We start from the raw sequence: 288,358 nt of genomic DNA, 5'->3' as shown, positions 1-288,358 counted from the left end.
CTCCAAGCAGCACCAGCTACGTCAGGCTGCTCAGAGCTGCGTCCACTAAGCACTGAGTGTCTCCAAAGATGGAGATACCACAGCTTTTCTATGTTTGTGCAGCTCTGAAAGGATGTCTTCTCTGTACCTTCCCCTTAGGTAGCTGGGGTTAACAGAACAGTCACTTCCCCTCAACAAACCCCAGCGTCTTCTCACATGCCATGTGCTTCAGGACCTTGACCATCATGATGGTCCTCCTCTGGGCTCACACTTGTGAGAAATTTATCTTTTTTTGCTAACTGATGTTACATCTTTTCTTTTTCTTTACTTTTTTATTTTTTTTTTCCCCTACCAATAAAATTGGAGACTGCCTTCTAGTCTCACCAAGCTGTGAACTCTACCCTTGACTTGCCATCTCCTGTATTGCTAATAGAGCCCAGTGTCTGGCTGTCCATCCTGCAGAAAGTGTACATTGCTCATATTCAGCCTACTCTCCAACAAATCACCCTTACATTTTTCCCAAAGTTGCTTTCTATAAAGTAAACCTGCAGCTTATACTTGTGCAGGGAGTAATTCTCCTGTCCCAGGTGCAGGATATCGCTCTTGTCTTTGCTGAACTTTGTGGTCCTTGTGGCTCATTCCTTCAGCCTGCTGTTTTCCTTCTGAACAGCAGTCCTGCCCTCTAGCTTATCAACTGCTCTCTCTGACTTGGTACCATCCATGAACTTGCTGAGAGTGCACTTTGGTGCCTACCACTCAGGTCACTGACATTTAGCAGTGCTCTCCCTGGTGTCTAGCCCAGAGGGACACCATTTGTACTGCTCTTCACAAACCTTTGAACCCAAAGGTCCAGCCAGACTTTAGCCCACCTTACTGTCCACTTCTGCAGTCAATATCTGACCCATTTGGTCGTAAGGACACTGTGTCAAAAGTCTTCCTGAAGTCAACACCTGCTGCTCTGCCCTTGTCCACTGAGACAATCATCGCATCATAGAGGAAAAACAGGTGGGTAGAGCATGATTTGACCTTGGTAAATATCTGCTGTCGGTTCCAAATCACTTTCTTGTCCTTTGTGTGCCTGGAAACGGCTTCCCAGAGGATCTGCTCCATAACCTTTCCAGGGACTGAAAAGTGAGACTGAGAAGCTCGTAGTTCTCTGGATCCTCCTTCTTGCCTTTCTTCAAGAACACTCTGACATTTGCATTTTCCCAATCACCAGAAACCTTTGCTGGTTGCCAGGACTTCCCAACAGCGTCCTCGCAGCTCTCTCAGCACCACGTGATGAAGCTCATCTTGCCTCATGGACTTGTGCATGTCCGATTGACTTAGGCTGTCCCCCTTGCTGAAGGCTCCACCGTCACACCTTTGTCACCTTTAGTTGTTACCCCACAAGCCTAAAACCAGTAAGTCCTGACTACACAACCCACAGCCAAATTGGCAAGCTGCCCATTAAAATCAATGAGAATCTTTCTTTTGTTTTCACATTTTTTGGACTTTGAACAAAGCCTTGTTCCCTGCTTGTTTGTCTGATGTCTGACCAGGAGCGAAAGTTTCATTATAAACAACAGTGGGGAGGATTTGAATTTTTGCCTTCCAAATTTTTGCCTTTGTGACCCAGTCTTCCCTTTTCTGCTAACTAATGTCTCAATTTTTCTTTTTTCTTTTTTTTTTTTTTTTTGAAAACAAACAAGCATGCAAATAAACCAAAAGAAACAAACAAACAACAACAAAACCAGAAAACAAGATAAGTCCCATAAGCCCATGGGATGCAAAAGACATTGAAACCCTGGCAGAATAAGGAGCCCCATTGTCAGCTCCAGGTTGTCTGTCATGTCAGTTGTTCTTGGAAATGTTCGCAATCTTCATTCTCCTCTCACCCTGAAGATCATGTAATTCTGAGGCCAGGATACTGTTTTTAAATCACAGAAGGGATGAGATTGGGAGAAAATGGCTGCTAAAAGCAGAGATATACTCGGGAAACCAAATCTCTAAGCTGTTAGCAAACCACACATGAGATCACTCTGAATGTTCAAAGAACACACGTTACTTTCCTGAGGGTGGAAGTGAGACTGAACAGTTTTTGAACCCATGCAGGATAGGACTCGGTAACCATATGTGCTTGGTTAAAAATATTTTATACTATAACAAAAGCAAAACCATCCCACTGAAAGGAGATGTTGGATCAGTTATCTGAGTGCTGCTGAGAGAGTGAGAAACCTTACTGATTTCCTGACCAAATACAGTGCAAGTCACTTAGCCGAAATACTTTATCTATGAATTTTAATAGCCTTGAGAATTTGAACCTTCGTTTCTTCATCTGTAAAATGATGATGTTGGCAATATAACCCCTGTGTCATGAGCTACTTGGATACTGTGTTACTGGTGATCCTATCAATACCTTAATATAAATTAAATAGAGATAGAATTGCTTTGCTGAAGACTACTTTATCTTAGTCTAAATTTGATCCTTACAATCAATAGCTATTTTTACTTATTTTTTTAATGTACAAGTTCCTATTCTTTAGTTGTTTTTACCTTCTTACAATAAAGATTGTCAGAAGGGTCACACTTCTTTAAGTTTGAGGAAAACAGGATTTATCCTGCCACTCCCTGACTTTTTCTGCTGTAATGAAGTACTCTGACTATATCCACTCTAATACTACTTTTGATGCATGACAGCAAAATATTGTGATAATTTATATCACTGCTCAATGCCCTGACTGCATGTTACTATCACAAGCATAAGACTTTGTTCTGAAACTGAGTTTCCAAGATGATAGCCAGGGTACAGTTGGCCATGATTAGTTATTAGCTGTGACCATTACTTGGCTTTCAAACAGGGTGGGAGCTATGCCAGGGGCCTAATTGTTCCAACTAAAGAGAACTCAAATGTTTAAAAGAACAATTCCTATTGTAAAATTTCATCTACATTTTCCATGTCCCCATATTCGCATTATGCAAACGCAATGGTGTGGAATAGATAGAATAGGCGACCAGTGGTCTGAACATCTGGTTTCTCTTCCTGGGTGTGGTGTCCCTTTCTTCAGCTCTAACACAGGGGATAACTGCTAGCTTGTCTCCTGGGAGGGATGTTTTTAGATGAGCTGTGGATAATGTGTAGAATCAGTGCTGAGTACTTGATAAAAATTGGCCATTTTTCCTCTTCTTGAGGCCTGTTTCAACCTCTGCAAAAACAAATATGTGTTTTGAAGTGCAGTCTTATGTCAGGTTGTGACTGAACAAAGTTCTAACATTGCTACATTAAAGCTGAAGAGTAAAATCCTGTTATTAGAAGGGGATTCAGAAGCCACTCTCAAACCTAAATCTGCTCCTAATATGGGGCTCTGTGCTTCTGAGTGAAGCACACAAAGATTAATAAGGCATTATAAAGGCTATTTTTTTTTATTCTCAGTCATTACTTCAGCGTAAACAGATTGCAGTACTTTGCATAGGGAGGAGCATGAGCTTCAAGAGCTGGTGAGCCATCAGAGATGGTAATTGGAGTTTCTGGCTGAGTATAGAAACACACACACAAATCCCCACAGCAAACAGAGTATATAGCCTGAGCTGCAAATATGAATGTTGTTTCTCTGTGCTCATTTTTATTTCCACTCAGTAAAATAATTCACTATGTCAATAGTACACGGGAAGCATGGATGCTAATTTACATCCCTTTGTAAAGGGTTTCAGATGATTATACTTCCCTCACAGCCAATCCTATGCTAATGAGAACTCCCTGATTCCAAGACACTGCCTGGATTAATGTTCATGGACTCTGCATCAGGGTAAATGACCTGTGGCATCGCTTTAATTAAGGAAGACGGCCACATAATTAGAATAACAACGGCTTACTATCAATTTCTGCAGCAAGTCTCAGCCTCTGGATGATACGTCATTTGCGTGCACCGCCTGCATGTGGGTGGACTACTACATGAAAGGCCCAGAAAGGAAAGCTTTGTCATTTCTAAATGGATATTACATAAACTGCACCCTTTATAGAATCCCTTCAGCAGCCGTTGTAGCTTATTGTTGCAAGAAGAGAAACAGAAACCAGCATTGCACAACACAGACCCAAGGAGAGATTTGTAAGAACTGGTTGCTGCTCTTTTGGCCTGACTTTTTGAGCAGATGTAGTAAAAGATTTGGCAACATTTCAGACAAGAAGCTGGCAGTTCTGTGGAAGAGTGGAGCACAGGTTAAAATATCTGGGTGCCTGGTTCTACTTTTCCCCTGCATACTTCATATGACATATTTTGAGCCTAGCCTTGGTATTTTAGGTGGAGATTTTACCTAGCAACTATAAAAATTCCTGCATGAGCAGATAGATGGTTGGAAAAATAAGTCACCACCATTAGCCATTGCACTTTCCAGATAAAGATTTGCGTGAGAGTAATTAGCTTTGAACAGTCTGGTACTGAAGAAATATGGACCCATCTCTGGTAGAGACTAGATTCTTTCTGAGTGTTTGCATGGTCCCCTAGTCAGATAAAGACCTAAGTCTCAAACACAGCCTGTGGACTCAAATTCTTTTACAACACAGATTCTTTAAAACTGCATTTTAGAACACCCTTGCCACAAATCCCAAATTGGTTCCTGTAGTAGCTCTTTGCATATTAACCATCACCTAAGCTCTCCTGACATGTCATGGCTAGACCGGCCCTCCTGTTGGATCCTGTCCCAATGACCCTCGATGATTCTAGTGCCTTTCTCAGCCTCACCCATCATATCTACAAGTGTCTAAGTCTTCACACATAGACCAAGTCACTTTTTTTTTAATTATTTTTTTAATAATTTTTCTAAAATATGGTCCTGTCTGTTCATCTCTATAACAGTTTTGACTCTTAGGCTTGTCTCATTGTTTCACTGCCTTGATGGCCTGCCTGGCTATCCCATACAATCACAAAGCAGAAGGAACCTTCAGGGGCTATGTACTCTTATCCCATGGCAGCATCCACAGTGACAGCAGATGTTTACCTTGCCAAGAAAAAATAAATCTGCAGTCTGCCTGGAAAGTCTATTCTAGTGCTTCACTGTCCGTGCAATTAGAAAGTTTTTTCTCCTCATGTTTCAATGACATCTCCAATGCTGCCGTTTATGTCCAGTCCTATCTGGCACAAATATAGAAAGGAAGATTTATTCCTTTTTATTTTCAGCAATCTTCTGTATGCTTTAAAGCAGTTAGCTTGTCCCTTCTCAGATGCCTGGTCACTCTCCTTGTACTCCTTGTTGTCTCTACAATTGATTTCTTCTACCTTTTCTAAAATGCTCTCTATCTGCTTGTTGCTTTTGACTTCAGCTGCAAGTTTCCCTTAAATTGAAAATATCTTTTTTTGGCCTTGTCTATGTGCACAGGAGCTTATAGATCCTATAGAAATAAAAATAAAATATGATTATAATCATAACATATGACAGCAACAAGAACAAGAAATAATTATAGTAGCATCTTATCTGTATAATGGCCCTTCAGTGAGTAAGGTGGTATAGAGATAAACTAAAGCAAAGTCAGGCTTTTTGCATGATATCCAGACGAGTTGCCTCATTGTCAGGCCTTCAAACCTTAAAAAATAACATTTCAGACATCTGGTTACAGCATAACACAAGACTGACTGATGTTCTAATTAGTCTGGTGGACAACAGACTTGTTCCTACAGAACAGGAAGCTAATTATTTTTGTGTATAATAAACTCTTCAGATTTCACTATTAACATCTGCTCTTTAGCATTGGCACAAGCACAACACACATACAATGAATAATTATGTTAACACCCAAATGTTACCAGAAGTGGGGTTCTATTTTAAAGTAAGGCCTCATTACTCAACACTGTAATAAAGAACAGAGAGTTAAATGCAGTAAACTCCATTATGTGTTGTGTAACTGCAATTGCTTCACACAGAAATTCAGAGAGCCCGTAGCTGGTTTCCCTGATCCCCTGTGACTGGAGTAATGTTTCTGCATGAGCAGCACAGGTCTTCACTGCAGGACCAGCCCAGACTTCCAGTCTCTTCTTAGCTCGCCTGTCTGCCTGGCACGTAGAAAAAAACAGAACTTTGCTAGGAGCATGGAGATCCTTAAGCGATACAGGCTGACAAATAAGCTTTTCCTAAATGTTGTATTATTGCATATGAGCTGGTTAATAGTTACTACCCTGTGCCAGACTCTTACTCCAAGGCAAATTCAGCAATTTCACAATCTCAGAGAGTCTTAGTGCAGGGTAAGAGAAAGGGTCCAGACAAGTACCACAGTGCCCATCCCCTTGCCTGTATGTCTGCAGTGGAAGAGTAACCTACGTGACTAGGCATGGGCTTGAGCCAGAGCTCTGACTTAGTTAAGTCACCTCCTTTTCAGATCACCCAGTTGATGTTTAACCCTGCTTGGTCTTTCCCACAAAGGACACACAATTTCTCCCACAGCTGCCTGGAGAGGACTCTTGGTTTCCAGATATTTGGGCCAGTAGATCACCAGTAGCCTCCACACTTGCCATGGGCCAATGGTCCATCCACTAGGAAAATTAATAGTACCTACTGCTCAATAATACTAATTCAATAATACTTACTGCTGAACACCATTCAGCAGATTGTTTATATGCCTTATGGGCGATGATCCACCTGCTCAGTTTGTGAGCCAGCATCCCTAACCTTTCAGGACAAAAAAGTGTGGGATGTGCCCTGAACACATATGTGCAGGTACAAAAGCAGAGAGGATAATAGAGGGAAGAAGGCTCCTTTACCACAGCCATGCTCACACCTGCATTAGGCTATATCAGATCCGAGCACTCACTCCCCTGGTTAAGTGAGAGATAAGAACGTGTGCATTGTTGATAGGAGCAAGAAAAGGTGAATATGGAGTTCCCTGGACATTCAGTTGTTTGTGTAATTCTCCTTACGCCACAACAACCCGCCCTTCCCAAACTGAAGAATGGGGTTTTCTTTATTGGGGTGTGTGTACATCTGTGTCTCTTTTCTCTTTGGGATTCCCCATCTTTCATCTATGCTTCTTCCTTGCTTTAGGCCATATGCATGACTAACCTGTCCTTCCAGCTCAGATACGTTAAACACGACTCCTCCCTGAAACCATCAGCTGCAGTCCTCAGACCTGCTGGGTCCTGTGTGTTCGAGCGTGAGGATCCCACCTGGCTCCCTCCCTCTCCACTTCTGCTTAATGCATTTACAATGCAGAGCTGTGGTGCCTTTCACACCCTGTGATGTGCTCTGCAGGTATAGCTGGTTGAAGGATCATCTGATCTCTGACAGCTGGGGTGGGTAAGTCAGGTCATCCGGGTGTTCCTTTGCTGTCCCGACTGCACCCTCACTAATGGAGCCCTCTTAGGGTGGAAATGATCCACCAGGAGCATCAAGAGGTCCTCACCGCCCTGTGACCCGGTGTGCCAGCAGTGTGGCAGATGAGACTGGCTACAAAGCCATCTCAGTTTTCTGAAATTTGGATATGTGGAAAGTCAGACTTCAAGGTGGGAGGGGGTGGTGGGCTGGCAGGCAAGCAGAGTCAGCCAGCCACTTTGGCAGGCAGAATTTTTTGCCCTTGCGGTGCTTCTGTCCACTGACTGCAATGTAGATGTATACAACATCCAAACGTAGATCTCATTTATCGAAACATGACCCCGCCAGCAGGTTCTTCTAGTGCTAAATCATGGTGTGGGATAGGTAACATTCAAGAGATTATCTAAAAAGTGTTGCTTAGTGAAAGAAACTTATAAAGAGAAAACCTCCTGATCTTCACAGGGGTACTTTATAGGAGATTGCGTTTATTGGAAATTCACTGTAGGTCTACCAAATGTTCTACTACATGAAAGCTAAGAACAATCATCCCAGGTGAAAGGCACTAAAAGATTCATTTGTCTCTGTCTGCAGAAATCTTTTAAAATAGGTAAAGTGAATGATGGCTTGGAAGTGCTCATTTAGTTCCATTGGCTTCTTTAAGCTTAGTCTGACCAGCTCACGAGGATATGTCAGAAGTTAAATGAGATGAATCCCACAATGAAAGTACAATAACCAAACTCAAATCTATGATATGCATGTTCCCATGTCTCCCACTGCTGAGTGAAATGATACCCCTTGTGTTGTGGGGTATCTCTACAAATGTAGATTCATTTTCTTGTACAGGTGATTCACTCAGACCCAAGCCAAAACAGAGACGGACCTTTGCTTTGCTCCTTTCCTCAGGAACTTGCTGTGGACACACAAAAGCAAAGGAAAATGCCACCAGGTTACTCCTCACCATGTCAGGGAAGGCATCAAGGAAAGTGAGTTCATGACACCCATTTCCAAGAGACACAAACTAAATAAAAAAGCCCAAGTGCCTGACATGTCTTGCTCTTTGTATATGTGAGAGCCAGGACACCGACTGTTAAACCATATTTGCATTGTGTTCCTTGTTTCTGCTGTTCTCGAGCCCTTGAGGGGTCATCCCATTCACATCAGGGCGTTATGGGGATCCATGGGGGAGCATTTCTCCCCCACTTTTCACCAGCTGCCGTGGGGATGGAAGGGCTTCCCATGGGCTTTTGCACTGCTCCCGTGGTGGAGCCTGTTCTGCCAGAGGAACAGAACACCAGGCTGTGCTCATATTGACAAAATGAACCCACTGACCCCCACCATGATGAGACATTTCTGTGTTTCCCAAAGCTTGGCAGGAGGCTGTTTGGTCTGAATCAGGGAAGATTTTGGTGAAAAGAAAAGGGAAAAAAAAAAAAAAGGCAGACGAGAAGTACATGTAACCGAAGGAGGTTAACCAATGCTTGTATAGTCTTTGCCCTGATTTAACTTATTCACAGCAAGATGAGTTACTGAACACAGCAAGAAACTCCCATCAATGAATAGGAGTGAAGGGGAAAGAAAAAAAAAAAAAAAGAAAAAAAAAAAAGATTAGACAATATTTGTCCTTAGGAACAACAACACCTGGAGTTGGTCCTCATACGTATTCCCTAACTTTCCCTAACTGTGACCATACAACTATTGCCCAAACCATCCAATCCAATCCAGAGAAACATGCTGGCAGTAGTTACAGGCTTTTTCTCCAAGACGTAAGTGAAGTGGCCTCATATGTGCAGGTGGTGTGCATGGAAAAAGAACAAAACAAAACAAAACAAACAACAACAACAACAACAACAACAAAACACATACAAACTAGGAAATGACAACCCATGTAGATTGTATTGAGGACTGTACTCTTACCCTGACTTCGAGTTGGGCAAAACCCCTTCTTCCTCAGCCATCCCCTTTCTCTCATCTGGACTGGCAGTGATATGTATGGATGATAAGGCAGGACCAAGATGGAGATAAAGTACAGGGGGTTGGTTTTAGTTTCTGTCACTATCAAGAGGCTTGAACATCTTTTGTCTTGTGCTTTGTCATGCCAAACAGTGCAAAGGACTGAAAACAGGTAGGAACTCTATCAAACCAGAATAATGTTTTGGTTGGTTGATTGGTTGGTTTTGTTTTTTACCTCTTTTGCTGAAATGAATAAGTCCACACAGAGAAAGGGCAACAAAACAGTCCCACTTTCCCCCAAGTACTATTTTATCTCCTTTATCTTGCATTACAACATTGAATGTAAGACAATTGTGCTGCCTTTTGGCTGGTATTACACTGGTGGGATCAGTGTTGAGTTTAGCACCCTCCTGATTTTCCTCTTTCCTTGGAACAGGATACAGTGCCAAAGTCATCTCTGAAGAACAAAGGACAGGATGATAAGCAATTTATGTTATGAGTACTTTTGTAATGCTTTCTCATCCCAATTCCCGACATCCCCACATGAGTCATTCTACCTTCCTGCTGTGAGCACTACTGGTCCTACATGTGAAATTAAACTCTGGAAAGCGTTTCGCAGCACGAGGGGTTTGCTCTCTGGCTTCAAGCTCTTCCTTTTGTTAGGAGGCATGCATTTAGTTTGTGTTTAAAGGCCAACTGGTTTCACTTGCTAAACCTGCTCTTATTTATAAGCAAAGCTGCTCTTGTAAAATGTGAATCATCAAAGCTTAGAGACTGAGAGGGTAGATGAGGTTACCCACTCTGCTCCTGTGCCAGGGCAAGCTCGTACGCAGCTGTCTGTGCCGTGTCCGGTGTAGTAAACATTTGAAACAATAGAAAACCCAGCACTTCTGTGGGAGATGTTTGGCTGAAGAAGCAAACGATGATTTCTGTCGCATTTCTCCTAGTTTTATCTTTTCAGATCCTGTAGCATTTAAGCACACATAACATCAAACTAGTCTAAGTATGAAACTCTCAAAGAGGAGAGCACAAATGGCTCAGCAAGCCACAGGAACTCTGGTAGGTGTCATGAAATGGCTTTTCAGGCTGTTTTGTTTTGTTTTTTTTTTTTTGTTGTTTGTTTGTTTGTTTGTTTGTTTTTGTTTTTCTGGAGACTACTCTAACATCCACTCAGACCTTCCTGCCATTGCATTCATTGTAGTTTGTTAAAGTTAAATTGGTCTTTTTGTTCCTGTGGTATATCCATGAGGCTTTTTTTCCTTCTCTTAAACCAAATCTAACTTGTACTATTTGCATTCAGATCCTCTTTAGAAAAGACTGCCCATTTTTCACTACTGCTGATGTGGGCTTGGTTTTATTTTTGTCCTGCCCCACTTTGGAATCATTGGCTTCCCTCTCTTCCAGTGCAGCTGATTTTATCTCCTGCTCGCTACATGAGGCATCTGTGAGCAATTGGAATGAATTTATCCTCCTCCTTGGTTTCACACTTTTTCTGGTGTTAGCTATCTGGACAGCGAGTTCTGTGTTTTCTTTTCAAGAGCTCTTAGGAGGGTGACAGCTTCAATTTTTGTGTGCATGTTGTTGGTGTGATTTAGGAGTTTTGTGTTTTTCCCTCTTTTAACCATCAGTCTCCATCTTTCCCCCATGCCAGAAATGTTCCTCTCTCCCATAACATTAGCTGTAACATATGGTGGAGTGTGCATATTGTTTAGAACCGTTACAGCTTCATTTTGACTTGCTATGAAAACCCAGTTATCTCGTATTGTTTTATGGCTTCATTTAGTCAAACTCTCCTGTGCAGATATAGGTTTAAATACATGGATAAACTGGGACAAAGTAAACAGCCTTAAATGCACATTTAAACTTGAATATACGTGTAAAGAAGCTTTGCAGAATTGAGACTATATGCTGTAGTGACATTAAATGATTTAAAACACAGGAACATGAGCTTCATTTCTATTTTTGCTCATCCCCAGGCCCTTTCACAAAACCAGGTCACCACAAATTAGAATTTGCAATCCCTCATTTTAGTTTAAGCATAATCAAAAGACACTGAACAATAAAATCAACCTCAGACACCCTGAGCAATAGGGACGTGCAAAGTGGCATTGGTGAGGCAGTACGAGGTGGAGTTTATTAAACTGTGACTTTTTATTGAGCACCAGAGCAATTAGGTGCTCTCAGCAGAGTGGCAGGGCTGGAGGGTTTTTTTAGCTGATTTTTTTTTTTTTTTCCCGTGCTGTTTATTAAATCATAAATCTACTGACTGGGTCTACAGATAAGCATGCAGCTTTCACCACACTTATTGCATCTTGGTTTGCACAGGAAGGCCACCAATGGCTCTTACACACAGAATTGCATTGTACAAGAATATGCGTTATTAAATGTAGCCTTAATGCATTTTAAAGCATCTTGCATTAAGAAAAAATACGGCTACAGAAAATTAACTGAAGATAGACATATATGCAGAAAATATATGGAAGCATAGATGCAAGTCTCACAATGCCTTGAGACAGCCACAGTCTGTATCCTTCTGTTCTGTTGATGCATGAGAGCTGTAACTCATATTTAAAAAAAGGCTGATGTGTCCATTTTTGGCCATGCTGGATTTCATAGCATCCTGCGGACATAGATGGATTAGTGTTTGATCTCATTCTGTTTTCTAGGTGGCACTGGCAATCTGTGCAATAAATTTGTATGGTACCTGGAGGGTCTCTTTCATTTTATTCATCCGAGTTTCCCACTAGCAGTTCTGGTTCAAGCTACAAACCTGCAAAGCAAACTGATTTGTAACCTAGACAAATTGCAGAACTGACATCCCGCAACAGGAGCCCAGGAGGTGGTGAACATATTCTGAAGGTCTGAAATTAAAAGAGAAAAGAAGAAAAACAGGCTAAAAAAAAAAAAAAAAAAAAAAAAAGTTGAATTTACTTTAGCTAAAATCCTAAAACGGAGCCACCCCACAGCTAAAACAGAACAATTTAGAAATAATTAGTTCCACAGTAGGATGTGCCATCTATCTGCAACTGTTTAAGATTAGAAACATTGCCTCTGTCTGCTTTGTAACAGATCTGGACAGAACCATGATTCTATCTGGGAGACTGTGTATATGCAGGTATATAAGCACATGTTTACACACATAGACATACCTATGTGTATGAGAGAGAAAAGATATGCATGAGGCATAAATGTACATGATTCAAGTACGTCCTGACATGTATGTTTATAAATTTAAATCAAGTAAAATAAAACTGTGTGTGCACATACTTGTAGATGAAATCCGAGTATATAATCACATAGCTCCTCTTATTCTCCATGTTGGCATTTCTATTTTCTTATTTTCCAGGACACAGTGTTGATTAAAAAGATAAGGGTGGATCCTCCCCGCTTGGAAGCAGGAGCAATGGCCTGGTGCTGGCTCTGGTACTCTGTGACAAATACCATGGTGTATTTACCAAAGCAGCGCTTTGAATATTGATGTATGCAGTAATTAATGTGCAAAGGTACCACCATTCTTAGTCATGCACTCACATACTAAAACCGTCCACTTTCGTAAAACAAAAAGCATAGCAAAGTACCATCCAATAAATCTACTTATTACACCACCAATTGTGGGGAACTCAGAGCAGACGTAGTGCTTTGTCTATCCTCTACCATGCCTACCAAGCTGGGAGAGCCAAGCAAAAGCCACATAAGAGAAATGCTGCTTCCTTCAGTATTGCCACCCTTAGGTAGTTGGCCAGGCCATCTCAGTCTTGCCTGGGGGACTTCCCTCCCTTCTAAAGACTCAAACACATCTCAAATTCACTGTTCTTCACATTGTCCTCCCTTATGTGGGGTGAGGAGGTCCAGAAACTTCAGAAGGTGGGGCTACAAGTACAGCCCCATCTTCATGCTCATTAGTCAAGAAGTGTTGAGGCCTACTCAATTGTACAGGACAGACCTGGATCAGAAGCTGATAGCAAAATTACCAGTGAGTTTCAGAACATGTAGTCAGGCAATGGCTTACACCCAAGTGTACAGAATTTCAGGAACTGAGGAAGTTCTCTATAACAACAAGTTGCCTTTTGTCACAACACTTTGCTGGATACACAGCAACATCATATATGCAACCAGGAGCTATCAAAGGATTAGCATGAGCTTACAAACAGCCTCAAATTCCCTGTGCAAGTACAGGAGATAACAACAGCAGTATTTTTCATTTGAAAGTGGCCTTGCAGGAGTGACAGAAATTCTTACTGATAGCTACTGATGGTGTGTGGTGTACTTTCTGACATTACTAGTAGGAACAGAATGGGCAAAAGGGCCACCCATTTTGAAGCATGGCCATTAATCACCCAGCTGTAAGCAACTATCTAATATTTAATCTCTCAGCTGGAGTTGCCTTGTAAGGGTGAACTCTGACTTTTGGAATCATTCAGCTTGGCTCAGATCCATTCAGATTCTGGGCTAGCATTGCCATATTGGTAGGAATGTCTGGTTGATATAATAATTCAATAAAAGAGGATTTTCTCCCATGACAAACTAGGCTGCAGGATAAGCTAAATAGTGTGTTTAAAAGACTAGAGCCAGAGGAAAACTGCCAGCCAGTGGAAGTCTCAAACTCTTGAGTAGAAATCAAAGAAAGCCTCAGAAGGTGAGAGAAAATAGTGACAGACCTGGAATCTATGATGGATGGTCATTATGGTAACTGTGTGGATAGGAGTTGCAAGGCTGCAATCTGGAATGATCTCCTTCTCCTACATACCCTTACTTAACAATGGGACAAAGTCCATTGACCTCAATGGAAAGCTTTCTATTGACACAATGAGCCTCAGAACATGCTTGCCATTATTACATGTGGACAAGAATTAAACTTCAAGCCTTCACTAGTAGTAGAGAGATAGTACAGTCACCTACACTGATGTAATTAGGTATGTGTAAGAATTATTTCTCTCTAAAAAGAAGTGTTATTCTTTGCAGTGGGTCTACCTCCCATTTAAAATGAGTTTCATTTCATCAAATGTCCTTTGAAGAGAGAATCCCAGTGGTGTATTTAGTCATGTCTCACAAGTTTCCAAGGAAGATGAAACTACATGGAAGACAGAACAGTCTTACAGTTGCTTTCTAACACGTAACCCAGGTGGTCAGCTCTGTGGATGCTAGCGGATGAATGCAGCTCCATCCTGGGGTTTGGAGCTGTGCAACAAGCTGCTCCATTATCATGGGACTAAGTATGGGCAGAAGTGAGAAGGAGCAGTCACAGTTCCTTCGCAGTAAAAGATCAGCCCTGGTTGACATCTTCATTTCAAATTATTCCATCAACCTGCTTTGCCCTTTTGACAGCCCTGCTTTTGGGAAAAGAAAAAAGAAAACAAGAGGAAAAAAAAAATGACATCTCTTTTGAGCAGCACATTAGCAGCTCTCAATAAATAGTTCTTTTTCCCAGTGCCAAATATTATAAGAAAGGACTATTGTGAAAGAACAAGTCAAGGTGAGATCAGGCGCCGTGACTTAATTGCTGCTCTAGCATTGCAAAGACTCTTCTTAACGACTGCAAGATTTGTTTTTAAAGCAGGACAGTAGCAGAGAGGAAGAACTCTCCAGCCCATTTTCAGGAAACAGATGGAGGACTGGGCTCATAATATAGTCCTGATAAATTATACAGGATACTGCTTAACACCAGGTTTGTGGACTGCATTAGCCTTGACAGATCGTTCCTTCCAGCAGCTGATAATACAGTACTTAGCATCCCTGCTCTGTTTTGCTAGATCACTTCCTCGGGAGGGGCAGAAACTCGGGAGAGCTGGCAGTGGGACCCTGACCACCAGGAAGGTCCTGATGCTGCTGTGCACACCATTGCTCAGGCCTCCAAGAGTGCACAGCCTTCAGTATCATGCATGCAGCAAGGGCCAGAGCTGGTCTGCAGCACACATTTCACCCCCATCCTAAGCCAGATGGTTTCTCCTTGTGTTATGGAGGATGATAATATCTCTTCTCATAATAGAGGGTGGAGGCATTTTTGATATAGATAGGAGCTTATTGTTCTTTAGGTTGGATAAGACACCCAAATTAAATCTGAGCCCCTGTAGGCTAAGCAGTATCAGAGCAGAGGGACAAGACAGCACCTGCCCTGAAGAGTTTATAGTGTTTGTGACGGTTAGAGGCTGGATGGAAGAAAGCATGCTGTCCTGTTCCTGGAGAATAGAGGCACAAACTTCTGGTGGGACACTCATGCTCAAGTTTCCTTTCACTGGAAAGTTGCACAGGGGAGTGGGGAGGTGGAAAAGGAGACCTCTGCCTCTTCTGGAAGCAGTGTGGGCTAGGGGGTGCCAAAAGCACTCCTAGGTCCCCCTTCTTCTACAGAAATAGCCAGAGGCTGAGGGAGCTGCCCCACAGGAAGCCTCTGGGGTCAGGGACCTGACCCAGCTGTTTAAGGATGCTTGGTGGTACCCAGGCTTTGTAATGGTATTTCCTTGGTTTTCCATACCTGCTGCAGGGATGTGCCCTTTATAGCTCTTCTGATCCCTCTGGCTAGTTACCAAAAAATGCTCATAACCATGTAGTTTATCTTTCTCCCACCGTCAGGACATCTGAGAGTCTCTGTCCCCAGTTTAGCACTATTTTCGTAACAATTTAATAAAACACTGCAAGAGAGCTTTTTTTTTTTTTTTTTTTTTTTTTTTTCTGCTTGTCTCAATGTAATGCAAAGCACAACTGAGAGAACCAAGACATGAACTCAGAGGGAAAGTTCAGAGGCTAAGAGCAGCTTTTAAGCCATAGGAAATGCTGAAATGGAAACAAAGCAGGAATTGTCAAACATGTAGGAAATCATTTCTGCTTCAAATTCATTGAAGACATTGGACTCATTCCAAGGAGGAGCCAGTCCAGTAAATCACATGAGAATGGCTGCACTGGGTCAAATCAAAAGCCCATCAAGACAGTATCCTGTCTTTGACAGTTATCAGTAGCAGCTGCTGAATAAATAAACAAAAGAATTAATAATTAAAAAAAAAAAAAAAAAAGAGGACAAGGAGGGGGAACCTACCTAATAAAATCTGTATTTCAGGGACTTCTGGAGCTGGCCATAGTGCCCAGCATATCCTCCAAGGTGTGTCCTCTTTATCCTTTGTGTCCTCCTTATCCTTTGTGTCCTCCTTATCCTTTAAGGACCAATGTTCAGTCTAGTTTGTCAACCTGTTTGTACTTTCGGTGTTCCAAAAGCTTATGGCAGTGAATTTACACCAGTGAAAAATTATGGTACTTACTCTCCTCACTGAGTTATGTGTTGTGTGAAAGAGTGTTCCCCTTAGTTTGCTTGAACTGTTCTGCCTGATCATTTAATTCTCTGTCCCCTGCTACTCCCCTGTAGTGGGCATTTACACACTTTTTGATCTCTTTGGAAAGCTGCATAATTTTATATTTCACCTCATTTTCTCTCCCAGACTGAAAAATCCCAGTCCATTAGTCTCTCTGTAAATGGAAGATGATCGCCTTCCTCATCTTCAGCTACACTTTCTTTGTGGCTTGAGTGAAATGTCTTCAGGAGTAAAACCAAGTCCTGCCTCACCTGCTATATAAAGCACCCTGCACGTGAGTGTTGCCTTCTTCTGACCCAAGTGACATTGGGCAGTCACTCTGACTACAGGCAGTCAGAAGGAAAGTGCAAGATGCAGAATTTCTGTAGGCACAATTTATGCAAATGGATACAGATTCTGCATTGCGGACTGGAAAAAAAGATAATTTTGCCATCTCTGCCACTTCACCAGTGATATCAGCTATTTCTAGTCACCACAGGCAATGCAGCAGCCCAGTGACATTGCATTGTTCAAGGTTGGACAGGACAGAATTAATAACAGCAGATATTTAAATGAAAACTGAACACCAGGAAAGGAGTGATGTGTTTGGATTTGCTTTATAGCCTGAGATGCAAAGCAGGTAGGAATATCCTGGACCTATTCCAGCCATATTGCACAGCAGCGTCCAAAGATATCAGCACTAAAGAGCCCTTTTATTTTCCTAGCCATGCCTCAGTAGTCAGGAGAACTTGTTCAGTGGGCCCGGAGCCAAAAGGCCCAACCGCCTGACTTTCCGAAGCTGATGTTTACTGTCCCTTGTATCACAAAGCTGCTGCCTGGAGAGCAGCTGGCCTGAGGTGTCTGGAACAATCCCAGCCACGGTTTCATAAGAAACTCTTTCTACGTCTCTGCTTTCCCACAAAGGCTCATATTTTATGATCGCTGGTGGGCAGGAGGCTGATGAAATGTGTAGCTGATCTGAAAACATAAAAAAGGCAAGAGGCAGATTTAAAAATTCTACCAGTCATGGTTAGGCCTGTGAAATAAATAACACACACAGTCATTGTGCAAGGAGGAACAACAAACTCGCTGCCCCCTCAACCAGCTGGTTTCCTGTCTGTGGTGTAATGGGGGGGAGTCTGGATGGTAAATTTACACCTCACCAAAGGCTAGATTATAAATTCATTGTCCTCTCCCTTCCTCCCCCTCTTCCATGTCCTCTCCAGGGTTAAGAGTTGGATTGCACCAGCGTCATTTTCACTACATATACATTTTTTAAAAGTCCCAAATGTCACTTTCCTGTGCCTAAGGATCAAGGTTTTTGAAACAGAATCCCCCTTCAAATCAGAAACTGGGTGAAATGCAGCAGTGCAGGCTTTGACACCATGGCAACTGTGAACTCTACCCCTCTCCTGGTGGTCCCTTTCAGCCCGGGTGGAGGAGCTCAGGAGCGAAACCAAATGAGCCAACACCTTGCTGGCTTCCAGTCCCTCTGGAGAAAGGCTGGGTTTGGATCTGCCACGCTCTAAGAGTGTCAGTAAAACTCCCTCCCTGAAACAAGCTGAAAAGCACTGACAGTTGGTGAGTCAGTAATTACTCATCCCAATCAACATTAGCCATATGTATGGTGCAGACTCTGTGCCACCTCCTTTGCCCCTAGGTCATGGGTTGGGGAACCTTTTGCAGGGCTACAGACCTGCTGAGCAGCCTGTTCACCTCTGTTGATGGTGGCTACTACCATCACGCATGCTCTAAAACCTACCTGCATGTTTTTTTTCTGGGGATGAATGTCATGGCTGTGTCTTCTGCCCACCACATGTTGGCTCGGGGGTCACTAGTGTTATCTTGAGGCAGGCCTGAAGGAAAGCAGATTGCAAAGATGATTTCAAGAGGCGTGTTGTGAGTGAAGGCCAGTTCCTTTCCCTCTGATTCTCTTCTGATGCTCACAGCCATGCCGGCAAAAAGAGTACTGCTTAGTGTGTGAGTCCCAGATGTACAGATGCCAGTTTATCCCAAGCTGTTTGTTGAAGATTCCTTGCCTTGCTAGGATATGAACATAAAAATAATTTCATGGACATATTAGAATGAGTCCAGAGGAGGGCCATGAGGATGGTCAGAGGGCTGGAGCACCTCTCCTGTAAAGACAGGCTGAGGAAGTTGGGGTTGTTTAGCCTGGTGAAAAGAAGGCTCCAGGGAGACCTTACAGTGGCCTTACAGTGCCTAAAGGGGGCCTACAGGAAAGCTGGGGAGGGACTTCTTATGTAAAGGACACTCAGCTTGGGAAGGAGTCTGAGCCTGCTTGTCAGAGTTACCCTCACCTGTTGGCCATCTTCTAGCAGATGAGAAATGGGCTTTGGCATAAGCAAGAACAGAGTCCCATTTTCTTTAGAAGACTTTTCTCAAAACTTCCCTGAGCACTCCCCAAACATGAGGAAATACCTCAAAAGAGGAAAGGACTATGTGCTAGGACTCCAACTGCCTGGGGCTAGCTCAACTACCTGATCATTGCCATGCATTGCAATGGCGAGGTAATTGTCAAGAGGGTTGCTCCTCAGAGATAAACTGAGGCAACAGTGTTTATTTCAGTGGTTTTGGGGCAGTCTGTGTATATGATTCATGACAGATGTGTTTATCTACTGGGAACTTCAAGTAGCTAAAACATTTGTTCCAGTCAATACGTTCACTGGGGACGATAAGGGTAAAGGGAAACCAAGAGCACTATTTTTATTCCTGTCTGAGTACTTGTGTTTTCCACATAAAGGGACGTGAAGATGCAGCTTCGCAACCTTCTCTCCTCGCGGGGACAAGATGAGAGTACAATTTCTTTTAATCGAGTGAACCGTTGTCAGCACACAGCCCAGAAGTCTCCAGCTACCCTGGCAAGCAGCCAGACACACAAGATTGCTCCGTTTTGAGCCTCAAGTGTCATTGAAGTGTGACATATTAGCAAGAACAGCCTTGGATGGAAAATATACCTCGAACAGTGACTCAGCAAGCTGGGGAGCAGAACTGTCTCGCTTTCCTTTCTCATTTTTGTAGTCTATGAGAACCCCTAATAGCATGGTCCTCATCTCACCAGTGAAATTGTTCTCTGAGCAGCTTTCCTAACTGCATCACATAGGGCCCTCTGCTCCCTTTCGCTGATAGTCACACAACTGCCTTGTGGCTAACAAACAAATACAGCTTTTGATTCTGTGTGAAGCACCGTTTGAGAAGTACTAAGGCACTTTGGCTTTCTGTAATATAATGAGAAATAATATAATGAAAATAAATATAATTTATTTTTCTTTGTGTAAGGACGTCTGCTTTTATTTTTTATTTCACTCCAACCCACCCATCTGTTCTCCTCAAAGGTAGAAATAAGGGGGGCAGGCTAACATCTGATGAGCCAGCACTTCACAGACCAGCACTGGCTTAACTCCAGTCTCAGGATGCTTGTTCCTGTACACAGTCTTCAGATCTGTTTGATGCTACACTGTGCTTTGCTATGTTACATTGCTCTATTCTATTCTATTCTATTCTATTCTATTCTATTCTATTCTATTCTATTCTATTCTGCTCTGCTCTGCTCTGCTCTGCTCTGCTCTACTCTACTCTACTCTACTCTACTCTACTCTACTCTACTCTACTCTTCTCTGTTCATTTTCTCACCCTTGCCAGGATGTCAGGTCAGATGACAAGCACTTCCATTTTGGACTCCACAAATCACTTAATCTGTAGGCCTCTTCTTCCCCGCCTCCTGACAAAGGGCTCATCTGGGGTGTTCGGTGCCACCATGGGGATAGAGGCAGAGTCCCTTCCAGCTGGTGTGCTGCTGGTTCAATGGCACTTATAAGGCACTGCACCACCCATCACCAACTGTTTTGTGGATTACGTACACTGGAATTGCCATGCCAGAACAGGCCACTGGTCCATCTAGTGGCTAACACCCATTTCTTTTAGAGAAATACATAAAAGGTTCATAATGAATCCAATTAGTCAATATTATACCGATGGCGGATATTTCTCCCTGACCTCAGCTGGTTATCAGATTATGTACTCTGAAGCGTGAGGATTGATAGCCCCTGTCATTTCAGTGTATCTGGAGTAGTTTCAGGTGCTCTATTTACTCATATTTATATGTAGGAACAAGTTCAACTCAGACCCAAGAAGGTGCAGCTCCTCTAGATTCAGTGTTTTCAAACTATCAGTGTATCAGATAAATCTACTGATTAAAGATATGTCTTTGAACATGGAAGGATAATGTCAAGCTTTGATTTTTTTTCCCTGCAGTATAAAATAGATCTGTTCCTACAGAAGAAGAGCACTGCTTACAGTGCAATACTCTTAAGTAGATTATTTCAACATGAGCACAGCAATTAAAAATAAAAGAAAAAAAAAAAAAAAAAAAAAAAAAAAAGCTGGCACTTACTGAGGCAGACTTTACACAGGAGCAAGATCAATCTTAGGAAAGCAAACCTCAAATGCCTACTATAATATTGATATGTTCTTCAGACTTCAGAGTTCTGTAATACATTTTTAATGAATAAACACTTTTTAGAAACACAGTGTGGCCCTTCAGAATATTGCCATGGTACTTTCTGCAGGATTCATCTGACCCTAAAAAGTAACACAACAGCAATGCAAGCAGGTATACATTGCCCCCCCCCAGCTCCAGTGTTTATGAGGAATGTGACTTCCATTCGTGAGAAGGGAGTGTATGGGCGACTGTGTGTTTTTGTGCATGTATGTGACTGGCGTCACCCTGTCCTGCTGTTTGTGCTGAGATGTTGCTGAGAGCTGTACACGGGGACCAGTTTCTCTGATGAATTTAACCAGCCCTCTTTGTGCAGTTCAGAGTGACTCACTGACTGGTGTGTGGGAACATAATTCATCCCGCAGATTTCTCCTAGCTTTTGCTGCAATTATTGTGCTGAGTGTTCAGTGATTTACAAATCAGGTCCGGTACCAATCACCTAAATCACATAGTTTTATTTCTACTCCCTGATGGGGATTCCCCCAGGGCACTGGGGAGCTTTCAGAAATGCACATACAATGCATGCTGCTATTTTGGGAGAATATCCATTTGTAAAAGTTTTGAATAGTGTGTTTTTTGCATTACCGACAAATTCATTTTTTAAATGGTGGAGAGGCAACAGGAGAGGCGCTGTATGAATCAGAAGATGAAGTGCTTGCTATAGAAACTACCACTCATGCAATTAATAGTGAAACATTTGTTAATATCTGGTGAACACCTGCATATGCTATTCCTAAGAATAACATTTAATTCCAGTTCCTCCAGGAGAAACATTACAGAACCATGCTTCTTTTCTATGATGTGGTACATTTGAAAATAAAACAAGAGCTTGGTGCTTGGAAGAGTTCCTAAAGCTTTCCCAATCCATCATTTGTCCTTCTTTAATGTCTCTGACTTCATTCCCCGATATGTCATGCTGTTGCAATGCTTTTCTGCAGCTGTCACTCCCACCTTCATGCAGGGCTGAAGTGACACATTTGTTGGGATTGTTCTGAGGCCCCTCACAGGGTCTCAGACGGCCATCTACACTTGTGCCAAGGTGCTGCACCGGGTGGGTATTCACAGTACCTGACATGGTGTCCTCATAATCCTCTTCCCTGCTAGAAGAGGAGGAGAGGTTTTTCTAGAGACCAGCCCAGAGGCCAGACCTGCCCATGGGGGTGTGGGATGCTCTGTCCTGATCAGATCCACCCACTTCCCTCGTTCAAGGCCCCTTCACAGCACGCTGTTGCTACCATCTGGTTTGGGTTGCATTTCTGTGGAAAGCTGGGTGACAGAAAAGCACAGAGTTTGGGGAGCACCTGGACTAGGACACGTCTGGAGTGTGCATCCAGATGAAGAACTTGGAAGTGTGCCCAGGTACAGTAATATAGACACAACTGTAGAGAGTCTAAGTTAAGCTCCTTTTTTGACTACCATCTGGAGGAAAGTCTCTCCCCCTTCTGCACTGCAGATAAAGCTTAAAAACTGGAGATAAACAATAATAACCCTCCATAACCCAGCTATAAAGAGAAGTAGGGCACTTTGACTTGCTGGAGTTTTGGCTGTGCTTTCCATTGGTGTCGTGCTGGGATAATAATCAATGTCTGGGATGCCCTTCCAGCTTATGACTCAGCTGTGCTGAATCCTCCTACTCTGAAAATTGGATGAGCCATCAAAATGTGGACTGAAAATCAAAGATGCAGGATAGTGTCTATCCCTTTCTCACAAGCATTCATCTTCATATGCTTTCTGAATATTTCAAAGTTTTTTTGGCACATATTATCCGGAAATGTTTGTTTTAGCTCTGGGAGTTAATGAAAACACATCAAATGCAATAACATATTGACACTTAGATGCATGCTATCTCTATTAGTAGCTCTTCCCAATTCATTCTCATTAACGTATAAGTAGAGAAGCTGAGCCTTAGTTTCTGACTTAGTTTTTTGCCTATTCCTACAACAAGGATTTCTTCAGAGGACAAACTACAGCAAACGAATGCTGAGCAAGCTACTGGAGTGACCAGACATTAATTTATCCCCCTCTATCTAATTTGACGTTTTGCCTATATACAAAGGATTTGGCTGAAGAAGTCCTTGCCTTAAGTATGTCTAAAGTTCAGTTTATTTTTACTTACTTGGGTCCTGCAGGACTCCTAAGGATTGCAGGCACCAGACAGCTGTGTTTAGCCTTGTCTCTTACAGCAACGTCAAGGAAACCTATCATAACTGGCAAGCCTTCTAAAAACATGAGAGCTTATGGATTACAAAAGGAGAAAACATTCAGATTAAAATAAACTGTTACCAGACTAAAAAGACACCCACCCTTTTCCCCCATTAGTTCTTTAAAAACAGGGAATTTGCTTTGATCAGTCTTTAAGGTGAGAGCAGATCTCCTGGAAGTTATCTTCAAGCTAACAAAATAATGATAAGCAAGGGAGGAAATGGAGCCAAGATATGGCATGTTTGTCAAAAGACAAAAATCTGGCCATTGTAACAATCTCCTCTGAAATCTCCCAGAAAGGACATAACAGAAAGAGCTTAGTTGGAGCCCTAAACAGGATCCTTGCACAGTTGGTCTATTGTGCGTACATGGAAATATTCTTTGGAGAAGACCTAGAGAGACACAATAATTCAGCCACCTCTAGCTGTCTTTCCCCTTTCTGGGACAGAATCATAATATACACGGCAAATGCAAATTAACAAACTAATAATAATAATAATAATAACAATAATACCTTACTATTGATCTCTACTGGGGAGATGAGTAGCTGAGAGATTTCCAAGACAACAGATACTCATGGCCAGGGTGCTTGAGAAGCTGGAATAATGAGCTTCTCCTGAGAACACTTTATGATATGTAAGAAAAGCTATGAAATATAAAATGTCATGGAAAATATGTCCCATTTGCTCAAAACTACACGAGTGTGAATCATGTTATTGGGTCAAGCTGAATGGTCTGTTGGCTGGAGGCAGGTTGTTATGAACCCAACATCACCAGCCAGTTGACAGAAGGCTTGTGTGAAGTATCTGGAACACCCTGGTGAAAACGAGGCTTTGATTTTCATGGAGTGGTTCCAGGTTCAAGATGGAGTGAGTGAGATGAGAATTTGCAGTGAAAGACCATAGATTTGCAGGCTGGTGGCCAGCAGGAGTGACGGAAAATGCCCATGCCCTAGAGAAGCCACCAGCTACGTCACCAACAGGGAAAGCACCTCCAAGAGTGAGTCACCCCATCCTCAAAAGGTGCCTAAGAGAGGTGGGATGAATCACCCTTGTGGCGTCCCTCCCTCTTCCAGCTGGCCACGAGGGAAGCACAAGCAACAGCTTCAGATGTTTGCTTAGCTTTTATACCCCTAAAATCCAAGTCTGGTGGAACAACTCAAAGAAAATGGCTTATTGCCCCCACAGGGGCCAAGGCCACAGTGCAGATAAGCAGAGGACTCCACTGCGTTATCGGCCAGGGCTCCTCCACCCAGCTATATTTAGAGTGAAGAAGCCCAACAGCACAAACAGGATTTGCGCGTGTGGTTATCTTGTTTGTCTGGGTTTTGAGTAGCAGCAAACCGCTTGACAGGACATTCGGAGGAAGGTGAAAACAAACAGCCTTCCATCTGGAGTTTCTCTGATAGCACAGATTTTTTGACCTGAGAATCCTGTGTAAGCTGGAGTCACACGGAGGAAAGGTCAGAAATGATCATGGGTCTGAGAAGAATCAGAGACCCTCTTATGCTGCTCATCGAAAAGGGCTTTTGCTTAACATGTGATTTGCAGTTTTGCCCTTGCTGTGTTAGATATAATGCTTAGATAAGACTTACAAAATACAGGCAGTAAAATGACTTTCTATTTTAACTTGTCGCAGATACACTGAAGGTAACTCAGATCTTACTTGGTGTATTCAAGACAGGGTAAATGCCGGTTAAAAGGAGTGTGCCTTGCACAGCAGCTCATAACATTTTGCTTTTATGTACCGCTGGTCAGTGGCTAAGGACACCATCCTGAAGCCATCTAAGAGAGAGGGAGACAATCCTACCGATGTTTGGAGCATGTCTAGAGCCCCAGCATCTCTTTGGATGCTGTAGGTGTTCAGGAGACAACAGGGTCCTTTCGAAGCTCACTGTGTATGGGGTCTGATGCCTACCTGTAACTGTGAATTAATATGCTGACTATCAAGCTCTTCCACTTTTGCATAGAAGGAGTTTTTCTCAAATTCTACACAGTGTCTTGCAGCTCCTCCATCTTGGGATGAGGTAAAGAAGGGCATCTTAACGATGCCATTTATGTACTCTTTGAGTGCTACCTTGGTCTTTGGCTTTGCTTCCCCTGACTTGGCAGCAGGACCGTGTTGCCTCACTCCTAATTTCTCCCAAGCCCTCAGCAGACACTGAGTCTGTGCTGTCAAGGAAGGCAGGAGAAGGAAGTCACTGAGAGTTGTCATAGTCCCTGGAGCACTATGGCTCCACTGCTGCTTCAGAGCAGGAGCAAAAAGGCAGCATGGGCAGCAAGCACTTTGAGAGATGGAGCAAAGAGGGACCCTGCATCCTGCCAAGCAATAACACTGTTAGGAAACCAGTCCTCGGTGCCTTTTACAGCCTAATGACCTGCAAAAACATTTTGTGGCTCTTTCCACCACTTCCCAGCTGCATTTTCTTCCTTGTCTTGCTGCTCCATTGCCCTTCAGGCCACCTTGCCCCCCCAGCTCTGCCAGCTGGCCCCAGGTGACTGCAGGGACAGGCTCAGCAAGGACAGACAGCCTCTCCCCATCCAGGTGTAGAGCCTCTGCTCTTCCTTCTTCCCTCACCTTTCCTCGCCAGCCATCACGCCCACATCCCACTGCCGCTAAGCAAAGCAGTGCAAAGCCAGCGGATTTGCATACATCTGTGCAAGCTCTCTGTGAGGTCTGAGTGGCGGAGTTTCACTTGGGGTTTCAGGTGTGTGTGGAGCCAGACAGCGGTGGGTATCAGCAAGCATGAGGAAGTCGTGTCTTTGGTCACTTCTGCTTGCCAGGTTGGGTGTTTCACTGCTGGATAGTTCACTCATATAGATATTCACATGTTCTCAGGCCCTGCTTTAGTATAACTAAAATTATTGTCAAGACTTTGCTGCTTTTGGCACTGATACCTGTGAGGAAGGACTGAAGTTTCTGTGTTTGTAGTTTATGGAAGAAAAGACCAAGGTGGTGGTGAGGTTGGGATAAGGGGCTTATAGCACCAGTTTTCAAACAGAATAAATTGCTACACTGATGAAGAACATGCTTTCCGTGTCCTTAGAGGATAACAGAAGATGGAAAGGGCTTAAATCCTCAAAATGAAATCATAATTTCATTAAGTGGGAAGCTTTGTTATGGTAAAGATGGTGTAGCCATGAAATAGGCTATCAGAAAGAATTGCGTAGCCTCCATGAAGGTATCAGAGCAGGAGATGGCAGAGGTCCAGAGCAGATTAGATCAGTACCTGACTCTGCTGAGGGACTGTGGAACAGGCAGGTGGGCCAGATGACCTCTCAAGGTCTTGTCTAGCCCTATTTTCTCTGAGTCATACTTATAATTATTATTACTTATAATAAGTAGCACCAAAAAGCTGCTGTCAGCATTGTTTTGGAGGCTGGATTAAGATGGGTAAGAGATGGCCTCTACTCAGGACAACCCAGAGACAATGGAGATGAGACAAAATGTGGCTATGGGGAGAGGGGGAGAGAGAGATGGGAGCCAGCTTCCCCAAAGCTGCACCTTGGCAAGGGGGTCAGGAGGAATCTGTGCTTCTGGAGCCACCATCTAGAGGCAGTCTGGCCAGAAACATTAAGTTCCTGAACTTAATTGCCAGTTGGTCTGAAATCTGGTGAGTTTTATACTGCTTTCAAATACCTCAAATATTTTGCAGCTCCTATCAGGAGGCTACAGAACTTCACATCCTGCCTTTCTGAGGCCAAGGTAATACCTTGAAGTACTTCAAATCCCTTATCAATCCCATGGCACACAATGTTTTGCTCGGGTAGCCCCAGTGTCAGATTTCCAGGTGATGTTTTTCTGCAGAGGAGCCCAAGGACTGAGGCAGTCATCAATCCAATTTGGTTTGGTTTGAAATCCCTGAGGTTTCATCAAATTTCTGTCCTTCCCCCCTTTTCACCCTGAGGTTTTCTTTCTGTCCTTCCTCCCTTTTCACCAAGGAAGAGCAACTGGCCGGTGGCCTGAGAGCTGAAATCTCAAACCACATAGGACACTGGTTTCACTGGTAAACCAGGCTGCAGCTGCAATATAACTGAGGCTGCTCCTTCAGTATAACATGTTAGGTTGGGAGCATGTATTGAAATAGGGGAAAGAATATTTCTATTAACCATTTGATCTGGATCTTTTTATGCTCCAAGTCACAGCAGCCACCTGGGGGACTCCCACAGGCTCAGCTGGAGCTGTCACATTTGACATTTGAGACTGGAACACAGAGAGCCAGCACGAACCCAGGCACGTGCACGGGGGCCAGCACGCCTGCCCCTGGTCATCTCCTGTCAACAGGAGCAGCAGCTCCCAGAGTGACGTTATCTCCTTGTTCCCAGCACTGGAGACAGGGAGGATGGAGAGGGGGTTGGTAGGAAGCGTGAGGCAGGGATCCTGCCTCCTGTCTTTTATTTCCCCATTCACAAGTCAGGCAGAGTCCAGCCCTGTGATTACCAGAGGGACATTAGAGATAGGTCATGCTCCTGGCCATGCTGGAGCACACTCCTTGTGGACATCCGTCCTGCCAGGGCGGTGGGAGGAGATGCTGGCAGGTACCACAGTGCAACATCTCACGCCAAGCCCCCAGAGCGCATCAGGTGGATGGGCTGTGCCAGATTGCCTGCGAGCCAGCAAACAAATCAGGCTGAGTCGGTGGCGTCTCCAGGCAGCTCAGCTCCTGCAAGTGTTGTTTTTATTTCTGACATCAGGGGAGCGATGCTGAGGCTCTGCAGAGGGACGGGGGAGAGAGCAGCTTTCCTTTGTTCACTCTGATTTCTTGGAGATGCCAGAACAGCCTTTCCCAGAGCTGGCTTAATTGCCTTCTGCATGAGGAAACCAAAAGCAGCCCAATTAAGGAGCTATCTCAGTAGATTTTTACTTTTTTTTTTTTTCTTTATTTTTTTTTCCTTCTAGGAATTACTCCAACTCACCAAACATGCTGTATGGTCATGCGTTTCAGCTCATTTCTATTTACCCATCCCTACACTCCCTTCCTGAAACCGTAACACAGAGCTGGTGCTCTGCGATGTAGCTGTCACTCCATCAGCCATCCCAGAGCTCCTTGCAGGGCTGTGCTCCCTCCCCAGCTCACTGCTGCTTGTCCGACTGCTCTGCATTCACACAAGGAAGCCCAGGGTGGCTGGAGCAAACTCTTTTGGGCAATGATTGATATTTCCTCTTTAATGGCCAGTGGCGATGCCCTCTGGGGGATCTCGCAGTCTGGAGGAGGGCAGGGTATCCTCTAGTCTTGTTGCTATTTGCCATTTGGTATTTATTAGTGGCAATGAATAACAGGGAAAACTAAGTCCATCCTCTCTCCTGGGAGCTGTTGGCATTACTTAAAATAGCAGAACAATGAAACCACAGCCAGGAGCAGACTTTCAGGGATATCATCCCTCTGAAAAACAGCACCACAGTAAACCTCAAGCCTTGCAAATAACCTTCACCCTCATCCATCAGCCTGTTTCAGCAGACAGCCACCCTCACAAAATGCCCCCCAAAGCAATAAGCTCTGATTACTTCCAGCAGTAAAAGCATTTGATGAAAATGCCCACCACACTGCGGAGAGCTTGCTGAGACAGTATCCCAAGGCTAGAAATTAATCTATTTGGGAAACCTTTGACCCACAGCAAGGTGGTGGGCAAGTCGGCTTCTGAGGAGATGACAGTGGGTTGTGTCCCAGGAGCTTCTGCATGCACCTTTGGGCAGCAAACAGAAATGAATCATCCCACTCGTCCACATGGGATGGGACTCCAGGAGTTGGTATTGATGTAATATATAAAACTACACAGCATGTGCACATTTCCCACCTCTGCTGCTTTGCTAACCAAGATTTTCGTGCCATTGAGGAGAAAGGCAGGCCATATCAAGTTGATGTGCCAAGTACAATGGCTCTAACTAAACACCACTGACAACTCATAGGAAACACACAAGTCTTGACCCAAAGTTTCTTATGGAAGAAGAGCAATAATGTCTGACTTCTCCCTAACTAATGAATATGAACCCTGCATGCACACACCCAGAGACCATCTGACATTGTCTTTCATGGCTACAGATTAAGTACTGAGTACTTTAGATGGTTCCCACCTGAATGCTGAGTGAAACACTAGCCTGTGGGGCAAAGCTATGCCTGGTTGCATTTCTCAACAAATGAACTATCAACATGTAACTGCTTCAGACGTGTGTTGGGCAGCAGGGTACCTGCTGATAACCAGCAGTGTATGAACATCCATGTACATCACCATCTGGCATAGATGGGGTTGGTATTAGCCATTTGCTACTCCAAAGGAAACCTTAGGAAAATGTGGAGCCCTCTGTATTTTCTTGATCCATCAGGAAAGATGAATCAACAAGCTGTGGGTTTGTTGGCTACAGGTATAACAAAACAGCCTCTGGGTCATTGGATTGACTGCTAAGACCATTACTCTTGGAGGTAATTTTATAAAGGTTTCTCTTTTGAAATGTCTGAAGGAACAAAGGATTTTATTATCTTTGCTGCTACCTTGCTGCATGAGTCTGAGAAAGCAGCTAAGCTCTAGCTGCACCCATTTCCACATCCGGGAATTAGTGATAATTATGACACAGTGAAATGAAAATTGAAGTAGTTGAGATGTGATCCAATTTCAGGCGTCCATGTAGGGCACCATCCACATTATTTGAGTCTAATTGAAGATATTTACTTGGCTGCAGATGAAAAGGAAATGATGATAGTATTAACACGGTTACTTCAAGAAGAAATAGGGGGTAAGAATAGTTTAAGCTGGCATTCGCTGCAGAGAAATATTTGTTAAATCTTGACCAAAGTCTTTGCTGGTGTTAAGACAGTTGCTGCAAGAGCAGCATCTCTTAAGGTGTGTTAATAGAAGTCATTAAAATATAAAGTAAATATTTACAAATGAAAATTTCATAAACACGCACAATGGGCGCACATGCGAAAACTTGTTTTGGTGAAAGCAAAGAGTGGGTGCAGACACTGAGCAGTTGCTGGTACACGTGAGTAGCTGCTGGAATTTACCTTGAACACAAAAATGTTCATTTGCATGGTTAAATGTTGGCTTCCAGCAAGCACCTGGATTTGATGCAATTAATAGTCCTGGTGGGTGCTATTCTGGTCACCCAAATACTCTTGAGACTGATCTAGAAAGTAACTGAACAGGCTCAGTAAAGAGTTTTGTGAAAAGTAAGTTTTATGTTCTGATTTACCATCTCATTTTACAGGTTTTCTATTTCTATTTGACCATGTCTTTAACTCTTCAATAACCTCACTAAAGCTCTGATTGCCCTTTTTTTGGGTATTTACTATTTGAAATCCGTATTAATCATCTATTCATGTGAACTGGTTTTCAGGAGTGTTTGGTTCAGCATCTAATGAGGTTGGAGAGGGTCAACAACCACTGTTCTACTGCTTCTTTGTGAGACATCGGGATTAAAGCAAGGCAGGAAGGTCCCTTCTTCCACTCCCATGCTTTGCAGGAGACCTGGCCAGCTGTCTGCATGTCCCAGGGTGGGAAGCCAGTGCATGGCCAGAGACCATACTTCATTTTGACTTTTCAGCATGCCAGGTTATGCCACTTAGTTAGAGAGTTCATCTTAAAAGTGCAAGTAAGACAGTGACATTAACTTCCTGCCTTGCAATACTGGTTTCAACACCCTCCATGCAAATTCTCCAGAGAGTTGCAATTAACGGTTGTAAAGAAACAAATTAAATTCTGAAAAATAAACTCTTTTCCTTGGGTCTATCTTGCCTGGCAGAGATTGGAGATTGTATCAAGGGAAATTAACTTCCAGAAAGGTGATTGCCAGCCACTGAAACAAGTTACAACACATCATCCCCCCTCTCCACACCCCTCTCCTGTGCAGGCACAATTACAGTGCCTTGATGTTAAGGCTCTAAGGAACTTGATGATGAAGATTTATTTGGGCTGGGCAACAGCTGCCATTTCACTGGCACACTCAGGCAATGGAGATATGCAGATAGGCAATGTATAGAGAGTGAAAAACGTCACTGGAAATATGGCAATATCTGTCTGAACTAGAAAAAAAGTCTGCCATATTCATAACATCTAAGGAGATCTGTCCTCACAGTCTTCTTTATTTCATTCCAGTCAGAAGAGATCATGGCAAATTGTTACACAGAGACACAATAGAAGGTGTCAGTGAATTTTTATTATTTTTTTTTCATATTGTCCCAAGCAGCGAGATACCCTGCAATGAGCAAAGGTTTCCATTTAGTGATTTAAAGTGATGGCTGTGTGTTTAAGCTTCAGCAGCAGACGTGGAAGGAAAGCACTCCCACGTCCTGGAAATGGGAGACTCCTGTATGGGTAATACTTGAAGGTGTTGTTAATTCTCACATCAAACACAGAAATCCCACATCAACTGCACTTCTCAAGCCTGCAGCAATCCCAACAGTTGAAGGCAGAGCAAAATTCAGATCTCCCAGCTCTTTTGGGGATGTCTGGGACTCAAATGCTGGTAGAAAGAAGGTGAATTCTGCGTTCCAGTTGTGGAGCTGGCAGCAGACCAATGCAGCACACATGTGAGGCTTTCTGGGGTTATAATCCAGCGTTTCCTGGTACTCAAAGGCTCTGGAAGGTGTTATTTGATGTCAGCTTCCAACAAACAAACAAACAAAAAGCATTTAGCAGCACTGGATTTACCCTTGCACCATACCATACGTTAACAGTATTGCATGTTTGTCTGTTGTTTTCTATGGCTGGAAAGATCTTCATAGCCTCTTAAACTACAGGGCCCATTGCTATGCATGTCCTGCACTGGGGGCAGTGTTGCAGGTGAGTGTTAGATGCAAAATACATTGCCACAACTCCATAATCATGTCTGAGGCAGTCATGCTGGCATCCCCTATATGCCCATCTACCATAACGTGCAGAAGAAGAGTCAGATTTTCTGGAGAGAACAGGTGTCATCTACTTCACGCAGTGTCAGGAGCACGCCATAACCTCGAGATATATCTTGTTGGTTCCCCAACAACACAGGTCTCTGTAGCACATGGAGGCATTCCTAGAGACATTCCTATAGAAACCAGAAATGCCCCTCTCATATCAGCCCCCATTTGACTTCTCAATTTTCTTAAACAATGAAAAGCCAAATTGTACCTTTCTAACTGAAACTATCTGCAGAAAGGAAGACATTTTCTCAAGCAGGCCGATCTGATGGCCTGGAGTCAATGTACTGAAGGTCTCTGTATCCTACCCATATGGACAAGTGTTTCCATTTCCACTCCACTCGAGGAGTAGGGCACAGTCAATTCCAAAGCATCAGTCTCCAGAGATGCTGGAAAAAGTAGCGCTTTGTTCAGTTTTGTTAAGAGAAGCTTCTTTCCACATCCTATCCATGAGCTCACCTGCAGCCCTTCAGCCAGCAGCTTCAGCAGGCCCTGGAGAAAGCAGTTTGGAGGGAGCCAGTGGATTTGAGTTACCCTTGTCTGAAATGCCTACAGAGGTTAAGGCACCAAAAGTTACGATTTTCCAGCCCATGACATGTCGGTTCATGACACATTAGTTCATGACACACCTTAGCACTTACATGGAGGGGAGGGTCCTACACACACAGCCAAGGGGCAGAACCTGTCTCTGTGGCAGGAGGTACATCATGACGGTGGTGTTTCCTTCCTGTGCCTCAGTGCCAGCTCTGAGTAACAGCTGATGCGTCAGGTGCTGGAATAGGCATTAGAAATCACTGGTGATGTACACAGGCTGTGTAGCTCCTCAGGCACATGCCAGAACTGATGCCCTGCCGGGGAATGCTCTGCTCACAAAGGAGAAGAAGTCTTATATTTGTGGATGTGCCTGACATGTGAGGGTCTGCCTCCATCACCTACCCAGAGCTGTTCCATCCCAGACAGACGATGGACTCCTTGTTTGAGTCTTTTTGTTGTTGCTTCCAGGGGTCTCCTGGTAGTACCAGCCAGACCGGTTGGCCTTACCCTAACAAACATCAACAAGATATTGTGTCGAGGCTAGATAACCCTTTAACCTTTCACATTAATGTTTGCATAGCATATCTGCATGTACGGGGGCTTGGCATGAGGCTGTGAAAGACCCTGGATGCTGGGGGAGCAGTGATGGAGGATGATGAGAAGCTGAAGGAGCTCCCTCTGGCACTGCTCACGTCTGCTGTACAGAAATCACACCATGATGTAGCCATTCTGTTAGTTCACAAGTGATTCACACCACAGTGTAATTTTTAGTTCACTTTAGAAAGCAGATTGTGTGCAAAATAGCATGGAAGCCTAGCATGTAACAGGGGATCTCCTTAATCTGACAATGCAGAAATATTCTGTTAACATCAGTAGTTTTTTTTTTTATCCTTTTGAAGCTGTTTGCTTGACCTTAAGGGAAACAAACTTCCCAACTTTAAAAATCTGTGTCCTTATTTTAAAGTTGACCCTGAGCAGTTCTTATATGAAGCTGGGCTTTCTGAAAGTCTCATAAACCAGAAATCACTGTGTTCTGGGAGATGTTTGTGCAATGAAGAAAAATGATAACAGAGAGAAGATGCTAATAAGTGTTGCAGTTAGTGGTGACCAAAGACCATCTTAAAACTTATTTCTATAAATCTTAAGAATAGATGTATCTTTTTCTCCAGAAGTGTCTCCCTCCTCTGAATGATGAGTTAGGAAGTGGAAAAACTTGGTGCTACTTATTCAAGAAATAAGAACTGCTAGTTGGAAAACAAAATTGCCCCACCATCCAAGGATTTTGAAGTAAACAGTTTGTATTTCCCATCTAAACAGAGATTAGTTAATCAGAACCACAGGTTTTCCTGGAAAAGAGGACTTTTTATAAGCAAAAACAATCACGATGCTTAGTGTGGTGTTGGGGAAATATCTTGAAATCACAAATACAAACAAATATCATTCAGTGAACCCAGCAGCAAACTAAGTCCCCATTTATTCCTCAAAACCAAGTTGCCGTTGCAGGAGCTTTGGAATCCTGGCAGGATCACCTGAATCCACATGCAGAGGGCCCTTAAGAGTAAACACACTCATATCTGCCAAGTCTACCAGTCTTCCCAATAAACCACTGTTTTTGATCCTGTTAAATTACTGAACTAACTTAGTGCTTTTCCAAGAACTAAGTTCCAGGTTTCATGTGTGCATTTCACAAAAGCAGTGTGCTTCTTGTATGTGTGAGAGGTGACTAGCAAAAAAAATTATAATTGTGGGTTTTCTTGCACTTCAAGGTGTCAAGATAACCCAAAAATGGGTGTGGTTTTTTTTTTGTTTGTTTGTTTGTTTGTTTTTTGAGAAAGGCAAATTACTTTTCTTGTATTACTCATTCCAAAAAAAAAAATCTGCTTTTTTGTTTTGTTTGAAGTATTAATGTTGTATTTTCAACCAGGAAACTCTGCTATGCCTTGCCAGCCACTAGCCTGGCTTCTGCCCTTCGCAGCCTCTGCATATAGACTTTTTCTTCTAGGTGTCCTTTAGATGTTTGACCCAAATCAGGGTTAGTACTCCTGTTCTCCGTCCAAATTAAAAAAAAAAATAAAATTAAATTAAAAAAAAGTGGTTTATCTCCTGCCCTTCTATTTCTGTCTGTACTGTTGAAGAGATAACACTGGTGTAGCTTCCTCTGCACTCTAGGGGCAGAGACTTCCCTCTGTATAGCTATAGCAAGGGAGCCATAAATCACTATATGTTTGGTAGCTGATGGCTCAAAGCCACAAGTGCGAGCACTAGGAACAGGGAGAGGCATCCTGGAAAAGTCGGGCAGGTAGTCAAAAGCTTCTGATACTGTCATGGATAAAAGCAAGATTCATCAGCAAATACGGCCTCAAAGCCAGAGGATATGGGTGTGTGGTGAAGCTCCACCTCTGGGATAAACATGGCTTTCTGTTTTCTTCATCTCTCTCATGATCCAGTAGATCCAAATTCTCCTCAGTTTCTCTCAAAAGACATATAAATAAATACCTGCTTGCTTTGCTCAATTATATTCAGTGCTTAAAGTGCTCAGGCTTCCCTATTTGCTCCAGCCAGGAGGTAAACATGGTGAAATGTCTTAAAAGCTGCACCAGGCTTTAACATGATGTTCCCTGGGACCATGAACAAGAAGTTTTGAAAGGCAAAAATGAGTAGGAGGAGTAAAAGAAGAAAATAAGAAGAAAAAGCTCAGAGTCCCACAAATTGTTTTTAAAATGCTTGAAATAAGGACACCTTCTGGGAGATGAGGGAGAAAAGAGTTGAAAATGGATTGACATTTCTCTGTTTCTTTTTTGACACTACTATGGTTGATTAAGTGACAATTAGGCTAGAGAACATGCCAACAGTCACTGCTTCGTCCAGTTCCTTAATCCCCTCAGGACTTGTCACCACTGAATGAAGGGTAGAAATGATATTAGAAATGCCTGCAGTTTTGAGACAGTGTAAATTAAGAGGCTTGTGCTTTTTAATGCTTTATGGTTGATTCGAGGCAAATCAAGTTGCCAGACTGATTTTTTATTTTTTTTTCCCCCTCTGGAAATGAAAGGAGCTTGGATTGCATACTATTTACTAGCAGGATATAGAGTCTGCAGAGTTGATGCATGGACCTTGCTTGCATCTGCATTTCTACAGACTAAATAGTAGAGGTACATAGGTGTGCACCACACACAGTGCAAAACAAAGGCAAATGCAAGCAGATAGTAGTTTTCATAGAAGATAGACTCTCAATAATACAATACTACTTAAAACCATACAAAGTATTTTTCAGTGTATCTTCTAGGACTTCTAATCTGAGGGAGTTTCCAAAGTTCAGGTATTTTTGTTCTGATTTGGAGACAGCTTTCTCTGAAAAAACTTACAAAAATAAAATTCCAGTAAAGAAATCCCTCTCACTGGTTGGAGAAATATATAGTTTAGGAAAACTTCGAAATGTATTTAAAAATTCCCTAATCACTTCACTTGATTTCATAGTGAAATTCATTTTATTTTACCATTAGTTACTTAATTCTGGATTATTTCATGAGGTTTTAGCATATGACTTCTAATTTTTTAACTTCTTGAATGAAAAACTACGGCTTGTCTAGAAAACACCTTACTCTATAAAAGTCAAAATATTATGAAATCTTCAGAGTGGTTAATAATTATGATTGAATAAAAATCTTTACATTCTAGATTTTAATGTCTCGTTAATTTGCAAAGAAGCAATTCATCGAATACTCAGGGAAATAAGAGCTTTGAGCACAATCGCTTTGGGGGTTTAAATTGTTATTTAATTACAATAAGAGTTGGGTGCCTGAATATGAATAATGTGAGTGTATCTGGTAACAGCTGTTTCCGATTTCTGAATATTTGCTTGCTATCATTACCTGCATGGCTTAGATAGAGTCATAAGTTCCTAGGCCATTTTTATCCTAGTCTTTTCAGGTAAATTCTAAGGAGAAAAAAAATGTATTTATATATATATATATGTATATATGTATATATATATATATATATTATATAGAATGTCCATAGCTTCTAGGAGGGAAGAGCATGGAAATAGTAAATAGAAAAGAGTATGAACTAAAGTTATGGTAAAATTTGAACAAATATTTGATGGTAGTGGTTATTGTATTTACACAACTATTAGAAAACATGGTGAGTTCACCACTCATTAAATTGATTACTATTTTTTCTATATTTCTGGTTGATTATCAACCCTGAAGCACATTAAACTCTGACACACAAAGATTATGCTTGTTTCTTATCTCCCTTCTGAAATGGCAGTTCTCTAATACAAAAGTCTTCCCCCCTCAGGAGGAAAAAGACTTAATATAAATCACAGAGTTTAGCCTCTATTCACATAGATGCAGATTGTATATACACACTGTAAACTTAGAAACACTTTGGTAAAATCATATCAAAAACCTATATTCAATCAAGTACCAGGGTTTTGACTCCTCTTTATTCCTGGCTTCCAATTTATTTTGTATTTTCAGTTTTCAGTGGCAAACTTCAAGCTGACTTTTGGCTATATGCAACATTCCCCACAAATAGCTAGGGTGAGACTTCTCTCACCTGATTTCTGATGTCTGCAATACAGGTATTTATTTTCAGGATCACCAGGAAGTTTTCTTAGACATGATAGAGAAAGCCATACTTTGTCTTATCCTTGCCTGGAGATGTAAGGCACATCAGATGGACTGCAGGGATGATTGATTTCTCTCAGCTGACCATGCAGGAAGTCTGTTTGATTATCTCAAGTGTACCTGCATACTGTAGATTCCAGTTATGATTGCAACTGCTGGTGTTAATTCACTCCCTTCCTCTGAAAACATACAGAAACTTCTAATAACTTTGCAGTGCTGGTGATCTTGCACTAAACTGAGGTATGAGGAAGAAAAGTGTCTTAATACTGTAAGGAGAGCTAATGGAAATGGCAAAACAGTTAAAATGTTCTGATTTTGTTTGCTTGAGTCATGAATTTGAACACTAGCACACCAGAGGGGATGCCAACTCCCAAATGTTTGCATATCCCTATACCAGTCACTCTACAAACTGAATTTTTTTTTTCCTTCTTGCTGTCAATCTCCTTCACCACTTGCATTTACATCCCCCTGCTCTCAGTGCATTTTTCCTGGAATAACAAATACAAAACCTGGCATTGTGGATACTACATACCCCTCCCCACAATAGCAGAGTTGGGTTGTACAGCCCCAGCTACAGAGCCTTGGATGATACCTCAAACTATGATGTTTTGTATTATTTGGGGTCTTTTTGTGTATCTGATTCAATCTCTTATGCATCAGGCAGGATAACAGCCCACAAGCACACCGAGCTTAGTGCTTGCCGCTGGATGCTAACCCACCAAGCTAGGTGAGACATGAAATGAGAACATGGTGCTTTAGGAGCCTCTCAAAAGTGCCTCCAGCTACCAAAGCATAACGCACAATCCCTGATGCCACTGTTTTCTTTACTTAACCATGATAATGATAGGGCTTTTAACCTGAGAGACCATCAGGAGGCATTTTTTCTTTATGCCCCAACTCCTTTCAACTTTGAATTCCACAGCTAAGCTATTATCATGCTGAAATGTGAAGAATATGGCCAAGAGGTACTTTTTAGCTGTTGTAGCTGTTGGCTCTCTCCTGGGAGAGGCAGGACTGCATAATTTGTCTGATGTTTCTCCTGAGTAAGAAGAAACAAGCTTTCAAAATCAAGGCTCAAGACAGGTCTGTGGTAACAATGCTGAGATTCCTGAGATAGTTCTGTGCTAATGCCCTGGCCTCCTGTCTGATAAACCCTGCTCATGTTGCTCTTGGCAGTGTCTGGCTAGCTGGCAAGTGGGCATATATTTCAGTACCAGAGCTGAACTGGAAAATGAACCTGGGGGCACAACTCAGTGTCGAGTGCTTGTGGAATGCAAAAGGAATCCAGACATTTAATTCCCTGGTCTCTCTTTGGAAAATCCCTGCCTTGCTGCTCTCAGTAACTTCAGCACGTAAACCCGAGCAGCCAGCGTCACCGATGAGCACCAGAACAGCTGGGACAGTGCAAGCTCATGGAGCATTTCTCTTTGCAAATGCTTTGTCACGCAGTGGAGATGCTGTACCAGGGACCTGATATTTTCCTGGCAAAACCACAGTGAAAGCCACTGCTCTCAGAACTTACTAAACAAACAAAGAAATCAAATAAAACAAACAAACAAAAGCAACAGCCAAACAGTCATAATAGAAATGAAGGGATAAAGTTGATGAAATAGTCTATAAAATATTCCTGGCTGCCTTAACAGGCATGGCATATTGGGTTGTGATCCCTCCTGGAGACACACCACAAAGGGGACAAAAGGTACATGCCTCTGAGTATTTCTCTCTCTAACCTTGCACATGAGGTTGCTTCTACCTCCTGCGGGGATCTCCCAGAGGCAGTTCACCCCATCTTGACGTTGTATCTAGGAGTGGTAGGCTAGGTCACCCCCTACAAGGCTGACTTGGATGCTGACATGGAAGAGGCAAACACCTGACTTGAGAGGACCACATTCAGGTGAGATGAACCCACACTCCATGTATATAACAATTTAGCTCACAGGACTGAAGCATATGGACTGTTGTGTTTATAACTTAAGTAGTCTCCATATATAAAAGAAGGCAAGTCTAGTTAAAATATACTGAGCAAAAATGGGATCTTTTTGCTCATGTCACAGCCCATCCCTAACACCACTGCAAACACCACAGATACTGCCACATACAAGTCTCAGAATTACATGGACCCAGGAGGTCTCAGATTTACTCTCAGCTTCAGCTACAGAGTATGAAACCAGCCCCATGCCTCATAAACAAACGTTACCCATTGCTCGGTAAGCTCCTGATCTGTTGCCCATGGTTTACAAAATGGTTTCTCTAAAGAAAAAGAAACTCTTCTAGGAACAATCAACTCCAGTGTCAGCATACCCAGCCAGTACATAAACAATGTTGATGACTTCCAGCAGTGAGATGGGACAAATTCAAAAATCTCCTAAGTTTCCTGACCTAGATGAGACCAGTCACATCATGGAAGAGATTGATATCATCTTTAGCACCCCAAAATAGCTGTTATTGTCATGTCTGGGACTAGTAATGCAACGTTAGTAATGCACTATTAATGCATCCATTGAAGTAGTTCATATTTTCTGTGTGAAGTATGATTGTCAGCATGTGTTTTGTAGGAAATGCCTAATTTATTGAACAGAATAGCTTCACAATGAGATTAAAGTATGACTTGACCAGGTGGGAAAGCATTTTACCCTAATGAAGGCTAATGACTTGCTCAGACAAGTCATTATCAGCAATATCTGCTTGCTACCAGGATGGGAGAGGATGGTCCCTGACCACCAAAACAAAAAGCCTTTAGCATCTCTAGAGAGCTAAAGGCAGACACTAGCCTTGGGGCAGGAGTGTGGAAAATATTTCCTGAATAAATTAATACCAATAATCCTGGGAGTGAAGAGTGTCTTGAACTTGAAGAGAAGCCCGGGGGACTCAAAGAAAGAACATCAAGAACATGAAGCTTAGGTTAGGAGTGGGTCCTTAGGTATGGTTGATCAGCTCATTAGGCAGTGGTGAGAGTGACAGAAGTCTTGCTGGAGCTAACTGTAAGATAAGTAAACAAGTGCTCGTGTTTTTTGTCTTCATCCCCTATTTCTAAGTCATTTCAGTGTTTTTATTATTATTGTTATTGGTATTATTATTTAGGTTCTGTAAATAAGCACAAGTATCTTATTATGTGTTAGACTGTTGTTAAGGATGATGAGAATATGTCTGAGGTACCTGGCAGACATCAGGCATAGCTGCTGAATCCTTAACCTTAAACACTGGTGCCCCAGTGGTGTGCTGAAGTCACTTCTCCGGGCATTTGGAAGGAAAAAGAGGGATTCCCTGCAGAGGCTGCTTTAGGAATGAGAAGGAGGAGGATCTGTTTGGAAGGAAAATTTTCCAGTGACCTGAATTGGCCAGGAAAGTGAATAGCTCTTCAGCAAGACACAAGAGAGGCTGTCCAAACCCCCACCCCAGGGACATAAAAATAGTCACATGTTAGCAAATAACATATTACATCTCAAGTAACAAGACTCCAACAAAATGAGTAATCATGTAAAAGTGGAAGATTGGCTGATTTCCTCTCCGTATAGCAATTTTACAGACAACAACTCTGCATGATGCCACACGTTGGCTCACCAAGTGTATGACAACATCTTTAAGGTAGCCATGACTTCCTAAGTCAGTAAGAATGCATCTAAATAAAAATACTCTTATTTGCAGCCATGAGGAATGCATACAACTCACACGGAAAATGTCCGTGAAAAATCCAACTCTTACACTTGTATTGTCATCTTGTGCAGATGTACGGACAAGGTATCACATTGACATCGTGATCCCAGGCAGCTAAAACTTTAACCCAGTCCTAGTTTCTTTCCACCTTTTGGCAGGGACACATCAAAACATGTCAGATCAAGCTATTCCACATGATGTAACCCATGAAAACACAGTTGCCCCATCCTGGCTTTGGTACATCTAGTGAAGGATGAACAAGTGTTCTATTCATCATGTTCCCAGATGAAAGATTGGGAACAGTCCTTGTTCAGTAAGCTGAATTTCAGTTCTTTAAAAAAATAAAACAAAAGAGAGAGAACTGCCATTGTATGTTCTGTGGAGCAAGACTTCCTGTATCTCCTCTATTAATAAATATGATTGTAGCAAAGTGACACCTGACTGTATTACCCACTGATTTCTCCTCCTCATGGTGCTAAAAGGGCAGCTGGAGAAGTGATATGAGGGAGAGCCATGCCCACCCACAGACCTTTTCTTGTGACCCTATGGGAATTCTTGTGCACCTATCTATGCCACAGTTCTCATGAAATTTACCCTGACCAAAAATATGAATAACTTAGTGGGATCCATTCTTTGCTCAGTGCAACCCAAGCAATGTAAATCTAATAATTTTAGTGTCAATATTTAGTACAGTGACCTGAAAATCTAATCCCCATTTGTCAGTACATTCTGGGTTGGTTTGGATTTTATTTTTTTTTCTGCTTATAATGCAGCTTCTTTAACCCAGAATCTGAATTGTTATGTGATTAAGCCTACCTTGGAGACAGGAGATGAGAAATTTGCCTGCCTTCCTATAGATGGGTGATGTGCAATTAACTGAGTAATTTTAGCATCTCAGTGCCTCAGGTACTTTATTTATTCCGAGGTATTTTCCCCTTCCTATCTCAGAGGGGGTTGTGCAGAATACAGGGAACACCTGCAATGCCCTTTGATGATTTCAGCTGCTATAAAACTCGAAGTATTAATGGACCTCTGAAACTTTGAGGCAATGGAATGAATGAAGTTTTAGAGTCCATGTTCCAGGCTCTAAGCTATGCTTAAGTATATATTAAAGCCTCTGTGAAGTTCTTATTGGTTATTTTTCTTTTCACTGAGTGGGGTTGACTCCATAATCCTTGTACACCTTTAGTCGTTAACCTGGGCTGGAGGAATCGGTGCTCATTCCTCTCTTCCATAAATATGTAGCTGGAGCCTGCTAGTGAGGTCCTTGAGTGCTTGACAGGCCTTCAAAACAAGGAGGGCAAACTGGAGAAGTGTAATTTTTTCCTTGCTCTTGTCATGTACTCTTGCCTGCTTGTATTCCTACAGCAGAACCACTGAGGGTTAATGAGTTTTTCTCCAGTACAGTGGTCCTCACAAACGCTGAAAGATGCCAGCTGCCTGCCCACACGTCTGCGGTGGTGAACTTCACCCCCTAAACCTTTGGATGCTTCCCCAGCTCCCTAGACCTGTTGCAATTCATGGATGCTCACGGAGACTCAAACCCTGCACTTAACCACGGCAGCACTTTGGAGAGAAGGTTTCAAATCCACATCTGCAAGGAGTAACTGGCCTTGTCTTCTTAAAAGGTAACAGAAATACTGTGGAAGTTCAGATCAAACTTCAGCCCTCACATCTCAGGCTCTCTATGGTGTGGTAAGTCATCTGAACACGTACAGTCCTGGAGTAACTAAGTGGGTGTGAGAGCCTCTGCGGCTCCTGGGCACCTGTTGGTTTCAATGTCAGAACCAGAAAAGGCTTATTAAGAGACGTGATGTAGCCCGTTTATTTTGGTCAAGAGTTTTCAGCCATGCAATTTGATTTGCCTGTGGGTAACAGATTATACCAGATGGTTCCTCATTCAGCCTTCTAACATTGTACTTCGCAGCCTTATCTTGCTTGCTTCACAGCTCGCCCTCCTGCACTAGAACACAGTTATTTTATTTTTAGATAATTAACCTTTTCTTTTGCCAGCCGTGGATGAAGTGCAGGGCTTCATAATTGGTGTGTTGTTGTCTCTGACTACCATACACCCCCATGGGGACATTCAGTCATTGTTAGGGCTGGAGTCTCAGCCTGAATCCGTGACACAGAGCTGCCTTATTATTTACCCTGAGTGGAATGCAGTAGAAATCGATGAAATGAATGATTATCATTACCCAGAACTGACCAGAATTCGGATGCTAAATGATGTGGCCAAATTAATTTTTAAAAAGACGGAGGTGCACGGCGGCTGCGTAACACTCTTACACTTGAAAGCACAACTCTCGTCAGGGGGGAACGTATGACTGCAAATGTTTTTTCAGCACCTAGTTAGCAGAAAAAAATGTGAGAGATTTTATTGACTAGTGAATTTCTCAGGAAGTAGGGTGGTTAAAGCAGTACTTACATATTGAAATAAAGGGCAGTGCCCAAGTCCTCAAGTACAGCCAAGGAAATAAGCCACATCCTGGGGAGGTCCTGTCTTATAAGCCTTATTCCAACAAGGAGGCCTTGGAAACCAGTATAAATGACTGCCTACATGGATATTGTCTGAATACAACTTTTAGTTGTGGCACAGGGGCTTTTGATCTTTGGGTCATTGAAGGGTTGGGTTTTTATAAGAGCTCTAAGTGGGTTGTTATTCATGATCGCACATCATCACTTCTTAGTACTCATGAGCACTTGGAGAGTCAGCACGATCTGGGTAGCTTCTGATTTTTCCAGAAAACAGGATTTGATAACAACATGTGGGGGAAGGGGAAAGGAAAATCCTTTTCTTTCTTCAGCTACAGATGGGGGATTTCACAGGTACTCCCTGAGCTCCTTTTCAAACCCGTCATTTTTTCCAGTCCTCTGGACAAATGTATTGCTTTAACTGCAGTGGTCAAGACCTGTATAGACCCATGGTCCTGGTTTACTGGAAAATCAAGGTGAGGTTATGTCAGAGCAGTTCCTGATGCACAAGGGACTGAAGTCCAGTCTGTGCTGCAGTGAGGGCACCAGATGGGAAAGTGAGATGCTAGATGGTCCCCACTCCATCACCTTTGATCCTTGCCTTCTTTGTCTGGTTCCATCTCAGTAACAACATGTGGTGAGTGGCCATGCAAATGGGAAGGGGAGGGAGGTCCTGGCTTCAGCCTTGGTCTGTGCAGCCCTGGCAAGTCTGGGCTTTTATTGAACTGTCCAGAAGCATGCCTGCCTACACCAAGTAATTGCATTTTGTTGTGGCTGTTATAAAATACATTGGAAACATGTGTGGCTAGAAAGGCACATTAAACCTCTGTGTTTCAGTGTGAGTTTCTTTTGCTCTGTTTTGTTTTGATTTAATAGGCCAAAGGAGACATTTCAATGAGGAGCTGTGGCTCTCTCAGAGTTTCCTGTGTTCTTCAAGAGGCTGTAGGCTTTTGTATTAGGGAGGGAGCAAGCTTAGGCTGCTGTGGGTCCAAGGAAAATTTTTGCTCTAGCTAAGTCACCCATAAATTGCAACCCAGGGTGACATCCTCTCCCTCTAGTACTTGCACTCTTCCTTGGGTACACAGTGCCTCAGAACAGAGGAGGAAGAAGGACATTTTCCGGTGGCTCATGAATATGGGGTTCATCCTTAGGGGAATATTTAGCATCAGGGCAATGCCTGATGAGAAACAGCAGTCTTTCTTAGCAGCAGCATGTGGATATTTCATCTGTCAGAGTCACGTTCCCATTGCTACCCATGGGACAATTTCACTTCATTGCCCAGGGCTCCCAGCTATCTATCTGAGTGGGATATCTCTTACTGGAAGTAGCGCTTAGGGTCTGATCCTGTAGAAAGTCCCTAGCAGGTAGCTGAATTCTCACAGGTGTTGCAGGCTCTTTACATGCCTGAGGTTTTGTGTGATCAGTCCCTGGGTTTATGGACAGGTCCTGTTTCCCCTTTGTTGTGTTCCTCTTTGAGCAGCTCTGAAATCAGGAGCTGATCAAGGAAGGCAGTGCGATATGTCAGGTTTCATTATCACCCTGGTTCCTGGTAAAGAATGAGGATTGAACAGCCCAGTTCTCACAGTTTTCAACTTTCATCTGCCTTTGTGCATGAAGCAGTGTTTAAAATATTGCTCCTACTCTCCCCTGAAAATAAGAGAAGTCTGTGCCTCCAGCAGGAGGTATAAAATATTTTGTTTATTCAGGGAAAGATAGCAATCATGAACATTAGTCTGGATTTAAAAGCCTTGGACTTTATTAGGGAAATTGACTTCAGTTTAATAGGAAAGAAGGGGAGGGGTGGAGGGGGTGAGAGGAACACGAAGGAAATTTCAAACAAAAATGTTCCAAGACCTCTTATTCATGAGTTTAGCTTTTGCCTGTTGAGCTTAAACAACTTTCCATTAACATTCCTTATTGAGTACTGCAAATGGAAAAAGCAAATAAACATTAGTCCATGGCCTGATGTGTTGTCAGTGATGCTGTTCATGATTTTTTTTTTTTTTTTTTTTGCTCTGTCAGTGAGAGGGAAGGTGCCAGCAGCACTGCTAGTTGCCATCCCGGCCAGACTCATGCTGCATTTCTGTACAAAGCAGGCATGAGAAAAGAGTTTCATTCCACCTCCATGCTGCCTGGGTAGGGACAGATGAGAAGGCTTAAAATGCACCCTAGTATAAATTAATAGTTGTCAAAGATGAGTCATCACATCCTACATTACCTTTCCTAAGCTGGTCAGGTTCTGTTTTGCAAAGTCAGTAGGCTTTTCTGGAGTTTACCATTCTCATCTGGAGACCTCACAGCTGTAATGAGCAAGGACATCTCTTTAATTTCCAGTCTGCATTTTATTGACCTACTTGTTCTTGTGCCAGGATTCTCTATGCTAATTCTTCCTTTCCTCCCTCCCTTCTTCCCCCCACCTCTTCTTTGCCCCCTCCTCCTCACGGGCTCGAAATGCATATACATCAGATATGTAACCTTTCAAGACTTATTATTGAACAAGCCAAGGTCTCCTAGTCCCTTCTTATAAAAGAATGTCTCATCACCACGCCCAGCTCCCTAGCAGGATTCAGCAGATTCATTTCGCTAAGTGCCTTACCCACCGTTCTCATAAATACTTGTACTCTTCATCTCTTGGCTGGGTATTCTTCCTAACACTGACATTGTTTTTTCCACTGATACATCTTTCTTTACCTTGCTTTCTTCTTGCAATCTGCTCATAATTGCATGTAGGAAAAACACTTCCAGTCTTGCTCCTTCATTTCTTAGCTTAAAGCTCTTACCAGAAAACAAACAAACAAAAACAGCTGAATGTGAGTGAAAGTTTCTTATGCAGAAAAGACCACTTTCTAGGTACAACCTAGACCTGTTTCAGGGAACAAGCTTTTTTGAGCCACTGGTTCTTCAGCTTCCTTTTCCCTCTTTCTGTGCACACCAGAGGAATTCCACTACAGGGTCCTTGAGGATGTTTGAGCTCTTCTTTACTGTGGCTGAACTATGACAGCCCTAAATCTCCAGGCAAGAAGGATGCTCAGCCTCATGAGTTGGCCTAACTTGTAGTTTCATACAAGCTCTACCACAAGATAAAACCTTTTAAACACTCATCTCACTTGTTAGCTTTATCAAATATCTTTAGCTAAATTCAATGATGAAAGTTTGTGAGGGAGTGGGGAAAAAAGTCACCCACCTTATCCCTATGCTTTTTCTGTGTCAGAATGTGTGAAGGGACCTCTTGTCCTTGTGTAGACTGGGAACATCATATTAGGGCTGGCTGGAGACAACACAAGATTAGCTAAATGCTGTAGTATTACTTGAATGCAGCACAAAAATGTCCTACCATAGGGTGAGGCCAGCACGCCTGGGGCTTGCATTAAAGTGCATCATTAGGTCTCAGATGATCTTTCCATATGTCTTCTAAAATGTCAACACACAGCTGATCCCATACAGGCCAGCACATCCTTTTATACCATTGTGAATTTAAGTCAGTTTTTCATTCCTAGCTAGTAATGTGCTGTTAATACTCAGCTAATGGGTTCACCCAGAACTCCCCTCCTGATAAATCTCTTGCCTTAGACTCAGGACAGGAGAGACAAAGAACTAGGTGATCTCTTTTGTTTGTGATCTAGTGAGAGATGTCCCTGTCCATGGCAGATAGGTGGACTAGATGGCCTTTAAAGATCCCTTCCAATACAAACCCTTCAGTGATTCAATGACTCTATGAATCCAGATTGCTTGGCAAGTAAATATATGTGTGTTTTTGCTGGAAATTATTATCCTTTGTACTTGAAATCCCTGCTTTATATCATTTAGCAAAGTTCCTATTTGACTTGTTTTGATCCAGTGAGGAGTTACAACATCTTCTGAACTCAAGCTTCTTAATTGAGAGCTCAGAAATGTTCAGGTGATTTACACAATGCACCTACACCTGGCCTCCGAACAGCTCCACAGGCTCCACCAACTGTTTTAATGAGCAAGAGGAACTGTTACGCTGATGACAGCAGGAGCTCTAGCACTCAGCTCCCATGTACATGTGCATATTTTAGGCACCTAAATAACCTGTGCCTGGAGCTGAGTATCAGTGTACGTGCTTAGCTTAGGACAAAGGATTTTGAGGGGGTGGTTCAGAGCACCCATTAAGTGGGTAAGGAATCTCTGCTGCTGAAATCAGATGCCTCCAGTGAGATGGTATTTCTATGGGGGAGTAAAAGGGAAGAGGAGGAAGATAGAGAAGAAAGCAGGAATGGAGCTGTTGTACAGGGCCTTGGGTTATTATAAAACAGCTGGTCATGACAAATATTTGTGAGTGATGTATTACAAGTCAGATACATTTCAATTAAAAGACAGTGTAGGCAAAGGTAAGCTAATAAGTAAGATTTAAACAAGAAAATCAATACAGGAAACTGTTGAAGTGTAGGAAATACATGTAATTAGCAAAGACAGCTGATCTCAGGATTTGGTGGTGAATTTTAACTAAAGGTATGGAAAGTATCTTAGACTTCTATTTCAAGAAAGAAGAGAAAAACAAGTAGAATACAACTACAAACATAAAGGCATGAATAATGCAGGGGTAAAGAATCATAAGAAGAAGCAGGGAACAAAGAAAGAAAAATGGAAAAATGGAAACGAAAAAAAAAAATGATTCGAACAATCTTCAAAGATTGTTAGAAAAGGATGAAAGCTTCACTGGGTGTGTCAAAATGAAGACATAAGGAAGTTGAGCATTCTGGGGTGGACATTAGAGCTATTAAAATAACTTTCTTTCCAAAACCTAAGTGAATGTGTTGCCTCTGTTTTCAAGAACTTAGGGAGAAAGGCAATGGTTAATGAAAATGAGTGTCTACATGGAGCCCAGGTGCTTACATGTATGAAATGATGAACAGATAACCTCCATCACAGGACTTTAAAAGAACTCTCAAATGACACTAGAATTGTTAGTAAAGTTTTTCAATAAAATTCTTGAGTTAGAGGTGATATTACAGAAATGGAGAATAGCAAAGGTAATACCCATGTTTTAGAAATGTGAAAAACGTGATATGGGAAGCCATAGGCTTGTTAACTTGATCTTGATACACGTCAGGTCTTAGAATGCAATAAAGGGACGTGGATAACATGTAAATGACAGAAATGCATCTTACCAGACTAAACTGACCTTTCCTTGACAGGATAATTCATTTTCTGAGACAAAAGAAATTAAGTAAATTATACCTATATAAACTTAGTGGAGTATTTGAGAGAGGGCTACATGGACAATTATTAGGTGAGTTGGAGAAGGGGATTAGCAGAAGAAAAGTTATACAGAACTTGCTAAAGATAAGATGAAAATGGAGCTAATATTGAAAATAGAGGCATTATAAGAAAGAAATTCTCTCTGCTTTGGCTGGTGATTTAAATAATTTTTGCCAATACAGAGAGGACTCAGAATATCTTAATGAAATGGAATGTAATTCAAGAATACTTAGGATCTAATAACAAGGGTTTCAGCCATCAGATTAGAGCTTTTCTGAAGTGAATGGCTGAGAAAAAGACCAGGTGACTAGAAGCCACTGAACTGAAGAAGCCATGGAAAAGAAAAGGCAAATGTGATCTTAAAAATATTGGAAAGGTATGTCAAAAAAAAAAAAAAAAAAAAAAGCTATTATAAAAGATATCAGTGAAATTTTAAGTATTACCAGGCTGCCTTAGAGAACATTAAACTTGTTTGCTCAATCAAAGGTGGTGTCACTCATCTCAGTTTTCTTCACGTGACTCAAATTCACCCCTTTGCACACACATTCCCTACCAGCACCACCTTGTGAGAGCCAGTCACCTTTGCCCCACCTGTGAATTGTGCATAGTTTTATATCCTGCTTACCAAGTGTGACCTGACTGTGTAATGGCAAATCATAGCTGTGGAGTGATTCTACAAGTACGCATCATAACCGTGACTGCAGTGAAAGTTATTTTAAAAGTGTCCCTGCCTCCCTTATTCATTGCAGTACAAGGGTGGGAGTGCAGATTACAGTACAACTGAGGCATGCTAGCAGCTCTGGGCTTGGCTGTCTCTTCAGGCTTTTGCCCTTCTCTTTTTCTCTTGCTCACCCATCATACCCTGCTATGACACTGCAGGGAAAAAAAAAAAAAGGTCCACCTTGTCTGTTTGACGTAAAGATATATCATCACAAAACCATCCTAAAGTCTTTGCTACCAGTTAATGGCAGGCACAAAGTTTTGTGTAGAGGTGAATCACAGAAGGTTTATCTACACAGGTCTGGATTCCTGGTACACCAGGCTTCCCAAAACCAAAAGCATTAGAAGCCAAGAGCAAAACTTGGCAAAGTCTAGCAACAAGGAACACAGGCCCCTGCTAAGAGGTGGAGAGCTGTCTCTTGGAAGCCTTGATGAGCTCCAATTGCCCAGTACATGGTAAGGAGAGCTGAAAACATAATTCTAGCTTGCATGGTGAGTGATGAGTAAGGGACATGATTTCCCACTGTGAAAGTATATCTAGCGCCGGTAGCCACAATTTCAGAGTAGATGTCATAAGGGAGGAGATGATAAAGCAATAAAAGGTGACTCAAGGGATGGGAAAAATGCCTGCAAATGAAAGTCTGAAAGAGCTCACGTTTGGTTAGTTTAGCAAAGAAAGGACTAGGAAATGAGTGTATTAGAATATGCAATTGCATGGAGGGAAAAAGCCCAGATAGTGAGAGGTGCTTCTATCTGTGACACAAGGTTGGAACTGATGCCTGAGAGAAGTGCAGGTCCCTGCCCCTGGAGCCAGAGTAAATGGGTGATCCAGTGTGTGTGGTGCAGAGGTGGACAGACTGTGTGATCTGATAGCCCTTCTGGATCCTAAATCCTGTGAATATTTGAGTTGTGCTGCAAAGATCTTTCTTCATTCAGGGTTCCTGTCCCTCACCAGAAGACAGAGCAAAAGTCCCTGGGGAGGCTTTCCACTGACAACAGTGGCTGTGGGCCGGGGCCACAGCATTGCAGTGACATGCAGAGGGAAGCAATAACTACTTAGAGAAGTATTAAATACCAGTAATTGCCTGAAAAGTGTCTGTGATTGCATGTCTGTGAAATTTAGAAAGTGAAAGGCAGGTCTATACTATCTTTCCAACCAAGAAGGACTTGGAAAACCACATCCCATCTATTACAGACAGATGGGTGGCATGCTGGGACTGCTGACAAGACTGTGAGCAGCTCTGGGAGAATTAGCTCTTCAGGTTAATTTTCTGGCAGGCAGCTTAGGACCAATTTCTTCTTTACATTACCTTTGATCTATGATTTATTATACTTTATTTTATTTATTTTCTGAGGCTTAACTCACTGCATTGCCATTTCCTCAGGTAAAACCTTGTGGGCTCTGCTGTGCTGCAGAGATGTGCTTCGCCTCTCAGCCCTTGCACAAAGCCCTAAGGTCAAAGAAGTAGTGATCTCCTCCCTGGGACTGACTTGTTAATTATCAACTTCAATTTCATGCACTGTTTTTATCCATTTAGCTTCTTAAAGAAAGGTTTTCGTGCTGTATTTCAACAGAAAATTCCAGTTCATGCTCACCAGCTCTTCAAATATCCTTTGCCACAGGAGGGAAAATACGTTTCTCAGGCAGATGAGAGACCTCTGTGTTGGGCTCTTACATTCTCTGTTAGGTGCTATTGCAGCAAGAGCACATAGCATCTTTCACAGTCAGCGATTTGAAACCTGATTTAGGCTCTTCTGTCTGCTTTAGGTACTTCTATCTACTGTAGTACATATGTGCTGCATCTCATTTCATGGAAATGATGAGGATGAGGAGAGATGCAGGTGCAGATTTCTCCATTCAAGCCTTACTCAGCAGTGGGAGGGTAAAGTGGCATGCAGCCCTTGTCATGGTCAGTGGTGGGAGATGACAAAGGAGAATGTCATCTGGAGATGTCTCTCTCACCACAACCACTGTAGAGAGTTTAGGCCACTGTGCTCTTAAATGGCATGCCAAATTTAGGCAATTTGTCTGGGTGTCAGATGTAAGGTTCATCCAAGGGTGTGGAGAGAGACAGCATTAGGCTCCCAGTGCCTCTCCACACCATAAATTACACCAAAATTCCTTAGCAATGGCTTCTTTGGAGAGCATTTTAGGATAATCCATATGAGAAGACAGACTGTTTAATCCTAAATATCTAGATGCTTTAGCCCTGTTAGATGGTTGTACAAAGAACAGGAACTTGATTCTCTGCAGCACTCTGGTGAATGTGACCAAAAGAGATTAAAGATAACCTCTGTCTATCAGCGATTACCATCCAGTCTTGCTTACCCTGGTTTTCCTCTGTTATGTCCCAGTGTCTGCATTGGATGAAGCTAGCTTGGAGCTGGGCTCTGCCTGTACATGTGGCAAAATGACACCATCTCTCTGGTGGATGGTCTTTACTGGGGGCTCTTTCTAAGGAAACTTCAAAGGGAAAACATGGTTTTGGTCCTTCTTGTCCCACACTGCAGAGGAAAGGGTCAGGCATCATAGAGGAATTAACTCAATATCAAGACCTCTGTGGTTGTTTTGGTTGGTTGGATTTTTTTTCTTTTTTCTTTCTTTTTTTTTTTTTGTGCGTGCGTGTTTTTTTTTTTTTTTTTTTTTTTTTTAACACAACCTCCAGTCTTCAGAGGCTTTAGTAAATCCTCCTATTTCAGCTTCATTTCAAAGCAAAAGTAAGAGTCTTAGGGCTTACCTATGACCTAACCACTCAAAAGTGCAATTTCGTTTCCCTTAAAATTTAGACTAAACAGTTTCAAGACTCCAGAGAATTTACCTAAACTTTGCCAGGCCCTGAATTAATCATGTTTAAAAAAGGTAAATAATTTTTTTTACTAAAATGACTTCCCATCCTGTTGCCTCAAAGAGAGGTGCTACCATGTGCAGCTAAAAGCAGAGGCACAGTTGTTTTAGGACAGTACCCCACAGAGCACCTTTCTCCTCCCCACTGAGTAATGCTGTTTAGAGTCTATTGCTTTCTCATTTTCTGTGTATACTACCGAGGAGCAGAGGATGAATGAAAGGCAAAGCGTGATGAACTGCTCTTGCAGATGACAGCTGAAAACTGCAGTCAATCAACCACTGTCTGCCTTCCACCCGCATTTGCAGAGGGGGTTAATGAAACCAGAGTCGATCACGGTTGTCCTCTGGCGTGGAGCGCCTGCATGCTGCAGCACAGCAGCTGTGGCTTGGAAAAGAAAGGGCTGAGGCTTTAACTGCCACCAGAAAACCTCCCTGACAAAATAAACACACAAGCAAAAAGGTGAGAGCTTAAACCCTGACACCGGTGACTCCTAGCTGTGTCTCAATAAGGAAGGCAGATTGTCTGGTGAGCATGTTATTCAGAAGTGGTATCAAGTATTGATTTATTTCCAAGAAACCTCAATTACATTGTTCAAAGTCTTGAAAAAGAAGGATGGCCTTGGAGTTATCAGCAATATGAAACTGGGCAGTAGATAACAAAACCCATCAGTGATTCTGAGCTGTTTTAATACACTTCTTGATGTGTTTCTCAGAAAACAATCATCACCAGATATGCTCTTTTAATCTAACTAACCAATGCTGTATGGTGACATCAACTTGTTCCATTACCTCCTCACATGGTTGAGGCTTTATGCTTCACTTATCTGAACAGATGAGCGGATAACCTCCACTTCCAGAGCATCCTTTGGATTTTTATGGTGTTTTGAATTAGCGATGCAAATCTAATTTTGCTGAAACAGACCTAGACTCCATTACTGAAGGAGCAGTTTCTATTTGGATTAACAAGGCTGCATTGTGTCACTGCCTGATGTAAGGTGCAGAAGTGCCCAATTTATCAGAATATTAAATGCAAGAGCCTGTTGTGGTTTCTCTCTAGCCTACAGAATGTACATTTGCAGGTCTGCAGCTGAACTCCCTTCATCAAACACCTCATTACCTTGGCAAAGTGAGGGGAAATAGCAACTTAAATGCTTCAGGAATATACTGGTTATATATTAACCCATGGATCTGTAGCTGTAGGAATAGGACAAGCACCACAGCGTTTCTTTTGTTTAATAGAAAATCGAATCAGAACAAGAATTATACTCCCGTCCTCTTTGGGATGGTGCTTATGACAGAAACGAGAAGAAGAACAATGTTGGAAAGGAGTTTAAACTATGCCTGTGCTGGTGCTACCCAGGAGCATTTCTGAGGTGTGTGCTCCCACGCCATGCTGAAATGAGACACAGGCATGTGCCACCTGCCCCCTCCAGGGTCTGGTGTCCCCAGAGGGCATGTGAGCTCGACAGAAGCCCTGGCATATTCTGAAAAAGTGTCTCATCTGCACTTTTGAATGGAATATGATCCCTGAGTATACCACACACCACCCTACTGGTCAACGTAAACGCAGACCAAGAAATCAAGGTTTTCCTTCTGGCTGAGCAAAAAGCTTTCTGAGTGACCTTGTAGCATTACTGGATTCTTTGTAGCTGGTCTATTTTATGTAAACTGATAGGGATAACTTTTACCTATTTGGCAAACACGTTTCACATAGAATGAACATTAGAAATTACAGTACAATACAACAGTAGGAGGATCACAGAATTGGATTTGGCCTTTTACAAAAGTTGCCATCCCTTGGGAGGCTGTTGTCTTGCAGTTAGACCTTCACATGTCTGTGGAAGCTCCTGTAAAGGTAGCACAGCACACTCTGAGTTTGTGGCTCCATTGCATGCTATGAGGCACTGCTGTGTTCAGGATTGATAAGCCTGCCACAACACCTAGGAAATAACAATGCAGTATGCTGCTGTGTGCAAACCCAGAGCTGCTATGCAAGATTTACCTTTCCAGAGAACTATAAACTTCAGTGAACTGTGTATCTTCTCCGTCTGTTGTTGTTTATGTGCCTATTGATTTATCTACCATTCATCCACCCAAAAGTAACTCACAGCAAGAGACTTCTCAAAAGCTGTACAAGTGTTTCCATGCCCCTGTTTTGATTCTCCCAGGAGTTATTATTCTGGCACTTCACAAAGTTCCTTGTCAGTCTCTATAAAGTAAAGAACTTAATTGTGCAGAACAGATAGTTCTTTGCTGGTGGCACAATGCCTACAATTATGAAGATGGACAAAAATTATTCACTATGCTGGGGTAAAGTTTGCGACATCAACAGTGGATTTTTCTTCCTTTGAAACAAAAGTTTCTGCATTTTGAATATGTATCATCTTTTGCATGTACTGCTGGTCACCCACCTAACTTGGTTACAGGAGAATTACCACAGCAAACCATATGGGGTTGTAAACAACAGGAAGGAAAAAGGAACTTCTTGTTATAGAATTGATGGGAGTGGATGTAGTTCAAGGACCTTTGCTGCTTCCAGTATGCCCTACAGCAGACTTTATAGGGATGCAGGAGACAGAGGGGATTCCTAGAGATACCCAAATCCCCCTTTGCATCTCTTAGAGGTTCTTTACCGGTGTAGAAACGTGAGCATCCCAAGGAGCCCTGCATGTGCCAGAGAGCTTTGAAGACCTGACCTTGAATGTCCGTGGACATTCCATTGGACATGGAAGTCCTTAGACACATACAACTCCCACTGAAATGGGACTAAATGGGAGTTAGTAAGGTGATGAGGTGAACCTCTGGTGCCAGCTGCTCATCTTTACTGTCTGACTCAAAAAAGCACAGGGACATCAAACTGGGGCACTACCAGTTGCAAATCATTATGACAATTGCATTGGAAACCAAACCTTGAAGATATTATATGCTCATACTGTTTCATGAAAAACTGTCTTAAAGGGGATGCAACTATTTTAGTGATGTTCCTAAACTGGATCTGGGCAGGTACAAGTTGCAAACTGTATTTCTGTGAGTGCCACGGACATCTAAAACAAATATATTTGTAATTTGTGATTATCCTGAGAATATGAAGTTGGCATCCTGGCAGATCAGGCTTAAGTACAATAAGAAGCTACTGTCAGTGGAGGTTGAACCAAACAGTCAGAAATTCCTGATTGAAGAAAGGTGCCCATGGAAAAGATGCAGTCTTTTTAGGGTAGCGGCTAAAGATGCATTTTATCCTTTGCCAGGTTTACTCTGTCTCACGATAGGGAGAGATTTCCCTCAGGACCAGTTTGCATTATGTAGAATTGATAAAGCATGCGCTGACTCCTCCTTTTTCTTGTACCTGATGTGATTCCATTTGTCCCTATCCTGGGCAGAGGTAGCACAAGCAGCAGCACAGCTTTTCTTCAGTCACTTGCCCTAAGTGCAAATGCCTGCATGACATAAAAGATCAGAGGAGTTAGACCATATATCATAATTTGCTCCCAGTCCTCAAGGTTGTGAAGAATAAATAAAAAAAATATGTTTTCTGAAACCATGACTCTTATCTCAAACGCCCAAGATTAATTTCTCTGTTCCCTTCCTTCCTTCCCTACAGCCTTTTGGGCTCAACTGCCGGTAGAGTTTCTTATCTCGGTTCCTAAAACAGACCATATCTCCTCCCCTCCTCTTCTTTCTCACAGGCACCCACACACCTCCTTGGCAGGAAGCGTCAAGAGGGATTTGCTCCCACCATGACTGGCAGAAGAGTCGCATCGTGTCGTTTCTGGTCTAAATTCTGTGCTGACCCAGCTTTGAGGATCTCCCGAGATCCCTTCCAACTGGGATCCTTCCATGAGAGGATGATTCACATGCTGTGAGGGGAAGCCCTGAGCCACTGACCAGCCTTCCCACAGTGAAGCAGCCACTTCATGAATCATCTGCAATCCAGCTATGGGTTTAACCTAAAATGTGCGTGCAGTTTTTTGCACACAGAAAGCACAGGCAGAGGTACAGCTGCCTAAAAACTGGTTTGGGGGAAGGCAGTATTGTCAGCCTGAGAGAAATCTTTCCTGGTGCCTTGTTCTGGTCAGGTCTTTGAGCACTGGGAGAGCTGCCTCCATTGCAGCCATGAGATTGTTGTACCAGGGGAAGACATGTAGGACTTCTCTGGAGTCACCTACGTATGGATTTTACTGCAAGCCAAAAATCCGAGAGGGCACTGTGAGCTGTAGCACTCATGCTACAGAGCAATTAAAAGTGGCTGAGGGAACTGCTGCACTTGGAATCACTGTGCTTCCAACGCAGTCAGAAACAAACCTGCATAAACCACTCGCTCTGGGGAAGGGAAAGCGCTGGAAACAAATAGCCTCAGGCTTGCTCTCCTACAGCTTAGAAGCAGGCTTCCTGTGAGATAAAGAAAACTGCTGTGGAGTTCAGGGTTTGTTCCTGACCTCCTTATACCTCTGGCTTTCCAGGGACTTCAGCAGTAACTTGCAGAAGGAACCATCTTCTTTATCAGAGCCCAGGAGCCTATGGTTGCATTAATTAACACGTTCAACACTGAGGCAGTTCTCAATCACCTGTTCTGCTGATGGTGTAAGTACTAAGTCAGAAAGGCACCAAATTAGCTAAGTGGTTTCCGTCATTTGAGGATGACCTGTGGTTCCCGCCCCAGTGAGAAAACACAGCATTCAGTAGGAGACTGAGAAACAAGGCTGTATCAAGCCATTTCCAAAGCCCTTTTAAATTTCTGTTAAGGTTTGGAATTGAGCAGCCAATTTAAATTCATCTCTTCTTGCCCATTGCTAATTTTATTTAAGCTGAAATACTTTAAAAAAACATTTAAATGGCATACAAGCAATAAATGTGCAGATGGTAGGTGGGCAGACAGATAATTTATGACCTAGAGCAAGCTATAAGCCATCTTTACCAGTTGTAAATGATGCCCTATGTGTTTCAGACCTTTGACACTTTAAACTCTAGTTAACATGAATGATGATTTAGCCCACAGTCCAATTCCACCCTGAAACAAAACATTTCCTTGATTAAAGGATTTCTTAGGGGAATATTTAATGTATCATATAACAGCAAAACCCTTTTACTTAGCAAATAATTCCAGATTTCCAAAACTGCGCCAAACTGAGGCTGTTCTGGCAATTCCATATCTGCTTCATAGGAACCATATTTCTCCTTCTTAACTAGATTCTTTAAAAGTAATAATAAACTATTGGAAATGCAAACAGTGTGTAGAATAAAAATATTCAGGCCTTTCTTGAAAATAAGAAGCCCATATAGGTAGTTGGACATACTTTCAGGTCTGTGGACGCATGCCATTATTTCATGAAAACCAGGATATGCAGCACTGGAAGGGATTTCGAGATGTTTTCTAGGTTGGGTGTTCCTGGACAGTGGGACATTTGTCATCGATGATAGACAAACTGTTTCTAGGATGGTCATGAGGGCATCTTACCTGTTTCTTGGGATAAGGCCATCCAGGTAGGCAGTTGTAACAAACCACTAGGTAGCGTGGAAATAAATGTGTGACATTAAAGATGCTGGGAGTGTGGAAGGATGATGGGAAACTAGAAAGCATGGCATTGGGAACTTAATTAAGTGGATGACTGTAAGTGATAAGAGGGAGAGAAAAGGCCAGGGGCAACTCCTTTCTTGCTCATGACATTGTTGCGATGTCAGCTGAACCCACTGAAGGAGATGTCTGTATTACTTTAGCCTTTCTCTTTTGAACATATTTCCATTTGATGTCCTCTTTCTTAGAGCTCGAGGTAGAAAAGAGTGACGCAGAGCATTCAGACTGGTTTCTCCTTTAAGAGCCTGCCCAGATTGCATAGATTTTCCTGCTCTGCTGATGTACCAGCGAGCAACTGAGTGTGGTGGGTTTGGCCTCTGTGCAATGGAAGAAAAGCAGTTCTCCAGTCCAGCCCCTGTCACAGCTCTCCCATGATCTGCCTCATCTTTGCCCCCTGCTCCTATGGGCTCTGCTTTAGTCACATCTGCAGCTTCAATGCCAACTTCTCGAGGCTGGGAAACTAGACCATGTCAGTGTGTTCTCCACAGGTCCCTCAGTTTCCACATGGGATAATGGTACTCAGGTGCTGTCACTGGAAAGGGTGGCTCTGTGAACTGGTCCTACTTGTAGAGGAGGCACAATCAGCCGTGAGATATGATACACATCCATGCACAAGGACAGGACCAATCACCATGAAAACAGACACAGCAAATTGCTCAAACCAGACACAAATGTTTTCTAACAACTGTCTCTTCTTTATTCTATTTGCTTTGCATTTACAAACTTCTGATGCCCTTTTTATTATTTTTAACCACAACCTATGTATATATAATTTAAGCATCTAATTCTATCTACTTTTTTTTTTTTTCTTTTGAAGAAGACTACATTGATATCTAGGCCTAACTACTGAGTTTTTAGTTAGTTTGTTTGTTTGTTTTCTGAATTTATTTTCTTTTGGTGGCTTTTAATTATAAGCCTCAGCCTGATTTGTTCGTTTGTACTCCCTTTTCATTCTCTAACCTGGATATTTTCAGCCATTTCTTATTTTTTGCCTTCTTAACGTTTTCTGTTGCATCTATGCTTACTGATCTGAAGACTGCTGGTAGTGCAGCTGCATTTCCTAACTACCTTTCACAGACCATTTATTATTAGTTTATGAGCCATGAGCTGCTGCACTGGCCTCTTCTCTCTGTTTTACCAAGAGCAAAATGTGACCCATTTGCACCTCAGATTGTGTTACAAAACACCATGGGAGCAGAGCTTTTCACAAAATTGCCCAAGGCATCCAAGAAGCATACAGAACAGTCTTACTTTTTTAATGTCATTTCCAATCAGTTTTGGTGTCATGAAGGTGTGGCCCACTTTAAACTGGCCACCAATCATTTCGCTTAGACCCACAAGCTCTTGAAAAGCCCTGTTCACAGAAACCCTAGGATGGGAATGCAGAAGTTGGTGCTGGCACCAGGTAGATGTGCACAAGGGGTGTTGGCAGTTGCTCTGTCCCTCACTCAGTCACGCTGGAAATGATGGCCAGTCTCTTGCCTTGTCCTCTTGATGACACAGCAAACCAGGAGGTGGAAAAGGCATCACCAGTCATAAGCCTGTGTTCACCATTCCCATCCTCAAGTGGCTGGCAGACGTGAGATGGCTCAGCTCAGCAGCTGCCCTGTGTTATCGTGCCAAGTGGAAATGGATCCTAAAGCTTTTGTTAGCAGGCAGGCTTTCCCTCGGCCATGCTCCTTTAAATCAAAGCATTTGCAATTCAGTAAAAGCAACGGATAAGTACAATGAAAGCCAGGAGTTCCCTTCGATATGGAAATGTTTCCCCAAGTGACTCAAATTAAATTTCATAAAAAGAAATCCATAGTTCCATGAAATTTATACATGCATTATAAAAAAAAAAAAAAAAAAAAAAAAGTAGTATATTGAGTATATTGCAGGTTGCTTGATTTACTGTTGATTCTTTGGGCAGCACTCAGCAGACCAAAGGAGGAATGTGATTTGGAAATGCACTGGAGGGGATTCAGCAGTATGCTGGCAGCATCAAGTTTCATCCAATTTGAGGGGATTTTCACTCTCCTTGGATACTGTAACTAGCTGGGCTTACTATCAAATTACATATTGCTGGATCTCCTGTAAATCTGAGAACTAGTGAAAATAAATGCAAATATAGTGACTTTTGCCTCATTTGTGCTCCCATTAAACTTTCAGTTATTCTGACATAATTTGTTTCTTTTTTACTGTGTCTTTTTTATGGATTGTGTAAGAAGACTGAAGCTTCTACACAGCATAAGGACACCAAAGTATGTGAAGAATACGTATTGTGGACAAAAGGTCTTTAAGGATGGGTACTGTCGCAAGTTATGTCAACAAAAATGGTGCAGATTTTTGAGCATTTCCTCTTCCCTTAAACCAGAGTGGATGGAATAGTGGGCCTCATGATCTTACCATCACATTAATGTGTATGTATCTGTCCACCACCCTGAAGCAGACTTGTACTGGCCAGATTGAGTAGAGTGAGCAAGTGACCATCTTCACTTGTCCTTGCCTTGTCTGTTCCTTGGATCTCTCTGTTCTTCCTTCCATTTTTCCTTACATCACATAAACGGGAAAATATTAGTGATTTGGAGGCAGCTGCAGCCACAGGAGCACTGGGTTTCTATTTCCCCTCTACAGGGTTCCCTAATGAACCTCAGATTTAGCTAGGCTCCTTGCTGCCTTTACTCCATTTTCATTAAAAAGCTGTCCTGCACTGTCGTCTGCAAACAGAAAATGAGAGATAAATTGCACTTTGGAGTTTTAAAGCACAAATGATCAGCTGAGGTGAACAGAGGCTATAAGCACGTGGAGGCAAAGTACCAGGAAGGCAGTAAGATATGGCGAGATATGAAACCAGCAGTCTGCCTTTGCTAGAGAGAAAGGTTGGCTCCCACAAAGCCAGAGGAATCTTATCCTGGTAATCAGTTACAGCCGTGTTTGCTCAATGTAGTGTGCTAAAAACGTGCAAAAGCAAGCCCTGAAGCCTGCCACAGAGATATCGATGAGCAGACACTTGAAAAGGCTGGGTGCTTGTTAATGTTTAACATGCGAGTCCTCATCTGACTCTGTGGTGTTGAGCTTTATTTGTTTAATCCCTAAATTCACCAAGGGAAATAGAATGCTGTCTATTAGCCTATGATAAATAAGTAAAGAGGAAGACCTGGAAGAGTCTTGCCATATTTATTCTGCTTAATAATACAGGAGCCTGTTCTACACAGCTTTCCATTTATGAGATGAAGCAATATTTCACAGTGATTTAAGCAAATCCTCTTGCCTCAAACGTGATGGCAAAAGAGGTAAAATTTGTCTGTCCTGAGGTCTGCAACTGGATTTGAGAACTGTCTTCACATTACTGCTTCTGCCAGACTCATTTATGGCCAAAGCTGGGAACAAGAGGGGACACACCATTTTGAGCCAGAGTTAATTTAATTTTAGACAGGGACTCATAGCTCAAATCTAAGGACAAACCATGCCTTAATGGAATATTTGTGTGGGAAATTTGTAGCTTTTCTAGCTAATAATCAGGCTTCTGTCGTAATCCATGGAAAATACAGACTTATCCCTTCTACTGAAAGCAAATTCTGTGGAATTCTGCTAGTTTGCTCTCCCGCTTTAGGCAGCACAGCAAAGATACTGCCCATGTGGGATGACACGATAATCCTGGCAGACCAAGGAGTTTCTTCCAAACCAAGTTAGAAAAAAAGAACCAAGTCTACTGGAATAGGATCCAAAATGCTGTCTCCAGGTCTGAAAACTTACATAGGCTCAGATTTTTGGTCCATTTGAAGCCTCACTTTTACAGCCTTGCTCAGGCAGGATGAGTGTCACAGCTGTTCATTGCCAAGTTTCATCAAACCCATGTCAAAAGCTGGAGAGGAGGCCACCAGCTTCCTACAAATAGCCTTGCTTGGACACAGCCTGTGCTGCAGGACAAGATCCCCTGAAAGCAGAACAGTGAATCCTCATGTCAGGCAAAGGGAGGATCCCTTATTCCTGATATCTGCCTTAACAGGGGTTATAAAAGTTGCACTTAATGACGTTGGGGCTGCTATTTTTAGGCTACAGCACTAGGAGTTCTGGTAGGTTTGTTTAATACAGAACAGTCATTTCCTTTAACAGTCCCTGCATGGTTTTACAATCTGACTGCCCATCCATACCTCAGCTAACAGATTTTTGGGGGTGGGGTGGGGGACGGAGTTGGGGGGTGTCACACTTTCATCTTTTCTAGCTGCCATGGTGATGGTAACACAAACACCTCTGAGGGATGAGTTACTTCCCTTGGAAGAAGAACATCTTACTGTACACACAAGGACTGGAGAAATCTTCAGCGTAATTTTGACCACATGGTAAGCTAGTTTGGTGGGTCATAAAGCAGAAAACCCTGTCTGGGGCCAAGGTCATGTCAGCTCCATCAAGGGAACATTTTATGTGATTCTCTTCCACTCTGAAGACCACATTTTGTTTCTCACTCAGGCCAAATCAGGGGTATAACTTATGAAGAGTATTTTGCAATCTAAATAGCTATTTATACATTAAGTACAATATTTGTTGCCAAAAGGAGTTTCTCCCCAGATTCAGATCTAAACCACATTGATTATATGCTTTCAGAAAAGCCTTCCAACCCTTTATCCTCCTGCTCATACTGTTTTCCACATAGGAGGGTGAGCAAAACATCTCAGCCCCTCCATGGAGGACCGATAGAAGTTTGCACACACTATGCATGCAATTCCACATCTGGGGAAACTGGGGGAGACTGTGCAAAGAAATTGTTCAAAGCAAATATAGAAGATTATTGCCAGAGCCCAGAGAGGGCCCCAGTATGGCTGGGTGCTACCTGACCTGTACTCCACTCTCTTTAGCAGCAAATACATAATACAAAATGATGGTCTCCAAAGCTCTAACACAGGAAAAAAGAAAATAATAATAATAATCTTGCTATGTCTGGCATTCTATTACAGTATGGGATATTTGGGGGTTTCTTCTGGAGATTTTGTATTATTTTTCTCTGGGAATGAATAGTTAGACTGTAGGGATATCTGGGGAAAAAAAAAAAAAAAGTGTTTACTGGAAATAAATATTCAGGATGGAGCCAAGAGAAAAGACCTTATATTATGAAGACAGGCAGCCTTTGCCATTGTAATTTAGAGTCAAACTGAGGTTGTTTTAACTTATTCAGCTTGTGAAGAGTTAATGCAATATGCTTTCAGATGCCTTCAGCTGCAGTCTCACCTCCTCCCTCTGGGTCCTTGCCCTATATTCTTGCACTGCAACTGGTGATGGAAGAGTCTGAAGGAAAACAGAAAGAGCAATATTATTAGCATTCGGAAAATGTAAGAATAAACTTTGCTCCCTGAGGGAATGACTTGAGTGACACAGTGGAAAAAAGCCTGGGGACATGTCTTCCTGCACCCTCTGCCTCCATTAACAGTGCAAAGATCCCTGGGTCTCCAGTGGAATTAAGCCTGCATTGCCTGTTGCACAATCAGGGCATGCCTTGGTAAGATACTGATGATTAGATCTTTCTTAACCATGAATACGTACCGAATCTATCTGTTGTTGTTCAGGTACAGGGAATGAAGCTCACCCTGTGACCAGTTTGGCAGCAAATATTCTTTATTTTCCTTTGTAGTTCTGGGGTTTATAATTTTATAATAAATACTTTTTAAAACAAAAATCTAAAATGTGAGATATTTTATATCAGCTTCATGGGGAAGGAAAAATAAACGAAACAGGATACACACATGGATATACACAGAAATGTAGACTGTATATTACTAATATATTAACAATCTGTATAACTTTAAGGTAAATAAATACAGTAAGAATGAACAGGAAAGGTAAAGTAAAATGACTGCAAATGCTACTCAAAGGTTTAGAATATTTTGAAAGTAACTCTAAAGGTAGCTCCAAGAAGATTTCAGTTTGGCATTGAAGTATGTGTAAGTTTTCCTATATAGCTGGGAAAATGACAGTCAGAAGGTGGCTTTTTTAAACTTACTTGGCAAAAGTTTTAATAGCAACAGCTGTCCAAACATGCTGGAGGACTTCTCTACACAAAAAATACAACATCTACTGAATTTTTGGATTGGGATTTTATTTACAAGCAAATCCTGTTGCCCTTGCACTGCCTTCACATACCGCATTTTACAGACAGCTACATTTTTTGTTTCAAATAGCCTTGGGGTTTCTGTGAGGGAGAATGGCAAGAGTGAAACAGAGAAGAGCATAATATATGTGCCAGTGCTCAACGTTACAGATCTTGTAGTGAGCATGAGTTCACTGCTTTGTAAAGGTACACAAGAAAACTACTGTGGAGGGTGGGAAGCTCTTCAGAGCAGAGAAATAACTCCAATTTTGTATGCATGAAAATATTTGAGAGCTGTGTTAGTGCAGCACCACTGTTTTCTGTCCCCAGCCTAACCACACCAAAGGCCACCTTCACCCTCAGTGCCTGCCCGGTGCTCCCCATCAGCTCTCATGGCACCAAGCCCAGAAAGCAGCAGACCATGTCCCAATGCCAAGTTTCCCCTTCTCCAGTCAGTTCTCTTCTGCCATGTGTGACCAGTAATTTGGGGAAGGTGAGAGGGGCCAGGACTTGTCTTTGATGGGGTCCTCACTCTTAGCTTTGCCAGTGGGAACCACGAGGTACTGCCAGGTTGGTGGTAGCTAGCTCAGATGACCAAGTCGCAGGAGTACCACAAGATTTGTATGGATCTGCTGGATGGAAAGGGACAGAGTGGATCGGAGGCTGTGTCCTTTCACAGATAGGTTTCCATGGTGTGACCTTTTTGCAGCATCACTCCAGTGATCCCTCCTTCATGCAGCAGCCCTCGTGTCTCCCTGCTGGAAATGCTCTGTCTCCCACAGCCTCCGGTGCAGTGGTCTGGGGAAATCATCTAAGACATCTTTTTAGAAGAGCCAGCTGATGTAGAGCTGTTCCTTTGCACACAAACAGAGAATCCGTGCTCAGGCATCTCCCATGGGGTCCACGGAGTGAGATGGGGTTTAAAAGAGACTCTAGTTCTTGGATAAAGGTAATAAGAAAACATTCAGCCTACTCCTCCCCTTTTCTGAGGGGCTCCGCTGAATCAGCAAGATCATATCCAACTATTAAGAAAATCACTAAGAATATAAATGCATTAGGAATAGAAGAAAAAGAAAATTAAATAAGGAGAAGGGGAAACAGAAATGCTTCCAAGAAAAAAAAAAAAAAAAAAAAAAAAAAAAAAAAAACAGGAAGAGAACAAAGCAGTGAACTCTGGAAAGAGAAGATGAAACAAGTGAGCCAGAGTCATGCAGACCTCAGCATTAGTCAGTGTGTTGCTGAGAAACTGAGAATACGTCTGGTCTAACTCCCACTAGGCATGGGTGGTGGGTTTCACAGAAGGAATTACAGCGCGGTGAGAAATGGCATTAGGTTTAAGAATAAATTTTCAAATGGCATTAAAAGGAAGGCCTTGAATCGTCTTTTGAAATGTCATTTTGCCCTTCCTCTCCATATTCCCCACTGCCATCTAAGTTGTTTTTTTTTTTTCTTATTTGAAAGCAAGAGCTGGCTAAGGATCATTAAGCAGTCAATTTGGTGGTGTTTGAGCATGGGCTAAATGTAAGCCTTCACATACTTTTCCTATCCACAGAGCTGAGACTCAGCACTTTCAAGGAAGAGGAAAGATTTATGGATTAGACATCCATGCACGTTCCCACCCGGGTAGCCCCACGTTCCCTCCCAGCCATGTCTTGGCTCAGACACCTTGGAGAACAGCATCGAGGTAACCATGGTGACAAGGGCCTTAAAATGGTTGTAGTCATGATCATTTAAAACAAACAGCTGCGTAAGTCTGGCCTAATCCTAATGTAATCCTCCCAAGTCTGGCAACCTAAAAATAGAAAGGCAAAAAAAAAAAAAAAAAAAAAAAAAAAGGCTGTCCACCTACTCAAAATTAGTTCTGCCTCAAACAGCGGAGAATTTGTGCTTTGAAGCTAAATCTAAATTCTGCTTCTCCATGAGACAGGGCCTTTGTGTCACAAGTTCATTGTTATATTTTTAGACCCAGACACTGAAAGGTGGGGCCCAAATATAAACCTCATTGTACTTTGGCAGCAAACAGGAACCAAATGATACCTTGCAGAGGTCAAGCTCAATTTGAACTCTCTCTGGAAGGCGGGAGATTTTTTATTTGTTTGTTTGCTTTACTTTTCCCAGACATCATAGTTTTTTCATTAGCTTCCTTCACAGGAAGTTTTTAGTAGTTCTTCTTGTGGCTCTTATGCTTGTCATTGTGGAGGGATTCAAAGGCTTTAAGTGACTTTCTGGAAGACCATCAAGATGGGATTAAATAACCATTCTGCTATTTTAGCCTGGGTCTTCTGACCCAAATTCATCCTTTGTGGGTCAAGACATCAATATCCGTGGCTGTACCTTGCCTTTGAGAAAGATGGTTTCACGCTTGTCAGAAGTTGCAGTAATAAATAGGACAGAGCTGTATGGTACAGAGACAAATAGAAGAAATCACACAAGGTCTGCATCAGGAGCTTGTGTGCAGGAACCAGCTCCTCCCTGCCACATTCAGGGACTACTGCCATGTCTCTGGATGCCTAAGGAGCTGCACTGGTGAGGGGACACTGAGAAAGGAGATTATTTTTCTGTGCTCTTAGGGTCCCACCGTGCTCTCCCCAGTAGCAGTGGATATAAATCAATGTTATCATGCAAATTGTTTTTGGAACCTGAAGTAGGATCCAAGATGTGGATGGATGTTCCCAAGGTCACACACGATCAGCAGCAGGGCACAGAAGGATATCCTTGCTTCCAAACCGACCTCAGCCCCACCAGCTGAGGAGGCAGCACCAACATTGTCACTGCACCTTTGGTCTCCCCCAGGGGGCTGAACAGAAGAGAAGCACTCAGAGTAATGGAAACAACACCAGGGTTGTAATGGAGGAGTGGGGAGGCTGGGAAAATCTTATCTGGCTTCCCACAACCACTAAGTACTCCTTACAAAGTGCTGATGGAGGAATTCTGGTACTGCAGTGTTGGGGTAGGAAGCAGAATAAGACAGCACTCAGGTGCAAGGGAGAGCCTCACTTTCCATCACCACTGCTATTTGGGTAACACAGCTTACTTTAACCTTCTTTTTTGTTGTTGTTGTTGATATTTTTTGTTCTTTATTTTTTTTTCTGTATAAATTTGTGAGAGAAGGAGCACAGGGGTGCTGAGGAAAGCAAAACTGATTTCAAATCTCTATTTATAAATCTCTAATGTTTATAAATCTCTATTTATAAATCTCTAATGTTGTGTTTTAAAATCTTTCAAGGTAATCATCCTCTTTCTACCTCCCAGGTCTGTTTATGTACTCCTTATGTCCTGAGTGTACGAGTGGACCTTCAACTTCCCATCTGTGAAAAACAGCCATCATAATGAGGTGTTGATATGTTTGGAGTGCTACCTGCTACTATAATAGGAATGATTAATAGTGATAGATCATTTTCCACACCCACACAGATAATAGCATCTCTCCTGGGATGGCTGACAATGTAATTGTGGCAGAATGCAGGGAGGCCTGAAACGCATTTCATTAGTTATTGACTGGGGTACTTTGTCTCGTCCTTTAAAAAAAAAAATAAAAAAACACAACACATACACACAGAAAAACCACCTGACAGGAAAAAGGAAAAGCGTGTGCAGTACTTTTTAAAAATCAGCACACAGGCACAATTAAAGATAACAATGCAGCAGCAAATCAGTGCAACCCATCGGCATTTTCTTGTTCCACCACACACAACAACGTATTTGCCCCAAGAGACATTTTTGGAGGTGCAAAAGTTCACCTGCAGCCTGTTAATTCACTTTGAGACGGGACTGCGATCACTTAATGGACTCTTCTTGTACCGGCTGCTATGGTAACTGCTGCATCACGCTCTCCATAGGCTTGTTTTCGGAGGAGAGTGTAAACTGCAAGAGCAAATCTCAGATGGGTTTGTTACTGGAATCAAAATCCCAGGGCGGATTTGCAATTCTACACATGGTCTTGGCCCACCGAGCACTCCTTTTATGGGCATGTTTGCTCATCTGGCTTAATTTTAAACCCAGTCCTTAAGCATTGTGTGCTCAAAAACACTTCTCAGAATTGAAGTCTTCTGGGTTTGGGCTGGGTTGGAGGCACATGTGGAAAGCTTAAGAAAAAAATAAAAAAATAAAAGCACAGGAAAAAAAATAAAAGATGAGACAAATAGAATGGAGATTGGGTTAAATCATTCAGCCCATCTGGCCTAGTCATCAAGCTTAAAGGCTGCAGAAGCAAAGCCCTCTTCAAAAGCAAGCAAAGAAATGTCCTCAGGAGATTGGAAAAAGAGCTACCAAGTCTTAACCGAGCATAACCAAAGCAGTGGTAAATACCCAAGTCTGCAGACACTCTGGAGCAACAACAAAGAGACCTGGGAGTGAAGATTTCTCATCCATCTCCTTCTCATGAGAACTACCATGAAAAGTGACCTTCACCATCTCCTGTCTCATCTCTCTGAAGAGAGGGACGAGTCAGGTGCTGGGACAGGGCAGAGGATCTATGTGGGTGGGAAGAAGGAAAGAGCTGAGGGAAAGCAAGGGGAAAAGGCATCAGAGAAAGGGAAAAAATGGGAAATGAGAAAAAGAAGATGCAGAAAAGTGAAATTGGATGTCAGTGACCTGCTGGAAGCTGGCAAATGTGTTCCTGCACACGGATGGGTGAGGTCAGGCAGTGGCGGGCAAGCAGGATAGGGGTAATGACAGAGGATGCAGGTTCATGTCTGGGCAGGAAGCAGACTTTAGAGCTGGAAGGGGCCTTGAGAAAAGAAGAAGCTTACTCTTCACCCCACAACAGGACACTCCCTGTCAGGGTCATTTCTCACAGATATATGTCTGACCTGTTCTTAAAGATCTCCAGCAGCAGATGCTCCTGGACCTTCATAGATCTCCCACTCAGAGGTTCAACATGTTTTTTTCAGAGCTAGTGTTGAACATCCCATTTCTTTCCCAAGTGCAGAGAAGAACATACTGATTACATCTTCTTCTCAGAAGTGTTTGAAGACTACTTAGTCTATTCCCCTGAGTTCTTCTCCAGGATTTCTTAAAATATGATGTCCAAATATGTTTTACCAATGAGCTTCAAAAGGATTATTTAATGCACCTGGCAAGCTACATTCCTCTCAGTATGATGCCAACCTTTTTTGCAGCAACATAACATTCTTGACTGAGGGTCAGCTTGTGATCCACCGTTACCCTCATATCTTCCTCTTCAGAACTGCTATTGATCAGATTTCCACTGTATAGCCAAGGGAAATGTATAGCCATGTAGACACACACTTGATTATTCTAGCCTGAATGCAGTACCTTCTGCAATTGTTGAATGCCATTTGGATTTCTCCCTTCAGACCAGTCTTTAAGGTCATTTTAAATTTTAACTCTTTTTTTTTTTAATTTTGTTATCTTTAAAAATATTTGCCCTCACTTCAATCTCCAAATTTAATATATGGCCTTTCTAGTCCCTCATCTATTTTATTAAAAAAGGTACTGAGTAGATGTGATTCAGGACAGAACCTTGCAAAGTCCTATTGAATCCATCCATTTTAACATGGATCTAGGGATAACTTCATCCTGGGAGAGGTCAGAAGAGATAGAGAACAAAAAAGAAAATGGGAATAAGTCAGTTAGAGGGAAAAACCTCTTAGACTGGGTGGATGCAAATAGGTAGGGAAATGGACTGTAACATCATACTATTGCTTTTGGCCATAAGGTAAGAGACAGGACTGAGTGAAAGGGCTAAAAGAAGCAGCATGAAACCCAGGGGAACCCAAATTGAACTGATGTGTTCCCAAAGCATTTGACAAAATCAGTGAATCAAATAATAATAATAATAATAATAATAATAATAATAATAATAATAATAATAATAATAAATCAATACCACTATCAACAAGCTATACAATTTATATGTGGTGCCTGTCAGACCAATGAAAAGGAAAACTATTCCTAGGAATGGGCAGACAGGCAGTGATGGGCCCGTCAGCAAAGCCACCACCACAGCAGAAATCTGGGAAGAGTAATAGTGCTGGGGAAGAGGTTCGTGCAGCACTGGGCTGTGCTGTTCCCCAGTGTCTCCACCTGCAAACCACTCCAGTTATGTCCATGGGACAAGTGCAGGGAGCAGGCAGCACTGTATGAGTAAGCACCCAGCGGAGCTGCGAGCAGGAGAGGGAATGACTGAAAGTCATCTGATACCAGCTGTCAGCAGGACATGCTGGAGGGCTGCTTTTTTCCTTGCCACTGCATCTCTGCAACCTGCCAAGTGTGAAAGCAGGGCTTTTAAATTGGTATCAGTGAGCAAAGCCCCAAGGAAGACAATCAATCAAGAGATAGGGTGGTGTGTCTGTCTTACGGGCTGTCCTCCCCTCCTGCCCCTTTCCCAGCAGAGGCTGTCAGCTCCTTGGGTTTGAACATCTAAGCCATGTGGCAGCCCGGACATCCTGCCTTGTCCCCATCACATGGTGTGAGCTATTTAGGCTTTCTGCCCTCTGCCCTGTATGATGACTTCTGAGGTGGCAAGAGCTGCCCCATGTGGGTGGAAGGGCCGGAGGGCAGGCAGGCCTGGACCACCACCAGGCCTTCCTGGGGTTTGTCACCACCTCTGTCACCGGGAGGGCATAATGACAGGTCACCAGGCAGGCATTAAGGTCATGGGTGGGGAAATGACCATCCCAGTGCCACCAGTGACCTGCACCTGCTCCTGACTGACCCAAAATGTGCGATAAGTCAGCGAGGACAGACCTCGGCCCCTTGGGCTTGGCCCCGTGCCACTGCCACTGATGGCAATTCACATGCTGAGCTCCTCTTGCTCACCATTCACATGGGCCGTGTTCTGACACACATCACCCAAAATAGAAATTCCTTTCTAACTACATGGTTGTCTCTAGAGCTGCGTTTGGGCCTCGGTCAGCTCCTGAGACACCAGAGCCACCCTCCTTTGAGGCAAGGAGCACGTCCTCCTCGGCCAGCAGGCGCTGCCAGCCTCCTGGGAAGCTTGCAGCCATACAAAGTAAGCAAGCTGTGATAACGCTCTCTTCCCACTCGTTTCGCCCAGATTGACAGCTCTACCCAGTTGCCAGTGGTGACAGTTTAGCTACCACGTCATACCTCCATGGAAGCTCTTCTGGTTGGCCATAGCAGGAGATATGCCTGAGCCCTGGTTTGTGGGAGCTGAGGGGGCAAAAGGAGGTGCACAGGGGGGAGGAACGTGAAAATGAAGCTAGGCAGGCAACTTCTCTGGTATTTAAAGATAACACACCGGCAAGGCAGTCCCTTAGGGACTCTGCTGCTTTGTATCCTTCCAGACGAACATACAGACAGGGACCCCTTCAGCCTGGATTTGGTGATTACAGCCAAAAAATAATCCCATACCTGTTCTTTCAGAAACCTCAAACTTTGTCATCCACTGTCCTCCAAAATAAAGGTCATGTGTAATAACACAAACAAGCAAGGATTAGGCCTTTTTTTTTTTTTTTTTTTTTTTCTCTCTGTGCTTTATACTTTACCTCAATGTACCAAAAAGAGAGACAAATTAGCTTGAAGCATCCATTTTTCAAGATACCTGGGCACTGCTTTCTGCAGGAGAAATATAAGCCTGAAACCATCTGTTATTTCCTGTGAAATATCTCCCCTGTCTGACGGGGCTGACTGCTGCACTTCTTACTTCCTTTATACAAGCAGACAAAAAAAAAAAAAAAAGGAAAAAAAGGCAGCTCATGGCCACCCATACTTTCAGCTCTGTTTACTGATTTCTACAGCTTCCTCACGAGACACTGCCAGAAAGGCAGTAGTTTAGCTGACTACAGGCTGTTCTCATTAATCCCCCTTAGCTAAACAAGATGCAGGATGGAAAACTGCAAAGCAGGAAAGCCAGCAAATTACATCGAAGCAGCATTTTAGGAAATCTGAGCAAGACGCTTTTTGCATCATGCCCCTGTTGATGAGCAGTTGTTTCTAACAAATTGTTTTCTACCAGTCTAAAGCACATGGATATTTGTATGCATGTAGGGCTGCTTGTAAAGTTTCTGGAAGGCCACTTCCTTCCTCCCATGCTCTCACAGCTTTTTGATGTCTTCGCTGCATTCAAAACATCATTATTTATCTGACCAAGGGTGCTGACCCTTCTTGTTTCCACCTTATTTACGTTGTTCGCATTTCAGGGGAGCAAATAAAAGGCAACAGTGGCAATGCTGTAAGCAGGAGTGAAGTCATGACATTGCTGCAGCACTTCTCACTTCATCCTGGGGCCTTTAGATTATATATATATACATATATATATACACATATATGCATGTGTATATATATAAAATCTACAGGAATTTCTTGTATTTCAGTTTGTATCCATCATCTCTTGTCCTGTTACTGGGCACTTCTGAAAACAGCTTGTCTCCTTCTTCTTTACTCCCTCCCATCAGCTATTTGTCCACATGGATGAGATCCCCTTGGGCCTTCTCTTCTCCAGGCTGAGCAGTCCCAGCTCAGCCACTCTTTTTATGAGACATGTTCCAGTCCCTTCATCATCTTCATTGTCCATCATTGCTAACAAGGCAGCTGGTGAATGGCATTTCAGAGCTCACTGTAGCAGCCTTCTGATCAGCTCCTGTTTTGCCATAACCGCTCTGTCAGGCTGGAGGAGCCCAGCTAAAATTGCTCATATGTTGATATCTGTTTGAAAGAGCTCCCAGTCCACGCACATGATGCTTTCCTGACAGCATGCCAGAGACGGATCACTCGACTTGCTCTTTGTTTTCTTTTTTCTGCCAAGCTCACAGGCTCAGCAGTCACAGAAACATAACCTCCAAGGTATGAAGTTAGCTTTTCGGTGAAGACACAGAAATCAGTGTTCATTTCTTTATTCTTGTTTTGGCAAGTGATGTTACCCTTTGCTCAGATCCCCTACTACCTGTCTTCACTGGCAGCATAACAAGTTGGGAGCTGGCTCCCTGCTTGCTGAGAAACTCGTTCCTCTTTTGAGCTTAAGCATTGCAATCACTGAGGCATCTAAGTCAGGCAGTTCCCGTAGATGGCTTGGAAACAAGTGGTCAATCTTTTTATGCTTCATTTCAGTAGACATAACAATGCTTTCTTCTCCTTTATCTTTCCTGCCTTTATTAGGTTGTAGTCTCTGCAGAGAATCTGTTTACTACTCAGTGTTATCTTAATATAATAAATAAATATATGGTGGTACAGTATTATGGGATATATATGATACTATAAAGATAGATAGATAGTTACATACATACACAGTGTGAAGGATAGTAGGCAAAATACAGGTTCTTATTTTTGCTTGAATTATTCCTGTTAGAGGTACCCTGATGACTTTAAACCTTTTGTTAAATTAAATTACTAAAGCAGTCTCCTGAATGTGTAGCCTTCACAAAACAACGATCATGAAACAGATGAGAAGCTTGGGGACTTTCCATTCTTCCTGTAAACAATATCTGCATGGGTTGTTACAACATCATCCATTAATGCTGGTTCACGTGGAAAGGGGTGGGATGAAATTGCACGTTGCTGAAAATCCAAACAAAACGAAGTCTTCTTTTATGATCTTCTAAAAGGATACAACTTCACGCCCTTTAAGTGTCAAAGTTTTCAGATAAAAAATGCTTGCCAAATTGGTAAATAGGGTAATTTTCTCTAAACACATGCTATAAAAACCTGACAGATTTTTTCCAAGCTTAGGAAAAAGAGCGAAACCAGAATGGTTATTTCACATAGAAAGTAAATCCCTTACTAGTCAATCTTTCTGATGGGAAAGGAAATTATTATATAGACCTGGCCAGGCACCATCACATATTCCGTCAGAAATACTTCTGTGGGCAGAGACCCACAAACCTACAGTATGAAGGGATAGATCAAGAGACCACCGTGTCCGCTGGAGGGATTACAGTACAGTACTTTACAGCAATACATCGCTTTGCCAGCCCGTCTAAAGTTACAGCATTTCCGTAATCCACGTAATACGCTGAAGAGTTATTAAGTTTGAGTAAACCAAACACCAGTGGGTGTGACAGCCATGTGGCAAGTGCTTGACTCAGACGTCTACCACAGAGCTTGAATTTCTCATATATTTTTGTACTCCTCAGTGAGGACAACAAGCAAGGCTGGAACTTATTGGTCAAGGGCTCAGTGGGCTGTGTCGGGATGACTAAACACTTGTCCTGGCTGTGGCACCAATCCTTGACTAATCTCTCTGTGCCTGAGGTTTCAGCCTTTCCGATTGCTTTGTTCTCAGGCACCATTCCCAGCAGGAGAAGAGAAATGTCGTCTGTGGAATAATTCCCCCAAGTGAACAAAGACTTAGCTAAATGTGTTGTGACACGGGAATAGAAACACAAGGGGAAAAAGTGGGAGGTTGTTTAAATTCACTACAAACAACAATAGCCTGTGTATGCTGACAAGACGTAGCACAGTTTCTGACATAATGGATCAGTTGTGTCCTCTCGTTCTGCCGATCCAGGTCAGTGAGTCTTGCAGCATAAGGTGCCCCACAGGTTTAGCTGTTTTCAGGAGCTAGATCTTAGTTGTGATACTGGAAATGCTCAGGTGACTTTGCTGTTATGCAGAGTGATATAAACAATGAACTTTGTGAAGAAGCCCAGAGATAATGGGGAGTGACTGAAGCTTAGCACGAAACCACTCTTGGGTGTCATGCTGTTTATAGACTGTGTCCATTCAAGCAAGGCAAAGCCTCTCCTTCTGGGGAATCTGTCATTCTTTAATGGTGTTACTTGGCTTTAATAATTAACCCCACTTATTGATATAGCTATTTTGATTTATTTACTTTAAGAACTGGGGATTTTTCAGACTCTTCTTAGAATAACAGCTCTCTGCTCAGTACAGTGTATGGTAATTTGCAGTTCCCGGATAAGTGGGCTCTGAGCTTTGACTCACCTACCAGGGACTCTTTGCCATACAAATAACAGCAGAATATGTGAGGTGTTTGTAGGCTCACCAGTTCCTATTTTATAGTATGAAGGTTTGTTGACTGATACTTCCAGAACTGTGGCAGTAGGGAAAAATGCATAAACATGACTCTTGTTTTCTTGTGTTTGTAGGTGATGTGTTCAATAAAGTATGAGCCAAATTAAGCTGTTACACTGCACAAGCTGAGTGCCCTAAAGGTAGCTAAACCTCACTCCATTTCAGACCAAAATATAAAATTTTAAGCCAAAGAAATCTTTCAAAAAACAAATGGCTTAACAAAAACTGTGACTACTTTCTATAAATATTTTTGGTCTGTGTATTCAGATCATCACAGCTATACTAACTCTACTAATAAACTTTATTTTGCATTATTAACTCTGCTGCCAATTTAAATCTTGAACTGGGAAGCAGATCCTGGAGTGAGTTGATTGTTAGCTAACGTAGTGAAAGTCTCATAATGAACTAAAGCCTATCAGTAACAGCAGTTACTGATTTAGCTGTATGATTAACTGCAACTGTTAGGAACTACCTTTCAATGAGTAACTAAAAAGATTTCAGCCTTATCTGTGGGCTGTTTTGCTCTTATGCTCTAAGGTTTTTGATCCTCCTCCCTTAAAAATAGCATCTAAAACAATTCTCACATTGATCATTGCTTATTTCTTTGCAATGCATTTCAGCACACATCTGGAAGTCATGGGGTTAAAAAACAACAGGGAGAAGGGGAAGATATTACATTTTGCTGACTTTGTCCTAAAAAATTCTTTGATATTGTTAATGAGCTACAAGGAAACACTAAAGTATAGATGCATAGAGGAAGCAGAACAGTTCTGAATCCATTCCCATCTGCAGGTCCCCCTAGATTCCTGCTGCAATATGGGAAAACAAAGAAGACACTCAGTCTGTACCATCAGACTTTATTATGTTCCTCTGTTATGCAAGAAAATGATTGCAAGGCATGTTCATAAGGAGATCATCATTATACAATTAAAGTGAAACTAAGCTGGTGTTTGGGAGTATTTAAGCTGCCATTAGAAACTGAAACTCGAGCTAATATCATATTTCAGTGATGTTCTGACAAGAGCTCTGAAGGAAATTGCCCTTAGTGAGTTGTGCCTGGATCTATATGCTGGGATGTACAATAGAGCTGATTCCAGGCATTGTATCTTCACTATTCCCATAGCATATGCAGAATAAGAATATCTCTGTAACACAAATACTTATTCTATTTGAGCCTCTAGGCCTGTCCTAACTACTGTGTTGTAACTTCTAAGCTAAACTGTATCAGGGATATGCAAGAGAACTTCCTTCATCCGTTTTTGCTTGAAGCAAAGAGCATCTCTTTCTGAAAAGCAATCTAATCTTGATTTGGAAATTGTCAGTGATGGAAGAATCAACCACAACCCTGGGTAGATGTTTCCGATGGTTAATTATCTCTGTGGTTAAAAAATGTTCCTCACTTCTAGTCTGAATTTGCCAGGCTTCTGCTGTCAGCCACTGGATCTCATTATATCATTATCAGCTATGTTAAAGAGTCCATTTTCATATTTTCCTTAACCATGTAGGCATTGAGAGGGATCCCATTTATGCAGCTTTAGCTGTCAGACAGTCACCGTATAACCTAAACTAGCTCACTAGGCCCCTTATCAGTCAACTCAGAGAGCCAGTTGTCCCTCTTCCATGCTCCTTGAAGCTGGCAAGCACATCTACTTTACACACAACTATAGCTGGGCCTTGCTACGCACTCCCTCTTCTGTTTGGGTTGGGTTCATGAGTGGACATTGTATGTGGACCCTGCGCCTGGATGACTCTTGCTATAACTCTTCCATTTTTGCCATATGCAGAACAGAGCTTTCCTACAGCCAAGGTGCCTGATAGAGCGATTACACCTCCAGGATCTAGTCTAGCTTCCTTGAAATACCAGATACATTTGTCTGCTACCAGATTCTGGAGGCCAGCGAGCCAGACATTTAGTCTGTATCCCCCTATCTATGAAAGGTTTTCTTGTAGACTAGAATGGTTTGCAAAGATATGAGATCTTTTCTGTTCCAGACTGCTAAAGGTCACTTAGTGATGTCAGGCCTGATATTGATTATGTGATGTCCCCCTTTTTTTTCCTCATATGCACATCATATACAATGAAATACTTGATGAAAAAAGATAATCTGGCAGATTTCAGGGCAAACTTATGTTATTCCAGAATGATTGACTGACCTTCCTCTTGAGGCAAGAAGCAACACTTCCTGTAGTGGAGACCTCAACCCCACAGTTTACCAAGACACTCATTTTCCAAGAACATCAAGAGCTACAGGAATAATTTCCTTCTCTTCCTATCCCTGTCTGGCCAGGTCACCACCCAAACCACTGCCACTGTCTGCTTCTCTCTTTCCTGGGTAAGCAGGATGTTTTCTAGACTTGTCACTTCCATCTTTCATTTTCTTTTTGAGCTAAGAGGGAAAGAGTGGTGTCTTTCCTTGCCTTCACTACCAGGAATCATGCTGTCTTAACATCACTCTTGCAGATTCACATCAGTTCCATTGAGTCAGGTAACTAAGCTGGTGGATATCTACAGCAGAGATCTGTATGACTCTGAAACTAACGTAGGCTCACAGCAGCATATTTTCCCTTTTGCAAATATAAATTTTAAAAAGTGAAAAGGGCAATAAGGAGTGGAACAGTAGCACCAAAATGAGAAAAAAATAACTCGGTAATGAGAATTTGAAATTTTTATTACTTATATTCCTAGACTGAACTCAACCATTATTAGTTTTAGTCTCAGAAATGCAGTGGATACTGGAGCAAAAACTCCTTTATGTAGGAAAGAATCTCTAGTTCAGGAATATTGAAAAATATTAAAGTTTGAGTCCTCGTGTGTAAACAGTGTCCAGTCCTTGAAGCACTGGTGACATAATGCTTCAGACAGTGGGTAGTAGCAAGGATTTCCCCAGTAGTGACAATGTAGTAGGAGCAAGTGGCCCTTTAGACCCTACTGGAAATGTTCTGCTGTCTACAGGGAAGATTACCTTGAAATGGAGAGTGTGCACATGTTTGTGTGTGTGTGATCATAGGCACAGCTCCTGATGGATATCACATTACAGGAATACTTTCACCACTGCTTGTAGAAGCACAGATGTGCCAAAAGCTGTGATCCAGAGGGAACTTGTCAAAGGCTGAGTGAGAACAGTTAATCCTTCATGTCTATCCAGCCTTTTCTGCTGCAATTGTCTGCAGGAATGCTGCCTACCACCAGCTGCGGCCATGCATGTAGATGAAAACTGAGCCAGGGGCTCTCACATCACCACAACTTATTTCATGAAAGCCACTGCTCCGTAATGGTAACAGCCAGCCCAGTCTGGATTTGCACTGCAGTTAGATGCCATATTCAGATGGCACGATTTGTGAGCACATCTAAGATGCAGTGATAAACCTCCATCCTCACTCCCCAAATGAACATCAGGGTCTCTGCCCACAGCATAGCATCCTTCTGGGTAGCGTCATGGTTTGGTGGTGGTTCTCCAAAGGGGTTAGAGCAGATCACCTGGATGATTATGATTTAAAACTATGAAGTTCACTTAAACTGGGATTTAGGAATTATTTTGGGGGGTGAAAACTGAATATCTCCTTTAGACCCAAACCTCTTCTACTCAATCTTCACTGTTTGATACTGAAAGACAATGCATTAAGCAAAGGGTTTCCCTCTTCACTCGCACCAATCTGATTTATGAGGCTGTCCTCTCTTCACAAGAGTACTTATGCTTTGTATTTCTCCAGAACAGCCTCATAGCTTACAAATATTTGCACATGATAGAGCTGGAAGAAGATTTTTAAAGATTTGTAAATAGTTTAGGCAGATAATTTCCATTCATTTAATGTAATTCTTTGAGGAGCATTGAAAAATATAAGGGTGTTTATGAGAAATTTCTTTCAATGCCAGAAAACCTTTACATAGCTACTGCCAATGCTACTGTGCAAATAATAATACTGTAAGATTTCAAAATCATGTTTATAAGCTGGAGCTGTTATGGTTCAGAAAACTCCAATGATTCACCAGCACTGTTGTTATGGTTAATTTTCCAGGAAAAGTACGTTATTGCAACAATTTCTCTTTTTTTGCCATCACAATGTTTATTCCATTTTCTGCTTGTTTTTACTGCTGAATCTTAGTCTGGCACAGAGATTCTCGTATCTAAAAAGGGTTTCTAAAACCATCAGCATTTTGAAACATATACAGACTGCCAGGGGATCTTATTTTTGGCTTTTTTAATAACTTAGTGTTTTTGAACTTTTTAACAGTAATGAGCAATCCTCCCCCTCAAATAGCAACATTTTAAAGTGGCGTTTCAACTTTTGTGGCTGCAGTCCACTCTTTTATAATGTGGGAAATGCCCTGCCTCTGAACTGTGTAAGTGATACGTCATTCTCCTCAAGTCTGCTTTTTAGCAGAAATGAGTAAACACCTCTGAGGTCCTGAGGACGTGTTTTCAAAACAGTGTCCAGTACTCCCAAAGATTGAAACAATGATGGCTGAGGAGTTAATAGAAAGAAAACATCAGGTCAGGAGAGAGTTGCTGAGGACAGGACAGGATGAAAAACTTGGAGTAATAGCACGGAGCAAAGGACAATTTTCTCTTTATTCCCCAGCAGCAGCAAAGTCTGTTGGAGTGCTGACTAAGCCTCCCGGGGGAAAGAGTGGGAGTCCCAGAGGATGAGTGGTAAACATGGGCCTGGACAAAGCACTGGGAAATGTGCTGCTTGTCAGCAACCCTCCTGCTATGCGATTGAGATAAGATAGGTGGCCTAAACTGTCTCAAAAGACATCTGTGAAGCATCTCTCAAGGCAGAAAGGGAGCAGGAGCCCCTGCAGCCTCTCTTGTTTCTCCAGGCCCTGCCTTTCTTCCATTTCCTCCTTCTGCTGCTCCCTTCTCCTCTCCTTTCCTACCCTCCCTTATAAGGTCCCCACAAACAGCTATCGATATGTGTTGTAACTCTTTCTGAAGAAATTTGATAGCATGCTGACAGTCTGGATTATCACAGTACATTGGAGATATTGACACCACAGCATGCAGTTTGTAAGACAGCCACAGCTCACCTTATGGTCTCCACAAGGTTTTCATAGGAGATGAAGGGGAAAGACCCTTTGGGGAGGGCTCTGCCATCATGGGAAGGATGTGACGCATGGGTGCAGCATGTCCAAACCCTCCTCACTACATGTATCTGGATCTGTGCTCATGAATAACACAAGCCAGAGTTTTCAGTTTTGTGATGGATGTTTTCAGACCTCCATCAGAAGGTTAGTCCCATGTGACACCAACACCTGGAGAGCTTGGAATGAGGAAAGGTGCAAGAAAACCATCCTCCTTTCCTATATAGAACAAGACAGGCCCAGAGAAGAGCATTTTAAGAATGACATCAAAGTCTTCTCATCCAAAGGGAATCTCTCTGGGTCAGATTCCTCTAAAGAAATATAATATCTATATCTGGGCATCCTACACCTCACAACATCAACAGGAAAAATAAGCACAACTAAAAGTGGTAATACACATCATCTGAAATACCTTCCAAATTTGCCATGTACTCCTGGGCATTGACTCAACAAGGATACAACAGTGATTAACTCAAATGTAAATAACTCTGTTGTAGACATACGGAGATAGGAGACATGGATCTTGCTTCTGTGCCTTGGTGTGCCCTGATTTCACTCTCTGTCAGGGTTGCAGGCAGTGAACCTTAACACTGTTCCAGCTTCAATTGTTTAATTTCCCTTTGCCTTTCAGTCCTTTTTCAATTCACACCTGAACTTTGTGACTTCTTCCATGCCACTCCCCACATACAGAGCATTCCTCCAGTTGAGATTTGACAAACATCCTGGTTCTAAACACAGCTCAGAACACACCTGCTCTGTGAGACTCTGGGGCTGTCGTGGCCCCACCCCAGCAGGGGATTTCTCAGTCCTGTGGAGCACCACTGGCATTGCCAATTTCAGGACCTCCTCTCACTCGTATTTTACTGGTTCCTTATTGAAAGGAGGTGCTGGATCCCACAAATAAAATAATAAATTCACCTCTCTAAAGCCTGAAAGTTCAAGTCATTCCTTTGTATGGAGTGGGGGATACAGGGAAAACTGAAAGGAAACTTAAGAACTGCCTCGTGACTGTAATCAGGTGAATGATTTGTGCCAAAACAAGTGAATAAATTACTCTCTATGGCCACTGAAGGCAGGACAAGAAGTGATATATTAAAATTGCAGCAATGGTTAGCTGGTAGCAAAAAAATTGCGAAGGGAAAGAGAATGGGGTTATCCAATACCTTGGTTAGATAGCAGAGACCCTGTTGCTCTTGGTTTTAAGATCAGACTTGAGAAGCACATCATCCTGCCATCACAACTGAGCAGCAGAGGAATGGGTTAAATAGTGGCCCATGACCCATTTCCCATGAGTTCTGTGTGTTTGTAGATAAGAATCCAAAAGCGTTGAATCACAGGGAATGTATCCTAGCTCATCCCAGGGCAAGACAGGGGCAGAAGGTTAGGATTTGGTGTTGTCGTTCTGTAGCCCTGAGGAAAGTTACTGTTTAGGTCATAGCCCTGTTTAACTTCTAATGAAGTTGCTCAATTCTGCAGAGCTGACAGAGCAATCTCCTGCTGAGGTTAGCAACAGTTGAAGTTCAAGAGTGGGTACAGAGACAGAGAAGCATCAAAACATGCAGGTGCATTTGTTTCTCCTACTTGTTGCTCCAAGAGGTACTTGAAAATACAGATATGCCAGGTGTTTTTCTCATTTGTGAAAGCACAGAGAGCTTTCTAAATATTCTTTGTTTAGTTCTGAGTTTTATCCCATTCCTATATACCAAAGAGATGTCATTTGAACAGGCTTGCAGGTAGACTGGAGAAACATCTGGTTTGACCCGGGAAATGTAGGTTTAAGGTAAGCAAGTGCACATGAGGCATCTCACACCTCTGGCTCCCCCCCGTCTCCAAGAGCAGGGCACCTTTTTGAACATGTCCTAACTCCTTTCCAGCACAAGCTCAGCTTCCTTCATGGAAACACCTTTTCTGAGTCACATCTTTGTGCTCAGCTGGGATTTGGCCAGAGGCCACACCTGGAAACCTATGCTGAGGAACATTCAAAGATATCAACCCAGCAAGCATGCTTTAGCAGTGTCTACATTTGCTCTGGCACCCTTGTAGCCTGTCAGATGATTATGGTTTATTCTCTAGTCAGGTACCCAGTTGTTTACCTTCATCATTTGTAGGGCCCAGGTTGGGATGGCTGTTTCTACAAGGTAACATGTGAGATCCTGACACTTCTCTGGAAGGGTGTCTTGTCGGGAGGCAAGGCTGTGCTGCTCTCATGCCAGGAATGATGAGATATCCCTCACATGGTGTCAGTGCTTGACTGGACATGGGAGTCAGATTGTCACATGCCATATCTGTCTCTGTGTGCCATGGTGGCCTGCATGGCCCAGCCTGTATGGTCTGCACCAAGCCATGTAACTACCTCCTGATGCTCAGAAGGAGACATGGAAATACTGCACGTTGTCTTGCTGCAGTAACCATGCTGCCAAGAGGAACCCATTGCCCTGAGGGGAACGAAAGCCTTGAGATTGGCTGGAAGGGATGTGAGAGAGATATGCGCTAGGCTAGACCAGTGCCTTGTCCTTATGCTTTGAAGTATGCATGGTCTGGGACAGGTCCACATGAAATAACTCACAAACACTCCATTTTGTGAGGTGCAAAGACCCCAGTGACACGCTCTTTCACATCAAGCCTCCAGCATGGAGGCCTAAAGGTAGTAGACAAGTAGAAATGCCATGCGAAGAGTCAAACCTAACTTAGGCCAAAGTCATGGACCTGGGCACGTTCAAGCCATATTGTAATGAAACACAATCCCATCAGTCCTGCCAAGACTGGTAGTAGAAAGCTCTCTGAGAAGGGAGCGTGAAGTAGCCTCAGGATGGGTGGAAGGAGAGGGAGGGCTAGCTGAGGAGCTGGATGAGCTAAGCAAGCCGGGTGAGGTGGTGAATCAATGCGTCATTCCTTGTGCAACCACAAGGCAACTCCCCAAGAGGTTGCCCTTCCCAGGAGAAGCGTGTGTCTGGTGGGGGTGAATCCCTTCTCAGGACCCAGCAGATGAGTCAGTGTTGACTCAGGTCTTTGTAGTCCTCCCTGCTCAAGTGATACTGGGTAAAGAAGGGAAAAGATGAAGCCTGTTTGTATTTCTCCTATGCGACTCCCACTCTTGCTATAAACTGTAAACACTGCACAGGAGCATTTTTTTTCTTTTATTTTTCTTTCTTTTCTTTTATTTTTTTTATTATTTTTTTTTTTTTTTATAAACTTGACTGCTGGGTGCATGCATTAAGCTATAAATATAGTCTTTCATAGGGGGAAGAAAAAAAAACAACCTCGTTTATAAGTGTCCCATTAAGCAAAAACATGTTCCATTCTTTGTGGGGAGACCATTCTCCTGCCCACATGTTGAGGTATCTTGGAAGCAGTATGTAGCTCTTTGAGGACCAATTATTAATTTGAATTTATTGAGTGCTGACAGATGTGCTTGGTGCTTTATGGTCACATAAGGGAACCCTTGTGGCTGCACTATTTCAAGAGAAAACTCCCATGAAAAGGTGGAAACCCTTTTGGTTTAAGGAAACTGAAAGATGCTGTTCTGATTTTTGAAACACCGGCCTCAGCAGCGCTCCACTGCATTGACCAGCTTACGGGCCAACTTGTCTCCTTAGCAAAGTGTTAATAAACACTGACAGAAGTAAACAGGGAACCTCTCCTCTGCAACCAACCAGGTAACATTTGGTACACTGATTCTGTCTGCTTCAACTATGTCTGAGGGACACAAAGCTGCTGGGTACTAAGAAATCAAACTCAGTTTCTTTTCATCTGTGTAACCGTGAGAAGAGTTTAGCTTCTCATTCTGAAACCAGTTTGTGAGTTGCAGGGGTTTTATTGATCTGTATTGTCTTCTCCCATCATTCTTTCCTGCCAAAGCAAATGGCATTTCCCGTGAGTCTGTGGTTTCAAGGATGGTGTCATAATAGAGAAGAAAAATATGACCAAATTATTTTATTTTTAATGATACTTCTAATGCTCTCTTTCAGCAGTGAAGAGCAGCAATTCAGCTAATGGAGAGACATGTGAGTATAAAATTCAGAGTATGGCTGGGGTTGACTCTAGAGAAATGAAGCAAAGGAGGCATAAGTAAATCCTACAGGCTCGCACAACATAGCTGGGGGTATTTTTCTTCTTTAAGACAAAACTGGATGCTCTACACAAGTAGAGGTATAGTATGTCCTGGGGCTTCCAGGCTGTCTGTTCATGCAGTTTTTCTGGTAGCTTCACAAAGTAAAATCTTGCCTAACTCTTTGCCTCGTGACCACAACCTTGAGAACACTGACAATACTTAAATAGTTGTAAAGGCAAAGAACAAACAGGCATACTCCCTTCTTGCTGCTGCTGGAGGGAGAGGTGAGACCCTAGAGGCTCTCACACACTTAGGCTCTTTAAAACCAGTGAGTCAGTGACACGTACTACGGAGTCCGGGAAACCATCCCGCTAACCTTTTCCAAGTCCTTAAACTTTTGATGTGTGATGGTGAAGGTGATAATGATTAAAAGAAGAATCTGTTACGTATGGGGAGGTGAAATGGCAAAACACTGTTGTTTTTTTCTTTCCCCTCCCACAGGTTAGATTATGCTATACAGAAAGAATTTACCCAAAGGCAGATAATGCTTAAACCATTTAGAAATAATTAATAGACATTAGAGTCACTGCATACTACAGAAAACTGTGTCCTGAAAGGTTAGACAATAACTTTCTTTGTTAGAGTAAAAGATGTTTGTTTAGGCCCAGCTGGAGCTTCCGACTGCCTAATTACCCGGAGATGAAGTAGCTGTGCTCTTAAGGAAGTCAAAAATGCACTCCAATGAGTGCTGGGCAACACAGGCCACCAGGTTTCCACAAAACGTCATGCAGATATGTTGTTAAATTAATTTTGCAGGTGGAGGCTGTTCTTAAACTTCTGCATTTTCTAAAAGGCTAAAATAGGTTTGCAATATATCTGCAGAATTGCTTTCTCCCTTTTGTAATGTAATACATTAAAAAAGCACCTTAGAGACTGCCGATGCCTCTGCTCAGGTTCCATGAGGACTGTCCTCCTAGCCATGGCCAGGACCCCCTTGTCACTCATGGGTGACCACCATCCTTCTTTGGGACCATGGGGATGGCAGCAAAGATTGAATGACTTCCAAGAGCCGAGTGCTTGGGCAGCTTTGTAAACTTGAAAGTCCTATCTATTTGGCCATGTTTCATGCTCGTTTTGTCTCTCCCTTCTCCCAGTGGAAGACGGAAGAATGAAGAATGAAAAAATGGAAGAAGGAAAAATGGAAGAAGCTGGCAATGCTCACACCCCAGTGTAGCTGGCAGAAAGTGAAGCTAAAGCAGCCCCAAATCCTCTGCTTGTTAAACACAAGGGAGGAAGGGGATTCACCTGCTCCCAAGGTTTTGCAGAAAAAGTGGTTGGGAAGCATCCCTTCTCCAAGATCCTTTTTGATGGTGCCACTTCCAAGCTCACACTCCTCAGTTCATCTCTGGCACACAAATCCCAGCTCAGCTTGAGGTGGGAACAGTTTGCCCTGCTGAGTGGGGATGTAAAAGGGGGCTTAGACATTCAGGAACTGCAAGCCAGCTCTCTGGATTTGCTCCTGATGTTTGCCAAATGCTTTCTATTCACTGGAATATGATGAAAAACATTTCTGTGAGTTTGTGGCTGTCTAGTTCCTAGCAAGCCGTTAATACAAGGGATGAAGGGGAAACCCAAACCCCTAAACTAAAAATCTGGACAACTTACAAACCTTCTCTATAGCTTAAATAGAGGCTTGGTCTAATACTCCTAATTGGCTGGAGCAGCCCTTACAATTTCCCAGACGGTTACTTAAGTACATGTAACCACTCTAACTGCTATGCCTGTTATTGTGCTGCTTTCCTTTCCTGCTGACTGACACAGAGCAATGAAACTACCCAGGTCTGACATTACAAACCAAGACATTGAAGCCAAGGTATGAATGTAAAAAGGCAATAAATACCCTGCTAATCTCTCCAGCAACACAGAAGCAATAGCAGGAACTATTTGCTCCAGAAAAAAAATCTAGCTGGTGTTTATTAATTTTATTTTTTTATTCTTGGAGTTCAAGTTGTTCCAGTTTTTAAATATATACATACATTTGTGTCCAAAGGGTTTGTACTGCTATAGTAGAAACCTAGCTTTTTCCTTCAACCCTGGGTCTGCTATTGCAGTTACTCCGACATGTCACTATGCCACTTAACAACTTCCTGCGACTGAAGTCTCCTTCCCCTTCCCCTTCCCCTTCCCCTTCCCCTTCCCCTTCCCCTTCCCCTTCCCCTTCCCCTTCCCCTTCCCCTTCCCCTTCCCCTTCCCCTTCCCTTTCCCCTTCCCCTTCCCCTTCCCCTTCCCCTTCCCCTTCCCCTTCCCCTTCCCCTTCCCCTTCCCCTTCCCCTTCCCCTTCCCTTTCCCCTTCCCCTTCCCCTTCCCCTTCCCCTTCCCCTTCCCCTTCCCCTTCCCCTTCCCATCCTAGCAAGGATCCTATGCCTTCCCTTATTGTACTTATTTACTGTTTTTCAACTTTTCGTGCTGGTTTTCCTTTCATATGTCCATGGAATTTATTTATTTAAACCCACACTTACTTGGGGAACAACAGAAACAGTCCCAACAGTTTATAGCAGGAACTTCTACCAGGAGCTTATGCTGCTCTGCCTTAATATTTTAGCCTTGTTAGAGACCAGGTATCTGTTGCTCATGCTCCTGTACCAAGTTAGCTCTGTTTACAAGCTACTGCTTTTATTGATACCTTGTAATGAAAACATCTGGCCTAAGGACATCAAGATGCCCCTTTCCCTTTTGGCTTGGCAGTTTGGTCTCAGAACTATAAATCCCTCCTTTCCCAGCACCCCTTGAAATGATGACCTCTCTGGAGGACCTCTCCTCTCCTGGGCCACCCAGCAAACCATCAACAGAGTCCCCCAGCACCCTACTTACAGGACGGCTTTGAGGAGCACAGCCATGCTCAAGGGGCTTTTATCGGTGAAGGTTTCCTTCCCCGTGGCTGGAGTCTGGGTCCTTCTCCCCATTTCTCTTGCAATTGTCATCTCCTTTCCCAGCCCTGCTAGGATCCAGGCTGCATCCTAGACTAAACACGCTCCTGGCCAAGGAAGCAGCTGGGGTGTCCATCATCTGCCACTTGGCTCTCCAGAGCAGGCACGTTTGTGTGTGAAACCAGCTCTGGCTCGCCTTTCCTGCCCCTCTGCCCCTCCTACACACTCGTGTTCATTCTCTCTTCCAGAGCTTTCGGAAATGGAAAACAAAGATTCGGGCTGTCTTGGATCCAGGCATGGGAGCGAGGCAGGATGATGTCTATAAACATCCAGAAAATAATGGCATCATTTAACTTTCAGCAGAGGGCTTATTTATCTCTAAAGAGATTACACCAAGTGTTTCCATCCAGAGCAGAGCCATGGAGTAGATGTAAAACCGTGGCAGGAAACTTTTTATACATGAAAGGGGATTGTAAATTTCTGGCGTAAAGTTATGAATTACATTCGCTGTGGACAATAAGTCAGATGGTTCTGCTTTACATACTTTTGGAGGATTGATTTTTAAACAAAATGCTACAAGAAAGTAGTGGGGGGGAGCAGCATGCTCCTTCTCTGCAAGACCCAGGTGGCAGCAGGGGGCATGGCAGGGGAGCCTGTACTGCTGGAGAGCTCAGCTTGCCTTCTGGGGAGCTGTGCTGAGGGCTACCCACACCCTTGCCCAAGCACAGCGCCGTGGGATCAAGGACCAATGTGAGCAGCCTGGCTTCACTGTCAGAGCTACTGTGGGTTTGGAGGCTAATTCTGCACTGCATTAGGATTCAGAAAGCCTAAATCCGCTGAGCCAAGGCACCCTGATGTGTGCATGTGTGCCAGCCATGCAAGGGGTCAGCAGCTCCAAAATTTAGCAGATGACAGATTGACTAGGGCATGCTGGAAGAGCCCCAAACACAGGAACAGACCAAGAGAAGTGTATTACAAGAATATCCTGCTCCTTTCTGTAATGTGGCTTCCACTGGCATGCAGCAGCAGCAAAATCCCTTTGCCTGGCATTAGGGTCAATGTACATTTGTGAGAGATTCCTGAGCCCAAACCACCCAATCCTCGTGTTTGGGGTGGCAAAGGAAAAAAAAAAAAACAAATGCACGAACAAACAGAAACTGTGATGAAAGGGTTCTGTTGGGCAGCAAGAGCCACCCTGGGACTGAGGGCTCTGCAGGAGGTCTGTAGATGTGCTTCAGCTGAGACTCTCTGGAGTCAGAGGAGATGGATGCTGTGTGCTTCCCTCTGTGAGATGTGATGGAGATTACTCCACAGCAGCAGACAATAAGTCTGGAATCACAGCTTTATGCAGCTCTGTCCAGGCACCTCTAATATCCATTTACTGGGAAAAAAAAAAAAATAGGGATAGCTAAGCACTGTAATTGAGGTTCTCCTGTTGAGTGGAAATGGTACATCTGCAGAACCTCCCTGGGCACCCATCGCTGCTGCACCCGAGCACCTTAGCCATACCAGTGGCTTCCAGGGCCCCTTCAGTGCAGTCATGGCTTAGCAGCCCTGAATTATAGCATGGGAAATGAAGGGCTAGGAGTGAAGATGAATCTTTTTAAAAGCCTTTTGAAGCAACGTTGAATCTTTATCTCATGTATTCTGCTCTTGCTGTAATACCGCTGTCTCTTCCCACATGTTTTTTTCAGTACGGGGCAAAAGTGAGCTTTACCCTCCTCCCCTCTGTTCTGGTTAAGCTCCATAGAGATTAGGGACCATGATTCTTGCTTATGCAGGTGCAAGCCAGCGCAGTCAGAGGGAAGTGACTTGGGTCTTGGCACGGCTGCAGTTTGCTCTGTTGTGCAAGCGGGATCCCAGCACACAGCGAGCTTCCCACCCGTTATTCACAGTGGTTTGTCCTGGGCTGACCTGGATGTAGCAAGTGAGAAAAATGCTGGATGGAGCCCCGCTTAATGTTAGGTTCTCTTTTAACTACTAACTAAGCCGCCTCTGTACCAGCATGTCACTCTGAGAGGATGTAGACAAATATATCTGTGCTGAGGAGTGGCAGAGGCTGCCGTCCGCTTTTAGAACTGCTGAGACGCACGTTTTCCTAAGCTGGCTAATTAGTATGGGCTCAAAACTAACGGCTGTGTTTAACTGACAAGGCAATATGCCCTTCACCCGTCCCTCGAGATGTCAGGAGAATTATTCCTTTTGAGAAGCGTACTCATTAACTCATTCCTCTCTATCTGCTTTGATCTTTTCAGTCCAGTGCTTTCCCCCCAAACCCCTCTTCTCCCTATGAAGGAGAGCATGAAATAAATTCATACTGATTTCCAGCCAGCTCTTCCTCCCTCACCCTGCTGGGCTTCATGGCTTGATCTTCTGTGCCAGCGATGGCAGATGGCACCCTGATCTAATACGAGGAACCTGAGGCAGGACCATGATCCCAAGGTGTTGGCACCAATGCAGCCGTGAGAAGATGCTGTTAGAGAAACTGAATAGCTGCAGATGCCTCTGTCCTCCTTCAGGGCAGCAGGGAAGAGGCGATGATTCAGCAAATCACTATTTTCCTCCCAGGTTGTTCCCCAGGGCTCTGGATGCAGCTGAAAAATGATGACCTGGCCTTTAAATGGGAATGTGGATAGAGTTTTCTGGAGAGATCTCATTCAGGCAAGTAGCGTGCAACCCTAGTGCATATAAAACTATATGCCCAGATGCTTGTGATGTTTATTTTCTCCACAATATGTTAGCACCTGACGAAAGCAGGTCAGAGTCTGAAGGTAAATGACATTTGATGAGAAAGAAAGAAAACAAACAAACAAACAAACAAACAAAAAACATAACAATAATTGCACACTGATATTTAGGGATAAATCTTACCCTCAGACTGAAGGGCTCTCAGCAAGGGTGTGAAATGTTTGTGCACTGTTTGGTTCATCCAAGAGCTGAGAAGTTAATTGACAAAGTGGCAAACACTGCATTTCTCAGCCTTGGTATCAGAGGCAAGCCTGGCTTTGCATAGGAGTCAGGAGGGATTTCAGTGCTTAGGTTGCACTTCGATACGAGAGACATCATTTTGCAAGTTAAATGTTTGTCAAACATCTCCAGGACCTTCACTCCTGCAAGGGTCTGTTTAGCACTTGACAAGATTCACTAGCTTTGCATTTCCAGACAGGGGTGGCTCTATTTTAGCTCCCAGATTTGGGGAGCAGCCTACTGGTACCTGTATTCCAGGAGTGCTGAGCATTTCTCTGCATTACATACAACTACAGCAAGCTGCAGATCTCTGGGACTCCACAAGGTCAAGTAGCCAAGATTTAAATCATTGCAGCATGGAATTAGAGTCCTATTTTGAGCCACCAACATTGAAAAAAAATTTACTCCAAGCCAGCATTTGCCTGCAGTATCATACCAAATTCAAAAAGAAAAGGAAAAAAAAAAAAAAAAGGAGGCAGAAAAAGGGTAAGGGAATAAGAGAGGTTTGCCTGAGAATAATGTTATTACATACTGTGCACCAAAAGGAGATGACTTCAGGGATAAATGACCCTTGTGACTTACTTCCCCAAATCACAGGATGTCAATTTGTGTTTTGAAGGCACCTACTATGTATTGCTGGGGACCGATGTGAAAAAGTGCATGCTGTCCCCAGACTAAATAAGTGTTGCTTTGTTTTCAAGCTAGAAAACACAGAAAGAAAGTGGGAAAGGAAGGGAGGGACAGAGAAAGGATGTCACAGATGAAAGCATGTTCTCAAAGGTCACGCCAGAGTGTCCTTACCTCAGCAAATGCTCTGGCTTAACTTCATAACTGAATAATCCTGCTATCTGATACTGCCTGAGAAATAAACAGTGTTCTTTAAAGCTCTTGCCCATTTCGCAGCACTTCCCTGACACTGTAATAAAGTAGGTTGCAGCAAATATCCTGCATGCCATGCCTCTAAATGTACCAGTTAATTACTGAGCCCTTTAAACCTGCTAACAAGACAAGCCTTGTTCTTTCAACCTATTGCTTTTTGCCAAAAAAAAAAAAAAAAAAGAGAAAAAAGAAAAAAAAAAAAAAAAAGAAAAAAAGTCTGTTGGGCAAATAAATCTTTCCAGAGAAAACAGATTTGTTTCCAAATCAGTCAACTGTGCTGAACTGGAAAGGAAGAAATGTTATTTTTTCCAGGATGAAAGCAAAACAAGATCTCTGCCTGTTTACCCTGTCTCACCCATTTCTAAAGAAGGTCAGTTTAATTCCTTCATTACTTTTTCCTGCTGTCTTATTTATCTTGAAATCTTCTAGCCTTTTTCAATTTCACTGGCAAAGCTCTGCCTGGTTGGTCCAACATAGGAGTGCACTGTGTTTTGCTCTTCACAGCCATGTAAAGATGCTGAATAGAGCTGGGTGAGCTGTAAGGATCCAGAGTTTCTCCTTTCTTCCTCATTTTCTCCACGCTCCTGAAGAAACATAAATCTCAAGAGCTTATTGTCAATTTGGTTTCCTTTTGGCATCGTGTTCATTACAGATGCTCCTAAGCCCGTGACAACAATCACAAATTGATTTTGCCCCAGCCCTGTGTGTTATGCCACACCAAAATGCAATCTCTGTTCCTCTAAACACCTTTTTATACTGCTGCCTGGGACAGAATTGGGAAGCAAGGAATAGCAGTAGAAATATGAGGCAATGTGGTGAGACAGAAGAAAAAAAGTGTTTTTCTGTCTTCATAGTGGGTAGCTTTTAATTTTTAACTCAGAAGGAGGTTTGGGCAGCTCTGAGGGATGACTGCAGTACAGTGACATAAAGTAAGGGCCATCGGGTCTGTCCTACACCAGCCAGCCAGCATGCAAGGTGTGTTTTGCACGCCAGAGTGTCAAACTGCAGAACTAGATGCACTTTTTATTCATTTTTTTAGCAGTTGTAGACTGTAAGAGGGGGTCATTAGGTCAATTAGTTGGGTCTCCTAGATGACATCTTAACTAAAGGCAAAGGCAGCCTCCTGAATTCTCATGTAAGTATTCTGATTGTGCTGGGTTGGTTACACCAGTCTGACCTCTTTTTGCTTCACGTACACACCACTGACTTTAGAGCATCAGTCCCAGAAGAAGGGCCTGAAGGGAGGTATAAGTTACTTGCTGATATGCAGGTTTTAGGATAAAAGCCCAGACACGTGATGAGGCGCCCATGCCTTATCTCCAGCCTCTTCTGCAGCTGAATTACTCCATTAGTGCCTCAGGCGTTGAATGTGCAGACACACGTACAGCAGTTTAGCTGGAACAGGGAGCAGTGACATGGTGACTCAGGCACCATAACCTGAGCAGGTGCCTATGACCTGACAGCAGCTGGGCAGCTCTAGAAGCAATCCAAGTTCATTCAGTGCATGCACACACCAAAGAAGAGCCACAATGACCAAAGGCTCCGTGTGAAAGTCTCCAGTGGTATATTGAACCTGTAGCAGGAGTTGGTTCTCACTTTGGCATCTAGACTCAAGGTGATAGCCCTGTTGTACTATAAGATGTGCTACTTCCATAACCAGAGAGCGATAGGATACAATAGATGGCAGTGCATACATGGTTCCGAAGCTTTGCCAGTGAAATGAACAGCATTGTCACATTTTTCAGGGCAGTTCCAGTCCAAGTGCCAGCATTAAGTGCAGCAGCCCTTGCAAAACAAACCAGCACTCCCCCGTGCTCCCCTTTGGTTACTTCTCAGGTTTTATCCACACTGCTGAAGCTGCCAGCAGTTTTGTTTAACCATGTCATCCTTTATCTGCCCAGACACCAGAAGATTAATCAGGCCTTTTGCTCTTTTCTGACTTTGGTGGCACACAAGGCCACTAGATCTTCTGACACCAGAAGTGTTTTTTTGGTTTCAAGGGCTCTTCTTTCCTGAGGTGGTACGGGCCTTTCCAAAGTTGCCCAGTTGCTCCTGGTAAAGGTAAAACCTTATGGGATGAAGTCAGCTTCTTATTTTCAGGAGGATTCCAGCCCAGAGAAAAATCACTCTCACACTACCAAAGCCGTTTGGAAAAAGCTACCTACCCCATCCTACCCACTGCTAGGATGTCTCAGATGTTCCTGTGTGGCAACTGATCTGTTCTGATGACCTTCATGAGAATGGATCCATGCTCCATTACCAGTGTTTTCAGTTCTCTAACTCCCTCAGATTTCTGGGGTTGTCATTTTGAGTCATTGTTAATACTAAAGAAAGTATTTTCAGCAAACAAATAGAGTGGCTGTGAAAAGCAGCACACTCCCATTGAAGTCAACAGGAGTTATTTGAGTGGGAGCAGATGGCACCTGCTTTTTCTTTATAACCAGTGTTTATTCATTCACTCTAGATGCTCCTAAAATCTTTACCCTGTCAGCCCTTCTCTGCATAGATCTTGTCTAGCCTGCATGAGAGCAACATTTGCCAGCTGTGCTGCCAAGAAATTACACTACGCAAATAATTACCCTTGAGCAGGATAGCTTTGGCAGCAGCTACCTGAGTGCTGGAGAACTGCAAGTAGTCAAAGGGCAAGACTTTGGGGAGTGCTGCCATAAAGTGTCTGGTGGAACGTATTAGGGAGACATTCAGCAAATGTGACTGAGACCTCTGATTCTCTGCCAGCTGTCAGGTTTGGAATTACAGCCATAACAATTAGCTATGATTACTTCCCGATGTTGTTAAGTACAGTGCAAAGATCGCCAGTCGGAGTAGTTTCTTTCTGTGATAGGCAAGAGTGGTGCCAACGAAGAGTATCAGATCACAGGGTTGAAGACTGGTGGTGGATTGACAGATGTGGATTGGGAGGATCAATATTTACTGTTTGTGCTTAGCAGGTTTCCCTCCAAACAGCTACTGTCAGAGTCTGTTAAAACTCAGCCATTATTACAATAAAGATAATGATAACCCCACGCAGTGCACACACAAAGAAAATAATCTATCTTGGTACACGGCCACAGAGTTAAGATGTTAATAAATTGTTGGGCTTTACCTAGAACTCCTGGACACCGTTAGGTCACAAGTTTAGTCTCCGGAGATCTCAGAGACTAAAGTGATGAGCAAATACCAGAGCTGGAGACCTTTTGTATGAACACCCTTAATACCAAGTAATCAAAAGAAGTGTTTTCAGCTGAGTTCCTCTGGAGCTCACAGCTAAATTTGGGCAGAGTACCTCTCCGGGCAGCTGGGCAGATACTACTTTTTTTTTTTTTTTTTTTTTTTTTTTTTTTTTTTTTTATGACATTCATGTGTAGTATCTGATAGCACACCTTAGACATTTCCTCTGTGTGTGATAGGTATTGTGATTTGCAGGACTGAACAAATATATTCAAAGCTCACTATAGTTTAATTTTGGATTTCAAGCTTTCATTTTCAACAAATACAGGCTGAAGGCTATTTACACTGAAGGGGTTGAATAACCTCACCACAGCCATTTTTTTCCCCTTTCATTTACATTTTCCTACATTCCTACCTCCTATCCTAAAGGCTTTCTGGAAGATTTTGGAGAGTGTAATGAAGATGGGGTTTGCGTGGAAAGATGGATCAGTTCAGCCAACCACAGTGTAAGACTTGCTTCTCCTTGTTGATCTCAAAACCTGGTGTAATGTCAAGGGGTTCAAATACCTGTAGAAGTCATGACTCCAGTCACGCTTAATTTGCCAAGTCTAAAGTTGAAGTGTTTGGGTCTAGTTTATAGCAGCCTGTAAAAATAGTAGATGCGTTGAGAATTGTTTTTGTTAACAGCCAGGCAAATTCAGTGCTTTCTTGAGTGCCTGTCTTCCAGTCACTGTACCCTAATCAGTGTTTAGTTCCTGGCTTGGCTGCTGGACACCTCTTATCCAAGAGGTCTGATATGGAGCTGCTCAGTTATAACGGACCATGGATGGCAAAATCACTATTTACCTTCCCCCGTAGAACAAATGTGGTTCTTACAATCAGACTTTGGTTAAATGCTTAAGGGAAGACTATTTCTGCCAGATCAAAAGAATGCCCATGGAAACCAACCGTGGCAGAAATTAGTTTAGTTAAACATTTGAACTAATCCTCTCTGAAGTTCCTTTGGCAATGTTTATTCAGCTTTAATTGTTTCATGAACACACAACAGTTTAAAGAGGGCCTTAGAACCTACATCAAGCCCATACGGTTCATTTGATACAATTTAATTTGACCACTTGAGAGGCATAAACATTCTTTACATGTGAATTAAAGGTGTCTCTGGAAGGCATTCAGCTTTTCACTAGATGTTGTTAAGAGGTAGACAGAAGCCAAACAGAGGACTGTTATACAGAGCTTGTAATCTGATATTCTGCTATCATTACCATGAAGCTCTTTTTCACAGTAAAAACACCTTAGACTTGGGATTCCAGGAAGAGGTGATTTTATTATTATTATTATTATTTTTGTATGAAAGAGTAGATGCTTTATTCTTCTACAGTTAATGGAAGAAAAATCTTGCTGAAGTTTGCATAAGTTTAAGATATGCAAGATCTGCAGTTGTGCTGCTCTGTTACAGGACACAACCTGGTAAGTCATTGTTCCCAATGTTGCCAAATATTATGTGTAGTAGTGTAAGGTTAGCAAGTGTACAACAAACTCTTTGACTTTCTGTCTTATCTGGAGACAGCAGAAATCAGTGGGTAAAGAAATGGCCTACAGATTTTCCCTCAGCTAAACCAGGAACCTTTTAACTCTGAAAGTCCCAAAAACATGCAAAAAGTAATGACATTTATAGGACGTGAGGCCACCTGTAGTCCATCTTCATCTAGATTTCTGGATCTGCTGAGGAGAAAAATCTTGTGGCTGGACAGTATCATGGAACAAAAGACACCTTGCACATTTGGCCTTGAGCAGATTTGGTCCTGGGAGCAGAGGGAACTGAGCACATCCAGAGGGAGTTTCAACCTAAGACTTAATTGCCCACTCATCTCCACTAGGTAGAACTCCAAGAAGCCTTTGTCCTTCTCCAATGATTAGGGAGAGTATCCAAGGGTAATTAGACTACTGGCTTACATGCCCTAGCAAGGGCTGAAAGACAGGATGAATCTAGGTTCCAGAATCCGCAAAAAAAAAAAATATATATATATATATGCAAACCAACAGTTACCACTTTGATTTATTACATAAAGAGGAAGAGAAAGGAGATGGACAGGAAAGGAGAAGAGTCTGCCTTCTGAGCTACTTAATGTAAAGTAAAAGCGAAAGGACATTTGTGAGTCAGATATCTGAAAGGCAAAATCATGCTGAGAACCAAGAGAAAAACAGAAGTTTAAAAAAAAAAAAAAAAAAAGTTTTGTTCATCCTTTCAGTTGCTGTTCTCTTCTAAAAAACCCTTTATCACCTACTCTGAAGTGACTTGTGAACTCCCAGTGAATTGCAGTTTGTTACATTAAGTGGGTGACAGCAGTGCAGTTTGCCAGAGGAAATACGGGTGTGGAGATGCTCCAGCACAGCCTAGCTTTCCAGAAACTTAGCTAATAAACATATGATAACAATTAAATAACAAATATGGCATTTCATATCCCTAGATTAGGGTCACTGTTTTCTACACAGGCATGTTCTCTTCTGCCCTAAACCTGGCCAGGTGCATTTCTGTCCCTGGGAAAGCCAGGTGAAGGGGAATTGTGTCACTTTGGCCAAGGGCAGAGCAGCAATGGAATCCTGCAAGGGTAGGTACAGGGTGAAGATGGAGGGATGGACATCAGGGAGACATGGAGGAACCGAGGAGCTGCAGAAAATCTGAAAGGTCTGAGTTTGACCATCTGGGGCAGCAAAGGTTGGAAGGTGTAGGTAGAAATGGTAGGAGGTAAGTGGAATAGTGAAGTTATAGAGGTTTGAGGGGGGTGGTACAGCAAAGGTAGCATTTTAGATCCCTGAGAGTATCCAGGCAACCTCTGCAGACAGTCAGGCACTACAAAGGTCTTGCACACAACATTTCTCACTTTGGAAGAAAAAAGTGAAAGCTGTATAGTGTACGTTTTGGCATCTCAGATAGCACTAGATACCTCTGCATGGGTAAGTGCTCTTACCCTCTGTAAGATATCATCTATACTGCTAAACAAAAAGAAGGCAAGGACTGCTGCCAAGGACAAGCAGCACAGATTGCTGTCCGCACTGCTTAGGGCTTGCTCTCTCTTGCCTACGCTGCTTTGTCTTGGATAACTTCTGACTCCCGTATGGTCTCCATGTGGTCCTGAGAGAGAAATGCTGCTTACTGTTTGTTGTCTTTTTTTTTGGTGGGAAGTGTGTGACACACCCTGATGGCTGCACCTAAGTTACGTTTTTACAGAACATCCCCAAATTTAAGTCGCATGCCTGGAGGTATGCTGTTAGGGGATGAGTTCAAGGACACAAAAACTTTTGGGACAGTGGTGGGGGGTCGTTTTGGGTAGAGGGAGGCAAACCTGGTGCAGTCTTATCTATACTGCGTTTGGGAGGAATCCAGAGGATTTTTTCCAGGAGCAATATGCATCTAGGATCAACATGACTATTGGTCAGATGATACAGGTCACCACTAACATCACATGGCATTTTATCTTGAAATAGGTCACTGCCATGGTTGTCCAGAGAGTTTTCTTATTGCAGCCAGCCTCACTGAACAAACACTCAGTTGTTGTTTTTCTCTCCAGGCTAGGGGAAAAAAAAAAAAAAAAAAAAAATAGAAAGCATAGTTGTTTAAGCTCTAATGCTTTTTAAGGGCTTGGGATTTCCATCGTTTTTCGCTGTTCAGCAAACCTGCTAAGCAGAACCAGAAGCCTATGGCCCCTCTGCACTGCTGTTGGTTTGGGTTGGAGCGCACCACCCCAGCGTGTGCAACCCAACCGTGAGAACAAGCCGCGCTGCCCTGCAAACCCCGCCGAGCATGCACGTTAATGCTTAATGTAGTTCTTGGCCCGCTGTCATTTTGGCAGCACTTTGGGCTGCAGACCTCAATTTAATACAATTATTAAATGTAAGACAAATACCATGTAGGATACATCAGTCATCAAATCACAGACGGGAGGTCTGGATTTCAAGAGGTTATGTTGCCGGTCCATGCTCAGAGAATCAAACACACCCCACACTATTCCAGGTGATATTTGTCCAATTTTTTCTTAAAAACATCCAGTGACAGAAGGGTCTTTAGTATCTCTGTAGGTCCAAGACCCCCAGGAAAGACAGAGTGAGCCCCACTGCCTCTGTGATCACAAGGTATTGATCTGGAAACCAGGGGGGTGAGGGATTGCGTCCCAGCTCTCCTGCTGACCTGCTCTGGGACCCTTATAGGTTTCCCAACCACATGATAGAAGGAATGATTATATTGGCTTTACCTGACAAACCACTTAGATGAAAAGTACTTCTGATAAAGATCTACAGACTAAAAAGACCCCAATATTATTAGCATTTAATAATACTATTAATAATTTAAAATAAACTCTATTATTAAAATCAGGAACTGATTCATTATAATATCTTTGTACCACAAGTACTCATCTAATGATATTTTTTTTCATTTTGTAAAGGTAGCAATTTAGAAGACTGGTATTCTTTCCTTGCTTTCCAAAAGATTTGAGCTGCAGGTTGTGGGATGGTGAGGGAGAAAATTTTTTGCTCTTTACTGTTTTGTTTTCACCCCCTCTGTATAGGACTTAGACGGGAAGCTAAGTGTCTCTTTCTCATAATCAGCTTACTAAATTCTCTCTCCAATGGACAGCCTACAGAAAACTGAGTCCAGGTAAGAGCCGATGAGCACAGCAAGAGCATGGGGTCATCATACAGATAGCCCTTTGCCTTTCAGAGTTGTAAGTTTTGCATGGCCCTGGGGATCCTAGGGGTGTTTTTAGAAGGGAGGCTTCAAATGCATTCCTGACTCTTTTTTTCTTTTTGAGAGCAAACCACAATTACATGGGGGAGAGCATAGCGAAGGTATTTGACTGCCAGGCACTGGAACAGTGGATCTACGGGAACACTTGTGTTTGCATGGCTTGGTTTATTTAATCTGGAATGTCCTGTGACTTGGATCCCCTGTCCTCCTCTTCTCTGGCACACACAGAAGAATGGGGCTCTTGGGGGATTTCCATCTCCCCCATGCAAGAATTTTGCCTCTGACACGTATGAGGAGTAGGAACAGGACTGCGGCAATAAATAAATATCAACATGATTAAAAACAAATGTATGAAGAATTATTAATGATACACTGGAGAGAATGGAAGTGTGCTATGCCAAAAACACCACCAGAAACTGAATGGATATCAAGGGCTACATAGCCTGTTAAGGCAGCAGAAGAGGGCAAAGCAGTGATTTAGTACATATGCAAAAAGCAATATTTGAACCCACAGCTGGATATTTCCTGTTTAATTAGTAGACTTGCTCTGAGCTAGGAAGACAGACCAGACTCAGGACTATGCATTTAGCATACTTCTATCAACAGGAACTGCCATGTTTTTGTTCTTATTTTCCTTATTCCACAGCCCCCTCACGCACACATCATGCTTCCTATGCCTTCAGCTCTTGGAGAATTTTTGAGAACCAGCAGTCCTTCTCTTCTTGTTTTGAAGACATTACTGGAAAGACAGCTGGATTGTCTGAAAGCCCAGAAAAATATTTTTTTTCACAGGGTAGGAGGCTGAATTTGGTGATACAGAGGGGCTCTCACCCTAAAACACAGCTTTTTTCTAGTGTTTTTCCTGTTTTTGCCACCAATGCATTTGAAATGCAACCACCACATGTGCAGGGCTTTACTCCAGTGAGTAATTATCTAGCAGCTCCTATTCTGAGTGTTCACGTAACATGTGTAGATGGAGAAGGAAACAAGTCATTTGCATACAGAGCAAATATTTTGTCATCACCTGCTGTTCATCCTAATGAGATTTTGCCAGACTCATTAGAATGATTCCACGCTTCTTAATACCCACTGGGATTGCTTTATTATTTGATAGAGTCAACAGTTGGCATATGCCACAGTGTCTTTGTATTCAGCTCCCTTGAAACTCCAAAGGCAGCTGAACAAAGGAAATGAATAACTGGTTTTGCTTTCCTCTTTTTCCCAAGATGTCTTCAGGCTGACACCAGTGACTCTTAGGCATCACCATTAAATGGATCTCTTTATCAGTCCACTCCCACCAGCTTCTGAAGGCGGTAGGTATTCTTTCACCAGGGACCAGTTTGTCCCCGCATGGCTGAAAGCAAGGACCCCAAGGGTACCTGCTGCCTGCCAAAGCCTAATGGTGATTTCTGTTTTTCTGCTTTCCCTGCTGGTTTTAAAATCTCTATTTCTAAACCCACTAGTGGTATTTTTTTCCTTCCTGTTACTCTATCAGAAAGCTATACAAACAACGGGAAAGAGCCCTAATACAGGGAAGTGAGGAAATTTTAAAACAAACAAACAAACAAATGAAATTCAGCTGGTGATTAGTTCACTTCAATAAGAAATTATGAAAGATTTAGGCAACATTTTACATGGCACTTTTTGTGTATAGGCTTTCCATATGAGTTGGTAATCACAGACAGGTTGTATCAAGCGCAATAAAAATAAAATTAAATAAATACATAAATAAATAAATAAACGTACAGAAAAACATTTTTTTTTTCTTTATTCTGACATCTGTAGTAATTCAAGGTGTTCTGATGGCATTAACAGGATATAATTGGTTTGGATGATACTTGTAGCAGCATTAAGGGGAAAAAAATCTTGAAGTGTGATATTTAAGTTGACAGTGTCACTTTAAACAAATACACTCTACATGATTTTTGCTTTGGGAGTCTCCTTTTACAAATAGACCTTGCCAAAAGCCAGAGTAAACATTATGTTAATCTTAGATCAGCCTTTAATTTCTCCTACTTCCTTTCCCTTCCCTTTTCCTTTTTATTTCCTTCCAAGACAACAATATTATAGACAATTTAAATCAGACATGTCCATAGTTGAACAACAAAATCACCAACAGAGAACAATAAGAATAGCAATAAACTCAACATTGTAATTATTTTCCCGTCACACCAGCAATTACAAAAGCAAAGAAAGAACAACTGAGTGCTCTTAACCTGATATTGATCATTTAATTTTCTCATGCCATGTAATATTAAACAGGGTAATGCTACTACAGGGATCCCTGGCAACAGTTAAGTGCAGCTACAAAAGTCAAACTCCTCGCAGGCTTGAGCAAGGGGGATAACTCATGCCAATGGTAATACTTATGTGCAATGGAAATAGTGGATTTAAAGACATGTTAATACATAGGCATGAATTTGACATTTCAATGAGGTCCTTATCTGGCCCACTTCCCACCAGATTTGTGTTGACATGATCCATATTTCTTACTTAGAGCTTCTACAAGGCCAAAATGCTGGTCACTGGTTGGCATAGGCTAATGGGGAATTGTACCTTCAGTCTACACTTCAAGGTGAAGAATGAATTTGGCAATAGGTTACTTCATAAGCATTGAAACTCATATGGTTTTCATTCATGCTGTGTGCTGTAGCATCATCATAGCTAATGCAGACGAGCTGAAGTTGAGGTCTTTGCTGATGGGCTGCTTTTAACTTTGATTTATCTGTTGTCCAGTCTACCCAGAGCATATGCCTCTCTTTACACTTGGAGATTTGGTTAACAGAACATAGGTGCTGTTTGACTTGAGTACCCTTCCTGGTATCTGCCTGCTGCTCCTAGTGACCACTAATTTCCCATTGGTTTTCAAACATATCTCCTAGTCCTGTGTCAATACTTTAAATATGGGAGGATAACTCAAAAGAAAATTGATATCCGTTTTTGAGCAACTGAGTTTCATCTCAGCATTTGTTCCCATGGATAGCTGTCCAGGTGCTGCTGACTGCACTGGCTAGATTTCAGTTGACTACACTGGGAGCTGACACCTGTCTTTTCTGACAACAACAAATGTATGCTAAGTTTTCTAAACTTTGTCCATGGGAGCTGCTTTGCCATAGTGCAGTTGGCCTCCACTTGCCTCTTCAGGTGGACTTGTCCCGCCTGTAGATACTGTGCCATATCTGCAAGCCCTGCCTCAGTATCTCTCTGCATCCCAGATGGTATTTGGTGTCTATATCTGAGCACCTGAATTGAGCTCATGGAGGATATCTCAGCTGTCTACAATCTAGGTGACCTTCCGATGTTGTTCTTGAGATTCATACCATAAATTAGATGGATAAATCTGTTTATGAGAGCAAACTCAGACCTGTGTTTAATTGAGAGCATAAATAAAACCACAGAGAACCACCATGGGAGGAAAAAGAATGGTGAACAGACACTGCAGGGTGAGGTTTTCTTCCCCATGTTTTCATGGTGGGTGCAGTGGCGGTTCCTCAGAAGCATTCTTGCTGCAAGAATGCCATCAGATACAGAGGAAGCACTGAATTTGAACCATATGTTGGGGCCCTGCACAATGCAATCCCATTTACAGCTCCATTAATTTTAGTTTCTGTTATTTCATGTTGTACCACTTACTTTAACCTCTCTCTCTAAGCAAATTATGATCAAAGTCCTAGTCAAATTACCTAAAGTTTGAGCGTTTCCTCTCCTGATTTATGTCAAGGAAGAGCGTCTTGATTCAGACAGGTTAAGAAACTTCACATCAAAACTTGCAGTACTTCTGCAAGACTTTAAAGAGTGTTCAGAATGTTTGGATGGGTTTGCTTTTGTTTCCGCTTCCCAAGGAAAGCTGCAATCATTGATATTTGTAGTATTTTCGTCCATCCCCAAATCCTCTAGCCACTGAAGGGAAGGAGGGAGAGGGAGGGCAAGTCAGAGAGGTCAGATAGTCAGACATTCCGTCAAGGAAAGGATCAGTAGTGAAAGAGAAATGGAGTTTGATGACAAATGCATGGTTTTCTAGGGGAGGGACAAGCATGGAAAATTCTGACACTGCAATTTTTATCAGTCCTTTAGCATATTTTTTATTTTCCTTTAATTATTCCTAGTGTCCATACAGATCCCACCATTGGAATTCTGTGGTTTTAATGATTATATAAAACCAAAAAAGCCAGAAGAATGAAAGTAGTTAGTAGCACTTGACACTGGCACACGTAGAAACATAGGCAGACATAGAAAACATGTCCTATAGGAATTACTGAAAATGTAGAACCTGCCTGTAGAAAAAGAAAATTAATGCAAGTGAAAATAATTTTTCCTTTAAATTGCAATATTGTTTATTTGAAGAAAAAAAAAATTAGCCTTTCTAAAGTTGTGATGTACATATGTTAAAGTGTAAATTTCCTACAATTAATCAAACCATTTGAGTTATAATTAAAGAATATTTTTTGCACTAAGCACTGTAAGTTCACTTAACAAGTTTTGAGGAAAGGTCAAAACCACTGAATTATGAAAATCATGAAATAAGCAGAATGTACATGTGTGCTCAAACAGCTTTTGAAGCAAAAGAGTTTGTTTTGTTTGTTCATCTCTAGCATCCTCCACATTATCTGTGCTACGGCAACAGAGACTTTCTGGATGATGATGATGATGATGATGATGATGATGATGATGATGATGATGATGATGATAATAATAATAATAATAATAATAATAATAATAATAGTGATAATGGTAAAAGCCACTAGCCAGAGTATGTTCTCCAAAATGTGTCATGGGACACTTGTCCTGCTCTGCAGAGAGTCAGGCTGAGCCCTTCAGAATTTATTAGCTTGGGCTTAGTAGTGTGTAAACACAATTTCACGTCTCTCAAACCCTTTCTGACCTGCAAATCCTAATGCCTCCTTGAAATGGCATAGTTCTTGAACTGATAAACCACTCTGCATTTAGCTAGCTCATGTCCCTATGTCGACGGGACAGTTAATCTACAGTCCTGATAAAATGGCCATAGATATTTGGTGGATGTAGTTCAGTCCAATATCTTATTCACTTTCTGCTGAGAGTGTACTTAAAAGTTGGAGAACCAGGAGAACCTCCTCTTCTAGTCTCTTGGGAGAGAGGATGAGTTATAAACATCTAGAATATTGAAAGTTCTGGTGACTAGATCAATTCAATTGCCTTGTTTTCAAGAATGCACCATCTTAAAATAAATATATTTTAGGAATTTTATTCCTTTCATTTTTTATAGAATTCCAGTATTTGTGGGAGTAGAATCTGACATAAATTGAATAATAATAATAGAAAAAAAGAAAAAAGAAAGAGTGAATCACCCGCCATTTCCTGGTACAATAAAAATGATAAAAGAAAAGTTTCCAAATAAACATATGTTAAGCTACAAGACTGTTTAAAGCAGGGGGCTCCCATGCTGTGTATCCTCTAGTACCTCTTATGTTTCTGGTTAACATTAACAAAAAGAACAAAATGTAGTTTAAAGGAGCCACACTTCACATAAGAGAAGCAATTTAGTATTTAGCAATAAGTAAAAATATATACTCCTTAAAGAAAAAAGATAAAAAGAAAAAAAAAAAAAAAAAAAGAAAGAAAAAAAAAAAAAGGAAAAAAAGCATGAATGCAAAAGATTAAAATAACTAACAGACTAAGGTTCCTCACTTGATGTATTAATGCATGCTCACATTTATACAACTTATTTTAAAACTAGCCTTTTTTGAAAGGAATCCAGATAGGTTCAATCACAAGATACGTTAATTACAACTCCTGCCTTATTCTGTGCCGTGGATGGCCTTGTCAGTCTTGAACATCTCTATTACCCATTACTGTCAGCCTGCTTCTTGGAGAAAACCATCTCCATGCAAACTCCTTACTAGCCATTAAGTTGGTGCTCTCTACCTCTGAATTCATCTCTTCCACACAACAGAAGCATGGGAAAGTCTCCAACAAGACTCTTCACTGCCGTCATCCCTTATTATTTCATCCAGAAAAAAAAAAAAAAATTACAAAAGAAACAAAATAAAAAAAAGTCAACCTCACATGAGATTTTTCACACTTCTTCCAGAAGAGACATCTAGCCTCCACCCCACCCGAGGCTTATCCTTGTATTAATTGTTGCTTCATGCAAGCAAATTCTCTCAGTATAACCCAGTGTCTGATGTCTCCCTGCCTTGAACATGATAAAAGCTGTTGAGGAGGGCTGGTCCTATCTCCGTCTCAATCCCGCAAGGATCTTGGACTTCTTCCAGTTCAGCATCTAGCTGGCATGTAAAGCAGAAACATTGCTAGTGACAGTGATGAATGGTCTCTATTTGGCTGTTGACTGCATTCACACGGCTGGATATCCCTACAGCATTTGATTGCATAAACCATGAAATCCTTTTGTCCACATTAAGGATGTTTGGTCAGCATTACTAGATCTAAATAATTATCTCTGCAGAGGAAACTGGTGAACTTGTGTCCAAAGTAAGTAGACAGTGTAAGGAGAAAGTCCATCCACTGAATAAACTAGCCACTCTCTCTGGACTATGGCAGTCAGAGTTGTGGAATTATTTAAACTCAATTAATGATTAAAGAAGAAGGACCTAACAGATACTTTTGGCAGCTATGCTACAGCTTACTTGTTATGTAATTGAAATTACACAAGCAATTAAAGGGCAATTATAATCAGCAAGTGAGAGAGTTGTGGAAAAATGAGATGTGAAAAGACAGGAAGGCTGCGGATAATTCATTCTGTCTTAAACAGTTGCTTCTCTCAGTGGGTTCCTGTAGCCAGAGATAAGCCGAATTGTTTTACAGTGCTCAGCAGGAGGAGAAACCACCAGCTCCTGAAACACGGTGAGTTTTAAGGATGTGGAAACCCAGGAGAGCTCCAAGTGCTGCAGGTAGGAGAGGCCAGAGCTCTGGGGACTTCACCTTCATTGAGGTGGCCATGGTGTCCTCCTAAAGCGGTTGCTTTAAAGGGGCGTCATCTTCCCCAAAGGGTCTGAAAAATGCATCATGACTAGTGAATATCCCCTCAGAAAACAGGGCGAGAGGGCAGGGAAAGTCTTCCAGTAGGAAACAGTCAAAATCTGAGCAGGAGAAGGAATGTGAACTTGCACAGAAGTTATTGTTTGTTTTTTATTTTTCATACTCTGCACATCTCATGTTTCAGGCACCATTTGTCGGTAGCTCGAGGCAGCCATTTTAATAAAAAAACTCGGCAAGGTTTAAAGAAGACATAGAGAAAGAAGAGACACATGTGTGTGCATGCTTTTACCAGTGCCATTGCTGACAAACCGTGTTGATAAATTACTTTTCTTGCTTGGGGGGTCCAACTCTCCCCCCTTTGCTGCTGCAGAAAGAAAATGTAAAATATGTCCACAAAGCCACAATAAAAACATGCTAATAAGTCAGGGGGCCATTTTCTGCACTCCAGAGTCTGAGAATCTGCCTGGGAAAGGAAAAAAAAAATCTTCAGTAACTTCTGTATGAAGGTTTCCAGATGAGTTACCCCAGTTAACATCAGAAGGGGTTAAGGCTGAAAAAATCCCAGATGCAGCCTTGGCTTTAACCTGCCCGGCTGCCTGAGCAGGTGGGCCAGATATTTATTTTATGTTTCTGGGCTCAGACCAGATAAATGCCTCTACTTCAGAAGTCTCCCGTGTGCCTCGCTTGCTCCTCCACCACACCAGTTTCTCATCCGAGCATTTTTTCAGCCCATCTCTTTGGGGTGTTCCCCATGGAGAGAGTGGTAACATCTAATCCCTGCACGTTGGGCCAGGTCTATGGGAAACCTTTTTTTTTTTTTCCCTGTAGAAAATCAGGAAGTCTTTGTGAAGCAAAGCAGTTTGCTGTGATTAGAGAGCAAAGCAGCAGAACAGAAGGCAGAGTTTTCTGGGCAGAGTTTCTCCAGGGAGTCGCTACAAGCCACAGACCCACTGTGATGTTGCTCTTGATTTACAGTTTCTCCAGGCACCAGTGTGTGTGCCTCTGCTCTTGTCAGAGTAAACAGTAATCAGGCTATATTTTGCTCCATCCACAAACTATTTTTAGGTCTTTGCTTGCAATTAACCCGCTGCAGAAGTTCAAGGAGTGCACACGCATCTCAGCACATGCACGGGATGCATGCAAGCCAGCCCTGGAGCTGCAGGAAATAGGTAGTGGCACCACAAATCCTAAATTTACCTTTCCATGATGGAATCAGAAATGCTGCTGTGCTGTCTTCCCCTGCCTATATATGCAGCATAAAGGGTCGGTAACTGGAGTGTGCATGGAGCAAAGCATCAGTTGTGATGGGTGACGTATCTGGCACAACCGGGATAGGGTCCTTCCTCCCAGAATCCATGAAAAGTGGGGTTTTGTTTGCTTTATTTGTTTTATTTTCGTTTCAGATTAAACATACAACATTACAGCCAGGAGAGACTGCCTCTCCCCCCGAGACGTTGCCCAAGGAGTAGACAATAACAAGTAGCATTGATTTATTGCTGCAGAGGAGGTAGAGAAAGAGGAATGCAATAAGCACTGAGGAGATGAGAAATGTACCCGTTCCTTCACCCCCTACACACACACATACACACGCTCACAGCCCAGAAAGGGAGAGGAGGTTATCTGCCATGAACCAGCACATTGCTGAAATTCTAATGAAACAAGAGCCAGAGCAGGTAGGTGGTGGAAGAAATGCTGAGCTTGATGTGCATTTATCATCTTCCAACGTTGAGCCCAAGTTAGTGAGCAAAGTCACAGGAAGGGCACCCTACCACTTGCAAAAATGTTTTGTAAGAAAGATAGGAGCAGCTACTTTCTGCATGGAATTAGAATAAATACATTTTATTCAAAAAAAAAAAAAATCAAAACTTTGTCTTGAAGGAATACTAAGAAGCTTAGCAGAGCAAGCATGCAAACATCAGAAAAAGCTAATTTAAAATTACCTTTCCTACCTGAATTCAACACCCATGCCTACGTGGATTGTGTAGGCACAGTTCTAACTGTGTGGTCAGACAGTATTTTTCCACACAGCTCCTTCTTTTGGTACACAAATCAGACCCAGTCTGGGGTGGCATCTCTACTTCATGCTCTTACAAAAGCTAGAAGTGGGTGAGGAATGGGACTGTGGGAAAGAGAGAGCAGAAAATTACATCCTTGGATGCTATCTTCTCCTTTGTTCCTGAGTGCTGCGAAAGATTTTTCAGCCAAGCTTTTCACAGATGGTCTCTAATTGTGTCTTTTTATTTTTTAGGTGCCTGACTCCCAAGCCCAGTTGTGTGGTTTGCAGAAGTGCTGAACTCTCAGTCTCAGCAGACTCAGGGAGAGAGATGCTCCGATGATTCACAGCACCATATCATATAGTAAGTACTCTGAAAAATCAAGTCCCCGCGGGTTCAAAGCGGGTGGCTGCCGTGCTGACATAGCTGCCCGTGTGCCAAATGAGGACCGTATCGTGACATCTCATCATGAAGAAGTTCTGCTAATATGAACCAGTTAATGGCTGTGGAGCTCATGCATTGAAGTGGCATGCACTGTAGAAAACCCCATGAAGAAAATATTTTGTGATTCAAAGCGCATGGTGTAAATCAGGAGTATACCACAAAGTAACAGACTGAGTAGGTGCTCATCAGCTTACTGGTGTCCTTTTAGTGCACGGTATGAGGATGGAGGACTTTGGGATACATGAACAAACAACCCCCCAGTATGTGTGTGTAATTAGAGACAGAATTAAAGGAAATTAACTCAGGTTGCATGACACCCACATGGCTTATCAGCAGGGCAAACACCAGGATGTTGAGGTTGGCCAAGGGAGCTGAAGGACCACGCCAGCAGGGTGAGAGCCTGCTCTAGCAACACACGGGAGATGAAATGTGCTGTCACCAGTGGTCTCACACATACACACTGACAGCAGTAACTAGTGAAATTTAGGAACAGACCCAGTCCAGGCTATGAACCTCCTTTTGGGTGCAAAACCCTTAAACGGTTACCCTTGTCCTCACTCTCTTCTGCCTCACTACTTTTACTCACTGTAAGTTTCCCCCAGTCTCAGAAGTCTCATCTTATTCAATAGAGCCTGTGGGTTTGGGGCTCACCTTCCCAGTTTCAGTCATGGTCTCTGCCTGTGCTTGTTCACCCCATCCAGGTCCTCCATCCCGCAGTAGATCATTGTCTGATGTTTTCCTTTCCCTCACAAATGATCTTTTCATTCACAGAGCACTGGAGAGTTTCAATGTGTAAGTCAGGACTATTTATTTTTTAATATAAAACTTTTCCCTCAGCCTGAGCCTTGGCCACAATGAACAGTTCTAAATGAAATTCTCCTTCCCACCCTATCTGAAATAATTCAGCCTGAGGCAAACACCTGGATTGGATAACTTCATTCCAAATGGTCAAATTTTGGCAACACCGTGACTGGAAATGAGAAATCATAATGAAATGCAAAACTGTCAGAACCACCTGTAAAAGCCTTGAACTCTAGATGGGGTTTAGCTGCCACAGTTTCACTGGTCTCAGACGGATGTCCTGGACATGTCTTGAGTATCTTCAGCTCAGAGCTGGGTACGCACCAACAACCCATACACTGCTGGCACCCTTGTTGCCACCAAAATGAAAGCAGTCTGCAAGCTGCGGTGTGACCTGTGGGACCAGGACCTCCCCACCTCTGATCCCTCAGTGATAAGTAGTCATTATCCTCAGGATCATCTTCTGGGATGCTGGGAGACCTGCTGATGCATCCCAGCAAGGATGGCAGTGGAGACACGGCTGTCTCACCCCTGTCCTGAAACAACTGCTCAGGCAAGCAGGAGATGGTCCCAAGACTATGTCAGCATGGGCTTGCTTTGCCATCAGCACATTTTGCTCTATTCTCCAAAATCAGTGCCCATCTGCTTCTGACAAAGTGAACACCTAGCACTATTGTGCCTTCAGCACACTGTGTTAAATGTTAATGTTAAACATTAAATGGCAATAACCAAAGGTCTCCAGTACAGTCCCTCAGCGCTTTCTCCTTGCTGTGGACCTACCCTCTGGTCTTGAGCAAGTTGCTAAATCTTTCAGGGAGCCAATTTCTTAGGTTAATAAACTCTGCAGTGGGGCGAAGTAAAGATCAATTTGTTGTTCCTGTAGCATGGGAAGGTCCTTGAGGGGAAAACTCATGGGAGAGCAGCATTGTTACTCTTATCTCCTCAGAGCTAGCAGCTAACACATCTGCTCAGGGTGGCTCAGTCCCACGTCTAGCCTGTTGCTCAGCAGAAAGTAGAGTTTCCATGGTACAATGAAGCATTGGAAACCGAGACAGAGATTTATAGCTGCATTTTCTTGCAATGTGTTATAATAGCCAGCATTATTTAATCATGGAAACATGATCTGGCCAGAGCTAACTAGCTTTGCTCAGGTGTGCTTGTAAATTTAATTTGAGTTCTTCTACCTTGTGCAGAAGTTGAATGCAGGCTAATGTGTGCGCTGGAAAAATAACAAATCTTATTATGGTATAGAACAGGAAACCTTTTAGTTGCACAATAAAATAGTACAATCCAATGCTTGCAGTATTTATACAGCACCATTCAGAAAAATATTTCAAAGCTTTATACAAACAACTTGGTGCTGCACCAGAGCCAACACGTCAAATTCTGTTAAAGAGAAGAAAGCCATTGTAAAAATAAGTTTGCAATATACATTTAAACAAAGCATTCATTGGAAGAGGAGTCCACTAACAGCTGGACATCAGTGTCATTAATAGAGGTCCTGATAGAAATCTAAACACATGACATAAGACACTTACCCGTGATGCTCTCCATGTAAAGGTTGATAGTGTTTTATTTAAAAAATAAAGTTCCTACGTGTCCTGAAAGCCAGACTGGATGGAGCTGGATGTTCTTTTTAATGTACATTATCCCAGCAACTGAAAAATGAAGTAAAGGAGTGAGGAGGAGGTCGGACAGAGGGGAAATGTAGAGCAAACTGAAATCCTCCACCCTGCTCCAGTCCTAGTACTTTTTCCAAGGTATGCAGAGTCCAGTGGACACTTCACACCTGCCACTTACTTCTTTGTGCTCCCTCACTCACCTACACACATTTTTCCATGGAGAGGAGAGGAGAGGAGAGGAGAGGAGAGGAGAGGAGAGGAGAGGAGAGGAGAGGAGAGGAGAGGAGAGGAGAGGAGAGGAGAGGAGAGGAGAGGAGAGGAGAGGAGAGGAGAGGAGAGGAGAGGAGAGGAGAGGAGAGGAGAGGATGAAAACTGCCTTTGAAATCCCATCTTGAGTTGACTGCAATTGCTTTTTCAGTGAGCCTTGCTGCTGCCTTCAGAAATATGTTTACAGTCCAAAATGACTAGAGCATACCATAAGACTTAACAGACTTTGCCAAAATAGTATGTCTAGCCCTGGAAACAAGAAAAGATCAAGCTTTCAGCAATTAAAAAGCTGGTGAAAAGTATGCATGTATTACGTACTTAACTAAATATTTCGTACTGACTTTTTTCAGATACATCTTATGAATAAGATTCTGGACATTGGTTAATTTGGGTTCCTGCAAGATCTGTATTCTTCTTTTTTCTGAACTGTAAAATAAAAGTAATGCACTGAAGGAAATTTTAACATGTGCATTTAACAGCTTATAGTTTTCCAGCAGTATTTTGTCATTCACTACTTCACACCAGCATTATCTTAGCGCTAACAGCAGAAGAAAGTTGTTTCCAGACAGACAAATTAAAATGTGCAATACCAGGACCCACGGCCAACACACCGGTTAGCACACTGTGTGCACTTCTAATTATGCAATAAATGATGCTCGTTGTACATCGGAGTGCACAGCCATCTCTGGTGCCTTCTGAGATGACTCACCTACCTACTCTCACCATGGCAATGCTAGGCTCTGCTGTGCAGCACTCTATGCATATATATTCTCTATCTGTACAGATATCCACAATCATCCTGTCTAACTTTTGGCAGAGATCCCTAAATTAAGGCTGCCTTGGCTTTAGGCTCTTTCCCTCTGGTTTTGCTTAGGTTGTCCTCACATGGTGTAAGCCCGATCATATCCCACAGCGACTGAAGCACCCTGATATCACCAGATCCAAGTGCTCCTGTCCCCACACAGCCTCATCCCCAGGCTGTTTCCACAGCAGCCCTCGTTTCATCTCCCCTCCTGTCACTGCATTTTTCCCTTTTCTGAGTTTCTCTTTTCCAGGGTTCATTCCCAAAGCGTTTGCCACCTCCCCACAGCCTGTTTCTGCAGCTGCTCCCTCACACATGCTTCCTCCGCTGCTCTCCGGGTACACCCTCTCCCATGAGCATTTCTCTCCTGCAGAGCTGCTGTTTTTTTCCCACCAGTCGTGGTTTCACCCCTGAGTTTCAAGCAACATTTCAGGCATTCACCGGCCTCCAATCCTCCAGGGCCGTGTCCTTCAGAAAACATTGCCTGCCCTCAGGGACCGTAAATCCCTTCCTCGGTCCCAGGGAAGATGAGAATTAATCACAGAGTCACTGCACTCACTTCTGACTCCAGCCAAAGACTGGTCTTTGGTAGGAGAAAGGGAATGGAGCCATCCAAGGGTGTTACAGATATCTTCATGGAGTAATGGCTCCCCGGTGCCCTGGTATTTGGAGTTATCCTCTCTAAGCCTGCTAAACATCTAATCTGCCCCCCATACTGTGTGTCTTGAGGGAGAGAGAGAAAGAAATCACCATCCTTAACCCTAAATATTTTTAAATGAAAAAAAAACTTGTAGTTCACATCAGCAAACCAAGCTGTGCCCCTTCAGCCCCACATTTTGTCCCTCATGTCCACCACCAAGCCAGACGCTCTACAAGCTGCCTCCTTGCCTGGGCTAGGGCTGAGTTTCTTGTCTCAGCACTATTTCTCTCTTCTAGTCTGAGCTGAGCTGGGACCACGAAACGAAGTGGGATTTCCTCTGAAGGGATCAGTCGGACTTTTCATCTTCTTTCAGGGGAGTCAGCTACTGCAACTAAGCACCACAAGGGACTTACTGAAGTTACAGAGGAGGAATAAGGGCTCCAAAGCTTGAGGAGAATTGCTCTAGGACTAGAAACAGCTCTGCGTGGCCTATTAATAGATTTGGTCATGGCCCAATGCAGCTGAGTGGGACAGTATGTCCAATGATATTTAGTTGGCTGATTACACCCTCAGCATTTTTTTCCCCTACTTTACCACTTCATTTCCCTCCTGCTGTTTCAAGCTGCTGATTGATCCCCAATCCAGTGGGTAGAGGAAATAAATGTATTTAGATTACAGCATAGCTACTCAATATCACAAAGTTGAAGGCATGTAATTGAGTGGGGCTGAGTATGAAGGGCAGGTGTGTTTTCCAGCTGCTTCATCTCACTTGTTCTGCTCAGATCAGGAGTGAAGCAGTATATGTGGGTGGGTTGGAGTGGGAAGGAGCAGGTCAAAGCAACTGTGCCAATGCACCAGCCTGCTCTGGCACCTGTGTGCTGACCTCAGGCTGTCAGAAGCACCAGAACCTCAGGGGGGAAAAAAAAAAAAAAAAAAAAAAAAAAAAAAAAGTAACTTTTTCTGTGTCTATATATATATATGTAAACTGCTTAACACCTACAATAGCAGAGGAAAAATTAAGTTTCTCTTTGATTACACACAAAACTACATGTATATCATTTTGGGAATGCACCTGAAACATGTCACAACATGGAAGGTCCTCCATTATCCTTTTGTTTGTTTGTTTGTTTTTCAGAAATACATGTATACATGTCTTCCTCTCTCTTCCCCAAAATATTTTTCCCAGCTTGGAAGGTCTCTCTGTCCCCTCCAAGGACAGTCTCACCTGACCCATGCAGAGTGTCTCGAAATGCCCAGTGCCACCACTGCAGAGCTGTGGAGCTCAGGCTGGCATGGGTCAACAGCTGGTGGCATAAATAGAGGGTTAATTTCTTACCCATATTCTTCTGCTCACATATTTTGAGTAGCACCACAGCATCAGGTCATAAATTTGAGGAACGTCTTCAAGCTCCTTTAAACCCTTCAGAGCAATGAATAAAAGAGTCAGGAGCCCATGGCAGTGGCAGAAATGCATGTTGCTGCTGTAGCCTTACAGAAGCACCAAGGTGCATGGCAAGGATCTGGCTCTGTGCAGAAATAACACCGCCAGCAAAGCCATAAGGCAGCTTCTGCGGCAACCTACTCAGAGGGCAGCCAAGATGTGGCAATACCACACACTAGCCACACTGCGATAACTCCATGGACACATACTCCTACCCTAAGATAAACGTAAAATAGTTTATTTGTTGGTGGAAATAGGATAAGCAGCCTCACATTTTCCATGGAGTAAGAGTAGGAACCCCGGCCGTCACGCCAGGAGCCGTGGCTGTTTCAGAAAGTCACACCCAAGTTTGCCACAAGGTCGCTTGTTCACGTTGCCAAGCCCACACACGGAAGAGAAGCCAACCCAAATTGGCTGAAGAATGCAAACAGTGTGTCAGCTCGGGCGTCCTCACAGCTACCTCGGCATAACCCCACGGGTAAAGAGTGAATGGGAAATGGAAAGGGAAAGGCAGAGAGAGAAAAGCTCTTCTGTGAAGTAGGAAGGGGAAAACTTCTGTGGTTTTTTTTTGTTGTTGTTGTTGTTTTGTTTTGTTTTGTTTTTTAAATATATATTTTATAATATGGTTATTTTTAAAATACAGCCCTGCAGCATGAGATAAATGTCCTGCTGCCCCTGTGGGATTACAAGTGACTCATTAAGTATTTCAATAGCAATGTATTGTTCCTGAGGTGGAAGGAGTGACAGTGAAAGAGACCCATGGCTAAAAATTGGGAACTGGCAGCAGTGTGACTTAAAATGCTATTCTGCAACCCAGTAGGCAACTGCAAATTTATCTGATTTTTAGAAATTTAGCTCTATTTACTGATATAATTTGGTGGTAGCCTCTTGATTTCAGCTGAAGTAGACTGGTTTTCATGGGAAGAAGGGATGATTTTCATTTCTTCATTAATAAAGAGAGAGAATATTGGAGTTTTGATGCGTCTTCTCAATGACATTAAGAAATACTCTAACAATGCCTCTCCCTGTAATTCCTACACTGAGACCACACTTAATATTTCAGGTGTAATGTGAAGTTTGGAAAGCCAAAGCCCTGCGACTTCAAGAGGTGGTGAATTCATCACATTCCCTGAGGAGTTATTTCAGTGCTTAATTAATGACTGTTAAGATGAACACCTTATTTCAAGCTGAAGTGTAGCTAGCTTCAGCCTCCAGCCATGGGATCTTGTTACATGTTCCCTGGTAGATTAAAGAGTCTCTAATATAAAAATCACTGAAAAAATAAAATAAAAAAAAAAAAAATATCACTTGTTCCAGAATAAAAATTGGGTGAGTCATATCAAATTGCAGGTTTATAGGTCACCAGAAGGTTTGTGGATAATTTATGCTGGTTGCTTGTAACAAATGCTGACACCACATTTAGAGAAGAATGATAGTTCTTCCTCTCGGTAATTAGGGAAGCCTGAAGGGTCTGAATATGATTACAGTTTCAAAAAGACTGCAGTCCTTAAATTTGGAGGATTGTTTCCAGCACCATATATTTTTTAGTGGTTCTTCTGGCTTCCTTATCTTCTTTGCCAGGTGAGTCACTTCCAGTTAAAACTACAGTTGTTGCAAAGCGCTCAAGGAGAGTAAACAAAAGGCCTGGGCTTGTTCTCCTCTCCCCGAAGCGAGCTAAAATCACAGCCTTCTGGTCAGGGTTCGGACACATTTGGAACATATTCACTCCTCACACTCTGCGCTGTACATCCTTCCTGCAAATAATGCGTAATTACAGAGACGTAGCCCCAAGTGGAAAGGGCTGTTTACACAAGCCATCTACATACAGACAACACTACTTTTTACATGCCTGTAGTAGTGATACTTAACAAGCTCAGTTTTTCTGTTTAACTTGAGGTCTATCCTGGCATGCTAATAGCTGTCTTCTATGTTGCTGCCTTACAGATGTTTCCAGGACTATTGTGTTTTGTATTATTGTTGTCCTCTGAGTCTGCTCCAGTTTACAGATGTCTCTCCTGTATGTGTACCTGATGAGAGGTGCCCCTTTTGTCAAATTGCCACGTAAGAAAAGCAAGTAATGAGGTAGTCACCTCGCAGCATGTGTGCTTTCATTTCCTGACGTAGGGAAGGGGAAGGGGAAAGGGAAAGGAAAAGGGAAAGGAAAAGGGAAAGAGAAAGAGAAAGGGAAAGTAACATAGTGTGACCCTCAGGCAGGAGGCTCCCTCTGAGCACCAGGCAGCACTTCTGTGCTGGGCGGGCGGCTGAGCACTGGCCCAGGCTGCCCAGAGAGGCTGTGGGGGCTCCTCCTGGCAGAGCGGCACAAGGCGCCTGCACGGGGCCCTGGGCACCCTGCGCTGGGGGGCCCTGCTGGAGCATGGGGTCAGCCCAAATAACCTCCAGGGGTCCCTGCCAACCTCAACCATTGTGTGATTCTGTAACTTTGGGCTGAAGCCTTCTTGACACCCTAACTCCCTTCTGGATGAGAAGGAAAGACTCGCAGAGCCTCAAAGAAACAGCAACCAAGCAGGGTGTGGTTGTTCAGTAACAGGGGAGTCCCTGCCCTAGGGAAACAGGAGTGCCATGGACAACTCATACAGTTTGCATCATTTTAGGTAAACCAAATAAATGGTGTCTAAAACAAATAGGAGAGTTGGACCACGGGTTTCAGCACTTACATGTTGCCTAAGGTTTTGTGAGTGCATGTCCTCAGACACCTTATAGGTGATGTGCTCTTGAAATGAGTATCTAATTAAATGCCAAAAGCACCTATTGGGTCTTTTGGCTCAGCAAGTTTATCTCTTTGGCTGCATATTGTTCTTGTATTAGAGGGCAACACAAGGGAAATACAGAGCACTCCCATGAGAATGTGCCTGGGCAGGAGCATGAAGCAACCTGCTACAAAGGCCTTTCAAAGAACACCACGATTTTCACTGGAAGTTTCATCAAAACGGATGAAGTTGACAATGCTGTTCATGGTATCCACAACATCTACCAACTGTACCACACACAGCAAGACTCCAAAGACTGCAGTGCAGTTGACTGCTCCCCATATCTGACTTCAGAATTCATGTGTCAGTACATGCTGCATTTCTAGGGTTGTGGCCTCAGCACAGAGGAAAGAAGGCATGGCAACATACACTTTATATTAAGTGCTATTTTTAAAGAGAATTATAAAAGCTTTACCTCATTTTAAAGTAGAGTTGAGCCTCCTCCAAGGGAGACAATGCTCAGAGTCGCTCAGATTGGCCCTCAGCTGTTCTTTGAAGTCAGTCTGTGTGCTCTGAAGCTCCTGAGTTTACAAAGGCAAGGCTGAAAATCCCAGGAGAATGGGCTTCCCTGCAGTGCCCCTAGTTTCTAGGTCAGCCTATATTGCACAGAACTTACAGGTTCTTGTAACAAAGGTCAAAAATGCATTCATCAGGACCTTTGGGAGCAGGCACTGGTAGTATCTTTCATAAACCAAGTGTAGTCATGTGAGGTGGCAGAAAAATGAGGTTATTGCTTTCTCTCCACTATCCGTGTAGCCTGTACATGTTTTTATTTGGATCTGAAAAGACAGCAGGTGTCTGGGAGAGAGAATTAATCTTTTCTAAACATTATCAAAAGCATGACCCACTGCCAGTCTTTTATGTGAAGAAAATTCTTGTCCCAGATGGGAAACTATCCTAACTACCCCTAAGCATGCCATTTTTAATGAAGCCACCAAGATGGTATTCCGCACCCATGAGAAAACAGAGATAACAAATTACTGTCTGAGCCATTTTCAGCCAGACAGATTTGGGAAGAAGCATGAAACAGTGCTGCAGGGACTCTGCAATAGCGCTATGACCATTCTGTTGGGTAATCTGTAATATATACACCTAATGAGTTAGTGGTAGCATCTGGGTGGTGGACACTCAGGGGAGGTGGTGATAACCCCATTAGACTCTGCTATATGCTCAGAAGTCTAGTAGTTCTTCATATGTGTGATGCGAGGAAGCTCAGTAAATGCAAAAATAGACAAACTGCTCCTGTAGAAAAACAGAAGGGAGAGACACCAGCAAGGGGCACACAAAACATCTGAAGAATTACTCCCTCGGGAGAAGAAAACTTGAGATGACGCACTAGTGAAGTCTCCGGTCTGGTCTGATGTTGTTTTTTTTTTAAGGCTTTTGAATTCCTCCCTCCCTTCCTGACCTTTTATGAACAGATCAGGGCCTTCTTTGAAAGCGCCATGGGAGGATGCATAAGTCCTCCTTCCCTTTCTGCTGGCAGCCTGTAGCAGGATGCTTCTCACACTTGTGCTAAGAGGGATTTAATGATATGACAACAACTGCACCAATTAAAGGAGAAGATAGCCCATTAAGTGGTGTTGTTTCAGAGCAGATAACCTGCAATTTGGAAGCAATCCGCTGTTTTAAGAACAGGGTACGCTTGCCCTACGCTTGCCTACAAGTCATGTCAGGTAAATAAAGCTCTTGTCTCCTAGACAACCAGGGCATCCACAACAAACCTTACCTGGCTTATCTAATTTCTTTGCTATTGTGTCTCTGCAATTAGTCAGAGAAACAGACATGCCAAGGGAAAGCATCCTGACTCACTCAACATCACATATACGCTTCCTCCTTTTTCCCTGACAGGCTGCAGGGCTTTGAAAGACACAATAGTGATTGAGTCATTGACATTTGCTCTCGGTGCCAAAGCCAGCTCGCATTCTCCATCAGAAACTCCTGTCAGATGTGATTGCACAGCCTATTTTTGGTTCTCAGAGGAAAAAGGCAAACAGATTTACACAGGTGTAGCTGGGTTTATGACTTGCTTCTTCATCTGTGTGAAAGACAGAGTTTATTTTTCCCTGTGCTGCATAAGGGACCACCCGTGTGTTCTCAGAAGAGCCTCATGCTCCTGTTTGTGCCCTCCCTGTACAAAGTTTAACCATCCCATATAATATCCCACCAGCTGACAATGGTGTAATCCGAGAGGAATGATGTTAGCATCCCTTTAGATATGTGATAACCCAGGGTTAGGAGTGAGTTTAACCGGAGCTCAAGCCCCAACCTGCTGAAGTGCTGGGGAAAGCTTATTCACAGATCAGTACAGAAAGCGTAAGTGCAGCTTCTTCCTTAATGGTCCCGAGATCAGAATCAGCCAGAAGCAAAAAAAAACTTCTTTTCTAGGTTATCGTATTACACCACTACAGTAAGAGGACAAATCGGGTGCAGGATGCTGACGGGGAGGGGCTGAACCAACCTTTCTTTCTCTGACACTTTCTTCCCTCCTTGCTGGGTTGGGTGTGCACTCACGTAGACACAGGGCAGCGTGGGTGTGGGCACGGGAGGGAGAACAGGCACGCTGTTCATGGGACAGCATTCCCATGCAAAGAGAGTAAACACTGCTGTGCGCCCTGCAACGCTTCGAATGACCCAGACGTTCCTTCTGCTGTATCCCTCGGGAGCTGTGCTTGCAGCCTACTAGGTATTATGGAGGGTATTCAGTTTATGCTTTGCTTTGTTCAGTTTAATCTAATCGCTGTTGGCCATAAAAGTCCTTTAACCACACTAAACAATCCCTCTTCCTCGCTGAAGTTTACACCCATCAAATACTTGTAGATAGTTATCGTGTTTCCTTTAGTCATTGTTTAGCCAAGAAATACACGTCTAATCCAACTTCTGCTGGTGTAACGCTGGACATGGGAGGAATAAAGCCTGCCTAATGGAGAACATAAGGCAGGCTAGCTCAGCATAAAGCTTTTTAAGAACTTCCCTCTGGCAGATAAGTCATAGCTGGCCTCAAAAGAGGCATTAGTAGCCAGCAGGAGGGCAAAGCAAGAGGAGCTAAAAGATGATCTGAATTAGTGCTTTGTCAGTCAGGTTTTAGTGGCTGGGTTGATACAGGATAGGTTCCAGTATTCCCCAAGCTGATAACTCTCAAGCCCAAACCACTGCTGGGAGTGGGTTAACCATCTGCTAACCATGGTGAGGCATTGCCTGGAAGAGCACAAGCTGGACCAGGCCAAAACCATACCAAGGACTGTGACCATAATTTGTAGTAAAAATGAGCATGGGATGCTGTTCAAGCCTGTACCCTGACCGCTTTCAGTTTTCCAGTACACAAAGAGCCAGAGGAGACTCTGCTTGGTTTGGGGCAGCCCTGAACAAGAGGGCTCACAGGAGACCTGTGATGGACACAACCCTCCTGCCCCTTTGGGCATGCTCACCCCCACAGACTCGAGGGACTGGAATTTGGAGCACTGGTTAAGACATAAATGGCCATGGTCTAGAGAACATAGTCTGTCTCCTGTCACTGAATTCACATGTCCATAGAGCATTAGTTTCTTAACATGTTATCATTACACCTTTTTTCTTTCTTTTTCTTTTTTTTTTTTTTTAATTTATCTTTTACCTTTTTCCCTTTCTTTTTCCTTCTTGTTTTTGTTTTTGTTTTTTTTTTTTAATTTTATTTTATTTTTATTTTTTTATTTCTTGCTTTTCCTTTTTTTCTTCGTCTGGCTTCTTTCACAAATCCATCGATGTATCCTAAAGTATTTCAAATGATCAGTCTCTAAATATTCAGGATTCATTTTCTCCAGAGTGTGAGCAGCACAAAACTTCAGGAGTGGACAGGAGACACCAGTCTAACTGTTTCCAGGACTGTCTGGAGCATTGTAGCAGGACCCCTTTTCACCAGATTGCAGCAAAGTGTTTTGCTATGTGCATCGGTGATCTGGCACTTCTTTCTATGAAGGAGTAAACCTAACTGGAGTTGTCATATCTGAGCATTCCCACCCACTGAGGTACATGTTCCTTGGAGCACTCAACGTAAATGCATGCCCCTTTCCCACATACCACAGCTTTTTTTCCTTTGCCAAGATACAGCTGGGACCAGCTTATTGCACAACACAATTTCTGAGTGGATACAGCAGTTAGCCCTGCACCCTTCACTGGCCATCTGTTCTGCTGGCAGCAGCCTTCACCTACAGAGCTGCTGTGATTTCCAGTAGCAGCAGATTTCTCCTCTGGTCTTCTGGACACCATGAAAACTGATGCTTGCAGCAGCAAACCAGAAGAGTGTGAATAAGCCAAATAGCTTCCTTGCAGTCTCTCTGCCACAGTTGAGCATAGCTTGTGGACTTATTTCAATATTCACAGAGTGCTAGTGCAATACTAGAGGGTTTTGTATGGCAGCCAGGCTTGGTGTCTTATCCATAGTGTGTACTAAGAGCAGTGCCTGGGGTGAACTATTCTCTAGCTATACCTGAAGTTTGTTTCAGACAAAACTAACTTGTTCTTTCCAAAGAAGACCACAGGTGAGCTCTCGGTAATACAGCTTGAATGATCAGAGGGATGATGACCAAAAGCAATGTTAAAGACATGCCTTTGCCAAACCTCTACATGTTGACAGAATCACAGCTTTCACAGAATGGTTGAAGTTGGGGTCATCTGTTCTGACCCCCTTCCTCAAACCAGGACTGCCAGAACAGGGTGCCCAGCACCATGGCCAGGCACCCTGTGATAATCTCCCAGGAGGAGCCCCCACAGCCTCTGTGGGCAGCCTGGGCCAGTGCTCAGCCGCCCGCCCAGCACAGAAGTGCTGCCTGGTGCTCAGAGGGAGCCTCCTGCCTGCCCCTTGGTGCCCACTGCCCCTGGCCTGGCGCTGGGCACCCCTGAACAGAGCCTGGCTGCGGCCTCTTTGCCCCCTCCCTGCGGGGATTCCCAGCCCTGGGGGAGATCCCCCTGAGCCTCCTCTTCTCCAGGCTGCGCAGTCCCAGCTCTCCCAGCCTCTGCTCACAGGAGAGGTGCTCCAGGCCCTTCCTCACCTGGGTGGCCCTCCATTGAGCTCTTTCCAGCATGTCCATGTCTCTCTTGTACTGGGGAGGTCAGCACAGCCCCCTTGGTGAGTCAGCCACTCCCCCCATTTCACATTGTCTGTGTCCAGATTGCTAATGAAGACCTTGAACAGGGCTGGACCCAGTACTGGTCCCTGGGGTACTCTGCTCATTACTGGCCTCCAACTACACGTTGCACCACTGACCACTTCCCTCTGGTCCCAGTCATTCAGCCAGCATTTGATCCACCTCATTGTCTGCTCATCCCACCCATATTTCAACAGCTTCTTTATGAGGATCTTATGGGATTCAATGTCAAAACCCTTACAGAGGTCCAGGAAGACAACTCCTTGTCCAAGACCTCTAGGACCTGGGATTACTGAAGGTTTATCTCGCAGGTTGTGATTGTTTTACTCAGCTGAGCTCCACCACAATGGCTCTCTCACCCGCACTCCTCAAAGTGAAAGGGGGAGAAAATATGATGGAAAGGGCTAAAGGGCTGAGATAAAGACAGGAAGATCAGTCAACAATTATCATCATGGGCAAAACAGACTCAGCATAGGGAGATAAATATAATTTATTGCCTACCACCAACAGGCTAGAGCAGTGAGAAACTAAAAACAAATAAAAAATACCTTCCCCCCCCCCAAATCTATCTGAGTAGCACAGGGGAATGGGGGCTGTGGTCAGTCCCTGATGCTTCATCTCTGCTGCTCCTTCATGGTCCCTCTGCCCCTGCTCCCCATGGGGTCCCTCCCATGGGATTCTGGCACCCCCAGCCCCCTGCTCCTGCGTGGGCTCCTCTCCACGGGCTGCAGCGTGGAGATCTGCTCCATGTGAGACCCATGGGCTGCAGGGGGACAGCCTGCTCCACCAGGGGCCTCTCCACAGGCTGCAGGGGAACTGCTGCTGCCTGCCTGGAGCACCTCCTGCCCTCCTGCTGCACTCACCTGGGGGCTGCAGGGCTGGTGCTCACTCCTTGCTCTCCCAGCTGCTATTGCACAGCAGGTTTTTTATTTATTTTTTTTCCATTTCTTCAGTCTGCTCTCCCAGAGGCCCAACCAGTATCACTCCCTGGTTCGGCTCTGGCCAGCAGCAGGTCCCTTTGGAGCCTTTCGGAGCTGGCTCTGATCTGACATGGGGCAGCTGCAGGGCTCTGCTCACAGAGGCCACCCCTGCAGATCCCCACCACCAAAACATTGCTATGTGAACCCAATACACAGCAGAAGACTGAGGCAAATAAGGCAGTACCTTGGCTACCTTCAGTACCTTGGCTTTTTCACTGTTGCCTCTAAGAGGCACCCAAGAACAAGAAGGTATTCAAACTAATGCTGACTTTTGTGGCACGTTACAGTGTTTCTCAGCCCCTTTACAGATAGTACTTCAATATTCAAGCTAAGCATAATGACCTTCTCCAAGTAAAACTTCACTATGCCAAGGGCAGCTGTTGATGTAGGGTCCAACTTGTATTTCTTCTGGAGAGTTCAGCCATCAGTTGTCCATACCTTGTTGTGAGCCTTCAGACATGCTGCGTAGGCTGTCGCACAAAGAGACCCTAAACCCAGCCAAGGTCAACAAGGAAGAATCTCTGGATCATGAAGAAGTCCTCCCCCATATCCCCTGTGCATAGTCAAGGACAAAGATGCTGGCCAGAGATGAAATGACATGACTGACACCCCACTCCCCCCCAGCTACCACATTGGACCAGTGGTATCAAATTAGGCTTGAGAAAAGCAGAGCTATGCTTCTAGAGTTGTGCTGAGTGGTCCTCACATCTCCTGCAGGCCTGGCCCTTTTTATCCACCACATTCCTCTCCTTGGCTGATTTGGGCTGTTCTTTCTCTAAAAGCCATCATTTTTGCTTGGCTTGCTTTAGTCCTTATAAATCCAGGCTGTTTATTACACATGACTTCATATTTGTCTCAAATGGCTCCATATTTGTCTGGATACATAAATATTCTTTTCCCTCCATGCTCCTTAATAGTTTCCCCAAACGTTTTCCTGACTTGTATTTTTTGGGCACAACTGTGTTAGGAATAGGAAGAAAGAGGAATACGTTGCTCTGACTACAGATGTACTAGCTTATCCAGAACTAATTTTGGTAGGAGTCTGCCAACACAAGATGTCCGGGCCAGTGCTTTTCATGCTGTCTGCTGATTTTTCTCCGGGGTTTCATTTTTCTAGGCAGAGTGCTGGAAGTGTTCACCCTGCCCTGAGAGCATACACAGGTTAATGGTAGGGAGGGCAGAGGGAAGGTGCCATCCGGCACTGCACCAGTCCTTTTCTTGCAGAGCCAGCAAAAGTTTCTCTTTTTTTTTTTTTTTTTTTTTTCTTTTTTCTTTTTTTCCCCTTTTAATTCAGACAAATGTTCCTGGAAACTTGAGGCACTCATCTTGTCCATAACCGAGTTGTACATACTGGAGAGCTCCTAATAATGTAAATCCATTAGGCTTAAATGATAAAAGCAGAAAATAACTTTGTGAGACAGAAATGAAAAAGAAGCTGGCTATTACGGGTTAGATCTATATTTAGCACCTTGGATTCAAAAGCACCATAGATTGTGGAAATTAAAAACAGACCAGAGCATCCACTCCATACAAATGCAAGAGGTAATGCAGATGGCAGAACAAACTGCTGTTGTTGTTCGTTTGTTTTCCAGAACCCCAAACACCTTAAACGCAGAAGGAGCTGGAATTGGGGATGAAGGGGACAGTAAGCAGCACACCCAAAGCAAAGTGAGGCCTCAGGAGACAAGAAGAGATCAAAGGTGAAGTATTTAGTTATGTGTTCAGGGAGGGACACCTAGCATGAAGCAACGTTGCTTACTGCTTTGGCTCCAAGGCGTATGGTGAGTAAATAATATGTTATTAATAGCTCACAATAACCAGTCTGTTATCATTGCTTGTATCAAACAATGCTAAGGAAGGAACTGTACAAATTAAAAGCACAATATTCTTTAATTGCAATAATAATGTGGGGACACTCTGCCTCTCTTACATAATATAACAGTCAAGGTAATATAAGAAACTCATAATATGACTGGTCTGATGTGTGTCACATTCTCCAGATGCTCCTACTTCAAATATGTCAACAAACTGTTTCTGTGTGTGGTATTGAAACACCTACAGAGCCTCAGCCATGCAGTGGGAACAGACCCTGCAGGCTCTGCCAAGATTACCTCTGAATCTATGTCCCATACAGGTAGGGTTTTGGGGCCATCCCATAATTCTTGCCTGCAGTAATGAGCTTTCTGTCTGCAGCCATTCAGTAACTGGTAAGCTGGAGAAATACACTGGCTTGAGGTTTCTCCACTGCACGAGTCCTTGACATATCTCCAGAAGGTTTGCCTTTCCACTCAAATTCCAGCTCAAAGGAGAATAACTGAAGTCTCTCGCCAAGGATGTTTTTCCCTTTCTCACTGCTGGTGTCTTAGCTCAGGTGTGTCCCCTGACCAGAACCACTGCGGGGATATCTATAAAGAGGAATGATGTCCAGGATACTCAGAGCAGACTAAGTTATTTAAGCTAGGCATTGTTTTAGAGTTTGAATGAATAAATCACTTAGATAAAATGCAGAAAAGAGTCCAACTCACCAAGGCTAAGGTAAAGCCCTGAGTGGTATTTTTGAGTTTCTCTAAGTAGGAAAAATTCCTTCTATTAATTGAGGACCTTTTATTTCTCTCTCTGACTCTAATAATGCTCTCTTTGCTAAGAAAAAGCACAGTCCTCTCCCTCTCCTCCCTACTCATCTTCTAGAAGTTTGTTCCAATAAATACCATGCCAGCGTGCATTGTACACCAGTTATATAGAGTGAAACTTCTGAGCTTGTACCTCACTCATTGAGACTCCCTAAAACCTGCACATACAGAGGAAAGGGAAAAAAAAATCTTGTGAATGGCTGTGTTGGGTCTCTACACTCATGCTTAAATTCAAGGATGATCATTTGGTTTTAGAGCTGTGTGTTGTACTTTGCAAAGCTCTTCAAGTGTGTCCCACTGGTTAATTACACAATTTTAAACTTGAAACATTATGGGCTGTTCTATATTTGGGTCCAGAAGGGACAGGGAAGTAAACATGCTTCTGGGATGACCTATTACTATTTAAAGCAGAAAAGAGAGAGCAAATGAGTGGAGTTTTCATACCCTTGGGATGCAGGCAAATCTCTGTGGGGCTAACAATGGCATCTGCTGATGGTTTGAGATCATGGGCTGCAAATTTCTTGTCTGTACAGAGAAGATTCCTAGAGGCCAGGCTTCACGTAGACTTGGGGTAGTTTCTTAGCAGAGAACACATGAACAGGTTGGTCATAGCCACATCTGGGCTGCTTCTTATTAATACATATGAATGTCCATAAAATTAAATCTGTTGCAGTGTAAAAATAAAATTAAATTAAAACTAAATTAAAATTAAAAAATCAACCCTTTGCACCTGTAACACTGTGCCTGGCACTACAACGGAGTCTGCATTGATCACCCTTTCCTGGATGGCATACACACAGGCGCATGTACTAAAAAGGCAATCATTTCGGCTCTTCACATCATTTTTTAATTTTTTTTTCCCTCAAATGGAAAGTATATATGCTTCCAACAACTCCATCATTCTTTCACTGGCACCAACTCCACCCTCCCTGATATTGCCTGATGTCCATCCCGGAGCCATCGCCTGACAGGGATCCCAACTGAGCTCATTTCTGGCAGGGGGAACTCAAATGAGGCCATAAGGATTTGGGTGACTGTTCCCAGTGTGGTGCCCAATGTTATGCAGCTCAGGCTGTGCCTTCTCACAAGACAGAGTCAGTGGCGGCAGGGTGAGAGGAGGATTTTTCTTACTCTCTTACACTTTAACCCTTCATCTCCAGGTATTTTTGTTTCCTGTCAGATTTAAGTAATCCAGCCTAAAAATAACTAAATAAATAAAGAGAAGGGAAATTTAACAGACGGTTTGTTAAGCCAGTTCTCACTCTCTTGCTCAATGCTAGCCCTAGCCCTAACATTACTCTCTGGTTCAGGCTGGGGCTAAGATGCACACCTCTGTCCCATACCACAAACCTCCTCTCAGCACAGATCTCTTGGCTTCCCTAACTTTCCACTGCACACCCGACTCCAGCCCCACTCCAGCCACACCTCTAGCAGATCTCTCTTGCTCAACCCTCACCTTGAGCCTTTTTCTGCTAATCCCTATCACTGCTTTTCATATGTTATCTGAAACCAACGGCTAAAGCCTCAATAAGTTTTCAAGAACATCTGTTTGTTAATTCTCTGGGTTTTGACCTTACATGGAAAACACCAAGCTGCCTTTCAGCCATTGTTGTTTCTGCCCAACGGTACTGTCCCTCTTTAAAACTTGCTAATTACATTAGCTGCCTCTCAGCTGTTACATGGGCAGCAGCCAGGAAAGGGATAGTGACAGAAGTGATTACCAAGAAGCAAGACTCTCTAAACGTACTGTCATGCATAATCCTGCCACGCCAGTGGGAACAGACCGAGCAGCCTTGGGGGTCCTTTTCTTCCCTTTTGTAACCCTGGGCATACCCTGTCAGACAGCTAACAGAGATTACAGCAGGTTTACTGCTACAAATTCAGGACATAAGCTCAAACAAATGCCTCCTCACTGAGCTGTCTGTATGCCAGAGGCAGGACCTGCATGTGTTGGGCAGGAGGGGAAGTGCACAGCTCAGCATATGCATCTCATGGTGTACCCAGAGCATCCTTCTCCTTTGCACCACTTCAGGGACACCTCCCACCAGCCCAGGTTGCCCAAAGCCCCATCCAGCCTGGCCTTGAACACCTCCAGGGATGGGGCATCCACAGCTTCTCTGGGCAACCCGTGCCAGTGCCTCACCACCCTCACAGTGAAGAATTTCCTCCTAACGGCTGATCTAAATCTCCCCTCTTGTAGTTTAAAACTATTCCCCCCTGTCCTATCATTATCTGCTGGAGTAAAAAGCTGCTCTCCATTTTTTTTCACAAGCCCTTTTTTTCCATGCAGCACTCCAGGTGGGGCCTCACGAGGGCAGAGCAGAGGGGCACAATCCCCTCCCTGCCCTGCTGCCCACCCCTCTGGGGGTGCAGCCCAGGACGCAGTTGGCCTGCTGGGCTGCAGGCACACACTGCTGGCTGCTGCCCGGCTTTTTGGCCACCACAACCCCAAATCCCTCTCCTCAGGGCTGCTCTCAGTGAGCTCTTCTCCCAGTCTGTGCTCATGGCTGGGATTGCCCAGGTGCAGCACCTTGCACTTGGCTTTGTTGAACCTCATTAAGTTCACATGGGTCCACTATTTCTAGCTTTTTAGCTCTCTTTCCACCTTACCTGCATGAATTTTCTGGTGACTTTATTACCAGGAATTGCAAAGAGATGCCGGTGCTGTTATTTCAAAGCCTGCCTGCTGACACAGGATGCAGTGTGCACCCTTGGGGTCCAGCTGAGCAGTGCTTCTTCTGGACCGACAGGTAGCCCAGCCCTTCACAACACCCATGTGAGCCAGCTCAGTTTCCCTGGCATGCTTTGAACTCACACTTGCTGCTACCCACCCTGTGCAGCCCCAAGGAGCCCTGGCTGAAGACAGAAGGCTTTGGCTGCCCTGCCAGCACAACCTTACGGTAAGGTTACATAGTAGAAATGCTACCAATCAGATCCACGGCACGAGATCTGACCAGTTCTTGTTGCAACGTCCTTATCTTGTTGCAGGTGTCCTTATCTTTTCAGGTCAACAACTCTTGAACCATGCATGTCCCACCCACAGTTCATCGTGGGCTCTTTCAGCAGCCCAGGCTCTGCACAGGGAGCTCACCGACAGACACAAGCTCCTTCTGCCACTGCCCTGAGCACAAAGCCACATCCAGTCCAGCAGTCTTATCACCTCGTTAGCATACTGGCACCATGCCCGGGCGAGTAACATCTGCTGGAGCTAACGAGCTCTGCACACCTCTCCACCCAGCCACACCTGAGCTGGGTTCAGGGTGCCCTTAGGTGACACGGCAGGGTGGTGAGGAATGAGAATCTGGGTCAAAAAGCCTGGCTCCTGAAGCGTGCTGAGCTATCCAGTGGATTTTGTCTTCCATATCCCAGACCTGTAAAAGGAGAGAATTTGCAGGCATAAACGAAGATGTCTTTGGTTAAATTCAGCTGTAGGCCCAGGTGCCCCTTGGCCCTGGTCACATCGACCAGCCCTCTTGGAAACTCAGAAACATCTCAGGTGGCACTAAATGCTCGTATTTGTGCAACTGAGTGAAGCCACAGATCCCCGTTAGCTACAACAGGAGCTCAGATACCTGGCTGGCATGTGGACACATTTTTCCATTTAAAATGAAAAGATAAAGGCAGAGAAATCGGGACAATACCTCCCTCACCCAGTGGTTATTATTGCTTTCCAGAGAAGCCGCACCTTATCAATCCAGCGTGTAAACCATCCTGTCAGGAACACAATAACTGGGTTGTGCTCTGAGTCATCACCAGGGCATGGTTATCCCAGGAAAGGCACAGACCTGGGGATCCTTGGCCACGGGGCTGTTTGGGTGAAGGCCAGGATGCTATTATTTCATGAGCAAAGGTTCTCCAAATTTCCTGCAGATTCTTAGAGTTGAAAAAGGACAGAAGCAATAATAATGACCTCTGAACAACAAAACTATTTATAGAAAGGAAGAAATGGAATACATATAATTAGAACTGTTAAAAATGTTCAAGCAAAGTGAACCCCATGTCCACAAAATGAGGAGGTTACCAAATGTTTGCTGATGCATTGGAAAAGTTCCTGTTTCGAGTGAGAAATTTTGCACTCTAAATAGTTTTCCAGATATTTGTTCTTCAGAGCCAAGTGACAAAAGCAGGAAAAGAAAGGATGAAGAAGAAATAACAGAGGTAAGAAATGGTTTGCATTTTCAAACACACAGTTTAAACTACAGTCAAAACCAACCAATCAGTTTTTAAACCCAGAAGACTTTCATAGCAAAAGATACATGTAAGAAATGTTCCGCCTTACTGTAGCCAGAAGAACTACACAGAATAAAAGAGGTTCTGTCGGGTGTCAGAGTTTATAGGCCCACAGGAAGAAGATAATATGGAAAACTTTATCAGAATATCAGCTGTGCAGTTATGCAGGTCTGTTTCACTGGTGGTCATAAACTGATAATATAGATCAGTTCTGATATAAACAAGGAAAGTTAGCCTCAATATATTCCTTGTATTTAAAATGTGCATTGACCTGCTGAAAGAATAATGGTCAAATCGACTTTCTACAATTTGCATCACGACTGGAATAAAACAGTGGGCAGCTGAAGTGGAAGAGTGGGATTCTATATAGGTTTATTTGCACCGACAGAGCAACTGTGTCCTAAATGTATGGGGAAAATAATGTAGAACTATCTACAGGCAAAAAATGGGAGGGAAATGCAAAAGCATACAAATCAGGGGAAGGCTAGTCTGGAAAAAAAGAAAGGAAAGTTTGCTTGTTAGCTCCTCTCAGGTGTTTACACAAATGGATAAGGTCCCCGCTGAGCTTCCTCTTCCCCAGGCTGAGCAGCCCCAGCTCTCAGTCTCTCCTCAAAAATCCTCAGATGCTCCAGACCCTCATCTCTGTGGCTGGGCTCATGCCAATATCCCCCCTCCCAGAAGCTTTGATCTGGGTTCCTGCCCCCACCAGACCAAGTGCCGGGAAGGCTGGGGCCCAGGCTTCTCCCTCTACCACCCTGAGCAGGTCTTGGGCTTCTCTGGAGCCCTGGGATAAGCCTTGGAAGGAAACAGGAGAACATGAGGAGAAGTTTGTTAGGGGTGAGTATTTTTCTATACACCTATCTGCTCGGAAGAGCCTGCAAAATTCCCCCAGAAAGCGCAGACTCCGGAGTCTCGGCTCAGCGCTGTGGCATGGAGAAATGTAATGGTGCAAATTGCTGCACTAATTGAAAATGTCTCTTGGGGAATATAGGTCAACAGAACATAATCTGTCTCGCAGTTTGGCCAGCATACAGAAGTTCATACCTCCAGCAAACACTGCCATATGAGGTGCAGGGATTGTGCATGGTTAAAACCGAGGATTATATTGCATCCAAAAAGGGCAGGAGCAGTGCAAACAGTCCGAGTTAATCGTCGGAGCCAGCCTCTCGCCCACCTCCTGTGCTTTCTCCCCAGAAAACAGGATGCCTTTCTTGTCTGCCAGTCGCTGTTCCCGGCACGAGCTGATGGGGCGTCTCTTTCTCCCCTAGTCAGTAAAAAATGGGCGGCTGTCTTCCAGGAAAGGCACAAATCTTCTTTGACAAGCAGTGATATTAACAGGGATTAGGGAATGCAAGAGCCACTGCAATAACTGTCCGAAGGATGCAGCCTGGGCTGCCCAGCCCTGGAAGCATTTTAATCAGAGTGAGAGGCTAGACTGAGGAAGGGGCTGCATTTTCAACCCACCTCACTTTTAAAAGAGCATCAGGAAGATTTGCCAGCAATTTGTTTGCAGGATGAGAAGTGATAGATTGTTTGCAGGATGAGAAGTGATAGATTGTTAACTCTTTGGTAGCAGCTGCTGCCTGAGCATCACGATCGCATCACTTAATGTGAAAGTTTCCGTCTCTTGAAGTCTTGTCTGTGTTGGCATAGTTACAAGATCTTACTGAAAGAGCTGGAAAAATAAAAGTGTTTAGCTTTTGTGAGCAGCACAGTCATTTCTCTGGCTGCCACGTAATGTAGATCAGCTCTTGAAAACTGGCAGCTTAGATGCCATTTTGGCCCTGGCATCACGGGTCTCAGCACAGGGTGAAAAAAACTTGCACGTGTGATGGTGATCCTCTGGGTCTTTCAACGTGCCACCCATCGATGTGACATGCTGAGCTACGGAAACAGCAACACACGGAGCTACACGCTGGCTCTTGGCGGTGTTTGAAGCTGGTTACACCCAGCCATTGATTTCAGGCAGCTTCAAGTGAAGGATTTCTTCCTCGTCCATCGTCAAATAAAAAGGAGGACAGGGAGAGGACACTTGGACAGGAAAAGGGATGAATCAAAGAGCCCATCAACCTCAGTTGGCTCTGATTACTAGGTGTCTGCTATCCTGTATCAACAGCGTGTGGACAGCCATTAAGTGCATGTGTAAATAATCACAGCCACGGAGCCCCTCATGGATTCTAGCTAGAAAAACTGCCTGTGCGAAACTGCCACAGGATGTGCCTTATTCTCTGGTCTGTATTCATTATTCCCTTGTTTAAAATTTTCATTTACGTAGTCAGAAACAATGCCGGGAGATCTCGGCCAGCAGCCGCACACCCTAACTAACCAGGAAGAAAAGCCAAAGCAAATATTCCTGGGTTCTGCAGCACACAGTACACACTGGGTAATTACCCACCCAAAATATTCAGAGAATAACAAGTACAGTATTAAAAAAAAAAAAAAAAAGAGAGAGAGAGAGAGAATCAGAATTGGTCCATGAGCAATCCAGCGGCCAAATCTGGAAATAACAAATTATGATTTTGAATGAACCATGCACATGGAGGGGTGATGGGTGCCAGAGCAGAACACCCTTTCCGCTGCCGCTTGGTGAGTGCCATGCCCCATTCAGCACAGCCTGCAATTCAGGGAACTTCAAAAACCCAGTGCTGGGGATGGCAGCTGCCCTTAAAACCCCGAGCCGTCACCCTGAGAACAGTTTCTGGGCCTGTGCCAGCCAAGCTGTGCTGGACCCGCTCCCATATGTGTGCGGACTCACTTCCTTCGCCACAGTACATCTGGTCCCTCCTTGGCGTGCTAATATAAATAAGGTCACTTGCACAAGCACACCCTGTTTATCTTCCTCGCTGCAACCAGCTCTCACCCTCCCCAAATATGATCGCTATGTCCTCGCTCGCATGCCCTGCTCTGATGTCCCCGCTCCGGTTGTCACCCTCCTCCTGGCCGGAGCAACGTTGAGACTGCCTCGCAATCAACACGAGTCCCCAGAAGTGGTCCTGCAGTCGGTGACAAATAAGATGTCATGACGGCTTGAAGGCTTAAGAGAGAGCAAGGGTCAAATGGATTATTCTCCTCATATAGCTCGCAGGTTTTCTGTTAAGAAAATCCCCTTCCAGTTATCAGCAAAGCAGATCACAGAGATCACAGAGGCGGATTCTTCTCCAGCCAGCACTTCCCGGCTCCTCCCTCTGCCTTTGCCCCCCACCAGACCCCACCAGGAAAAAATCCTGTGAGTTTGTGTAGCTTACTCCAAAGCAGGTTACCCTTTATAATACTGATATAATTTAAATAAAGGATGTTAAATGTGTTCTTCCATGGTCTCAGGGCACAAGTTCTAAATAATGTGGCCAGAACAACTCTATCGTGAGAGCAGATGTACCTGTCTCTGATTTACCTCTGAGGTGCAGAGATCACCTGCTTTCCAGGGTCCTGTGCTTTAACTAACATATTAGCCTACTAATGGAAAAACTGATCTTAAAAATAGATAGATAGACAGGCAGACAGGTAGATAGGATCACCTATATCCTATTATTTCAATTTATCTCAACAGTGAGATCTCAACATTCACATACAGAATGTTCCTTGCTTGTTCTTCCATTTTCAAATGGTCTTCTCTGCACTGTAATTTCTTTACATTACTGTTACTCCATAAGAAAATGTTTTACCTACAGTAAAAAGGTGGAAAAGACTTAAAACTGAAATGACTTTTTAGCATTTCTTTATTAAATTTAATTAAATTTATTAAATCCCAGATATCTGTGCCAAAGCCAGTGCTGTTGACACAAGTGGAAGTTCCCAGCAGACAGACTTGCTTAGTCCATGTAGCACTTGGTCTGCCCAGTGTAGAGAGGCATATCTAACAGAGAGCACTGTGTTAATTTGCATTTAACACTCAAGACTATCCGATCAGGCATCCTGTAGCAAAGAGGAAGGAGAATAAAAACTAACATGACAGGAGATCATTTTTCCTGAGGCAGGCATGAATCTAATATCGCGCATCAATCAGGGGCTACTAACTGGCCAGATCTGCACTCATAATATTTACATTGATATAATTGAAGAAATCTTTCAGCTTGGCTTAAGTCTTTTAACAGTCCTGTGAGGTGCAGACTTTGTTTTACCTACAAAGCATCTGGTGAGGAAAATGTCGGAAAGAGATTTTGCTCTTCTGTTTTGCTTTTACAATGCTCCATTGGTCCCTGCTTCACTCTAATATACCGAGAAAAACACGTTGCTCTCTGGCATGACTATTTCTCACTTTTTCTCTTCCATTAGCAGCTTTGAACTCAAGACATCCATGGTTATTCCTGATTTTATCATCTTGCACAGGGCCATGACTTGACCCTAGTCACTGAGGGAAACACATGCTTTGAAACAAGAGCATGGAAATAGAGATACTGGTTCCAGACGTGTTTAACATCTTCATTAGCAATCTGGACATAGACAATATGAAACTGGGGGGAGTGGCTGACTCACCAAGGGGGCTGTGCTGACATCCAGAGGGACTTTGGTAGGTGGGAGAGGTGGGCTGCCAAGAACATCCCGAAGGCCAACACGGAGAAGTGCAGAGCCCTGAGCCAGGGGAGGAAAAACCCCAGGCACCAGGACAGGCTGGGGGCACCCAGCTGGGAAGCAGCTCTACAGCAAAGGACCTGGGGGTCCTGGTGGACACCAAGCTCAACGTGAGCCAGCAACAAGCCCTTGCTGCTAAGAAGGCTGATGGTATTCTGGCCCAGATGACTTCTAGAGGTCTTTGTCAACATGGACCCTTCTTTGATTCTGTGAAACTTCTGAAATGGGTGGAATTGAACATGTTCAAAATTTGAACAGCAAACAACAGATCACAGTTCTGCAACTTAGAGTAAAAGAAGAAAACAATAGATCAAAGGTGTCCTCCTTAATCTCTTTTGATATGTGCTCCCCTGTCTCAGTCCAGAAGGCGTGCTTCATATGCATGTGTATGGCTGTAGGGGAATGCCCAGCATTTGTGTTTTTATTGTCTAGGAGACTTAGTCTCTGGATTGAGTTTAGTCCAAGACACATTTAACCATCCACCCTATGTGCCTATGAGATCATTTTTCTACACATAAACTTTGTAAGGGAAGATTTTCTTATGCTTACACAGCTTATTTCTATGATTATTTGCTAAACATTGAGAACTTCATTGGCACAAAACAGGACCCAGAATGAAGACATATCAAGCCCTGAAGCCATTCTTCATGTGAAATATACCCCAAATGGCTATTCTGGCTGAAAACACAGAGTTAGGAGTTTCAAAACCACTTCCCTTCCTTGGAGTTCTAAGCATATTCATGACATTTCTGGCAAAAGAGCTTAAACAACCATTCACAGAAATTCATGCTGCATTCATCTCAAAAGCTTTCCTTTTAGCCCATGCAAAACCAGTTTTTCAGTGCAAAATATACATTTCAGCAAGATTAAGATTGTTTATACAAGATTTTTGAATGCAAATTCAGGAGAAATAGTAACAAAAAAAAAAAAATCACTTTTTTAAGTTGATAGTTACAATGTTGATTCTTCATGAAGCAACCCACTTCTTCCCACACAACATCCTTGTCTCTAAACTGGAGAGACATGGATTTGATGGATGGACCACCTGGTGGGTAAGGAATTGTCTGGAAGGTTGCACTCGAAGAGTTGCAGTCAATGGCTCAATAACCAGGTGGAGATCAGTGATGAATGGTGTTCCTCAGGGGCCAGTATTGGGATCGGTGTTGTTTAATATCTTCGCTGGCGACATGGACAGTGGGATTGAGTGCACCCTCAGTGAGTTTGCTGATGGCACCAAGCTGAGTGGTGCGGTTGACACACTGGAGGGAACGCATGCCATCCAGAGGGACCTGGGCAGGCTGGAGAAGTGGGCCCACGTGAACCCAATGAGGTTCAACAAGGCCAAGTGCAAGGTGCTGCACCTGGGCTTGGAACAATCCCAAGCATAAACACAGGCTGGGCAGAGAATGGATTGAGAGCAACCCTGAGAAGGACCTGAGGGTATTGGTTGATGAGAAGCTCACCATGAGCCAGCAATGTGTGCTTGCAGCCCAGAAACCAGACATATCCTGAGTTGTATCAAAGGAAGTGTGGCCAGCAGGACAAGGGAGGTGATTGTCCCCTTCTGCTCTGCTCTCGTGAGACCCCACCTGGAGCACTGCATTCAGCTCTGGGGCCTCCAGCACAAGAAGGACATGGACATATTAGAGCAAGTCCAGAGGAGGACCGTGAGGATTATCAGAGAGCTGGAGCCTCTCTCAACCTCTCCTATGAAGACTGGCTGAGGGAGCTGGGAGTTGTTCAGCCTGGAGGAGTGGTGGTTTTACTTGGATGGACAGCCGAGTTCCACCATGGCTGCTCTCACATTCCCCCTTCCTCTTTGAGGAGGGAGAGAAAATATGACACAAAGGGCTCAAGGGTTGAGATAAGAACAGGGAGGTCACTCAATTATCATAATGGGCAAAACAGACTCAGAGTAGGATTTTTTTGTCTATTACTAATAAGATAGAGAAGTGAGAAGCAAAGGAAAGAAACCAAAAATGCTTTCCCCCAATCTGCCCTCTTCCATTTCCTCCCCCCAAGAAGCACAGGGGAATGGGGGCTGTGGTCAGTCCCTGACGCTTCGTCTCCGCCTCTCCTTCACAGTCCCTCCCTGCCCCTGCTCCCCGTGGGGTCCCTCCCACGGGATTCTGGCACCCCCAGCCCCCTGCTCCTGCATGGGCTCCTCTCCACGGGCTGCAGTGTGGAGATCTGCTCCATGTGGGACCCATGGGCTGCAGGGGGACAGCCTGCTCCACCAGGGGCCTCTCCACAGGCCGCAGGGGAACTGCTGCTGCCTGCCTGGAGCACCTCCTGCCCTCCTGCTGCACTGCCCTGGGGGCTGCAAGGCTGGGTCTCACTCCTCTCTCTCTCCAAGCTGTTGTGTAGCAGCAGGGTTTTTTTCCCCCTTTCTTAAATCTGGTCTCACAGAGGTGCAAACAACATCGCTTATTGTCTTGGCTCTGGTCAGCAGCAGGGTGGTCTTTAAGGTCCCTTCCAACCCAAACCATTGTATGATTCTATAATAACTAATGAAACTTTACAACTAATTTTGGTATTAAATGGTATTTAGTATATACCACAGTATATACTAATACCACAGTGGCAATGGAGCCACTCCCTGTCATTCTGCTTCCTTGTCTCTCCCAAACCAAGGGTGGATGGAGACTGGATGCTGTCTCAGGTTCAGAGGATGCTATGCTTTCCTTCTCTCACACTCCACATACAAAGGAGGATTTGTATCGCTGTCCTTCATGCATCTAAAAGATGTCTGTATCTGTGTTGTATGTCAGCTCCCCTCAGAATCAGAAGGAGGAAACTGGCACGTGTGAAAAGTAATTCATCTCATCCTAGGTAGGTTTGTGCCCAAAATAGGTCAGATGAATCATGCCTTCAAAGTGCCATGTGCTTCTGACCACAGAGAGAGCCTGGATGACTAAATGTTTCATGTTAGCTGAGATGGATCCTGTCCTCAGCATCTTTCTGTTATACCTTTGCCTTGCCTAGTCCCCTGTTGCTCACAGCACATTATCCTCCTGAATGATCTTTCATCTCACTTCCCTTCTCATACAGGTGGCAAGGTCCAGAGAAATGGTATCTTTCTCCCAGCAACTCAGAAGCAATTTCCCAGCCTGCACCTTCTTCTGAGATATCTCACTGATGTGGTATTTCATGAAGCATCTTCCAGAAATCATTTGTGAAAGCTCTGGCTTATATTTCACATCTCTCCTCCAAACTCACCTCTAGCAGGATGCATGCACTATAGCTTTCCTACTGCTAATAGCTAAGTGGGTGGTCTGTTGGGAATCATTAAAATTCTTGCTCTTCTGCATTAACTACCCCCCCCTTAAAAAATAAAAATAAAAATTCTAGGAGTGAAACCTGCTATTATCCTAGCACCAATATACCAGTGCTGACAGAACCATGGACTGGAGCCCCTCAAGACTGCAGCGTGGGTTAACAGAACGGTTTACAATAGCTTTCTGACACTTCGTGAATGGCAGCATAAATTACAGTGCAGAAATAGATCAACAAGCTAAAGTGGCTTTACTTCTTTGAACAGCTCTTACAGGCACCAATGCTCCCCTACGGATTTAAAAGAGTCTTTTCTTCTTACTCCTCCACCTTCCTCATTTTAAGCAGGCAGCAGTGAATGGAAAAGCACATTGTGAAACACCATTGCCTCTTTATCAGGTTACAGCACTAGAGAAAAGAAAAGATGAAAATCCAAGTGAAAATCACTCCTGTTTCCAGTCTCACCCTGCCCTGGAGTCCCCCTAATAGCTGAAAGGGATTAGGATCTTAAATGACTTGCTGACAAAACCACTGTACAATAGGACCAGTTGGCAACATTGGAAGGAGATGTTCAGCTTTGTTTTCCTTCAGCTTCATAGAGGGTCTGACTAAAATACAACTATTCTGTTAGCCCATAAATAAATGCAAAGCCTGATCAAGTTGCAGAAGTCCCCAGCACAAAGTTGAGGCTTTTAAGGGGATGGTTTTTGGAAGCAGCTCTTCCCATGTGGGCACAGTGTGGGGATGCAAATACCTGCTTTGGTAGGAGGACGTGAGACAATTAGGGCTTGTTAATCTGAGGTGCTGAGTGCCAACAGATCTCTTGGAAATCCATGGGAGCTGGGAAAAATCTTTTCCTCTTGGAGGAAAAAACATGCTCCTGCAAGAGTCTGAGAACTTACAGAGAAGTGACTACATAAAAGAATTAAAAAATAATAATAATAATAAATAAAAAAATAAAGCTCCAGTATTATGAATGTCATCATATTGCTGCAGCACCTAGGCATGCTGGCTGGCTTCGGGGCATGGCTGCAGCAGCTGGTAGGACTCCCACATAAAAATGAGCTTCCAGGGACAAGTGTGAAGATGAAATACTGACGAAAGCAGTAGGAAGAAAGGCAAGACAACCAGAGCATGAAGAGCTGCACCACTATCCTCATATTCTGGCACTGACTTTGCTCAGGATGAGGAGAGAACATGTTCAAAGAGAAGGAAGCCAACTCCATTTAGTATGTCAGAGGAGGAATGAAGAAAGTACAGGAGAGGGCTGAAACTGTCTGTCTATCAGTCTTCAAGAGTAAAAAATGTCTGAGGAAGTTCCCCAGAATATCCATGAACGTCAGCAGTTTTTGCTCAGCACAGCCTGGATCAAAGCACTAAAAAGAAGGCTTTGCTCTTGCTGCCAGTTGCACTGCTGCTGTAAATTGGAAAGCTAAGGCCAGCTCCATGGGAGGAATAATCTGTACAAGCCAAGGATCAACATCCATTTGTAGATCTCCTTGCCACATGGATGGTAAAAACCATCTGGACTCACATTTGCTACATCCGTAGGACAGGCATCCAGGTCAAAGCAAGTTGTTTCCAGGATATTTTTCTAATTGAGAAAGGGAGGGAGATGCCTCCGGGGGAAAGCCATCACATCCTAAGATATATTTGTAAGCTCAGCCAAATGAACCTTGCTCTTCATGGATGACAAGGGGAATCTGACTTTGTCACCTGAAGAGTGGTGTGATGAATCTCAGTTACTGTGCTGAAGCCTTCAACACCTTCTTGCCAACACTGCTGAACCTATTAATTGTAGTTGTTGTTATTCCTGTGTTTTGGAAATCACAACCCAAACAGATGAGATTCCCAACATCAGCAGCTTCCCTGCAGAACCAGACACCTGCAGCTATGCTCAGATCCATCCCAGGACCAAAACCTTAGATTTCTGCCTTACTTCTGGCAGCCTGGCACTTCTTTTTGTGGTTAACCTGGTGCATGTGCTAGATGAGAAGGCCCAACCCCAGCATTAAAGAAGAAAGGTGTCCACATGCGATGCTGCCCCTTCCTCTCCTGGAGAGAGTGGCAATAAAGATTGTTTTCAAGGTTCCACTGGCAGAGTAAATGCGTGCCTTCAACTCTTATCCACAGCTCAGAAGGGGGCCTTAAATATGTATTGCAAACACACACACATCACCCGAGACTTCAAGCTGCTCTGGTTTGTGTCTCATTAAGCTACGAGGTGATAACAACTGTGAAATCCACAGCAACCTGACACAGCTGGAGTCGGTGGGTACTTGAGAGATGCTGTTGCCTGTGGCCTTATGTTACCTGCACAGAAACATTAGGTTAAAATAAACAGAAGAGGAAGAAAGCATCGTTACCAGGCAGGCGCTGAGCAGAGAGTGCCTTTTCCCTGTGATAATTTGCTCTGCAGTTTTCAGGTTTGTTACTCGGTTTGGGGTCATGTTATTTCAGTGTCTTTTCCCTCAGAATAAATATGGTATGAAAATTCTCCTAATGGACCCCTGTAGACAGAAATTCACTCCAGGATGTGGAAGCAGCTGGTAAACACTCACAAGCTATAATATCCACATGACAAGCCTCGATACCCGCTCACGCCCCATTAGCAACACCGCCAGGCTCGCTCCAAGCTTCTGACAGCAGGGGAGAAGGATCCTGGGGAGCCAACGTCATGAGAAGAAGACCCTGCCATGTGCCTGGGTACACCCAGTGGAGTGGATCAGGGCTGGGGGAGACCTGCTGGGTCTTCCCAGCACCATTCAGAAGTTAATCCAGCACTGGGTATTCAGAAAGAGCAAAGGAGAAGAGAGAAGCAGTGCCTGAGACTGATGCTGGTGTGGCAAACTGCAAGAATAGGTCAAGCTGTCAGCTGTTATTAACTCTGGCAAAAAAAAACATATCTTCCAGTTCAACCTCAATTAATTCATATAGCATTTGTTCGAGGGCCCTCATGTTGCACTGTGGAATTACTGGGCCTGGCTTCAGCCTCACTAACCTGCCTGCTTCTCCTCCTGCACGGTTTAAATGTCAGTTATATTTTTGTGGTTGACTGCTTGCTGAAAGGATAAAAGAATAAGTGTTTGTGCCAACTGATCTACATGAAGATGCCTCATTAAGCAGAAATGGACATGGGATGATACAATTTTGATGCTGTCTTGGCTTACTTTAGGAAACATATTTTCTGTTAGAGAAGTGGTGAGAAACATGAAACACTAAGTTTGCTCCATTTGTCCCCATTTTGCCACCTTTGCTTTAGATCTCCCTTCGCCTGGGATCCTACAGCACTGATGTGAGGATGCCCAAGCTCAGTTGTTGGTGCTGTCAGGGAAGAGGCTTGAGGTGGCTTTGAGGTACCCAGCAGTTATTACACAGCTTTGTGCTGTCGTTGGGGAGAATTGCTTCAGACCTCTCTTGTTGGAGCCATTTGACTTCATATATACAATTAAACATTAATTGGAAGACTGATTGGCTAATCTTATATTTAGGAAAACTGGGATGAGACACAGAGGGCTGGTCTGGGATGAGAATCTGGGGGAACATGGATCCAGCTGTACACTTGGCCATAAATCATTTCCATATAGGGCAAATTTCTAGCAATAACCCCCACTTTTCCCTGCCAACCAGGGAAGGAAAACCCAGGTCTGCAGGTCCTCATCGCAGACTTCGGCCAAAATCCTGCTGATAACAAATGGATAACGAGACTTTGGATGGACAGTTGGCTAGATCCACAGGTCAGCACTATGCTGAGGTCTGTAATTCCTGTTTGAAACCACACAGGAAGGAGACCTCAACCTGGGTCAGCCAATACCAACAGAATTGCTGAGGTATCCATCTGGTCTGGACATACAGATGGATATAATAACGCATTGATATGTGTGGATGATGAAGACCTGCACCCATTGATCCTAATATACAATCAGCAACACAAGAGAGGCTCAAGAGTGAACGTCTCAGAAAGAATGGTTTCAGCAGGACCTCTGTGCCAGTAAGCACTGACAGGATCCCTTCCTATTCACATTTTCATGGGGTATGTGCCTCCAGTCTCCTTTGAAAATGGGCATACACACACGTCTTTCACAGCCTGCACAAATGACCACATTTCAGTTCTTCCAGGCCAAGAAATTGAGGAAGTTCAAGGGGTCTAGAGCCTTCCCTCAGAAGGAAAGTAAGATATCTTCAGCACTTCTGAAATATATATATATAATATGAAATATAATATATATATATATTTTATATATATACCCTCCCTCATCCAGGCAAAGCGCACATTGACTTGCAAGAGAAGGAAAGGGAAAAGCCTCCAGGAAATAGCGAACGGTTTCCAAGTCTTTCCCTTGTTCATTTTTACAGACTCTGGCTTCCTTCTGGGGAAAAGAATGTCCTTTTTAAATGTGCCTGACCTTGGGCTCCCTTCCTACAAACATTTATTCAGGGAGGTACTTTGTTGTTATTTATTCTCAGCTAACAACTGAAGAAGGAGTATCCCAGAAGCCTGGTGGCCACAGGCATTGCTGCTCCCTGCCGTATTTCTCCTGTCCCTGGCTAACAGCAAATTGCCACAAAACCTCTATTTTGGGTTAGCTGGAATAAAAGCAGAAAAAAAAATGTGCAACTCACACATCTTTTATTTTGGTCCACTCTGAAGGCATTACCTAGTTGTATGTCTCTGGCTGCATCTCCTCCTCATAGACTGAACAAGACCATTTATGTTGCCTGACACCAAAGCCATCCTGCACAGAAGAGCCCGTGGCATCCTCTAAAATTTTCATGCTGCTCTGTCTAGGCATTGTCCAGAAAGCCTGCATAATTCATGCCCCATTCCCTGGACCAGTCCAACAGCATAGACTGTCACACTCCAATGTCCGGAGCAGTCCATGGCTTTGTTTAATTTCCCATCCTGTCCCAGCTTGCAAGATCCAAGGCACAACCTGCTCCTAACTGAAGGGAATCCAAAGCTCCATACAGCTGAAGGAGCCAGGAAGATTTTCCTCAAGGGACTGTGGCCATGCTCTTCAGCCGGAAATGGGGGTCCTTGGCACTTCGGATGCTCGGGCTCAGAGCAGAGCTGTACAGCTGATGCACTTTTCACACTTGGAGCTCAACATGTGGCTGCACATGTTTGTGGCTAAGAATGTGCTTTTTCTGAAATGAAACTGGAATCAATAACCAATCAAGCCAGTGTGTGCTTCTGTGGAACAGCTTAAAATAGCATTTTTCTTTTTCTTTCTTAGCAACTGCTCGCAATAAGCTCAACATTTCATTTCTTCCACAGCCCTGAAAAGAGCTCTGAGATCACATCACCGCAGTCACAAATATTCCACATCATATAAAGCCAGAGAAGTACGGGGAACTGAAAGGCAGCAGACCACGCTATGCAATAGGAAAAAAAAAAAAAAAAAAGGAAAAAAAACACTTGTACCCATAGTGCAGCAGTACCTGAGCACTTCAAAACCAAGGAATGTGTAAATTAAGGCTGTTTGTAGAATATCACTTCACCTTCCTCTGCACATATGCATCCTGAAAGAGCTTTTAATTATAAGAATTGCACGCTAATTTTTACCACCATGCCTCTCTCCCCGCTCCCAATCCTTGAGTAATGAACAGCTATTCAATATCTTTTTTTTTTTTCTCCAGCACATGGTCTCATGCTTCATTTTTATTGCTTGCTGCTCAAACCCTGACCTGGAGTCAGAAGTCTCCATGGATCATGTAGGGATGGATTTTTTTATAGATGTTAGTCGCCTGGCCAAATTTGGGTAGGTTTTCCAAAGGAGGCGAAGAGGTCGGGTGCGTGACACTAGCTCGCTGACCCTAGTTCCCTGCTCCAGAGTGCAAAGGAGTCCTCAAGGAAAGGCAGCAGCCGCTTTCCCTGAGGACAACAAAACCCATTTTTCTTCTGAGACAAGTGCAAGATAAGCCCAACGGAGGGTCCTGGGAAAGTCCAGCCCCGATGGGTCAGGTAGATCCGGATCTGAGCGTGTACCCTGTGGCTTCTTACCCACCATGGCCAACTGTGCATTCAGCTGGTAAGACCATGTAAAATTCTGTTTTGATGAAGTGGTGCTGGTGTGCTCATGGCTGTTCTTGGAAAATTGCCTCTCAGTGCTGCCTGCACATGCAGGCTCTAACACTCGCATTGGGGTAGGCAGCAAGGTTTGAAAGAGCAGGAAAAATGTGCACTGAAACACAGATTTATTTAACAGCACTGGCTGTTTTTGAAACTGTATGAAAATAAATTGCTTTCATTTTGCTCAGGAGCAAGAGCGTGGTTTTAAGTAGTTGCCCTCATTAACCCTTTGCTTTATAACATGTGACTGCATCAACATTCAATAACCTTCCTTTGGGAAAGGGAAAAAAAAAAAAAAGAAGAAGAAAAGAAACCCAGTCACACTGGTTGGATGGACCATCGAATAGATATTTGATGGATGAAGCGGAGAAATGGAAATGCCATCTGCATTTCCAGCATTCCCCAAATGATCAGCCCACTGGGAAATTGCAAGGGAGGAGAATTTGATATTCTCCGTGTGTCTGCTATTCACCGTTACGCACCAAATTTTGCAGGAGATCAATACTCTTTTAACAATTCTGCCACAGATGCCAGAGCTCATTAGTAGGAGGTGAATAACCATGGAGGTCGGAAATCCTATTTTACTTGTCTGTCTGAAGGATTTTGGTCTCTTATCGCCTTAGCTGAAGATTTCATGACCAGATTTTGCAGTCCACATTGAGCTCTTACTCAGGTAAAATTTCCTTATCTAAATGAGAGTCTTCCCTGATTTGACTCAGCAGAAGCCTCAGAGTCCTTTCATCATGAGTTATTACAATTTTGTGTTGAATAAAATGTACAGGACCGCAAACCAACCAGATCATAGCTACAGATGTCACTATTTTGATGTGAGACCTGCTTATTCCGATCATCCAGAATTCCTCTTATCCTTAAATGTCCTCTCCCCCTTGAAACAACATCAAGAACAATGAAGCATACAGTCACATTAAAAAATAAAAATAAAAATTGAGTGAAACCGAATTCTACGCATGCATTCTTCCCTTGGAATTCAAACTATTTTCCTGTGGTTATACAGATTTCTCCCCTCTGCCCCTTGCAAATGCAGATTTCACAAAACTCATGTCATTTTGGCTTGCATCTTTGGTTCAGCTCTCAAGAGAAAATATGTCTCAGAAGCCAGTGTGGTCCCAGAAGGGCTATGAATAGGATTTTTCTCAAAAGCTGGTAGTAAAATATGATACTCCCCCCTTCACTTCAGTGCTCACGTGCCCTTTAGCTCTTGGGTTTTAGGCGAGCTTTGAGAGAAGTTCATGGGACATTAAAGCCAATAACCGTTACACTAATTAGTCAACGCCAATCTGTTTGCTTGAGACAGCCGGGCTGCTTGGGTGCAATCCTGCCAGATGCTGAGTTCACTGCGATGTAACCAAAGCCATTGAGGCGACTGGGCTCCAAAAGGTCCAAAATTCTTCATTTCAAGCAGAAATACTCAACGCTGCACGAAGCAAAGCTCATGAGACCTCTCCTGCAGCAGGTGCCACCGCTTTTCCCGTGCAGAGGTGGGTAAAGCAAAACACTGCTTTCACCAAATCAGCCAAGGCACCCACACAGGGCTGTGTCTATTCCTTAGTTAATCTGTTTGAAACTGTTGTTTAATCCCACCATAGGGTTCCCAAATGCGACAGCTTGCAACAGAGGTGACAGGAGGATATTACTGCAACATGTCGACGTTTTGCAATGGCTGGGAGCATTCCCTCCTCCTGGTCCTGGAGGAATGGCTTTTTCCCATGGATGCTTTTTTTGGATTTATTTTTAAATTTATTAAACACAATAAAATTATAATTTGTATTTATGGAGTTTTGTACAATGGAGTGGGCTTCATTTTCCAAATTTACAATGCTTTTCTGTCCCTGTAAACAATCAGGCTTCCCAGACTTCCCTAAAAAACAGAAAATGGAAGCTTTTGAGGAATCTGGCTGCAAAATTACCCATCATTAGTTTCTCCAGAAGTTCACACTGGCCATATGCACATGTTTTGGGTCTGTAAACACAACATGTGAATGCTGGGATTGCGTGACAAAAATCTCTTCAAGAGAAAATCAGACTGATCTAGTTTCATAATTATTAGTAAGATGCTTAAATAAAATAAAATAGTGTTGTGATTTCATGGGGAATCCTCTGCGAAAGCCATCTGTACATGTAAACAGAATGATCCAAAACATTCATTTTAGACAGTAAGCCATGCAAAACCTTCCCTCTAACACACACATTTGCTTTATGTGAGTGGCATGTTTTACTCACAGAGGCCAGCAGACAATCAGAAAATACAACTGCTTGGTATTTTTGCTGCTTTTAATTAAAGGGAATGAGAAAGGGTAGAAAGTAAAGGACAGATTTTCAAGGGCGCGTGTGGCAAAATGGCTCTGTGACATTATTTATGATTTTGGGTATTTCCATCCAGATGCATTTTAAAATACTTTTGAATCCTGGGGTACAGTTTGCAAGTCCTATGACTTAAAGTTCTCTCCAGAAACCAAATTTTGCTTTCCGAGTTTCATAAATTTAATACTTCTTTTTAATTTAGATAGGGAGTTTTCAAATGCTTCTGGAGGATGTAAAAGGACAGGTTCCAGGGAAAACTGGGAGGCTGTGTTAACCTAAAAATCTTACATTTTGAAAAGCTCCCTCCCAGCTAAACAATTCTACATACTAAGGGCTTTTTTTTCCGGACCACTACAAATCTTCTCTTCTTGGGCTTCAAAACCCTCCAGAGGGTTTTATTTGATAACAGACTTTTCAAATATGTTTAAGAGCTTCTCTAAAGTCTTGAAGATGTGTGTTTTCACAAGACCTGCATATGACAGAGTGTTTTGGTAGAGTGTTTTTGCTGAGGCTGGGATTCATTTAATTTAATTTTAGCCATCTAGAAGCCGGGTCACCTGTTGTGCTGATCACCAGGGCTCCCTTGTCTGGCTTCACTGGAGAAAGAAATAAGCAGCTATGGTGTTGCCCCACCTCCTGCGGATGTGTAGCTTGGGATGGGATCTATTCCTTTCAGCTATCCTTACCTACCTCTTTTTCTCACTTCACCGTAGGGAGAACCCAACTGATCTGGTGGGATGCTTGGCTCTCAGATGCCTGCTGTTGGCACTGATGGAGTTCATCCTGAGAATACCTGAGCTGTGTGATTTGGAAGGCATTAAACACGGCATTTGGAAGGCATTAAACACGATGCTGTGAGTTTGTGTCACCGAGCTTCCCAAATGAGTGGGATGTTCCCAGAAGTGTACCCCACTGCAAAACAAAACATTAAATCTGTGCCCACAGCCTGATTTTGTTGTCTTCTGTGCAGAAGTGGTTTCACAACCTTCTCTTCAAGAGCACTGTGCTCATAGCTATCAACTCATGAGGACCATTTGTCCACCATATAACCTGGCGTAGGAAGAAACCTGCTTGAGTCAAAATCTGAAGCTCCACGTAGCATCCACAGCGAGGCAAAGCTCCGATAATGAGCTTCTGGAACAAATTGCTCCATCCACAACTGTGCTCCCTCAAATACAAGGCACACGTACGAAAGCCTGAGAAACAGGCAGGTTCTGCATTGGCAGGTGGGTACTTAAGTGTCTGACACATTTAGTCTGATTCATCCAGGAGTAAATTTGTCATTGTTGGGGCAGGACCAAATCGACTGTAGGAGTTTTATCATATGCTCACAACATCTTTTATTTTCATCAGTTGCAGCTTGGCATGCCACAAATTAATGTGCTCATGCGTTAGGTCAGGGTTTTTTCTCTGCAGGCTATTTTAGCATCACCCAAAAATGGTGCATTTTAGGAAACAGAAATCAGTATAAAAACTCCATTTATATTTGCGTCAGTGCAGCACATTCACATCTTTCGGAAAAGTCTTTGGTTGCCAAAACTTTGAGGAAAGAACTGTGACCTTCTGCTGTTTCCCATGCTTGTTGTCTAAATTAAACTTGTTGTGAATCATGTTTACAACACCCAACTTGCTTGCCTCGGACCTCTAACAGACAAAGGCTTTCAGCCCCTAATGTACGTTTCCAGATTCACCAGAGCTCACTGCCACTGTTTTCGTCACTTCCTGTACATGGAAAATGCAAAGGCCAAATTTAGAAATGGATCACAAGTCTCCAGTCAGTTTGTTTCCAAGAAGGCTGATGAAATCTGCTTTGTTATTTAGCTTAAACCTGTCTTCCCAAGCATTATCTTCCTGGAGACTCTCAGACCCGTTTCCATCCCCCAAGCTGTTAACTCCTGCAGCGTTAGGACAAAAAGAAAAAGCAAACTTTTCCTGGGGGCCGAGAGGCAGATGCAAGGTTGTAAATGTCATTTGATAGCACAAACCCTATGTATGTGAAACCAAACAGGGCTCTTCTGTGTATTTAAATCTAGAAGAAAAAAGAAATGCAAAGCAAGATATACTTATTAGCATGATAAGATAAAGAGTCTGAAAGAGTCACTGCCCTGCACATTGTACATTAATTTATGCATCCTCCTTGCTTACTATTGCAACCTTAAAATTACTGACACCATTATTGGATCAAAGAGGTTTCATTTCTTTAATATTTGGTCAAAAGCCCACTCAGCTGCTTTTGAGTTGGCAAATATGAAATCAACACATGCTTCAGATTATAAGGGCAACCACTCGTTTAAAACAGGTTTAACACCAGTGTGCGTGTAGAAAACAAATGGGGCAAAAGGGAAAAGGAACAGTCTGATAATGTCAGGTTTTCTGGAGAAGTAGGAGCTGTGGACTTAGGTATTGCTGTGGTTAGCAAAACCCTGGAGATTCTCTTTCAAGCAGGAAATACAAGGTACAAACAGCCGCTGTCCTGGAGGGCATCAGTCTGTGCATCAAGTAAAGAAGAAATAAAAAGTCTGGGGAGGCACAAGGAAGGTTTCATAATTCCTATTATTTAAATAATGTTTTTAAGCCTTATTTTAAAATTTTATTCTAATGGAGATTTAATTAATATTATTTTTTATTTTTTTTTATTGTTTCTAAATCTTATTTTCAACTCCATGCTCTGCCTTGCTCTGGAGGAAGGTCTGGCATCCCGTATGGCCAGGCACACACACTGACCCATTCCCAACCAAGCCCGGGTGCTTGGCAGTGCTTAAATGAGGGCAAGGAGAAGGACAGGCAGGGAGCACACTGCGGAGGATCCTGCTCAGCACCAGGAAGAGCTGTGTCCTGAAGGAAAGGCGTCCCCTGGGCACCTCCAGCATAGCATCCTCCTGGTCGCTGTCAGATAACCTCTCTTCCCCAGCCCTTTATGTCACGCTGTGCCTCCTATTTTTGAACTGACGTTACCCGGGCTTAATCCACTTAGCCTGTGAGCACCTTCATCTGCTTCCCGCAAGCAGCGCGCGAGGCTGTGAGATCCTCCCGGCTGCACTCCCCCTCTGCCCCGCTCGGAGCCTGTATTTATAAAGAGGTGGATTAGGAACATTACAAGGCAGGTCACTGGGTGTCAAGCTGCTCTTTCAGGGCTTAAAATCCGAGGCTCGCTGAAGCTGGAGAGCTCTCCATCCTTGTGATAACAGTCCGGATGACTCTCGCATTGTACTTGCAATTTGTAAATGGGGCAGCATTAGAGGGAGCATTAGAGACACTGCTGCTGTAAACAAAGCAATGGGAGGCTGTAGAAGTGCTTTACCTTAATTTCACACAGGGGGAAAAAATAAAAAAAAATGAGTATTTTTAAGTGCAACTCATAGCTGTTGCAAATCCACTTTGCTCCACTGCTGTCATTGAACATCAGATGATCTACACCCACCACAGTCCCCAGCCTGTAATCCCCTCTGAGCCGACCAGCCCCAAGAGCAATTATTTTGGCTGTCTTCTGATTGGTGGAGAGAAATGATATGCTCACAGTGTGGTCACCTCACAGGAAGCATGGCCAAATGCCCACTGCCCTTATAAGTGCCTCTGGGTCCCACTTGGTGATGTCTCAATGCTTGAGACCATGCATGATACATGGGACAAGGTCAAAAGAAATTCGGACCAAGCGCTGGCTGCAGATTGTGAGGTGTGTTTGGGTTGGGCCTGTGTCTTTTAGGAGGTGCTCCACCTCAAAGCAGGGCTTTGTAAAGGCTTGTAAATCAGGAGCATGCGTTCCCCACTGGTGTGCTGCAGGGATCGGCGAGAGGGCAAATCCCGAGTGCTTCGTCATCGCGCTGAGCTCTAATCCCATCAGCATCTCCGGCCACTCCATCAATCCGATTAAAACATGGCTGAAAGTCATAACACAGCTGGCTTGCCCACGGGGAGAGAGCCCTGGTCATTCAGGCCCAGCACCAGGCTGTTTGCAAGCAGCCCCCAGGCTTTTTTTGGGGGGTGGGGGAAGTGGTCAGAGGTGCAGACAGGGCAGCCCACATTCAGCATCACTGTGGAGATGGAGATGTAGGGGCTGTGCTTTTATCCCCCTCCCATCCTTTCACAGCCCCTGTGGTTTTAATGGATGAGGTAATTGTAGCAGTGCTGTCAGGGCACTTCGTGTTCACACCAAAACAGTTCCAGGGCCACACACAGGCTTCACCAGCATATCTCAGATGAGGTGGACTGGATTTGGCCCTCAGAACAACTCCAAGTGGCCTACTGCCATTTGGTGGCTAAGTAGGTGTTGATCTCCACAGTGTTCACAGGGGATGGCCCCTGCTTTTGTACAAAAGCACATAGAGACAAAGCCAGGTGAGCCAAAAAATACCTCTGCATGACTCCATGAGGTTACCCTCACACTCTCTATATAAAAGCACAGTGTTTTGGCAATAGGAAGGGTGTAGCTGGCTTATTTTTTTGTATTTTCTAGGTCTGTCCAAAGCCTCACTGTCCTTTCCACTGCACTTGTCTCCAGAAATCAGTCTACACTTCCCAGTCATTTATATTTTTTCTTATATTTACTTTCCCAACAAGTAACTGATCCTAAAAAACATAGGAAATAAAGCTGGGAGCCTTCTCAAGATGTCATCTAAACCACAGCTTCCTCCAAAAATGGCCAGACTCTACTGTTATCCATGTGCACTCATCACCCCCTCATGAAGATAGCAGCAGTCTAGTGCCTTGAGGACAGGGCTGCCTCTGCAGTATGTATGGTGACACCCACACCAGTTTGGGAAAATTATTCACGTCCCTCTTTTCCTATTTTATTTATGGAGAAATAAATATAGAACTAAAGAGCATAACTGAAAGGAGAGTTTTCCATAGGCCTGTGAACAAGCCTGGAGAAGTCACTTGCAGGGATAAAATCTCTCTGTGAATATATTCCATGGGTGGATTCAAAAGTTATATTAAAGAGATGCTCAACGTGTGATAGAGAAGATGAATCATTCCATCCAGATTCCAGATGTAATATTCACTATTACTCCTCATTTATCTGAACTTTCCCTGTGCCTTCCTTTTTCTCACCTTCTCCTTTAGTTTAAGAGACTTTTCACTGTGTAAAATTCTCTTTTACAGCTCTGCCCCATGCGTGGAGCAGGTGACCCAAGCACACAGCGGCGGGCGTGCAGCTGAGGTTAGCCCCCATGCAGACCCACACCCGTGTCTTGTGTATCGGGAAAAACAGCACAAATGTGTTTGATTTGTAACTTTACAAGGACTTTCTTGTTGAGGTTTAAGTTCCTTTTATTAGCAGACTTAAGAGGAAGGCACCATTAACACATAACAAAGGAGGCAGCATTAAACTATTGCCATAACAGCAATGTTTTAAAAAACCCACTACTTAGAGGTTTACAAGGTTCCTTTGACAGATTATTGCAGAAGCCACAAAATGGAAACAGAGGAGGGAACTTCTCAGCCACATTGTGCCTTTCCACATGCTTTCAGCCCTATTCGGAGGGACATTCCTGGTCTAAACACAACTGTAACCTCGCTTAAACAATTTCCTTGGCTTGAGGCCGCACAGGGGTTTCCCTGCAGCAGGAGAATCCCCTGGCCAGATTTAAGACCCCACTGTGCTATCGGAGCAACACAGGAGAGCCTTCGCAGTAAAACTGAAGAATAATTCAACAGCTGAAGCAACCACTTTTCCGCTCCCAGGTAGCCTTGTGTCAGGCAAGACTCTCTGTTCAGCCTGCTTTCTGCAGTTTTCTTTTAGTTCTTCCATGTTGTATTTTTTTTTCTAGGTATTTTGAATGAAGGGTACCCTGGCCCTGAACATCCTCCAAGGAAAACATCACAGTATTTCAACACAAGATGTCTAAATAAAATGCTATATCTTTCCGAACACTTTCATATTTGCTCTTTTTTTTTTGTCAAAACTATAAAAGAAATTGAATTTCAAATTCTTCCCCCAGAGCTACCTTTAAACGAATTCTCCGTCAGAAAGTTTTCCTAGATCTGCTTATCCGATTCAATCTATGCACGCTCCTAGACCGCCATATGATAAGGACATTAGTAAAAGCTTTAAGTATGTATTATTTCAAGACATTTGCTTATAAAGTGGCGACAGTCTGTATTAGCAGCCTTTCTTCTCTGTGAACTCTGTCTGAGCTGCAGAGGAAGGAAAGGGATGGCTGGTCCCAGAAAAGGGACACAGATGAGCATCCTTTGGTGGTCCCCCTCCTCTGGTTCCTGCCATGCACCAACATAGGTCCCCAACCCTGCACCTGGTGAGGGACCTGTCCTCGCTGGGCTTTCCTTGCCCTTGTCCACCAGCTGGAAAATCCAGCATCCTCCTTGAGCAATGACCGAGGGCCTCCTCCCTGCTCGGCCAGTGCTGGAGATGGGGGGATGCCATGGGGTGGAGGAGATGGGCAAGCATTCATCAGGCAAAAATCATTGGTCTGAGCCAGAGTCTCTGTGGGCAAGCCAGCTTTCAGGTCTATTAAACTGATTTCTTCCTTCACCACCTGTGTTTTCCCATTTTTTAGGAGCCGCCTTAGCCTTCATGCAGCATGACTTAATACGGTGCTTTTGATGCTCTCATAGATTCCGCTCCTCAGACCTCGCTCCATGATCTCACCTCTCCGCTGTCTCCTCTTTGCCTGATCTCTGTCTGACACAGAAAGCATCTCTTTCCCAGCCCTCAGCCGTGCTTGCCTTTCCATACATATCCTCACCAGCCTCTTCATACTTTCCAAACCCACCCTCAGTTCCCCAGTGAGACCCCCGTGTGGGCAGGTCACCACCCTCAAGGGCACCGGGTGCAACAAGACAATTTGGGTGGCCATGTGTCATCTCATGCTACTTTTGGAGGTGTTCCGTGATGGTGCTGCATGGTCCCACCACCTCATGCCCCCAAAGAAAACCCAAGTAGGACTCCCAATCTACCCAACTGGTAGAAATCCCAAGGCACACATGTTCCTCCTAGAAGCAGGGTATTACCGGCCCCGGCCCCGTGCACAGGAAAGGACTGCAACGCACCACTTCTCACCGGAGGGAAGGCTGCCTGGAACATGAGCTCATGTTTTCCCAAAATAACCAGGACCCATGTGCTTAAACTTAACACCTGAGGCAAAGCAAGAGTCACCGTTAACACTGTGCAGCCTTCAAAACAGCCCTCGCGCGCGGCACAGCGCGAGCCAGAAGCGCCGAGCAGCCAGCAGCTGCCCGGGGGTGACTAATGCCCCGCTGCTAAAAACAACTTCAAGGGGTTTTCCATGAGCAAACCTCGTTACAGGTAGAGCATTGACTTTTCACCTGCTAAACACAAGAACTCCACTGTAATGCCCACACTGCTGGAATTTTTTTCTACCGACGCATGCCACAGCTGGTAAAGGAAACCTAGCTCTTTCATAAACAATGGCAGCATCTGATCCTTGTTAACACCATTCCCAAATGCCAAAAAAATCATCCCTCCAGTAGATTATGCGGGAGTGTGGAAATGAGGGTTAAGGATGTGTTGTAGACATGGCAGAGAAGACTGGAACGTGAAGTAAGATGCGTGCGTGGACATGAATGTCTAAATTCCAAATAAAAGGTGTAGAAAATAGGGTGCTGATATGGCTGCTGCGAGAAGCATGGCATTACATCAGAATATGTGGTCCTGTCAAAAACACATAGTGCTCTCCAGCTTCACAGAAACCCAGCAAAATTCCCCAGAGCATCATTTCAGCAAGAAACCAGTAAGAACAGCCACTGGTTCTCTTGGATTTAGCAGAGCCTCTGTCCCTTTGGATTCACAGGACCTTGCTGCTCCTCTTCTCGGGCTACCAGGCCTCCATTTCATTGCTTCTTCTTCAGCGACTAAAAGCCACATCTCCAGGAAACGGAAAGAACACGCAGCTCAGGTCACAGAGGGGAGAAATGTACACAGTGTAAATTTCTGAACTTGTTCAATTAATGTCTTGTATAATCAGGCTCCAGATCTCCGTTTTCTTACATATTTGTGGTCTGCAGTTAAGCTAAGCAGTTGAACTCTGTAATCCACCATCTGAGACATGACATATTGGTTGCCAGCCCTGACTGTCCCTGACAGGTTGATTCATCTTATAAATCATTTGGGCTTCCAGATGACATATACACTGATTTCATTTTACTTACTTTATTTTAAGACCAAGCAACCCACCGATGGGTGTGTCATAGTGCCTTCCAAATCGTGCTCCTAGGAACAATACTTTCCTTGCACAAGTGTTAATGAAAAGTAAAGAGAGAGATTTGCAATTGAAATGAGACTACCTTGAGGAGTTGCCAAAATATCTATGAATAAATTCCCCCATTAGCAATGTTATACTGGCAGCTGAATTTTGTGGGAAACATATCATAGAATCATAGAATCATAGAATATCCTGAGTTGGAAGGGACCCTTAAGGATCATCAAGTCCAACTCTTGACACCGCACAGGTCTACCCAAAAGTTCAGACCATGTGCCTAAGTTCACAGTCCAATCTCTTCTTAAATTCAGACAGGCTCGGTGCAGTGACCACTTCCCTGGGGAGCCTGTTCCAGTGTGCAACCACCCTCTCTGTGAAGAACCCCCTCCTGACGTCCAGCCTAAATTTCCCCTGCCTCAGCTTAACCCCGTTCCCGCGGGTCCTGTCACTAGTGTTAATGGAGAAAAGGTCTCCTGCCTCTCGACACCCCCTTACGAGGAAGTTGTAGACTGTGATGAGGTCTCCCCTCAGCCTCCTCTTCTCCAGGCTGAACAGGCCCAGTGACCTCAGCCGTTCCTCGTACATCTTCCCCTCCAGGCCTTTCACCATCTTCGTAGCCCTCCTCTGGACACTTTCCAACAGTTTCATGTCCTTTTTATACTGTGGTGCCCAGAACTGCACACAGTACTCGAGGTGAGGCCGCACCAGCGCAGAGTAGAGCGGGACAATCACCTCCCTTGACCTACTAGCGATGCCGTGCTTGATGCACCCCAGGACACGATTGGCCCTCCTGGCTGCCAGGGCACACTGCTGGCTCATATTCAACTTGCTGTCTACCACGACCCCCAGATCCCTCTCTTCTAGGCTGCTCTCCAGCGTCTCATCGCCCAGTCTGTACATGCAGCCAGGGTTTCCCCGTCCCAGGTGCAGGACCCGGCACTTGCTCTTATTGAACTTCATGCGGTTGGTGATCGCCCAGCTCTCCAACCTGTCCAGATCCCTCTGTAAGGCCTTTACACCCTCATTTGAGTCCACAACTCCTCCAAGTTTGGTGTCATCAGCAAACTTGCTCAAAATACCCTCTATTCCTACATCCAGAGGCATATACATGCCTCTTTCTGTTTTAGGAGATCCACCTTTCCACATCAGTATTTCCTATCATAACTTTTGTTACAATATCCAAACGCTGTCCTGTGCAGCCACTATCACAAGGACTCTACCATGGATCTCCTCCAAGGAGGCTTTGCTCAAGTCAAGCTGCTGTGCAGGCTATGAGCAAATGGTAGAAGATGTGGGACGGGCAGTGCAAGAGGAATGGATTGGTACAGGGCAGCTCACGGTGACCCTTGTCCTTGAGAAGGCAGACAAGCTTTGAAGACACTCCATATCTCTGTCCTGAAGACTCTGCAGCTGTTGAATGGGAAATGGATTGTCTGTAAAAAAAAAAAAAAAAAAAAAAAAGGAACATAAGGCTTCTAAAATGTTTTTTATTTCAGAGAAGGGTCAAAAAGTCCAGCATGGCAAAAAGGCAGGATTTCAACACCTTGAAACAATTAATTCTAGTGTTCCCAAGAGATGAGAGACTGCCTTCCACTTATTTCTAATTAATTTACAAATTAGCCCACTGGCCCATAAAGCGCATCATGCACTAATTGAGCCCAGCTGCTTTATGGGAAAAGTCACAGTGAAATCTGTAGATCACAGGTACCAAAAGGAAACGTCCTACCAGGACGTTATTCAACTCCTGACTCAGTGCTCATTGGCCCTGGATGTTGTTAAAGCTAAGAACACGCTCAGTCACAAAGAATTAAGCATTTACATCAGATCCTGAGGATATCCAAAGTTATAATCAATAGGAAAAAGAGGCAGTGCCATTAGTGCCAGTGGTTACCTGGGATTTGCATCTCATGTTGATGGAGAGCCACAGTCGAGGCTTTTCCCACAGCTGGAGCACTCATAAGATCCTCTCCCATGTGGTTTCTAAGGAGGTGTAAGCTCGCCCTGAGCTGGCACGATTACCCGTCTCTCCTCACTGAGGAACAGCTTATATTCATGAAACCTGTAGGCTATTTGTGAGACCTCCTCTCCTCTGCTTCAGGTGGCAGAGATCAGTGGCATTCAGGAGGTGCTGGAGGCAGGAGAGTGGACAGAGAGGGAGGGAGGCAGAGATTTGCACAGCCGGGCAGTGCACTGGTTGCATAAGCCTTGTATCCATGGGAAATCGCACTGAAACCTTGTTGGAAGAAATATAAACACATAGCCTTTTAGGACTAAAGTCGTTTATGCAGAAATTTCCCCCATGGTCAGGCTATTTCATAATTATCCACGCTGGGATGTCTTGCATTTTCCTTTGAAGCATCTGGTTCTGGGCATGTCACCATTAGTCTGATCTAGCAGTTCCTATCCTTATATAATAACAAGCCGTTTCATGACTATTTCACACAAAATGTCTCTCTTTTTTTTTTTTTTTTTTTTTTGCCCACTAAATGACCTGGAACTAGAACACAAACATTCTGTTTGCACAGTTTTACATAACATTTGCCATAGTTTTCACACAACGCTATTAAAGACTAATTTGTTTCTGTTCCCAGGCTGATGGAAAGCAGTTCTTTTGGTAGCTCTATTGCGTCAGTGTTCTTTGAAAATGTAAATAAAGATACTGAGATAAGACCCGTCCAACTACACAGCCCTTTTTCTCTTTATGTTTACCAGATACTTCAAGCTAAATAAAGTTATTCTTTGCACTTGATCTGCCCCAGAACATGCTCGACTAATTGATAATCAAATTTCCTTTGATATCATGATCCCTCGCCAACATATTATTGCCACAAGCAGCATCTAAGAGGATCCACAGCAACATTTTTCAAGAAGACATTCTGAAAAATGACTTATTCTCCCAAGTATCACTTTGAAAAGCAACTTAGCTCCTTCGGGATGGAGGGAGATTTCAGGGAGATTTAGATTCTTGATCATTTAAAGGCCAGCTTGGAAAAAAATGAGTTTCTACTTAGCAGACCTTTCAATAGCATTGCATTGGCAGCCGCTATTGATCTTGCTGGAAGTGAATCACCTGTTGAAATCTGACAATCTCACCAAGCACTCATCTTCACCTTTAGGGGTATAAAACAGCTTTGCAATCTGATTTAAGGATGATTTTCTCAACAGGCTTCACATCTTTCTCGCTGGGTAAAATATAGGAGTGTTTTCTCCACTTGGTTCCCTTTGGGTTGGTGAGTTGGAGGTCATTTTGCACGACAAGGATTCCTCAATTTCCTGAATTTTCAATAGACAGTTGTACTAAAAACAACTATTTTGCAAAACTGCCCTTTGTCTCTTTGGAAAAGATGGAGATATACCCCACTTAACATGCATACTAACCTCTGCATGTGCCCAATTTTGAAAGAGTAGGGAAATTAGTCAACCAAGCACCTCTGATGCTGCAGGTACAGAATGGATCCAACCCCGTATTGAGCTGGACACTTTGGCTACACTGACACGTATCCCCAAAGTATTTAAATAAGCCTAGCAGTATGGATTCCTGAACTCAACTCATCAAATGACAGAGCCATGAAGCAGGCGTGGTGGCAGAAGTTGCCTACAGATAAATGGAAAAAGGCATTGGCAATTTCTGTCTTTGCCTTTGTCTCTGCCTGCTTTGCTAGCTTCTTCCCTCCTGGGCTTTATTTCACCAGATGTTACATAAGGATCTTCCAGTCTCTGAAGATGGGAAATCCCTCCCTATTAGACATAAATGATGATGTTTTGGGGTTGCTGTTTAAACAACTGCTACAGTCCTTGAAGATTTGTACGTAAAATCCCAAGTAAACAGTGCCAAGAAGCGCTAAGTGTAAAAATATGTGAGGATAAATGCAAGAAATGCAGGGGAAATGGTTAAGAATCGCGTCAGATTTTTATGAAGGCAGATCACAAGGCATACAACACAAAGTTACGTGAGTAAAGTAGCCTTCAGAAGGCCACGTGAGCTATCTGCTGTTTATAGCACAATATGAAACGGCAAAGCCACATTTCAAAGGGAACACTGTATAAAGCAAATTGACTACTTGCCCAGTCAATCTTTCTTCTGACATTTCTTGTTTCCCTCTGCCCTCTTCCCCTCACCCCATGAATTTTGATAAGCCTAAAGAAATGTCAATTTGGCATAGCTACCTCACGCTGGACCCCAGAATTCCTACCAAAAACACAAAGACCAGTCAGATAAGAAAAAGAGAATATCAGTCACCGGTACAAGAACAAGGCCTCCTTCAAAGTGAGAAGGTATTTCAGGAGCCACAGAAATGCCCCATAAACAGCTTTGCATCGCACACACCGTGACAACAGGTTTCTGGAGGCAAAGAAGCCCAGAGGGGTGTTATGCCCTCAAGATGCTACTTGAAGCAACAGCCAGCCAACATTGCCATTCCCTGGTATGGACTGCTGATGGAAATGTCTTCAGAGGAGCCTTCATATTAAAATAAATAATAAATAAATGAATAAAAAGAACTGTTCTCTTCCCACCATGTCCCCCCCTGGAGTGGGTAAAAACCCTGCCAAGGGTCTGGCAGCAGAATTCGCTCCTTGCCTTGGGAAGCTGAGGCAGGGAACCCCCCACTGCTCCCCTTTCTCTGTTATTTGGAGGCTCAGGAGGATGAGGGCCAGGGGTCTCAGCCACCCCTTCCCAAACATCACCAGGCTCCCTAGGGAGGAAAGCATCTACCACCAGCGTGGTAACCCAGCCAGCAATCATCCTCACCCAGCTTTATCAGGACATTTAATAAACAGCCCAACAGCTGCTTGATGGTATCAGCTGGGACGAAAGTACTGGACATTTTGAGCAGGATTTAACAACGTCTGTGGCCTCCAACAATTCGTTATTTCTTTAGCACATGCGGAGCCTGACCCCGCGCGCATTCTTCAAATCCCTTTGCTCTCTTCCCCTTCTTTTCCTGCTCCCAGAAAGGCCACAGGATGGAAAAAAAAAAATTATATCCAAGGGGAACTAGTATTAAATTATAAGTAGCAACAACCAGGCACTTCATCAGCATGAACACAGTATTCATAAATCTTTATCACCAGCAATTTTTTTACATATCTGGAATCCACTATGCTGCAAATTAGTCCCATTTGTCCACTCAGTGCTAATGCCATTAAATTCAACCTCATTTGCCAAGCACGTGAGGCCAGAAATCCCTGGACTTGTTAATTTTTTCAGATGAAAAAAAATAAATAAAGAAAAATCATCTTGGTTCCTAAGCTAAATTTTTATGGAAAGAGATTGTATTGTAGCTAGAAACTACACCCTTGTAACTCGAAGGAAAATTAAGACCAGACCACCCTTTGTTTGGGTTGGCGCTGGTGGGTACTTTAACACCTGTGTTATTTTCTTATGCTCCGAGAACAGCCGCTCATTCCTTTCCACTCCAACCCAATATTTTTCACCTCTGCCTCTGCCTGTGTTTGCCACAGAAATTTCAGCGTGGCCGGGGTGACTGAACATACAATTTCTCTCAGTTTCCCAGAGACTGCTCTGAAAAGAGGGAGTCCTTTTCTTTTCCCCAGAAAGGTAACTTTGAGCACAGGCAAAATGTTCTGAAAGCTTGGCAATGCTGGCAAGAAAAAAAAAAAAAAAAAAAAAAAAAAAAAAAACAGTTTTCCTGAAGCTCATTATTTTCTTTCCCTATTTCTACCAGTCCTGCCACCACTTAATGGTTCCCCAATGAAATGTGACTTCTAATTTTAATTTTCCATTTTTGAAATGACTTCAGTAAAAAATGTATCTTAGTTGACTGTGGCTGTTAAAAAGTTCAGGTCTTCACCAAAGGGTCACTGCAGGAAAAGATGAATATGAAATGGTTACAGAGCTGGTTAGAGCATAAGCAGTGGTGTGCATCTCTGAGATGGGAAATACGAGATGAAACTACATGCTGAAACTGCACAGAAGACAAGAAAAAGATAAAAGAAAAAGGAGTGCACCCTCTCCCTTCTATTCTGCATCCTGTTTGGTGAGGAAACCTCTGTAGGGTCAAGCAGGATGCCTTAAAATGGATATTGGTCACAGATGCTGTGCAGCCAGGAGGCTGAGCCTTGGTAACGAAGCATTTCCCAGCCTCCTGTTGTGTTTAAAAGGGAAGACAGCCGTCACAGGTGACTGAGGATGCCATCAGGTCAGTGAGATGTATATGGCTGCTGAGAACAACCACGGGTCACACAGGCAAGAAAACTCCTCTTGAAAAGCAAACGCTCTTCCCTAGGGGTTTGGCCAGCTCCAGCAACCAGAGTTAAGACACCCTGCTGCCCACTGCTAGCCCTGGCTTGTTCCCAGTTCTTGGGCACCTCTAAAACGCAATGCAGGTTCATGCCATACCCAGCAAAGCCCCTCCCTGTGCAACAAGCGAGGCCAAGCATTGCCCATCCTTCTCCAGGATCATTTTTTATCATGTAATTCATGCAAAGTACAAGCCATGGGGAGGACCATCCTGAGATTTGGGGCATGTAGTGGAAAACCTCAGCGTGCGCACCACGTAGCCCGTAACTTCTTCCCACAACAACCCAAACCCATCCATCCGCCAGCTCCCTGTGCCCCAGGGATGCTGGACCCCAACACCAGCACCAGCAGGGCTGGGTGACCCTGGTAGAGCACAGACAACCCAACCTGGCTGCTGCTCACACCACCCCGGGGCCCTCTGCTTTGTGGCACATTTCCCTGCTGACACCAGGGCTGCGCTCCAAGGGCCGTGTCTTTGGTAAGTATTTTTGCAGCAATAAAGCAGCATTTTCACTGGGCAAAGCTGCACTTTAATAGTAAGTGGAGAGGACTGTTAAAAGCTGCAGCAGGCCCCGTTTGGCGCCAGACATTTCTTTTTTTCTTTCTTTCTTTTTTTTTTTTTTTCTTTCCTCCTCCATGTGTACCACATATGCAAGTACAGCTGAGAAGCTGACATAGAAATTTAAAGAAAAAAGAAATGGAGAGAGAGAGAAACCTCTGAAGCTGCCCTGAGAAGGATGTTCTGGGCTTTTTAACTCTGCTTTTGCAAGAGCTGCAGAGACCCCAGAGATCCCTTATGTCTGCACTTTTGTATTCCCTCCTTGCAGGTCATTAATAACACAGGCAACTGCGATGGGGGTGTAGGGGTGAGAGCTTCCTCTCCTTGTGGCCTCCCTCTCCGCAGCCCAGATGCTGTTTGGTGTTTTGGTCCTGTGCCTCCATGGCAGACAGCACATGGGCAGGTGGATCCCAAAAATACCAGCCACTCTTTGCATGGGTTTGCATCACCACGGTGGGTCTGGGACAGCAGAGTTGGTCTCCAGTGGGTCTCTCATCCCAGCACCTCCTGCAGCCCCTCCACTTCCATAAGCCCAGGGACACCACCTGCTCTTACCCTCAAGAGTTCTTCCTAGCAGAGAGCAGGGCAGGAGGTGGCCCGGGGCCCAAACCCACCTCCAGGCTGGATTTTATGACCCAGGTACAGCCACAGACATGACGGGGAAGTCACTCTCATGAGCTCCTTCTTGAATCTTGGCTGAAGAATTCATCGCCCTTGGGTTCACAGGTGGCATTTGGATGGGCTTGCCTGTGTCCTTTGCTTCCTGCTGTTTAGCAATACTAAATAGCTTTTCTTCATACGGCCATGTGAAATCTGCCATGAAATAGTCTCTACACAAGTGCAAACGTTCCTCAAACTCCTTCGTTTTAGGACCTGAAGCCCCCTATATCCTCACCACTTTGTTTTGTAACCAAAAATAAGTTATTTAACCAGAAAATATGAGGAATACATAGTCTGGGAGGAATGAACGTGTATTTATACATGTATTTCTTTATTTTAGTTCTCTTGTCACCCTGGAGAACTCTTTGGGATTGGGTGAGATCCTTGCAGGTATCCAAAATCCTCCTTTTGAAACCTCTGGCTTGCTCATCAAGTCTCCATGTGTCTGCCCTAACTCACTTTGCACTAATGATCATGCAGTTAATGATTTTCACCCTTGTTTGCTGTGCCCTCCAGCATGGCCTTGCAAGTATTTGGTTCCAGTGTTCAGCACTATCACACTGCCAGACACTAACTTGGAAAATCAGACAAAGCAAGGGCAGCTTTAATATTTCCACCCCCATTTCACAGCTAAGCCCAGAGAAATCATGGGGAGACCTTAGCATGCCACTTGAAAGGACACAAACTGTAGCATGAAAAGCTTTTTGTAAAAAAAAAAAAAAAAGCCACCAAGGATGCCTCCTTCCCCCATGGAAACCCTGATCTCCCATTTCCAAACGAGGAGCAGGTAAGAAAAGGAGATTCACAGCAAGGAGCAGAGCTGAGGAGTGATGGATTTAGGCAGTGAGCTGTGACAGGGAAAGGTATTTTTCACAGGTTAACCTATTACCTACTGAAAAACATCATTTTTCATCCTTTTTGACCTTTGCTTACATTTCAGCAGAACAATGATGCAGGAGATGATTCTCCTACAGAGAATGAGTTTTCTTCATACAAATGCCATGCCATAATAAACTCTCCGCTTTATGGCATTTAAGTTATTTTTTTCTATGGGGAAAGTTAGGCAAAATATTCAAAAACCTACAACAGTGAATCTCATTTTCTTTTAGGAGTCTTCCTTGAGCAGAATTCACTATAGCATCTTATAGGGTAGACGAAGGTAAAAAACATTGTTTTTCTATTGAATCCTTTAGGACATCTTCTGCCAAACCTCTTGAACACGATTAGACTTTGGGAGACCCAAATGTGGCCGAGTTTAGGTGTGCTGCCCAAAACGATGCCCTAGGATCACTCCAGGGCTGTTACCGTGTGTCTGCCAGACAATGGAGCTGATGTGAATTCGCCGTTAATTGGAGAGCGGGGCTTGGCGTGCACCAGACTAAGTGATTTACTCCCAAAGTGCTGTTATTATGGCTGCAGCCTGCGTCTGGTTGCCAGGAGACCGTCCTTATCGATGATTCGAGTTTTCTCCTGATAGCAGGGTAAGTGGAGAGCACCTTTATTTTTCTCTCAGCAGTTGTCAGGAGAGACTAGTTTATAAGAACCGCTGCAAAGGGAAGAAGCGTCGCTCCATGGCCAGGCAATGGTTGAGCTGGCACGTTGGGTTAGGCAGGAGGGGTATGTTATCCCAAAGGACCAAAAATTATTTTAGAAAATGGTATTTCAGCCCCATTGTTCTGCCAGGGGAAGAGGAGGAAAAAAACTTTCCCATCGAGTGGGAAGGCGTATCTGACAACGAGCATATCTAACAAGCAACAAATGCTAAGGAGAAGGTCTCTGTAATGTTTCATTAAAGCCACAGACACATTACCGATGTGGACTTCGGGCTGCAACTCATTAGTAAATGAATTCTATCTGTGACAGCCTTGTCAAACCCGAGCTTTACTGATTACATTTGGCTTTTAGGCAGTAATCCCCAGGGAAAGTGATTTATTTCAGCACTTGATGAGTTACTCCATAGATGGTAGCGATAATGACATTATCTTGACATAGGTTAGCATTTATAGGCCTCTTGGAAGGAGCGAGTGTTCAAGGGGGATTTAAACGAGGACAGGAGGCAAGCCAGGCACATTGGTGCGAGGATATTTAGAAATGCTTGGGGAGCATGGCCCACCTGTAGTAGCAAAGTGTTTTACAAAGCTGGGCTCTGCTCTACACCTTTACGAGCCAAAGCAGAGGTGGACAGATCAGAGCAGCCAGCAGCAGAACAACCAGGCAGAAGAAGCCAGAATAACTCCTTGAAGTCCAGATATGAATCCTGCTGAAGGAATTCATGCTTCAGCCTCACACACCTGCTGGGATAATTCACGCCATTCAGACCTGGTGGCCCAGACACTGAATGCCCTTCTCACCCAGCACGACATGGGATGGGAAGACCCCAGGTTCTTCCAGTTTGAGCTATGAAGGTGCTCTTCGTGGTGCAGGAGACAAAGTCTGAGCCGAGGCTGTTTGGAAACCCTTCCATTTGAGAAGTCTTTAACCAGAAAAATTGAACTGGGATCCACAGATGCTTGACAACCCCTTAGCAGATCCCAAGTGTGCCTATGAAGGTTTCTGTCATCATCTACCTGGCCTAGCAAGGCTCCTTCTGCTCAAGGAAGTGCAGAGTGAGCCACCTTGGGTCTGTCATGGCCATAAAACTGAAGCATTAGTGCATGTGAGGACTGATGCACTCACAATCCCTAAGACAACATCACGCTCTCGATTCATCTTTGCAGAAAACAGAGCAAAAACTCACTCTGCGGCAGCAGCATCTGCAGGCCCTTGTGCAAATTCAGGTGATGGTTTTATGTCTGCTGAAATTGTTCTGTCAATTTTCACCTGAGAATATGTCTTTCAAAGGGCAGTGAACATGCACCGTGTCATACTGATCCAGCGTTGCCCTAGCTGGAGCAGTGAAAGCAAGAACAGCTTATCTTTTTCAGTAATTAACTCTAATCTGAGAAGACATAGGTGAGTAATTGCAAAAATCAAGGCTATTACACTCCCAAGTAGTAAAATGTAATTTGCTTTTTTTTCAGCTCCAGTGTTCGGTTGGACCACTAAGTTGCTTCTGTTGCAAATCAGAAGTATAACATGATTAAATATCAAATATGCTGTTACTGTTTTTAAGGTAATCACACCTTTTAATATCCCAAGCAACATCACACCAAGCGGGTTTGAGACAGAACACGAGAAATTCAATTACAATTTTTAGGGAGGCACCTAAACCCCAGGCAGCAAACGACTGGATTTCAGAAAATCACATTTTGTTGTTTAGGGAAAGAGGAGTAGGATAATACATGTCCCAAGGGACAGCACACGAGCAAGGCCCTGCTGGGCACCAGCTCCTGCGCTCCCAGGAAGGCGGTCTAGAGAGCAGCTCAGCTTGCAAAGTAGTCGAAAGTGCCCTGTGTGAATTAAAATGAAAACTATAAGGCTAAATGAAGTGAATTGTTTAGCTATAAGGCCAAATTAATGAATAGTGCAGAGAATAATACTTTTCACCATGTAACCATATTAATATTAATTTCCATACACACTGGCGAGACTCGAAAACAACGCGGGCCGGAGCCACTGGCAATACGTGGCTGCTGTGCCATTCCCAGCCCGCCTGTGCTGAGGACAATGCAAAATACGATTTTATTAAGCTTTCCTTCTAATTTCATGGCACTCAGCGGTGTTTGTGACTGCGCACAATGGGAGGCACCAGGCCAGAGCCTGCGCTGGCACAAGCGGGGCCTGTTCCATTGACCCCAGCAGAGCCGCGCTGATTTACACCAGCTGAAATCCAACCCCTAACTTCTGCCTCGGAAGGATTAAGCCTTAATTACTTCTTTATGGTTGACCCACGGCGCGGGGATATCCCAGCATCGCCAACCCCAGGGTACCCATCTCTCAGCTGCAGTAAATGTCCCCCTTCATGCCAACCCCACCGCAGCGGCTTGGCAAAAAGCACAAGTTGTGCATCAGACTGATGGGCAGTCTGGTTTAGCCAAAAAAAGGTTATATGGCAGGGATTTGGGAGCTACAGGGCGCTCCTGGAGCTTCCCAATGCCCACCCTGGTGGGGACAGTTTTTGTGCCCAGCCCCCCATAGGGAAGAGGTGTTTGACCCCTCCGAGGGGTTGTGATCCTCCTGCTCGAGGGGTCGTTCCTTGTGCTGGCTGTGCTGGAGGAGAGTCCTTGCCTGCCTAGCAGCTCCATGAGCATGTTTTGTTCATCATTCCCTAAATTTTTCCAAAGCTATGAGCAAGAGGGAGGCAGGGAGCACTTTCCAGGGGACGCTTTAACCCCCAGGTCCTGCTGTGCAGAGATTGCTGCCCTATAGTCAGAGAGATGTGATGCAGGCCCTCTGAGGACATCAGAAAGCAAATCATTTGGGGCTTTAGAGGTTAAAGCACAGACACCTCGGATTGCTTCCGTCTGCCAGTATCGAGCAGCGGCCTGCCCAGTTCCCAGCATGATCCATTGCCCATGGGAAGCGCTGCTGAATGAGGACACGTCGCCACGCTGTCCTGCACTCACTGCAGCTTGACAAATGCTTATAAGCAGCATCTTACATAGAGCCCATTGTAGGGATCGTGCCTCAAGGCTGTGTCCTTTCTTTCCGAGCAGAAGAGGCTGAAAGCATGCATGGAAACTATTTCTCGCTGGGCACATTGGTGCAGAGAAATCCTACAGCCAGAGAAATCCTACAGCCCTGTGCTTTTCAGCCTGGACACCTTCACTTGCACTTCTCTCACCCTTCTGGCTTTTGAGACTATTAAAACAGTTTAGAGCACCTACTGGTGAGCAATTTGCAGTAGAGGGTATTTTTCTGGCCCCCGGTTAAACAGACCCCTGGTAATGTTGCTGCAGAGCAGGACAGGAGGACACACAACACAAAATGCACAGCATTTCCCCCTGCACAACCCACGACAAGGCAGCGTGCTTGGGAAATCCCACTTCTGGCAAAGTGAATGGCCAACTTGCTTCAACAGCGTTAAGATTTTGTCTTGATATTTATTTTTCTGTAAATAAATAGCACTATGTGACGTGAAGAAGAGTGGTGGCCAGGCTTGTTCTGCAGAGCATAGCTGGCTATGCCACGATGCCTGCCTTCCACGTAGGCACAAAGCAATGGCTTGGGTGTCATTATTTTAAAGTCTCCTTTTGCTGAGCTGTACCTACATGAAGCTGCTTTCACCGTGGCCCTTCACTTGAAGACTTGCTGAAACGCAGCTGTTACCCCCAAGGTATATATCCTTACATCTCTGAAGAGAATACGCCGGTTCATTAATTTTGTCATTTCATCTGGGAAGGATCAAATCTGAAAACTTTTTTTTTTTTTTTTTTTTCCGTGTTCTCCTTAACTCAGTAATTACACTGCCTGTGAGAAAACAGAACAGAAAGGAAATTGCTTCTAAAGGACACGGTAATAAACGTGTCCTGTATATATCACTTTTGGTGGGTTGTGTTTATTATTAACCTGGAGAAGCCTCAAGCCCAGACGTGGGAGCACGGCAGGCGGGTTTCCCTGGGAGCACAGCCCCAAACAGCACTTTATTGCCCCGTGTCTATGCCACACGAACCAGCCCCTGTGGCAGACCTCATTAGCCCAGCCAGGGAGCTGGGAAGCCTACTGCTGCCCACATTTCTCTGCAAGGAGCTCCCTGACGTTTTCCCCTTTGCTAATTTCCACTAATGGATGATCCGACTAATTTTAATTAAACCGCTATATACTGGGAATAACTCCTCCGGCTTCACGTTAATGCCAGCTAATAGAGAAAATCTGCCTTGCAGAGCCTCATCCTTGGAAGTTGTCAGCTTCGGTTGTTCAGCTGAACTCCAGCACCTGGGGAGATCAACCTTAGGACGTTGGCTTGACGTTGAATCTCGTGCCAGGACCGGTGCCAGTGGGTCTGATGCCAGTGGGTGCGAAATTCTTAGGAAAAGTCTCATCAATTTCCGTGTAATCAAGACTTCACCTTTATCTCTAATGCCTGTCTGCATTCAGGCCAGATTTGCTATCCTGTTTTTGATCACTCCCAAGGTGTGAATAAAATTAAATCTGTTAAACGAGTAGCTGCTTAACCTGGGTTTACTGCTGCTTTGCATAAGTGGAGTGCTTAAAAGCAGCTAGCAGGTAGGATATGTAGTTAAATATGGAAAAAGCTTGCCCAGACTTTTCTAAAGAAGTGGCTTGGGCACTCAGCCGTATGTTGGGGTTCCTTTGTTTTTAACAAAACCTGCAGTAGCAGTGCTTAGAGGTGTGAAAGTGGGGCGGCTGCACCTGAGACCCTCTGGATTTGGAAGTGAGAGGGAAACAACCTCTCCGTGATGTGTGCTGGGACCCTATGTCATTCCCTGGAGCCATCCCAGGACATGGGAACATCACTGATGTAGGTAGGATGCTGAGATCACCTGGTTTGAAGTCCACTGGGTGAAGAAAATGATGTTCTGGTGGTGGCCAGTTTAGTTTTGCATGGCCAGTCCTGGGATGAACCGAAGCAAGCACACACGTAATTCCCAGCTCCTTCCCTGTGCCATGAGGCACACTTCTCAGGGCACATCTTTTGAAAGAAGCACTTTGACCCTTGTCTTTTCAGGAAATTAAAAAGGTGGAATCTGCCCCCCCCCCCAAAAAACTGTTTTCTGCTTAATTTAAGATAACAAGCCCCATCAAGATAGCAGTTGTTCTCCTGTTTGGGTACTGCCTCTGCTCATTATGTGTGTGTATATTATCATTATCAGTAATCTCCTCGGAGCTTTACAGTGGCTCAAAATTATGACATTCCCTGCTCCCAGAGCTTGCTATATCAAACACAAACAAGTTATCAGGAAGAGCTGTAACTACTGAGCCGCTGATCCGAGCCAACCTTTGATCTATGGCTGGAGATGGGATGAAACAAAAGGTGGCTTGTCAGGTTGTCAGGACCCTGAGTTTAATACGATTCATCAGACAAACCGGGTATTTCGGCTGGGGCACAATCAATGCATATTCTTTCGAGGATGCTAGGAGTTTTTCCTTGGTTTGGGATTTTTTTTTCCCCACACATGGCATTGGTTTGAAAGCATTTAAGTGGTGATTATCCCTTATTTTCCTACTTTATTGGCAACAGTGAAATGTGGGGATAAACAGAATATATGCAACGGTGCAAAAAGAATAAAAACACATTTCTGAGTTAAGAAAATGAGCTGTGGAGCAAAGACCACAGTGTGATTACACAAGCTTATTCACTGATGGAAATAAGTGCTGTGGCAGGCAATTATTTCCAGATCTTACCATGCAAGAAAGGCAAACTGTTTGCTGGATAGCATTCATGAGGGTCAGATGATGGAGGGAAAGGCCAGAAAGACAAGAAGGAAAGCTTTCACATCCCTTTTTGCAAGCTGTCACATGAAAGAAATGCCTGCAGTAACACTCACTGAATGTGAACAGGGGGATGTTTGCAAACTGCCAGAACGTCCCTCACAGGGGCAGAGGGAGAAGAAAATGATCATTAAGCGAAACAATAAGAGAATTGTTGCCATTTCATGTTATTTTCGTCGTCCGGAGCTGAGCGAAGAGAAACAAGCCGTGCTTGTCCGGTCCGTGCTATGCCTAGAGAAGCCTGATGCCGTTAGAGGGGCTGCACGGACTTCTCGTGCTGAGACCATAAAGGTCTGGGCCCCATCCCCACCACAACATCACCTGGGCTTCTTCAGAAGCCACGCTGGTCCCAGCAGCACCTGTGTGCGTACGTGTGCCTGTAGACTCCTGCCAAGCCACGATTTCAGCCATTTGCTATTTAGCCCTGTCAGCAGCTCGGTGGCCTTAGGATCCCTCGGTAGATGAAGGGTGAAGATCAGCCCAGAGGTGCCCCTCTCTCCCTTTGACTCCAGAGGGGACCTACAGCTCGTGTTCTCCCACCAAAGACCCGTGAGGGAGGTGTTCAAAGCCAGGGGGGTGGCTCTGGGCCTGCAGACGTGTCTACAGCTGTCTCAAGGCTTGGCCCGTGGGCCCAGCAGCTCCTGAGCTGCTCAGGACGAGGTGACCCTGCAGAGATCTCCTCAGGATCACGGCCATCCAGGCATAAATAAGAAAGTGTGCAGTGCCCTCAGCGGCTCCGCAGCTTCATAAATGGCCTGGGGAAAGGGTGAGGGGTGAGGAGGCAGAACCTGCTGCCGATAAGAAGTTATCTGAGGGCAAGGGCACGCTGTGGGAACTGCAGGAGGCCGAATGGTCAGTGAAAGGGCTGACATGCAACAGATAACTGCAAAATCGGGGTTTGGGTGGGTGGGGAGTCCTAGTTCATGTGGGCTCTGCGCAGGCTGATGCTGGTCAAGAAGCAGGTCCTGTGCTTGGTGTCCACCAAAGCATGAGCTCAGGGCTCAGCAGCAGCCACAAAAGTGGAGTCAGATGCTAGGAGCCTGCAGGAAAGGAGCCTGGAGGCTGGCAGATTGGTTTTTAAAGCCCTCAGCAATAGGCTTATTGCCTGCTCGTGGGGCCCTAGAATAAGCAGTGCCCATCAGAGCATGTGCCCAGCAGTGCCCAGCAGAGGTGGTAACGTGCCACGAGATGGGCGAGATGAAATAAAATAACATATAACATAGCATAACATAACATAACATAACATAACATAACATAGCATAACACAACATAACATAACATAACATAAATAGCCAGGGATATTATAATAAAAATAAATACCCCAGCCCCCGGGGGACACCTCCAGGCGTGCTCCCCTGTGGCAGGAGCAGGCAGGGTGTCTCAGCTGGATACCTCCTCCCTGGCACCTGCTTTGAAAAGGAGGGAAAAAGCTGTTTGTTCTCTGCAAAGTGTGCATCTGCCCCAGCGAAACCTGCAGAGGAAGTGTCAGACCCCACCCTGGGAAAAAAAAAAAAAAAAAAAAAAAAAAAAAAAAAAAAAAAAAAAAGCATATGAATGTGTCTGTCTTTCTGTGTATTTACATTTACACACACCCCTACATCTGTTTTTCTCCTGCTGCTCATTGAGGCCGTGGGCAAGGCGGAGGAGCTCACAAGGACAAGCATCTGGGTGCTGTCCCCTGGGGGCTACTCGAGCAAAGCCCCCCAGCAGCAGGGTTTCTCCCCAGAAACCTTTGGCCACCATCTAGCTTCCCTGTTGCATCGCCCTCATGGCTCCAGGGATAACCTGAAATGCTCCTCTAAAAGGAAATACGCTGCGGCTCTTGATGTTTTCCAGCCCGTGGCGTTTGTTTTCCTTCCACAAAATGCAAGTCAAAAATCCAAATGCTGTAAGCCCATTTAAAATGCAGTGTTTCTGCATCCCACCGCCTTCCTGATAACACAAACGGAGGGTGCTTTTGTTCTTTTGTTTTTCCTTTTCTTTTTACATTGACTTTAAATGGAGTGAATCTGTTTTTCTCCTTTGCTCCTGCCTCTTGCCGATGTGCAAAGCAGCGTTTCTGCTCCGAGCGTCTGGGACTAATAGCGGGAGTCATCCCCAGCGCCACAAAGGTTTCCTTTTGTCACCTTTGTGTCTCCTCTGCCTGCTGTCACGTCGGGTCAAAGCAGCCTGCTGAATGTCACCCCCATGCCGTGGCCCAGGGGTGCAGCGGGGACCTGCCCCAGGACCCCCATCCCTGGGGGGAAAAGGAGGGGAGACGAAGCGGGGGCTGTCAGAAGGGGCTAGCATCACCCTAAGGAAAAATGGAAAGAAAGGGGAAAAAAGGAAAGCCAGACTAGGGATTATGCCAGTCTTTAGACACAGGGGGAAAGGAGGCAGCGTCTTACATGACCTTTAAGTCCAACGGGTATCAGTTTATGAAAGCTGCTAGCTTGGTCCTGGCAACATCTGCATTTAGAGAACGTTTGTGATTTGTTTTTATTTCTGTGGAGTTTTAACTGTTATACTAATTAGATTAATTCATCATTTATATTAATCCTTAATTAATATTAATTCATAATTAATATTGATTCTTAATATTTAATAAAGCATTGCAAACTTTAAATATATACTTAACAATACCAGAAAGAATTACTAGTTAATTCTTCCTTATTGTTTTCGTTCTTCAACCTGCTCTGTGAGTACTGTGCTGGTGGTACACATGAAAATGAAACTCAGCAGTCCGAAATGGCCGTAAATTTCTGAAACTTCTCCTTTTTGCCTTCCTCCCCAGCTTCAGCACCCTGCCTTGCCCTGCTTCGTGGTGCGGACTTGAAATAAACTGAATAGAGGTTGCAACATCTTAGCGAATTCCACATGAATATATTCCTGGCGCAGGCTGAAGAAAGAATAAAATTAATGGGATGTGAGGGAGGGAGGAAGGGAGGAGGGTTTAACAATTTCGCTGTTTGCTGGAAGTAGGAGTCGGCAGGAGGTGCCTGTATCAATAGTGAGTGAGGCAGCTCAGCAAGAGGAAAAAAAAAATAAAAATAAAAAAAATAGAAACCTCCTGGGAGAGAAACTCTATTGAACCATTGAAGCTTTCAGATCTCGGAGCATCCCCTATTGTATTTACAGCTCCTCTGTGACTAAACACTATTTTCCAATTACTATATTGTTGGTTTTTTGCTTTTTTTTTTTCAGTTGGGCTCCTTATCCTTTCTTTGAAGCAACGTGACCGCATAGTAAACTGTTTTTGAGGAGTGTTTGCTGCTTGAGGTTAGAAGTTGAAACCACAGAGTTCCTTATCTTGTCTTTCTGCCTCTGTTTTCAAATGAGCTAGCAGGGCAGAAAAGCGCTAACAACCGAAATGTTCTTTTTGCCCTCTCCCCACCCATATTTTCAAGGCCACAGGAGGAGAAGTCCCCGGCAGGACCCAGCTGCTGGTTTTGCTGCCCGCAGACCAGGTTACGTGCTTCTGAGGGGTGGGCAGGGAGGGGAGAGCAACCACCAGCCTAACATAGCTCCCCCGAAACCTGCGCTGGTTGCTTAGCAAAAAGCTCCAGAAAACAAACAAAACAAAACAAAACAAAACAAAAAAACCTAATTTTGGTACCTTTCCATCCCAAGCTTCAACCATGTGGAAGCTTTAACTGCAGTGGGCCTCTGCTCCTGGGCTGCTGCAGGAGGGTCTCTGTCACTGCCTACATCTGAGAGAGCTCTGGGAGCCCCCATGGAGATCCAGGGCCTTTGGATGGATGCGGGTGACAAAAATTTCCTCCTGTGGTTTGATTTTAGTTTGCACGCTTCCTGGCACGTCTGGGAGAAGATGCTTCTAACTGGGGTGAGCTTGGCCAGCTTTCCAGGCTGCACCATGTTGGTACCTACAGACCTTCCCAACTAGCTCAGGCTTTCAAAATCACATTTTGCAGCACATTTTGAAGACATTTGTCTCCCGTGCAGACCTGTAGTGGTGCTGGATACATCCCAACGTCATGGTTTTATAGCAGGACAAGTGTGCTGGCATAAATCCTTTTGCAAGGATGTCCCCTTTCTACCTCCCAGAGGTGCATGGACTCAACAAAGCTGGGTTCTGTGCTTAGTCCTCATTCTTAACTACATCTGTACTTGGCCTTCTGTGGGTTTTTTGTCTTTTTTGACTCTTTTTAGAAAGAAATCACTGGCACACAGACACATAGATAGCCTCATTTCCTAAAACTCATAGCTAGGTTTTTGGGAGGGAACTGACACAGTTTTTCCAGCTGTGAGCGATGCCTCCAGTGGATTGATTTCTGCACAAAAACACTTGTGGTATTGAACCCCGAGTGGTGTTTGCCATTTGCACTCAGCTGTCGGCGAGTTACATGGGAATTTCACATGGGAAACAGAATTACTTTCATTATCTCGAGGCCCATCTCAAAAACACAGCACTGATAATTACCTCTGTTTAGTTCTGGCTCTCAGAAAATCAGACTTCACTCTCGAGCAAAACAGCCGGGGGGGCTGTGTTTAGACAAACGCTTCCTGCCTGTGGAAAACCTTTCCGAAGCAGTCCCAGCCAGCTTCACCTGGGGCCCTTGCCCTCACAAATGGCCATGCTGTGGGGTCTGCAGCCACCCCGGGACCCCAGCCACCTTCACCAGCACGTCCTGGGGCTGCGTGCGGGGACGAGGGGCATGAAGCTCATGGTCCGGGTGGTGAAGCCTCCTGAGATGACACTGGCTGACCCCGGTGTTTTGCAGGACAAGTCACCACCTAGTTCTCGTAAACTTCTTGACTTCTGTGGGTGACTTCTCACAACCACCTGGCCTGCCAAAAGCCTTAAGCCCGAGTCTAACCTGATTGATTTTTCCCCTGCAATTTCAGGGCATTGCTCCTCATCTGGAGCTATTCCCTCCCTTCTTTTCTGTCAGCACCTGTCACTACCTCTCCCATCCTCCCCCCCACTCACTTATTCCCATGGAGAGCCCTTTGTGACCCCAGAAGTTACACGTGTCAGCCTTCTGTGTGTTTGAGCTAGTTTCTGTATGCCTTTCCTGAATACCAAAGGTCAAAAACACAAGCTGTGTTGCTCTACAACCTCATTAACCCCACAGATTTCGCTAGCAAACTGTCTCTGCATGTTTGCAAGCAATCATCTTGTTTCCCTCAGGTTTTCTCTACGGGGCATCCTGGCGTGCAGCATCCCTGCTTAAGCTCCCGGGCACTTTTTTTGGGTCCATGCAATCCAGATCTGGGCAGAGATGTCTCCTCTCTGCTGGACAGCAAGGAGATTTCAGGGGGTGACTGGCTCAGCTGTAGCTAATTGTTAAATACCCACAGCTAAAGCCCATACACCCCACTCAGGGTTAAAAAAAGGCTTGCATAGGGTCTGGGAGGGAAAGCCAGCCTGTGGAAGCACAACGCCACCACCCTAAAGGTGTCCTCATCTGCCTGGGCTGTGGTGGGCCACCGAAGCCCATCTCAATGAGCTGGAGCAGGTTGGGGAATCCAGTGGCTTCCCTCCTTCCTTTTTTAATTCATTTATTATTAATTTGCTAATCCAGCTATCACACGAAGGGAGGGATTGACAGCTCTTACAGCATGTCCTGAGCCACGGACTGGGGAACATCTTTCCCCCAGATGCTCACAGAGGGCATGGCACATGCGGGGACTGCCGGAGCCAGACCTGCTCCTCTCTCAGCTTGCCTCGGGTTTGTCTGATGCCTGGCTGGAGGCTGGGAGCACCCCTGGATGTGTCCTTCTCCTGTGGCCCTTCTCGCCTCCTTCACAGACCCTTTTTTTGTTTCCTGTGATGAATTCTCCTTGCTCTGCCTGCGGAAAGTAGCTGGAACGGTTTCTTTCCTGTGGTGCTTTTCTCCCTCTTCATCCCTCTCAGCAGGCTCGGAGCTATTCAAATCCCCTCTATTTTCTTCCTTTCCAGTGCAGCTTCCTCCAGTCTCAGCTTTTTGGCTGATGCTGGGCTTGAAATCTGCCTTTCCTCCTCCCAGTGCTTCCTCCTGGGGTAACCCTCTGTGAGCCACGGGCTCACTTTCTGCAAAATCCTCCTTGCTCCCTGGCAAAGCCACGTATGAGGAGTCCCACGACGAAGGGATTTCAGGGCACCCTGCAGGCTGTGAGGGCTCCATCCAGCAGATCGACGAGGTGGACAGGCTCCCAGCATCCTGGCATGCAGCAGGATGGCAGGATCAGGCCCCGAGGGATAGCATCAACCCCCTGTGGCATCGACCTCTCCTGATGGAGCGACAGTAGGCTTTGGTACCCTCGGTTTTGAGGGCATAAATGCCATCTCCTCCTCTTGGGGACCATCCCAGCCTGACCTGGGATTGGCAGCAACTCAACTGCTGTATCAGCAGAGAGGGTTACACATTCGTAATTAAAGTAAGGAGGGGAAATTTATCAAAGAGGGATGGGATGGGGCTCTTACCAGCCTGCCCAGCTGCAACAGGAAAGTTCATTTTCCCTCTTGCATGGACTTTAACCACAGCAGTTGGCTGGCCTGGCAGCCCTTTTGGTTTTCCTTTTTGCCCAATAAATGTATTCACCAAAAATACATTCTTGCTCATGTAGATGACTTTTTTTTTTTTTTAATGTTAAACGAGCCAGCTGCAAGAGTCACCCTTGTTGGATCTCCTCTCTCTTCCTAAAAAAAAAAAAAATAAACCAAGCGGCTCCCAGCCCTGCTCCAGGAGCAGCCCATGGAGATCCCATCCACGGCACACCTTCAGAAAAACACCCCGACCCGTTTCAAAGGTGAGGAGCAGCATTTCCCAACGCCTACCATTAAGTTCTCCTGAATCCCCTTCCAGATGCCCTGTGTGAGGACCAGCTCACTGGGCTTCAACCCAGCCATATCTGAGAAAAGCGCCCTCCAGAAATGCTCCTTCCTACCTTCACCTCACTTTTTACCTGCCTTATATGCCTTCTGTGGCGTTTCATTAGTACTGTACATTACATAAGAATATTGTGCCGGTTTGTTTTTTTATCCTGTTTCATTTTAAAACTATTAAAACCATCTGCCACTTGGTAAACACTAACATGTTTTCTGTTCCAGATCAAAGTGTCTCCTGTCTGTGTTGTAGTGGAAGTTTGACATTATTTTTTTATTTTTTTTTACAAGACGGGCAGGAGACTCTTTGATCGGGTGCCAAACTGTTTCCCTACAACAAACAGGCAACACTCTGAGCTAGAAACGATAAGATGTTATTATGCACTGTGATGATTTCATGACATGTCAGCAGTGATGTTTTTTAAAAAAAAAAAAAAAATCCCTAAATAATATATAACATTTAAAATATCATCGTGAAATTACGGATTTTTTTAAAATGAACAATTTATGAATTGAAAGCGTGCCTTTTATATTTTCCCTCTACGTGACTGTGACTTCTTGTTAGCATTTTGACCATTTTGTCGTAATCCTTTTCAACAAATCGGTTTCTTCTGTCAAGAACGCTGCATTGAAAAAATTCTGACGGAGCCGACTTAAAAAGCTTTTTCCTGAAAGCCTTTTTACACATGCAAGATTATTGTCCCTGCCAGAGAACAAAAGGATCACCTGCTGGCTTTTTTGTCACGGCTAAATAAATTAATTGCTCCAGGATTATTTCCTCAGAGTTCCCCAAACACGGCGCTTCACACCAGCCCTCGTACACATGTTCTCCTTTGATGCCACGACGCGTTCCCTCCGCAGAGAGCCCACAGCTTCGCAGTAACACAAGCACTGAAGCTGCATGCTGAGAAAAGAGACACGCACGTTGTCATTTCTGTCTTCGTTTGCATGCTGACAAGGAAAAGGGCTCTTCTGTAGCCTCGTGCGTCTCTTCTGGCCCTCTGCGCAGCACCCGTCTTCAAACCTGCAAGCTGTCTCACCCTAAAAGAGGTGGCAAGGAACAGACACTTCACATCCAGGTCTCCTTTCTTCCCCTGATGGGAGGTCGCCGTCCCCAGAATGACTCTCAGCACCCACACGGCACAGGCTGCTCAAGAAATACTGAGCCCGAGCTTGTTTTCTCCCTCTTTAAGCAGGCCGTGTGGAAACAAAAGCCACAGTATTGTACACTTCGCCGTTTCAACTCAATGGCAGTATTTTAATACACAATAAATCATTATTGAGGGGAAAAAGTCAGAACTCCAGACCGGGAGGCTAGACGTGTGGGTTGGGTGTTGCAAACCAACCCAAATGAATTCACGTCGGATGTCTCATTCCCTGGGCCCCCCCCCCCGAATTCACCACTTCCACGCTTTTCTTCCCCAAAGACTGCGTTCAGAAGTGCACTAGGCAAAGTTCACTTATTTTGGAGAGCTGAGAATTCAGCATTTTGTCCCCTCTGAAAAGAGGACCTGCTTTCCACAGGTTGGTTGTTGTTACTGCTTGTCTTCAGCACCTCTTCCCCTTCCTCTCCCTCTCCAGGCAAAACTCAGAGCACTTCCTACTGCCCGTGATGCCTCGGTACCCCACGGGGTTATTAATTAGCTCCTGCCCTTTCCCCAAACCCCTGCGTGCAGGATGAACCAGGAGACCACATGGCCTTCCAATATATAAACATGGGCTTATGAGGAATATGGAGAAAGACCTGTTAGCAGGACCTGTAATGACAGGGCGAGGGGCAATGGTTTTAAACTGAAAGAGGGTAGATTTAGATTGTATATAAGGGAGAAATCCTTCACTCAGAGGGCGGTGAGGCCCTGGCACAGGCTGCCCAGAGAAGCTGTGGCTGCCCCATCCCTGGAGATGCTCAAGGCCAGGCTGGATAGGGCCTTGGGCAACCTGGGCTGGTGGGAGGTGTCCCTGCCCATGGCAGGGGGGTGGGACTGGGTGGGCTTTAAGGTCCCTTCCAACCCAAACTATTCTGTGAATCTATAAACTGAGTTCATGTGCCATTCGGCTAGAATGTGCCATTTTAGCCTTCAGTAGCACCAAGGCCACCCCATGTTCCTCAGCTCCTATCTAGGAGCTCCTCACCCTGCCTGGCTTCCAAAACCAGGGAGGATCAGGCATGGTCAAGGCGTTACAGCCATGGCAGAAATAATACAGACAAAATACAGCACCAGGAGGCCAGCAGGTCTCTGCCCTGAACTCTCCCAAGGTGGCCAACTCTGTCTGCTCTGAGACACGGCAGAGATCACCTGAATCCAACCCCGTCCAGGCATCTCACAGGCTTCATAAACCCCCCAGCTGGCTAGGTAGCCGTGATCCTTAATAGCAGCATTTAACAGCGTTCCTGTTACCATGCTGAAGTACGCCACGCAGTAATAGCCCGGGTCCCGAATGTGCCATTTGCCACATCTATTCTTAGAACAGCTTTCCAGATGATGTTCGAGCCTTTCCAGGAACCAAAGGCATCTCCACGAGGACCGGGCTATTATCCCACTGCTCTTCTTTGAAGTGCCTTGCCCCCATTAAGCAAACAGTGGAGGAAAAGCTTCCTATTTACCTGCTCCAGCACAGCCCTTTGTTTTAGCCCAGCCAGGTTGCATCTGTCGGAGCAGCAACGTGCAGCATATTCTGCCTCTCTATTTGCGTGGTTTGAAGAAACAGGCTGCCTACACAGGCATTTTCCAGATGGAGCAGTCCCATGTGGGTACAGACCTTTACTAGCAGTTGCCAGACTTACCACGGTACATGAGAAATGCCTACGTGTAATTACAGGGTTGGGTTGTTTTGCTTAATCATCCTGCTGATGGTAGAATACAGCTGCCCGAGGGATTGTCCTCTTGGAAACCTCCCTCAGCACACATTTTGGGACACTCAGGAGGAACCAAATCTCCCGGCAGGCTCACGACAGGTAGCAGCTTTATGGGGGAGGTAAAGGTCTATTTCTTCAACTAATTGCTCGTTTTATTCAACACGCTCCCGTGTAGTTCTGCAAAGGCCATAGCACACGGAAGGGATTGGGGATGGGATTGTTCCTGCAGCTGGTTATTGCTGTTGGAAATGGCTGCTGCTGTTTTTCCATCTCCTTGATTTAGCTGGTGGGTTTCCAAAGAAAAAAAAATAAAAATAAAAATAAAAATCGGTGCTTTCTCTTGACCCATTGCTGCAAAACTCAACCTGAGATATAGAAAAATCTGTGGTCAGCAGGCTCTCACTCTGATCTACCCTCGCCGTTGGTGGCACAGTAGGAAGTCACCAAGGATTGTATGGTCACCATCCTGCTGGGCACAGAGGGACACCAGCCTGAGCATGGCCCCTCTCTAATGAAGCCATCTGATATAGAGCAGTTGATGCTGTTCAATGCCCACACTGCAGACACTAAAATAAAAGCACTCCAGAGAGCCTTTGGGGGTGAATGAACTGATGCCATTGCTTCAGAAACAAAAGCAGAGTCTAACCTTGTGAGGTTGGGTACGATTGTGACACACCAGGTTGAAGCTGTTCCTCCCTACCTGTTTGCACAGCTAAAAGCAAGCAGATAATTTTATTTTCCAATTTTCTGGGGAAAAAGTTACAACCTTTATTCCTTCCTTAAGGAAGAGATTGAATTTCTTTTTACGATCCTGAGCAATGCGATCATTTACTCATTTACTGAGTCTACAAAAGCAATTCGTGTTTCAGCTCGATTATTTGCATATAATGAGTCATGGGACAAAACACTGTGGGTACAAAAATGTTCCTTAATAGAGAAATTGATAAAACACGGTGAAGATTAAGGACCTGACATAACCTTAAACATCGCAAAACTGTCGCACATCAAGAAAAAAAATCATTCAGCCCCATTTTGTGAAGAGGGAAGGCCAGTCCTGTATTTCTGTTTAATCTTAATTAACTCTCCGCAGGATCAGGGGACACAACAGCACTGGCAGCTTGTGCTACTGTCAGAGCACAGGGGCAGAAACTTTGTTCCAACATGGTTTCAGTGCTCTCAAAGCTTCCAGAAACTACGTAAATCAGGCCCCGATGTGTCGTTTAATCTTAAGAAATAATTTGGGATTTTTTTCTTCTATTTCTTTTTGGGTTTCTGGCTCCATGCGTTGCAGCTCATTGATATTTTCGGCTCTTTTCCTCGGAAACCAAAGGCTGGAAGCTGACTCATTGTTAATAGAAGGTAAAAGCCTCTTGGAGGCAACACGATTTCAGGAGCTCAGACCTTAATGGGAACACCAAATGCATCTGACATTATGATAAGGTCATCAAAAATTAGCAACACCGAAGGTGCATCCTGGCTGTCCTAACAGAGATCAAAGCTGATATATATAAAACTGCATTTTGTGAAGGGTCAGATCAAAAGTAAGGGTTATTTTCCTATTCACTCCTTTTAGGCAGAAAACAGAAATCGATGTCTGTGAGGGTCCCACGCAATGTCTCCGAAGGGTGGGCAGCTCTCATTCGAGCCTTGCCTTGGCTGGCTCTGCCTCCCAGCCCTGCCAGGATTGCACTCTCATCAGAGAGAGAGAAGGTAAAACTGTGCACAGAAATGAAAGTGACCCATTTAATGATCTCTCCTCTAATGACTTGCCCACAAAAGCAAATAAAATCAATGCTAATAAGGGATGCCAATGCCCAAACCCTCTCCAGATCAGGAAGAAGGGAGATCACTTCTTTTATGTAATGGAATGAGATGGAGACAGCGGTGAAGCAGGGGAGAGGAGATCTGTGGAGGACACCACGTTAGCCACAAAAGTCTACCCAGAATGTCAAGGGTGGGGAGCAAGGGACAGACAATGCACACCAGAGAGGAAAAGCAACACCTGAGGCAACACACGGGGGCTGTCAGCACTGACCACCACCACTGCTGGGCTCCAGGGGTACCACTACACTGGGGAGTGAACTCTCTCTTCCCCCCAAACTGGACTGGGGTAAGATTTTCATGACCAAAGCCACCCAAAATCACCATCTACAGAAGCGCCCTCTCCTTCTGCAGGGTATTCTTTGTTTATTTTGGTGCAGTGGTTTGGTTTTTGTGTGTGTGTGTGTGTTTGTTTTGCATTGCTCTTTCTCCCCTGTTAATTCAGATGCTTGCCTTAAATTTATTTTGAGAAAAAGAGAAGGATGCGACCATCCTGCAGACAACTTCATTTAGCACCCTGCTAATTTCCACCTCCATTGTGGAAGCACCAGTGCTGTTGTCACTGCCTCCAAGGCCGGGCATAGCACCTCAAGCAAGAGGATGGACAAGAGCAGCACCAAGGCCAGCCAAAAATGTGGACAAAGGATGAGAGCAGCACCAAGGCCAGCCAAAAACGTGGACAAAGCCACTTTCCCTGGGCTACCCAAAAACTCCCTCAGACCACCAAGGCCACCAACAGCCTGTAGAAGTCCAGAGCTGGAGTAAACACACCACTCACCCATGGCTTTTCCAACGAGGGTATTGGCATCCAACAGGTCACATCAGAACATGGTCACTCCCACAGTCTTCCTGCATCCTTGATCTACCAGAGCAGCCCCAGCCCTGACTTCTCTGTAACCCATCCTAGGGTGGAGCTGCCTCTGTTCCCTACGTGCCCTGGCAATACAGCAGTACAGCCACTGCTTTTCCTCGGAAATCCGGAGTGCCTCCTGAGAAAAGGCTGTCCTGGCTCAATCCTTCACACAAACCCATAAAAAAGGGGAGCTGGTGTTCATTAAGAACATGACTGAACCTGATTCACCGCCGTTCCTAACAGGATTTGAAGCCTATGGAGATGGGGAGAAGGGCTAGGGGACGTTTTCCTACACCATCTATCAGTATCTACATTTCATTCCTCATCTCAGTACTTTTGTATTGCCCTGATCCCCGTTTCTTTTTTCTCCCAGGCATGCGTTCAACCTCCTTCCCCACCGACCAAAGCAAGCCGCCCCCTGGGGCAGCAAAGCCTGCAGCGAGCTGCGCGCCACGCACGCTCCTGCTGCCCACCTCTGCTTTTCGCTTCTCTTCTGGTTTGGGGTTTTTTGTCAGCAGCACCTTTTCTAAAAAGGAGCCCACGCAAACCTCCCTCCTGACTGCTTTCACTTGCGAGCCTTAGAAACAGCCCTTAGAAACACTTTGAAGGAGGCCATGAAAGCTCTCCTCAGCCTCCTTTAGGGCCTTTGTCAACAAGGCCGTGATGTGGGCCTGGGGACCGGCCTGACACAGCTCGGGGGACACATTTATCTCCAGGGCTCGACTCCGAACAGCCCCCCATGAGACACAGGAGCTTGCTGCAAGCCTCTGCAGGCCACCACCACCATGGGGTCAGTGCCCCAGGAGCAGGGACAAGGCCATGGATGAGGAGGACAAGGGGATGAGGCCATGGACAAGGCCTGTGGACAAGGCAGGGAGCAGAGCCCCCGCAGGCTGTGGCCAGTTTCACGGAGCTCACTCACGAGTTTAAGCTCATATCTAATTGAATTGCAGATGGCTTTTCTGATGGCTATCTGGGAGCAAAGCTTTGATTAAAGCAGCAGCGGAGAGGCAGAACAGGCTTGTTGTTCCCAGTAATAAAACTAATGGAAGGAGGAACGACCACTTACTGCAGGCTCCACGGGGAGCATAAAGCAGGCAGATACTTTAAACAAGATTTTATTTTTATTATGACTCTTTTTTTTTTTTTTTTTTTTTTTTTTTTGATTTTTGAGATTCGACAGCTCAGCACAAACCCCCAGCTTCCAGCTCCTAGAGATACAGAACACACGGAGGGCTGGAAAGCAGCTGACCATCATTGAAAGACTTCACAAACAAAATCACCCCCGTCCCTTCCCATACTCCTTGATGAACAACAGATCTGCTTTCTGTTCCGAAGGCCAGATACGTTTGTTGTCCTTTATTCTGTTTTTAGAGGCTGGCAATTTCTCTGCTCCATCCTTTTGTCGCTTCCAAGAATCAGGTGGCTTGGCCCTGAGGTCGCACACGCTAGATCTCAGCCTCTTGAGATCTTCTGGTGCCTTCAGAGCTCCGAAGAGGGAGAAGTTCAGAAATGCTCCCAGCCCACCCAAACTAGAAAACTAAACCGAAGGGTTGTTGTTTTTGTTGTTTTTTCTTTTCCCCCTCGTGACGACTTGAACCACATCCAATGCACATTACCACATACGCATCGCTGAAAAACCACCCCCACCCAACGCAGCTGAAGAATCAAAGCTGAACTTCAAGCTGACCTAAAAACCTGGCTCAGCTCAGGAACACGGTGTCAGAGGACTGCACTCCCCTTCCACAGCTGGCTGTGCACAAACCAAAGCCACACTAGGTCCTGGGGGCCTCTCGGCCACGTCCTGCTTCAACTTTCTCTCTCGCCTCTTGGCCTTGCACAACTCTCCCGGGGGCACCTCGATGAACAACAACAACAACAACCTGGGGCTGAGTTTCAAGGAAAGTCCTTGGAGGTTTGCTGGTTTTCCCTTTTGAACTGCTGCCCTTTTCCGATGTATTTACAATGTAAGGAAGTCAGTTTATTCACGGTTTGGCTTTTAACTTCATTGTTGAGCTTGGCCTTGCTCCTGTTGGAAATTGGACCCTGATTCAGGAGGGCAGCTGCCAGTGTCTGCTGGAAACTCCTTGCCACGGGATTTTCAAACATGTTGCTTGTTGGCCCAGCTCAGCACAAAGTAAATGCAGGAGGAAGAGCCCTGCTTACTCATCGCAGGAAAAGAGGCAAGCATTTCGCAGAGTAGCCTCAAACACACATCGCAAACTCCTGAGCTTGTTCCAGGCTTCCCAGGAGCTCCCTCCAGCAGCCGGCCTGGGCTCAGTTTCGCACATCTGAAGTTACACTGACCAGCGGGGACGGAGTTGGGCCAACTGCCAGCCTCCAGCCTCGGCTTTGCAATTTGTTTCAGGTCCACCCCAGCAGAAATCTCTCCAGAAAGTTAAAACGCGTCATCCCAAAGAGAAAAGCAAGAAATATTTCAACATCTCAGATGCCAACTGCTACTACTCATGAGGCTCCGTTAAGCCAAGCGAGCTCGAGTACTACTATTCTACCCCACAAAGAATAAATAGATATATATACAGGTATTAAACTCAATATACGCACTGTGGAGCTACAGAATTCAAGGGTGGCGATTCCCAAACAGCCTCGCTGGGCTCCTTCTCCAGCTGAAAGAGGGGAAGCCACCTTCCAGGCACTGATTTATTCCATAAGGATTGGGGAGAGGCATCTCTGAGACCCTGCACTTACTGCGCTGCTGCTGGGAGGTTTCGTCTGGATGCTCTCGGGATGGTTTTCAGACGCATAATGGAAGCCTATTTCTCTTCCCCAGCTATTTACAAAGCCCTCATTTTGGACAATCTGCACTTGCCTTAGAATTATTTGCCAATCTCTTTTTTTTTTTTTTTTTAAAGCAATTAGGGAAAAATAGCAAGTTGTGCTCGGCGATAATTCACTTACCTCAGTTCATCATGTTGCTGTTAAAAATAAAGCAAGCGTGTGGCTAAATGTCAAGAAGGTAAATGACAAACAGTTTGAATATAGCCTGAAGAGCTACTGAGCGGCAGATAGGCAGAGATTAGGAAGCCTGACAGATTACATTTAATTTGATTCTCGCTGTGGATGAAAGCCCGAGCATTTCAGAATTCTTACCAAAAAAAAAAATAAATATATATATATATATATATATATATAAAAAAAAAAAAAAAAAAAACAATCTAGTGGGAAAAGAAAAAGGGTACTCTTGGCTATTGGAGCCATTTGATTTAAAGTGCTCTGAAAAATGATTTCTTATAGAACAAAAGCAAAAATCAAAACAATTCATTCCACAAGCATTACAGCACAACAGGCTGAGAAGCCCTCCCTTTGTTTTGGGCTCAAGTGAAATTTTGGTCAATTTTGGGCTGTTTCACAGAGGGAGCCTTCAGTTTTGACAGAGGGGTTGCTAAAATAACCTCGGCAACCAAGTTTCTCTGCCTAACTTTAGCAGTTTCATAAACAGCTCCAAAAGCTGGCTCCATGGTTTTAAAGTGATTAAAACAGCGCTTCACCAAGAAATAGATGACGAGATTTGCCAACGCTGAAGCACAGCATGCTAAAATTATCGACGTATTACCTAACCCAAAGCCTTCAAACTCCCAGACGCTGCCTTAAAGAACAGTTTGGAAAACAATCCTGGATTTAGGACATGCTCGGGCTGTTCTCCTAAACAAAGAAGAATAAATCAATCCAGAGGTCAATCTCGTTTTTAAACATAAAACAATGCTCGGCAAATTCGGGTGAGCGAAGTGGGTGAAAAAGCTTATCTGCATGTTAACATTGGCTTTTTAGACACTCAACATTACGGCCTGGAAGTGCTAAAGAGACATTCAGAATATAAAGGCAACTGGAGACAATTAAGCCACTTACAAAGCACCAAAATTAGCATTCCTTTTGTCAGGCCCAGATAATTCAAGTGCTGTTCTGCCACAAAGGCTATCATCAATTTCTAATTTTAGCTTAATCCATTAAAAAAAGAAAAAAAAAAAAAAAAAAAAAAGCATCTAGCTTTTCTCTCAGTTGTTTCCTCATTAAGGATACTTTTAAATTATATACTGAAACCTCGAGAATGCAAACTACAAATTACAGTTCACATTCCCACAGGGACATAGGCACTTGCTTTGATATACTAATCCCAGCAAGGGTATCTGACACAGCTCCTTGTGCCCTAACACAGCCCAGCAGCGCCTGAACCGCTGCATGAGCTGAACCCAAAAGCAAGATTTAGTTCTCAATCACAGAAAGAAAAGTCTCTCCTGCCTTTGAGCCCACAGCCTTCTTGTTTCCTCTGCTGCACATTTATCCACAGTAACGTTGTTCCCCAGGAACTGTAGCTCCTGATATTCACTCAGCAGTATTCACTGCATGCTACCCTGCAAAAGACTCCGTAACAACTTTGTAATTACCCTTCACATTTCAAGCCAAATTCCTGCACTGAGTTTTTAGGATGGTGCTTTCCATGACAAAATACTGTCCTACCAGTCTGTAAAGGACTAATCATTTCGTACTTCATCAGTTGCCCAGGATCCACTGTAAAGCTGCAAAGCCCTTTGCTACCCCAGTTGCAGGCTGCAGTCTTGCTGTTACCTACGAGCCTTCGCCAGTAGCTTTGTAGGTTTGGGTTCACTTCTATTTTAATCATGATTACTGAAGAGGAAATAAGCGCTTTTTCCAAGCTGAAAGTGCTTTTTATCTCCATGAAGAACTTGGAAATTCTCCTCCACGATCCCACAAGGCACAATTAACACCAAGTTTGCACAATTTCAACTTGCAGAAAAACAATCGAGGTAAGAGCTGCGGGTGTGAAAGCGAGGTATTTGTGGCCATCCAACGTTTCAGCCCGGTCTAAGCACCAAAAGCTTCAGAGAGCATCTCACTGCAGCTCGCTGCTGGGTCCGTGCTCCTGCTCTTCAAGGTACAAAAAGCACCCGATGGTGCTCCTGGCACTTTCACACCACTTCCTCATCTCTCCGCTCAGGCAGAGCCCAGTTGCAACATGCTGAAGTGACCGCAGCTGACATGATTACAATATGCAAACAGTGATTTATCAACATTGTATGCTTTATTGAAAGTTGACAAGTGCAACAGTTAAATACATTGACGTGTTACAACTGTTTAGAGAACATGCACAAAAACATATGCATACTACTATACAGATCATATGCAAAAATCCATACTGGGAAATCCAATTTTTTTTTTCTTTTTTTTTTAAATTCTTTGCTAGCAGGGTTTGATAATAATTTTTGGAGTGGTTTTTCCTGTCTTAAACCAAACTACAATGAACAAAGATTTACTTCAAGATAATCAGCAGCCAGGGAACTTCAGAAGTTACACAAACAGCATAAACCTGCCAAATTCTGAACAGTTGCGTAGGTGCATTCTTATTTATGTAGCATTAAAAAAAAAAAAAAAAAAAAAAGACTTTCCAAACTTTTTCAGATCAGCCAATGAAACAACTAAACTTCAATCTGTACAACCTAAATAGTTACAGTTTTTCTATTTTACAAAGTAATTACACTAAATACACAAATGTACAGTAGGCAAATAACCTTCATTGTAATTATCCTATGGCCCAACTGTGTGTCACCTACCTGCCTTCTATATATAATACAGCTTTATGCACCTGTCCACTGCTGCAGAAAACGGTGCAAGTATTTGCACTTAAGGTTTCAGGTGACAATTAAGTGTTAAACACTGAGTTTACCTTTCTCCCTCTTCCTCTCAGATCCTACGCACCAGTCCTCACTTTGGAACCCCGGTGCTCTCTGGGGATCGAGCCATCGCCTTTCGTTTTTTAAACTCCAGTCTATTTCTTCACGTGTTCCAAGCTTGAAAAGCACTTGTATCGGTAGCATCACTGGATGAGTGGAAGATTTAAAAACAAACCAAAAAAAAACCAACAAAAACAAAAATATTCAGGCGTGCAGCTTCGTTCTTCAGCCATCTGCAGAAGCTGCTCCAGTCCCCAGTGTACTTGTGCTAATTCTCTGGAAGAAGTTTATTTTATTAAACCAACCTAAGAACAAAGACTCCTTCAAGCCAAAGGGGGAAGGGAGGGAAGAGAGGGAGAGATGAGCGCGTAACATGGCGGTGGGCGGGCGGGAAGCCTCTCGTAGTGATGCGTGCAGGGCACCGAGTCCTCAGTCCGGGCTGCGACGCGCGCCGAAATGGATGTCGGGCGGATTCCCGCTACAGTCCTCCTCACTCCGGGCAGTCCAGGGGCCGGCGGTCACGACGGCGACGCCACGGGCGGCTACGCTGAAGGCCCCGATCCCTGTGAGGCCGGCTGGGCGGGCTGCTGCTGCTGCTGCTGCTGCGTCGTCGTCCCTTGGGACTGCGAGGAGGACGGCGGGGACCCCGTCTGCAGCTGCGCCTGGAACTGGGCGAGCTGCTCGGGGCTGGCCAGCGTCTTCAGCAGCGTGTTCTCCTGCTCCAGCTGCGAGTTCTTCTCGATCAGCTCCTTGATCTGCTCCTTCAGCACCTCCACCTCCTCGCGCACGGCGTACATCAGGTGGCTCTTCACCAGGTCCTGGGGGGCGACACGCGGGGGAGAGGGGGACATCAGGGCACGGCCGAACACGTGCGCCGGGTGGCGCGCCGCAAGCCACGCCCCCCTCCACTCAAGCCACGCCCCCCTCCCTTCAGGCCACGCCCCCCGCCGCGCCGGCTGCAGCCAGTTCTGGGCGCAGGTTGCCGCATTTCCCTCCCCTGCCGCCGGCCGGCCGCGGCCGCGGGTGACGTCAGGGCGCGGCGCGGCCAATGAGCGGCCGAGTTATTTATAGCCGGTTGTTAAAGGCTCGCACTTTGCCTAGCAACAGCCGGCCGGCGGAGCCCTCCCGGGAGAGCGGCGGCTCCGGCTCCGGCACCGCTCCGCCAACAAAGGGAGCGGGCGGCGGGCACCGGGCACCGGGACGGGACCGGACCCCCACGCCGGGAACTGCCGGGCCCCAGCCCCCCCGGGCTGCCCCGGCCGCCTCCGGGGGGCTGTGCTTGTTTGTAGGGCGCGGGATGCGCCGAGGAAAGCAGCAAAATCGATTAAAAAATGAATTAGAAAGCAGGGGGAAAAAATGAGGGAATAGGGCAAAATGCTGCGTGCTGCCCCAACGCACCGGCACCCAGCCGTCATGGGCTGTGGTGAGAACAGCCCCGTGGTGAAGCCTGATGGGCAAAGCCCCCAGCCCCAGACCCCGGACACGAAACCCTAAAAACACGAAACCCCAAAACCATGAAACCCTAAAACACAAAACCCTAAAAACACAAACCCCCAAAAGCTAAGGGGTCCCCTGCCCGGCCCCACAAGCCTCCCGGCGCCGTACGTACCATCGCTTGCTCGATCTTGTTGTCGATCGCTACCACGCTTGCACCAGAGGAGCTGCGAGAAAAAGGAGGAAAAGAAAAAAAAAAGAGAAAAAAAAAAAAACACCATAAAAATCAAAATAAGGACCGGAGGGCTTATAGGGGCGGCCGGATCCCTCCCGAGCCCCGGCGGGATGCTGGGGCTGCAGCGCTGCGAGCGGGGCGGCCGCCCCCGGGCTGCCCCCCCCGGGCACGGCGGGGGGACGGCGCTGGGCTGGGGGCGGCGGCCCCGCTCCCCGCTCCCTGTCCCGGTCCTAATCCCAATCCCGGTCCTGATCCCAATCCCAATCCCGATCCCGGTCCCGATAGGGGCAGGCGGGCAGCGGTGCGGCTGTGCGCGGACAAAGGATGCGGCTCCGGGGGTCGTGCCGCCCCCCTTTTACCCCTCACCCCCAAAACAAATCCCCCCTGCGTGTCTCTTTACCTACTGTCGAGCCTCAGGGAGGAGCTGTCGGTGCCCAGCAGGGACGAGAGGAAGGAGATGGAGAAATGCCGCAGCTGATAGACCCCGAGATCCATCGCCACCGCTCTACAACATCGGGCGCTCATGCGAGCGCGGCCGGGAGCGCTCCCCGCGACAGAGCCCACGGGGACGAAGAGGATGAGGAAGGGGACGATGAAGGGGGGACGGGACGGGGCGGGGAGCCGGGGGCTACCGGGATGGGGCCGGGGCTGGCCGGCGCCGGGCGAGCCGCGGGGCGAGCTGCGGGGCCGCGCCGCACAAAACCCGGCCATCCCGGCCCCCCCCAGCTTTTATGCGCCGCCGCCGCCGCTCATTGGCTGAGCCGCCGCCAGGCCACGCCCCCTCCTGCATCTCATTAAGGGAGCCCCCCCTCCCTCCCTCCCTCTCCCCCAGCCCCCCCCCCCCCCCGCCCTGCTCTGAGCACCCCCCCACACACACCCCAAATTGGTGGGCACAGGGAGGGGGGGGGCACGGCCCCTGCATCCCCCACATCGCTTTAAAATGAGACCCGAGGGGGTGTGGGGGGGTCTTGGGACCCCCCCCTCAATCCAAGCTGCCCCCTCCCTATTCAAAAATTTCGGTAGGAAATGGTGCAATTCAGCAAAAGCAACTTAAAAACGCGGGGAAGCGGCTGGCGGGCAGGAGCCCGGCCCCGTTGCCTCGCCGACACCGCCACCTGCCGGCCCCCTGGCTGTGTGTGTGTGTGTATAGAGGGGGACCCCAAATCCATCCCAAATCCGCCCCAAAACGCAGCGCGGAGCACGGAGCCCGCCCGGCCCCACACGTGTCCGGGGCAAGGGGGAAGCCCCTTAGGGCTAAGGAGAGCGGCCCCATCCTTCTCAGCTCCCTGCTTCACCCGAAAAGGCACCAGCAGGGAAACCACCCCACGCACACCACGCTCTGGGTCCCCACCTCGCCCCCCGTACCCCACACACCCGGCATTAATAAATATCCCCGAATAACAGACAGGATCCCGAGTCCGATCCCGGCTCGGGTCCTTAACCCTATTCCACCACCAACTTTTCAGCGTGGGCTTTTGGTGAACTCCTCCGCCTGTTTTTAGCTGCCCACGAGCCCGGGTTGTGATTCCCCAGAAAGCTGTAGGGCTGTGCGTTAACGTGCACGCTCTGCTCTGCCCACCCTATAAAATAAAGCTCCCGGAGGGGCTCAGGAGGATGGCTGCGGTGTCACCGAGCGGGGTGCTATAGGGCCAAGCAAGCAGCGTGCAGAAATAATGCTTATATCAAAACACAGACCAGAGCCGGCAACTTTTGAGCGAGCTTCGGTGGTGGTGGAGATCTGAAACACCGCTTCTCCCATTAAATAATTTCCTCTTGTCTCAATGTAATCCCGCTAAGCACTCCTCTTTGAAGTGCTTCTCATCTTAAGCACATAATGAGGTAAGCTGCAGCACAGAAGCCTTTTGTCTCCACGCGAGCCTGCTTCTGCGTGCTTGTTAAAAAAAAAAAAATAATAAAAATACCTCTTTATCTATCAAGCACCTCGCCAAGGTGGGCTTCCTTCGGGTGCCAGCACGGGACGCCCTGCACAAGCATCTCCCCGAGCTGAAATCAATCTCAGCTTTGGGCCGGGCCCCCAGCTCAAAGCTAGAGGTATCCTACGGGTATCCTATAGGTACCGACAGCTATTTTCCCAGCATCAAACTTCTGTGAAACTGCTCAGACCTAACAAGCTGAAGAAACAACTCCGGCTGCATGAAACCAAGGGCTGAAGGGTTATTGATTTCTACAGGCCGGGGTTTTTTTCCTCATTTCAACGAGAGCGGAGAAACCGTACGATCATTTCTTTCCCCTCAGTAAATCAGATTTTTTTTATATACAAGATCCAATAAAAAAAGACAGAAGTGTAAATTAAAAACATAGAATCTCCAGCCTCAAACCTGTAGCTCTGGTCTTTAAGGACACCAAGATTTAATGCTGACAAAAGATGAGGTCTGTATCGAGGACCTGGATATTAAGACGCACAGAGAGGATCGCCTCTTACCAGTCAGCAAGCTCTCCACAGGGAAATCCGGGCCATCTTTAACCAGTTGTGATGTTTGGGACATTTCTTTCCTCAGATCATCCCTAGCTGACTACCTGGCGATGCGGTCAGGATGAAGGCCCCTGCTCCACGCACATCCATGGGGTTCGGTTTCCGAGTCCCCTCTGGGAGTCGAGCAAGGTTGATCATAGCTCAAAGCCCGAAATGGCATCCAGATGCTGCACCACCTAAATTTAAGGACTTGCACGTTTGCAAGTCCGGGAATCAGAGGCTTCCCAGATTGCACAATCCAAGCTTAAAATGACAAAGCGTAAAATATTTGCCTTAATTAAAAAAATCCTCCTCGGTGTCCCGTAAACTGCTCTTAACCAAAGGCTGTGAGCAGGAAGAGATCCACCAAACGTGTCAGTGCCCTCAAAAGTTTTAAATGAGACCCAGGAATTGGTTTGTATTTCACACACACACACCAAAAAAACTGCACACAACCTCGCTCTATCCCTGGGATGGCAGGGGAGAAAAACATTTAGTGCCATAAAACAGCCTACATGGAAAAGCAACAAAATGTCACCGTTTTAGGTCTCACCACCCCAAGCACGGAGCCGAAATTCATTTTTCCTTTCTGTGAAATCGCTTAAATCGTCCTAGATTTAACTCATAAAAAGAGCATTCGACTCCCTGCTCTTACGTGCAGCTTTCATGTGCTGTGCTCTTCTCAAAGCCGAGGAGAAGACCTCGGAGTAAAAGCCACTTACGTTAAAATTTAATCCCACTCGTTCTCCTGACAGCGCGAGAGGGGATTTTTCAACCATCTACTCCAAAATTAACTGAAGAAGGGAAGAATGAGAGTCACTGGAGCATCTCGAGTCACACCTAGCATCACAAAAGAAACACAGCGAGGACGGGACGTGGTTTGGCACGCTGACATGGCAAGCATTTGGGAAGCCCGAGCACCCCTGCCCTATAGGGCTGACACCGGGACGGTGGCGCGCACACACACACCCCACCCCACACAGCACTGCACTGGGATTTCATCATCAAATTAAAAAAAAATGGCTGAATTAATAATTTAACCACACGAGAAATTATTCAGCATAGCAGCAGGCGTGTACTTCTCACCAGCTAGTGCTTTTCCTCTCTTTTTCCTTTTCAATTTGACCCCTGAAAGCAAGCCTGTATTTCAGACAGACGCCTATCACAGCAGGAGGCCCAGCTCGCAGGTGTGTGCCTTACACCTTCTCGGGGCCAGAGCTGGATTTAGGGGCACTTCCAGCTTCTCCTGCAACCTTTTTGCAGGCTTTTCTTCTTGAGTTCAATGTCACTTCCCTCCCTCAGCAGGTAACTGGATGCAAGTCAGTTCCTCACCCGTATCTTCGCTCTCTGCAGTCACAGGCAAAGGGCTTCAAAGGCATCAGCAAAATCACTGGGCAACTGAGGGAACGCGCTTCAAATCAAGTCCCCTGGATCTCCTGGCTCTAGCACACGTGCATTAACCAAATCCCTTCGTTTCTGAGCACTCAGGGCACTACCGCAGCTGGGCCTGGACTTCCAGCTCATCATCTTTAGGCAACTTCCTAAAAAACGTGGAGAAAAGTCAAGAGCTGCTGTTCCAAGCAGCCCTTCAGGAAGCAAGGGGGGAATTTCCAGAACCATGACCTGATTTAGCAGGGTTACTGCACACTGCAGGGCACCCCAAAGCCTCCCTCCTTTACCAACCACCACATCAGGCACCCCGCAGAGCACTTCCATGGGAAATACATTGAAACTTGCCTTGCTCAGGGAAGAAATCATAATAAAGCCACACAGATGTGATGCTTGGTGTAAAGATTATGAACAGAGGTGTTCTTGAAAACTACTTAAAATTACCTAAAGACAGCTGAAGAGGTATTTCGATCCGATTTGACTTTGCCTCATGGCTCTGGAAGATGCGCTACCTACTTGAACACAGCTTTTATTTCCCGTAGCCCTGCCACACTGCAAACCAGAGAGCAGCCAGCGCAGACGTGCAAGCTCAGCACGTTTTGAGCACGTCCCCGGAGCACCTTCCAGGCCAGAGCCTGCAAGTGGCTGGCAGAGCTCCACGTCATTTAAAGAAAGGAAAAAAAATAAAAGCCAAAGACCTTGTTCTCCTTGGAGCAGGGTCCAGCCTTCCCCAGCACCCTGCTACCACTCCAAAGGAGCTTTAGGGCTTCCTGTAGGGCTTTCTGTGAAGCCCTACATTTAGCCACCCTTGAGCCAGCTGCTGCCAGCAGAAGATGTCCCCTTACCTTAATCTTCTCACGCACGGCCCACGGGGATTACAGCGCGGTATTTCAGAGCTGCTCCACACAAGGGTAATCACCTCGGTGGGGAGCTCGCCGAGTTTATGAATGGTGCCGGGGTTACGAAGCGGGCCAGCCCATTCCCTCAGACTGACGGTGGTTTCCTGGTGGATATCTGCCTAAAATACATTTCACGAGCTGTTCCAAGAGCCTTCCGTACAGAGCAAGGCCTGAAGTCACTTACGGGCCGCACCAGGAACACGACACTTCTTGAAAACTCTTACCTAATCCTCCAGAAACCGCTGTCACCAAGACGACACCTGGAGCCTCTACAGCTGAAGACAAAAACCAAAACCCCACAAACCCCAACCCCGAGCGATTCCAGCAGCAGCAGTGTGAGATGAGTAACCTGTTCAGGAACGCATGGGAGCCCCAAACAGCTCCCAGGGACGTTTCCTCATTCCCAGGCGAGGTGTTAGCCCAGGTGCCCAGCAGCAGCCACACTGAGCTGCCACCCCACAACCCATTTGGGAAGGAAAAAGGGTCTGCAGCCATCCCGGGCTTGAAGTCCCTCCTCGGGGAAGCCAGGGAAGCAGGGTGGCAGTGCCCCAGCAGGCGAGGGACAGGTGACCTCTTGCAGAAACACCCGCGGGCAGCCTGCCATCACGCAGTCATCGCCTGCCCTGACCCGGTACGGAGCAGGGGAATTCCTCCGGCTCCTCCCGGCTGCTGGAGGCCCTGGGCAGGAGGAGGTGCCATCAGTCAGTTTAATCATTGTAACCAAAAACAGCGGTAAGTGAAGGTTTGAGTCACAGGTGGTGCTGCTGAGCTGTGCCCCTGCTTTCGGTCAGGTTGCCCAAACGTGCTCCTCAGCCCCGTTTCTGTAGCGCTGAGCATTATCACGCTGGCTGCTGATAAACCCAAGCAGGCAGAAAACCACCACTGAAATGGTTCAGATAGCGGAGGAATTTACTTGTGCAGCTGGACTGAGGTGTTACTGTACCTGAAATAATCCTTGAAAGGACTGGGACCTGTTTAAGTGGAGCAGTTACTTCTAAAGGAGAAAACGCTGGGTGCTGTCAATTCTTTCTTTATTTCACTTATCAGAGCACATCTGTTTAGTATTTTAATGACGAATTAAAGCCTACCTTTTAAAAATAGCAGGGAAGACTAGCCCACAAATACAGGATGGGCTTTCTAGCCCTTGGTATCATCAGATGGCCCAGCACCAGAGTGACCAAATGCCCTTAGTTAAGCTCCACTTTAACCAAGCTGAAAGTATCTGAATCCAGATCTGGCTTTTTTTTTTTTTTCCTTCCCCTTTCAAACACCCAAGTCATCTCCATTTCCAACCACGTTTCAAGAAGAAGTAGAGGACACCCCAGCACTGTTCTTTCAGTAGCAGGATGGAGAGGCATTGACATGCTCCAGACCTCGAGTGGACACAACTGCCTGCCTGCAGTCTTGACGACAAAGGAAGCAGGAGCTCACACACACCCATATTGTCCCTATTTCCAGCTGCCCAGGAGCATGTAGGAATTTGGGGTCACTTTTCCAAAGCACTGTGGAAGAGCTCAAGTGCCTGGAATCTAAATCTTGGGCTTCATTCGTTTAATCACGAATGGTTTAGGTTGGAAGGGGCCTTAAAGACCACCCAGTTCCCTCCCCCCTGCCATGGGCAGGGACACCTCCCACTACATCAGGTTGCTCCAAGTCCCATCCAGTCTTGATGGGGATTCTGGCAGCTAAGCTTACAAGGAAAAAGTGTAAAATATTTATCTCTATTGGAAGTAAAAACCCTTCTCAGCGCCCTGTAAACTGCCATTGACCAAGGACTGCACGTGGGGCAGTGAGAGGGGATGAACACCAACTGTGTGGTAGCATCCTGAGAATCTGAAATGAGACATCTGACCTGGGATTCATCCTTCTTTCCTACAGAAAGCTGCACACAGCTTCACTCGCCCTCCAAAGACACCGTGTCTTCTTTGGACTTGGCCTATGTGTTCAGTAGGGTCAGTTTGGGAAGGGAAATGTAACCATATGCAGTATAGGCTGCAAAAGCAGTTCAGTTTCTCCTTTACTTGTAACCCCCGGTGACGCGACAGTCATTCAATCTTAATTTAGAGAACAGCAGCCAGAGCAAAACCAGCATCTCTGCAAGAGACACCGAAGGAAACACAAACAAATGAGAAGCAAACAGGAAGCAGCCTGCCGAAAACGCGCAGCAGAGAGCACCCGAACTCTCAGAATAAAGCTACCGTGCAAATCGTGTCTCTGAGCAGAGCTGCCGCATCACGCCGCCGTGTGTAGCAGTACAGTGAGTGACAGCAAAACACCGTGACAACGCCAGAAGCTGACAGAGGAACATCACACACCTCGGCTCCATCGCACGTTTTCACTACTATGCTGTGTAGTTTTTGTTTTAAGGGTGTGGTGTAACAAAAGCACCAGTTCAGAGACTCGAAGCTATGAGGAACATGCCCCGTGCTTCCTCCCACCGCAGCCTATTTGTCTCCTGTGCACAGACCGATAACCAAGCAGCATCCGAAGTAGGGCATTTCCCCCCTCTATCACATATTTTAAATCAGCTCGGTAAAATAACTCTTCCCATTCACCAAATTACAGGGTATTTCTTCTACACACTAGGGGAAACAGATCAAAGTGAAGTGTGCATTGCACATTTCCCTGTTTGCGTGGGAAATTAGGTTAATAAATGCAGCTCGCAGAAGACCTAGTTGTATTTCATCACCTTTCCAAGCATTCGGCAAGGCTGAACAACTGTGCCTTGAGTGTGTCGAGGTGGGAGATGCTACATCCTATTTCTGAAACACGCCTGAACACACACAATATTGTTTGATAACATGATTCAAACCATGTTCAAATTCTCATTTTGGGTTTAGCAGTACCTCACCTAAGTTTCCGAATGACTGCAGTGATGTGTTTTTGAGAAGAGAAAAGAAAACATGAATGGAAAATGTTTTATAATAGGGATTATTTTGAATATTGCAGTGAAGACTTTTCAAGACACGTAGATTTCTGGTGAATGAGTAAACCACTCTGCGTGACACAGTGCTCTCAACTGGAATTATACTCGTAGCTTGAAACAGCCTGAAATGGTTTTAACAAGTGCCAAGTACTTGGGTTTAGGAGAAGCATTTAAGTACTTGCTCAAACAAAATAGTTTAAGAAATCCTTATAACAACAACACAGAGAGACAAGTGAAGCAAGCATCGAAAGATTTCAGCTTTCTAAATACCTCTTCTTTAGGTGCTGCTCCAGTTCCAAGAAGAACACTTTCATGGTCACCCCGTCAGAGCCCCGCTTCTGGAGAAACGTCACTCTCATTGATGTATCTGTGTAGTACCTGCTGACCAGTTCCCCCAGACAGAGCCTGAAGAAATACCCTGCAATCCCTGGCAGCCCCGAGCTCCGCAGCACTTTCAGGAACCACAGAGCCCTGCCCGTTAAAGATTATCCCCTCGCTCCTATTCAAAGTTTGCGGAGTTCAGTGGTGGTTGGTGGCGATCAACAAAAACAAGAAGGGCAAACGGTGACGACACGGCGGATCTCGGGATCACGTGGCTTTGTGTTACATAAAGCTTCAAGAGAGATTACCATCTTCACGATTAGGTTTTCACATCTCAAGCAAACGCATCTGCTTTCGGCAGCGCCGGCTCCTCTAATTCGGACTGCTCCTGCTTGTTGTGAAGCAGGGGATCGCTGCTAACAGGTAGCTAATTGTGCTCACGGCCAGCCGAGCTGTACTACTCCAATCAGGCCCAGCACTTAATGACAGCTGTAATTAGACACGGAACCAATGGGTTAGCCCCCCAAAATTTACACAGGCAAATCCTGCCCCTGCCCGCTATCACCACAAGGACTGGCGGCGAGTTACAGATGTGATTGATTCGTTTGAGCCTTCCCCTTTAGGCCAGGTTAAGATAACACATCTGTCCTCCTGAGCCCTGTATCAATTCAAAGTTCACCTGAATGCTGTCTATTCCTCTATTTCTCCTCACAAACACAAAAACTATATAGGAAAGAAAAGTAGGGAAGGCACAGGGCAGCAGAAAACCAACCCCAACTGTCTGAGCTGACAAGTCGAGCATCACATGAGGGGAATATTTTGGCTAGGAGTCAGAAAGGAAGCAGGCGGACAAAAATAACACAATTTCGGGCAGGGGGGGAATAGCTGCCCACTCCCAGAGCCAAAAGGGAGTTCAGATAATTTAGGCTGGTATCCTGCTGGTATCACCACCTTATCACTTGTCCTACAGCCCCCTCGGCATCCTGTACACTCCACAGCTGACCAGAGGATTGCCATCAGTGGTGGTCAGGCTTGGCTGAGCCAACACCCAATGGCTTCAGATTTTAAGCTGTCCTTCCCACAAACCTCTTTAACATCCTTTTTGCCATCTGTGCTGCCTGTGCTCCCCTCTCTAAAGCTGCACCACTGATATCAGCATGGAGACAGCCTTCCTCCTTAGCTGCTGTGCATGCAGCCGTCACAGATGTCCTGCAGGGTGCTCGAACCAACAAATACACGAGCCTGTTGGCATGGGAAAGGACAAAAGCTGATGTTAACCTTTTACTTGGACAGTCTCTGCTTCCTCCCTTCCTATTCCACGATGATCCCTGTACAGGAGCTCCATCGAGGCAGCTGACAACGAGGTCCAGTAACGTGCACATCTCACCTACAGCAGCACAGCTCCAGCACTGCTCTGACTCAAATCTGAGATTCCTTTGTAGTCAGAAGGATGATTAAATAAATGTTAGATTACGTGGGGGAAAAAAATAAATCAATTTTTCAGAGACCAATCTTCAAGCACTAAATATAATTTATGGAAGATAGATAACCATATGTACTATCAACTCATGCCCACACACAAATTAAAAGATACTGTAAAAAAAAAAAAGTTTTCCATCCTCCTCCTCACAAGCTAATGCCAAAATCCTTGTAATTTGCTCTGATTATTGAAGAAGCCATGACAGAGCCAGTCTGACAAAGAAAGGTGAATATATTTATATATATGCACGTATGATGCAGGGCTACTGGATATATTCAGCTGCTCTGTCTGGCAGAGAAGCAAGCCTGCTGCTGGATGCACAAGGAGAAGCTCCCATCTCCGGAAACACTGCGCCTTTCCTCATGCCTCAGCCCCAGTTCTGGCAGCAAATTTGCAGTAAAAGCAGGCTTTAACACTCACAGGCTTTATTTAAAGCTAATTCTCCAGCTATTATACGTAGAGCTGTTTCCATACCACTGACCCAAAAGCGCGTATTCATAGCTGCGACGCATCACCTTGTTATTTGGGGTGTTCACACCCCAGAGAAGTTTTATCGGCTCAATTTGCCACCTTCAAGAAAAACAGCGAAGGATTTGCTGTGTCAGTTGCTAGGCTGAGACCAAATTAAATTTTAAAACACAACCACTTCAGGGCTAGGTATGCCGATAACCGCGCGATTTTGCTCGCAACCGTGCCCACAAAAGCGCCTGTTCTGGTTACAGGGCGTCCAAGTAATTAAAAATATTGCTCAGTTATGTGTAGGTCAACAACTTGCAGGTAATAGAAACCACAGCAAAATTGTAAGTCAGCTGGATGAACCAAGTGATGGAACATTTTTACTGCTTTGAAAAATAGCCTCTAGCTGCAACTGAAAAAAGAAAAAAAAAAGCCTGAAGTACAAGGATCTGCTTTCTGCTGCTGTCACATTCGAGAACTCAGCACCGAGCTCTGCTTTCCTTCCTTTGTCCTGAACCATTCTGGCTGTTATGTAAAGTGACAGATTGCGCACAGATGAATTATCACCGTGGGTACACTAGGATGTCAGATATGGATAAGTTTTAGCATTTAATGAAACAAAACAACAAAAAAAAAAAACAAGATTTCATGCATCATCGCATCAGGGTACCTCGCTTCCCCCCACACACACCCCGATAGCTGGGATGCCCCCAGAGGGGAAGGGGGGAGAGCACTGCGAGACATTCAGCTTGCTGTACTCCCCAACAGCTTTGTTTTTAATAAGAAAATAAATAAAAAACAGCGCAGAAATGCACCAGCTTAGATTCAAGCTAAGTGAATTAAGCTGGCGCCCAGCCAAGAACATTTACCGCGTGTGTCAGTCTGAATGAAGTTCAGCTCCCGAGCACGTCACGGCCCGCCGGGGGAGCTGCCCTACCTCCGCCGAGTAAACGCTTGGCAGGTTCGCTTTCCACGGGCTGGGGAGGACTTCGGGGACAGCTTGAATAATCTCAGCTTTTAACACGGGGGGAAAAAAAAGCAAAAAATAAAAGGCAAGCCAATCTTTAGATGACAGACATAAAAAAAAACCCTCGGTAGAAATACCTATTTTGCTATGAAGCAGCAAACTAAGGAGGGGTTTAAAATTCTGGTGCGAATACTGGTGCCTGATGGAGCAGAGCACAGGCCAAACAAAGCATTCGAGCCCTTTGCGAAGTTTCAAACTCGCATGTCTGCAATCCTTCACATATTTCAGCATTAAAATTACTAGAACAGATCTAAGACTGATTTAAGACACTGATGCAACAACAGCCTCCAAAGACTACAACTTTGTAAGTTAAAAACCACCCAATTTATACAAATTCACAGTGCTTACTGTTAGGGGAGATGCTCCAGGCACCCTTTGCATCATAACTTACGTATTTTTTTATGCTTTGTTCCCAGCAGCACACACACACCTTGATCAATCTTTATGGTGCACTTGGCAAGGAGCGTTTCGCAAGGCTGCTCAGCAGAGACAGCAGCACACGAAAACAAACCCGATCTCAGAAAATATTCATTAGAGCTCAGCAGTGAAGCAATGCGTGCTGAAATATCAAAGGAAGTGAAACCGACAAGAAGAGGCAGAAAAAAAAACTACCAGAAGCTGCACACAGACACCGTAATGAAAGCCAAAGCACTGGAGTGAAAGACGAGTGTGCAGATGCCAGGCCTGGGAAGTGCCTCATCCTAAACACTGTAGCAGCAGAAGACACGGCTGGATCTTTGCACTCTTCGTATTTTAGGCTGATGTTGTAAGTTTTTCTTCTCTAGTTGCAGTTTATTTCAGCTCACCGTGAAGCAAATTAAAAAAAAAAAAAAAAGCATCTTTAGCTATCAACATCACAGCTGTGCATCTTTGGAATATTGTTTGAAATCCTTCCCAATTACCACCAAGCAATACAGAAGGCAAGCTTTAAGCTTTTCAGTGAAAAATGAGCATTACAATTGCACACAATTAACCTGCTGTTCTATTTTGCTTTATAATTTCATCAGAAATACCCATCTAGCCCAGGAAGTGGGCTACAGGACAACCTAAAAAAGGCAGGCAGGCAAGTTTAACGCTCCTGTGGCATCCTCCTACCTGTCAGCCTGCAGCTTAGGGAGCTCCTGCACAAGAAGAGATCCCTTAGTGCTTAACTCTTGAGAGAATTCTCTTCTAACAGCTGGTTCAGTTGGTTTCTTTTAAAGAAATGACTCACATCACATAGCTGAGACTTTGTAGAAACTCTGGCTAGTTAATTCTGGTGAGGCAGTTTTGAAGCATCAACCACCCTGGCTGCTAAAGAGAGATGAATTTGAACCTCTGGAGCAGATCCAGGAGGGATTTCTTATTTACAGAGATTTGGAAGACGCCACAAGCATGACAGGGCAGCTGCAGGGAGCCAGTCTGCTCCAAGGACCACAGTGAGCAATGCGAGTGAACACTTTACCTGCCACTAAAGGGAAATCACTGAGCTCCCAGCATTGCATCACAGACCAGAACAAAAGGCCTTCAAGTGTATTCAGAGTGGAAATGTGTCCATGTGACTGATTTATGGCTTTTTGTACTATGGAGATGAGTAAAACCAGAGGTGTTCAGGAAGACGAGCCTCCTATCTCTTCAGCTTCTCCAGGTGAGATGTCTTTCCCCTGGCCATGCTATGCTATCCTCTTCTAAAAAGCACCGTTCCCTTCCTTTGCTCTAGCACCTGTGAAATCCAAACGAGCAGAATGTGATTAAGAAGGAGCCTGATTAACGCGGACTGACACAGCACAGCAACAGCGGCTCAGCACTTTTTGCTGCAAGGGGTTGTCAATTTATTTCCCGTGTTACATCAGCTGAACACAAAACAAACAAGGAAGGGTTCCTGGGTACCAGCTAGACCGGAGGGGAAGGCATCCTCCCCCAGCATTCCCATACATTTGGATCTTAAAAAGACTTCAGAACACGATGAAGATGCCAGTCATACAACCCATGAAACAGAGCCTCAAGGTCAAGGGTAAATTAATTTCCACAGAGAAATAGGGCACTAAGCAGGACACAAACCTTTCTGTTCAAGAGGGCAGCTCCCCGAGGGAGCAGCGGTTGTGTCTCAATATCCAAAATCCTTCACAGGACAGCTAAACAAGTCAGCATGCTGCCCACACCGAGGTGCATCATGAGGTGTGGGCTAGCAGTAACCTGTAACAAGTTTTCCTCAATACCAGGAACTCTTTATAAAAAGCTTTTAAACTCTGTAAGAAAAAGGATTGATAATTAAAAGCTTTTTTTTGCCCAACATTTTCACAGGAGGGGAACCATCGGCAGCTCGCTGCTGGAAGGGGAGCTGCAGCACCCAACACGTGTTTTGCACAGCAACCCTTCCCACAAATAACTCCCGTGGTGGCTACGAACCTCCCTAAAACACGCTGATTTCCGTGAAGGTATCTCCAAGATATCTCCAAGATCCCCTATAAAGAGATTTCACAGTACAAGAGCAGCAACAACACAACACCCTAGGCAGCAAAGCCAACACCTTGCCATTTGGAGCCACAGACATACAGCAAGTTTCTTCCCCCCATGACTAAGCCCCAGTAGTTCGTGTGTCACCAATACCCTACCCCTAAGCGTTTGTTATTTCAGCAGGCATCAGGAGACAGCACTAATCCCGTAGTTTCTTATTTTTACCATCAACATTTCTCTTACCCTGTATTTATTTGGGTATTTTTGGAAATCCAGCGCATTCAGCACTGTTTGTTTCACAAGGACTGAAAGCCACAACCTTCAATGTTCTGATCTGGCTACGTAACAACAGCAAGCTGTTCTGAAATGAGCTGCTTCTGACAAAGCATTTTCTTCCAACACCTTCTGCCTGTGTATTTATTTCTTCCCTTATCAGTAAGGAGCACAGAACTGAAGAAAGTCCAGATGTACCAAAATGCCCCTCTTTTAAACCTGAGATTGTGACTTTGGCTCCGTAGCCAGCAATTATCAATCCTTTTCTTGAAAGGAATTGCTCAAATCGGGTAAGTAAGAGCTCTGGAGGTTATTCTGGGAAGCTAAATGCGGAAAGGTTTGAAAGGGTATTACTGTATCTCAGAGGATGAGAGATTATTTTTACATACACTGTTATTAACGAGACAGAGCTGAAAGGACGTGTTTATAATGAAATCAAATATTAAGTAACAGAATCACAAGAAAACCACCTTACTACAGACCTGGGGACTAGAAAAAATGTGTCAGTGAACTAAAGACAGACATAACAATGAGAGAGAAAAAAGAAAATAGAAATAAAACGGCAAGTGGAAGCTGGGAAAGAACAGGGAGAAAAAGTAGCCAGAGAAAACAGCAAGGAGAACAAGGCATTAAAGACAGCAGGGTCAGGAACTGCATGTGGGAGTGAAGAGGATAAAGGAATTACGAGCTAAAAATATCCAAAAGAAAGGTAATGGCAGATGTTATTTTTTGGTACGTTTAATACAACATGTGAAAAATAGAAAACATTTCTGGAAACTCCGGATTTTTCAGGGAAAGGCAAAACATCGGAAGGGAAGGATTAAGAAACTAAATCTACGGTAAGTGGTTGCTAAAGCCCTGCAATTTCCCTTGGCAGGCCAGCGCTTCGATTCGTCACCCCGTGCCACGACACCGCTGTCTCACGACGACAGCTTTTGGAAAAGGCGAAAATAATGAAAATGGAAGCGTCCAACTCTTTTCTCTGTATAAAGAAGCAAAAACATCCAGCCTGTTGTGGCTCTTTCCTTAGTTCATGCTCTAAATGCAGTGGATTAGAGAAACACTTCAAGCCAAGGCACCAGAAGTGTAAGAGCTGTGTTAGCCAGGGTCTTTGAATCGCTCAGCTCATCCCACAGGGCAGGGTGAAGGTGGCAGTGCTAGGGGAGCTCACCCCAAAACAGCTCACACCCTCTCCCCACACTATTCCTGCTGCCAGGAGCACTGCAGCAGCAGCCCTGGGCTCCACTGCTCCAGCTGCTGCCCTTCGGTGGAGGCGAGTTAAACAGTGAGGCAATGAGGTAAAGTAAATGGAAGTAAATGAAGTAAAATGAAGTACAAAGCCTGCCCACACCTGCCTTTGCACCATCACAACTCATTCAGTCACAGCAAGCTCGGGGATTTTCAAGAGAACGGCTCTGTGTGAGCTCCAAATAACACAGCATCATTTTCCTTCCACGGGGAGGGAGGGAATGAGCAGGCGTTGGAGTGGAGTTGGAGCTCGCTTACTGACATATCCACATTTCTTTCTGAGTTAATAATGGCCAACGCTCCGTAATGCTCAACAAAAACACCCGAAGAGGCAAGGATTATGGGTTCTAACTGCGCTCTGCAAGTCTGTGCTTTTGGCTTCTGAATATCAATTTATCAAGTTATAAGAGCCGAGAGCTCCTGTTTCCAAGACGCCTGAAACAAAATCGAAGTGTATTACTTTCTCCTTCAGCGAGCAGTTCAATATCCCATTAAACATCTGTGGCGAGCCCTGTTGGTGCGTACATACGGACGGACCCGAGTCCAAGGATGCGATCTGCTCAGGCATTCATGTCAACAGGCTGACAGAAGCTGGACTCCGTGTTTCACTGAGACACAAACACAGCTAACGAGACAAGTTAAATTACATTCTCCTCTCGCCCCAGTAATGTATTCCACTATTGTATTTCGCAACGGGCTCCGATGAATTGCTGCGAGAAGTTCTCCTACTTCATCCTGCCCACGCGGCCCTGCCTTCTCCTTTGCATCGGACCTGATGGAAAAAGTAATCTGCCGAAGGTTACCTGCTGTATAGCACGTGGGCAATACAAAAGTGACAGCAGAAATGAGGGGCTGATGGAGGAGAAAGAGGGAATATATTAACATTATTCGTTCTTGGCTAGCTTCCCCTTCCTCACACGTACACACACCAACCACACTATCAGGGTAAAGTCCTCCGGAGCACACTAAACACAAAGCACCAAGAAAGAAAGCACGGATGATTTTCTGTCTGTCTATGTGTAAGGAGGATTCGGGGACAGGTCAGGAAGAATAAGAAAAGCAGATAAGGAAGGAAATATTCAGGACATTCTCCCAGCTAATCTTCTTCTAACGACACCAGCCACTGCAGGGGGATTGCCCTGTCCCAGCCTGCAGCTGTGTGCAACGTCTGACTAAAGATTCACTGCGTGCTGCCAGGCAGAGGGTACGCTTGGTAAATATTGGTATCAACAGGCTGGTATTTACCTGTGTCAGAAGATTATCAGAACAGTTGAAGAACCACATTCCAAAGAAGATAAGCAGACAAACAGGCAGAAAAACACAGCCAAAATGGTAGGAAAAAAAAAAAAGTTATAGTCACAGCTCTAATATTAAAGAGAAACATAACAGCAAGCACAGTTAACATGAAGCCTGTTGAATACTTCAAGGTTATTTGACAAGTGACTGAATCATCTGTGCCTAGGAACAAAGAGGTATTGGCACTGACATTACCCAACGATTTTACTCAAAAAAAAAGTACAGTTGTCAGACCTGTCAGCTGTGTTACTGTTCAGTCCATTGAGAGGAACCCTTCCACAGAAGCCCGTTGTTAAAAGGGGACAAAAAAAGTCTGCTTGCAATGTTACTGATGTAAGTCTGCGTACTGTGTGTCGAGGTATTTCCCAAAGCTTCCTTTAGCATAGGCAAGGTTCAGTGCCTAGAGGGCAGAACCCAGCCTAAGGCACTTTGTCCCTACCTCTCTCTCCACTGGAGAGAAGCAGCCCAATGAAATTAATCTCCCTGCACCAAAGTTCACTTTTAGGAATCTTTCCTTCCTATAAAGCAGTTTTTTCAGTGTCCAGCGTAATCCAAACTCTGAAAGGGAAGATCTTAACAGACAAAAACACCACCAAAAAAATAATCAGTTCAATGGAGTGAGTGAGAACTCTGGTAGGCAAAAACCATTAGGCACAGCATCTAATGGCACTCCAGAAGGTACCTACAGATGGTGCCCTTTCTGGGAAGGAGTCGCAGCTTTTCTGCTCCTGTGCTTTGTTCTCCTGGTTTCCAGCCCATCCAGTTCTTTCCCATAGCCTTTTCCACCCTTTCCCCTTCATTTAGAGGACTGCAACATACTGAACTTTCTAGGTCTTTTTCCCACCCCAGAAGACACATTCGGCAATCACCTTACAAGCATAAGGGACACAAAAGACAAAGAGCTGAGGGTGAAAGCAAGGGATACCAAGTTCATCTGAGCTACTGACATCAACAAAGAACATAGGAAAAAATATTTTTTTGATCTGTCTGGTACCTTTAAAAAAGCCACAGGTAACAGGTAAAAAGAAAACTCATTACTTGTTATCCTAAATTGCAGACTAACCCTAAAACCAATTTAGGTTCTGATCTTTTATGCTCAGCTCAGCAGCTGTCTCAGCAGTTCCAAAAAGTGCTCACTTTTTTTTTTTATTTTATTTTTTAAAGGCAATAGGAATTAGTGGAATGGAAAGATTCTGATTTTTAAAGATCTGGACCTTTGCTACACTGCAGAGCAAAAGCTACTTGAAGAATCTGGAACCTTGCAGACTTCATTCTGTTCCATCACTTGTCTCAATTATTTCCCTGACAACCTGAATTAAGAGGAAATCAGAGAGCTTTCAGTCTCAAGTTGCTGCTCATGTGTTCAGGAGAGCTTTTCCTAGAATTAAATGCTATTCCACCAAACACGTCCTCATTTATTTATTTATTTATTTTAAGTGTGACTGCTCGTGCTGACTTGAGCCTCCCTGCATTTACCACTCAGGTTGCTGCTTTTCTCCTTCAAGGCCCATATTATATAATAGCTCAGCTGCCTACAAAATTATGTATCGCCATACAAAAAGCGTGAAAAAAATATCTAATTTTTGCTATGCGCTCCTCTAAATATATAAAAACCAACTTTATTTTTGTTCTTTACCTCTGCATCAGCTTGATCGCGTAGCAAGACAAAATTGTCACTGATACCAGCAGACACAAAATAACTCGAGCTTTGAAAATAAGCTACCCTTTGACCACATGCGTAGTGTTTGAGGCAAACCGAGGAGGTAACACGCATATTTTTATGCTTCCCCACAGCATGCAGTGCACAAAACTGGGAATCAGCAGTGCACAGGGCTTATGCAACCAGAAAGTCCCCAGCCTTGCTGAAGCACAGCTCAATGCTGGCCACACCAAGCCTGCCCCTGAAGGTCTCCTTCCAGGGTGCAATTAATGTCTACAGTCATGCTAGGGCAGCAAAGGCTTCTTGTTTCCAGCTGGGAACTCGAACAAGACAAAAAGGTGTAAGTAGAGATAACACAATTCACCTATTTTTTCCCCCAGGCATCACATAACCTGGGAGCGTTATTCAACTGCAATGATAATTAGGACTGCCTAATTAAGAGCAGCATACCTAAGAGAATTCTGCTGAAATATGCTACGTTACTGATAGCACAGCCTTGGCTAAAAATAAGCCAGTCCTGATGTTGCTGAAGCTTTTTCTGCCTTTCCTACCTCTTTCTGCTTCCCTCCTGGGCTAGGAGAGGGACATCCACTCCTCCCAACGGTGACTTCTCACTGGGGGCCTAGCTCTGAGTGACTTCAAGGTTAAAAGCTATTAGAATGCTTCCCTGTTTCTATTAAAACACATCATTTAAGCGTAAAGCCGGAATCGCTGGCTCAGGAGGTGGATAAAGCCGCTTTGGGTTTGGGTTTATTTTCCGCCTCAGCTCCGCGGCCCAACCCCGCCATCTGGCGGCCGCGGCCGGGGGAGCCGGGGCCGCCAGGGAGCGCTCGGGGACCGGCCTCGCCTGGTGCCTGGCGCCCCTCCGCGGCCAGCCCCCGCCAGCTGGGAGGCACACAAATACATATTGAGATAGATATAATATGTATATTTCATGTATTTATAAATACGCCTTAGCGGAAAGTAAGGGGATGGGCGAGGCGAGGGGCGAGCCCCTGAGGTGTTTCTGGTCACCTCAGAGCTCGCCGCGCCCGGCCCCTGGCGCTGCCGCCAGCCCCTCGGTGCCACCTCATACAGCCCGCTAAAGCTGGCTTGGTAGCTGAGGGAAAATACACACACACAGAATATCCGAGTAGAAAAGTGGCAGGAGAAAACCTGAGGAGTGTTTAGGTGCCCATAGTGGTGCCCCACTCACACTCAACCCCTCTCAGGAAGGCGCTGAGAAATGGGGTGTGGGTGGCTGCAGGGCTCAGGTACACTTTCCTACACTTTCAGGGCTGTGAAAGAGCTCAGGGAGCAGAAATGTGGTGGCTTTTGGAGTAAATGTTTAAGGAGGAGCCCCCACAAACGTCCCTCTAGCTTTAAGGGCAGGAAGGCACAGCAGCTTCGAGCCCTAGGGGCTAATTTGCACAGAGGCACAAGGAGAGTGATAAGGAACGGGCTGGGAGCTCACAAAGTTTTTCTTGGGTGAGTTGAGCAAAGGTAACGAAACGCTTTCTTCCCTCAGTCCTCTGATCCGTGACACGCAAGAAAGCAAGATACTGGTGCTGATGAAAGGAAAAAAGAGCATTTCATTTTATGGAGGCATAACTGAGTACAAGACACCTCGTTCTCCCCTTTCAAAACACTGAAGCGACAACATTTAAAACTCATGTCCTTTCTAGACTAACGTAACCCTTACATTAACTAACCTCCTCCAAATGTATTACTTTCCACTGCTAGGAGGTCATCAGCTTACCCACAACAAAGCACATGCCCACAGTGTTGCAGCTTTAGTGAGAAGTGACCCTTACCTTTGAGCCAGATTCACAAGATACCACAAAAATAACAACTCGTCGTTTTAACAGAGGATGCCAAAGGGTCACTGTGCTCCCACCCCCCCCCCCAGCAAATCTGAATTTGTTCGCTGGCAATTACCTCTGAGCAAACATTAAGGCTGCAAGACGTCATGCATCGGGACCATGAATTCCTGCCACTATTCCCAGGGACGGAGCAACTCTGAGCTGAACCCAGCTTGAGAAAATACAAGCACAGGTACGTCCACACACAGGGCTGGTGTGTCAGAACAGCCAGATTTTAGGGAGTCTTAAGTTCCGAGAGCATTTACTGCTAAAATATCAGAATGCACTTTTACAGACAGATTTTCTTTCTTAAAAAAGGATTTCCTTACAAAAAACAACAGTATTTCTTTTAAAGAAGCACTGCAACACGCAATCATTTTCACCATGCTGGTATCTATTCAGTGTTCTCCCTTTACAAACACCAAAATGCTTGCGGGTATTGGTCTACCCCCCTCTTTTCTTTTTTTTTCTCCCCCGTTTGTTTGTTTTAATAGAGCATCAGCCAACATGGCAAAGACTTGCTCTTCAACTGCCAAAAGCATCACTCGTGCAAAAGTGATGTCAGCACTGCTTTGTTGGGAAGCTGGCCTTCCCTCCGAAGAGGCAGAACACACACATTGCCAGGTCAAGCAGTAATGGCAACTATTGTTGGTTTCCTCAGCCCAGCAGCGTGACAGCTCGTAAGACAAGGCAGCATCATTAAAGATGATCTGGGATTACCTCGAGCTCAATCACTCCGCTCCCTTCTGGAGATCCATATGCTCAGGAATCCAATTCACAAAATCCAAGTGACTGAGGACATCGCAGAGGTAACAATACACAAGAAGATCAAACCATGACCTCTTGGGGCTCCTGCACCCCCTTCTAAGCTGTCTCGCCTCTACATGCACAGAACATGGTGTTCTGCAGAAAGCACTGCCCACAAGATTATGAACTCAATGGAAAACAGGCATTTTATAAGATCTACACTTCCAAATTTAGTAATTAACTGTCAGAATTTGATACAGGAGTGTCAAATCTTTTGTTATTGTGCCACACTACAGTTTTGTCTACTATTGTAGTTCCAATACTGCACGTAGACTCCACGAGTTTTCTGGTCAAGACTATTTCTAATTTTAATTATTAAATCACTTCTTTATTCAATTATTTCAATGAATTGCCTTAGCTTCCCTAATTACTCAAGTAGCTGAGTTCTCTGCTACCATCTACTTTGGATGAAATTACAAGAACACTCTGAAAAAAGACCTCAACTGGGATACACAGGAACACATGGGCCACAGGAAACAGGAATACTGAAGTACAAATATTCTTAATTGACCAAATAAATGCCTTTTGCTGGAGGCTTGACACATCAGAGAACTGAAGTTTATACCTTCAAGGCATAGGAGCAAGTAATTACGTGGCAGACCAATTTAAAAAACAATCAAGGAAATTAGCTGAAATGTAGGCCTCAGAAACCACTAAGCCAAGTACAATGTAGCACACAGTAGTCTGGTACTACCAACCAAAGCATAACAAGCTTGGGAAGGTTCTCTATCTAGACCAACCTCCTGCTCAAATGAGGGTTAACTTCAAAATGACATCAGGTTGCTCATGGCCTTCTGAATCAATTCAGCAAGAAGAGACAAAATTCAAAATTCAAAACTCAAAACTCACTACTGCCCCAGCAAGACCACCACAAGGCTCAAGAGCACTCAACAGAAGAATGGTGCAGACTTCACAAAGACCTTGCAATTGAGATCAGCAAAAGCCACACTCCTGTGATCACCTTCCAGGAGCTAAAGCAGAGTAAGTGATTTTCTGAAATAGCAGAAAGAAAAATAGCAGGAAGAAAAATAACAGAGCATTAGATGAACTTGCAACTGGTTCCCGAAATATTCTAACTCCAGGATATGAGAAGCAGGAGGCTGTATGGCCCATGAAAAACAGTTCCAGGAGTACAGCAGACAACTCCTCACAACATACCTTATATTAAGTTATATTTTAAAAATTACATCACCTATTTGGCTTCTACACCCCTGGTTGGAAGCCAAGCCACAACCGCAGCTCTCCAACAGCAGTAGCCTTCAGTATGTGGCACACAGTTCCTTATACCAGCTGAAGCTCAGGCTAGCCCGAAAAACGAAAGCGCAAACAACTCTTCTCCCTTCCTGGTTGTTTTTTAAGGAGGAAAGCCACATTCCCTCGTTCTTCCATGGGTGAGGGCACATAAGGCAACAGCTGAAGAGAACAAGCAGCTCAGCCCATGAAACCTTTTCAGACGGGTACAAATTGAACCTGAACTGCAGACAAAAATCGAAGTGAAAGATGACAGTGAAAGGAGCACCAAACACATCCATCACACAGAAGGTACTTGGCTGTGCTGTACGGTCCCAGGTGACACCCTGCTCAGGTGCCTTGCATATGTAAATCCAATCACATTCCAGCTCCAAACCACCCAGAAACCCCAAAAACTGAAGACAATATATCACCATCATGTTAATAAGGTTCAATGAGATACGTAGAAACAGCACAAACAGTTTCTGGGGTGCAGGCAGCATTAAAAGAAGGCTATGTTCAAACTGGCAAGAGATCTTATCAAAAAAAGCAACCCCAAGAAACCAAACCAAAACGTTAATGCTCTGAAGACTGCTGTAGACTTAAGACTAAATACAATCCATTAAAAAAAAAAAAAAAAAAGTCTGATTAGCAGGTAACAGTAGGTAAGATTAAGAAAAACAAGGCAGGCACAGATAAGATTGCTTTGGTCTTAACTTTACGTTCAAAGCCTGCCCATAAGTCCGCATGAATTTCATACAGTTCGTAAAAGCAGCCATTTTACCATCACAAGACTTGCACAGTCCAACAACTACATAATTAGGGTCCACTTTGTTCATATTCTGCAACTAGATGAACCACTGCTTCAGTCCAAATGTTCAGATTAAGGCTGCCTGAATTCAGCCACCATTAACAGTTTGTTCGAGTGAAAAGACAGGTATTTAATGAAGGTACTCAGAACATTTCCTACGTATTTAACCCAGAAGGTACTGCTTTCTACAGTCACTTCTGGAACCTGAAAGGAAAATAAAGCAGAAAAGGAGAACAAACACTGAAAATTAAGAGATATGTGGATCAATGATTACTAATACCTATAAAGACAAAGCACAGAAGGAGGCAGGGTAGATGCTACATTAAGAGTATAAGACAAATCCCCAGCTGATTTATAGCCTTGTATCACCCCATTTATCATTATTCTCCAATTGCCTATGTTAAGCAACAGCAACTGAGTATTTTTGAAGTACATTAAGATCCAGTTACTGTTTGAATGCCAAATACTCTTGCCTGCACTTACAGACAACAGTAACCACGTGCTTAACTGAAGTCTTTTTCCATAGTTTCTGTGAGTTAGAGAAGATTGATGTTTGCACAGCTTCTTGATGTTTCCACGGTTTCGGTAACCTGATGGTCAGAAAAGTTATGATGGAAGGATTTTTTTTTTAATGTCAGAAATTGTACTCCAGACTGAACTCTAACAGCAAGGTTAAAGACATGCTAGAAATGTTTGCAATACATGTTTGCAGAGGTTAAGAATAGCCCAAAGATAAGCAGTTGCCTAAACTTGGCAGTTATGAACTGGGACTCGACACAGGCACAAAACATTCTTGTGATGCTCAGACTCATTTGTTCTCAAACACGAACTGTCCCGGCTCCAAAGCCGCACAAAAGTTTAATGAGGTGACAATCCCCTGTTGTAACAAAGTTTTGAGAGATTCAGGTCACAGAGGAAAAAAAAATAGTCACTTGACACAACAGGAACTCACTGAAGAGACTGAGATAACAGGTGCTGGGAGATGGGTTTTTCCCCCATCATGACCAAAATCCCCCCCAGACATTAGAACAGAAAGCACATACACAATTTTTCTGATACCAGGTATATTTGACACTTGAGGCTTGGGAAGGATTTGAAAACCTCTGATTAACCCCTTTTTTTCAGGGCAGGGACCCCTCTCAATTTTTTTTTTTTTAATCAAAGCTCTTTGGGGGCCAGAATCACCACAAAGCAGCCTTACCTTTGTGCGTAAACTGAATTAAAACCACGTTTGGAGGGGATGGCTTGGTAGGATACAAAGAGTAGCAGTGCACACACATAACATCGGCCACAGTGATGCCTGCTTTTCATCAACGTGACTGGCACACTGAATCCATCTTCGTTAAAAGCACACAATTTCCCAGAGCATTTGTGGGAAATACCAACTTTTACAACTTTAGCTTTTATTTTAAATCTCTAATGCTATCTATACCATTTCTCCTGAAGCTATTGTAATCCTACAGCTACTGGAAAAAAAACATTAAGTCATAGAACCAATTAAAGAATTATCTCTGCCCATAAAAATCCAATTTATTTACAGTAAAACATGCAGTTTTATTTGACATTTACCTTTCAAATGTAAAGTACACTTAAATCTAGGCTGTACTAGTACAAGCAAGCCTTATTTCAACTTAAAATTTGATCTGAAACCATCCATAAACACCCTGAACACAGGCACACTAGCAATAATTTGAGTAATTGTACCTGCCTGCTCTTTATTCATTTTATCACCACATAGTTTAACATCTAAAGGTCCGTTTAGTTCAAATGTTCCCATATTAGAAGGCTGTACTGAATCATTTTTCAGTCAACTCTAATTAAACGGGGACTCCTCCCTAGCATCGGTGACCACTTTCTAAGAGCACACCACGCGCAATTAACTGGACAGTCTGCACCTAGGTTAGTCAGATGCAATAAAATCCTTTCATTTTTCATTTTTCTTTCTTTATATATTCCTTGGAGGAAGTATCCAGGTTTCCATTAGTTTTAAAAGGAAACCCAGGAACAAAAACGGGCTTTTCTGAAAAACCAAAAATGATCTCTGAAAACAAAGAGGATTCTATACTCGGCAGGACAGTCCAGTCCTGCTTTGCATCAATATACGAGTCCATTACATCATCATTACATTGCACAATCACCAAGAAAATTGAGCTTCCAGATATCTGGCATACACAGCCAACAATCTGGGTATTTCATCACCGTGTGCAAGAGACAACAGTTAAATGATCAAAATTTCAGAGGTTTTACCCCCAAAACTGTCTCATGTACTGCAGCCAGAAGAAACTGAAGGCGCCATTCTCCTCTGAAAGAGCTTCATCTCAGAGCTAAGTTACCTGTGGATACCACCACTACAGACAGCAGTTTAGTTACTGGAAATAAAGTGTATTTTGTGTAAACTAGACGGTCCGACTCTCAAATATACTAGCCATAGTCCTTATAGATTAGCTAATAAAAACACCTACAGAAAACACCAGAATTAAGAAAATAGCAAAGTTGGAGAGGCAGAGCTGTAAAAACATTCAAAATACATCAAAGCAAGGAAACCATCAACACAAGATATTTAAAATTATGTTTCCAGGAAAAAAAAAAACTCAAAGTTTCATTCTTTTCTTATGCTAAAGAACAGAAGAGAGCATCTTATTCAGCTTCCCCCCCACCCTCTATCGTGGGATAGAAGTTTCATGTTTTCGTCTAGATAATTACTACTTTAATCTTTCCGAATATTCTCACCCGTTTCCAGCCAAAATTGATTCATTTATTAACTTAAGATGGAAGGATTTGGGCTTCAAGTCATTAAGTATTTCAGAAATATAGGCTAGCCTATCTATAATTAGCGTTCCTGATGATTTAAGCACGGTCTGATGATTACTAAATTCATCATCTTTAAATAAACACTTCTGACTCAGCAACAGTAGAATAGAGACATTTTCATCAACTAATTTAGCTTAAGACTTTTTGGCAGGGAAGAATAGGAAAAGAACTGATAGCTTTTTATATAAGATCAGCGAAGGCAGGAATAGGCACGCAAGTATGTTAGTTAGCAAGGAACAGGGAAAATATTATCAGGGAAAGGAATCCAGAATCATCGCAGACAATTGTTCCCATACGCCGATGTTTTGCATTATAAAGTGAGTAATCAGCAAGCAGACACTACACAGACAAAAAAAAAGTCCTTATCTAAATATTCAGGTAAGGGATCTACCCCTTTTTTTCTTATGATTAAATGCCAACATGCCTTAGAAGTCAAGTTGGATCTTGTAGAAGCTAACACAATGTACAATGGAAAATACTTATTTTGGTACTTAGTGGTCAAAGAGGATGAGGCTAATGACTCCTGAATTAAAGATTTAATCCTATAATGGAACCACAGCGCTCAGTTGTTGCGGATGAGCAGGATTCATCTCAGCAAGTCACCTGCTAAGTCAGGAAACAATATAAAATTTAAGTGCCATGTATCCACATGGGAAGAACGGGTAGAACAAAGGCTCAAAGGACACGTACCCAGGAAGGTCCTCAGCAAATAGCCAAAAAAATCAGTTCAGTAGTTCCGAACTGGGACGTTCCCACACCTCTCAGAGATCCATCCCATATAAAGGCCAGATGGAGAACTCCACAACACAGCTGAAGCACAAGATCATCTTATTTACAACACACTGTGCCTCACAAGGCCAAACACCACGCTTTCTAAACACTCACAGAGAGGTTTTCCCAAGATGTGTGCGTGTGAACCTTCCCCTCGGTGTATTGATACCACACACGCACCCCGATAACTGCAGCAGAAGACGAGCCACTTCGCATATCAAGCCCCAAAGTCTGTTTTGTCTACAGCCTCCTTGGAAACTCGGTTTGCACAACACATTCTTTCCAAGAGACTCCTCTGCTGAAATAAATGTATTTTTTTCTTTTATTAAAGATAAGGCAGCTCACTTTCAGTTTCTAACTTTCAATTCTTTTTTTCCATCTAAAACACAGCAGATGGCCCTTCCATTTCTACACGGCACGCGAACACACGCTGCCACCCTACAGATTTTACCTGGAGGCAGTTCTTCCCCAATTCAGGATCTCTCTCAGCCTTTGTGTGTCCTATTGATTTCTTTATTCCACACTAAGATATCGGAGACCTTTAGCTCTCTTTTCTAGTGTTACATCAGTCTTCAGCTCCTAGGCTGCATACCATTCCTCAAATAGCACGAGCCATTCACTTTTTGCTTGCTTGTTTTTTTACCAGTGCATACACACGAAGCAAACACCATTCCCCACGTTTCTACAACAGTTTGCCCAAAATAGTCAAGACTAAAATGTTGCTTTAGCGTCTATCTTAAGCTTCTCCAGAGGACTCTGCTTTAAGAAAGGACTTTTTGGAGGTGACAAGTGCACCTGCACCAGGTAGGAGGATATGGCTGCCTACACCAGCAACCTATTTACACTGTCCCTGTGACATTTTTGAACAGCCTTGCAGCAAAACATGCGAGGCTCCACGCAGCACAACAGCATCCAACATTTTTTCACGGTACCTTTCCACTTTTCCTGGTTTTTGTCTGACGTTGCTATTTCCTCCAGCCAAATAGGTGGCTGAGCGAATTCACCAGAGCAAAACGTTTGAGGAGCTGTCAACTTGTGTGAGATGAAACAATATTGCTACGAATAGTTTAAGGACTTAGGCCTTATGAATAGAGGCTTTTGTTCAGATCAAGCTCTCAATGCCATTAGGGTGATACTTATTACAGGTAGGATATGATTTGCAACCTGCACTACATCAGCATAGAAGACTAGCCCAGAAACTGCAGGCACTGCATGCTGCTCCTGGCTGATTTCTGTATTTTTCCACAGGGTTAAGTGTGCAGAGAGAAGGCTTCAAGGCCAAATTTGGGACCCTGAATTTTGCCTAAACAGTCTAAAAAACGAGTTTAATAATAACAAGCTTTAATAACAACCACCAAGTGACAACATGGTACCAAACAGACCCCATTAACAGTTTGAAAAGCTGCAGAGAGGTCTAGCAGGGGAACAATGCTGCCGAACACAGCATGCCCATCTCAACTGTTATTCTAAACCAGTTTTTAACATATATAATTTATAACTTCGTTTTCCAAATGGTGTCACCTCTGACTTTCTAAAAGCCACACTATCTGCAAATCCTTGCGGATTGTTCTAGTTGTGCAATATTTAAAATGCTACCACGTTCTTTATTCTCTACGCTTTTTACCAGCACAGTCTGGTTGAAAATCAGTCGGTACCTTCTGAAGGAGTCTGGGACATTCAGTCTGAGGTTTAAAAGGTGAGAGACACGGAGCATCTCCTCCTAGGAGCTGCTGCCTCCAGCAGCTTAACCCCAGCTGCTGGCACTCAGAGCCCCATGCACATACAGGAGGCAGCCCCGTACCCAAGGAAGCAATTAACAACAGTTTAATGAGAAGACAGACCCAACAGCACTGATCAGGGCACTGCATGGCCAAACATACAGTCCAGCCACCCACTTTCTCCCTTTAAATCCCCCAGCTCTTCCTTCCCCCCAAAAAAAAATCACCCCGATCCATCCTTTCCCCACCTTCAGTCCACTTCCAGCCTGCACACCCAAAGCCATTCCCCGAGCATTTATCAAAGCCCCGAAAATACCATTTTGAAGCTGAAGGCGTTTGGAAAATCATCGTGCTCGCCGCTTGCCTCGAGCTGGTGGCGGCGGTAGATTCGAAAACACAGGCACATCATTTATCAGATCGAGTTGTTGCTCTGAAGTGTCAGGTGCTTGCTCATGTGCAATCCCAATAAGCGTTTTCCAACGGTTATCAGGACACTTAAGTAACACCAAAAGCACCACACAGCTTGTTGACCATATCCCATTATATTTGCTTTATAAACACTCAGGGCTGTTAATGTTATTGCTAAGCAACTGGGCCGTCTGCCGGGCACTATTTGCCGAGCGCCGTCTATCAGCAAACAAATGATTTTGAGCTGCTTTAATTCCCAACGGAATTACACGTGTAGCTAACGCCAGGCAGATGTTTGGGTTTTGAAGCTTTTGAGAAATTAGCTAAATCTGACGACAAAAACATTCACCACTAGTGTTTAAAACGATTGGGACCATCAAAAGATGGAAAAACATGGGACGTTTGGGTTGTATGGGAGATGAGAGCTGAAGTTTTAATTCAGCAGCTCTGCAAGGTGGGTGAAACCAAACTGAAGACGTTACCTGGAATTTGCCAAGTACCACTTCATGCTTAGGATGCGAGGCATCTCTCCCTTTCCTCACTGCTACAGCAGCTGCAAAGATGCAAATCTGTTCATGCACAAAGGAAAAAAGTTACTTAGAAAATGGAAGAGGAACAGATGAAGAGGAAGCAGGGCAGCGCTTCTCGTGTTGCAGCTGAGAGGCTGTTCCCTTCCATCACCTCCCACTTACTACTTTCTCCAGTAACCCTACTTCTGTCCTGCCCTACCAGCGCCTTGGGTGATGGCTCTTCCTGATCCCTCTTCATTTCCATGTTGTGTTCTGAAAAGCAGAGATTTTTACTTTTTTTACATAGATTATAACTTCATTGTTTCCAAACGATTCAGTCACCACGATGTATTCAACACCTGGCGATTCAGCTGCTATTACTGAATTACTCTAACGCTCCTTCCCCAAGTTTCACTGATCTGCAAGAAATTCTACCAAAATTCACATTCTGGGAGCCAGGAGCTTGGCCAGACAAGCCGAACGAGGCAGCACCCTCAACATCTGCAGGGGCAAGCAAGCCGAGCTCTTGCAGTGCTTACACAGGGAGCAAAGTCTTCACAGTCGAATTTTAGCCCTGAAGATCAGCCGTGGCAAACAAGCTGCGCTCTTGTCACCTCGATGATAGATTGAAACCCTGTCGGTCACAGCGAGGGGAAGGTCAAAGAGACACTAAGAGTCAGTGTAGCATTTGCAATGCCCCATTTTTCTGGGCAGAAGCATGAATGGCGCGGGCAGCCACACGCCGGCTGAGCAGCACCGGGAGGAGCTCACATGCTCCCGTTGTTGTCAGGTCGGAGCAGTGGGTAATTTTAGCCCTACTCCCTGAAAAGAGGCCTTTAAAATAGACAGATGAATGATAGGGATCTGGAGCAGTGGGTGAGACTGCAGAAATTCTGATTACCCAGCGTCTGGAATTGAATGCTCCGCCAGCGGGAGATTAACCCAAATATTAGTTAGGCAGGTTTTCGAAGCGCGGAGCTTCACAAAGTCTAGGGCCGCCCACACAGCCATATGCCGCGCTCCTACCGGGCGTTCCCGATGCAAGCTGCCTGCTTTTTCGGTTGGATCTTCCCCCCAATCACGAAGGATTCGTCACCTGCCGGGGTTTTGGGGAAGCTGCAGCCCCGCTGTTGGCAGCCTGGAGCTCAACAGGCGCAGAGACTCCGGCACAAGAGGATATAAAACAGAGGCCGTGCAAGAGGATATGCAGCAGATTTAAGCCGCTTTTGTGTGAGCACTGACCTGTTAGCATCGTTTCTGGGGCAGTTTTAGGGCCGAGAACATCTCTTTTGGGTTGAACATGGGAGAGGAAGCTCTAGTTCACTGGTAAAGTCAGCATTGTAACAGCTGAGGTGGGGGGAGGAAGGTGGCGAGCAAGATGCCATACCCAGCAAGTGGAAGTGGGCAGCCAAACAGTATTACTACTTCTTAAAAAAGGGGAAAAAAAAGTTTTTAAAATCCTAAAATATATGGTTAACAGCAAGAATCACAGCTAGGCAGAGTAAGGCTGAGAAGACAGGACAACTCCCTAACTCCTCCAGCCTTCAAGCGTCCACTAAAATGTTTCATGTTGAGTTTTAAGAAGCTCCCAGGAGAATTAATCCCCTACTTGCAAGAGTTTTATGAAATACACACATTTTGTATTATTATGACAGCACCTGGAGCCATACAGGGCTGGAGCCTGCTAACAACGCGCTACAAAATCAAGTCTGTATTTCCACAGGTGAAAACATCAAATATTACAAAAACTGCTTTTACTTACTCTGAACTTTTCCAGGGAGAGTGGGGGAATGCAGGAGGAAATGATACAAAGCAGACAAGACCCTTTTGAACACACTAAGCATGCTCACTGAGATTGGCAGCCACAGGTTTGGGAATCATCATTTAAAAAAAAAAAAAAAAAAAAAAGCAGATTTTTCAATAATAACAGTAGGAAGGGAAGCAACGCAGATGCCATCAGTGTCAGTTGAGAATTACTCACACACTGATGAGGCTCAGGGCTAATTTCGGTATTAGAAAGCAATCATGTCAAATTTGTCCTGGTTTAATTCCATTACCAAAGCAGTATTCAATTTGGTCCGACTCGTCGAGAGCTGGCACATCCACTTACGGCAGAACTGGGATATGCCAGCAACAGCAACGAAAAGAAACCATTCAAGAAGGTACCTGGATATTTACAGAGCAGTTATGCACAGCCTGAAGTTCTCTGAATTAAACAGTACAGCAAGAGTTAGGAGAACTTCATCAGTTTCAGTGCTGTCGATCAAAGAAACGTGAACTTAAAAGCCCCTAGCAAACCCTCATGGTTTTACCACTCGGAGATGACTAACGCAACGTGGCCAAGCACCCCATACACCCATGTCAACTTTTTAATTATTTCTGTGTGCAGTTTCTCCTTCCACATAAAATCAGAAGTACAGTGCTTAGTCCAAAGTGCACGTATAACACAAAAACAGAAGCCTTTAAGGCTCACAGACCATTTCCTAGTCTCACTTACACTTTCAGTCTCGTTTTAAAAGGCAACGAAAAAGATGACCTCAGTAAATTGCGGTTCCTTTATTGCAACGACTGATTTGCTAAGAAGGTTTCTTCGGTCTGCCTCATGTCAAATAAGCTCTAGAAAAAGGACTGGGGGAGAGCAAAAAGCTCCAGCCTCGGCAGCGTTCGTGCAATTAAAAAGTTACAGCCAAGCCGTGTAAGATGTTCCCCCAGTAATGTCTCCGCAGAGGCAGAAAGCATGTATTTCTGCATGCTAAGCACCATCTGCAAGCAATAAGCTTCCCTATCTTCCCCTGGCCTCCAGGAACGTGAATAATAACCTTTCACACAGAAGATACACAGCGAGGGAGGGGAAGATAAGCCCGGCGTACTTGTGTTTACCCTACCGAGTCCTGCACAATCCTTACAGAGTTCTTGGGAAAAGCCTCTCTGGGAAACCTGTCTCGCCTCTCCTTGCACACGTCCTGGCTTCATCTCTCTTTTCTGACACGCTGAAACAAAGAAGGGTTTTGGTGTGAAACAAAAGCTGAACGAGGAAGAGAGGAGAGCCCCGAATCTTCAGCTGGGATGTCAGCACATCCTTCCTCCGAGCCAGCGATGCCGGAGCAGCACGTGCTCGGAGGCAGCAGGTACCCTGTAATTTAGGCAGCCAACACAAGCCAGCTCTGCCTACCAGAAATACCAACGCGCCCTCCACGAGCCCATCAGCTGGGAGAGGACGAAGTGAGACGGGTTCCTAAAAAAGGCAAGGCACCACAAGTTGGTGGCAGCAGACGGAGCCCGTTAATCCCCAGGGAAGGAGCACGATGCCCGCGAGAAGACTCGGCAGATGCGATGCGAGAGGTGTAGCTGCTCTCACACCCTCCCCACCAACAGGAAATTAAAGCAGTGTTAACGAATCCTCTTGAGCTCTGAGACGAAGGAGAGATCCTTTTATGAAAATCTTTTTATAGATGGCTTCAGGACTCAAAAGCATCTCCTCAAAATAGATGTCTGGAATCGAGGCTCTTGTAAATACAATAAAAAATAGGAGAGGCACTCCAGCATTCAAATCCATTTCTAAAGCAGAAGTACCTCAATATTTCCACTTTTTTTTCCCCTCTAGTGGGATCTTCGGTCTTATATACTGCTATTGCTGTGACTGAGAAATGCTGGGGCCAAGATATTTGAACTTTAGAAACTGCTAAAACAATTAAGGTGCAGGTTAGATAATTCATTTCATTACCAATGCAAGCAGGCACAATTCAACATCCCTCAAGTCCTAGCCCACTTTATTCCAAGTTTTCCCAAGCTACCCCTCAGGTACTAGGCCACTAAGGGAAGTTTTGTGTTGCTTTGCAACCACAGAAAACCTCGTATAAAAAGAAACGTACAAAGACGTGTTCTAAACCAAGCTCACCCACTTCTCGATATTCATTAACAGCAGCATTTAATCTCTGAAGTTGGTGAGGGATCTGCTTTTCATCACTGCAGCAGTTACCATGAGCACACAGATTCAGCACTTCTACGTGTATTTAAGCATCACCATTTGAGATGGATGCTCAACTGCAAGACAGCAGCCCCCACAAAGGGGTTAAAAATCCACACTGCTGACATGAGCCACCTCTTTCACTTAAACACAAACCAGTGGCCACCAAAACCACGTTAAGGCTTGATTTAAAAATGAAAGAATTAAGTGACTTAATGCCTTGTTAAGCAGTCTGCGCTTGGTATTTAAACCTCGACAGGGCAAGAGCATTCGGGTCAAGTCAAAAAAGCAACATGCAGGAGTGACAGATGGCCAAAAAAAAAAGCTTCCTACAGCCGTGCCTAATGACAAAGGGGTACCACTGCTGCAGGAACAGACCATCAGGGTCAACGTCAGTGCAAAGTCTTTAAGAGCTAGGGACGTGGAGCATAGTTACAGTGTGAAATGTTGGAAAAAAAATATTCTAAAGGCCTCATCTATTTAATGATTAGGTGCTGGTTTTGATGGAGTTTCAAGTCCGAAGGAAGAAATTTAAGTTGAATCCTCAATGCTGCTTACAAAAGGGATATCCTGCACCAGCACTACAAGTGCAGCTTGGACACAAAACATACCTGATGCTCCAATATGCTCTAGCTTTCATTTTAAAGGCCAGTAGGAGCATCTAGTGCTCTGAAGCAGCCCTTTAAGACATCGACTCTTTGAGACATCCTAAGTTGAAGACTTCACCGCTTTTCTTTCACCCTTCAATGTGTCTCACACACCACACACTAGCATCTCCAAAACTCTTCTTCAGTGTGAAAACAAAACACACAGTAGTGCTACTCGACAACAGATCCCTTTGTAACCTGCTATATAGACTTCAGCGTACATTTCCACACACAGCCCTGCGTAATATTCACGGATCAAAGACAGACTGTTTTGTCTTATTCTTTAGATAAGAGCATAAAATTTTACATAAAACACTAGAAACGTGTGTTTAGATCCTTTACCTGTTTGGATATTTTCATTTGGCAAAAGTAAACTCATCGCTAAAGGCATCACAATCAGCACAGTAGAGAAAAATGTCTTAACTTGGAAACGTTTAGCTAAAAATTCCTCTTTAAGGAGTACAAAAGTACTACTAACAGGCAAAAAAATAAAATCAGCATAATAAACAGTCAAACTAGGTAAATAAGGGGACAGGGCTTACAAGCAGAAGGTCTTCACTAACAGAGCTCTACAACATTCACTAACCCTAACTAGCCCTTTTTCAAAAGCGCAGCTATGGGGAAAAACGTAAAGCCCCCAATCTTTGAAGATAATTACTCTCAGTCACGTTAAAAGAAATGTTATGTCTTATTTTACTTTATGTTCTACCTCTCTAATGCCACCTTAATGGGATTTTTGTCTTAATGAAACCTCTGTATACAAACCTGCCATCCCGTCTGACCCAAGCCAGAACTGTGAGGGAACAATTTTCAATTTTAGGCACAAGGAAAGGCAGGTTTAGCTGGGGGGCAGATAAAAACCCTTGCCTTATAAACCACGTGCTTAACTATTTGTAATGAAATACCACCCATAGGATTCATTTAATAAGCAAGGAGCCCTCTTTTTTGGCATCAAGTAAAAAAGGGAAAAATGACATCCTAAACTACTTCATACAGACTTAGTATAACCGTAGATTTGAGGGGGAGAGGTAGGAACAGCATCCACAATATAGTCACTAATTCAAAGTAAATTCCTGAATTTTGAGACACACTGAGGGATTTTGGTGGTTTTTTTTTGTTTGTTTGTTTGTTTGTTTTTTAGCATCATAACTACTGTATAAGTCATTGATTATACCAAACATGACGAATTTTCTGGAGTTATCCAATAGCTGAAGATTCACCGAGAAGCATGGGGAGTTCAGTAGGTAAAGAAAAACCTCCTCATTAGGAAGGAGGAATTGCAAAAGAAATAGGGGGTTCAGGGAGTTTTATTTTAATTCCTTTTAGCTAGGGCTGAAGGAAGTTCCTTTGGGCCAGAAGACGACACGTCAGCCGAACTGGGGGACTACTCACTGAACCAAGGCCTGGCACACATGTGGCTCTCAACACCTTCAGTTTGAAGTTTTGGGCTCTGTGCAAGGAAACGTGCAAATTGAACAAATACAAACAGCTTGTCAAGTCACAGCATCTTGCATCTACTTCAGCATGTATAAAGAAATCCTCCTCTCTGCCTTAAAGTACGCCACGTTGGCTGGTTTTGAAACAGCAGGCACTCCACGAGGGAAAAAACAGATGGCAGCTCAGGGGAACGAGATGTGGCAACACAAACCATTCACTGCTCGAGTGTACAAGCAAGTGGAGATCCTAGATTTATCTCACTGATCTACATATGGTGTTCAAGCTCCAAAAAAAATAGTTTAACTTAAAGCAAAGTCATCAGGAATGGGCAGGAGCACAGCCCTTCTATCATTATTACATTGCCACAGGGTTTATAACGAAAAAAAGTCTCTTAAGGAGAGAAAGTTGATCTGAAAGAGTAGCTTGAGTCCAACTAGAGGCAGGAATCTGGGTGTTGAGGTTACCTGGACAGGCAAACAAAAGGCCCTGCAGCTGCACAAGCGCCACGCTGGAAGCACAAGGGGATACTGAAGTCCTCCAAGCAGTTTTCTCCAAAAACACAACAGCGGGATTGATACAGGGAGGCAGTTTGTTTCCTTGATTTTTTTTTTTTTTTTTTGAGCATTTATTCTCTGGACAAGTGTAGTGTTACTGTTCAGCATTCCTATTTGCAGAATTCATTTAATAAAAAAAAAAAAAAAAAGAAAACAATTCTCAACTAGTTAAAGGAAGTAACTCAACACTTGTTTAGAGTACGCTTAATAAGGGGGATAGATGGAAAAGGTCTGCCAAGTGCAAGTATAGGAGAAGATAGCTAAAAATACTTGCATTAAATTTAGCATTAACACAGAACATACTTAAAAGGTATCATTAATATAAACACAAAATGAATAGAAATGTCAGGACAGAACACAGCTCGTGGAACACTCCTCGGTACGCTCCAAAAAAGCAGTTCCCCAAAATACTCACGAACTAGTACAAGTTTGTTCTACGGCAGTCTTCATTTTGATATCTCTATCTTTTTTTTTTTTTTTTAAACCTATTTCTAGCCTCAACCCGATCCAACAGAGGGCTACAGCTTCTGAAGGTACACAAGTTCTAAAAAGTTGCCTAAAAATAAATAGATAAGTCCAGAAGCCCTTCTACCTTATGCCTACTTTCTCCTTAAAAAATGCAGCACTGGGTCTATAGTTTCAGACACCACTGGGTCACAAGCAATCAGTGACAAAGGGCTAATGAAGCTGCAAATCAGAGCTCACACTTCAGACACCACAAAACCAAACCACACAAGCAACAGCCTTACAGGAACCCAGACTTTGATAGTGTCAAGCTTCTTTTTTTTTTTTTTCCTCTCCCTGCCCTGCTGTAAGCAACAAGTGCTGCAAGTGATTTTCTGCCTGACAAGGGAGAGCTCCTACATTAGTTGACTGCTTATTTCAATTCCTGTGCTGTTCCGCTACCCAGCATAGCCAAAATTTCTCTAAAATGACCCAAAAGCATCCTGTCCTTACACAGCAGCTTGCGCTGAAGTTCTCTCTCCATTTGTTCTCATGCCCTTCAGCCTGGTTTCATCTCTTCTACATGTTCAAAAAAGATCTTGCAAATTAATTTTCCTGCTTTCTCATCTAACACAAAGTACTACCACAGATCAAGAAGATATTTTAAAAGGTGTTTCAAGTTTCACTGTTCTGTGCAGTTCTACCCACAAGAGCAGCAGCAGGTGTGTAAAAACCCCCATGAATCACGTCAGTGGACGTATTCAACTCACGGCTTGTGCATTTGGGGTAACTTCCAGTTTCTTAGAGATTTGTATTTCACACCCAAATGCCACTTCACTTTACTTCACGCTCAGCTGAACTTCCTAACCTTTCACAATGCCCTCCCTCCCTGGTCATTGCCAGGGTAGACAGCTGTGACAGCACAAGGACTGAGGACAGAATTCAACTCCTACCTCAAGGAGCTGAGATTTCCTGACTGTGTGCCTTAAGCCTTCCCCTGTCCATAGGGGATCAAGCTTTGGAAAAACAGATCTCTCATTTGTCAGTAATTTCTGTAAAATTATGCATCCAAAGAGCCTTCCCATTCTTTCTGCAGCCCCGTGCAACAAGTCCATTACAGATTATTTTACCTTGCATTTTAAATATTTTCCTAGTAATAAGAAGCTAAATGTTTGCAAACTGCTAGACTGCAAACTGATAGAAATGAAACAATAGAGGTCAGTTTGACAGTGCATTAATTTCATATTTCACTCAAAAGTGTTGGAAGTGATCAAGAAAGTACCACTGCCAGTGGTGAAAGAAACCAACTTCATATGGTCTTCAAAACCTTTTTTTTTTTTTTTTTAAATAGTTGTTTTGTAATGCCTTCCATGCCATTCAGACGATCCAGCTTCTTCAGCAGCCAAACCCAGTAATCCCTGAAACAACCCGTCAACTCACCTCGCTTTGCTGGTAACAACCTGAATCATTTATGGGCCTGGCTGAGGAGCTGTGCAGCTGCCAATTCTTCATGAAGTCCATGCAAGAAACAAAACTGGAATGGTTCAACTGTTTGTTAGCACTGCTGTTCAGAGAACGCCTTTCTCCAATTAAAAAAACACTTTTTTTTTTTCAATTAATCCCCAAACCACATGCATTCTTTCAGCAATCAGTAACACATTTGACGATCCAAGGTATCTACCTGCTTTCCTCAAGGAGCAAAGAGGCTGAAAAAATAATTTTGTCATTTCTACTCAATCAAATCCCAGCGTCCTGCAGACAGGGATGCAGAAATGAAGTGGGAAGCCTCTCCCAACTTACGGTACACTACTGCTGATGGAACCAGTCTTTGACTTTCAGAAGTTCATTGCAAACTGCTGATAGTCTTGTAATCCACCCTCCTTCACCATAAAAGCAAGGGAAAAACACCCCAGAATCTACGCTGTTTATAGAAGAATCACACTTTTGGTGCTTCTTTTAAAAAAAAAAAATACTCTGAACTGACAAAGCATCTAAAAAAAAAAATAGGTTTAGTTCTGGCAGAAGTATTCAGCAAGGTTTTCCCTGGAATTTCTCAAACTCTATAAGAGACTCCATCACCTTCAAAATATCCCATAGCAGAGAAGGTTGCAACACAAGCCACAAAGGGTGGAGAGAAGGCGTGAAGAAAGCACATCTTTCAGGTTAAACAAGCTAGCTTTTCTTGGACAGGAGAAAAGACGTCAGCAGCCAGGATTTTATTGACTGGATATGAAACAGTTAGGAGGGGCTGGCATCTGGTAAAGGAGATGTAAAGAATTACAGACAGCGAGTTACGTAGCTCTAATGCTCAAGGAATCTTAAAGGGAGCAGAAAGGAAAGACAGGAACAAGCTTGTCCTGCACAATTATTAGTATTTGGGATTCAAAACCTAAAATCCCTAAAATCATCCCGTGCTTTTCCATGTTTCCTAACATTCTACAGACAATCAGAAGAGAGTCACTCAATACTCATACAGTTACGTTAAGTACAATATAAACAAGAAGAAAATGGTTTTAGACATCTTTATTATTTAATAACACAAAGGCAGGAGCTATTGCTCTGAAGACGTATCAAGAATCCAGGATTCCAGCTGCAAAACCCAGAGAGCACCGTAATAGCAGGCTAACAATGCTGATACACAAGTATCAAAACACTGACTTTATAAAAGCAACAATCTTTTTGTGTCTTTTTTTTTTTTTTTTTTTTTAATTGTTACTATGGAGAGGAGGGGGACAAGTGAAGTCATTTTGGGTCTCCTGAGTGGCAGCAACTGAGACAGTAACATTAGAAAGTTCTCAATGCCCCTGATATTTCACCGTAAGCATTTAGTGTTCAGAATTATTTCATGGTCTTAAATTTACCTTCTTCTACAGAACACAATGACCAAGAACTGTGGCTGAGATAAGTGTACCTCTTAGGGAAGGCACACAACGTTATCAGACCTTAAACAGACCAGAAATTAGAAAAGCACAGGTATTTTTCAACTAACAGCACTGCTGGCACAGCTCTCAAGCCACAGATGTTAGTATTTATTTCTAAGACTCACAGGTCTTCAGCTTCTAGCTTCCAGATTACTCCTGTTAAGCACACAATTCACATCCAGAGGTCTGTACCTGTAACAGCTACTCGGAGTCACCATAAACATATGCACACATTTCCACTTTTTTTAATGAAAGCCATCGAATTTGATACATTAAACTGATTTCTTTAAATTTCAAAGTGTTACTGTGGTCGCATAGTTTAACACACGCATCAGTTTTCTCAAAATACCACGTTATAAATTTAGCATTTTACTTGATAACCCCAGAAGAAGCAAGGCAAAGGAGCCTGATATTCGTGGCAAAAAGAGTCGTAAAGCCATCCACCAGAGCCAAATTTCAAGAAGGCCAATGCAAATGGCTCACTGCATAAGTATGCACTTAAACAGCACCATCTGAACAATTATTTTTAGAAAGCACCAAGACTGCAATGCATTCCAGCATAATAAGAAGTCACAACTGCCATGAAGCGGTAGCCCCGGGGCTCCGTTAAGACAGTTCGACCATTTAAATATGCTGGTGAATTTAATGAAATTCTAGGCATTAGTTAAAAACAATGCTTTCACGGTGACTGATTCCAGAAATTAGCTGGATTCAAGCACGAGCATCTACTTTCCTCCGAGGGCCAGAAGCAGAAACCAGGAAAATCAAAGTGCTCTTCACCTACTGCCAGAGGGGCCGCTTCACCCTCCTGCCACCCCTCCTCGCTCTCAGCTTCAGAGCAAAGCTTCCCCCTCCCCTAATCTGAGCGTTCAAAGTCAGGCTTATTGTTCAAAAGCCATTTCCTATAGTGAAAAGGAACAGAAGTACACGGGCATGCGTGTGTTTGTCGCTCCTGCCAAACATAAGGTTTTTATTTGGGATCTTGCAAGACATTTAATTTAAGTTCGGCTGCAGAATCCCCTTAGGGGAAGACAATTAGAGCTTTCTGCTTTCTAACAAATAACTTTTCAATCTTCAATAATTTTTAAAGAAAAAAAAAATTATGTTTTTCTACTTCCACAGCTCTCAGCACTCCCAATGTACCTTTTATCTACAGAAAACCACAGGAAACCTCAAAAGACGCAGTACTTTTCACAATGCCGTTGACATTTTTGGCTTTTTTTTTTTTTTTTTTTTAAGTAAAATTGAAGAGGTGGAAAGCCTAATTAAACGTCATTTCCATGAGAATCTTCATTATATGCTTTATAATCATTTGAATAGGCTAGAAGTCGAAAAGGCTTTACAAATATGTCAGTCCAAACCACAGCAGAACCCTGTTTCCCAGACTCACGTGGCGTCTCCTATGTCCAATAATGACATTATCGGACCTGTAAACTCTTACACTTGGATTTATTGATTTCATCTTCATCAGATAGCAAGGTGCCAGGTTTAGGTTTTTATAAAAAAACAAACAGCTTTATGACATCGTAACAACAGGACCATGGGAGGCCAACCAAGCTTCCTAAGGAATCCCGTGTAATTCTCTGTAATTCTCTGCCTACGCTTCCATATCTAGGGTGGCTCTGTGTGATGGAAAAAGGAGTCATTTCTTTCCCAATCCCATTTTTGCCAGGAGATCCTGCTTAAGGAAGGCCAAGATCCAAACCCAGTCATCTTCCAGCAACATAAATGGTTCTCAAGATCTTCTGCTGAAGGCTTGTGACGCGGTATAAAGGTTAGAAGGTGTCCTGAAGCGATTTGGAGGGAATGAAGAGGGAGAGAAGAGTCACAAGATGCACCAAAGTAATAATGCACGTAACATAGTTCCAAACGACTTCACTCAGCATCAAAGAGGAACTGGTAAAATCTCCTTAGAATTACACTGCCACTTCTCAGGTGACGCCTTTCGCTAAAAAAAAATCTAAAGGAAATTGGGAATCAATTTCCTGTGTCAGCAATGCCATTGCTGGAGAAAAAGAAAAGGTCTGACTTGGGGCTGCTGACGTCTGCGAGGAAGAGGCTGTTGCTCTGCACAGCGTGAAGCGAGGAAGGCAGAATTTACCTGAACTGATTGCCCCTATCTGGGCCTGAGGAATTGCTGATTCAGCAGCGCATCCCCTTCCTTTCTCAGAGCATTGCAGTCAATTCCCTTTGCATGGACAAAGAAACGGGACAAACCCAGCAGCCGGACTCCTCTGAAGGCAGAACACATTTACACATTGAGGTTCAGACCTGGGGAAGGCTGTCACTGCTGGGAACCCACCTGCTGGCCTCTGCCTTTACTGCACAGCCAAAGCTAACTAACACTGGTGAAAGAGACAGGGAGGAGATGAAAACGATGTGGCTACGGGCCTTGTACAATCGATCACTGGCTTTACCAAGGCCCTAGCCACCAATTTCTACTCGACTTAGCTTCTTGTATAGAAAAGGGTCTGACGCAGACTGCCATGAGAGCCTCGAAGAGCTCCAGTGCAAATACGACCCCATGAACAGGAAGCTTATGCAGAGGTATAAAAACATTCTTCCCGAGTACCCAGGATATTTTTTCTCCTCTCTCTCTCCCCCACGTTTTTCGTTAAGCCGCTCACACTTCCTCTCTCTCAGCCTAGAGAAGTGGAAGACAACATCAACAACAAAAAAAAAAAGCATAGAGAAACAGCATAAAGTCCATCCTTCACACCTGAGTGGATGGCGGTTTAAAGGGGCCCTACCTACCTGCAACCCTGTTGTTTGCTTCAAGAACTCTGTTTGCCCAAGGAAAAAGAGACGAGCAAATCCTGGAAGCAGATCCTTCCCCAAAGGAAGTTTCTTTCTGAGTCTGCAACCTGGAGCTTTTGCTTGAGACTCAGTCCTCTGAGCGGGTTCTTTCTTCAAACTTTCACACTGGTTCTGTACTTTTGTGGGCAGCTGGAAAAAGAATGAAGCCGTAGGCTGAGGCAGGGACTCCAGACTTCCAGGGTAGGGAGGCAGAAAAGACTGGAGGGGAAGGAAAAGTGCTAGTTGGTAACTTCTTGGCAAATGATCTGCATTCCCTCATTTTCGGCCACACAGAGACATACACATAGAGTCACTGCAATAGGGGAGGATGACAAGAGATGAGTACTAGACATGCAGTTTTTTCATGCTCTGATGCCAAAAAAAAAAAAAAAAAAAAACCCAAGGTGTTGAACTGGGAACTTTCAAGACTGTAAAGACATCTACCAATAGATGAGATCAATAAGATGTTTTGTCCAGAAAGTTCTCTCAGTTTGTTACAAGGAGATGTAGGTGGGGAAAAAAATGCGATTTTAATTTCTGGGGGGGGGGCGGAAAATTCCAAATTTCTCCTCTGTTCACTCTGAAGAGAATTAAAAATGGCATCTAGTGCAATGCAGTGAACATCTCCCCATGGTCATAGACAGGAAGTCTCTTTAAGAAGAAATTATACTTACCTGAACGTTTCCCTCACCATGGGCTCCCTAACCCCACTTCCAGCTCCTCTGTAAGAGGCCTTAGTCCAGTCTCAAGTTCTGTCCTTTTCTCTACCCTTTTGCAAAATCAGATTGATCAAAGGCTGACAGCAGTTTAACTAGATGCCCTAGGAGTTATTTTTGTTATTGTTTTAATACAAACTACCAATGCACAAGAGCAGAAATTTTCCTCTTCATAAATTCTTGAGACTGACAGGCTCCAGTCAAGTTTTATCAGGAGCAAGGAGCCAGCATCCAAGAGAGCAGCACAGAATGGGACTTAAAGCAAAATTATATGTAGAGTCATGTAGACATTTACTGGCTATTATCCACTGCAGTAACTTCTGCACAACAGCAGCAGGCTGGTATTTGCACATGGGCAGCTGTTGATCCATGTACCTCAGATGAGATGTCACCATTTTATCAGCAGTGCTTTCAGGACAGCAGGTAAAGCACAGCCCAACAGTTAATCAAGAAGATGCATTTCATGCAATTTCTCCTATAATTAATTTGGGGGCAGTTTTGGTGGCTTTTTCCCTCCACTCTCTTCTTTGGACCCTACACCTAACAAAAACACTTTGAGTAGTTCGGTATCTTGAGTGTCCTTCAATTATAAGCTTTCCCATCCTTCCTTTGTGCTGCTCCAGGTCACAAAGAGAAGCTGGAATGAAACCTAAGTTTCATCATCCACATCTCTGCAATAATCTATTGTTAGAAAGGCACCTTTAACTTTTGCTGTTAGGGTAAAACAGGAATGCTTCAAATGTTTTTTTAAACAGATGAGTGAAAGCCATCAACAACAGGACCCCATATCCTGCACTCACTGAAACAGAAAAATCAGCAAGTCAGTTCCAAAGAAACTCCTTGGGCATGCAAAAAGATGCTCTGCCTCTTGATTCCTGAGGACAAACAAACACGGTGATACTACTTCAATTTAAGGTATAAGGTTTTGCTCTAAATAGACTATTTTATAGGGAAAAAAAAAAGATTAGCTATCCTTTAGTGGAACCTCATGACATCTGCTTAGATATTTTCATGCGAACATCATGAGACCAAGGTGTGTTCCTGTACTTTTCAATCTGGCAAAACACTGGCTTTTTGATTTAGTATCAACTCAAAAGGTTAGAGAGCCAGGTTGAGTCTTTCATCCTGCACGCCTGTTTCTGTGAAAGAGGGTCTCTCTGTACACCAAGAACTGAGCAAAACATACGTAAATGTAACTGGCCATTAGATGTCTCCAGGATGATCCTTTATGTTCTCCACTTCCAATAAGGTAGATGATACAAGATAAACACAAAAGAAAAATATCATAAACACGATGGGTTCAAGGAAAGAATTTCTACTGTTAGTTACTTGCTGGCAAAAAAAAACAAATCACAAAGGGACAGTACAATTAGAAGCACATATCTTCTTGTAATTATAAAGTTCCTTCTTATTTAATAATTTGTGAATACTCTTGACTCTGCAACTTTTCAAGTTGCCAGCACCTGCTACATACTCAACAATACCTATCACACAGCTACAATGCCACACTCAGCATTCCAGGCTTAATTTCAGGTGGTAGGTGTCGAAGCCTAGAACACCACCAACACTTCCTGAATTGATATTCCTTTCCAGCTCAAAGCGATAGACCATATCAGAGCAAATCAACCCAGATGAAGCAGCGTGACCCAGCTTAGTATAGGTTGCTTTCAAACAGCAATTTGTCTAGCGTCTCTGTGATATTAAGAAAAGGCTGCCTTCAAGACGTCCTCTATAAGGGAAAGATCCTATTCACTGGAAAAAAAGAAGACTCCAGATCATACTGCCCGTTATGAAATCACCTATTCAGGCTTCAGAGGGTGTGGAGAAGAAGATTACTTGGTCATATTCTACTCATGTAGCAGTTCTGTAGAGGAGACAAAGATCCAACACAAAACCTGAGGAAAAAAAGCATCTATGAGAACTTGGAGCAGTGGTGTTTTCCTCATGAAAACAGAAACAGATAAGCAGCAAAACAGTTTGGGAGATCATTCTGAAACACGCTGTTAGGAATAACTTGTTTTTAAGTTCCTTTCTTTGCATCAAGGTCATAGTATTTCTCCTCTTTAAAAAAAATGGGAGAACCCTTCATTTCCACTTTTTACCCTTTCATACACCTTTCTTCCCTTGTAGACTTGTTTTGAACACTGAAGAACAAGAGAATTGGTCATGTTTGTGTTCTAGCTATGAAAAATACCAGCCTGATTTCTATATGCAGATCCATATTTCAGGCTGAAACAACTGTAAACTCCTTTGTTTTTCTAAGATTTAGAAGAGCGGAAAGACCTGAAACAGGTCGTCCAAAAGTACCTGAATTCCTCTTACGGGAATTTTCAGAGAGGATTATCTTTTTTTTTTTTTTTTTGCCTCTTCAGAAGTGATTCCTGCTACAGAGACTGGGTGTTCGGCCAGCTTAGGGAATTGAACAGACAACAGCTCGTCTCTCAGTCACTGTACTGTAGTTTGCTGATTTACCTCACGTGCAGGCTGTGATGGGATCAGTCCAGTTGGAGCAGGAAAAAATTCTGGCTGTGATGACAAGAACTGTACATGTAGATGATCTTCAGATAAGGATGAGGTCGGGAAGGCCCTGGTATCTCTGCTTCTGAGCATACAGCAGACATTAAGGAATCTTACAATAGATGTTTCATCTCCTTTATGGGAAGGAAGGGATCAATGCAGTGTCTTTGTCTTTCCATAGCGACCTGACAGTTGATAGAGATGCTGGGAGCAAAGCTCCCTTTAGTGCTTTTTTCTACATTCTCTGCTCAGCAGGTTTCACTGCCACTAAGTGGATCAAGAGACAATGAAGACTGATCCCCATTTTTCTGCAGTGTGGTTCTGCTCCATTGCCAGTAAAGAAAAATCTAAATAACTGAGTAAGTTCTGTGGAAGACCATCTGCAAAATAAGCAAAAAACTGAATCTGTGCATTTGGTAAGTGGTACAGAGTACAGAAAAGGAAAAAAAAAAAAAAAAAAGTGTTGCTGCTTGTAATACTGCAGCTCCAACCACTACAGGATCCAAGTAGAAACAAAAAGCAAACTGCTGCATCTGATTCACAATCTCTGCAGCTAGTTTAACCATTTCTCACCCTCAAACTGAAGCCTTATAGGATCATGCAATTATTTTAAAGTGCTGCTGGCCATACAGAGTATCTGCAACTACAAAACCAAAACTTCCTAGGTTGAGAAGCATCTGTTACCCTGCTGCCATTCGCTGGTTTAGTCCTACCTCTAGAAACGTGCATGCTGAAAACTCACTGCAGGATCTATGCAGCAGCATCTGGTTGGACTGTTATTCAAAATAAACATTACAAGAACAACAAATTTTAGCAAAGCACCTTTCTCCTGGAAGTTAGCACCAATATGCCACGGATATTGAAGAATCAGCAACAGCGATGTAAAGCTAACTGCTTATATTTCAAGCCACTGACCCAAAACGTTTCCCAAAACTTGATGTATTTTGGCTTCAGGGAGTGGGAGAGGAGCAGGGAACTGAGGGGACGGAAATGAAGGAGGCATTGAACATTGCAATAGCCACATCAGGAAACATTATCAAATCTCAGGAAAGAGAAAAGGCAGCAAAGCTATAGATCGAAGTATTAATTTAAAGAATTAAGTGTCATGCAAGCCATCATTAAAAGCTAAACTTGCAGGCAACTGGGGTGGCAGGAATCTTGACGTGCTGAATTTCAACGTGTCTTTTAAAGCATTTGGCCTCTTTCCAGAAATATTTTGTGCTCAGTTTCTTTAACAGCCTACTACACACCTTTGCAGGCCACAGTGCTATCTAGATTATCGTGCAAGGACTTAGGACCTACCACGTGGGTCCTGCTCACTGAAAGACCTTTCCTATTTCCCGGTTAGGAGTGGTAGGAAACTACGGCTTCTCCAAATTCAGCAGGACGGAATCCCAAAGTTGTATAAAGCTGCCACAGAACGATACGTTTGAGAAATACAGACAGTACTTCTTCAAGCTTATATAACAGCAGGAAAACACTAAGGGTATAAAACTCAAGAATTGGTTGATTATAGAAAAATATTGCCTTGTAAGAGTAAGTTCCATTAATAGATGCATCCATTTTATTAAATTAAATAAATGGGTACTTGTTAAGTAATGTTATTTTCATTTTAAGAACACAATATTCTTTCAGTGTAAACAGTTTATCAGCATGCTTTGTTTCTTGTCAACTTTGTACGCCAAGTGCTGTTGATAGCAAACCTTTTATGGCCTAATTAAAACACATTTTAAATCAGATTAACAGACTTTACTGGCACTAACTAATTTCTGCCAGAAAGACAGACCTTCATTCAGCCTTTGGGAAATCTTACGCTCCGAACAACGAGGCAGAGCCCATGAGCTGATACACAGTGCTTTGAAGAAATAACATCTTTTATGATGCCAGGTTGTTTAGCTTTTTCTCCCTTAAAAAAAGCCAACAATAGTGACAAAGGTTGCAGTACTCCCAGTACTTACACCTTGAATTTAGTTGAAGTAGTTACACAAAACCAGCAGTTTCTTAATATTAAGAGGCTTTGTGCTTTCCTTTCCAGCTCTAACTAGATGTTTACTTGATTGAATTTGATTCCGTGTACCTGCAATTAGCTTCTATACATTTCTTACAGAATTTCAAGCATTTTTCTCAAAGAGATTTTTCTCATTGAGTTCTCAATCTTCACGCAATTCCTGCAGTTCTCTGCTGAGGGTCTATCTGTAGAAACTAGAAGTTGAAATACTACACACGAGCGATGTTAGGAATAACCCCAATACAGCTCAAGACTGGATGCCAGTGGTGGGTTTTGGTGGGTTTCTTTTGTTGTCTTTCCTCCCCAAACTGAATTTTCAGGTGAAAACAGCTTAAAGCTTTTCTACGTAGGTTCTAACCCTTGCTCATCTCTACAAACTCTCCGCTGATGCCTATGGTATCCAGAGAACTCAAATACAACAAAAATATCCCTTGCACACAAGTATTTGCTCAAACATATAGAGATTTAACGAGCTTATGTTAGTAAGTCACAGCACAGATGAACTAGAAAAAAAATGAAACCTAGACAAATTTGTGTTTATTTTTTGAAGTCCTCTGTTTTAACAAGTTCTACTTTATAAAGTACTCAAAACATGCATTTCAAAATTCAACCCTTACCACGTTTCTTTCCATATCAAATATTAATTTCAACACCTTTCATATTCAAATACGTCACTAATTCTTGTCCTTCCAAATTTAGCGTGTAATTTGACCAACAGGCTTGACCATTGTCTCAGCCATAGGAGCTCTATGGCCAGAACCTGGACTGTCTCCTACAAACTTACTCTTCCTGCTGAGGCACAAACTGATGTTATGAAGCTATTGTAGCTTAGAACTACAGTACATTTTTGACTATTTTTGCCTGCTGAGTAGTAACAGTACACGAAAAATACATTCTAGGTCATCTCGTACTGCTACCACCACACAAAAAACACTTTCTGATTTATTAAGTTTACTGACTTATTAGTTTTCCTTACTGGACCACTGCCCCAAGTTCACCCATATTTTAGTATCGCATTAAAATTGCACGACTCTTCCCAAAATATGACTTGAAGTAAGACCGCCACAAGTTTTATAGCCAAACACTCAGAAGTCAGCTGAGGTAAAGGACACCTGCAATGTTATTTGGCTCTGCTTAAGTAGAGCTGAGATCGTGCTGAGCTCCCCTGTATCTTTTCTCCATGCGAGCACCTTCACACCTACCTGCTTTGATCAGCCAGAGCTCCCAGCTTTTGCACTAGACACAATTAAACTTTGGCAGTGCCTCTTCACAGGCATACCAGTGTGCAATGTTTGACTGTCAGTCTGTATCTGTTGAAATATCAGCACTTGGTTTAGGTTGCATGAAAGAAAAAACACAGCATCAAGTCATACATAACAATAAAAGAGATGAATACACATGCACCAAGATCTGTTTCTAGCCCAGACTTATGGTTTGCACAAAATTATTCAGAACAGGGAAAGAGACACCATGCATCCGTACCAGATAGAAACTTACCCCACTAACTGATCTGGGGTGTTTAACCATACCCTGAATCTCACAGGACCCTCTTTCTTTTATTTAAATACTTCATTGGCAAAAATATAAACGCAATCCAGGACAGATAAAAAGAGCCTCCCACACAGTCAGGCAAATATGCAATAGAGTAAGAACCCTTTTGATAGAAAACACTATTTGAATCATTACTGAACACCTCTATATATGATCAATACATACAACATGCAGAGCTGATTTTGAAAGCAAGCTTGACAACTATATACAGCAGAAGCTCTCGACATGACGGGTTTTTTAGCATGAAATCAGTCTCCTGATCTGTGCAAAAATGTAAAAAATCACCGTTTCCTCAAAATAGCTGTTATATTTAATAAAATGCTTCTGCCTGTAAGCTCCTAAGATCAGCTCTCCTATAAAAGAGCAGCGAGGCTCCTTTCCTTCCCTTCCATCACATTTTCTTTTTAAGGCAAGATTCTAAAATTAGTTTGCAGCAGGACCAGGGAGAGGTCTGCGTTACAGTTATCAGATCTTAGCCGCACGGTATCTGTGAACAAACTGGCAGATTTTCATCTGAGGGGCTTCCTAGCCACCAAAGAAAAATAAAAGCCAAAAATCTCACAAGCATTATTTCTACACGCAGGAAAGGTTGCAACAAAACTATCTTACCCACTCCCAAATCATTGTTTAACTAGAACTCCATCTTCTAGTGAACCAAAAATACAAGGAGGAAAGCAGAGAACACATGACAGAGCCTGACACAGCCAGCTTAAGGAAAACTGCAACCCTGATGCCTAATAAAGTAAAAGGCATTGTTTGCATGTGCTCAAAATCCCTTCTCGAGATGCTGTAAAATTCAACATTACACAGAATTCAACTGAGCCTGCATTAAGTGCAGTTACTCTTCCAAATAGCTGTTTCCCCAAGTTTTAAGCAATTCTTTGTCATAGTTTAATAGCTACACAAGTGAAATCCCTTTAAGCATTTTGCAAACTGGACTGGAGCCTTATACAGCCTAACTTTTTTTCCTCTCCTCCCTTTTTGGCTGGGCAAGCATTACGCTGAGCATCTTTCACGCAAGCAGTTCTATAGATCAGCATCAAGTAACTCTCTGTTCCTTTATTTCTTCAGTATTTTTATTGTAGACTTCAGTCCAAAGGAAAAATACTTCGGACAGAACTGCCAAGTTCATATTTCATGATGCAGCTTACTGCAACACTCTGCTTTTCCTACCTCTGGCAACCTTTCACATGTCCTGTGTTGTGTTTGTTTTTTTTTTTTTCCAAGTCATCAGGGAATTGCCTTTTACCAGTCAAGTTCTTGCAGCCTAGCTTATAAAACACAGCCTGCGTATGTATTTAAGCAGCCTGCGTGACAGAAGAATCATTGATGGTACCCAGTAAAACACGTTCTAGTCATACTTGCAGAGGCAACTGCACCACTTTGTTGGAGAGAAGCTGTAGGAAGTATTTCGGTGAGCACTCAGTGGCATGTTGCAATGCACCATTAAAACATTCTTCATGAACTGAACACCACTTGAAGAAATACTGAATTTTCAAGCCTGTGCTAAGCAGGAGTTTGCTTTTCAATCAATGAATCTTGATATTATGACTCGATATTTTGCTTCATCAGTTCTTCTCGTGTATTTTAAGCATGTAGACAGAATAAAGGGCGTGTTAGGAAAAACAAAAGCACTAACAAAGTGTTGATAGTCTGTCACTACCACAAGCAAGTAAGAATGTCTTCATACTTACTGCAATTTGTAACAAAAAAATGCAGTGAAACACATTCTGCATTCAACAAAATAGCAAGGGGGACTATTCACATCTCCCGCTGGGGAAGAGAGAACAGAGATGGAGAGAAGAGAGGTGGGGAGGGCAATAGTCCACAACTGCAACAAAACCACTTAAACACACTTTAGCGGCATGTACATTGGCAGGTAATTGTCAAAGAGCAAGTAATTTAAGCATGACAACCCCAGCCTGCAAGGAAAGTAATCATTAAAATGGATCTCTCAGATTTTTGAGCTCTACAAAACCTAAAGGTGCTTCACTTCAAAGTCACATTGATTATACACTAAAAGAGTACAGAAACATATGACGACTCTTACCCCCGCTTATGGGGTTGCGGTTAAAGAAACTGTAATCTGTAAGTATTCTAAAAGGAAAGTCAAGAGAGAAAGAATAAATGTCTTAAAATCCTTTTCACTGCAGAAAAGAGTTGTCTTCTTTTCCCATACACTCCCCAGCATGCATTAACACAACACTGAAGACCTACCATAACAAATGGCTATCTGAGCAGCGCCCTAAAGACTAATATAAACCAAAATTAACCCTATTTAGCAGCCAGCAATAAGGAACGTTAATATCATCTGACTCCCCTGCTTTCAACCTACCATAACTAAATTTTTACTACTTTCTGTTAATTTGGAGCATAAATGTACAGTGTAAATAATCTGAGGTAACAAGCATGACACTACAGACAATAATATCAGTTTTGAGTAATCCCCATTAAAAAGGAGGAACCTAAGTCACTGGGAGAAAGACCAACTCAAGCAAGCTTGTTGATCCACTTGGGAACTGCAGCTAACTTTAAATACAAAAAGCATTTTCTCCTTTAAGAAAAACGGGCTCATGGCTGTTTGAGCTTTAAACCCTTGCACATATTTGATTAGAATTACTCGTTTTATTTAGCACATGGCTAAACATGACTAGAAGGTGATTTAGTTCACACAGGCAGTTTCAAACCCCATGAACTTGCAAATTACTAGTTACCACCCTCAAATGGTCTGAAGGGATAAACCATTCCGGATTCCGCAGGATTACTGCCCGTGTCGTCCTACCACAATTTTGACAGGGTCATTAAAAAAAAGGACGGAGTGTTTCTGCTGCATCTTCCCTACGAGACAGCTTTTAAATCCAGCCTGACACCTCCCCTGTTGGAGCAGCCAGGCAGAGCATCCTGAGCTCGCAGAGCAGCAGCACCGTGTCTTCTTCGGGCAGCCACTAAAAGGGAAATTGCAGTGGGAGAGGAAGAGGAAAAGCAAGAACTTAAATTATCAGGGGTGAAGGGAAGGGAAGAGCAGCATGGCAATAGGAAAGGGATAACTGCAGTGCCAGAGTAAAAGGGATTTCCAATGGGAAGTCCTAGAAGGGCTACCTATGCATGTTTTAACTCTAATACTCGTGGGATATATTGCTTGTTTCTCAAATAACAAACAAAATCACCTGGGGAGGGGGGAAAACAGATAGAAGTCAAATCTTTTAGCTTTGGTGCCTACATCCCACACTCTCGCTGTAGCAGAGTCACTGGCTCAACCTCCCTGACTTGAATGCTGCAAGAGCTGACCTAACTTTCTGCATTTATTAAGCCCTTTGCAGGACCAGCGGCCACGTTATGGCTGTAACACTTAGGCTTGAACATTAACCTGAATATTGCATCAGCTATGCTATTTTGAAGCACAATTCAGCTTTTCTTTCATGACCTGATGCAAGCCTCGATGTTTTGGTTTCCAAAAAAAAACCTTCAAGTGTAGTTTGTTCAACATCGCCCTACTTGCCAAATATTTCAGAGCCATTCTAATTTCACGCAGCAACATCAACTAGCAGAAAGGTTTATTAAAAGCAGTGACTGCTGTGCTTGACAGGAGAGCAGCTAATATTGAATTTATCCTTCTAAATACACTAAGAAGTTCTGTCAGCTTTGTTTAACTTCCATTTTACTACGTTGGGCTGCATGAATGATGGTATCAATGAAAAGAAGAATTCATCGTGAAAAGGAACTGGGAGTCTCAGGACTGAAGTTTAAGAGATTCCTCATCCGTAACACTGATATCTCAAAAAGGCATCACGGAAAACCAGGCTTATCATTTGTGAAACTCCTGCTGTCACAGTGCTATCATGAGACCCCAAAACACAGGGCCCGGTTCAGTTACCTGCTCTCTCCTGTTTTAATATTTAGCATTCAGGCATTTTCTAAAAGCTTCCCAGAAGCTCATGAAGAGGTAGTCAGGCTCTAGACAGGGTGTATGAAGAGGCATGCAGTTGCCAACTCCTCCACCTTTGTTTTGCCTTGAGTTACCTGCCAAATGCATTTAGCAATTTAACAAACAGGCAAAGAAATAGTTTGAACAAGGACTCAACAGCATATGCCATTTTCTTGGCTCCAATACACCCACTCTGGTCTGCTCACTGGCCAAAGCGAAACCACAGAAGAACTAACAAGTTCTGAATTACTGGTGTAACTGAAGTCTGAGCATGTCATTTGCACCCAGTTATGCCACATTCTCTGCAACTGCAGGAGATACAAAAGGAGGAAAGCGATGAACAGAGGCTTCTGATGCTAGAATATCTGAAATCAGTAGGTCTGAAATACCCTATGTTAGGTCTAGTGGTCACCCTAGGGCTTACCTAGATGAATTCAGCAAGTCCAAAGGATCTGCCTCTCTGCTCCTGACTCTCACGTACCTAGGAGGAATCTCAGTGTCTGCACGGGCTGACAGCTGTCCAGAAACTTGCAGGCTGCTGCCTGAAGCAGCAGGGTAACAGCATACCGCAAAGGGGAAAAAAAAACAGAATTGGCACACAGACAGAGCCAGGCCAACAGGTTCCCCTTCAACACTGTCATACTTTACAGAGCTCGACTTCAGGCTTCTGTTCTCTCCTCTGTAAGCATCAGGGAAAAGGAATTTGGAATGCAAAAAAAAATAAAACCAAGGCTCTTCTTCCCCACCCCGCCCCCAGCTGCCTCCCCCAAAAAGTCAGCATAAAAACCCGTTAGAAATCCCAAGGCGCTGAGCTCAGGACAGCTTTGCTGACTGCGCTGTGGATTCCAGGACTGAAGGAGCCAGAAGGGGGGCATGACATGGCTCGAAGGATACAAAGGGTCAAACAGGCAAGCATCAGAGAGATAGAATAAACTCTAGGTTTCCTCATGATCCTTCAAGAGAGCTTGATTTACAGAAAGCTAGATGCTTTCTCTCTCTCTCAAACTAAGAATAGTCAACTCAATTACCAATAATAACCAACGCCAGCACCATGCACTTCTCAGAGAAAATACTACATTTTCCACACCTACTGAATTTATCACAGGATCACCACATCGCTGAGATTGGAAGGGATGGCACAGCAGGGTCAGCTAGCAGGAAGAAATAATAAGCTGCAAAGGGAACAATAAGCTGCAAGACATTGCAGGGTACTACTCCTGAGATGGAAATACGCAGGGCTGGGAGCTAGCCACCTCTCCCCACCTTCCCCTCCTCCTGCCCACTGAGGATGTGCATTCATCTTGTCTTTACAGGAACAACCCCACTCACAGCAGAGCACCACCTGCCACAAGGCCATTTGTGTAAGGGAACTCTCTTTAACGTATCGTTCGGACACCTCATTATCAAATGGGTAAACTTTCTTGTTTATAGATGTGTCACAACTTGGTATTTCCCAATTGAGGGGAAGCCTTTCTCTATTTGTTGAGAACCCCTTCCAGGCAATATGCTGTACCTTAACTGATGGGAAAAGGCTGTTGTTGATTCTTAATTAAAAATCCACGTACGGCAAAACCAAGGCAGCACACAAAAAGCCTGCACCTCACAGCTTTAATTTCAAGGGTGTAAAATGTATAGTGAAAATTAACTCCTTCTCCAGCTAATACAAACCTGAAGCTTATCAGTAACTTTAATTGATAACTACTTGTTTTGAAGCTAGAGAGCCAAGAGACAGCTCCAGACAGCGTCTGAACCTTTTTATCTATCAGTGTGACTTAACCCAGGAAACACCAGAAGACATGAGAAGCGTGAGCTGAAGCTTCAAAGAGCCAGCTCCATAAAGAGCAAAGATAGTGAGAAATATTCATGGACACTATTTTTTATTGGTTTCAGGTGAATTTCATCAGGATGGCTCAGGATACCTTATTTTTAATGAGTACATGCCACGACTACTAAATAAACTAAAAGAGAGCAGGAAGCAAGTAAGGTAACCCCTCTTGAAGCCCGACTATTAATAATAATGCATCATGCTCAAGTGTCGTGTTTTTAATTACTATCAACTCAAACCCATAAGCAGAATTAAATGAGTTACACAAATATTACTAAATCGCTCCTCCCTAGATGTTAAGTAAACATTTAGAGTCACTCGGGACCCTTTAAAGACAGTGATTTATTTAAACCAGGCCAACGACTGAAATTAGCATGAGCATTTTATGTTATGTTTTCGTATCATGTATCATCACGCTTTAAGCATACATCAAAGATTTGGAGACAATGCCGTGAAGTCTGTTTTAGCTTCTATAAACTAATAGCCACATCAATGACAGAGAAAACATGATACTGTAAACACAGAAAACTGTAATATGACTCGTGAATAATCCCACTGACTTCAATGAAAGCTCTTTACATGTATGATTTAAGCTAGAGCTACATTCCTAAAATCTTCATTTTTAACACAAGCTTTTTATATCCATAACTGTTAACTAGGTGTAGAGTGAATAGTAATGAGAAACTACTCATAAAGGAGTCAAAATTGTGAAAAAAATGAGGAGCCTCGAGGGAAAGACATCCAAATTCCTGTTTCTGTGGTTCACTGGTGCAAAAGGTAAGCAAGGGGTTTAAAGAACAAATATAATCAACTCAGTGTTAAATTATAGCAATTCACATTCTCTCCCTTTCCGTTAACTTTCCCTTAGTCAAAAGCAAAACCATAAATAAGCAGTTGCAGTACCAAATCTCAATGAATTAGCTACGAGCGAATTCCAGTAGAAAATTCTTCCCTGGCTACATCACTCTTCCTTTTCCTCCGTAGAAAAATGGGTTCCACATAACTGGAAATAATAAGCATTTGTCAGAGTCCTTGAAATTCCTCCTGCCTAGACACAGCACAGAAATAACCGTCCTATCATAAACCCCAAATATGCCAACAATCCTCTTCCCGAATTTATGCAGGATTGCAAGAACGATCAAGGATCGATTAAAAAGTTCAGCCACAGATTTGTTTGTTGATCTCCTTTTCCAACCCAGGCTTTCGTGCGTTAAACCTCAGGTGCTGGGATTTTAATTAAGTAGGTTTTTTTTTTTTCACATAGCTAATTATTTGAATCAATTATATTAAACTTGAAAGGCCAAAAACTGTTAGCGCAAACAAAGAATTTAACAGCTTGTTTTGATGCTGGAACATGATGTAAGGCTCTTTTGTGCAGCAACTGAAAAGCTTAAATAATATGGGAGATCAGATGGTCCAAACCAAAACAGAAAACGCTGTACACAATAACCTGAATCAGGTTCAACAGTCCTTAGAACAGCTCATGTTTTCCACATAAGTTTCAAACAATCCCCAAAAAATTTGCATTTCAGCCTCACTCCCCTGAGATGTACATGTAGTAATTCAATCACTGAAATTCTGCTTCTACACTTCTCCATCCGATTACTCCTAAAGCTTCTGAACCTCACCAGTCTATTCTTTAAATTAAGTCACATACTTGCAGGAGTAGCAAGTTTTCCAGCACAGCCACGTGATATAAAATTGCTTCTATTTCCCTTTACATTCTTGGAGGGCACCAACATCAGAAATCACTGTTTTCAAAGGTCTTTACACAGTAAGAATTATGCTCTGAGCTGATCTGGCTTCCTTATTTTTTCCTCTTAGCTCTGTCTCCATCCTCATTCTACTGACATACCCATCTTTTTTCCTTAAAAGAGCTTCTGCATCATTCTGATATATAGTTTTTAAAAAATACCTAAGCCATACCATTTAACCAAACCAAACCATTTAAAGACCCAGATTCTAGAAACTGTGATCCTTCATCACTTTCTTCCCTTAGTCTCAAGCCTACAACAGCACAATCGTTTCCCAAATGTAAACAGTTGTGACAATTCTTCTCAAAGGCAGAACAGAGCCAACACTTCAACAACTTACATCTGAGAAGTGTATCCGGAGCAACCTGCCTTAAATCCTCACCCAGCAGGAATAGTACCCCATCCGTCTCCAGTACTGCCTGCTTCCAGCAGTGCTATCTGATGAAATTGTAACCAACTGTGCAAAAGGACTTGCTACAAAAGCCACCTATTAAAGTTATTGGCGCTGGGTTATTAGCCTAATGAGGTGTATAAACTTATCCAGCCCAGCAGACAGCGTCCTACAGAATCACTTGGCTACAGGTGGCAGCAACTGATCCTGTGCTGTAAGAAGTACTTGAAATAGTTTGGCCCATTATTACTCTTGGACGTCTTCAGACTTCTCCTAGGATGTTTTACAGAGATAAGCAAACTTGTACAAGACAAAAAGGGGTCACGTACAGTTTCTTGAGAGTAAAGCCACATGCAAGTTCATAAATTTCTTGCATCCTTCTCCCCAGTCCTTCGCACCTGGTTTATCTTGCAGGAATGTCTCGTGTTCACATCTGTCACTCTTCCTGGAGATGCAAGCAAGTCATAAGCACTAGCCTAAGAATTACAGTTATTTATTTCTATTTAAATTCATAGAACAGAATTATAGAATCATTTAGGCTGGAAAAGACCTCCACGATCATCACATCCAACCGTTAACCTAGCACTGCCACGTCTACCACTAAGCCATGCCCCTAAGCACCACATCTCCGCATCTTTTCAGTGCCTCGAGGGACTGTGACTCAGCCACTTCACTGTGCCAACCCCTCACATCCCCTTCAATGAAGTTTTTCCTAATATCCAACCTAAACCTCCCCTGGAGCAAATTGAAGCCACTTCCTCTTGTCCTGTTTGTTGCTTGGGAGAAGACACCAAGCCCTACCTCGCTGCATCCTCCTTTGAGGCAGCTGTAGAGAGCAATGAGGTCTTCCCCAGCCTCCTTTTCTCCAGGAGAAAGAAGCCCAGCTCCTTCAGCTGCTCCTCGCAGGACTTGTTCTTGAGACCCTTCACCACCTTCACTTCCATTTTCCTGAGAAGATATTCAAAACTCTAAAATTACCTGCCTCACTTTACCATTCCCATAACAGTATTTTACATCACCTACAGAACATGATGTAAATTTTGAGACTATTTTCTTCCTCCAGCAGGAGGAAGAAATAAATTTCCTTAACAGTGAGCTGCAAATAGAACATTTGGTTAGCATTCATAAATTCTTGAATATGTTATTGAAAAGTTAGGATATAACACTTTTAAGGTAAGAATGCTTTTTAATTTTAAGCCATACATATTATTTCCCTTCACCACTACCCAATGGTGCAGCTAACAGGGAGCATTTCAAATGTTTTGGTTTTGATACTCAGAAAATGTTACAATAACTTATTGGCTTTAGTAACTGGGATTAATTTTTTGAAAAGATTTTAAAAAAAAGTTTTCAACTTTTTATATTTAAAACAAGATCATTAGGCTTCCAGTATTTCTGAATTTATTACTCATTTTACTGCTAACTTGCAAAGTAACTGCACTGTTTTTGTATAACCCACACCCCACTGCATTAAAATTGAATCAAGCACCTTCTCCAAACACCAAATACATCTCCTGAGAAGTCTGCAAACTCCTCCAGTTTATGAAGAAGGACTCCTGGGAGAGGTATAATCCAATACACTACTAATATGCAGCAGAGAGCCACAATACAAGGAGGGAATGGCAGACTTAAGGGCTCATCTTAACCCAGGTTCTGACTCGAGACCTCACCACAAAAGTACTCCCTTAGGGAGCACATTCAGGCCTCGTTCAGGCACAAATGCATTAAGCAGAACATTATTTGCCCAGAACGACTGCTGAATGGATTAAAATAAATACAACACAATGGAAAGAAAGCTATTTTCAATGTAGCTAGGTGTTCTAAATAAAGTCATAAAAAGCTTAAGTAGATTACTTGTCTCCTCTAGGGTTTAGTGACCTCTGACATCTTGCTGATCTGCAGAGCATCTGATAACACCAGCAGCTCTAGAAATTTGCAACTCCTGAAAAACGTGTTTCAGAAGTTATTACTGAAGTCCAATTCCTCCTCGGTGCTACTGGCTAGAATAAAGTGTAACAAGGACATCTGTATCTTTCTGCATGGAAGAGCAGAGCTGCATTTGAGAGAAGCAGCACCATGATGAGGAAGTGCTTCGACGAAGCTGTATCAGATCTCACAGATTCTCAAAATGACTATTAGTGCTCCAGTTCCAACAATAACCATGCAGTTGTGAATCAAGTGGAGCTGTCCTGTCCTTTTTTGTTTTTTACTGCAAAGACAGTTCTCAGCAGCTTTGGTACCAGCACTCACCTGCCAGAACTGGGAGGGGAAGCATTTCACATCTTTTATTCAGAGACCTTCTCAGGCAGCAGTAAAATTAAGAACCTGGTAATTTTTAATGCTTGCTACTCATTTATTCATTAGCAACAGCTAATGGAGTTGTTCACAGAAGCTTTAAGAGTGGATATCATAAGAAAAGGCTTCTCTCCTCCCGTGGGGGAACGTATAACTACCAAGGATGTCTTGGGTAGGAGCAAGAAAGGAGGCTGCTGAAGGATTCCCCTCCTCCTGCTGCATGGCAAGGGACAAATGGCATTGCTCAGCTCTATCACATAACCACCACACACATTCATGTAAAGATGAATTTGCCTGGAAAGGCCTACAGTGTATGCTGATAAGGCAACCAAGCATTTGCAAAACATGCACGTAGGGAAAACAGAAACATGCAACTGCTGAAGCTTGTTTCTTTTGACCCTACAGGTGCAGCTACCCCTTCACTTCAGCGCAGTTAGGCACCCCACATGCCCTCCTGTAACAGAGTTATTTTTGTGTGGCCTGTAAGAACTGTTTCTACAAAGAGACTCTTCACAGGGTTTTAAACTTCGTAGTAGCTTTGTGAAGTAGGCAAACAATTTCAAAATGTTAGCAAAACTCAACATCAGAAGCTGCCTTATGAAACCAAGTTTAACACGTAAAGCATTTTTCTTCTTCTTTTACATTGCTCTTGGACGTTTGCCAATGGGGCTCTAATGTCAGTGCTGTAGCATCCAAAGGGCTATTTTAAGCCATTGCTGTGCTGACCATTACATTTTTCAAGCACGAGAACAGCTTCCTGAAAAATAACGATTGTGAATGAATGTTTTTGTTGTTAATGGCACTGTAAATATCTTGCTTTGTGCTTACGTGACATCTTAATTTGAGCTATGTTTTGAAAGAACATGGTAGGAATTACAGCTTTCCCTACCTCTCAACTTCTGTTATTCCATGAAGCGACACACCTTGGCTTTCCAGCTTTTAGCAGCCCATGTGATCGATTGTGATCACTCACACTTCCATAAACAGTTTGGGGTATGGCCTATTTCTGTACCTCTTTTTCCATTTGACTCCATCAGTTCCCTCTCCGGCCCTCATACTTCAAAACTGTTCTCAACAAAAGTTTAAAAACAAGCGTGAAGAAGTATCCTGTCTTCAACAAATGCCAGCACCAGGTACTTCAGAAGCTGCTGCAGAAGGAAGCTATGGGTAACCTGTCTCAGAAAATAATACATTTACTTGTACATTTACTGGTACCAGATCTTGATTGAAACTAGTGTTCACTTATAACCTAAAATACAAAATAAGTATGTGTGTTATAGCTTTAGGCTCCTTCTGAGTCATTGCCTCAACCAGCAGCCAGATGGAGGTTTACCATTCAGCTTTAGAGATTTGTGTTTCTTGTTTTAGGTATTACTTTGCCATTTTATTTTGAACTCGTTCTAATCCCAGTAGATCATACTTAGTCATTAAAAAAATGCAACACGAACCGAGTTCTACAATGTCCTAGTAAAGGCTACAGCAATTAACAGGCCTTAACTCAGTTTTTGTCTTCAAAGGTTCAGAGCAAGCAAGCCTACTCTAAGAGGAGAGGACAAAGGACTCCTGGTTAAATAAGAGTGACTCTAGTCACCAAGAGTGACTAGTTTCAGTTTTCAGAAAAGCCAAGATGCAAGAGGCTGCCTTAATTTCCATGTTTCATGGTACGTGTCTGCGCAATTTTACTTCAACCCACTAACATACTTATGGACAAAACCTGCCTAGCTTTTGAGGAACTGCATTTCAATCCATTACTTCCCCATCTGAGATTTAAAACAACCTTTGTTACTATCCAAGGACAGTCTCACAGGAATTGGTCACATTCCCTGACAGACACTGTAATTAAATAGTATTTAGCCAGGGCTAGATTTGCTTTCATGAAGAAAAAAGGCTACTTACTTTTACCAGCAATTATGTTTGGGGCATTTCTTTTGTGGTCACTTTAGGCAGACCAGACTACCTATGGTAATTACTTTTTCTAACTCTTATTTCTGAAACGAAACCTTCCCAGAATTTTTTTTTTTAATCGCCCGTCTTCATTAGAGGCAGATGACATATACCAGTGGCTGTAAACAAACAACTGATAAGCAGAAGTTGAAATATCCAGCGTTTGCCAGTCACACTGAAAGTATCCTGCACAGGGATAAATAATTTCATTATATCTTAGGATAAAGTGTATTAAGAAGTTAAAATTATATTTGGCATATAAAGCACTACAGAAAAAATACTATTAAGCTATAAAATAACTTCAGTGCAAGTATATCCTGATGTACAGACTGCTAATTTTCTAACTGAAAATGCAGATATTTTGGAGAAAAATTAATCAGATTTTTTTTTTTTTTTTTTTTTTTTTTTTTTTTACTATTTCTTTGCCCATCTTGACATTTCCATGAAGATAAAAGTTCATGAAATATGACTTTCCATTACGCTTACATTCTAAGACGGGTGTTCAGGAAAGCAAAAGTTTTTAGTAGAACTGGCACAACTGAAGAAGTTCCAGCAAGAAAAGATCTACATACACATCCTACGATTCACTATAGAAGATTAAAACTTGTATTTGAACATTTCTGAACACAGACCTCGATGTCAAGCTGTCCATGCCAAATTGTGCAAAGCTACACGGCCGTATTATCAGACAAATGCAACCTGCATGACTGTTCCTTTTTAGGAAAGCAATTTTAAAGAGTACCTATAATTTCAGTGAATTATAGGTATTTTTAAAAACCAAAGTGAAGTAAGAAAGAAAAGATGTCTGGGATTTTGAATAACTGTGTCTTATATTGATCTTCAGTCTATATTTGAATATAATATACACAGGCCATTTAACAGAGATATCCCAATATCCAGTGTATTTATTGCTGTACATTTTAAGAATGAAGGTATATAAATGTAGATAATACACTATATATAGATATATATAGTTGTACTACTACTACTATGTATTATACACACACACACTACAATAGATACTCATATTTTTATGTTCCTGAAATATCGAGGATAGTTTAGACTACCTTGTTTGGAGGCTGGAATAAGAAGGATCTCCTAAAAATAATTTTAAGAACATAATAAATAGCTTCATTTTACATTTCTTCAATTAAAAGTTACCAAGATGGAAGGTTGCATGGCTTTCTTAAACATTGTTTAGTTTAGTAAGCCTCAACGCAGTCTATGTGAAAATACGTATGAACACTTACAGCAGAATTTCAATGTCCCTTTAAAAATTCTTTGGAGAGCTGTTTGTGACACCTTCGGAGAAAACACTTTCATCCAATAGCTTCACAGGCACTAAAATTCCATGTTTAAAGTATTTTAAGCGTTTTGACAGCAAATATGCACATTAAAGATTCTCGGCGAGCAGATTCTCACAGCCAGACAAACGCAAAGAAGATAACTGCTGCTAGCCACAACTGTCTGCTGGAACAATGTTAATATTTATTTTCCCCACTTCCACAGATCTCAGTATTCTTCAGAAGCCGAAAATATCCTCATGCAAGTCATCAGCTGCCATTTACATGTTAATTTCCAGTGAAATAAAAAGACTGCTCAATTACGTCGCTGTGCCCCAGCACAAGCAAGCACAGCACTAAGAATACACACATCCCCAGAGAAACCTCCGAGAAACCCCAGAGAAGAGGCCAACCCATGCTTTCATGACAAAATGGTGACTCAGGTTTTGGTGCAGCAGCCTTGTAGAGCCTCCTTCGTTCCCACCAGGATGCACATCCACAGGAATATACAGATTACTGTCTTGCCTCGCTGCTGTTTTTCCATAAAACACTGAAAAGTTGTTAAATTTTGCATCTTTTGAAGGAGTGCTATCTTAAAATCATTTCAGAAATAGCACAGGAATCAGACAGCAAGTCTTTTAGGATCATCATATGCCTGCTCTTGGTTATAAGGCAGGGAAAGCAGAACCCCAACTCCTGCCTAGGCCCTTTGGCTACCATCCCTCCCTCCTCTAAGAGGCTGCATTGCCAGCAACTGCGAACGCTTGGCTCGAACACACACAGGCCTGACACCATTTCACGCCGACTGAAATCCCTTTCCCCTCTAAGAAGAGAAAGAAGAAAACCAAAAAACCACCATCATAAACATTTCACACCTCTTTTACTCCCTCCTCTCTCTCCAATGAAATCCACGCTCGGGAACTCCTCCTTTTACAAGCCGGCACCGAGCTGGAAAAAGCCCTAAAAACTTGGAAAGAAAGAAAAGAGCATGGAAGCACATGCACATCCTGCCCCATTCCCTGGGCACTTATGAGTAACTTGCCATTTCACCTAATTTAGGATATTAGGCCTACTAAAGAAACCCTTGGCAGCACAACGCGCTGATCCATTCTTAACATAATAACCTCATTCAATAGATTAAAGAGGTGCGTTTATACCTTAAATTCATTTGAGTGGTACGGTAAATTATTTAACAAGTGCTTAAAATATTAACTCATGGTTCATTTTATTTTTATTTTCACTTGGTCTTGTTTTCGTATGGATGCAAGAAGCGAAACGCCAACAGCAGCAACTGCTCACCAGAAGTTTTTGTGGGTTTCTTCCTTTAAAAGAGGTTTATATATTCTCATACACATAGAAATAGACACACATATGTGTTAAGATAAGCAGCATTCAGAATTTTTAGTCCAAAAAAATGAATCAAAAAAAAAGTTCTAACATTTCAAGTTAAGGTCAGGTCAAGATTTTCACTAAACAGCTTGCAGCATAAGCCATAATGCCGAATATAAACTAATTACTACTGCAGAATCCTTCCTTGCTGGATTTCAGAGATGCTCGGAGTTCGTGAGGATCCAAGTGACATCAAGGGACAGCGACAATTAATACCTCCTTAAATTAATGGTACTACCAACTGACTTCCTCAGGGAAATAAGAGCCTTTTCACATGATACACCAACATGTTATGAGACTGTTGTGTACACACACATCCAATAAAGCTACCCAGCTGAAAATAATCTCTCAGGAAAATCAACAGAAGCTAATTTTTTGCCTAAACTGATCCCAATTCAGTTGCGATACATGCCAAACAAGTCATGTATAATTTAAACCCTGCCTGAGAAGTTTTTGTTTCATCTTCTTTGAAGAGAGAGATTTCTAAACCGCAGTCACAAGAGCAGTCCAAACAACCATACATGAGTTATTGGGCTTTGTCACACTCTTTATTAGCTGTAAGAGCTCTAAATATTTAGAAACACGAGCTTAGCATGGTTAAGTTTTGAACTGATCTCTTGCATGTAAGTTATGACCGCCAGCAATCATCTCTCTTCCATCCAAACACAACTGTGACAGAGCTGGGTGAAGGGAAGGTCAGGGGAAGCTTAAAAGCGTCAAAATTCTCCCTCATCTTGACAGGGATTTCATCCCTCTCCAGTGCATAGGGAGTTCAAAGTCACTGGAAGCACATTAAAAGGTATTTCTATAGCATGCATTTGTTTACAGAGATGTAATGGAAAAAGCCATTCCTAAACCAAGCACAAAACTCATCACAGGTACCAAGCACCAAGCTCCACAGCGTGACACCAGGCTGCTGACTAGGTACATCAGCACTGAAAATTAATGTTTGGTACCAATAACGAGCACTGCCAGTGACCCAAGACAATTGATTATAGATTAAAAAAATCAATGCTTGGAAAAAAAAAAAAATATAAGCTACACATAGTTTGCACCTTCAGATCTTATAGGAATGAAGCAAGTGTAAGGCTCGGGATACAGAAATGAGCACATGCTAACAGCACCTTACCTACATAACTCACCTTTCAGAGCTACATTACAGTATATATTTTTTCCTAAGGAGCTATTATTTAAGGCATGAAAACACTAAAACTATTGCTGAATGCCCATCTGCATTTTCAGCTGCTTTAAGTCCTGTCCCTAACACTTAGCGCAGCACTTTCACGCTGTTGCTTAAGCAACTGCTGCAGAAGTCCAAATCTGCATTACACGTGAAGAAACCAGAGTCCTGAGAAGTTGCTGCTGGACATCCACGCTAATTTAAACCCCAACAACAGAAAGAAGGCTGGACAACTCGCACACAAGCTCAAACAATCTGCCTGGCCAAGCAGTTTAGCACATTTAACAGCACGCTCAAAAACTCCCTCCAAACAACTTCCAGTCGGTATCAGATTTCCAGTTCCTTACTAGAAATAGCAGCTCCATCTTTTTAACAGATCCATTCCTATCTTTCAGTTAAGCCTAAACCTCCAGGAGATCTTCCTGTGGCTCTTTTTGCAAATTCTAAGTGTAATTTTGCAATATAGATGAGAATACAATGAATATAGAACAGATAGCCAAGACATCCCTCATTTTATTAAGATAAATATGAAGCAGTTTTCTGAGAATTTCCCTGAGAAAAACAAACATCAACGGTACCCACAGTTGTTGTGCTTCGTGGATTACAGTCAGCTTCTCAGAAAGTGTTAAATTCCTAATCCCTGGTGATAATGAAAACCTCAAACTGCTCTACTTCCTACTTTATTCTTCTAATGCACTTTCCGAATCCTGCACCACTGCAGCCTGTACAATACCTGTAACCCCCAGCAAGGAAGGTTAAAACAGAAAGCAGTTTGTTTAGGTAACAGCTCTACGCTGGACAAAGAAAAATCACTCCGACTCTTCTGGACTATTGCTGGCCCTGAACTGCAAGAAAAAAAATAGAAACAGGGATGAGAACTTCAAGCTTGAATGCCTGCAATATTTAGCCATACATCCTGCCTGTCAGAGGTACTCGATACCTGAAGTCTCATCAACAGCACGCACCTCGTAGCGGTACAATAAACACTTAAAGAAAAAACATGTTAAAATCCCATAAAGGCACACACCAGGCTAAGTGAGTTACTAACTGCCCAATAAAAGGTTAAATTACCGATAGCATTAAAACAGCTTAGATGAAGTCAAAACCACGACATTAAAGGCTGTGGAGTAGGAAAAAAAAATCGTGAGTCACATCTGAAATATAAAAATTGAAAGTGTTTGCTCAGAGAAAAGTGGTAAGTAAGCCTAAAGAGTCCCACTACCTAATCAAGTGTTTGTGAGTTAGGATGCAAGTATAAATATTTCCATAAAATTGAAGGGGTTCAGCTCTTGAAGCACAATGCTGTGTTTCAGCTGTGATGAGTCATTCTTAATCTCTGCACAGCACCAAAGTGAGAAACCCTCATTTAGTAGGTACCAACAAGTCGTTTAGTTTAGTCCACAAGGTAGCTAACAATGACAAAACAGCCTGAATATCATGGCAAGAATCTCACATTTGCACGTATAGGATCGTTAGGGTTGACAGGCAGTCTCTGCCTGTCGAACACCAGGAACTGCTCGATCTCTCTCAGTGAAGTCTGGCTTCAATAGAAGATGGAGACTTCTCCACAGGGCTGCACCACAAAGCAAATCCTGCTTCAAACACTGCTAATTCACACCAGGTGTTTGGAAGCTTGCACCAAAACGGGCTGATAAGGGTTTCTACCCCACAACTGACTACAGCATAAGTAGTATCTTTGTTAGCTAATTCCCCAGTGCAGACCAAGAGTTAAATTTCTCTAAGACAGCAAAACCGTAAGGACAAGATGCCCTGGTTTGATGCCATATTATGGTAATTACACTGTGTTTCCATCATTCAATTCCTAACTCTGTAAGTGTTTTAGAACAGGCTAAAATAAACCAAGGGATATCTCCAGTCACTCAAGAGGTCTTTCCATCTTACCTTTCGGTTACGGTTTCTTGTACAGTCACGCTGACAATGAACTAGTTCCTTATTTACAGTGATTGTTACCATGAAATAATTTACTTAATAATCTTACCCGTGATTTGTGCTCTGTAAAACATGCTTTTGCTTAATATCATTGCTTTTGGTGGCCCAAGTGCAGTAAATGACAGGTAGAGGCCCATTTTTAAGCAGTTACCAGTATTTGTTCACCTAAATACATATTACACACACAGCACATTTCATTCTCATAAATTAATCAAGAAGAGAAGAGAACGAGGGCATAAAAATCAATGAGAACAAAGACACAGCATTCTTTTTCAATTCTTATGGTTTACCTACACTGAACTGCAGACCCAGATCACAAACTATTCCAAAGAAGTCATGCCAAGAACATTATTATAGCTCTCTCCATAGCATAGGCGTGCTATCCACGTGTCTTTCTACTGGTGTTTAAGCAAGCTACATTTTAATGTCTCCCTCCCACCCCCATTCATGTGATTTTGCTTACCAGGGAGCATCACAGGCATTGCTCTGCTGTGGCATTACTTAGGCCATGGCGACTGGTGGAGGTTGAACCACTTCACTCCCAGTACAGACTGACTGGCAGATCCCAATTTCCAGTTCAGCCTGTCGCTTAAGGAATGCAAATCCTGAGAAAGCAACGAGTGCTTTTCAGCACTGAACACTTCACCTTTTGTTCATTGGTTTTCACACCCGCAGATATTTAGCCTGCTTATACGCTGCCGATCCCAAAGAGCAGCCAAAACCATAGTGCTAATGAACATTTGCTGGAAATCCCATTAAAACCTGTCTGCTCTTCCTGTCTTTAAAGGACACAACACCAAGCATGCAGAAAACACATCCCCAAAAGGCAGACACCAGGAAGAGGTCCATCCAAACAGATACCAAAACTTTCTGCCTGCATTGAGTCCACCCTTACTGCAACTCCACGGTGCTGGCAAAGCAGCTGCTGTCATTACACGGGGAGAACTGTGCTAACTATCTCAAAATGTGGTTTGGGATAACCACAGCCCCAGTGGCACAGAACTCAGTTGACGACTTACGGTGAACCAAAGCTGCTGCAGACACAGGGGAGCAGCACCCTTGTGCCTACAGCTGGCCAGCAGACACAAGAGGTGCAGACCCTCAATTCCTCCTCCTTCGTTTGAGCAGAGAACCAACAGAGTCAATTCTGCCAGTGCTAGGGCATTTTATTCCCTCAGATGAAAAAAGAAGCTGAACTTGCCAGCACCACACAGCAGTAACTGCATTTTCTTCGCCAAAGTACTCTTCGCTCGCGCAATCTGTCATTAACAAGGAGGGTAACTTTTTTTTTTTCCCCAAGTTCCATAAATAGCCAAATTGAAAATACGAACAGACTTTTTAAAAAGTCAATATCCAGGAATTCGAGTGGTGTCATTTTTAAATGACATGACTCTAAAGCAAGCTTAGCCTCTGGATAATGGAAGACGGTGACACTGCCACCAGGCTGCACCTAAAAAAAAATAACAACCATAAATCCATGCTGAGCCACCATAAACGCTTTGTTGTGAAGCATCTTCTAAAGGTTACCTTCCTCCTTTTGCTCAAATATGCAGAAGCAATCTTCACAGCAAATGAAGAAGTCCATGTTAACTCTAAACAGCATGCGAAAAAGCAGTTATTGCATTAAAAATAACATTTAATCGAAACTTCCATTTGTGCTTCAGTATGTTCATTCATGCTGCCTACCAACAGCTTCAGCAAGAACCCAACTGCATCTGTAAAAACCTGACCAACCTTCCTACTTGTGTGTATGAAACCTCATCCAGTTTCCAGAGTGTACCCTCCCTTTACAAACCACTACTAGTTACTACTACTAGAGATTCTTAAAATTCAGTTCACAGGACTTTCAATTCTCATGTTCAGCTTTAAAATCCCAGTTGCTCCACGGATTTAGCAGGCCAGAACAGATACGGTATACAGAAAGCATCTCCTCCAAGAATGCCTTTTGCTGTCTGTTCTGCTGTAAAGATGTCTTCTACTAAAAAATTCTCTTACAAAGAGAATTACAGGAGAGATTGTCAGCTAATAAAGAATACTTCAAATATCTATGCCAATTTTATGTGTTTAGCATCTCTTCCTCCTTCCTCTTTTTCTCCACTGCTAGATGAAACGCACAAGCAGGTGAAAACAACTTGCATCAGATGAAAGAATGAAAGCAACTCCACAGGAAACGTCAAGGACAGGGAGACAGTTATTAGTTCTCTCATCTTTCATTCATAAAATCTGCTTTTGAGTAATGGGTACTCAAATTCAGTTTCTGAAATTAATTTACAATAGCCCTTAGAAATGGCATAAATGCATTCATTTCTAGTTTTTGTTTAAATTACTGCTGAATTGGAAGATTTATAACCATCTGTGCGAATTCTTACTGCAAATGCCTACAACATAATAAAGCATTGTCTATAAAGATGTAAAATTGATATATTTTGCAACACTAAGTATAAATACTCAAAAGAACTTGCTGCAATATAAATATGTTTTCAATACTTAAAGGTTTCAGAAGCATCAAAATAAAAAATCCTCTTCTACAGTTCCAGAGATGAAATACTGAGCTGAAAAGACCAATGTCTAAAATGGAGAGAATTCAGTACCAGAACTGAATACATTGAGGTAACCACTGCAAATTTAAGGGAGTAACGCTGTGAGAATCATACATTAAAATGGGCTCATACCATGGTTCAAACTAATCAAAACAAGATATAACATCCAAAAAACTGGCCGGCATTTTTGTAGATTGAAATATCAGAAGAGAAGTCTACCAACAGGTAAACATCTTATGGCATACCTGACAGGCTGAAGAAATATTAGTCAGAAGAATTTATTATTATAAATACAGAACCTGACTGCATTATTTGTATCCTCTTTATTAAAGTTTGTAAATTAATTTTCCATACGACATTCTGCCAAGGAGATCATTTTTAATATCTCTTCGAGTCGCACCGGTGATTAAAAAACCTGATCCATACCGGGGAAATAAAGGTTGCTGTTTTCAAAGCAGATACGCCCCACGCTGCCTTTATTTAAAAGGCCATGCCCTGATAGCAGGCATCAAAAGAACTGCAAACAGCATCCTAAAAACGAGAGCTGAAGGCTTAAAGATACCGGGATGTCTTTAAGCACAACTATACGCAGGTTTAACAAAAGCTGGGAGTTAATCTAAACGAGGTATTACATAGGTCAGATGTTTCTTCAAAGGCACACTACATGGAATTTTACAGCTTCTTCACTGGCCCAATTATGTCAGCGCCTGCCTGCTTGCCTCCCCTACCTTCTCCCTTGCCAGGTTTAGAACCACTAGGGATGTATTGATATAATTTTAAATGAGATGTATGGGTGCACGAGGGAGAGGGAGCAACCAGGATTTTATATGCACGCACTTACAGGTATTTATTTATTGTGTATCTCTTCCTTTAATCTTTACGTACACTTACAACACAGTACCCCTTTACCTCCTGTAAAATAGGGAATAATCTGACAAACAGGCAAAAAAAAAAAAAAAACTCTCAAGAGTACTCTAGTTAAAGACATTCAATAACCAGAAGTAAATGAGGAGCCAGAGGGTAACAGCACGTCCTGTGCTACCTGTAGGGAGTGACAAGCTCTGAGCTCCAGACCAGAAGAAATTCCATGGTCAAGACAATTCGGTGCTTGCCCTGAGCCTCCCTGGAGCAGGAGCAGAAGCCATCTCACCAAGTTTCCAGTTTTACAGGCAGAAGCTCCACCAGAAGTTACCCGAGCAAACTGATCACCGCTGCCATGCAGAACACACAATTATTTTTGGTCTCCATTTAACAGAGTCACATCCTGCTCTGTGTAAAGCATCTGAATGATTTTCCAACTGCAGCTGAACAAAAGTATAGGCTACCTGGAGATGACAGATAGAACAAAGACACAACGTGCATGGGAGAAGAAAGGATATGATCTTTAGCTGGCCAAATAACAGAGGAAGGAGGCATTTCTGGCTATTGTTACCCTGAGGGATTTAAACATGCTGGGAAAAGCTACCAATCATGACAAACAGCTAACATATGCTCTTAAAATCAGGGTACAATCACGTGCTAGACGTGATTTTCCAAAACACCGGGTATCAATGAGCTTAAAATTCTCTAACTTAGCTAGGATCTCCTGAAAGCTTAGGTTTGTTTTTTTTTTTTTCCCCAATTGGTTGGTTAAAAAAAAAAACAGGATCAGTGTCCGAGTTTAGAAAGATTGAAGGAAGGAAAAGCAAATAAAAAGTTTGAGAAAATCGCCTGCTAGTAGCTACAGTGGTGACACTGTGAGCTTGAACACCTCCATCTGTCTTCTACCACCTTCACGTATTTATCGACTAAAAAACAAGATCAAAATGAACCAGTGTTGGAACTCGTCCTCCAGCACTCCTCGAAGACAAGCTGCTACTCATTATAGCTACCTGGCATCTTAGAAAGATGTGATGAAAGCCACGAAGACAGTCAACACCTCATGATCAACATAATCAGGGACTGCTGATAGAGTTAGTATTTTCAATATTAAGCAGCCAACCTCTCCCAGCAACCTTTTTTTTTTTTTTTTTTTTTTTTTTAAATAGAGCTTGGCCACTGATATTTCTCTTATTTCCTGCCTCCCATCCCCACCTTGTAAATATTTGGTGTTGTGTCTCTCACCTCAAGTCTCAGCTTTTCTTTACCAGTGCTCTTTTCTGCCCCCTCCCCATTTTCAAGGTAGGTTATTTATTTTGAAGTTATCTACTTCTCCCACTAGCATCGTTTCTTCTTAGCCAAGAAGTTCCTTGGGAAACCACCACAGTCTTCCGGTCCATTTCTAAATGCGTATCACCAGAGGTCCTCGATAATTAGGAATTTCCAGACATAATGAACATTAAACAATTGCACTGTAAAACCGCTGGGAAGATCACTTTACCCTGAGCACGCAAGGGCCTTCTGCAACTGACCCAGCTTCTTTGCACGCACCAAGAAGTGAGAACATACACAAGCACACACCATTAAGACCAAGCAGCCTTCATTTCTTTGAAAAAAGTGGAGGTGGGAGACCGTGTAGCTTATTACTCTGCACAACATAGATGCACCAGACTCAAAGGCTCGCTGCCCCTCCACAGGCCTGAGCGGCTCCCACAAAGGATTGCTGCTTTGAAGCAAAACCACCAAGACCAAAAGTGCCCCGAGTTCAATTTGAGGAGCCACAACAGCGTTGCTGAACCTCCCTTTTCCCACCAGACTCATTTGCCTAAAGCATCTCTTGGCTGTCAAAGAGAAGGCTTCTATATATACACACCGCAGCCTCGCAACTGGTTCAACCTGAGTGAAGGCAACACTTGAAAAGAGAAGCTGAGGCAGGATGAAGTCTAGGCTTGTGGAGGAAAAGTCATCCGCCGAAGAATAAATATTAATTATTTCAGCATAATAAATAATCTAAACTACAATCACCACCAGCGTACCCACATTCCGCCGTATTCTTTTGTCTTCCTCTATACAATGGGAACATACACACTGTCACAGACTGTTAAACACAATTTACCCACGCAGTAGTTTCGGAGCATAATCAATACAAGCCACCCCCTCACGAGAAAAACAAGCGTTTTCATCTCGCACCTCCACACGCTGGGACCCGAGAAACGCGATTTTCAGACAAAAACCCCGCGCCGCTTCACCTCACAGCACAGCCGGGCACAGAGCTGTGCTCGAACCCCGGGCTGCACCTTTGGAAGAAAGTTCCAGGCCTTACCTCTCGTCCTCACCATCTACGAGGGGCGTCGTCAGCGGCAGCACCTTCAGCGGGAAGAGGGAAGCGGAGGGCGGCGCGCTGCTGCTGGTGCCGTCGGCGGGGGCTCCGACGCCGCTCTCGCCGCCGGCAGCTTGAGGTAAACCAACGAGGGAAGGTTCTGTGGGGCGCCTGCCGTCCTCCATCTGGCTCACGACCGACTGGGCCAGCGATTGTGCGGGGAACTGGGCAGAGCTCAGCGGTATCTGCTGCGGCACACTCTGTGCCACCGGCATCCCTATACTCGTCGGTAGCAAGGGAGGCTGGCTAACGCTCCCGTTCGGCACGGCCGAAGCCTGAGCCATGTTCTGGGGCTGTCCCAAACCTATAGAGGCAGAAGGAATGCCAGGAGGCACGGCCGAAGCAGCTTGACTCGGCGCAGGAACAGTACTAGCGGAAGGTATAGGGCTAACTGCAGGCAGCTGCTGGCCGCTCATTCCTTGCACCACCGACTCCACCGCTTGCGCCTGCGGCTGCACGGGCAGCAAAGTGTTTTGCTGAGCCATCACCATTTGCTGGGGAAGGCCCGAAGCGCCGGCCTGTAACCCCGGCTGCATTATCCCCGCCTGCACAGGCTGCACCACTTGCGAAGACGGAGGAGCAGCCGCCGACGGCATGCCGGGAGGTGGCATTTGGTTGGCAGCAGGCGCCGGCTGCACCACGGCGGCCACGCTTCCTTGCTGCCCGACGCTCAGCATCTGAGCCGCCGGAGCGTGCGCCACCGGTGGGGCTGGGGCGGCAGCGGGGTGAGCTTGGACCGCAGGCTGCATGCTCTGGGCCTGGGCCACAGGAACCGGCGGCCCCGCTCCTACCGCGGAGGAACTGGGCTGCATGGCAGGCGCCGGGGGCTGGAGGATCTGCTGGTGCTGGATGTACTCCGGCATGGCCCCCGGAACAGAGTTTTGGTTCACCGGCTTGACGTGAGCTGCGGCCATCGGCGGAGGAACCGTTTGTTGCTGCTGCTGCTGCTGCTGTCCTCCTGCGTACTGCAGCTGCTGCTGCTGCACAACCGGCAGCGTCTGCACGGGCTGCGCCGGCTGCGGGTACGGCAGCTGCTGCTGGGCCATGCCCTGCATGGCAGGCTGCTGGTGGCCCAGCGCCGGGGTCACACCCAGGATGTTAACCGGGGCCGGCTGAACCCCGGGAACAGCGGCGAGAGCGGGCTGCGCGGGAGGCTGGACCCCTGGCTTCTGCTGCGGGTAGTTTACCTCTTGAGAATGCAGCTGGACTTGTGCAAGCTGGGATTGAGAAACACTCTGTGGTATACTCGCTGCTGGAATTGCCGGAGGAGCAGCGCTGCTAAAATCCATCTGCTGCGGACCCACACCTTGAAACGCTTGCTGCTGTACCACAGTAGGTGCTCCCATTTCTCCACTTCCCACACTTTCTGTATAGTGACTCAGTGTGCTTACATTGCTGCTAACAGAACTCCCACTGGTGCTCTCCCTTTCAGAAGTCACTTCGAGCGGGTTTTGTTTTATCGTCTCTACTGCTTTGTTTACTGCTACTCCTTCTGCAACTGCAGCAGTGTTTTCTTTATCATAGAACTCAGTGCATGTCCATCGACCTTTTTTGAAAGGTTCGGAACTAGAATCTAATTTTACAACTCTAAACCTTGACGTGCCAGATGCAGGCTGCTGCTGGCTTGATCCCACTGCCATCCCTGCAGTTGGATTAGTAACATTGTTAATGACACTAGAGGAAGCACTCGTACCATTGCCAACACCACTCAAGATATTCACATTAACATTGCTGCTAGTTCCAGACAAAGCATTTACATTACCAGTACTTGTGATGTTGCTTAAATTTATAGTACCAAGCACGCTGCTTGCCACGCTAGAGCTACCACCGCCCATATTATTTAAGGTACTAGTTCCAGAAGCAGGACTTACACCTAGATTGCCAGGAGTACTCGTAGTGCGGATATTAGACGCGACAGATGCGGGGGAACCAGTGGATGATGCAGCAGAACCCGGTGCGGTTGCTATAACATTGTCAGAGCTTCCAGTTGTGGATAGTTTTCTAAACGACGGACTGGGTGGCGGTCCTCCAGAAATCGGGGCACTGCCCACCCCAGGATGCGATGGATGATGGTGTCCGTGGTGGTGGTGGTGAAGATGATGGTGGTGGTGAACATGATGGGGGTGAACGCTTCCGTTGATCACGACGCCCTGCTGCGGGTGATGAGGCAGAGAAGGGTGCTGCTGAGGAAGATGAGGCTGGTTTGGAGAAACAGCCCCAGGAGTCTCTGCCTCCTGGAAGTTATTTAAAGTCTCTTCAGAGGAGCTCCTCTCGGGTTCTCCCAAGTCAGTGGCCCTGGATAAAGAAACATCCAAGATTTCTGAAGAGGACAGGTCTTCAGTGTGGGACTCATCCAGGTCATCGTAGCTTTCGGTATCTTCGGCTATGCTGTTATTAGAGCTCATGCTAGCCGATATTTGAGCAGGGGTCACGCTGGTAATCTGGAAGCCACTTTTCTTCTTCATCTGAGCTCCAGCCTGCGCGAGAGGCTGTGGCTGGAGCTGAGACTGCGAGAGGAGGTTCAGGCTTTGTGGAGGAGGGGGTGTCGGCTGTGGACCCGCCGCCGCCGCCGCCGATGCTGCAGGAGATGGAGGCGGCGGCTGGACCAGCAAGGGCGGCTGATAATCCTCGGCGGAGAGGGCAGCGCTCCCGCCGCCGGTACCTGGTGCAGTGGGAGCCGTAACGCAGCTGCTGCCGCTGCTACTGCTGCTGCCCCTTCTAGGAAACATCGCCGGGTGCGCCATCTTCCTAGCACTAATGTCTGCGGCTGAGTCAGGCTGGTGCATTGTATCGGGCGGATTTTAAGAGCGCGGTCCCCCGGCAGGGAGAGAGACAGACAGACAGACAGACACACGCACAGTTAGCTGGGCGGCAGGGCGCAGACCCCGCACAGACCCCCCTATAACCCCCCCTATAACCCCCATTCCCCCACCACCACCCGCAGCGCAGGGGCTGAGCCGCCTCAGCACCGCCGCTCTCCTCCCCCTCTCCTCCTGCACAGGGAGGGGGCGAGCACCAGCCCTGGATGTGACACTCCCCAACCCCCCCACACCCCTTTTACCCCCTCAGGACCCCCTCACACCCCCCCCAAATCCCATCCCACCACCACCACCACCACCACCACCGACCTCCCCCGGCCCCTCCGGCGAGGGAAGGCGATGCCTGCCTCAGCCCGGCCGAGCCCCTTCCCTTTCCCCTTCCCCTCATGGAAGCCGGCAACCGGCAGAACCGCCCCTCCGGCCCTGCCTGCGGCCAGGGGAGGAAGAGGAGGAGGAGGAGGAGGAGGAGGAGGAGGAGGAGGAGGAGGAAGGCGCGGATACGTACGGGACCGGCGGCAGCGGCAGGCAGAGCCGGGCAGGGCCATCCCCGTCAGTGGCAGCCATGGAGCTGAATCATTTTGGGGAGCCGAGAGACGGCAGCAGCAGCAGCAGCAGGAGGAGGAGGAGGAGGAGGAGGGAAGAAAAGCGGCAGCCCGGCGAGGAGAGCAGGGAGGGAGGGAGGGAGGCAGGCGGGCGGGCGGGCAGCCGCTCTGCCCTCCCTCCGTGTCTGGCTGCCTCCGGGGGAGGCTCCGCTCGGCTCCGCTCCCTCTTCCTTCCCCCTCCGCCTCCTCCCCCTTTATAACACCCGCTCGCCCTCCGCACAGCCCCTCTCCCCTGCCTGCTCTCCCCCGGCCCCTCGCCGAGCCCGGCGGGGAGGAGGAGGAGGAGGAGGAGGAGGAGGAGGAGGAGGAGGAGGGCGCTGCGCGGGGCCGCAGGGGGTTGGGCAGCGCTGGCCCTGAGGGGAGGGCAGCCCGCAGACGGCGTAAGATGGCGGCCGCCGCGCAGGCGCGCCCGGCCCGGCAGACATAAAGCCCGGCGGGACCGGGGACGGCGGAACTCGGCTGGGCTCGGCTGGGCTCGGCTCCCCCCGGCGGAAATTGCCGAGCGCCGCCGAGCCCCCCCGAGCGCCGAGGAGGGGCGCAGCGGGGCTGGGGGGGGGGATGCGAAATGGCGGCCAGGTGCCGCGGTCCCGCAGCGTGACTGTGCCTCACATGACCCGCCTCCCTGCCCCCTCTCCACCATCCGCGGGTTTATTCACGTTATTCATCACCTTCGTCTTCATTCTTCATCCCCTCCCTCGGTCCAGAATGTTCCTGTCGCCCTCCCTCCTCCTCCTCTTCCTCCTCCTCCTCCTGCCGTGCGCGGCGCCTCGCCCGTCCCTTTGTGCCGCCCGGGGTCCCCTCACGCCCCGACATGGCCGCCGCCCCCCTCAGGTACCCCCATGCCCCACCGGGTGGCAGGAGGGCCCGGGGCTGCCACCACTCCCTGAGGCGGTGTGGGCGCATCGAGCAAACGTACCAAAGCACTCCTTCAAAAAATGGTCACCCTTCACAAGTACCTTTTTATCATTAAGTGAAATTGAGGTCAAGTCCACCGCAACCTCTCTCTTGCTGTTTCAGCACTGAAGACCTCGTGGCCTTCCTCAGATGTAGCAAAACTCAGCCATCTCCATCCCCTTGTGGCTTCAGCTCACCTGTGCCCAAATCTTGGCTACTCCTCAAGCTGGTGCAGCTGCTGTCTGATCCCTGAAGGCACCAGGTGCTTGTGTGATGGCCAGGAGATCTTCCATAGCATCTACAAACCTGCTAGCATGCCCTGGTGAGCATCCTGCAGGTGGGGAGGTATCTCACTGCAACACAAGCCCAACAGATTCACACCAATTCAATTCACCAAATTCACAGTAATTTCATCGCCCCACCACTCCTGTCATAAGGACCCTCTCCAGGAGCACTCTCAGAGCTTGCTAAATTGGCTGTCCTGCTTTCCTACAGAGGGGGAAATGTTCACACCTTCTCCTCTGTTTCTCCAGGTGGATGAAGTGTGCACCTATGCCAGGAGGGGTGCTTGTGTGTCCCATTTTCTGGCAGCACATCCTCATCTCCAGATACAGTCTTTCACGAGCTGGTGGAGATAGCTCAGTCACCTCTTTGAAATTATTATGTTGTGTGTGGAACAATAAAACATTTGACTGACTCGGACTAATTCTATAGCTTATTTATGAAAACCATCACTTAGGACAATCAACAGGACACGTGGGGGAAGCAAAAAAAAAAAAAAAAAGAAGAAGAAGAATTTGGTGTTTACTGCAGTGAATATGTAAATATGTTGTGAAGAGTAGTAGAGCTTTAACAAGAGAATATGGGAGAGTCCAAGCTACTATATCACATAGCTGAGTCATTAGAGTTCTTGTGGGAGATGTAAATGTGAGTTCCTTGAGGCAGAGAGGAGATTTGAGTCTCCCATGTTCAGTGTGTGGTGTTTAATCACTGAGGTACTAAAAATGCTGTTTTTCTAGCTCCGTTTTGTGAAAAGGGTGAGGTTTCAAGGTCACGCACAGTGGGAGTTTCTGCTGCCTGTGCCTGAATCTCAGCCTTCCATCTTGTCTCACCCTGTTAACTAGATTATCCATCTCTCAGTCAGTGTGAGGGACAGGGGTAGCTTTGAGAAAATCCTGATTTTTGCATCCTAATTGCTTTTATATCTGGAATGCAGACGTTCAGCTCAGGTCTCTAGGTACCTGAAATGTAGACTTGCAACCCTTGCTCCTTCCATGGCTCTAGCCCACTGCCTGTATACAGACAATGCTGAGTATTGTGAAGCGATTGGCATGTAATTAAATAATGTTCTGCCTGTTACGAGAACTAGGCAATATTATGTTTTAGAGCTGATAATCAGAACATATTGAATACCATGCTACCTGAACGTGTTGTGAGCCCCATACCAGAAGGCATCTTCATGTGACCCTCACAGATTTCAGGAAAGCGTCACAAAGATGCCCGTGATCAGTCTACATGGAAATTGATGCAACGCTGAGGCCTTATTGATGAGATACTCATATGCCGAATGCTAAATGTGTGTAAACATTTTTGGGATGAGAGCCTGAGGTTGCAAGCCAACTTCCATTATAAATTCCTGTTCTGTCTGCTTATAACTTTCCCAGAACAATTTCCTTGAGGAATTAAGCTTTCTATGATTAGTCCCAGCACAAAGATATTTTTTTGAATGTTTGAACAAAGGCCAACTACTTTTAAAGCACATGGTCTAGGAAGAGGGATGAATCTGTTTTTAACCTTAAAAATCTCTGTATAAGTAACTCAAACAGAATCTTGTATGCACCTAATAGGCATCAATCAGCTTGAAAAAGAATTTAAAAAGTAGTATGGTAATTGGTTAAATGTCTGGTTTAGCACACTCCGACTAAATAAATTACATCCATTTCAAGTAGTTGGTGAGATACCTGTCATCCTCTCGGGCTATACACTTCTTAGTACAGTATGTGAAACATCTTTAGATTAGCTCCACACAGTTCTTCCCCAAGGCAAACTGGAGAAAAAAAGGAAAAAATACGTAATTTAGATAAGTCGTAACTTACTTGCATAATGTGGTCACTAGTCAGTTAACAATCCAAAGGATGGTCTAGGCTACGCAAAGGACGTCTGGAGTAGCCTGATTGAAATATATTTTAAATACTGTTAATAAATATTAATGTAATCTTAGATATTATTTTTCCTTTGCTTACACCTTTTCACCAGCCATATGCTTACAAATTTTTTTTTCTTTCTTTCTTTTTTTTTCAAGCCTCAGTCTCAGAATGGAATTCTCAAATTAAAGATTTTAATTCCTTTTCATATTTGTCAAGGTTGATGAAATTAAAATTAAACTGCTGAAATTGATGATTTGTTTGCTATAAATGTTGTTACTTAGTTGTTGTTCAAAGTGGGAAAAGAACCTTCAACATATATCCAGTTTAAAACACACCAAATATTTCAAAATTGGGCAATGACAAAATTAACCATCTTCAAGTAGGGTGTGTTGGACTGTAAGGGAAATTGCTCCATAGTTATTCCAAACAAGTTCACCCCCCTTTTTTTTTTTTAATGAACTGTATCAGTCTACTGGCTGGATACAGAGGTGCTCTGTCATTACTGTCTGGATCCAGCACCTTATCCACTGTGGTCACCGCTCACGACTACAGGGCAGTCCTACAATGGCTTCATGAACTCTTGGGGTCTCTGTCAGAGACAGAAGGGTTGCCAGTATAGAATCCCCTTGGATTGCATCCCATACATGCATGCTTTCTGGACAGGCACGTACAGGTGGGATTGATGGAGCCCTTGCTGCCAGGTAGGGTGAGCATGTGTCTGGAAGAGCTCTCTTTCCATCTTAAAATCTTGTACTTCAGGTTCATGCAAGAGAACAAGATCTTCACAGTGTAGGTATTTAGAGATCTGCCTTCCAAATTTGTAGTACTTCTTCAGACAGGAAACAAACCCTATTGACATCATAGATTCTCCAGGGATTCCAGAAGAAGCAGTATTTTATTATTTTCTTTCTCTGGCTCCTTGACTATGAGACATAGTTGTATACGTTCCTCCTACTATATGCAGTAGTTTGTATTTTTGTACTCAGTAATTATAAAGCCAACAAGCAGGAGTACTGTTGGTTTCTCACTCAAGACAAAGTCAGAATCAAGGGGGATCAATCTGACAGGTGTTTTAAATCCCGTGTGACTGCTCATAAATATTTTTTTGAAACTTTAATGAAAAGAAATGTTTATGATATGAAGCTGCCATTGTTACTTTAGACAGAAGGCTTTTCTGTGTTCATTAATATTGCTGACTGTAGTCTCTCCGTTGATTTGCAAAGGTGTATGCAATTATTTTCTGCCTTCTTAGAGGAGTATTCATAAGAAAACTCAGCTTTCAGCTCTGAAAAAGCTGTAATTCTGCTTCTGTGTTTTCTTAGAAAGTTCAAGTCAAGTCTTGATCTTCCTTTCTTGTTTTGTTTTTAGTTGGCTGGTTAGTTGGTTGATTGGGTTTACTGACTGATTCCAAAACGCCTACTGAGACATTTTTCAGTCCTTATTTTAATTCTTATGAAATACTGTCAAACCTTCTGGAAAGGGAAATTTTCTCACAAGTTTCTATTAAATGCTCGCAGAAAATGATAATTTTAGCAATCTTTAAAAAAAAAAAGATAGGTTTTTCTTTACATTAGTCAGTTCTACTTCAATGCCAGTTTTCTCAAAATCATGTATTTCTAGATCATGTGGAGAAGTTGTTTTAAAATATTCCTATACCTGCATTTGGGGAATGTGGCCAAGTAGGTAGTCTTTCTCTTTTTTTTTCTTGGTAAGGATTGCATTCAAATTCAGAGTTTATGGAAGACTTGTAGAAACTTTTACCATCACTTTAAACTGTACAGACTATATTTGTATAGACTATGTGCAAGGCAATGTAGTATAGAAGCCATGGTTAAAAGTAAACCCTCCACCATTCCTTGACAGATGCATTATCAACCAAACCAACACCGTGGGTTTTATCAATATCATCTTCTTGTCCTTCTCCATTTTCACCTGGGTTTGTAGTCAATCGATGAAATTGCATCTTATAGCAGAGCCAAGTTCTGGAAAGACTTTCTCAGGTACCTCAACCTCTGATGGTAATAGATGCAGTTCCATTGTAGTCTGAGATCATTTATTTAATTAAATGTTTCTAGAGTACAGGTCTTAGATTGTTAACTATTTGATCTTTGATTAGTCAGCCAAGTGGTATATATAATTAAGCTGAAGATCAAATAAAATGATGATCAAATCATTGAAAAATGGTCCAGTTGTTAAACAGACCCTCCTTTTTTTTACCTCTGGAAAATATGAGCAAAGTGGGAAGTCAAACAGTTTTTTTAGATTAGCTTTAGTTTTTGCTAATTAATCAGAAAGATTTTTCACAGGACTCTTAAATAGTATTGGAAACCTGAGCTCTTTTGGGTTGCAGTTCTCAGTCACAGGGACTGTGTGGAATTGTTTTCTTTTTGCAGATCCTAACCCTGATAGAGGAAAGCACTTAGGAAAATACTTTGTTTAAGAACAAACTTTTCTCCATTGATTACACTAGGAATTCTGCGGTGCATAGAAGTTCTGCAATTTATGTGTCATCTTCTTCAATGGTCAGGGTGAGTGTGTCCATTCTGATGAGGCAGAAATCTTTAAAATTTTAGACTAGGAGTAAATAAATAGATTTCTGGATTTATATATATATATATATATATATATATATATTTTTTTTTTTTTTTTTCCTGAACCACCAGCCTTGTCTGATACAAAATTCTTTGAAAAAGCAGACTGTGCAGCTAGCTAGTTTTTAACACATCCACATAATTTTTGTTGCTACAGGAACTGGAGGCAAATAGTCTGTCCTAGTTGTAAAGGGTACAGAGAAGCCATTCTTGAACCCATTCAATTTTCTGAATCTCGTGTATCTTAATTTTCATCTCCCTTTTTTACTGTGTCAACAGTTTTTCTTCCCATCTAAAACATATTCTGTGGAAGCAAATATTTGTTTGCGCAAATCTAAAATTTTCTATTGGACAGTGCCTGAGCAAACTTAAACTTTGCTTTGTATATGCCTTAGTCGTAGTATAACTGGATCGCTTACTGAAAGCAAGCACAGACTGGTCATGAGCACAGCAGAAGTAAACATAACTTTTATGAGTAGTCACTTGGTAATTTTCCCATAATTCTAATAATACAAATCACCTATTTCTCTACAGTTATTTCACTACTAAACGACATGCAAGCCTGTTCACAGTAATGGGAAAGCAGTGTATATAATTCCTCCGCTTATCTAAGGTCTTCAGGTTGTTTCTCTGTTTTATAATTGTCTGGGCATCTTCTCTTTGATTGCCTCTACATTTTAAATTGCTCTGTGTGACACTTTTGCTTCTGCACACACTCACTGGCAAGCATTGAAAAGCTGAATTAAAAGTTCTTGTAACAGAATTCAGTGAGAAACAGGTTTGGAAATTGCGATTCAAGCACCAGGAAAAATTGCCTCTTCCCATTTCAGCAGAACAAAAGATATGAAAAAAAAAAAATGTCCTGACAATTTATACATTGTAGTCAGAGGCTTAACTTAAGTCATGTGAATAGTCCCTTTGACTGTTAACTTTTAGTCACTAAACCCCTAAAAACTTAACATAAAACATGTAAATATTTGGAGACTCAGAAGACAAGAAGATGAGGTATGTGCTAAGGTGTGGTCTTTTGTAGCTTTAGGATTACGTTGATCTTTAGTCGGTAACAGTGTTGAGTCCTTTTCAAGTTACTCCATACGCTGCTAGACCAGAGATTCTCCAATATTTTTGTTGAAAGATGCTAGCTTTTTGTCCTATACGAGCTTTATGAATGAGCTTGACAACCAGCCCTGCAATATTTCACTGCTTTAGGATCAAGTCACATTACCTCATTGCCAGTTTTATCACTCATAAGGGCATTTTAACTGCTGTTAGTAAGAGGCTCAAAAATTACCCGTTTTAAATTGTATTATACAAAAAAAAAATATGTTTTTCATGTTTCTGTTTGTTAGAATGTGCTTTATTTCTGCTCAGACTTAATGGCTCTGTTAGTAGTTCAGCATGGAAGCACTGATGAGAATTTGAAACGCATCAGCATTATTTGCCATGTCTCTCTGCAAAGTGAATTCTTAGATAATAAATGAGCAGAGGCTCAAAGAGTGTCAAAACACACCTCTAACTGTGCTGATCGAGTAGCCCATCCTACTTAAATAAGGGGCAGTGTGTCAGTGTGCTTGTCCTGTGGGACAAAAAATAGCGGTGCCTTAATTGAGGGAAACTTTAAAGACAATTCTTTTTTAGGTCATGAATAGGAGAAGTTAATAGGATACAAATGAAATTTACAGACATGAAGACGGGAGGTGGTATGGAAACCAGACAGGAAATAACACAGGGACTTGATATTTCCAGAAGAAAAAAAAAAAAAGGTGCAATTGCTTAGTTTACACATTTAGTAAATATGAAATTAAATGTGATTTTGTAATATAAAATGGATGCAAAGAAACACTTTTAATGACCTTTTGATGGCATTTGCAAAGATGCTGTTGCTGGTATACCTAGGAATTGTAATAATTTAAAGATATTATGGTACCAGAAGTGTGCTGAAAAAGCAGTAATAGTCCAGGGAAATGAAAAAAAAAAATAAAATGATGTTTGAGTCAAATGAGTTTCAGTCTGGGGATAATGTGTGTTTGTTTTGCAAGTGTCTGCAGGTCGAGGCATTAAACCACAAGATAATAATCTCTGGCTGTTGAAAGGAGAGGGGAGATATGTTGAAGCAAGAAGATATTTCAGACCCAGATTCAGCTCCCTCCACCCCCCTGCCAGTGAAGTACCCGACTTAGAAGTGTTGCTGTAAAATTTCTGGTGGGGAACACGAACCTTCACCTGCCACTTCTACATCCTCTGGAGCTGCTCATTTTTATCCATTGACTGCTGCGAGAGCCCAGGGTTATTATTAGGTGTTTAATGTATGTGTCTCAGAAGGGACTAGATTAAGGTGGGAGGTATGTGAGCCAATGGCATGAGAAAAAGAATATTTTATTTGAACATCAGGACAAACAATTTTGAATGTACAAGGGACATTAACAGTGAAATATAGCCTGTGAGAATGTGACAGAAAATCTATTACAGGGACACTCAAAATCAGACAATAAAATACTTTAATAAGTGCCTGTAGAGAGTAATCCTACTGACCAAGAGAGATCTCATATCATCTGTAAGATTATTCGTACCATTAAAATATACAATACTATTATTATCTGGGAAAGAACAATAATCTATCATTTAAGGCTCTTACCTGATACTAGGATTACAGTGACAGGTGAGTATCCAGTGCAGGAAATAATGCATAATATAATTTCCCTGCATAATAATACTGGGGAATAAAATCACATTCTTTGTACACACACACACACACATGTACACGTATATAAATATATATATTTATACATTATATATACGAAAATGTGTTTTTATATTGCATATATCGATATATCTACTTTTTATTTCCTCACTGCTATTTTTATTTCCTAACTTAGTGGTGCTTTCAGTGTATGCTAATTGTCGCTTCTGCAGCTTCCCAGCCGTCAGATACCATAAGCTGAGGCTTCAGACTCTCCTGGACGTCTGAGAGCTCCTTCGCGTGTTTTTTGTCTTCATTCACCCAAAACTGGCCAGCTCACTACCCTCCACATAAACAAGACCTCCCAAAGCAAACTCAACCAAGTAGATGAAAACAGAGTGGTAGGCTGAGCCCTGGCTTCAGTGACCTCGGCTGCTTTTCTTTGCTGTGCGTCTGTTGCGTTTCCATGCGGTGATGCTTCTTGTTGATTTAAAAACTCTTTAAGACCAAAGCTGCATTCTACAAACTTCTTCATTGTTCAGCTTTTATTTGCTGTCCTTACATACCTTTAACCTGTCATTTGTATCATTTGTCTTGTTCATGAACATAGTGAAATGCGTTCCTTGCTTTGCTGTTTCTGTTTTTTTTTTTTTTTTTTTTTTCTCATTTGTCTTCTATCCTACTTCTCAGTTCTCATTTTATTTAACTCTTTCTCCTTTTTGATGCATAGATTATTTTCTTTCTCTGTAAAACTTCCCCTTAGTTTAATTCAGCTCTAGCACATGTACTCAGAGCTGCCACCGCTTTCAAAATACTGCTTTCAGACTTCCAGTTAGACCAGCTTCTTCTCAGATAGGGTCACCGGGAGGTTATGCTGCCTCTCGGCTTCTCAGCTAATCCTCTGAGGCCTAGAAACAGGTTTTTCTAGCAGAATAAATAACTCTGCTGAGCCATTACACTCGTTACAAAGTGTTAAATAGCTGATTTCAGTGTTTTTGTAGACAATGATGAGTGAATACTGCATTTTGTTTCTTTTTTTAGCCTGCTTTCCTAAGGAAACAAAGCTTACACAACTGTTCTGCCTGGCTGTCCATCTGCTTGTCTGTCAGCCTCTCTTTAATAACTTTGAACCTGTTGGCTGATTTCAGGCGGGGAGACAGAGAGATCACAAAGGTATGCTCGCCCTAAAGTTCGTGCCCGTTGTACAGTTTGGCAGAGGGCAAAGTCCTAACACCCTGCTCTCGGGGGAAAAGGGACATCCCCGCAGCCATTCGGGGCAGCAGCAGCCACCGTGTCCCAGTCCCGGCTGTTGGCTCTCGCCAGTCACTGCACATCTCTCTCCTGGGGACAAGAGCTTCAAGAGGAGGAATAAACCTTCCCCTGACAAAGGTGAAGGAAGGAGACCTTTTGTATGGTCTGTAGGCCATCGAGCTTCATTGCTGCAGCTGGAATGTGCGTTTATGACAAAGAAGAAAGCGAGCAAAACGTTTTCTTTATAGGAGTCTCTTTTCTTGGAAAGAGTGTGTGCGTGTAATAGATTCACCGTGTATTTGTGTATTCGTTTTTCAGCTGGATGGCTCAGTCTTGGATCTGGGTCACTAGGTGCCACTGAAATATGAACAGGAGATGTTAATAATACTGCAGCAGGAGCGCTAGGCTCCATTCTTCGGTACCCAGGAGGAGTTGCCTACTGCTCGCAATTCTCAGAGTCCTTCCGGGCATTCAAGTTTCCAGCTCCTCTGTCTCTTAATCTTTTGCTCAGCATTGAAACGATTTTCAGCTGTTTATTCTTCCAGCAGGCTAGTCTCCAGATATCCAGTATCCAGATATTCAGTATTTGTCCTCTGTCTCCCTTTGTGCTGTGGAAGATGAGACTTTGCAGCTGCTGGTTAACAGATTTCATAGTCGAAGATTTTAACATCTTCGTGCTTTAGCTCTGGAGGTCATCGTCTGAATTCTCGGTCCTGACCACAAATAGCAAATATGATAAATCATCCGATTCACATGTTAAGTGATAAAGATTCATTTAATTACAGTGTCTGAAACACCAATCACGGTGGCAACTAATATAAACAAACCAGAGAACAAAATATGAACAGCTAAATGAACGCTAAAAAAAACACAACTCATGCATCTGGCATCCAGGGCTGCGAGTTGCTATATTATATCTGAAATGGGTTGCTAGTGGGAGTGAATGCTAAATAAGGTGCCATCAGCTAAACAAGTCATTTTGTCAGCAACAGATTTAACGAGGCCCATTTCCTGGGGATTTGTGCTTCATACTTGGCTTCTCCATTGTCTAATACGGAACCAACCTTGGTCCAAGCTTTTCTTGTGGATGGGCTACACCAAACCCGTTTCCTGCAGAGTTTCTCTGCCAGTTTTCTAAATTAAAAGGTCCCGGGGAAAGTTTCTGGCCACTGGAGTTTGGCTGTCCATACTGCCAAATTGCCTGCATCTATTGCCCGTGTCTACCAGCAGTCTCCCAAATGATTCCTGAACGCAATTTGGGAGCAAGCTCAGGCCATTTCCAGCAGGCAGTTGGCTTTTGGCCCACCCTCTTTTGGAGAACAAGAGTGTTTAGGAGTACATGGCATGGGCTGTTCACTGCCAGCTGCCCTTAGTGCCAGAGAACTGTCCTGGGAATATTTAAGGTTGGAGTATAGACATCGTCTCTGGTACCTAATAGGAGCTACTCCTTTTCCTCGGGACTACTGATACACTAATAGGGCTTTTATTCATTAATTAACTGCCTATTTATACAGACCTGTTGGAAATGAGTGTGTTAGAAATCTCTGCTCTGCTGCCAGGTTCGGCTGGAATTAATGGAAAGCTTCACAGTTATTAGTAGGTGACGGACAGTGATGGGAAGGGAAATTCACAGACACCCAAATGTGCATTTATGTAGGGCCATTTGTGTATGTACATGTATGTACATGTTCCTGCATACAGGATGCAATCACAAACCTCTCCTAAGGAAATCAGGCTAGAAATATAGTGGACAAACACAACGTGGTCAATCCTGGCAGAGTGTGCTCCATAACCAACCTATTTTGATGGTGTTCTGTGTTTGGTCAGGCCCCTTGAATTATATCAGCTGAGCTGAATTTTAAGCAGAAAGAAGGCCACTGTGAACTAACAGGTGCTTTTGAGCACATGCAACGTTTAACTATGTTGTGTAGCAAGAAATCGTTGTGACTGTATGTGTAGATGTGCGTGAGCGACTCTTAAACCAGCCTGGGGACTCACAGAAGTGTAATAATCTGAAGCTCAGCATTGAAGAATAGAAGACACTTGAATGGTGGGATCATTTCTTGTTCGGTGAGCCTGTCCTGGGCTATGTTAGCATATGCAGGGTGGTGAACACAAAGTTAGGTGAAAGATGTCGCAATATGCCTGAACGACCTGCACTGAAACAGTGCCAGCCATCTGCACAGTCTAAAGCTTGTGCTGTTGTTGCTGTCCATTTCCAGCCCAAAGGACCCTCCTGCCTTCTGAAGTTGCAAAGAAAATCTTGAAAATATGACCCGCTGCAAACTTGCATGGCAAATCTTCCCAAGTCTGCAAGCAGCTGAACCAAAAGTTTCAAGCAGCAAGAAAATAGCTTGTATTTTCTGTAACATGAAAACCAGGATCCTCAAAAGGAGGGTTGAAGAGGTCAGCAACGTTAGCTGGTTCACATCTGGTCTCTTCAGTAGGTATAGTTTACTCTCACAGTCTGAACCTGCTTCTCCCACTGCCCCTGATACAGCCTCCCTCCTTTCATCTGGCTCCCCCAGTGCCTGTTGATATGTCACCAGCTGGGACTGGTTTATTGGTCATGCCCAAGGAAAAGAAAAAAACATGTCAACACAGTGATTTTTCACCTGCCTTCTGAGCAATTTCAAACCCATTTGCCCTTGAAAAATGAAAGATTCATCATAAATTTCCATAAGCAATCATGAAAATCCAGATTTCTCATAACCGAGATGGTGATTTTTATTTTTATTTTTATTTTTATTTAAAAAACAACCTCTGTCAAGAAACAACATCAGATCAAAGTGACAGTCTTAAAGATTGGATGGTGCAGCTGGCATGGGTACAAGGCATTACGGGCTGTCTAGATTAAAGACAATTTTTCCATTACAAGGGCGGGCTAAAACCAAGACCTTGCAACTACAGAAGAACCTAAACATTATAGTAGGCTGGCTGCTAGAAATATCTCATTGACTGAATGTTAATGCATCTGTGGGATTTTCAGGAGTGAGCTTTGAGGGCAGCAGAAAATGGAATGGAGTTTAATCTGGAAGGAGACATGAAAACGATGTCTTTCTCTGTTAGAATCAAAGCCAAGGAGAATTTGGACGCATTCCATTACTTAGGACTGACTCAGCCTCTTTTTTGAATTTAGTGTAGTGTCAATTGCAGAGATGCCAACAAAGCTATCCATCAAAATGCTGGGAGGAAAAAGCACAGGTGCTCTCCTGCTCCAGTTATTTATAGGAAAGGCTCGCAATCACATATGATACAAATGCCCCGATTGAGTTTTTACGTTCCAGAGCCCTAAATCCATCTCTTTGGCTGAAAACACAGCTCAGAAAATTATAATTGGCTATCAGTTGTTGCTGTTTAGCAAAGCTGAAAAAAAAAAAAATCTGGTAAGATGTTAAATTTAGCTACAGGGGACTAAGAAAGTAGCAGTAAATTTGGGAAACTTTGTAGGAATCATACTGGTTTGGGAGAAAGTTACTAAGGCACGGGAGAATTTGCATGGTATGTTAGTGTATAATAATATTTTATTTCAGAAATTACATCCAGTCTTCAGTGTATTTAGGATGCAGAAAATGCTATGGCTCCTCGATACAGGCTCAATACCTGGATCAGCACATCTTTTACTAAATATCCTAGAATATTTCCATTTATTCTCCTGCTGTTTGAGGAAATCTCAGGTAACCCAATATTTTTTCTAGGATGATTGGTGTTGCTGTGGGCTTTTGAAATTTCTCATACTTTGTTAGGTTTTCAAGATAAAAATTTGTAATAAGTATGAGAAATGTCTGGGATTAAATCAGAAGCATTTTCAGTCTACCAAAGGAATTATTTAGACCTTTGCATATTTATGTGAACATGTTGCCTCTCTTCTCAACACGACTGCTGTTGTCTCAGTTGCCATAATAATTGTTTCAATATATTTTTAACCACTTCTTTAAATAAGCCAAATCAGACTGCAAAGGCAGCAACAAATCAAATAATTTCAGATTTTTACCTCTTTCGGGAGTCTACCCGGAGTTCTGCTGAAACTGATGTGCAACACATTGACCTACTTTGGCAAAGATCACCACAGAGTCCTAGAGGACTCAAAGTCTGTCTGTTCTGTTGCTCTTTCTTTGTATATTCTTTGAGACAGTAATTTGTCAGAAAGCCACATAATCAGTTGCTACATTTCCAGTGGACATAAAGTGCATATTTAGAGAGGAAAAAAAGGAAAAAAAGAACATTTTAAAAAAAAAAAAAAAAAAAAGGCTCTGCTATTTCTGTGTGAGGGCTTTTGTTTCTTCATGTCAGACTCCATGCAGACTATCTGTTAGTAGAAAAGACACCAAAAACAAAAGGTATGGGCAACGAATCTCAGGATATTCATAATTTTGTGGGAACCCCAGACATCTTAGAGCCTCTGCCTCAGCTGATCCAAAGAAATCATGTCCCAGCAGTGCTCCATCCTGTCTTGTGCAAAGCCCCATCTTTCAGAAAGACACTTGAATAGCTCCAGGGAGCTAACAAGGTGGCTATGACTATATTCAAGTTTTGGTGGCAACACACCACAGACATCATTCAGTCCTGTGCATCTTGTTTCCCGTGTGCTCAGTAACTGGAATCGTTACTGTTGGTGGGAGGCTGATCTTCATTTCCCAGTCAGGGGGGGCTCTTTTCCATGGAAGTGCCCCTGCCATTGGGATGCCCAGCAGCATTGTCCAAGCATTGTGTCTCTAAAGTGCTGTGATCACTTTACTCCTTTTGTTCAGCAGTATGGTAGAAAGCCCTACATACAAGGTATTACTTTTTAAATCTACTTTCCAAAAGTCTTGGAATTTGGATAGTTGTCTTTCATGAATACTTGTTTTCCCATTATTTCTCCAAACCCCAGCAATTATTTCTGAGCTATGTGTGATTTCTGCTGTATTTGACAAAAAGGTAGAGGTCCCAAAAATCTTTGGTTTGAACAAGTTTGGTGCAAGTGGAGGAGAAATGGCAGAGTGCAGCATTCAGTTCTGATTTAACATGAGGATGGAGAGAAGAATGTAAAGGAAAGAGAGGGATGGTGTAGATTGCAGAATCACAAAAACTCTACAGCCATATACATGTAAACTCCCAAATTTCGCAGATGCAGCAGGAAGGCACACAACCACAAGGCACTGGGCTTTCCTCGCCCTGCTGCAGACCAATTTGCAAGCCTGCACTGCAGCAGCTGGGTGGTTGTACAGCCACAACTAGCACAATAGCATGGGTTATGGTGGCTTTATAGTGCTGACGTAAGGTAGGTGGGGAGGTGACACGCCAAGCCCCACACCTACCGTCACGTCATACGCGGTGTCTATGGAAGGCCAGCACCGGTCTCCCGCAAATCCAGGGGCTGTCAAAACGCTCCGTGTGTAATTCTGTGTGAGATAAGCAGTGTGTACATTGCTGCGATGATATCAGAAGTCCTCAGGGCAAGTCATGCCATCTGGGAAGGGCAATCTCGGGTGAGTTTAACTTCTGAAACGGGAAGGTGAGCCTGGCACCGCCATCCCACATCCAGACCGCTTTTAAAAATTATGTTCCTGCAAAGATAGCACAGGTTTCCTTAGGTTGTTCAGTAGAAGAAAGGATCCTGTGAATTCAAGGTTCATTGGTACATGGTGAAACCCTGCCATGGTCAGGTGCAATGGCAGTTGTGGAAGGTTGGGGTACCAAACAGAAGAGCACCCCAGAAACCAGCTGCTCACTACTTTGGGCTTATTCTCTTGCCACCAACCTGATGCTTCAGAGAAAGTTTAAGCAACAGCCTGGGCAGAAGTGGCTATCAACCATGTTTGAAGTTTCTGTGTGTTTTTTTTTGTTGTTGTTTGCTTGCTTGCTCCTTTGGCTTTTATGCATTGCTTCAATAGCAATGATTCCAGCACACAAGGAAAGGTGCAAACCTTTGCTTTGCTGTGGTGAAACCGGCTGCTTTCATTTGGACAGCATCCAACGTGTCCAGAACGGATCCGAGTGAATCTGACGGGGTGTGACACACGTTGTTTTCCCTGGTGGAAGCGAGCCAAGCAAAGAGGCAGTCGCAGACAGAGCCTGTGGGTACCTTCAACCCTCGAGGAGTCTGGCGATCCCAAGAGCCTGGGCACGTCTCTTCTTGGGAAGGTCAGTTTGAGAGCTGGCCTTCATTTCTGCTGGGAGAGCTGTGCCGAAGTCTGCCTGGCTGAGCTAGCGTGAGGGGCAAGCAGCAAAATGTCCCACAGCTCTGAGAAATAAATATTGGCACACCGTATGTATCTTGAAATATACAGACCAAGAAACACACGATTCTGAAAAAAAAAAAAAAAAAAAAAAGTACTAATACTTCGGTTTCTGGAAGTGCTGAAATAGCAAAACTTCCCAAATGAAAGCCTGGCACAACTGAAATCAGTGGGAGTTTAGTCTGTGACTTTAAAAAAAAAAAAAAAAAAAAAAAGGTGATTTCACCATAAACTGTTTTATAGCTTTCACTAGATAGGGACTACAAAGCGAAACCACATCCCTGTGCGCTAGATAGGTATTTGCCAACTGGGTTTGGGTCGGCTCAGAAAGGAATAAAATTTGCTCTGTTCTTTCCTTTCAGTCCTCTAATTAATTTGTGCTTAGCTCCACACTGCCTTCTTTTGCTGTGAAGAGCAGACATTAAATTGGGATTGTATGTGTTGACAGTCCTGGCTCGAGCCTTCACGCGGGTTGGCTGAGATTTAACAATACATTTTTTTCCCATGGTATTTTCTGTCACATATTTTTTAAACAAGCGCTATTCTGTCAGCTACAGAGGGCAGGAAGAAAAGATGTACTGTAAAGCAGCAAACAAAAGGCAATTTCAGGTTTAGCGTTTGCAAGATTGTATGATTATATTGGCAACTCTCCTTCTCTGTAATCTCCTTATGAAATGTATAGTCTGTTTGCTGTGCTATCCGGAGGAATAAAGGAAATTAAGGAACACTTCATTAAAAAGAATGACTCAATTTACCTTTGGCCACAGCAGCGTAAGCTCTGCTGACATTTTACAGAGTCACTGCCAACAGATCTGGACTTTGGCTTCCATCTGGAGGAAATGGGCACCTGAAAACGAGCCCAACCGGGCACCTACCCCGTGCCACACCGGCTGCGAAACCCCTGGCTCCAGCTGGAAGGGTGCAGAGCTGCGTGGTGTGTCACAGGGCAGATGCTTGGACGGTGCCATCACCGTGGTACATGATCAGGAGCAGTCTGATAGAGTAGCCCATTTTTCCACAAGACCAGCCTTACAGAGCAATTGCTGTTGACTCTGTCGGTCTGGGATCGTTCTCTTTGGAATCAGTGATAAAATTCCTTTTGTCTTGAACGGGAGCAGCACGGGGCCATGAAGCCACTGGGCGAAAACGCTACACACTGCTTTGAAAGTAAGGGAAGCATTAAGGTCGGAATAATAACTTTCATGAAGTGTGACAAAAACCAATGCAATTTGCACCGTCCAGCTATTCGGCCTGTACATGCAGATTATCAGAATCTGGTTATCACATTTAGTAATCCCAGCCTGTCACTGGCTGAAAAAGTGCTTTACAAAACATACAGCCCAGGGCAGGAGACTCCATAAAGTCAATGTTTTTATTGCTTTTTTTTTTTATTGATATAACCCTCTAGTCATGTAGCTTTTCTTTTCTTTCTTCTTGTTTAAAGACAGGGGAAAGAGAAGTAGATGATACGAGATGATAACGTAATGCAACGATTGCTGGTTGTCCGCGGAGAAGCACAAACGTGACCCAGGTCTTGGGATAAAGCCAAGAAAACTGCTGAAAAGACAGATCCTTGTTATCACGTGCTGCAGGTTATTGGGAACCCATTGCAGAGCCTAGCTCCCCCACAGAATGGGGGAGAGGATGGAGGAATCATCCTAAAAGAGGAACCTGGACTCCTGCTACCTCAAAGACTTACCAGAAACAAAACAAAAACAGAAAGAGAGAGAGGGAATAGAGAGTGCTGAATCCATTCCTAGACCAAAAGGTCTCTCGGTTGGGGTGGTGGGGCTGTAGCTTTTGCCACCAGTCCATTAGCTTTCGTGTTGCTCCTATTGCTGGTGCCATCAGCACTTAGCTTGAGATGGTGTCCATGCAAGGAGGAGAGAAAGAAGGGGAGATTTTCCTTGCTGCAGCTTGCAGGAGGGCCCTGAGACCCCATATTCCTGTCCTGCGATCTCATTAAAGACCATTTCTTCCTGAAGAACTTGCAGAAGAAATATTCACAGAAGAAATTATTTCCAGAAGAACCTCTGGGCTTATCCACAGGCAGTGGCTTCTATGGTTGGACTCCTTCCTGGACAGGGAGGTGAGTGCTTGCAGGCTTTACAAGCTAAAGCAGAAGACCTGGTTAAACACAAATGATGAGGAAAGCTTGGTGGGGTGGGTCAGAAGGAAGAACAAACTTCTAAAATGTATGGGGCAAGGCCTCACTGGCACCTTGGATGGCTGCAAGGGAAAATGTGCAGCACACGGAGCTGGACTCCCCTTCCAGAGGTCACATACTGAAAGAGTCTTTCAAGAGGATTTGCGCAAGCCAGACAGACTTATTTTATTTATCTAATAATGCTGGTATTTGTACCTAACCAATATAGGCCACGGAGTGGGAAGTGCTGAGGCACTTTGCTGAGGGCTCATCGCGGAAGGGAGGCCATGCAGGCCGGTTACATTTTTACGTGCTAGGAGCCTGCTGACTGTAGGATGTATTGAATTTCAGTGAACATCATGAAATGTTGTAATGTACGAGCCTGCACCGACAGGGCATTTCGAAGCGGGCATCCCCTTCAGCAGGAGGATTCGGGCTGCCAACAGGGCCTTTATGCTCACCTAAACCATGAGATAAATTAGCTCGTTATTGCTTTTTTCTCCAGGCACCACAGACAGGGCTTATTGGGTATGTCTCTGCGCTGAATGAGGTTGGTACTTTGCCAGCCCTGGTCACAGACCTTTAGCGAAGACATCTCATGCTCTTGGCCATAAGGAAACCTGCTTCATAAGTGGGTGATCATTACTGAAATACATTTGATAACAGAGGGGTTATCATTCAAACGCTGGGCTCAATAAAGATAGCTGAACAAGCATGGCTATGGCATTGGTGGAAATGGGAAAACATATCTGCGGCAGGTTTCTCTCTTTCTGTTTAAGGTTATAAAACATGAGATGTAATCAACATTTATTTTCCATACCAGAAGTAAAATGGCTTAAATAGTAGTATTCGTTATTTTAAATAAGCAATGAAACAAGCAAAAAAGCCCCTGTTTTTCATGCTTTTTTAAGCAACAAACAAACAAAAAACAACTATCTGTTAATTATTGTCCCACCAGCATTATGTATTATCTGACCATGCAGCACAGCTTGGCTCTAAAAGCTAAATTTGAAGAGGAATACTTTAGGAGGCAGAACATCTCTTTGCACCTCAGTCTAGAGGGGTTAAAACCCATAGTGTCCACGTCCCAGCACACTACAGTCTCTGGCCTTGTTGGATATGAGCCATGCTGCCACATAGGGTCAGGGAAAAAGATAATAACACACCTGAAGGATGGCTCTGAAGATGCAGGGTTTAGGAGCAAAAGATCTCAGGTTTTGTGTTTTATCCAACATTAAATGCAGGTGCTGCCCTGGGATCGAGGACTTGAACCTCATGCTCTCATTTTCTGTGCTTTCCTTGGTCACCAGTGTTGTTAAGAGTGTAGCTCCATGAGTTACACCATTTCACATATCATCAGCAGCAAAAAGACTTTCTTGAGGTCATTAATTACAATAGAGCCCAAACAGTTGATGCTTTTTGGGGGGCAACTTCGTTTAAGCTAGAAGGCAGACTTCCTGAATTATACCTCTCCTAATTCCAGCTCCCAGGAAATGCACGTTCAATTCTTGATTTGGGGGAGCAAACAGCTTTGTTGTATCCTAAATGCCAGCCAGAGGTTAATCCATGATGTCGACCAGAACATTTTCCATTTGCATTGGTATACTCCTGGAATCACTCTGCTAAGATGCAGCAACTTACGGTAGGGCTCTGTGCTCACAGTTTTTAAGCAATATCTGCCTCCATCCCAGCATTTCTCTCTTCCCAGCAGATGTGACAGAAGCACCGTTCTGCAGGAGCCTGTCTATCCTCCCTGCCAGCTCGGGGTCCAGCCTGCCACTCGCTGCAGCCACTGGGAAGTTTTCCACGACCTGAGGACAGGCTGGAGCTGGCTCGCACTCTGCTCCTTTAAAGCTGCAAACTGGTTGAGCTAGCACAACCAGCGCTTTGCAGACAACTCAGCAATTACGGGATCATATAACTACAGTAAGAGGCTGAGCTGCAAATTACTGTAATTATGAATATTTCTGTTGCAAGGCAAATTTACAGCCAGATATGTCATGTCAAAATTATTTCATTTTGTGGGTAATTCTAATTTTGCAATACATTTCTAGAACTTCATTTTCCTGTTAAACAGCATATTAATTTGAAGAGTCTATTACAGCGGTTATAGTGGATTATTGTTAGAATTCAGAGGCAGATTATGAAATGCAAACATGCTCCATGGCAGGCTAAATCCTGATCCCAGACAGAATAGCTGAGATGGGAACGGCGATTAATATCATCATAAGGGTGTTGGGCAGTGTCTGAGGAGAGGCTCGGTTCCCTGCCAGGGGACTATTTTTTAAGTACATCTGCCCATATCCCAAACCTTGCATTCAGACTCCTTCTGGAGTTCACCCAGGCATTGCTAACGACGATGCCTTGCAGGGGACGTGGTGTGAAGGAGCTCTTGGCCTCTCCCGGCCCCATCCGTGACTGACACGGGGCAAATGCAGGGATTTAACCCAGCTCTCCCTCCCGCACCGGCTGCCAGTGGAAAGAGCCGTGACTCGGGGCTGACCGGGTCACTGCCAAAAGTAGGAACGACCTTGTCAACTTTGTCATTGTATCTGGTTACGTGGTGCGGGAGGAGGCCAAAATCACCCCCTCCCCTCTCCGGTTTGCTCATTAGCAGTTCACGGAATGGGCTTGACCCTCGTTTCCCCTGCAGACACCTCTGCCACGTACCAAAGCGGGTCTGAGGCACACGTGGCATGTGGGGCCAAGCCCTGGGGTACACTCACGGCCAGGCCCAGGTGGAGCTGGTGACCGAGGTGGTTTTCTTGGGGAAGAGCTGTAGGTGAGATGGCTCTTCTGCCCCCGAGATGGTGGTTTGGGGTGCTTCTGCCCATGCGTTATTCCCCACCGGTTCACAGCTGCTCCCTGCAGCATGTGCGCTATTCGCAGATTATTGTCACATAAATATTTCCCTCTCCAGGCGAATGCAGATAAAGCCTCTGTGATCCAGGCTTTCATCTGCAACTGCCAGGCAACTGGGCTTTCCATTCCCAAACACTGTGAAGTCCAAGGAGCCTCACAGCGGAGCTGGAAGTGGCCTTTGTAGGGTCCCTCTTGCCCCCACGGACACTTTTCAAGAGCTGTTTTGTTCCAGCAGCAAAATCAGGAGACCCTCTCCAAGAACAAGCGTCGCAAGCAAGTGCCTGGGATAGAGAGCTCTGCCAAGTGCAGTGGCAACTGGGTAGAAATGACTTTTTGGACCCTAAAAGGGTTTAATGAAGAGCAGGGAGTAAAATGGTTTATTAAAATATCGACATATCATTAACTCCTGCATTACGCCCTAGCCAGAGCACTTAACAACAAAACTGCATGGAGTCTGACATTACAAACGATCCTCCCCTCCGAAGAGGATAATTCCCATCAGACCTTACGGTCCCCTTCATGAGGTATCAATTATTTATCCTGTGCACTCCAAAAGTCAGCGAGTCCTTTAGATACGAGAGAAGACTGCTAAACAAGCTGCTGATCAGGACGGTGAAATGTTAGTCTTTCCCCATAGGATGCTGCCCACGATTTCACCCAGGAGCTGGGCAAGGAGGGAAGGTGCTGGTCCCCCTAAAATTTCCTTCTGATGCTCACCTGCACGGCCAGCTTCTCCAGGGCATCCTTCCCCTGCCGAGCAGCTCCACTCAGACATAACTACTGTCCTTCTTCCTCACGCACGGCAAACTAGATTAAATTCCTCATGAAATTAACTAGCGATCTCTCACAATTAAACTCATAATTAATGTAAATAGTCAATTTAATATATACCCAAGAGGAGATGTTTATTTAAATGCGCTCTTACTGGTCATTTATATTCTATTGCATTACATTAGGCTGGAAGATCCATCTAAGCTTGCCTGAGACTTCTCATTAAATACAATTGTAACAGGAGTTTCAATGCAGATTTTTTTTTATGCCAATTATCTGCCCCAAGCAAGATATCCAACTATTTTAGCTACCTGTAAGAGTGAAAATAGAAAAAATGCAGGTGATTTCTTGTGACATAAATGTTCCCTGTATTCCCTTTGAACATGTGAGGGGAAAACCTATGCATTTTTTCAAGTTCCAGAGTGTAAAATGAGATTGTATAAATGAGACTGATTTTTTTGCTTTTGTCTCAGACCTCACATTTGCACTGGACTGCTCCGACTAAGGGGCAAATATCATGGTAGCTATTCTAGTTGTACAAAAAATACTCATCTCAGGATATGTCTGCTTGCTGAAGTGCCCATGGCCTAAATCAGTGCCCATCATCCAAGCTCACCTACTCTCCGTGGAGATGTCTGAATACCCCCTGGACAACTCACTTAGAAAAATCACTTCTTTGTAGCTCAGGTCAGAAGCAATGACTCCACTCCAGGGAGTGATTCCACCCCATCTATCTATCTTTCTGTTTACCAACGAACCTACCATCCAGAACCGTGCCTAGCTACCTACCATCTAGGACCATGCCTATGGAGGCAGCTTAACCTGCTCTCAGACTCCAAAAAAAGCACTTTTGCACATTATATATCTGCAAGTAAAACTCTGAAAAGTGGAATTGTAGCTCCCAAGTCCAGGCCCTCTTGCATCCCAAGAGTGCTCAGAAACCTGCTTCTGGCATGGCACAGCACGTCGTGTAGGCACAAAAAGTAGCCAGAACCTGGGACTTGAGCAGAAACACTTCCTAATGATGCTGTGTGCACTGCAAAGTAATTTCTGGAACCCAAACTATGTAAATACAGTCTTCGTCTGACCTCTTTCTCCCCTCTCAGTTCCCAACCTTATAAATAACTCTTACTTCCACCTTCAGATTTTTTCCAGAGCTCTGCTGAGGCTTTTGGTCTGCCTATTTTTAGCTTTGCATTTATTGACAGTGGTTTCCTTCTCGTCTGCCTATTCAGGCTGCAGCCTGGAGAATCAAGAGGTTATTCTCTTTCCCCAAATTGGCTTTCCGTGGACAGATTTGTAAAATTTCTGAAGACAAAAAGAGAGGTCACCGTTTCTTTCCGTCCCACCTGGCATACACATCCTCTGTGAGCCACCATGAGACTCACTCACTGGCTGCCTCCAAAAACTTCCCGAGACACGAGAACATGCTCCTTGATACCCAGGTACAACCAGTCCTCTCCGGGGAAGGCAGCAAGGAAGACGTTAATGCGCATAAAGAGGAGTAGGAGGGCAGGATGTATTTTAGATAACTCCAGTCAAAGAAAAAATATATATATTATCACTAATGGCTGAAAATGTGTAGGAAAACTGCTAGAATAATAGCAGGTATTTTTTCCTGTTTCTCAGCAGACGGAATCAAATAACATAGCTTCGTACTATGCATGTTAACTGGGTATAAATTGCTGTTAGTTGGGCAAATTTCTTGCTGGGTGGTTGGAGGTGCGTGATAGCCTGCGTGGGATCAGGCAGGTTTAGCGTGCTTCAAAAGTGCAAAGGGTATATTCATCCAGCTAACAGAGCCTGAGAAAAGACACAGGCAGATCCCATAAAAATGTGTCTTTTTCTGAATCCCATTAACAAAAAGGAGTTTAAAAACCCCAAGCAGTCTTAGCAGCAGATTATTTTTTTTTTACGGTGGTAGTCTTTCCTTGTGGGGTAATAATGCAGAAAAAAATGGAAAATGATGATAGCGTCAATTTAAGCCATAAAAGAGATAATTGTTTGATGAACCTACTCATTTATATAAACTGTTCTGTTTGCTCGGTGCTCTGCTTCAGGCACAAAAGTTTAGACAAATCCAACGCGAGGGCTAAAACGACAGAAGAAGTTGTAAATTGTTGTAAAAATTGATTTTACAGAGATACGTGCTGTAAGGCCCGATTTTCAGAGACACGCTTAAAGTAGGACACATGATTAAAGAACTTGCTGAATCAGAGATTTTGTGCACAAAAGACCAGTTATGCAGCTAACTGGCTGTGCAAATAGACAGCGTGGTTTCCTTATGCAGTTGTAACTGCATACAGAAAAGCTACTTGTTCATCGCTGCTACAACTTGCATGAGCGCTAATTGGGAAAATGTGGTGTTTGGTATGGCCACAGATTCACAGATTTTCCACTGAGTTGAATTTTGGCTCCCACCTTGTCTCTCTACCAGGAAGTTCTGCTTTGAAAAGCCAGCAGGATAGCTGAAGTCTGTGGTAGATTGATCCTCCAAGACTTGAAGTGACTCAGACGCTTGGTCTGAGGAGTAACTGATAACAGCAGAAGGTAGCTATCCAGTCCTTGGACCTGGATATGGTGAGGATGATGGTGGTAGCACAGCTTGTGGGTGTGCTCCATGGCTGTTTCTTACCAACAAAGTTGTTAAGTTGGCAACTTACCAAAGTGCCAGGATGAATTTTGTCCCAGGGCCTAGTGGAGAACATGCTCCAGCCTCTCTCAGGTCTCTGTTTCTTGTCCCAATCTCTTAACCTTTCCAGCCTTTGCTATTTGCCAGCTTGTCAGCTCTTTACCCTTGGCCTGGCCTCTCCTCCCAGTCCTTGGTGTGGTCTCTGCACCACCCCAGCCTGCAGCTGGTGGCTTTGCTCCAGTCACAGCCTCTGTTCTTCTGGAAGGTCTCTCCCTTCCTTCCCTTGAGAAGCTCCTGGGTGGCTCCTTAGCCACTTTCTCCCCCACAAATAGGACTCTGACCGTAACTGGATTAATATGATGAGTGAAATGGAAGGAACATTAGGAAAGGATCAAACCTACCTCTGAAAATGACTTGGATGGTATGTGGTCA

General features: G+C 44.0%; 1 protein-coding gene across 5 annotated transcripts; it reads right to left on the bottom strand.

Annotated features, from left to right (window-relative positions):
- Nucleotides 1–186,266: 186,266 nt before the first annotated feature.
- TSC22D1 (TSC22 domain family member 1) lies at nt 186,267–263,989 on the bottom strand (the record flags this gene model as incomplete). 5 transcript variants are annotated; one of them, XM_084306469.1, is made up of 4 exons in its annotated part: nt 186,267–187,397; nt 188,189–188,240; nt 260,254–263,087; nt 263,635–263,989. In XM_084306469.1, the coding sequence occupies 3 exons, from the start codon at nt 263,052–263,054 to the stop codon at nt 187,122–187,124; spliced, it is 3,129 nt and encodes a 1,042-aa protein (XP_084162595.1). In that variant the 3' UTR covers nt 186,267–187,121. The 5 variants fall into 5 exon arrangements, with proteins under 5 accessions (XP_084162595.1, XP_084162594.1, XP_084162597.1 ...); XM_084306468.1 differs by lacking the exon at nt 263,635–263,989 and having other exon boundaries at nt 260,254–263,096; XM_084306471.1 differs by lacking the exons at nt 260,254–263,087; nt 263,635–263,989 and adding an exon at nt 192,956–193,047.
- Between the last annotated feature and the right edge of the window lie 24,369 nt (nt 263,990–288,358).

The sequence above is a fragment of the Netta rufina genome (assembly GCF_964035555.1).
Source record: "Netta rufina genome assembly, chromosome: 1".
Lineage (NCBI taxonomy): Eukaryota > Metazoa > Chordata > Aves > Anseriformes > Anatidae > Netta > Netta rufina.
Note: the sequence above shows the minus strand (reverse complement) of the source record. Positions and strands in the feature narration are given on the sequence as shown.